At 39.2% G+C, this 288,358-nt stretch overlaps 2 protein-coding genes and 2 pseudogenes across 3 annotated transcripts in view; 1 reads left to right on the forward strand and 3 right to left on the reverse strand.

The window, feature by feature from the left end:
• Window positions 1-5,553: 5,553 nt before the first annotated feature.
• On the reverse strand, window positions 5,554-223,787 carry COL14A1 (collagen type XIV alpha 1 chain). Of its 2 annotated transcripts, none has more exons than XM_046641998.1 (48): window positions 223,527-223,787; window positions 203,673-203,798; window positions 195,225-195,341; window positions 191,447-191,590; window positions 187,080-187,166; window positions 158,773-158,928; window positions 157,827-157,946; window positions 156,447-156,611; window positions 152,365-152,526; window positions 145,727-145,878; window positions 144,405-144,534; window positions 142,727-142,872; window positions 139,967-140,096; window positions 136,436-136,575; window positions 130,023-130,149; window positions 128,478-128,617; window positions 127,852-127,984; window positions 126,415-126,474; window positions 124,684-124,835; window positions 119,578-119,707; window positions 116,298-116,420; window positions 113,797-113,946; window positions 110,847-110,963; window positions 103,452-103,598; window positions 99,543-99,599; window positions 96,061-96,200; window positions 93,990-94,113; window positions 92,988-93,131; window positions 91,985-92,149; window positions 91,361-91,399; window positions 91,067-91,205; window positions 87,426-87,568; window positions 84,559-84,668; window positions 80,948-81,106; window positions 73,148-73,225; window positions 70,540-70,626; window positions 58,664-58,717; window positions 55,193-55,288; window positions 53,974-54,027; window positions 53,463-53,516; window positions 41,383-41,436; window positions 40,844-40,915; window positions 32,082-32,117; window positions 31,007-31,073; window positions 27,621-27,809; window positions 9,901-9,978; window positions 8,052-8,207; window positions 5,554-6,385 (listed from the first exon to the last, which is right to left on the reverse strand). In XM_046641998.1, the coding sequence occupies exons 2-48, from the start codon at window positions 203,758-203,760 to the stop codon at window positions 6,306-6,308; spliced, it is 5,391 nt and encodes a 1,796-aa protein (XP_046497954.1). In that variant the 5' UTR covers window positions 203,761-203,798; window positions 223,527-223,787; the 3' UTR covers window positions 5,554-6,305. The 2 variants fall into 2 exon arrangements, with proteins under 2 accessions (XP_046497954.1, XP_046497955.1); XM_046641999.1 differs by lacking the exon at window positions 5,554-6,385 and adding an exon at window positions 6,643-7,215 and having other exon boundaries at window positions 223,527-223,778.
• Window positions 66,524-66,627, forward strand: LOC124228309 (uncharacterized; annotated as a pseudogene).
• On the reverse strand, window positions 208,548-211,456 carry LOC124228176 (protein limb expression 1 homolog; annotated as a pseudogene).
• A 43,698-nt stretch (window positions 223,788-267,485) lies between the features above and the next one.
• The window catches only part of DEPTOR (DEP domain containing MTOR interacting protein), a 140,651-nt gene continuing 119,778 nt past the window's right edge, over window positions 267,486-288,358 (reverse strand). The window contains exon 9 of the mRNA XM_046642223.1: window positions 267,486-272,624. Coding sequence (XP_046498179.1) covers window positions 272,496-272,624 — 129 coding nt within the window. The 3' untranslated portion in view covers window positions 267,486-272,495. The remainder of the gene's footprint in view (window positions 272,625-288,358) is intronic.

The following is a 288,358-nucleotide window of genomic DNA, read 5'->3' on the forward strand; positions in this document are numbered from 1 at the left end:
TCTACTTTATACATAGGACGCCTACCACAGCATGGTGTGCCAAGCGGTGCCATGTCCGCACCAGGGATCTGAACTGGTGAACCCCGGGCTGGCGAGAAGCGGAACGTGCGAACTTAACCGCTGCGCCACCGGGCCGACCCCCAACACTTTATTTTTAAAAGCAAAAGTTGCCCACAATACCTAGGAGGTGACCAGCGTTATTTATCTGGAGTTTATTCATCCCAATTTTTCACTATGGATAGATGAACAGAATAATAGATAAATGTGGTACTTACTGTTCTGCAACTTGCTCTTTGCATGTAATAAGAGATGTGCATATCTTGTCAGCCAAATTTCTTATCCAATCATTCAGTCTGATACATAATGTAAAACTATTGCACATTATTCATGTAGCTAATTTTTGTTACTGATAAAGTTATTCTAAAGAGTCTGCAATAACTAGACTTTGCAGCAAAGGAATTCTCTGAACTCTGAGCTTGCCTAGCACAAATGAACCCTTTATATCATTGTTTCCAACGCGACATCAAATCAGAATGAAAAGTCACGATTTTTTTAAAACCAAATATTTGGTTCATAACTTGAAAACCTCCATTTTACATTTCAACAGCCCTTCTTCTTGGGGCCAAGCCCAAAGAGAATAAGTCCTGCCTAGCTGTCATAGCCTAAATTAGTCACCCAAAATCATCCCACCCAGTCATGTCCTTCTTAATTCCCTATCTGCGGCTAATACTGCATTTACTCTAGAAAAAGCAAAAAACCTCAAAAGCCATCAGTCATCAGGTTCTGCCCATTGTACTTCCTCATCAGTTCTCAAAGCTGGCTCCTCCTCTTTCCTCACTGCACTGCTGTGGTCCGGGCCCTCATGTTGAACTATTGCAAAAGGCAGCACGGTCTTATAGGGAAGTGTTCCTGAGCTATGGGCAGAAACCAGTGAGAGTGAGAATCCCTTCTTTGCCTTTTCTGTGTATGCGTGTAGCCTTGGACATGTTACTTACCTTCCATGTTTGATCATTCATAAAGAAGGGAACATTTACCTTAACTTATGAAAATCATCTTAATATGAAGTGTCCAGAACAGAACCTAATACGTGGGAAATCTTCATTAAATGTCCTTTTCCTTCCTTGATTTTTCCCCACACCAGTCTCTCTTGTACATTGTATCAAAATTGTGCCTCCAAGTAATAAGCCCAATCAGGTTACTTATCTGCTTAAAGACACTCACTGACTTCCTATTGCCTTCAGGCAGAAATCTGAACATTTTTGCACTGGATAGATTTTCCACAATCTGGCCTAATTTACCTTAGCAGCCTCAATTTAGAGCAGGAAGTTAGGAAGCTCCTATGCCAGTGAATTCATCTTTTCTTCTCCAGCACCCCAGGACATGGCTGAACCCAAGGCAGATAGTCAGTAAAAGTTTGATAGATGGATGGATGCATGCATAGAGAGATGGACGAATACAGAACACAAGAATGAATAAATTTAAAGGAAGACAAGATTTAAATACCTCTTCCTCAAATTCTGAAATACTTAATAGATCTGAATTTGCAAGCTTTTATAGAAGCTGATCATTCGTTCCTACGCATTATTCCCGTCTCCCAAATGTTCTCTTTTATGTCTAGAGGAGACTCTGCCCACTGTAGACAGAGTTTGTGATCTGACTCAGATTATAAATGAACTGTGCTATGATGAGATGATTCTGCAAACATTTATTGAGCAGCTGTCAAGTGATAAGCACATTATGGACAGTCTGAGACTTCTTAAAGAAGGTACACAAGTAATATGGGGGCACAGAGGTTAAAGAACTAACTAGAAAACAGTGTCATGGTTGTCAAGGTTGTCCAGGTGGTTGTGGGGAGGTTCAAGGGAAGCTTCAGACAGGAAGAGGAGCCTAAACTGAGTTCTGAAGGTTGAGTATGAATATAAGTGGGTCCTTAAAATGGGGATGGAGCAGAGAAGAAGGGTTTTCCAAGTGGAAGAAAAAGTACATCAAACAGAGAGAAACATGAGAGAGCATGCATCAAGGCTTTTGCAACTCGTTCATTGTGGCTGTAGTTTGGACAATAGTTGGCTGAGAAACACATTTCAAAATAAAATAGGGAAAACCAGGTTGGAGAATTTGTGGAAACAAAAGTGAAAGAGGGATAAAAGAAAGTGGGAGGCTCTCCAGATGATCTCATTCATTCCTCTAGCCTTTAAATACTACCTACATGTGGACAACTCCTAAATTTATACCTCTGGCCCTGATGACTCTCCCAAGCTCCAACTCACCTATTTAACACCTTACACCCAGTTATCTCCTCAACTGAACTCTTACACCTCCCTGCCCCAAAGCTGTAATTCTCAGAAAGATAAATGTGGTTGCTTATGCCAGACACCTGGGTTATTCTGGATATGTTCCTCTTCTCATCTCCACTTCTAGTTAATTAACAAGTCCTGTCAATTCCACTAGCTTAGTTCCATCCTCCGCCACTAGACTATTACAATGGTGTAACTAATATTTTCTCATTCACCATGATCCCCTACAACTCATTCTCCACTGTGCAATGAGAATGATCTCAAAATAGTGTTCCTCAAGCTGTAGTCCATTGATCACTTGGTGAAAAAAAAAAAAAAGAATTCCCAGCCCAGACGACTGAAAGAGAATCTTCGGGGAATTCCTCAGAATCCATTTATCTGTACTTAATAAGGCCTATCTCTACCCATTTTTGCCATTAACATTTAAGAATCACCAATATGTGAGGCAGAGTAGCCTAGAGTTTAAGAGTAGATGCCTTGAGCCAAATACCAGGTTTGAGGTCTAGCATTGTGTCCTTGGGCAAGGAACTTAACTTTTCTGTGCTTCTGTCTCCTCCCGAGGACAATTAGGATAATAGAGAATAGCTCTCAGGTTGCTGTGATGATCAAATGAGTTAAATCATAAATGGTAGCTTTTATTCCTTCTCATCAACCTTCTGGTTCTCTTCTGCTTCCTAGCAAACGGGAAGATTGCACTTTTCTACCCCTGTGAAGTTAAATGGTCTCATGGAATATTCTCACACCAATGAAATGTGAGTGGAAGTAATGTGTGTCCTTCTGAAGGAAGCTGGGGGAGATGATTCCTCCACATCCTCTCTTCTGTTCACATGACAATCACGGAAGTACACGTTGATATGGAAGTGTCCAAGAGAGAAGCAGTGTGGAACATCGAGCGAAGACGTGGAGGACAACTGCCCTGCTCTCTTGTGTGAGCAAGAAATACATGTATATTGTGTTAAGCGCTTGAGACATTAGGGATTATTGTTGTCACAACATAGCCTAGCCCTACCTAACTGGTACAACGTTAAAGCCTTGGAGTAGGCCTGGACTAGAGTAACTGCTCAGTGACGGCTTCAGAAGAGAGGTTCAGCAACATGGCTCAATGGAAGAGCAATTTTCCCTTCACTAACTTAAAGCATACACAAGATCATATCACTCCTCTGCTGCAACCCCTCAATTGCTTCTCACGGAGTTTAAAATAAAATCTAAATCACTGTCTTGGTACACACAGCCTAATTTGTTCTGGTCTCCATCCTTCTGTTGTTCACTCTTCCCTTCACTCTCCTGCCATACTGGCCTTCTTTTAGTTCCTTGAACATGACAAGCACCTTCCTGACAAATGACCTTTGTACTTGACAAGATCTGGGCTTGAATTTTCCTCGCACGCCTTTTCTCATCTTCATGTCTCAACTTAAACATCAGCCCCTCAGAGAAGCCTTCTCTGTCCAGCCAGTTGAGAGCAGATGCTCCTGCACACCATCTTCAGACTCCTGTCTCAGTACTTTTCCTGTGCCTTTCACGATCTTCATCACAATTTGAAATTAATTTTGCTTCTTTGTTCATTTATTTCCTTTCTTTCTCCAGCACTAGAGGGGAAGCTCCATGAGGACAAGCCCACATCTCTCTTGTTCACGGTTTTATCCTCAGAACTAAAACAGTTCCTGGTACACAGCAAGATTAGTGATGGAAGGATGGGGTAGGGAGAGGAGGAAGAAAAGAAAGGGAGAGAGATTTGTCCCGTACAGTCCTTCTCAATACAAAACACTATCCTAAAATGATTATTCCCAAGAGAAATTGAGAGTTTCTAACAAAAGTGATGAAAATTCTGAAGGGTAATGTCTTTTTTTATGAAATGATGCTTTTTACTTTCAGAAATAGTATAAACTATAAATTAAGATACAACTATATTCCTGCCAAAATACATAAGTCAAGAAAAATGCAATTCAAAATCAGCTTTTATTACCAGGCAATGTATCATAAACGCAAAAGTCCTGAATCTGTTACACCTTTTATTTTGAACATTTCACTCAATAAAAGTCTGATGTACTGGGCCCAAGTGATGACACATTCTGAACTTAATGAAACCTTCCTGTAGCTTAATACACAAATTTAGATCACCAAGTAAAACCAAAGCCAAGAGTGTTTGCACAACTCAAGAATGATGTGAATGGATTAGGACCCACAGTGGTTTCTACTTCACCAATTATAACAAACTTCAAGAGTCTTCTGAGTGACACGGTATTAGATTATGCATTTCCAAGGGCCAAACACTAAAACGTACAGAATATCCTTCTCTCTACTCACTTGTTAGAAGTCTAAGAAATCTGAGATACAAAGGTACGAAGTGACCAATGACATACCCCGGTCACTTAAGAGGAGTTTTCTCGGGTGATTCTGGGTCAGCCATCCTGACTAACCTTGTTGCAAGCTTTCCTCATCTGTCCTGCTTTCTACACGTGGAATCATACGCCGTAACTAATAGGGAACAGCTGTGGGTTATCTGCTCACTGTCTTCTTTCATTCCCACAAAGGCACCAAAAAACTCTTTGCCTGGATCCCCAAACGCACACAAGTAGAGCCTATTGTTTGAATCCTTTGGCTGGAAAGGTCTTAAACCAGATCTGCGTGGTGAGGGGAACCAACGAAGGTCAGAAGACCTTCCTGATCGAGGGAGAATCCAGCTTCTGGTTACAAATGACCCCGTCTCTACTTAAAACCAGCTGTTATGAGGGAGATGCTACAGGAAAAGGAGCATACATTAAGTTTATGGTTCTCTTTCATTCCTATTTTCAACAAGCAAAATAACAGAACCCAAATCTTTCCCAAATATCTAGATTTTTCCTTTGGGAGCAAAAGACAAATTACAGTTTAGAGATTAGTGTCTGTTAGATTCCACTTCATTTCCTCTCTAACCTTCTAGAGTTTTACAGGCTTTTCTTGATACCAGAAGATAGATGGGCTCCTCAGTCAACCACTGGCAAACACTTATTTAGCACCAGTCTTGCATTTTGTCTGCCATTGCTGTCTGGGGGGTGATAAGTGAATGATAAAATTCTACCAGCCTCTTAGGCCCACCTCAACTGCTTCTTCTCTTAGGCTTCCTACTACGCTCAGAATGAATGAATGAATGAGCTCCTGAATGAATGAAAGCTTGAATGCCTGTCTAAAGGAAGGCAATTGTTTTTCTGGTTAAAACTCAGCTAAGACTACAAAAGTTTAAGGTGATGTTTAGAAATGTGGTAAAAAGAATCCACGTATCTTGTTTTAAACTTTTATTTGCTTACAAAAGAGAATGGAAATAGGTTTGTAAAAACTTATCTGCATGTACAAAGTGATCCACGTAGACAAGGAGGGCGAGCCTTGGAATACTGCTAGATAAATCATTCATCGAGATTGGATCTCTTTGCATCAGAACCGGTGAAAAGTCATTTTTTAACATGTTGAAAACCACTGAAAAACATATATTCTTGGATTCTGGTCAAAGTAGTTAAGAAGGGATCTCAGAGTTGAACAGATCAATTAAACAAGAGGTAGTTTCTCCAATAATGTCCCTTTTTCTCTTCAGCAAGGCTATAGGGGATAGGGATAAATGGCATAATCTTTGAATCTTTTTAAATTCCTGCTCTGCTAGGCCCTCAGGTCCCTCGAATACAATCATACCTGTCTCGTTATATTTTGGGTCTTGAGATCATTTAACACAGAAAAGATTCCAGAGTTCAAATTTTTTGCCAATTTCTCTTTGAGCACTCTTCTCCAGAAAAACAAATAATCTGGCATGCCATTAAAATAACAGAGAGAAATCAATGCTATGGGGTCATAGATTAGGGGGATTTTTAAAAAATATAATTTTTTTGTTAATAATAACGGCAATGTTAAGAATATCCAAGGAGGAGATTTAGGCTGAGGAAACAGACCCCCCAAAGGTAGCATACAAACCACATAATGACATTCTTCTTGAATAAGTTTCCCTAAGAGTTTTTGCGGTAGATCTTCAAATTTCTCCTGAGGCTGTCAGATCCCGGAGCCCCATAGTTCCAAGGCTTCCAGCTCGTCTTGGACAGGGGTGAATTCCGGCTGATCGGGATGAGGAGCTAGAGAGGAAGAGTGGGGGTGGGGACTTGATGGGACCCAGGCATCATATATTGATATTCTCTCCTTATGTGGGTCCATGGAGACATGGATTTGGTCATGAAACGACAGAGATATCCTGCTTGGGTGGAAAGCAGTAGCAACCTTTACCCACCACGCCGCTTGCACCCTCCCCACGAGGTTTCAGATGGTTAGTAAAAGAAAAAAGTGATAGATACATCACAGAAATTGTTAGGAAACTAGAATCACAGGCAACTGCTTAAATATTATGTGTTTTATTTACAAAAGGAGCCCTGAAAATTCAGCATAATTATGAAAGAAAAATAAATTTTAAAAACCCATCTCATGTTAGAAGTCCATCACCAGGGGACAGTCCAGGGGGGAGGTGATCACAGGACGAATGGAGAGGACGGTGGTCAGGCAGAAAGATGCCCATCAATTGTGTGGGGACAGGAAAGAGGAGAAGGCACATTTAAGTAACTATTACTGAGCCTTCACATAGGGAAGTTGGGGATAAATTCTTGGTCCACAATCATATACATATATCCAGGTTGTTACAGAGCAGTCGGTTTCTATTACAATTGACACATGTGATTTGGTTAAGTTCCAGTACTATCATTGTATGTGTTTGGAGCAAGGAGGGCAAGAGATGTGACAGTGGGCAGGTAGGGAAGCAGGTGAGGCAGGGAAGCAAAGTGCCCATTGTTAGGGGCAGAGGCTGAGTGGTGGGGTGAACAGGACAGTTCTGTATCCATAGCCAATTGCCCAGGCCAATGTAATCAGAGTGGAGGAGTACCACTTCAGTGCTGGTAGTCATTGTAAGGGATCAGATCTTAATAAGAGACAGAGAGATTTGAGAGAACAGGGAGGGAAGAGATGAACAGAGAAAAACACATCAGCAAAACGTTGACCAGTTCCTCTGGCAAATAAGGTTAAATTTCTCCTAAAGCAGAAAATCTGAATTCTTTGACTAATAAGTTCATTTCCCCAAAGGAGTCTCTGAACCTCTCTCTTGATGCTTCCAAGAGTGACTATGTCAGAAGATGTTCCGTTGCACAACCCGCCAGCATGCAGAGGGCAGATGTTTTTAGGGAACATAATCTTTTCAGAATCTCAGTCTAGGAGTTAGTAATGAGGCAAGAACAGCATGACCACTTTTGTTTCTTCTTAAAATTATCCTTGATCACCTAAAATGCATGTGGTGGACAGGATATCACCCAAAAGAATCAAGAGGACCCTCTTAATTATGGAGGAAGTTCTAAGTCTGAGGTTTCCCCAAAATAAGAGTAAAATTTTATAGGACATCATGGCCACACCACAGCAGTAACACAGAATGAGAGGACCAAAAGAATGTTCAATCATGTCCCTCAATGACCAAATATGAGGTCAGAGGCCAAATCCGTGTGGATTGTCATTTGGAAGCAAGGAAGACTTACATGTGCTGTTATTTTGAATTTCCTCTTAAGGTTTTTAAAGGGGTAGCCTCTAGAGTAATTTGCACTTTATAGAAGATGCCTCGGGAAAATTTAAGGTAGTAAGGAGTTCACCCTCTGCTTCCCTCCCATAATCAGTCTACTTTTCATTATGGTACTAACCATATGGTCTACTCACCATTATGGTGCTAACCACAGTAAAACTGAGCAAAGCCCACAAGAGGCTGGCACTTACCTCCCACCCCGTAGGCAGAACATGAAGAGGGGTCGCAGTATCCAGGCTGGCCAGAAGGACCTTGTGGTCCAGGTACTCCCAGGTGACCTGGAGGGCCCCTTGGTCCAGGAGAGCCAGGGGGCCCAGGGCTTCCTGGCCGACTCTCCCCTGAAGGTCCTAAGAAGTATCCACAAATAAAAACAAGTTGGTCTTTTACCACCACAGGATGGGTTTTGAGACCACCAAGAAGCAAACTAACTCTCATGGTAAGCCACTTTACATATCTTGACAATTAGGGTCATCTGCCTCGGTCTACTCATTGAGTTCTTATTCCCAAACTAGATTCTCTGGACAGAGGATCATACTATAATCACACATTATCCTGGAGGTCAATGCCTTTTAATTAGCTCAGGAAACTGGAAAGCAAAATGTATTCTGTTCCATCACCTCTTGGATATTAAAGGGAAAGGAGCATACCACTGTCAACCTTGTTTTCTTTATGGAGCTTCTGTTTCCCAGTGCAGTTCTTATGAATCCAATGTACAGGTGTGTGCACACACACACACATATGTGTGCACACACACAGGAACACACTCAGTCTCAATCGCATAACCTATACTGGTTTATGACCTCAGGTAATTGAAATAAATAAGTCTGAATCTGAAGAAATTATCCCAGCGGATAAAAATGAAAAGTCTGAAACCCAATATACTAATGAAAAATTTCTTTCGGCTAGCTTATATCAGTTGAGAATTTAGATTGAGTGAAAATGGGAGGAGGATTAAACTTTTTGTGAATTTAAGAAGTGTGTCAGGCTGGGTTTTTTCAGTTGGTGTGTTTGCTTTTAGGCCTGGAACCCAAGAGTGTTTAAAAGTCATTCTTCAACTAGACATGAAATTCTTCAACTAGAACTGAAATGAAAATTAGGAACAAGTATCACCTTATTTTGAAAAGTGTTGTGGCTCTCGATACATTCAGTTCCATTCAAGCAATATTCACCAACCATCCATTCTATGTAACACATCATGCTAGATCAGTTCCTCATACAACCTCTAATAACAGGAATATTTACACCAAAGTGAATCTATCACATTAGGAATCTCTCCTAGAAAAAGCATTTTCCAAAATCATTATTGGGTCGGACAGAAAAATCTGTAAAGCATTTGATTCAACATAGCTAAGACTGGGATTATAAATACACAATAAGATTGAAAACTTACACAATGCTAATAACGTGTCTGAACATCTGAAGACCATTCTAAAAGCACACAGCAATGTACACAGAACTCAAAATTTATGCAAAACTCATTCAGGAAGACTACCATGGTGGCAAAAGCTATTAGTGGTCATGAAATATTCATGTGTTCCTCTAGATTTCAAGCTTCCCTTGCAAAGATTAGTTGGGACTCTGATTAGTTCCAGCCAGTGAAGTGGGATTGAAAGTGACATATGTCATTCTGCATTTAAGAAGTTGAGAGCTGATGTGTCTCTGTTATCTTTCTCTGGGAGGTCTTTTGTTCCAAAATGGGGAGAGCCACTGGATTCACATCAAACTTTGTGTGAGTGTGAAATAAACCTTTGTTGTATCAAAACACTAAGCATTTGGGATTGATTTGTTTCAACAGCACAGCCTAGCCTACCCTAACTCATGCAACTAATAAGATCCCAGAATATACTGTAACTTTTAGGGCTTGTATATTGGGAGGATTTTTACTAACAAATTGGCCTTTCAAGAAAATGAATGAGAAATACAGTCATTCTAGTTAGATACAAGGAGGTCATACGGCCATTGTCCTTAACTGTGATATCCAGTGAATATAAAGATTTAGGATTTTCACCTCGCACTTTCCTGTTAGGTAGGAAGATTTACCTGCTGGCCCAGGGGGGCCTCTTGGACCTTGGGTTCCAATGCCTGGATTTCCTTTTTCTCCCTTGACACCAGTTAGACCTGTTTTTTAAAAAAAAAGGAAGAAGAAAGAAAAGAAAAAGTTCTCCTTAACATGAAATCTGGGTAGTTCCATTTTTCCGCGTTTCAAGAGGACCTCTCTGATGAAGACAGTGATGTGGGCGCCTTTGGGTTATGGTTACCATGGGACTTTCAAGTTATACTCTGATACCGGTGATTTACGCGCAATCATATACAGAGGGCTGGTTCTGTGTCCGAGCATGTCGTCTGTATTTGTAAGACTGCAAGTCTATCTTCCTCCTTCCTACTGAAGTGGTTCAGCCTGCCAGGAACTGGCCTGTGTCTGCACGCACCAGGCCATTCAACGTATGCAGTTGGCACTCCACAAGTAACACAATAGAAGTCACAAGTGAACACATCTAACATTTTCCTTTTGGTCCACCCTGTAATGTATCTGCAAAAGGCATGAATTATAATTAGGCAACAAAGTTCTGAAGAGCGTGAGTTTCCATTAAAAACTTGGAAGCTTCAGGAAAGTCTGTGTTTGATTTGGCTGATTCAGCCCCATAAAAATCTAAACGTATTCATGTTTCTTTTCCACTGAGCAGACTTCTTATTCCAAATGATTTACAGCACTATTAACAAACTATACATTTTCACAGGCAGAAAACAGAGAAACACATACTCTTGACACCTCATCATCCCAACAGTTTCTATCACAAGATCGCTGGACAGGTGAGAGTACTATATTGAGGCCCGACCAGTCCAAGAGGGAGTTGCATCAGACTGGGGTCTGGGTTACCCTGGCTCACATCACAGAAGGTCTCTGGTGTCTGTTTTTCATATGCAACAATGCTTTGAAACAGCAGAATGCAGAACTGCATCTCTACATCATTATACTTATAAAGGAATTATGTGTGAATTCGCAAAGCCTAGAAGGAAATATAAATTAATGAAAATAACCAATTTGATAAGTGGCAGGCATGCAAGTGATTTAAAATGTTTAAAATAACAAATAACTTTTTCCCCCTTACTAAATGCAACACATATTCACTGTAGACAAAGGAGAAGACACAACAGGCAAGGACTCCAGCCCTTGAAAATAATCACTTTTAACATCTTGGTTTATAACTTCCAGCAAAAAAGGTATTCATGTAGCATTTGCTCTGGGACTAGTCAGCAAAAAAAAGGACTGATGAGCAACTAACAGTTTTTTCCACACTGTGCATATAATCACATCACTGACTGTGATTGTCCCTGGGTTTGAAGCTTTGGTGTCTGCTGTGCTGCTTGTGACCAGCTCTTGAAGGCAAGGTATACCTGACATCTTTAAACAAGTCTTTTCTTGTTAGTGGTCCTCCAGGCTGGTCCATCCACGGCTTACGCTTCCCCAACCCACATGGCCTGGGTGGTGTTTTCTGAGCTCACCAAAGACCAGTACCACAGGGAGAGGGCAGGGCACCAACCACCAAGCTCATGACCTCCCGTTCGGGCCAGACTCTTCTCTTAGGAACTGAGAAGGAAGAGAGTGATTGCTCAAAAGTAAAACTACAATCTCATCTGAGTTTGAAATGCACGCAACTTTACGGACTAGTCAACATTTAACGCTCAATTGCTAGTCAAGTTGTTCAGACAGAAAACCACCCTGGGTACATCTACGGGGTATTATCCAATTACCTACTATTTTAGCTAATTGAGTAACAATTGAGTGAATACTTTTTAGCTGGGAGGTGCTCCCTCATTTGCAAACATTGTGCCCTAATGTGCATCTGGGAATTTAGCAGAAACTGCCTCTTCTGTTAGAATTGGAGTCATTTTTCCCACAGGGAACCGCGAATTTTTAAAGAATTAGAACACAATAAAATACACTGATGACTAATCCAGGCTGCTCATAATTAACTTGATGGTGATTCAGAGGCCTCCCATGACCTTACGGTACACAAGGATCAACATTAACAGCTTGGTTTCTCAGTGCTTCTCTACAAGCGGAAGATGTAGGAGATTAGGCTGAATAGGACATCCAGGAAAGCATTCTGGGGAATAACCCCCGATAAGAGTTTCCTGACTTATCCTTTGCTTATTCATAAAGAATGCAAAAGGTGGAGAAGATTAGAGAGTCGAAAGTCTGGTTGTTTCAATTTTCTAGTTACGTAAAGAAAAACAAGTGGCATTTGATATTATCTGTAAAACAACTCAAAGAAAGAGAGCAAGAAAATATTCCAGCCCCTCAAGATGCCTCAGAAAAAAAAAAGAAAAATTCTAAGGATATAATTATGTATTAACAGAGAATTTCAGAATTTATTATCCTTGAAGTTATGATATGTTCCCACCACATGTAGGTTAGTATATTAATAGTTGCCTGTGTGTTCACTTACGGTTCTCAGAAGGAATATTTGTGTCCATGACAACTGAACTTGGTTATAAAGCTTTTTTTGGAATGAAAAAACCATGTTAAAAATCAATATTTAAGGACCGAAGATGAGGACTGAAATTAAAGGCTAAGCTTAGAGACCTCAGATCTCTAAAAGTAGATCTGGACATACTTTTGATAAGCCTTGTAGACCCTGATTAAAAGGAGGGAGGTTATATGTCCCAAAATGTCAGCCGGTGACTGTCCATGAGGTGACAGAGGGCAACGGAGTCCGGGCAGTCAGTCATTATAAACAAAATGGAGTCATGGCCTGTAATAAGGGCTTCCTTCAGGTATCTCTTTTGTGAGAACCCAAGGTGCATCTGCTTGGTGCTAAGATGGGGTTACCAGAGCTAAGGGCCAGCATCCTTTCCATAAAGGCATCGCACAGGATAGTCCCTTCTTCTGAAACACCCTTCTCACCTTCGCGGTTTCCATAAATACTCCTCATTCTTTAAGACCCAACTCAAAGCTTCTCTACAACCATATTAGGCAGAAACACAATGGCTTCAAGAGGGCAAGATTATCTATATTATTCATATGGTGCCTTGCACATGTACAAAACTAACAAATATTTATTGAGTAAACAAATGAATGAGTGAATTCTTTGCTTCCATATTATCTGTGTCTCCTTTGGCACTTATCCCATTGCATCACTTGTTCTCATGTTTGTCTAGCCTGGAACTGTGAACCCTGTTGACTGCAGGGATCATGGCTTATTTATTGCTCTAATGTCAGATCCAAGCAGAGTTGCGCACATAGTATGTGGCCCAGTAAATTCTGGAAGACTAACTGAATGATTGAATGTCTACACCAACATGCAGCGAACTGTTAAAAGCCAGCATGACCCTCGAAGGATCAAAATCAAAATTCCTTAGGCTGGAGCTTCTCTTTAACCTTTACACTCTGCTTTTTCTAACAAGTTCCTCATGTGGCAATATCAACTACTAGTGCCTTTTAGAGATAAAATGTAACTGAAACCAATTAAGTTTAAGTTTCTGCCCTTTTTCTTCATGAGCATATAAATTAAGATCTAACCAAAAGTATGATTTAGGCAAGATTAAAATATCCTTAGTTTCCTGTGGAGTTACCAAAAATATTTAGGATAATCAGAGAGAAGTCTCTTCTATTATTCAGTCTTTTTTTCTTTCTTTTTCAAAAAAATTTTAATAGACTTTACTTTTTCAGAGCAGTTTTAGGTTCACTGCAACATTGAGTGGAAAGTACTGAGATTTCCCATATACCCTTTGCCCCTACTCATGCACAGTCTCCTCCATTATCAACATCCCCCATTAGTGTGTTACATTTGTCATATTCATTCTTTCTTGAGAATCTCCTGAGAAACCATTTCAGGGCTATCTGATTCTCCTTTACCACTAACCTAACTCTGACCCTCTAATATTTCCCTTTACTGGTCTACTAAGAGAGAGACTTGTTTGTTTTAGCTCTTCATTGTATTCCCAGTGCCAGGCACATATTAGACACTCAAGAAATTTCTGTCAAACAAATGGATGGATGAATGAATGAAATACAAAGTCTGATCGCAGACACTGACAAACCATAAATGTGTTTGGCTAGTGTATCAGCTATGCTTACAAATCACCCCACTAGGTTTTGAATGCTAAATGCTTTACATGTATAAACTCATTTAGTCTTCATGTGAACCGAGAGGGCAGGCACTACTGTGAACTAAAAGAGGGCTGTGATACAGAGAGCTTAAGTCACATGTCCTTAGCCAGTAAGTAAAAGAGCCAAGATTTCAACCCAGGCAGGTTGGTACCAAAGCCTGTACGCTTACCCACTGTACTTCCCGACTCTCCGCCACAAGCTGGACCTGCAAGCAGCATCTCCTGTCTGGTTTGCTGTCGTCCTGGCTTCCTGAACTGCCTGCCAAATCAGTCTGCACATTTTCTCCGGTCCCACACCCAGAAATCAGCCCTGTGGTTCTCACATTTTGTCAGCTTACTTCCCTTGGTTTGCACACTTGCCCTCTGCTCTCAGCAAGACTTGAGGGTTGATTTTAAGAGGATTTATCCTGCTCGCACTGACTACAGGGTCTGGCCCTTAGTTACTGCTCTCCTATTTTCTTTGGCCTGTTGGCCTCTGAGTAGGGAGATTTTACTCATTTCTATGCCTCCCTGACCACACGAAGCACTCCAGGCTAGAGTCTCATGCTGCGCCATGGAGCACAGCCACTTCCTCTGGATCCCAGACATTCTGAGCAACTCCCAGGATTTATGCCCAGGCAGATATGCAAGGCCTGGGTAATGCTTTCATCGTAATTCCACCAAAAAGTCACAGAAACTGTGAGACAAGTCTTCAGCTGTGTTATATTGTCTGTTACCTGGGAAATGCTGGCAATAAATTGCAAGGATAGTCTGTTTTTCACTCAATGGGTGTTTGAATGCCTACTGGGTGCCAGGTACTGGACCAGGTACTTGTACCAAGCTACAAGATGGCAGATTAACTGGACTCAATTCAATAAGTATTTTATGCATTTTTCCAGGCTCTGCTCTTCCTACATGTTTGGACTGTAGGATTAGTACCAGCATGTGGAGCTCCACGTTTTGTGCTAAGGTGGCCAAGACTGGAAAATACACGATTGTTTTAAATGGAAGCAAACACTGCAAACCATTGCTAAGAGTCCCTCTTCCTATTCTTCTCTTCATAAAACAACTGGCCATCTATATGCCTCTATAATTCAGGTCTCAGCCAGGAAAAGATAAAGCACTCTAGATCTTTCAGGCAGAGGGAATTTAATACAGGGACTTGGTTCATGTCCCTATATAAAAAGGGCTACACAGAAGGACTGAGAAGCCAAATAAAGATGAGTTAACCCATAAATTGGCAACAGCAGGAAGCCACTATTCCCCTTAGGAGTGCAGAAACAATGGGAAGAAATGGTGTGACTGGAGCCCAGCGCCTAGGACCTTCTGGTAGGATCTAGAACCAGAGTGAGCGATTGTCCAGGAAGCAGGAGCCACACAGGGGTTGTAGCCACAGCTGAAGTCACAGAGAAGGCAGGGGTGGGAGTAAGGGGAGAAATATCCTGACTTTCCCATCTTCAGACCCTCCAGTCCTCCTCAGTGTCTCCCACTGGCTGAACCTGCCCAGGAGCAGAGAGCACCGGAGCCTGGAAACACAGCGAGGCATGGCTAGAGGAGGGAGAAGGGCAAACTGAAAGCAAACCGCCTAGCCCAGCCCCAACATCACGCACTGAGAATTCAAAATCAAAAGCACCCTTCCTGCCTGTAGCAGGTCACCATGTAGTAGGGAAAACAGACAAACGAGTAGCTATATTGCAGTGTGAGAACAGCTACAACATAATACGAGAGCACGGAATCGAGGTATCTGTGGCGGACCGCAGAAGGCTTCCGACACAGCTGACTCTTCAAGTTAAGTCTTGAAGAGCAGGTATCAGCGCTTAACTACCACCAGATGGAAGCGCATGCGCAAAGACTCGCCGGTGAGCCAGAGAGAGAGAACAGCGCCTGCATGGGGAACCAGAAGCGGTTTGTTTGGCTTTGGCAGCGGCAGTGGGTAATGGAATAAGAGGCCGTCTAGGCCAGGTCATGACAAGCTTTGTGTATCAGGCTAAGGATTTGTATATGGTCCCTCAGGTGCATAGAACTCCTTCAATACCCTTTACCTAGTTTTTTGTTTGTAACTTCATACTCTTTCTTAAAGAACTCAAAACTGTTTAAACTTCAGCCCCCACAAAACCTGGATGTACCCCTGCTGGGTGCTACAAAGCAGTACATAGTTAAGGTGGAGTGGAATCCTGCAGAGCTCAACTCCACCAATAAACCCTGTGCTGGTTCCACAGAAAAGCCAGAAGAAAGTGTGTTGAATCGTTAGGTGGGGCTACCCAGTGGTCAAAGGAATTCACTAACCAGATCAAGATCAAGACAACAGGATATTTTGCACTTCAGGTTTTCCCATCAGAAACATGTTAATATAGGCAGGAGGTCCTTTGGTCTTTTGACTACAGACATCTGAATCGACACACTTGCATTTGGGCAGTGAGGGGGAGGAAGGAAGTGCAGCAAGGAGGAAGGAGGTGAGGGAGGGAAAATGGAAGCTGTAAAGGGAGAAGGGAGGAGACGGCAAGGAAGATGATGAAGTGCACAGCTCATCAATGTCCACCGACCCTGTGTGGCTGTTTGCAGGCTGACTGTTCTCAGCTGCAGGTGCACAGCAAAGAGGAACAGAGATTCAACTGGGCACCAGGAATCCTGGCTTTTTGTTCACCTCATTTTGCCGTGGATACTAGGACTTTACGGGTACATAATAAGAACGTCAGACCAAATGCCAGTCTATCACTTTCAGCTCAAAAATTTTGATTGGTCTTCCTTAAATGCCATTATGTTATTTCTAGAACTGACTGTTGGGAAAATCATAAATAATTCAAAATTAGCAGAAAAATGAGTTATTTCTACAGCTTAAAAATGAACATTTCAGGTTCAGCATGAATATTCAACAGTCAATGATATTTAAATCAGAGCTTGATCTGGTCTTCATTCCTTGCAGAACTGAAAAGTGATATGATGCTCTCAATTCTTGAAAAAGAAGAGAGTTGTGTCAAGGCATTGTCACATTGTAGGCCACGGTCTACAGAGTTTAAAACAAAATGTGTTATGACCTTCATAATAAGCAGGAAGAACCCACTATTAAGATAAATATATCATATATCTAGGATCCTCATCATCTTTTTCCACGCTAGCAAAAGTAGTTCAGAAAGTCAAATTACTTTGCTATACTCACTTAGCAATTTAATGTCAAAGTTAAACCTAGAACCAATGAAAACAGATCAGCTTTGATAAATACGTCTTTTCTATGCATGTTTTCACTCAGATATACAAATGCATTTTGGTATATTTGTTTATTATATTTATTGCTTTAATAGCCATGTCAAAAAATTCACTAAAATGGTTTATGGTAGCTAATATAAACAGCTTTAGTTTTAACATATAAACTAGTACATGTTATATTTCCATTTCACTTGTTTAGGTTCAAGGCCAGAAATGTACAAAATGGCAAAGTATATTCCTACACTGAAAAGAAAAGGAGTTTCTGTCTCTCTTTATGTGTGTATACATATACACACACATACATATCTTTATAGGTAATATGGGCAGGGGATCATTTGATCTTTTGACCACAGACATCTAAATCAGACATATTTACATTTGGGCCCTGAAATGTCTAACGCATTTGCTATTTAATATGCATTTCTGACCCAGTATAACCAAAACTCCTATTTAAAAATCTCACCCTGCTTTTCTGGCTAAATTTATAAGATGATGACTTGAAGAAAAGGCTGAAATTGTCAACTTGGCAGTAATTGGCTATTAGTACGATGTCTTGGGCTTCTGCTTTCATCATGGCTCTCGGGTGAATGAGAAATGGCAGCCAAAAAGCTAGCCAAGCGGTAATCAACACCATCAATCATTTACGATTCATCACATAACCCTTGTATTTCAGGTATTATGAGGAATAAAAGGGAAATAGACATTAAATGTGGCCCTTGGGGAGCAGGTAGCCTCATTGGTGAGACAGGATTAACAGAAGTGAAATCATTAAAGGACAATTCAAGAAAGTATATTCTGTTTGGGTGCTGAAAGATATGCTTCACACACTAATGAAGTAGAGATCAGCCAAGTATTCATTGACCAAATATTTGTTCAGGCTTTTTCCTGGGGGGATGTGGAGATGAAAGGCACAGCCCATTCAAGGAACTCACAGTCCAGCAGGAAAATAAATGAGACCAACAGTTACAATATAATGGGAAACTGCCATGATGGAGGCATGTGCTTGGGGACAGGGACGCACAAACGAGGGAGCACTTACTCAGTCTGGTTCAGTTGGAATAAAGCAGGGTGGCAACAACAAATGTACTGGCCAAACAAACCAACCATGGAGAGAAGGGAGTGGTCTGGCAGAGGTCACTCTTGAGATGAGTTTTGAAGTTTGAGTATGAATGAACCAGAGGAAGAAAATCCAGGAAAATCCAGGAAAGGGTATAAGAACAGGGCACAACAGGGATCAGCATTGAGTGTGTTAGGAAAGGAAAAGGCATGTATGAAGAATGTAGTAAACTGGATTAGTGGTCTGAATTCTTCACCATGCTACAATAGAATTATCCATCCATTCTCTTGCTATAGGCGCATGCATTTCCTTACGCCCTGCGTTTGGGCTTGGCCATGTGACTTGCTTTGACTAATGGGATATTAGTGGCAATAACATGAACAGAGGCTTGAAATATGATTGGGTGGTTGGGTTGCCCCATTTTGTTTCTGTCATTGGAGCTATTGTCCCTCCAGCCAGGGCCCCAGCAGAGCAGAGCTGCCCCTGCCTGCCACAGACATGTGGTGAGAAATAATATCTATTGTTGCATGCCACTGAGATTTTTGTGGTTTGTTATGCAGCAAAAACTGACTAATACCAAGAGGACTGAGCCATTCAATTTGGCGAGAGCAAGGGGTACATACTTGAAGTAAAGCAGATCGGAAAATATGAACTGGGGCCACACGAAGATATCTTACCAAGATGGCATTAACTTTGAGTATTTCTAGCACAATACCCACTATCCCAGAGGGGGACTAAAATCCAATGCAAAGAATCTGCTAAGACCTACTACACAGACCCTCCAATTCAGAGTTTCAAAAAAATTTTAAGCAAGAGAAACATTTATATTAGCTTCCATAGCAAAAAGAAGACAAAACACAGTTACAGCTTTTTGTTATGGTGATAGTCATATTCTACTCAGGACAAAGGGTGGGGACACAATTTGATGGTAATTTTAATTTGTAGTGACTTTTTTTTATAATCATTCTTTGTGTTTGTTTGGGAAATGATTTTATCCTGACTACAATTAATCCCAGAAACAGGAACACAAAAAAATTTAGTCCACAAAACCATTTTTCCAATAGGTGCTACTCTTTCAAGGTGCTTAAATCTATATCTTAGGTTTCCCTCTAAAAAGCTACATCTGGCATTTGAATAATTTAAAAGAGGTGGGAGAGAAAAACACTTAAATGGTGAAAACAGGCAGAAACGGAGTGAGCCAAGCCTTCACAGGTGTCCTAGAAGTCAGCCTGCTTGGAAATCGTTCTTACAGATGAAAGCATCAGCCTGTTTACAGTGCAAGGCCAGAAGGCCTTGATTTAATTTAGAGTGTGATTGAATAAATATTCGCAAATTCTGTGACACTCTACCCTTCAAAATGAGTAGCCTAATTCCCCTCTACTTGAGTGTGGGCTGGGGTCAATGACTCCCTTCTGATAAATAGAATACACTGAACATAAAAGCTTGTGACTTCTGGGACTTGTCAAAAAAGGCATTGTGAACTCCTTCCTGATCTCTCCCTTGGATCCCTGGCTCCGAGGAAGGCAGCTTCCATGTTGCAAGAACGTTTCAAGTGCTCCTGTGGAAAGACCCACTCCTCGCATGCTAAATCTGAGTGGAGTCGTCAGGGAGGGCCTGAGACTCCTGCCAATGGCACTGTGAGTGAGCCGTCTTGGACGCAGATCTGTCAGCTCCAGTCAAGCCTTCAGATGACTGTAGCCCTGGCTGACATCTTGACTGCAACCTCGAAAGACCCTGAGCCAGAAGCACCAGCCAAACCACTCCTGAAACCCTGACCCATAAAAACCATGTTTCGTTGTTTTAAGCTCCTAAGTTTTAGAGTAATTTGTTACATAGTAATAGATCACTAATACATAAAGCTTCTCTCTGCAGTCATGATGCATGTAAAGAGTCACTTCGTAATAGGGAAAAAAAAACTCTATAAAATAAGAGATGGTACAAAAAGAAAAAGAGAAAGAGCATTCCTTGCTAATTCCTTAACGTTACGATACATTAGGAAAACACAATCCATCAAACCTTCAGAGAAAGGTCTTGTTCCAGAGAACATCCAAATTGGACTTCACTAGATAATTATTGGGTGTTAAGAGAGAAAACCCTTTCTCTCCAGTTCATCTCTCAGGGGATGAGAGGCAAGAGATGGGGAAGCAGGAGAGGAAGAAGAAAAACATGGATTTCAGCAGATTTTTAAGAGCAATGAAAAGTCTACGTCTCATGCAACTGAATATCAATTATAATACAACATTACAGGGAAGATATGTAAATACTGAAGTGTCAACCAGCAAATTATTTTGAGAGCTCTACCAGCCTTCTCTCTTTAATCAAGTTGGTCTGTCCCATAAGATCATTTTTCCAAGAATAAACCAGGATATAAGGGCCATTAAGAAGTTTCACAGATGCTTACCACTGAGGCATTCATGACTCACCATTGCTAAGCTTTGATTCTGAATTTGTGTCCAAAGTTTTCTGACAAATGCATCTTCAGCGCCAACAGCTCTTTTCCACCACAGGAATATTGAACATAAGAACCCTATTTCCCTCTCCCAGCTCTGAATCAATCTGGGACCCAGTTTTCTCTCCAGACTTCTCAGCCTTGTTGATTCCCAGTTCACTGTGGCGTGAGCACTAGGGCCTCAGATAGAGCTTCAGTGTGTGCCCAGCATTTCTCTGCCCTCACTGCCATTTCTGTGTCTCCAAAAGGGGTCGTCATTGACTTATGGCTGATTCCTCTATCTATGTTTCCTTGGGGGCGTTCAGTTGTGTTTTGTCTTCTCATCCTTCCCCATCACTCTATTCTCATTTTTTAAAACAAAAGTCCATCTTCTGCAAGTTAACCACACAACCTTAGGACTGAGAAAAACTGATCCTTAAATCTTGCCTTTCTTTACCTTTGGTCATTAGACCAAATTTGGTCTTCTCTGTCGGGGAAAGTGTGAGGGGAATAATTTTCCAACTTCAAAAATCACTCAGAGGTTTTATCCTCAGATAACAATAAACAATTAATCTGGGTAGCAAGCAGAGCAGAGAACTGCCCTAGCATCAAGCTCTTAAAAAAAATGTGAGGGGCCAGCCCTGTGGCCAAGTGGTTAAGTTCGTGCGCTCCACTGCAGGCGGCCCAGGGTTTTGTTGGTTCGAATCCTGGGCACGGACATGGCACTGCTCATCAAACCACACTGAGGCAGTGGCTTCCCACATGCCACAACTAGAAGGACCCACAATGAAGAATATACAACTACGTACCGGGGGGGCTTTGGGGAGAAAAAGTAAAAAATAAAAAAAATCTAAAAAAAAAATGTGAAATTCTCTCTTGATGAAAGATGACATTCCAATGCGATTATTATTATTTTTATCCTCAATAACAATATTAGAGTGACTAGAGCCCTTAGCACCCAAAATATCTGATCCCACAGAATAGATTTAAAGAGCTAACGACATTTATAGAAACCAATGTGTTCCAATGGGGAAAGTCTTTGAAATGACACCTCCCAGTCATTTCCACTCAGCTTTTTCCAGGCACTGGTTTTGGGAAAGACGTTGCCACCATCAGTTGGTGGGAGGGGCCCTTCTCTGGAGAAGGCCACGCTAGGAAAAAGAAATATAACGGAAAACCAAGAGATCTGTTAACCAAGAAACATGTGCCTGAAAAAGTAGAAGGTAATTCACATTTATTTGCATGATGCCAATGATGTATTTGCTATCTTAGTAGATCCTGATTGTGAACGCAACAGAGACAAATGCAGAAAGACATAAGTAACTGATAAAGCTCAGCTGTATCAGCCTGAATTTGTAGCTGTTGCATTCTTGGTAATTCTTAAATATAAGTACATTCTGACTTCTTAATTATGTTTCCAGTGTAGTCATGCTGAGAATTTGCATATTGGAATAAATTATTTGACTATAAATTACTTTTCTTTTACTTCTTTATATTACACTAGAGGGCACTCTGGTTTTTTTTAAATTATGTGTGAAGATAGTTATATTTATTGTCTATGAATTTCATTTTAGAAGAGTAAAAGAGATGTTGCAAATTATTTGTTATAAAAAGGAGACAATATGTTTGCTAGGGTTGAGAATTATGACTTTAAAGGTTTCAAGCCCTTTCCCACCTCAGGACCTTTGCACACCCTATTGCTGTCTCTGCCTAGAATGCTCTCCTCTGACTCTCTTATTGATATGCCAAACTCCTAAACTTTCAGATCTCGGCTAAAACATCACTGATTCAACAGACTAAGTCAGAGTCTCATCTCCTATACTCATGAAGCCTCCTGCACTTTTTCATGGCACTTATAACACTGAAATTAAACTATTTATGTATTTTTCTTATTTAATATCTATCTCCACACTAGGTATCATGAAAGGCAGGAAATGGATGCCCTGTTTACCACTATATCATCAATGCCCAGCACCATACCTGACAGGTAGTGGATGCTCAGTAAGTACGGGTTAGATGAATGAATGACGATCCAGAAAGATTAAGTTGTAAGATTAAGCAGCCAAGATTACATAGGTAGTAAGTGGCAAAGCCAAGATCCTAACCCATAAGATGATCAATGCCCCAAACCACATTCTTTCCATCCTGTCAAGCTGCTTCCAGCTGGAGCAGCATCACAAGGTGATGGTGAAACAGTTTCTCTTCTAAAATAGCAGAAGTAAAACAAGATCAAATCGCCTTATTCCAGGTTTCTCTCCCATTGGCCCCCAGGGTGAGATATTATACTAGAAGTATAACTCTATAGTACATCCCAAATTTCCAGATCCGTGACCAGTTTCCCTATAGGTAATTCCCCTGTTTGGACTATTTTATAGCGTGGGCACACGGTAAAGCCTAGAAGAATTGTCAAGGGCCAAAATGTATAACCCTGGAAAATGTTTTTATCACGTTCATATTTATCCAATAGGTCACTAGCCAGGACACAGATGCCACAAGTCTATCCAAATCCAGCAGAACACAGTGCACAAGGAGCTCGCAAACTGTACAACCCCAACCCACTAAGACATTCTGGTCAGCCCAGAGGTTCCCATGCTGTGAACTGTCGTTATTAGGAGCCATAAGGAAACAGGGCTCACCAGACCTTGCACAGTTCTGGCCTCTCCTCTGTGAAACCTCCCCTAAACAACGAAGTCAAAGGTGGCAACAGAGCAGTGGAGCAAGCACAGATATTCCGGAATCCTACAGATATGCATTTGAATTCTGGTCTCCTATTTAGCTGTGTGATCTTGGGTAATTCACAATCTAACTCAGCCTCAGTTTTCTCACCTAAAAATGGGGTTAATATGGATCTCATAAGATTTTTATGAGCATTAATAACGTGCCAAGCAATCAATAGTTTGAGTTGCTTAATAAATGCTAGCACTCTTTTTTATCAAAGACCACCATGAATGTCTTTCTCTAAATTCTGATGCCACTTCCTTTCTACATAACTTGCTTAGCATTTATCAGCTCCCAACTTGTACATTAGTAACATTTATGTTCCTTCCTTATCCAAAGCACGTCTTCTACTTTATCCAAACGAGAGAGTGTGTATCTAGGACTGAGCACAATATTGGCAGATGCCTTTGGTGCCTAATACATAAAAGCCATAAATAATAGTTTATCTCAGACACTGCTGTGCCAAAAGCCTCACATAAACCCTGCATTCATTTATTGTATAAAAGAAGCCACCTATAAATTCCAGCTGTTATGGATACATGATCGAAAACATGAAAATCTTTAGTTGGATGCTTCCTCTGATCCAGTATTTTTTGGAGAATCATGGAGACTGAAGGAGTTGCATGAAGACTGAAGTCAGGAAAATTTCTCAGTTCTTCCCAAGTAAATAAAGAAACTTAATTGTGTGAACTATAGACAGCAAACTTATTGTTGACTGGGTTAATATATGGTTTAAGATACCAGTGTGAATAATGAACATATAAATAAAAAGAATGAGAAAACAAACAGATTAGTCATCTGGGAATGATAGACAGAGATCAGAATTAGAAATGGAGCTGTTGTCAGAAAATCTAGTTAGAGTCACACAGGCTGTGATTGGAGAGTGAGTTAAGGCCAGAAGAGTCAGGATTTTATTGTCACAGTTCAGAGAACCAAAGAGGAAACTTAGAGCTGATCCGACTCCTTTTCTGAATTTTGGAAGATCTGAAGACAGTGCAGGGTCTAATGGGGAGAGGCAACCACGTCACAGCCAATGGAGGAACAGCTTTTCTTTGACATAAATTAATAAGTGACACGAAAAAGCAGATGAGAAATGGGCTGCATACATTTTGCTTATGTTATGTAAAAGGACCCTCCTCAATTCTGGATACTAATAATTAGACAAATCTAATTTGGAGTTCTGGGTGTAGATGAAGAACGTGGCTGCAAGATCCTTTGAAGCCTTAAATTTTAAGGATTCTCTATATATTACAATCTTTGTGAGAAAATTGCTAAAAGACTGTTCCATACCAACTTGTGATAAATACTCCATTGAAGTTAAAGGAGACAGAAGGGGTAAGGAGAGAGACAGACAATGAGATGGATGAAAATAGAGTATTTTTAGGTAATAACAAAAGTCATCAACAGCCACCTACTTCAGTTTGCTAATATAGAGGGAATATTTGTAATTTCCTCTCTGTGCTCTAAACATGCGTGTTCTTTGGCTGTTTCAATGATAAGAACGGGGTTAATCAAAGATCTTGTACTAGAACAGTGTATTTCAAGCTGAGGTCATGAAATCCAAGGTTGCCCCTCAGCCTTTACAAAAAAAGAAAACAGGAAACAATAGTAAAGGCAGGTATTATTATATTTTTACCTCAGTTATGTAAGTTTGAAGGCATACACATGCATGTGCATACTGCATCCTGATGTAATATATATTCCTTACTGTGCATCATGTTTAAAAGAGTTTGAAAAACTTTGAAAAATTATAATAGAGAAATCGGATGGAGCACTTCTGATCAAAAATTAGCCAAAGTCCATAAGTCATGAATTTTGGGGGGAAGACTTAGGTGAGACTCATCGGAAACCTCAGCAGAAAGTGAGGTTCGCTTAAGCGCTAGAACAGAGTACTCAACAGACGTATTTCTTTAATCTTGCTATTGGAGCCTATTATTTGTCTAAATACATTGCCTAATAATACTTATTTTTACTCATTACAATATAGTGTCCTTTTAAAATTATATTATAGAGCATAGTGATAATACATTTTATAAAGGGGAAAAAAAACCCCATGATCTCTGGTTTTTATTTCTAGTTCTGACATTGGCTGACTTGAAGCCTCTTTGGGACTCGATATCTTCATACACTTCCTTTCATAAAAATGCAAGGGTCAGGAGAAAAGATGGCCGAAGATTCTTCAGTTCGAAGATTCTTCAGTTTTAAGATTCTACTGTTTTGATTTAGTGGGAAGGCAGGCATTTTTCTCTCTCAATCTTACCTGAGTATTTGGACCACACAGCTAAGGTCAAAACATCAATGTCCACCTTGGAAATATTTCATGGGGAATGGAAAGTCCCTTGAGAGTTGGCCTATAAACCCTAACCTCAACTCCAAAACCACATCCCTCAATTGATGATCAGCTGAAATCGCCTTTCCCCATGTTCAAAGGGCATTTCTCACTTTCTGTCTTACTATTCTCCTCCGTATTTGTGAAACATACAGTTTTGCTTGTCTGCGATGGTCTTTAAGAATATATACATCTATATATAATAGGTATGTAAGAAAATTATAGCACAGCAATTCATATTTCCAGGGTTGTCTAGGCCACTATTTGAGAACTCCTGGGTGATTTTCCTCTGGTCTAATCATCCAAGTGCTCTTGCAGAGCGGGAAAGACTCAGTCTGGCAAGAACAAGGACAGGGTTTCCAAAAAGAACAAAGACAACTTGTGACCTGCTGAGAGTGACTCAGGTGCTGGCTCTGTGCTGCCTGAGTCACAGTTGATCCATCACCGACACCATCAGTGGGTGCCCTGCTGACAGAGGTGAGCACCTTCCTGGCTGCCAGATCTTTGGTGTGCTGCGAGAGAATTATGCCCTTCTTATGTCTGCTGATTTAGTACCCTGGCTCTGGAAAAAGTTTCAGAAAGAAAACCAGAACTGAGTCTCAAAGCAACAATTATCTAGGGAGGACCTATGATGTGCGAAGCAATTCAAAGCTGATCTCTGCTCTTGGCAATCTAGCTGTTAACTAACACCTGATGATTGCTAAAATTGGCGGGGGAGACTGTCAGTGCATCAGGGGTTCAAGGGGTGGAGAAATCTGTGGTCTGGGGCAATCAGCAAAAACTTCATGCATGAGACAGAGGTTAAGCTGAGCCTTGAACCAAGAATAAGACACACATAAGAAGGGGAAAGGAAAGGACACTTCCAAAGGAGGGAGAACGATGTGTATATAAGTGCAGAGGTAGAAACACACATGGCCTGTTGGCAAGGATCAGGAATGAACGTGAAATACGATCTCTGTAAACTGCATTTTGCATCCCAAAATCTGATAAAAGGAATATATCCTACCTATCTCACAAAAGTAACATGACTCACAGAGCAGATACGTAATGGCTAGCTTCTCTTCAGATCTACATCCTATAAAATTGTGTCTTAGAAAATACTTTTATCAGTTGTCTCTTTTTGTCACTTTCTTTGTGGTTAATAGGTAATTTCAGTTTCCCACATCTCATTGATCTACTCCTGGAGTGGGTGATCTTGATCAATTACAGAATTGGGTGAAATTCAATCAAAAGAGTCTTATTGTGGTATTATACAGTACTGATAAGACCTGCAAAGGGCAGAAGAAAAGCTAAGTAGGATCTCTATTTTTAAAGAAACTTTTAGTAGGAAAGACAAAACATTGACCCATGAAACTATTAAATAAATTGCTGCTTCATATTATAGGAAGATGAGACACAAACAGTATTTAATTTGAAGTTTAGGGTTTGCATAGTCTATACAGGCATATGTGAATCATATGTCGATATGACTCATGAGTCACCTCAGGGCTGCCACTGACTGTTGCCCAGTATGGGCACTGCACAATAAAAGCACCACACCCACCTAGATAGTGAGCTCTCTATTTGCCATGATATATGTGTGATGCTACATCTGTCCAGAGGGGGATATCATTTTATAATTCTTCTATCTGGGAGGGGCACCTTTTCTTAATTCCTCCATCTAGAGGGGACAGCTTTCTCTCATTAACTCAAAAGCCTCTTAGGGGTGAGTTGGGAGTTCTGATCCTCCTTTTTCATACAAGTAGATGTGGCTCTTGATAAATACTTTGTAGATTACTCAATTTTGTCAATCTTCAGGATAAATAAACAAGAAGCTGAAGAATAGATGGGTAGAATTAATTTAAGTCTATTCTTTTGGGCTTTGTCATTGTATAAGCACCGCTGTTACACTCTGCTTCATTGCACTCAGTGAGGGGAGTGGTCCAGCTTACCTCGTTCTCCTGGGGTCCCTGGCACCCCTGCACTTCCTGGGAAGCCTGGGGTCCCTGGTGGTCCCTGTTCACCAGGGGTCCCAGGTGAGCCTGGTCTCCCAGGCTCCCCAGGAGGCCCTTGGATGGTCCGGATAGATGAAGAGTGGCTGGGAATCTGGTTGAGGATGGCTGTGAAACTGGCCATGTGACCTGAGACACAAAGGACAAAGATAGCATTCAAGGAGCTGTCACCCAAAGAAAGGCAGGACTGGAGGTATTATTGGTCACGGCTCCGAACAATTCTGTGAGGCACCGACCAAAGGGAAAAGCACACCCCTCTGAAATATGTTGATTTCCAACTCAAAACGTTTTGCATTTTACTTCGGATGATATTAACAGCTGGATTGTATTCAGTCGCATCTCATGTATTTGGAATTCCGCAGCTCACGTCAGCATCTCAGTAAACATCATTGAGCAGAAGACATAAATTTTATCTTCACCCCCAACATTTGTCTGACCCCTAAACCCTCATCCAGCTGCCCTTTTTCTCCAGCAATTTCTCCCCAAGTGATTTGTCTTTGTTTCCAACCCACAAAGCCTGCTCCACCCTCTTGCTCACAAATCCCCAGACAAGTGCTCTGTTTCAACTCATCTCTTCCTTGCCAAGCCTTTTTGCAGGAACCTTTACTTGGGTCCCAGCTGCAGAAACTTCCACCAGTTTTTTTTTTTTTTTCTTTATTCCATTAGGTTTATTTTTTAAAAAATCTGGCTTTCTCTCCCATAATCCCTTAACTCAGTTATGCCTGGAAGCATGTATTTGAATAACTAGAAGCATAGACTGATCAAGTACTTGGTACCATAATGCCTCATCTTTCCAGCATCATCAGGAGATGGGATTTTCCCACAGGTGGGTTTTCTAGATGACTATTATTTATCTCTTTTCAAATATTCAAACCTAATAAAGGAGAGTAACCATTTTTAGAAGGGTTATTTCTAAAATATATTCAGTGTGTTCTTAAGCATAGAACAATGACAGTAACTAGGATTAGCTTCCTGACCCAGGGGCCATCGGTAGGCCTACCCGTAATTGTCTAGGGGGCGGTCAGGCATTTCTGCATCTGCCTTTTCAGCTTCTTCCTTTGACAAGGAAGATATCTTTCATCACTTCTCTAGCTGTCATCACTTTGGCCTCGCGGTTTCCCAAATAACCCTTCCTACCATAATTCTTTTGATCAGCCCTGGACTGACATAATTGAGCATGTGAGAAATTATATGCTGACTGATAAATCAAGTCTGAAGTGGAGCCTAAGGATGAAATGAAAAGCCCTGAGAAACCTGAATAGTTTGTGGGAAGATGGGTGAGGGGCCAGAAATATGGCTGCTAGGGAGCTTGGGTTTTGCTCATAAAGTTGCATTCGATCTCTCCTGTTTCTTTCGCTCACAACTGCAAGGACAGGCAGGGCCTCCCTATTTCACAGACCTGTTTCAGCTTTCCTGTATAATCCCCTTCTGGCTTCCACTTCCTAGAAGTCATTCATAAGAATCTGAGAATTCCTGATGGGAAAAACTCCATTTTGAACTCTCAATTTTTAGGGCATGTTTTAAATAATTGTATATTTATATATGGTTTTTATTCTACAGTGGAATAAGATAGCAACTCTTGTGAAATGTGGTCAGCGAGCATATTAGGATTTAACCCATGGGTTTCCTTAAAATAATTACCTGTTCATTTACATTGTATATTTGAAATGAGAAACCTACAAAATAATCTGAGATACGGGTTAGTTTTGGACATATTCTACTACAGGAGTGACTAACGTTCAATTTCTCCTTTATAACTTGTGTTTTTAAACATCCTATTTTTGGGGTCAGCCCAGTAACATAGTGGTTAAGTTTGCGCACTCCGCTCCAGGGACCTGGGGTTCACTGATTAGGACCCTGGGCACAGACTTACACACCGCTCATCAAGCCATGCTGTGGTGGCATCCCACATAGAAAAACTAGAAGAACTTACAACTAGGATATACAACTACGTACTGGGGCTTTGGGGAGAAAAAAAAAGAGGAAGATTGGCAACAGATGTTAGCTCAGGGCCAAGCTTTCTCACCAAAAAAAAATGCATATCTTAAAAAAATTTTTTAAAGATCCTACTTTGGCATTAAACCTGAACAGTTTCATTTAACTGGTAAATTCTGTAACACACATACATTTGCTTTGGGCGTATAACGTAAGCTTAACTGAAGTTAAAATAGAGGGAGCATTCCTACTATGTCTGAGATGGTGGCTTTGCATTCAGTTTGCCCTGAGATTTTTGTCTTAATGGACACCCTCCCAAGCCTATGCAGACCTTTATTCCACGCCTTTCTCTGGGTTTATCTACTACAGACGGAATTCTGGCCCCAGGCAATAGGGCCTTCATGGGTACTTGCCAGACTCTCAAAACTTCCCTGGGTTAAAATAAACACCCCCCCCCCCAAAGCTGTTAAGACAGCCACTCAGGTAACGTCAGCCCTGGAAGTGGAGGGTGTTTTGGGGGTACAGAGCTTGACGGCAGAGCTGGGCCAGAGCTGGCTGGGTTTGAGAGGAACATTTCATCTCTAGGTGGTCTCAGACTTTCCTGGAACTGAACACATTACTGGCAAAGAGAAGTAAAACTGGTAACCCCCTGGTTAGATTACTGAGACAAGATATATAGCCAGCGGACCGAGGGGAAATGTGCAAAATGGGTGGGTATGTAGGTGAATGAGCAGGAATCAGCCATTGAAAGACTGGGCTGTGGGAAAGATCAAGTTTAAAATGAAGAAATGGGACAGGTGTCACATGAAGCGTATTCCAGTGTAACTTTTGGCATGAAGCCCATGTATCATATCAAATGTCACATGAAGCCTATGCCTGTGTGCGCGTGCGTGTGCATTTTTTGGCATAAATCTTAAAGAATAAAGGAAAGGACCTAAATTTACCCAAAAGAAATGGATAAGGAAGAAGTATTGATTCAAATCTAGTGAGTTAATAGAAATCCACACCATGAATCATCTGTTTGAAGGCAGCTTCTGATGCCTCAAAGTCTGGCAGCTTTCAAGCGCTGAGTACTTGAGAAAAAAAAATCTATTTGGAGAGATGAAGAAGAAATAGAAGATTTGATCTTGGCAGTCAAGTTAAATCTATGGGCAAACAGGGAGTTCTTGGACAAATGACATGGAGGAATTTGGCCTCTGTGCCATCGATGTAGAACTTTAGTGTCATCTGTAACAATCTCATTAGATGGGTTAGTGATAGCCATCTGTAAAGCTTGTGTCTGCACCAAGATAAAGGTTTAGAGGTGTCTTCCTTAGTTGTTACACTTATGGGAAAGGCAAATTCCCATTTGGACGAGAAATAGAAAACATCTGTAACTATAATCCACTTACTTTGGATGAGCTGTTCGCACACCTGACGTGCCACTGCTCTCACCATAGCTTGAGACTGAAGGTCACCCTGGATAAGAAAAAAGCATGGTCCTGACTCTCACCGCAAGCCCAGCCACATGGCAACGCTTCCAAAAGGAGATCTGACTTGACCCCTTGTTCCAACCTGGGTTCTTTGGCTCCTAGCAATAGGTAGAACTCACCACCACCGTGCATACAGAGAAGGAGTAAGTAATTTGACTCTCATGGTACAAGGTTCCTGAGAGCCTTTATTAAATTAAAAAGCTCAAGAAAGCATTTCTGGTCCTAGATTCTAAACAATTTAATAGTTTTGAAACAAACCCATATACACTTAATGCCTCATTTATAGCTCTTTAGAGTTTATAAAATGCAGCGCTTTCTCAAGCAGTGGCTTATTTAATACTAATAACAGCTCGGAGAAAAGATGCTAAACTCATTTTATAGATGAACGGAGTTAAACACATTGCCCAAGGTTTTACAGAGGTAATTGGATGAGCCCAAGGTCGCTGCTGTTTCTGCTATAGCGACAGCACAATTGTATTAGCAGCTGCACAATTTCTCAAAGGAGAGAGAAGGCCCCTAGAATAAAATGGTTTAAGTTTCCTGGCCAGTTCTTTGATTCTATGCCTGCCATTGTCTTCCAGGATGCCAGTATTGGAAAAACATGAACCCCATTTTACTACTTGGCATTTGTAGATAGCCTTTAGGTTTCTGAAGCCTTTTTACATCCATTATATAATTTCTTCATCAAGTCCACTTTGTGAGTTAGATGAGCTTTATACTGTCGGTTTTACCCTTAAAGAAATGGGCCTAAGGTCATCTAGCTGGATGGTAATGGATCTGTAACTAGTGACCAGCTCTCCTGACTTCTAGCCCACAGGGTGTTTTCTGCTTGAAAATGTGCTCATGGTCAGATGAGTCGAGGAGACGGAGGAGAAAAGGATTCGTATAAGAGCAATGAATAATCATGGTAGTAAATGGCCATCCTTTATCAGGCTTACACAATGAAAGGTGTGCAACCAGCTGCGGCTGGGAAACGGAGCCAGAGGATACTTACTCGTTCTCCTCGCTCTCCCTTTGCTCCGGGGACACCCTGTAAAATGTTGAAATTGTCAGCTTACTTGTAACACTGCACTCAGCCAAGCATAATGATAGTGCATCTTTTCTTATTTTATTAAGATGTTTTTCTTAGCACTAGTAATTCTGCAGCAAAAAAATACATAGATAACAGGAAGAAACAAACAGCAACCTGTAATCCCACCAAGCAGAAATAGCTCTCTTCAACATTTTACTCCTCCAGCCTTTATTGCATAGACACAGTATGTTTCAATACAAAATTGGGATCATGCGGTAATAATGCTTTGTAACAGACTGTCACTGAACAGGTCATTCCCATCTTTCCACACTGAACACCACTCTATGCATTGCACTCTACTGATGCCTCATGATTTATTTCACAAATCTCTGTTGAATAGCTAAATTGTTTCAAGTTTTTAAAGAATATCTCTCAAAGGAGGGAAAAGATCTTCCAACCTAAGAGTTCAAGTAAGAGATGAGACTTGCGAAATCCCATCAGCCTCCTTCTGCTTTCCATCCAGCATAACAGCACACGCTTCTTTCTCCCTGATCACGGGAGCTCATATTAACATGAATTCTCAGCTGGATTATATTTTATCTTGTGGCTTAACTATGCTCCGCCCCATAAGAAACTTTACTATTACCGTAAAAAAAAAACTTCACTGAAAAAACAATGGTGTTTTCAGTGTTTCTGCAATGAAATTACACTTGTAATGCAAAACGTGTCTTCAGAAGGATTTCATCTTTTTGTTTCAACTCTGAGGCAGTGTAATAGGTTCATTGAACAACATTTTTATAGTCTCTACCAAAAGGATAATGAGTGGGCTTCATAGATGGAATTTGCCACGTTGTCAGACTGCTCCCCCCTGTTACTACAGTCTCAACAAGTTCCAAACCAAACTCAGTATCTTCTCCAAAATCTCTACTCAGTGAACAGTCACCTAAACTCAAAATTCTGGGTTCATCCAATGGTGTGTGGGTAAACTGGTTTTCTGGAAAGGTAAAATGCCTTGACTTGTATTGTTCGCGGATTTTGGAGACATAAATACTTCTACCATAGCTGATTTCAAGCTACAAATGCACTATATCTGGAGATGGAGTTGAGAAGGGAAGAGAAGCACATAATTGACTTCCCTGAATAGGTACAAGCCAGCTCGAGCCCACCACTGGTTCTACGTTTTCTCATCTCTTCCCTTGTCTCTTGCATGTGTATTCAACACACACACACACACACACACACACATTTTTGTTGTTTGTTTTTTCTGCTTTGCAATCCCTCTTGTATCTGTCTCTGCTATTCCATCACTCAGGTGCTACCCTTACCTTCTTGCACCAAGATATTTGTAAACTTCCTTCTAACTGACTTCCCTAACTAAAGACCCCCCTTCCAGTTCATTCTCCACACAACCACTAGTCCCATCTTCCCCTGATACTTCCCATACAACCTAGACAGTGCAGTGACTGTTGATTGATAGCAGCTCTTCCTCTGTTCAAAATCACTCAGCAATTCTTAGTCATCCATGTGACAAAGTCAAAGTCCTCAAATTTAAAGTCTTCGGCACTTTAGCCCCAACCTTCCTGTCTCCTACTCCTCAATGTTACAATTTCTTATTCCCATAGGTCTGGTCTACTCAGTTTATGAAAATATTTGAAATGTGAGAAAAAGGATTAAGCCTAAATCTTAATTAAGTATCAACAGTAGGAATATTCTACTAGAGTATTTAGTTTGAGTATCAGTTATTTGACACTGAATTTTTATTGTCATATCTATTTAACTACAGGTCAATGCATGGATTTCTTTTCTCTCTGTGCAGATGGTAAGATCTCTAATAATGGCGACCATATATTCCTTTATATTTTCAAAAACACCTAGCCAGGTTCTTGCATGAAAGGGTTGCTCAAATATTCAACTAAGTCCAACATTAAACTGAAATATTTATTATAAATCTTGGGCTGTTGTCGACTTCCTCTGATCTTGAGTTTCCTTTTGTTTTATTAATAAAATGAAAAGAAAATATAGTTGTTTACTGACTTCAACAAGAAGTATAAATCCACCCCCCTTTAGGGTGCTGTAAGATAATTTTCCAAAATTGCAAATGAGATCAGTAATCAACTGAGCCCAAGAGAATTTTTTGAAAAAATACACACACAATGGTAGAATCTTAGTCTTGGGTATATGGGTATTCACTCTAAAATTCTTTCAATTTTGTGTGCATTTGAAAATTTTCATACTAATATTTTGGGAAAAATATATTTAAAACATGGGATCTGCAAAGCACTTAAACTCTGAGTTTCTTTGTAACATGAGGCCATTAAATTAAATGGTCTCTGGGGTCCTGTAGGAGGTTAACAAGCTCGCATCTCATGACATAGTCATTATTTGGAGCTAGGCAGCATAAGGGACAGAAATGGAAGAAAAACACAAAAGCTAGGTTTGCCAAGGAAGAATCTCAACCTCTACAAAGAAAGCAGGTCCACACTGTTTGTGACCTCTCTGGGCATGTCAGTTCCATAAGGCAGTCTGCGTCCAGCTTGTGCGCTTTTGTATCCCTACTTCCTAAGACTACGCCTGGGACATGGCGGGCGCTCAAAAGACATGTGTTAACCGAATGAATGAATACTTGAATTTCACTTCGTCTGGATGACAAGCCAATTTGCACTTCATTTTAACTGCCTTGCTTGAAAAATGGAAGAAAAATATTTAAGACATACTCAGGCAGTGGGCTTCTAGATCATTAGAAAAAGTTTATTCTGTTGAAAAGTATCCAACTTCCATTATTAAACTTTTTGCAAGAGGACGATTTACAAAGCAACTCTCTTTTGGAAATAAATGTTCCAGCTGTGCCCTATTCCCTCATTTCTTAGGCTCTACAAATGGCCAAGTCCCAAGGACACAGTAATGTCCACTGGTAGGTCTAACTGGAGAGAAGAGCTACTTATGCTACCGTCAAATAAATTCCTAATGGAATCAGTTTTTCAAGCATTAGATGCAAAACAAAAACAAAAACCATCAAACAAAAATAGGTAAATATTCTACATTTTTAATATATTAAGAAACTGTTTGTAAATACTAGCAGTTTAATGCTTAAGCTGCTTTTACCATGTCCCAAACTTTGTTCTTGGTGTATTAACTCATTTAACCCTTAAAATAGCCTTATAAGATCAGCTCACGTAATTTTTATAAGACTCATAAGATAAACTCATTTATGTTTTATAACAACCCCATGAGATATTATTTCCATTTTACATATAAGGAAAGTGATGCATTGAGAGGTTAAATAACTTGCCTAACATTGCACATAAAAAAGTGGAAAAGCTGGTGGCTGGCCCTGTGGCCGAGTGGTTAAGTTCCACACTCTGCTTCGGAGGCCCAGGGTTTTGCCAGTTCAGACCCTGGGCGCGGACATGGACCACTCATCCTGCCATGCTGAGGCGGCGTCCCACATAGCAGAACTAGAAGGATGTACAGCTAGAATATATATAACTATGTACGGGGGTTGAGGAGAAGAAGAAGAGGAAGACAAAAAAAGATTGGCAACAGATGTTAACTCAGGGCAAATCTTAAAAAAAAAAGAAGTAGACAAGAGGAGACCAGAACAATCAGCCAGGCTCCAGAATGTGTGCACACTCCAGTACACTCCACTGTTGCCATGAAAGAGAACACTGCTCAGCAAATGCACTAGCCAACATCTCCTGTTCCAGGGAAGATAATATTTTTCCTAATTAAATAATAATACAGAAGCAAACATACATCCCCCAAACCTAAATCTAGTAATTCAGAATTAAGTTTTAACTTGAGTCATTTCTTAAAATCAATTTTATCCTGAATATTTTTACTTTTCAGCCAATACACTCTTAGACATTTCTATGTCTAGCTGTCATTTAGTAAATTGGCTTATTTGAAATGTTTGAAACTTACAAAAAGAAATTACAGTGCAAACCTGAGAGATAAGGCAAATGGACAGCGTCAGCTGTTGGTAACTTCTGCTATATAGGGATGGATGTATTTAATCGGGCCCCAAATTCCTCAAACTCAGCCTCACAATGCTTGTTATTAAGTAGCTATACGACACTGTGAGGCAGTCTCAATGAAAGATGCATTTAGTGAAACATCTGTATGGCAAGAAGCTATTTTTTATTCCAACTTCTCTGACATCTTTCCTTTGATTTTTGCAAAGTAAAACAAAAACAAAATAAAAATTTCTGAGCAAGTGAAGGGCCACAACTCCACCAAAATATGCGTTGCGGAAAAACACATACTCTCTGTAGATGCAGAAGGAAAAAGTGGCACATATTGCTTTAATTTCAGGAACACTTGAAATGTAAAGAAAAGAAAATACAGTAGCTACATTCATAGATTCACAGACATTTAGTGCTGAAGGGAAGAGGGATAATCTCATGGTGCAAGTCCCACATATTAAAGATGGCCGATAACCAAATCAAAACATCCGAGCTCAGCTCTAAAGGTCTTGCATGGTCTGACCCCTAATCTACAAGAATAATCATCTAATACTACCCTGAACATCAGGCTAACTAGAATGCAAACATGACTTTATTCTTTCTTTCTTTTAACAAATACTTATTAAGTACCCTCTATGATACTGAGCTGGGATCTAGGGATAAAAACATGAGTATGATAAAATTTCTGCCTTCAAGGAATTATCATTTTAGTGGCAAGATGGACACAATTGAAATGAAGTATCTCAGCCTGAGGAGTTGACGGTGCCTTCACACAGGACATGCATAGTTTTAAAGACAGAATAGTCAGGAACTCACCAGGTGGAGAAAGGAAGAGAAAGCAGGCCAGACAAATGGAAGAGCGCCCCCAAAGGCAAAAAAGTGTGAAACAGTAGGGCATATATTTGGAGAACTTTATATAGTATTGGGTGTCTCAAGTCCAAGCAAAGGGATGATGGGAGATCAAGTTGGAGGGGAAATAAGGGCCCATCGTGAAGGGCCACGTATACCTGGATGAATATTTGGAACTCATCCTCTGGTGGCAGAAAGCCACTAAGGAGGTTCAAGCCAGGGAACGACACATCAGAATTATACTAGAAAGATCTCCTCACAGCTGGGGAATGGACCAAACCAGGGCTAGAGCAGAGGCAAGGGGGCCCAGTAGAGCTTCTTGTGATAATCATGGTGAGAAATGAAGAGGGCTTGAAATAAAATTGTGACAGTGGCAATGAAGCGAAAGAGTTGAAAAATATTGAAATGTACAAAAGACAGGGGACCCCCTGTGTTTGCTTCATGTTTTACCACAATCCCCATCTAAACGATGCCATCCTCCTGTCTGGGGTTGGAAGGAAATCACACCCGTCTTTCAAGAGCCCTTTGAAATGCTGCCTCCTTCAGGAGAACAGCCCCTCCCAGCTCCGGGGGTTATCTCTCTCTGTCTCTCTCTCCATCTCTCTATCTCTGTCTCTCTCTCTCTCAATGGAACTTTCGTAGCAACTTACTTGTCTTTCCCTTGAGGCATTTCCCACTTTCTGCCTTTTATTATACCTACTTATATAAAAAACATCGGTCTCTCTAGATTTTCCATGAATGTGGAAAAATATCTTGGTCATCTTTCACACCTCTCAGAATCCCTCTCCTCCATGTATTTCATACATATCGTGGCTACTGTGTCAATATATTTAAATGAATGAATTAGGAAACTGACATGCTGAGAGGCTAGAGAAATTACTTAAGTGATGTGGCTTGCATAGCTAGTGAAGGTCATGTCAGCGCCACATCTAGAATGCAGATACCCTGACTTCTAATGCAATGCTCTTTAAATGACGGAGCACTGGACCTATCTACGTGTATTGCTTTCAAGCTAAGCACATGGCCCCTACTTCCACAGCTTCATCACTCTCTGCTCCCCTGCAGGGAGGCACTATATTTGAGCCTATGCTTAAACCTCAGATAGGAATTATGACTGCACCAGCAGCAACGTACGTTCCACTCTGGGAAGTCAGTGGCTGAAAGCAGGGTGCATGAAAGCAAGCGTTCCTGGTACCGATTGTAGGAAACACGTTGCTATTTTCAATGGGGCAGTCTGTCTTTCTTGGTCTCCCTCCCTCCTGCCTTCCTAGACCGACATCCATGGCAAATCAATCAAGGCCTCAACACCATGACAGCCAGCCTGCTTTTCTAGTCATGCCGGTCTGGCAGCCAGCAGACATCTGGTTGCTCATGTCCCAGAGCACAGGGAAAAGTCTGGGCTAGACAGTTCAGAGAACAGCTGCCTTTTGGGAGGATACCCAAAGCCTACTGTGGTATCCCCACCCAGTGCCTCTAGACCAAATGGTTTCTCTCTCCGCTAAAAATGCTTCCAACAAGGGCCCTTTTCTGTTGATTTATGACAATCGAAGATAAGATTATTAACAAGTGTTTTATTTCTAGGAAAAAGTGTATTGTAGTTCCGCATGCCCCATATTCAGAGTTTACTCCAGAGCTACAAAAGGTCAGGTAGATAAGCAGGATGGGTTTCTACTTACCTAATATATTCTGTGCCTCGTTCTACCATTATACAACCCCATTTTATTTTCCCAAGGCCCTCAGAGCATTTTTCCCATCCCATCCTTCTTGGATCAGGATGAACCCAGCTTGGGTCCAACTAGTTCTAGGAGATGTCAGGAAGCGTGAAAAGAACAAGCAGCTTACCTCATGCACAAATGCATTTTTTTATTGTCTAACTAAATTAAACCTGTTGTTGTTGTTTTTTCTTGTTTTACTTCAGTATACCTCAAAGTCTTTGCTGTCCTAAAATCTCTCATGACTTTCTGAGAAACACATTAAGTATATACTGTGTCTGACACTTGTTTAACCAGAACCCCTCGTCCCAAAGATAATTTTAACATCTCTTTTCTGGTGACCAATAGCCTAGGATCAAATGAAGACAAGTTTGCAGTGAAAGGCTGTGTGTGTGAGTGCATGTGTTTGCATGTGTTGACACATGTGGGTGTGGGTGTTTCCATTTGCATGACCGTACTTGATAACATCATTTTGGATAAAAAAAGATATGTGAAGATAAACCAATCACATTTTTTTCTGTGACATTACTAGCTGGATTTGAAAAAGAGAGACCTAAAACTGTTTTGAACAATGATCATGCTGTTGGAATGAGTATACAGCTTTGTAAAGTGACTATTAAGGAGAGCATTTATTTGGGTGTGCAAATTAGGATGTGTTTGCTAAAATCTGGAGGCATTTTTTATGTTTATCCCTTGTGTGTGTTTTTGCACTTGCATATATATCTTGGGAATCACAGCCTAGAAAAGGATTCTGAGGATGAAATAATTTTATTGAAATGAGTTTCAAGAATAAAGAGTAACATGGCTGTCTGGGTAGCTAGAGGAGAGAGGTGTCTTTCTGAATGAGAATTATCGTTTCTGTTATGATTTGTTCACTGTGACAGGCAGACAAAGGCTCCCCAAAGTGTTCATGCCCTAATCCCCAGAACGTATGACTATAGTACAGAAGGTGGCAAAAGGGACTTTGCAAATGTGACTTAGTTAAGGATCTTGAGGTTATCTAGGCAGATGATCTAGGATTATCTGGGTAGCCCAATGTAATCACATAGGTCCTTGAAAGTAGGGGACCTTTTTGGGCTGTGTTCAGAGGGAGATGTGACTAACGGAGGAATGGTCAGAGGGATACACATTGCTGGCTTTAAAGATGGGAGTGGGCCATGAGCCAAGGAATGCGGGCAGCTTTTAGAAGCTAGAAGACACAAAGAAATCAGTTTTCCCCTAGAACCTCCAGAAAGGACAGGCCAACACCTTGATTTTAACCCAGTGAGAGCTGTGTCAGATTTCTGACCTACAGAACTGTAAAGTAAGAAATTTGTGTCATGTTAAGCCACTGAGATAGTAGTAACTTGTTATAGCAGCGACAGAAATCTAATGCATTAGCCTCTCCTACTCTCACCCTTCAGTCTCACTGTTCCACAAATTCTTAACATGGTCGCAGTAGCATATACCTTTGCACATCTCAGTTGCTTTACTTTATGAATACAGATTTAGTACATCACAGATAATATCAGGATGTTGCCTAATACCTAAACCTAGAAGGAACAACTTGCAAGTAACAGAAGATGCCAAATGTGGCTTCAGAGGCCATATAATGCAACTACCTCATTTCACACATGAGGAAACAGGCCCAGACGTGCTCATTTGTTACTCCCGAATCCTACCGCCTCCCATTGATCACATGTAAACACCAACCTAACAAATTAGAAGCATATAAATTCGAGGTAATTAGTGCTTTGTGCTTTCATTTACACCACTATCCGCTTATGTGTGAGTGTGTGCTTTAATGGGAGATACTGTCTTTCTTGTAGAATGTAGAAAAGAAAAATCTATTCCCATCCTCATTAATCCTTGAATTTCTCAAGCTTTGTAGTTTTACCCAGAAGACAGTCATAATTAACACATAGCTATTGTTCCCAATCCCTATAAAGCTGTCACTGAGTTTACTTAGACAAATACAGAATAACAAACAATGGAAATATACATAAGCAGAAGCATAGCTGATTATTCCCTGTTAGGACCATTTGTCTTTAGCCACAACATATGCACAGCCCGATGTTGATCTTTATCCTAGGAGCTTCTCTGTTTTCCTTTATGGAGTCCCACAGAGTCCAATACTGAATAAACATTTGGAACCAACAGAGATGCTGGTAAATTTAAACACGTAAATAAACCAGAGGGATGGCTGGGCAATCATCTTGACTGGCTACTGCTGCATACTCACAGGTGGTCCCAGGGCACCTTGGGGTCCCATGCTTCCTGTGATCCCTGGGACTCCGGGGGCTCCAGGAATGCCCTAATAGAGAGGCAAGAAAATGGAGCAAAGGTGAGTACTCACACATTCTCATCGAAGACAGCCAACTCTCAAGAAGGGGTCACAAACACACACAGTGACAGCTTCCTTCGTCCTCAACACCAAGACTTCAGGCTTCATTGCTCATTCCTGTTCCCAAGTACCAAAAAAGTAGGGAAGACTTTTTTTGAGAAGTCTCCACACTATCAGCCAGGTGTAGTTCTTTCAAATTCAAGCCTTCCCTGTGTCTAACAAAAACTACCTCAGTGCCGGTGATCTTATGGCAAAGTGGCTCAGGGATAGAATGATCAAACCATACGGATATATTATTTTTAAAGGATGTTTTAGGGAGAGCTCTGTACCAAGAGATGATGGCTACTGAGGGGAGAGGTCTGGCAAAAGAAAATGTCTCAAAAGAAATGAAATGCCTTAAAGCCGAGTACATCCCAGTAGTTTCTGGAAATACTTACAATTGGCCCTGGTGGTCCTGGAGGGCCAGAAGAGCCATCCTTTCCAGGAAAGCCCTGGGGAAAAGAAATACAGTGTGTCAACTATGTGGCTGCTTTATATGGCTTTCAGAATAGGTGGATCTAATCCCGTTTAATATTTGGAGGTGAAGTCCTGTCGCTTGCTCTGGATTTCCAAGGATTCACTGCTTTGAAACTCTTCATGAGAATTGTTCTTGGCAAGACTTTTGTGTCTGTTGGCTCCACTAAATTGTCCAGTGCAAGAATTTTAGGTGTGAGAAATGCCAGTTACAAACTTAGGAACTTGTTTCCAGAAAGTGTTTTTATTAATCTAAGCATAACAAATGAGACAGGAGATCAATTCTTGGTAATTAATGACTGGACAAAAAGACAAATGAGTGTCTTTCATGAGAGTTACGGGAATCCCTATCACAGAGATCTACATTACAAATTAGGAATACTACAATATGGGAAACTCTGCAACACTTCAGAAGCATCCTGGGGGAGAATATTTGGGGATTTCCTGCTGCAATGATACAGTTTTGACTGCTGGGCAGGTTTGTTGAATGTGTGTTATCCTGGGCTTACAAATGGATACATGTTTGCTTCCTCCCCCATGCTGGAGGTGTTTAAGACAGAAAATAAAGGATGTTCTTTATGACAATATATTTGTAAATTATTAAATGTGTGTATGTGTGTGTTATTTTTATGTGAGCATTAAAAAATACAGCAGCTGGAATAACTTACTCTTAATTGTGGATGCTGGTCTTTCCAATGCAGTTAAAAACTTGACAGAGGACCTTCAGTCTAAATTTTATTATAGGCCCATAAAATTTCATTCAAGAATTACCTTCTACTACACGGAGATATGGACTTTTCATCTCGGGATTTGTCTCCTATTGGGAGAATCCATTCCCATCTCAAACCAACCCAAATCAGTCTCTCCTGACTTCCTTCCTGCCTCTCCCAACTCTGTTTCTGAAATTCCTGCCACTTTTCCAGTGAGCTATCCTTTCCACTTCTCTTACTCACGAAAGTCCATCATCTTGGGGTTCCCCATCCACATTCACATTTTTTCTCCCTGCCTTGTGGTATAAAATAAAAGAGAGAGTAAAGATGAGTCTAGATGAAAGGAATGGTGTGTGAGTTGAGAGAGAGGGTAGGAGGGATGGCACGAAAAGGAGGTAGGATAAGTATGTAGGAAAAGCATTGGTGGGCAAGGCCCTTTCATCAGGCTCTTAAGCTCTAACACTAGCAGGTCTTAAAACCAGATAAGGCAGAGGATTCCAAGATTCATAGTTTTTCTTTTCTGCCTGGTCACACTGCGAGGCTACATTTCTGAGTCCCCTGTTCCAGCAATTATGTTGGAACCATAGGGCTGAGTTCTGGCCAACAGAAAGGGGCCAGTTCCAATTATGGCTCATAAAAATTTCCCGTGGGTAATCCTCTTCTTTCTTTTCCCTTTCTGTAGCGACTTTAGCAGCCATGTGTTGAACATGAAAATGTTCCAAGACAGAAAGACCCTGAGTTCCTAAATGACTATATGGAGAACAGACTCGACCTTCCCATTTCTCTACCTATCCTTATTGACCAGATGGGCTTGTGAACAAGCAATAGACTTTTTTGTTTTATTTTACTGTATTTGAATTATTTTATTGCATTAAACCACTGAGATTTTAGGGTTGCTTGTTAGAGCAATTATCCTATAATTCTATACAAGCTATTTTTTTTACTACTACTTCTGTTCTTTCACTTGAGTTATAGAGTTAAAAATATTAAGTCTAAAAGTTGCAGTGATGAGCCCTGATAGATTAAGTTTCTCTCTCTTTCTCACACACACACACACGCACACATACATACAAACACACATGTATGCACGCATTCTTCCTTGTATCTGCTAACTAAACAACAAAAATTAATTCTGATACAGGTTGAAAGAAATTATTTTACTTGGAGTTTAAATATAGCAAATTCAGGAAATAAAAAATCAGAATATATGAGAGATGAACAGGACTTCAGAACTCACCCAGTCCAACTCTTTCACATTATACATGAGAAAACTTGGGACCCAGAGAGGTTAGGAGATCTTATTTTTTTTAAAAAAAAGAATTTTTTAATCCACTCTTACTTGCTAGACGAAGTTCTCATAAGAAAAAATTGGACTCTGGGCACATATTCCATAATTTAAGAAGATGTTTTAAAAAGGATGTCTTTTGCTTCCTGCCTTAAAACTCTTCCAGCCCTGGACAGGAAGGAAACCCGCACCCATGTGTTAGCCCACACATGACACACAGCGAACACAACTGCCCAGCATCCAAACTACAGCGCTGCTGCAGCAAATCTCCTTGGACTCCTTCCAGATTGTATCCAGAGGAAGAAAAATCTCAAAAACAAGCGGGGGCAATGGCATCCACAGAAGGAGTCAAGCCATGACATGTTTTCTTAAAAGAAAACTGCATTATTCCAAGGAAGACTCACAGGAAACAACACATTTACCCCCCTCTCCCAATCATGTGGAACGAGTTTAAAAGCAATGATCTGTCAGTGCTCTCCTCTATGGTGGCACCAGGAGGCTATTCTTGTGAACAGTTTTGAATTCACTTGATTTAGACACCACGTGTGAATGTTCTGGAAGGGAAGACGATGAAATGTTGTTCTTCCATATGAGCTTAATTTGGTGGAGGGGTTAGTGCTAAAGTTAGTGTGATCAAATCAAAAGAGGAGACTAGAGAAAATGTTCACCCTGTGTTCTCCCACCTAAAAAGCATCCTCAGAAACTGAGGTTTCTTATTTTTGAGGGAAGGAGGCAGAAATTGTTTTATTCATTGTTACATTTGAGCACACTGTTGGCACAAAATAGGTGCTAATAAAAACGGTTAATTTGAATACAGTTGAGGCTCCTGGAAGAAGTGCTCTGCTCCTCATGTTGAATAAATAAACATTAATTGTGGGTATAATTAGTCTGGAAATGGACAGGGCAGGGGGGCAATGCCAATGTCATCCCTCCTTGCTCCCGAATCCTCCACAGCATGGAGGAAAGGCATCAGGAGTCATCTACCCTCAGAAGCTGAAATTTCATTTCAGTGAATATCTTAGGGGTGGTTTCCTAGAAGCCGACCCGGATGCATGTGCATTTGATTTATAGAGGGAGTCTTCTTGGGAGGAACCATTAAGGTAGTAAAGGAAGCAGGAGAGGACAGAGGAAAAGGTTAAGTGGAGAACTGGATTGAGCTGAAGTTGAGCCTCAGCCTGATCTCCTGGGCATCTCTGGAGTGTGAGTGATACCTCACAGTTGACCCATGGTAAGGTTTTATACACCCATATTGGTTGGTCATTGACCAGGGCCAAGGTGGCATTTCCAAGGGTAATTCTCTCTAGAAGAGACAACTGTGAGATGTTAGCAGTCAACATCCATAGCAACCAGGGAATGGAGTACACTTGCCAGGTAAAGGGGATCTGATTAGAGCACCAACAGTATCCACCTCAGTGCATTTTACTCTGGCACTTTCTTTCAAGGACTGTCATGAACAAAGGGGCTTTTTTAGATATAACAGTTCAAGAATAAAGGAATTCTTAAGGCTACTGTCAGTTACCTATTTCCATCATCCCAAATTAAAATTTATTTGTAACACATTGTTATAACTAAAAGTATGTTAGGCTTAAGACCATTTTAGAAACACAGTCAAAATCATTTTCTTTCCAAAATTTCTCCCTAACCCTAGAAAATAAAAGATGTTCACATTTTTCATCACGCGGTTTTATTTTTTCACTTTTGAATCACACTAGTAAATTTACCTTTGAAAGAGTTTTATTGTGAGCCTTACATTTGTCACATTATTAAAAAATATTTGCAGAGGTATGTTCTCGGGGTTCTGCTAGGTCTTGGGTCAACAATGATGAATAAGACAGGCTTTTTCTGAGAAGTTTACAGTTTTGAGAAAAGTCAATAATTGAAGCAAAATGACAATGTGCTATGATGATGGACTAGACAGTTCCATGGGAACATGTGGGAAGAGTACCTAACCCAGGCATGGGGATACAAGGCGGGTCTCACAGGAGAGGTGGTGTGTAAGTCAAGGGACTCAGCATGGTTGGGTCCACTGCATTAGTCTCCCTGCTCCAGTACCACAGCAGTGCCCACGTTACAGCCCATCCTCAGAAGGCCAGTCAACTCTTATGGAGGGTTCAGTTCCCTTTTCTCACTTCTTCATCCAGGCGAGCAGAAATGGCAGCAGCTTGTGTGTGTGTGTGTGTGTGTGTGAAAAGAATTGGCCCTGAGCTAACATATGTTGCCAATCTTCCTCTTTTTTTGTGCTTCAGGACAATTATCACTGAGCTAACATCTATGCCCATCTTCCTCTATTTTGTATGCGGGACTCTGCCACACCATGGCTTGATGAGTGGTGTGTATGTCCGTGCCTAGGATCAGAACCTGTGAACCCCAAGCCACCAAAGCAGACTGCATGAACTTAACCACTATGCCACCAGGCTGGCCCCTGCAGAAGCTTTTTATATAAAAGCAGTAAACTTGGCGAAAAGAAAAACTCTGTAAAATGTCTGCATTTTACTGGGCAAAATAATTGGCAAATTCTAGCTTAGTGATTCAGTTTCACTTTAATCAAAGCTCACTGAATGGTCTTCAACTTTCAACAGCTAAAAATGGTTTTGCATTTTGCAAAACATTTCTATATCTATTTTCCATTTCATATTAGGGAGCCAGACTGAGAAGATGTGTGTTTGGTTGTGGATTATGTACTTTCATAAAAAGCAGAAACCCTTAATTAAGTAATGAAGAATGAATATTAGGGCATAGAAGATTAAATGATAAGCATAATGCGGGAATTCAGTTAAGCCGACAAATATGTTTTTTAAAGTACAAGAAATCAGCCACCCAAAAACAGGGATGGTTTATAATGTAAGTAGCTTCAGGCATTTTTCCCTTTTGAAATTCCCGCTTCAAAATATTCATATGCACCCACAGCCCACATTAAGAATAATTTTTGCTATAAACACTTGAAAGGATTTTTCTAATTTGTTTTTGAAAACATTTGGCTATCACCAACTTTTTAAGTTACGGTTGGCTATGATTTATCAGCAAAAGGAAATCTAATCTAAAGTTTGCTTTCAAAATCACTAATATTCAAATGAGTACTAAATTTAATTCCTGCTGAAACGGGCAAAGTGTACCATTATAAAACTGAACATTTATTAATTTCCATTTTCCAGTTTTCTTTTCCATACTCTAGAGCAAATATATATGCTTCTTTCTAGTCATAAGTATTTTTTGTAGGCTCTTAAAGTTTCTCGTTTCTAGGCACTATGACTATGGTGCTTAAAGGATGAAACTGATGTGCCCAGAAATAGAGTTGTAACTGAAATTCAAGTCGGAGGTTGGAATATTTATGTTTACGTAGCTATTAGAAATAGCACTCAGAAGTAGTGACTCAATTAGGATAATCACCATCCTTGCTTCTGTGAAGCTTACAATGGTGGGCCATGGATATTAACCTTGAGATTCTGGAACACCAATTGTTAAGGTCTTTCAACTGATGCTACACTCTTGGGCAGTTGGCATCTGACGAGTTTATTGAAACAGACCAAACTCAAACAGTGAGGGTAGAGAAACACTTGAAGAAACTCTTGCTGCACGATTTCAACCGTGTGGCATGGCTCTGAACTGCAGCGAGCAACGGCCGACAGATCAGTGTGGCAGTCAGCCATAAGAAATAAGGCTGCTATTTGCAGCAAAAGATTAAGACCAACCACCAGATTAAGAGGCCAAGCAGTGAAAAGCCACAGACTCTGTAAACACTGGCCCAGGCTAGAGATCCAAGATCAATCCTTATGTGTGATACCATGTTGAGTCATGCTGGGGAATTGTCGGTCACATACACACACAAAAAATTTATGTATGTGTGTATACATATGTATACATAAACATATACATATATTTATGTTATATATACACAGTACACTATTTCAAATACGTATATATATAATATGTGTGTATATATTACACCCATAATTTAAATGTATATGTATAAATATAAACATGTGTATTTTTAGTAACCCTTAGGAATGACTTCAGTGAATTAAAACAAAAAACAGCAGCAATATCCTACCTAAGACGTTACTTTGACATACAATAGGCCTAACGCAATACACTATCCAGTGAGTCCAAAACTTAGCTGATATTGGAATCATTAAGCTTTTTAAAGCTATACATTCCTATTCATGCCTAAGACCTTTTGTGTCTGGATCTCTGAGGTCGAAGGCCAGGAATCTGTGTATTAAAAAAACAAAGTAAAACATGAAAAAAAAAACTTGATCGCTTAAGCTGTGGAATTGCTGGTTTGCAAATATAAAGATGTCTGGCCTGACCCTGAAGGACAGCATGAGACCCAGAGTACAAAGCAGACGCTACTATTTGTACCCTGTGCTCCAACAGAAGTATCTTTAAAGCCAGTAATAACACAAAACCAATTCCTTAAGTAACTGTTCTCGCCTGAGATGTGCCCACACGTGCCACTCTCCAAGTAAAGGTGGAAAATAATCAAACAAACATATTCTTATGTGTGAAATACATCAATTCCTACTTCACCAAGAAAGTTACCCAAACTGGGTTCCTACAACCCAAAAATGCTGGGCAAGATAACTTCAGTGATGGAGTCCTGGCTTCTTAAATATCTTTAGTGGAAGACTCACCCACATTAACAAAATCCCTTGGTGACCTTTATTAACGTAATTTTGTGGAAAGAAAGAGTGCTTCGTTGGAGCCAGAGAGATGGATTTTAATCCTGGCTCCAACACTTACTGGCTGTGTGGCATTGTTCAATACTTCTGCTTTCTGAGCTTCAGATTCTTCATCTGCATAATTGGATAAACAGTGCCCATTGGATTAGAGAACATAACATTCGTAAAGCATCTGCACTTGGTCAATAATGAATGATAGTGGTTGCTGCTATATTTATTCAAATAATCTGCCAAGTCTCGATTGCATATACGATCATGACTGTGGCTGATGGTAAGAATGCTTTCCTGGGGTTTGATGAAAACCCATCTAGACCCATGAAAAAGAAAATCAAATCATCCTCTCCACCAGCTTTGCGATGGTATTTTACTTTTCCTCTTCTGAAGGAGGAAGATACTCAAGGGGCAATTATCATGAATCTTAGTATTTAACAAAATATTCCTTAAACGAATCTCTCATCACTGTTTGACATTTATGACAGGAATAAATCCAGATAGTTGACTCAAGTTCAATTTCTCCAGTACATTTTAAGTCCAATTCACTTTGATGAAATAGGATATTCATCACAAATATGGCCATTCTATACATCAACCCACATGAAAAGGAAGCATATTCCAAGTGTCCTTTCAATGTGGAATCCCAGAAAATTAAGCAACAACAACAAACCACTTTTTTTTAGACTTTTTTAGAGTTCTTTAAAATTGTCTAAGAAGCCTTAATATGTCAAGTACAGGCATTATAAAATAATATATTGTCCTAACTCAATAGGTTTACATTGAAAATAGTGAATACCAACAGCAGCTAAAATTAAAGTTTGATATAGAAATTCTTTATGTGAATTCATTCCCACAATAACTCTGTGGAGTCAAATATTATTTTTTCCACTTCACAGATGAGGAGAGTGAGGCTTGGAAAGATTAAGTAACTGGCTCAGTGTCATGTGGTTAGGGTTCAAGCTCAGGTCTGGCTAACAGTCCAAATCTGATATTCACCACCAGGCCATCCTGCTTCTCAGAACCTCACAAGTTCAGCAGAATTCACATACAGAAGGTTTTTTTGTTTTTTACAGTATTTCATCTTTTATGGATGAGAAAGGAAGCCTGTGGTTATGGCACGGAGATGCAGGGAGCAGAAACTTGGGGGAGAGGAAGCATTCCAAATTAAGCTTACTTGGAATTGAAAAACTAATACCCTCTGCACAATGGAGGAATTACTATCTTCCAGATGTCATAAAATATATATCTTCTTGTCACTTTTATTTCTTGTCTCTCTGACTTTTTACATAACTGTATCGAGCACTGGAAAATAAAAATCATTTTTAAACTTTCTATTTGGAGTGCTTGACAGAAAGCTGGTGGTCTTGGATGTAAATAAGACTCAGAACTAGAAAAGAGGTTGTTTTTCTTTTCTTTTTTCTATGTCAGTTCTTTCTTTTACTTCTTAGACTGATCCATGTCTTGCCTGTTCTTCCTAGTTTCTCTAAGGACCACCTGGATGTCTAGGGTGAGGGCAGAGAGATCCACCCTACAGTGGAAGAGCTCAAAGATCACAGGATGGACCCTGGGGTCACAGACACCAGGAAAAGAGAAGGAAGGAGGGAAGAGAGAGGTGGCAAGATGTACAGTGGAAAAGAAAGATGAAACCAGAATACTGTTGATTGGGATGGCTCAGGGTGAAACCTGGATGCCTGCATGCATTCAGCTATTAAATCTGAACTTGCACTGTTGCTCTATGAAGTGGGGTCCTGCATTGTGCTCTATGGGCTTCCCAGCAAGAGGCTGAGACTTGTTCGATGAAGAAGTCCAACTTTTGCTGGACTTGCTTTTGCCCTTGGTTCCAGGGTTGGATATGATCAGCCTTTAAGAGTCAAAGCTTCCCCTCGGGAAATGCCAAAATAAACTAGAAACATCAGAAAACATGTTCCCTGTTTAAAGAGGAGATGTTTAATCTTCTTTTTATTCTTTGCTAAGCATTCCCTCCTTCCAGGCTAAATTAAGGAGTAACATTGACACCGCTCCAGGAAAGACATGCTAACCCTTCCGTAAGCTAATTGTCAAGTGATGGTGCCAGCTTTGGGCAGTGAGTTCTTAACTGTCAATAAGAGAAGACAAAGATTAGAAAGAGAGAAGAAGGAGCAGTGAGGACAAGCCCGCGCTCCTACGGCACACACTCACTCACCCACAAGACTTTCCCAACAGCTAGAAGCACTGACTGGACATCATACACAGATTTATCCATTCCAGCTTCCTCCTTCTTTACCTAGAGTGGGCTTTACTCACTCAGGATCAGGGGAAATGAAGGTACAACAAGAGTAAGTGATTTAAAGGTCCAGAGGGAGGAAAAGACAAAATAACTCTGCCTTTCTGATTCCCTGGAGAGTCAAGTCTAACTGGGCAGTTTTCTGGAAGCGGCTTCTCGGGCATGTCAGCAGTAAGTCTTATCATCCAGCGTGTTTGTTCTCAGTCTCTTCTATGCCATGGTTGTTATTGCTATTATTATTTTTTTTCTGGTTGCAGCTCTGCCTTTTAGGATGGCCTAAGGCAGAGCAGGAATAATTGCAAAGTGCTTGTCCTTAATACTCTTTCAACAATGCCCCTCTCCCACTGCCTAACCACAGACCTGGATACTCCTGCTGTCCCAGAGAGACCTGGCCCTCATGGAAGGCAATCCACATCCTAAATCTGTCCCTATCACCATGAATGTTGGTCCTGGACCTCCCACTTTACAATCCTGACACGTAACTACATAATTGTTTCAGACCTTTTACTTTTCTTAAGCCTCCAGATATTTAACTAAACAGATCAGAGCCACCTAAATACCTCTGTTTTCACCCACCTTTCCCTCCTTCTGGAGTGCCTCTGAGTAAGACCCATTTGTTTCCTGACCCAGGAAAAGAGTCAGGCTCTTGACACCACCCCATCCTTCCAGGTCCTTCAGGTAGATGGTCTACGAATTGCCTCTTTTAGCTATTGAGTCTCTCTTCTTCTGGATCCTTCCCCTCTGGAGGCAGTAACGGACAACTCTCTCTAGACTGAGCACCGTAGATGGCACACAGTATGTATTCAATTAAGATATGTGCTCCATTAATATCTTATTAAATAAGAATATTAAGATATTGAAAAGAATATATGTGGTCCCTCCCTCATGCAGGGCAGCCAGGTTATGCCATTCCAGGGTGCACCATTCTATTTTATCCTGTGTGAATGGTGCCCCTAGAGTTGTACATTGGAATAGTATTGCCCTCAAATACCTGTTCTAAAACAATTGTCGCAGGATTTGCACAATCTGTTTTTAACACGGCCCTATAAAGAATGAGTATCTTCTGAAAACCAGCTTTAAAAATAAGTCCATTCCCGTCCAAAAATTTTTCAAAATAGAAGTCAAACACATTCTGCAAGTTTGACTTCCAAATTGAGAGAGAGAAGAAAATAAAATCCATGTACAGATATCTTATCACTTTATTACAGCTCTAAAACTTTTCATCCCATAAAAGAAAACATGTTTGGAGGAATAGCAAAATATTTATGAAAAAGTCTGTGTTGGTATATTGGCTTTAAAAGAAAGAATTCCAAAATCAAATGACCCAAACACTAATCCGATATGTTTGATTTGGGAGTTCTTTGCCAACACTGGACCCCATGCATGGATAAATCAAGCTAATTCACTGAAACAAATCTTTAGAATTGCCACTTTCTGAACTTCAGGAATCACGAAGGAACCTAGGTGTGTAACCGCACCGGATCTTAGCCTAAGCTCATTGCCAAAACATATAAATACTTCTAGACACTCCTACATGTACAAGAAATCTACTTGAATCTAACTTTTAGAGAATGCCTCCCTTAGATACGTTCACCTGGACACGCTTTACAGACTGCATAATTCCTTTGATGGACAGAGACTAAACAGTGATTTTAAGCAAATAAAAGTTCGGTGTAAAAAAAAAAAGAACGTGGAAAGAATTTAAGGTCCCACACCTACACCTCTATGGAAAAGACAATTTCCTTATTCTTGAGTGGTGTGGCCACCCTGAGCTAAAGGCAGGCCTTGTTTGAGTAGAGAAGTGAGCCTTTCAGCCAATTGTTGGCTAACCTAGAGGGTAAGTTGTACCAAAAATAATCAGTGCATGCCAAACGTGTTGTCCTTCTCTGGATTGGACCTAAGTGGTTGCCACTCCATACAATTCAGTCTTCAGAGAAATTGAGGAGTTGCCCATATGTCTAAATCAGTGACAGTTTAAGAAAGACCAGCCTCTCTCACCCTCGCTGAAAATTTAATGACTTTCTATTGCCTTCTTGTTAAAGCTCAAAATGCCTAGCCTAAAAAAAATAGATGATTCAGGTGAATTTGTGTGTCTCTCTCCAGGTTCACTTCTTGAAAATTTTCCCACATCTAAGTGTGTGCATACATGTGTGCACATACATGTGTGCATGTGCCCACACACACACACACTGCACTCTAATATGCAGCCATACAGAACTATGTGCAATATTGGAAATGCCCCACCTTCTCTTCGTCTCCACTCCTTTGTATATGCCATTCTCTCTGCTTGCAATAGCTTTCCTTCCTCATGCAGCTGGCTAATTTCTACCTCTCATTTGAGACTCAGCCTCGATGGTGCCTCCTCTTGGAAACTTTCCCCAACCCCCCAGGCCTAGCTTAGTTATCTGTCCTTTGTACTCCCATAGAGCTCTGTGAATACTGCCCCCATTACAGCGTATATTATTGTTTCTTATTTGATTATATTTCCGCCCATTAAGCTATAAAATCTTTGGCAACAAGGACCTCAAATCTGGCCCAGTGAAGACATGTTGACCAAACAAACACTAAATGCTAACTCCTTCCTCTCCTAACCATCCTTCTAATTTCTTTCACTGCTGTCCACTTGAACAGGTTAAAAGAGTAGGTAATTGACATATATTAAGTAAATGGAGAATATTGCAGATAGTGATAATACTTAAATTTCAATCCAAATGATTCTTGATTTCCTTTAGGTTTGTGCCTTGAGGATTTGAAAAAACTAGAAAATCTGCTAAACTGATGCACACAATTCAGTGCAAACTGTATTCAGCTTCTAGGAATGTTCAGAAAGAGGTGTTGCTAACTTGGGAAGGTTTGATGAAAGTTCCCAGGTTTTGATGAAACTAATGAACATAGAAAATGTCAGTGAAAGGAAATAGATGCAGGAAAGGTAGAATGCAGATAGACAAGAGGAAAGAAGAAAAAAAAAACCAACAACACCTGGTTTGACTTCCTTGCACACGAACGGGCCAGGAGCAGAGTGACTTGGTGAGGAATCTACTGTGCTAACAACTAACCTTGGGCAAATCCTTACCCGCTGGCCTGGAGAGCCATCACGTCCTGGTGAACCAACAGCCCCCGGGATACCCTAGACATAGAAAGGACAGAAAAAAATCAGATTCATGGAAATCAATAACACTCTCACTCAGCTTCCCTGAAATAGATCAAGGTCACCAAACAAGGCTAATAGTGTAAAAGCCACCTTTGTGACTGAGAATTTAGACGCAGAAGTTATTCATAGGAAAGAGACGTCCTCCCGCCAGAACTCACCCAGGGGACCACCAGTATGACCCTCAAAGGGGGCTTAAGGTAAGTGAATACAGGCTAACAGTCTTTAATATAGAAACCACTTATTGCCAAGATCATAGCTGACTTCAGAAGCTACAGCCTTTTTTATCCCCTTGGCAAAGCTCTAGACTAGTTAACTCTAACAGAGTTAACAGTTCGTTAACTCTAACAGAGTTAACAGTTCGTTAACTCTAACTCTAACAGTTAACTCCAATTCTAATGGACTCTAACAGAAATAATAATAATAATAATAATACCTGTGGGCCAGGAAGGCCGGTCTCTCCTTTCTCTCCTTTTTCACCCGGCATTCCCTGTATATTCAAAAGTACACAGGGTTAAATTCACGTAGGTAAATTCTTAGGCTTTTCTTTTTCTCCACTGACTGTTCTATCGTCAACATTAAATTGCTTTCACGCTAACATCCAAATATGGTATATTTCACTTCTCGCATATGCTACACCACTTACGTAAGCTTTCCCATGGAGTTGAATGTTTATATATCATGAGAGTTTAAACACAGAATATACAGTCTGATATGGCTAAGCCCATACTGTAAATATGTGGATAGGAGTCTTGAATATTTCAGTATTATTTATACTTTAGATTTTAAAGATTCTATCTATATAGCTTTTTGTTTTGTTTTAGCTAGAAATTTATAAGAATGGAAAACCAAACACAGTACCTGGCCAGTAACAAGACCTCAACAAATGCTTATTAGTAGCAGTAATTGTACGAACTGGCATGTTAAGGCTTTCTAAAATGTGAAAATAACTCTGAAAAGGAAAACATCTTAGCTACGGAGACACAATCATATGTACACAAAGATTGCTAAAAATGTGTTTAAAAGGATCTGTTTGCTTCAAATGTTAATCACAGAGATGGGTTTTATCCTTTAAATCGAGATCCCTACAGTAAGATTAATGAAGATCAGTGAGTGGCATTAAATTTGTTTTCAACGGTTGGAACAGCTTTTACAAAGAAATGCGGTTATATAAAGTATACTGTTTATAATCTAAAACTCACACTCAGTGCAATGCACTTTGATAGCCATTGAGATAAAGATCATAAATAAATGACTTTCATGAATCTATATCCACAATTACTACAAACCCATAATGAATAACTTATCTTTGTATAACATTTGTTATTTTCTAGATTCTAACACATCCGTTGAGGACGTAGTGAAACAAGAAAAAAGGCCCTACATGTCAAACCCTGTTTTCTTTTCTATAGACAAATGGTGGATAAACCTACTCCGAGGCATGTATCTGTTTATAAAAGACCTCCACCATTGAACAAAAAAATTGGCTAATGAACGAACTCTCACTCATTACTTTTATTTCTCAATTTTTATTTTTAGGGGCTGGGAGGGACTAAGGCTCATTATTAAAGCGCAGGAGACAGAAGTTCATTCTTTATATACTCATGGAGAAGTGATAACAATAAAATTCATCTGAATGTTTACACACAACTTACAGGCATTCCTTGAATGGAAAGACCACTTGGTCCTTGGGGTCCAGGGGGACCCTGAGGTCCTGGAGGGCCTGTTTCACCTCGAGGGCCATCTGGTCCCTGTAAGGCAAGAGACGAAAGTCATCCCAGAGATAGACGCTCTAGTACCCAAGAGATATTTCTGCTTAGGGCACTTATAATTTATTTCCTTAAATAATTTTTCCTAAGACATGAAACATGCATAGGATAACAAACCATCAAGCCTCAGCTGATTCACCTCCCAGGCAAAATGTCATCAGTAAACCAAAAGAGTAAACACACAGGGGTTGATGCAATTTTTTTTATTCCATAAATACGAATACCATGCCAACTATGTGAGTAACTAGACCCCCCACACTCCATAACAAATCCAAAAGATATCAGCGATTCAAGACCACCCTCCTGGTCTGTAAAGCTTCACACCAACCAGCTGAACTACATTCCCTCCACCTTCACTGTTGTCAACTCCCTACCTCTGGGGCACTCCTCTGCGTTTATAGAAGACTTTGCACCTGGCCTCTGCTTTCCACCTCACCTTGCTCCTGCCATCACCCTATGCTTCCTCAATGTCCACTGAATGACCTACCCTAGGCTCAACATTATTTGATTGCTTTTCTTCCCAGGATCAGGCATTCTTTTCACTTTAGCAACTCTTACTTCTACAGTTTGGACCTCGTGGTTGAGCTAAAGCTACACCAGTTCTGTAACATTCGACCTAGAAAACGTACTTGTCCTCAAACTCTTCTTCTTTCCCTTCTCTCCTTCTGTGACTCCAGTGAAAGCTATTCTATAAGTTAAGGCTTCCAACACCTGGGTACCACCTCATCAGATGTGAGATTGATGAATCCATTACTCGGGACAAGCAACACACAAGAAAAAGCAAAATGATGTAAAGTAGGGGTAAATAATGAGTGCGGCCTGATAAGTTTTACGTGGATGGGGATAACCAGGTGGAAATGGTAGTCTGGGGGTTAGGAGAGGTCTGAGCTGGGACGGATTTTGGAGTAACTGAAGATGTGTTTGTGGGTAAGGTTATTAAGGAGACTGTTGATAGAATTAAAGAGGAAATGGATAAAGATGAGTTGAAAATCAGGTAGAAGGGAGAGGAAGAGAAGCCTAGGAAAGAAGCTGAAATGAAAAAGCCTAAGAATTAGGAAGAAAATGAAGATAGAGGGGTATAGCGGTGTAGGAAAGGCCAAAAGAGGAGAAAATTTCAAATGGGAGTCCAATCATTTCAAATCCTGCAGAGATGTCAAGTAAGATAAGAATTAAACCACAGCCCGTGGACTTGGTAACAAGGTAACTGGTGACTCTAACAGGAGCAATTTTACACTGTGCACTCTCACCAGCAGTCTTTGAGGTTCACCCATTTTGTTGCACGTTTCAGTAGTTTGCATGTTTGACTGCTGAGTAGTATTGCATTGCACAGATATACAGAAAATTGTTTATTCACCTGTTAACGGACATTTTGGTTGCTTCCAGTTTTTTGCCATTGTGAACAAAGGTGCTAAGAACATTTATATACCAAACAAAAAAATTATTATTTTGCAGGTGAGGATGCAGAAGAACTAAATGAAAACGATTCTTACAAGAAACATGACATAAGAAGAGGGGAGAGAGAAGTAGCCAGATTTTTTAAAAAATGTGATGGGAAAGACACGGAAGTGATTTAAAAATATTACTTAATATTTATAATAGTTTAACAACACATCATTCATATACTATCGAGGAATTGAGAATGGAATAGAAGAGCAGAAAGGAGGTGATCCCATTTTATTCCGTGAAGTATGAGACAAAAATGACTAGAAGAGACCAGCAACAGGGCTGCTTCAAACTTCTAAATTCTTACTACCTATTTGCTGCCACTGAAATACGAAGCCACGAAATAAGAAACAATACATATTGGAGTTTTCCATTTGGAAAGTATAGTTTATCTGTTCTTACACTCGCCACACTGGTGGACGTATGAGTATCCTTTGTCCAACAAGACTTTTTCCTCAAACCACTACATACTTGTATCTGTGATTCATCAAAATCATCACACAGAAATTACCACATCAGTAGTGATCCGATGGGAACGGATAATTAGAGGGAAGGGATGATCTTGAGAATATCAAACATCTATGAACTCCTACTATGTCTTCATGACCAGAACCATCATCCAGTGAGAACGTTAGAAAAGCAATGGGACAATGGTATTAGAGGCATTGGGAGGAGGGAGCCAGAATCTGTGGGAGCTCAGGAGGTCAGGAAGACCCAGTGTATCATTGTCTGAGAAGAGGCTTTCAAACCACTGGCCTTCCTTTTGCACATAAGAGATGGAGCCAAGTAAGACACATCAAGTTTCTGCCTGAGAAAATGCGTCACAATCTCAGAAAATAAAACAAACAAAAAAGGCGATATCTTCTGGTTTGAATTTTGAGTTGGCTACTAGTACTTGATTAATTATCTTCAGCCTTCTTTCATTTACTTCTTTTTCTCCCCCACATTCTGTCCTACATGGCTTTGCTTGTTTCCAATTTGATAGTAAGAAACCTTGCAATGTTCTCTTCTCTATGAATAAATACTATGCAGATTTAACAAGTAACCACATTGAGGCAGTAAGTCAAGCAAGATGGACGGAGAGGAGACCATGTGGCGCAACATGGTAAAAATGAGACAAGGAGTCAAGGAAGGTAAGTTGTATTCTCAAGGCAATAGCATATCATTGCAGATTTTAAGAGTATAATATGACCCAGCATAACTTTAAAGCAATGAATCTGGGGGCAGATGTGAAGAACTAATGAGAAAATCAAGCCACTGGAGCCAAGAGACCAGTTAGAAGATTTGCCAAAAATCAGATAGAAGATGGTGAGGCCTGAACTCAATTAGTGGCTGAGCTTCTGCCATCCCTTAAGGCGCTTTCATGCAAAGTAGGAAAACATGTGCTTTGACATGACCTGGCACGGCTTGGTCCTCTTGGTTGGTGCCTTTGTACAGTGTACAACTTGAACCACCACACTCGGTGGCCTTGGATAGTGAGAATGGAAAAATAGAGCTGTGTGTTAGATTATACACAGTGGGAAGGGAAAAAGAAGAATCTAAAACCTGCGAAATGACCTGGGAGGGACTGCTGCCTAGTTGTGAACCAGTGCTCCATCAAAGATGCATCTTCGTTGTAGATGGAGAAAGAGAAGAATGGACAAGGGAGAGAGAAATACCTTGGAAACTAAACCACCCAGGTCATTGACACTCTATTTCTGACCCAGAAACCTTTCTTTTCACTAAGTTACTAAATATTTTTTTGATGAAAAAGTACAAGTCTTTAAGAATAAGGGAAAAAGCTTAGACACAATTTTCATAAAAATGTAAGGAGCTCTAGATTGCAAAGGTAAATAGTACTTAACTCCAAATTATACTATGTCTAGTTGTTTGTGTGTGTGTGCGTGAGAAAGAGAGAGAGAGAGAGAACATTACCTTTGGGCCCTGTTCACCTCGTTGACCCTTTGGTCCTCGGAGTCCTGGACCACCCTGGCAAACAGATGTTAAGTATTAGCACAAAGACATCTTAAAGCAGTATACTGCATCTATTTTCTTTAAGAATATGGATTATGTAATTTTTATTTTGTATCAAGGCCAACACATTGCGTAATGATATACACTCATCGTGATCCCTAATTGGAAATCTGCCACCCAGACTCACCTCTCCCTGCTGATGATCTCATAGTTTGAGCAAACTTTCTATGCCAAATCTTTTTCAATTAAAAAAAAAAATTACAGGATTTTTTTTTTAGTGATGTAGGGCTATTGTTCTTAATGGATGCAAATGATAAAATACTGTTAACCTAAAATTGTGTATGTCTTACACCACAACCTTGAGATTAAATTATTTAAATGGTAAAAAACATAAGAAAATAGTAACAATTTAATGTTCTTTATTTACACCCTAAAAAGCTAATTAGATTAGTGTTTCTGAAACTTCAGTTATTTGCATTTCCCCTCAAGATTTTTGCCAGATTACTGCACCACCTGCATTATCACTTCACACGATTTTTCTTTATACGGAAATATATGTACACACATAATAAACATATAAAAGTGTATATGTTTTCTTTGCAAACATATATTCTTTGTATTTAGGGGCATATAGGCCCTGTGAATAGTTTTTAATTGACAAATTATTTTACTTAAATGAATATATTTTTGAAAAGCAAATATTACAGCACTACAGTAAATGGAAAAACATATTACTTACTAAGAATAAAAGGTAACCTTAAAAATATACTATAAATGCTATTAAATTTAGCTAGATTTTCTCCCTATTGAAGTCTGTGAGCTGTGGGTTTACACTTTGTTAAAAAGAGAGATAAACAGGGGCTGGCCCAGTGGTGTAGTGGTTAAGCTTGCATGCTCCACTTTGGCACCCCAGGGTTCATGGGTTTGGATCCCAGGCATGGACCTATGCACTGCTCATCAAGCCATGCTGTGGTGGCATCCTACATACAAAACAGAGGAAGATTGGCACAGATGTTAGCTCAGGGACAATCTTCCTCACCAAAAAACAAAAAAAGAGAGAGAGAGAAATAAGTATTAGGTTACATGGGTACCAAACTGAGAATCTCTCTTCTACCTGAGCAGAAGGATTAAAAGATCATTGAAAACGGAACAGCTTTCTCACTATGCGATTCCAGTTTATGCCCTGCCATGTCCATGACTACTGACAATCACTTTGTGTACCATCAGATTGCATCCCTGGAAAAGACTGGGTCAGGTGATCAGGTTTCTTCCAGTTTTTTTTTAGCCACTTAAATTCACTCCCTGCCCCAATATCAGTTGGTTGCTTACCTTCCAGATTTTTAAAATATAATTATAAACTTGTATTTTATGCATGTGTTATGTGTATCTATAAAAAAAATTACCTACAGACTTTTTGTGGTATTATTTGATATATACAGACTGGATATTGATATCACACTTTTTTTTTCTTTTTGCTGAAGACGATTCGCCCTGAGCTAACATCTTCCTCTTTGTGCATGTGAGCCGCCACCACAGCATGGCCACTGATGGCCCTAGTGGTATAGGTTCACGCCCAGGAACTGAACCCGGGCCGCCGAAGTGGGGTGTGCGGAACTTAATCACTAGGCCACTGGGGCTGGCCCTCACACTTTTTATATAATTCTGAGCTTTTTAATTTAATATGTTTTAGAGAATTTTCTATGATATAACATATGGATCTAACTTATTCTTAGCGAGTTGCATAGTTGTTCAAACTATGGATATATAATAGTTTGTTTATCCATTTGACTGTTATTGGAAATGTAGAGGATTTCCCCATAATTTTTTGCTATTTAAACAATACTTCAATTAATATCTTTAAATATCCCTTAAGTACAAACGTTAACATTTAAGTGAAAATGTTAATATTTAAGATATCAACAAATAGAACTATAACTGAAATTTGATACAAATACAGATATATTGTCATATTGCACTCCAGAAAAGCCACGCCAGTTTACTCATCTGCCAAGAGTTTAAGAAGGTCCCTGTTTCTCTAAACCTTAGTCAACACTTGATATTGTCAAACTTCACATTTTTACTGTGACTGGTAAAAATAATACCTTAGTCTTATTTTAACTTTAACTTCCCTGAAAACTACTATATTGAACTTCTTTTCATAAGTTTGTCCATTAGCATTTTGTCTCATTGCAGTCACTTATGTATAATTTACTCAGTTTTCTATTGGGTTGGATGTGTTTTTCTCTTAGATGTGCAGAAATTCTTCATATATTTGGGTACTACACCTTTAACTATTATAAAGGATGCTAATATTTTCCTCCAGTCTGCCAGACATTGTTGGTTGGCTGCCAAAGAGTGTTCCCTGACTGCCTTCTCCATTTTATATCTCCCACTAGAAAGGCTCAAAAAGACAGAAATTTGCTTGCCCAGCCTGTTTCGCAACCAGGAATGGGCATGTTAACCAGTTTGGGCCAATTTGATCAAGACTAAGGAAAGCAAACTGGGAAGCTGGAACAATCTGTGTCCTGGAGGGGTTGTTGAGCAGCCTCCTTTGCCTTGGGACCATCTACCCCTAAATCTTTCATTGAGCAAAAAAGGAAGGTCCAAATGTCCTAATGGTTTACACCACTTTACTAACCAAATTTTCTGTTCCTTGCAGCAAGCCCAATGCATCCTAATTAACATACCCAGTCTGGCACAACTCTTTAATTTTGTTTGTGCATCTTAAATGATTGATTTTTAATGGAAAGTTTTGTTCAAATGTGACTAGTTGACTCACAGATATTCATGCTACAGGCACCATGCCTAAAAACCAGGGACCATTTTATACTTCTATGTTATTTTCCACCTAATCCCAAACCTTCATCACTGAGTACATGACAAGAATTCAACAAGTTTTTGTGGATGTAAAATTTCATCCTTTTAATAAGAAAGGGTTAAGGCTAGGAAAAGGGAATACGGTTATTTTACCCACGTTTCCCTACAGCTCTTTTATAGTGTTATTGGCACAGAATACTAATGTGTAAATTCTTGAACGAAAAAATAATCACGACACTAACAATGAACTAACAGAAAAAGAACTCAAGAACTCAATCCCATTCACAATTGCAACGAAAAGAATAAAATACCTTGGGATAAACTTAACCAAGGAAGTGAAGGATCTATACAATGAAAACTACAAGACTTTCTTGAAAGAAATTGACGATGACATAAAGAGATGGAAAGACATTCCTTGCACATGGATTGGAAGAATAAACATAGTTAAAATGTCCATACTACCTAAAGCAATATACAGATTCAATGCTATCCCAATTAGAATCCCAAGAACATTCTTCACAGAAATTGAACAAACAATCCTAAAATTCATATGGGGCAACAAAAGACTGCGAATTGCTAAAGCAATCCTGAGCAAAAACAAAGCCAGCGGAATCACAATCCCCGATTTCAAAACATACTACAAAGCTACAGTGATCAAAACAGCATGGTACTGGTACAAAAACAGGTCCACAGATCAATGGAACAGAATTGAAAGCCCAGAGATAAAACCACACATCTATGGACAGCTAATCTTCGACAAAGGAGCAGAGGGCCTACAATGGAGAAAAGAAAGTCTCTTCAACAAATGGTGCTGGGAAAACTGGACAGCCACATGCAAAAGATTGAAAATTGACCATTCTTTTTCACCACACACCAAAATAAACTCAAAATGGATCAAAGACCTAAAGATTAGGCCTGAGACAATAAGTCTTTTGGAAGAGAATATAGGCAGTACACTCTTTGACATCAGTTTCAAAAGAATCTTTTCGGACACTGTAACTCCTCAGTTGAGGGAAACAATAGAAAGAATAAACAAATGGGACTTCATCAGACTAAAGAGCTTCTTCAAGGCAAGGGAAAACAGGATTGAAACAAAAAAACAGCTCACTAATTGGGAAAAAATATTTACAAGCCACTTATCTGACAAAGGGTTAATCTCCATAATATACAAAGAACTCACACTGATTAGCAACAAAAAAACAAACAACCCGATCAAAAAATGGGCAGAGGACATGAACAGACATTTCTCAAAAGAAGATATGAATATGGCCAATAGACACATGAAAAGATGCTCATCATCACTAATCATCAGGGAAATGCAAATCAAAACTACACTAAGATATCACCTTACACCCGTTAGATTGGCAAAAACATCCAAAACCAAGAGTGACAAATGTTGGAGAGGATGTGGAGAAAAAGGAACCCTCATACACTGTTGGTGGGAATGCAAACTGGTACAGCCACTATGGAAAACAGTATGGAGATTTCTCAAAAAGTTAAAAATAGAAATACCCTATGACCCAGCCATCCCATTACTGGGTATCTATCCTAAGAACCTGATATCAGAAATCTCAAGAGTCTGTTGCACCCCTATGTTCATCGCAGCATTATTTACAATAGCCAAGACGTGGAACCAGCCTACATGCCCAGAAACTGATGATTGGATAAAGAAGATGTGGTATATATACACAATGGAATACTACTCAGCCATAAAAAAAGACAAAATTGGCCCATTCACAACAACATGGATGGACCTCGAGGGTATTATGTTAAGCAAAATAAGCCAGTCAGAGAAAGACGAACTCTATATGACTCCACTCATAGGTGGAAGTTAGTATATTGATAAGGAGATCTGATTGGTGGTTACCAGGGAAAAGGGGGGGTGGGGGGAGGGCACAGAGGGGGAAGTGGTGTACCCACAACATGACTAACAAAAACGTACAACTGAAATCTCACAAGGTTGTAATCTATCATAACATTAATAAAAAAAAAAAAAAAGATTTTATTTTTCCTTTTTCTCCCCAAAGCCCCCCAGCACATAGTTGTATATTTTTAGCTTTGGGTCCTTCTGGTTGTGGCATGTGGGATGCCACCTCAGTGTGGCCCAACGAGCGGTGCCATGTCCGCGCCCAGGAATCTGAACCAGTGAAATCCTGGGCTGCCGAAGAGGAGCGCGTGAACTTAACTACTCGGCCGTGGGCCAGCCCAGATCTCCAGGGTTTAAAGAACAGAGAGAGACGGAAAAATCAAGATTCTACATCCAGCTATGCCACTATATGTCCTTGAGCCCCAGGCTCAGCATCTTCAAAATGATGACCCATTTTAAATGATCTCTAAGTCCTTTCCAACTCTGTTCTGACAGCTCTTTATGATCTTGCACAAAGCCCTGAAGTCTGATAACACATTTTTCCCACATGAAATATATGATAAAGATACTGGTCTGCTCTTATACCAGACTAATGTGTATGTTACCTCAGAAACACAATAAATGCAAAATGGCATCCATGTGAAAAAAATAAATAAATAAATAAATAAAATAATCACGACTATGTGAAATCATCAGACAGGGTTTATTACATATTTTGGGGACATTACTTCTTAAATAGTTTATTATACTTTAAATATTTGAAAACTTCAATAGTTTTTCTATTTTACATCACCTTTTCCTCCAAGTCAGAGATCAACCCTTCTCTGTTGCTTTTTACTCATTACAAAGTTTGACTCTTAGGTCATACATAAATATTTTATAACTTGTTCCAACAGTATTGCAGATGAAAAAACTTGAAAACCCTCCAGCTAAATAAGCTTATTAATGCTGTTTAAACTAAAAGAACATTATTGTAATTAAGAACTGAATCCTTAAGTACCAGGAATGAAGACGAAACAAAAAAACCAGAGCAGCAGGCATCTGCACGGAGGCTGCCCCCGGGGAGGATGGGGAAATGGCTGAGGTTGGCCGCAAAGCTTGTATTTTACAGGCACACAAGGCAACAAAATGTGAACTTGGACCTATGATAGATGGGGGGAGGGTAGAATATGAAACATTCTTTAAAGCTGAGGAACTTGAAAGGCTGTACTCTGAATGAGCTAGGAAAAAAAAAGGCCCACTAGCAGGTGGATGACCAAGATGTTGTTTCCACTTTAGCTATGGGAGTAGGAAATATCCCTGCCAAGAAATATTCCATGGAAGCTGATTCTCATACAATCGAGGGACCAGAATTCACACTGCTTGTGAAGATCAAAGAACACTCCAAAGTCAAACCCTTAAGGTGGTGTTCGGTTGGTTGTACACCCAGAAGCTTAGCAAGAGCCGAACAGATATTCTCTGGAGGAATAGAGTTCAAACACAGGCTCAGAATATTCCCAGAGATAATGTTTCAAGTAATAGGAACTCAAATAGACACTAAAAAATAAATCACGAAATGCACATGGAAACAAGTAGTATGAGTAAAACCAGCAGAAAAACAAACGGCAGAATCAGAAGCACATACACTGAAGATATTGAAATTATCAGATAAAGAATATAAACTATATTGAACATATTTAAAGAAAAAATAGTTTTGAAAATGTTACAAAAGAAGAGCCTATATAAATGACCAGAAAGTTTAAAAAGGAACCAAAAATAACTTCTAGATCTGCTACATATAATAATCAAAAGCAGAAACAAAATGCATAAGTTAAATAGCATATTAAACATGGCCAACTATAGAGTACACCAAAAGATATATTTGAAGAAATTACATAGAATGAAGCCTGGAGAGACAAGTAGAAAATAAAATGAAAGGTTAAGAGATATGAGAATAAAATTAGAAGTTATAGTGTACCACTACTACTAATTGGAATTTCATAAAAACATAATAGAGATGATAGGAGAGAGGTAATATTCAAAGAGATAATGACTGAGAATACTATAAATTCAATGAGAAACATTATGCCAATGTATAATTCTTTGTATATGAATTATATATGTGCATCATATATATACAGCATACATATCTACCAATGAATGATTCAAATTCATTAAGCCCAAAGATTTCCAAAAAGGCAAAGCAACAACAACAAAAACAATCCACACAGAGACGTATTGCAGTGAAACTTGAGATCACTAAAGACAAAGGGATCTTGAAAGCATCCAGGGAGGAAAGAGTTCCCACAGAACAACAATTAATTAGACTGACAGCTGACTTTTCAATAGCAACAATGGAAGCTACAAAACAGTGTGACAGCATCTACAAAGTGCTCAGAGAAATAACTGCTCATCTAGAATTGTATACACAGTTTATTAGTTTGGAAAGTTGTGTGACTGCTTATCTGAGATCAATATTAAAGGTTTTAGGCAAGATAGGAGGTTTACTATTGTCTTATATTAAAATCTGATCTGGAGGCTGATCCAAAGTGGTGGAGTAGCTGTACCATGTAAGGCAGTGTGAACTCTCAGTTGCTTCTACTTATTGTTCTGCTATGCCCTGGGATATTGTTCATCAAAGTGAATTCACTACCACATGTTCCCATTCTAGCCTGTTGAGAAGGGTGAAAATGGTTAAGGAGGGCATTTAGTTTTCATTTAAGAAGAACAGCCAGGGAGCCTGCATACACCCTCTCTCTCATTAGCTGGGACTTAGTCATAAGGTCATAGTTACTTGCATAGATGCTAAGACATCAAGTCCCTAGATGAATGGCCATGTACTTGGCTAACATTCAGGGGATTCTATTGTTAAAAAGAAGCAGTGGCAATGAATGCGGAGGACAATCAGCAATCTCTGTAACGACCACCAAAATTATCTTTTGATAACATAGGAAATTTTCATTTTCAGATGAACAAAAATTAAAAATTTACTACCAATAGTTTCCCATTAAAGGAACATCTAACGGATGGCTTTAGGAAAAATAAAATGATACCAGAAGACATCATGAGCAAAGAAACAGCAAATGTGTAGGCAAGTCTTAACACATATTAATTTATAACAAGTGATAATAATAAAATATCTAATTTGTGATATTATTATTGCTTCTCGGCCGTTTGGCTAACATCAACTGTAGTATCTGTTCTTATCAGTTTAATTTGTGATATTAAAAAAGTACTAAAATACTGGAAAGAAACAGCACATAAATTATAAAAAGGATGATCCAAGAGAAATGAACTCCAAGAATACCACGTTGGTTGAAAGAAGGGAAGAAATCTTGGTTCTTTTTAGATTTTGTCAAACTAAATATGTCTCCTAAAATTTCTAAGTTAACTCTTAAAAGAAAAAATATAGAGACTACAATTTCCAAACTAGTGGAGGGAAAAGGAAAAGACTGAGAATAAAAGCAAAAAGCCAAAAAGTGTAAATAAACAAATAAAACCTCAATCAACTAAGAAAGCCACATATACACTATGTGGGAAAATAGAAAACAAAAATTAAGGTGATGGATATAGAAATATAAACCCAAATGGGTCAATTATTACAAACAATAGAAAGGACTAAACTCTAAAAAGAAAGCTTTTAAAGCCGGACTAAAAATAAAATCCAGACATATGCTATTTAAAGAGACACATCTAAAATATAAGACATAGAAAGGCTTAAACTAAAGGATGAAGAAAATACATACTAAGAAAATAATCCAAAAGAGAAATATTGACATAGCAAGTCACTAGTAAGATAATTGTTGTATTTTTTTTTTTTTTTTTGCACATTGTAATACAATCTCAGGACATATAACGCAGAATTACAAAGAGAAATTGAGAAACTGACAATTGGAGTAGAAGATTTTAAACATCTATCTCTGTAATTGAAAGACAAAGAACCAGCACAGATAAAGAAGATTTTAACAATACAATTAATGATTTACTTTACTGATTATTTATATACAGGATTCTGAACTCCACAGTTAGAGAACACAAATTCTTCTAAAGCATACATGGAACATCTGTAAAACTTAACAAAAGGCCACAAAGCCAATATCAACACATGTCATAGAATTGGTACTATACAGACTGTCTGCCGTGACCAAGTGCAATAAAACTAATATGTCAATAAGGAAAAGATAACAAATATGGCACATATGATTAGAAATTTAAAGACACTTCTATGGAGAAAAGGGAACGCTTGTGCACTTTCGGTGGGAAGGTAAATTGGTGCAGCGACTGTGGAAAACAGTATGGAGCTTCCTCAAAAAATTAAAAATAGAACTGCTGTACAATCCAGCAATTTCACTTATGGGTATTTATCTGAAGAAAATGAAAACACTAACTCAAAAAGATAAACGCAGGCTGTGCTCACTGCAGCATTATTTACAATAGCCACGATATAGAAACAACATGAGGGTCCAGCGAAGACTGAATGGATGAAGAAAATGTGGTGTATATATACGATGGGATATTATTCAGCCACAAAAAAAGAGTGAAATCTTGCCATTTGCAACAACATGGATGGACCTTGAGGGCATTATGCTAAGTGAAATAAGTCAGACAGGGAAAGACAAATACTGTGTGATCTCACAGACTCTAAAAAAATACCACCACCACAACAAAAGCAAGCTCATAGATACAGAGAACAGATTGATGGCTGTCAGAGGCAGGAGGTCAGGGGTGAGCAAAATTGTGAAGGGAGTCAAAAGGCACAAACTTCCAGTTACAGAATAAGTCAGTCAAATACATAGTTGCATGTATGTAATATACGTAGTCACATAACGACTATAGTTAATAACATTGTTGCATATTTGAAAGTTGCTAACAGGGTAAATCTTAAAAGTTCTCATCACAAGAAAAGAATTCTGTAACTATATATGATGACTGATGTTAACCAGACTTATTGTGCTCATAGTTTTGCTATATATACAAATATTGAATCATTATGTTGTACACCTGAAACTAATATAACGTATGTCAACTATATCTCAATAAAAAATTTTTTTTAAATAAAAATAAAAAGATACTTCTAAGTAAATCACGGCTAAAAGAAGGGTAAAGAAAAATATGAGATGATAGCTCACAGAAATATTAGATTTAACTATATTAGAATTAAAATTTCTAGACAATATCAACTCCCGTAAACAACAATAAGAAGCCACAGACTAGGAAAAGATATTTGCGAGCCATATCATTAATAAAGGATTAGTGTCCAGAATAGACAAAACCACCTACAAATCAATGGGAAAATAAAACCCACACAACAAAAAGCCAACACAGTTTATAAACAGGTGTTTACATAAGGAGAAATCCAAATGGCTCGGAAACAAATGAAAAACGGCTCAATCTCATTAGCAGAGAGGGAAAGTCATATTTAAAATAACAATGACATAGGATTTCAGAGTCATCAGATAAGCAACACCCAACAGTGCTGGTGAGATGCCAGGAAACCAGACCTCCTACTTGCAGTTTGTGGGAGAGTATATTGGGACAACCATCTTGAAGGGCAACTTGCAGTGCTCATGCAATTGAAGATGTAACTTCCTTACTCTCCAACAAATCTAAGTGTTATTTCTAGAGCCAAGAGACATACAAAGGATGTTGACTGTAGCAATATCTGAAATAGGGAAATACTCCATAGTAATGAGTCAAGAAACTGTAGGTTATATAATAGAATACCTTACAGCAGGTACAATGAATAAACTAAACAATGTACATTGAACCTTGATAAAGTTCAAAGACATACTTTTGGGTGAAAAAAGCAAGCTGCACACGGTTGAAAATACTTCTTTGTTTTCAATTCCCCAATTACACTAAAGGCAACTCCTTACATTTGAATGAAGTTTTATAATGCACAGAATACTTTTATACATATTATGTCATGTGTTTCTCACAATGCTAGTCACAGGGGTGGGTGCTATTTTACATATGAGGACGTGGAGGTTCACACAGTCGTTCCAGGACGTGCCTAGTCTAACTATTTAAATTTAATGCTTTTACCATTACTCTACATCTGCTCCTTTAGGATAAAGAGTCTTGTTAAAATAAAAAAGAAAAAGAAAAAGTATTTGGGTTCTATATACAGAGCTTAAAGAATGTTCTATGTGCCAAAGATAAAGGAGAAACTGCTGGGACATATTTCAGATACATGCAGCAGGTTCACTTTTTTGTTCAGATCAGGAAATGTGAAATGACGAAAAATCACGTTGGTAGGGCCAACCTGGAGTGAACTTTGACATTGCAAGCCAGCTGTCAGCGTGGGTAAGCTACTGCACGCGTGCTGACTGGGCCTGGCTGCCTCTGGAAAGCCAACGTGCAAGGACCAGTTGGGCATCAGAATATTCCTCTTGCAAAGTGTGGATTTCTTTATTTGCTCCTGCATCTTCTCCCTGTTTTCTTTGCCTTTCTGCCTTGATATATTCGCCATTTTCTAACCACAGACCAGCTATATCATATTTACCTTAAAGGAACACTAATAACCCCAGTTTAGCAGGTTAGACATAAAAATGAGCATTTAAACCTGTTAAAGAGGATTTATCATGGTAAATTCAAAGAACCAGATAGTGCAATTATATACATTTTATATTTTACAAAAACGTTTTCTTTCTCTTCCACCTTCCCTTCCTCTCTCTCTCCCTCCCTCCCTTCCTTCCTCTCTCTCTCTCTTCTTTTCTCTAGGAAGTTCCAGTCAGTAGTGGAGAACTTCATGCTCAGATGGGGTACTTTTCCTGGTGAATTCGAAATCCTCCCTTCACATGTAAATTTTGATACAGAATGGGCAAAGGGAGGGTGTGCAAATCTTACAGGTGCAAGTAGAAGTCTAGTGTTTGAAACAGTCACACTGAAGATAAACCTCAGGAGTTTAAAGGCAAGATTTTGAATATGAGAGCTAGTATGGCATAGTGGTTAAGAGCACCATCTCTAGGAGTCACGGAGACCTGGATTTGAAGAGCAGCTCCTCCAAGCTGTGTTCTTTAGGCAAGTTACTTAACATCTCTGTGCTTCAGTTTGCTCACAGGGTTAAGCGAGTAAGTATTTAGCACAGCGGTGAGCACATATTAGACAAGCAACAAGGGATAGCTATAAATATTATTAAAGAACATTTAAGCCCGGACTAGGCAAGACTTACTGGTGGGCCTGCTGGTCCCAGAGGCCCTTTACTGATTTCAGAACAGGAGCAGGAATGTGGAAGCTCTGGGCAGGTCTCCTCGTCCCTCTGGGGAGAAAAAAAATAGCATAACTCTTAATAAGATAGTCTATACAAATGGCTTTATGGACTTAAAGAAAACACTTTGATTTAAGACATTTAAAAAAAAAATTTAAGTGAGTATTAGTCAAGAAAGGAAGAGATTGTTCTTTCCTGACCACAAAATCTTTTCTTTAAAGAAAAATGAATGGGTGTCTAGTGAGCCATTGATAATAATCATTACCAAAGGACTTTGATAAAACCAGCTTGGGAATATAGGTTAAGAAAGTAAGGCAGAAGTGGCTGCAAAGGAATCCTGGGTACTACTTAATTCAGGTGAAGTAGTGGTACTCTATGAACTAAAGGTCCTGAAAACTTTCTTTGTGTTACTATATTTTTTCCATTTCAAACGATAAACGAAAACACTGGAAAAGTCGATCGAAACAATCTCATCTATAATAAAGCAAACAAAACAAAATAAAAGCAGTGCTTGAAGACATCATTAATTTCCTGTAGCAATTTTAACTACTGCTCACATTCTGTGGCTGAAAATAAAAGAAACATCACAGCATCAATCTAAAGCTTTGGGATAGGAGGTCATTTTTCTTCTCTTGGGGAATTCTGTTGTCATGTGACACTACAAGATAGATTATGAATGTCAGGCTGCATATATCTGAATGAGTTGCTGGGTGTAGAGGAAAGCAGAGTACCCGCTAACAGCTAGTGAGCAATCTGCGAATACCATATTCAGAGCAGGAGCCAAAAAGAAGTCTGCCCTGGGATGAGAGACTGTAGAACTTCATAGAGTTCATCGGTCCCTTAGGATAGAGAGAAAATGAGCTTCTTTATTTAAGACTTTGGGGGAAAGTAAGATTAGAGCAGATGGAGCACAGATGATAATTAAATTATCAAGTTGAAAATAATCTCAGTGTCTAAAATATTCACAAAAGAAACTGCAAAAATGCTGAGCAAAGGGCCTGTAAGCTACTGCACGTGCTTTTCTCTAAATGTTGGACAATAGTCAAAGCTTTCAGCTCATTACAGGAAACTTCCCCGCTAACATATCTGGCCTGATATCTGGGCAGCTAGAGTGAAATTCAAACTTCAGTACCCTGAAAGACCCCCAAATAAGGCTGACAGTAGGTCTTCTGTGACCAGAGACTCAATAATGGTTTGGCCATTGATGTCGGCTGTGTCTCCATTCATGTCTTCCTATCATGGAATTTACACATTTTCAGTGACAGGAATGAAAAGAAAATCTCTGAGAAGGTCTGGGTCCTTCCTAGGAGCAATGATCACCTTTTGCTTGATACAGCACAGGATTCTGAGTGTTTCCCCTTCCTATTTCCAATCCACCTGCACTTCAGCATAACATCACAGTGTCACTCATTTGATTCCTCACCAGAGTTTACTTTGAAATTTATTTTGATGAAGAAAGAGTAAGTTATTTCCTTCTCAAATAGAGTCACCATGAATTTACTGCCTGCAATAGATGATGTGATCTGGGGTACGATCTTCAAAAAGCAAATCTCTTAGACCTTATGAAGGTTTCTCCATGCCCATTCTCCAGGTCTAATTATGAAGACATGACTACTGTCATCCACTTCAGCTCACTGGTCCTAAGGATCCTAAGATAAGAACCTATTTGTTATATATACAGGGATACCCCCATGAATCAGACTTGGTATTAATAGCCAGGAAAAGTTTGGTTTTCTAGTAGCATTGCATAAGTTATATAGATTATGACTATGATTCAAAAACTGTGTGCCAAGATGCCCTGGGGCACATAACAAACTCACAGGGGCACTGTGAATGTTTTAAAAAGAGAAACAGCAATATTTGGCACCCATTGGACTTTGTATGAATAAATAACTCAAGGTAGCTCACAGTTTCAACATTAGATTTTAAAATACTTCTTTTGATGATGTCATCGATTTGCAAATCTGCTTTTTGGCAGTTGCTGCGATGGAAAGCAAGCACCATGGGAAACATCATAGTGGAAAAAGAAGTGAGGATGATGATGTCCAATCAGATTCCAAGATAGGAGAAACTGGGTATTCCCAATAGGCATGCACACATGCCATTAGTAAGTAATTGTGGTTATTTAAGAATAAAATTAAAATGTCATTTTCTCTTTCAATCTATGTTTATTCTTTTTTCACAGGGCTACTGAGTTGTTAGGACATAAATACTTATTAAGATGTTTGGACCTAATTGCTTTATATATGGAATTATTAGGTATTCCTTTTGGCTGAAGGGTGCCATGAAAAAAATTATTGCAACACTAAAGGCTTCATGAACCAGGAAATTTGGAGGCATCTGAACCACAGCATGCCCTGGAGTTCTACAGTTCCCACCATATATGTTGGTGTGTCCTGCTGATTTCAGACACATCTCCTTCTTAACCTGTTTCTAATTTTCATTATCATCACAATGAATTATCTCTGATATGAATTTTGCAAAACAGCATTCCATTTTCAGAGAAAATTAAATATAACTCCAGAAAATTTCAATAAAGAACAGCCACAAATAATGAAAGAAGAATTCTTACCAGGGCTGGCAGTTCACAGCATTTGTCTTCATTGGCCCATGATGTGGAACAAACGATATCAAACATCTGTAGCTGGAACTGCAATTCAAAGAGAAAACTGTCCTTCAATAAAAGATGTATAGATACATTGTGTTTATAATTAAAAGATTTCATTTTATGTATCACATAAGAGAACACCAATATATTCATAACACAAAATTACAGTACATAAATAAAAAAGTCGTTCCAACAATATCAAACTAATCTTGTTCCTAAAAACATACAGTGATTTACGTCTTTATCTCTAGTTACTACATCCACCATCCAAACTCCCTTATTTATCACAACCTCCCCCTCCCATCTCTGCCTAAAGAAGCTTACTTAGCTCCTCTGTTGAAATCTTCCCTGCACAGCCCATCAGACTTACTCCAACGTCTTCTGTAATCCCGCAACACTCCATATGTCTCTTTCATAGCACATCCCCCACCACACAGTTATTTCTATTATCTCCTCCTTAGACTGTGAGCGCTTCAAGGGACAGAGAACCACTTATTCATCTGTGTGTCTCCATCATATTATGTGGCATGTAGTAGGTATCATGATGTTTATTGAATTAATTCTGACTTCAATCATTTATGCACACATTCAGCAAATTTTTCTTTACTGCATAATGCAAGCCAGATACTCTCTAGACCTTTAGGACACAAAATGAACAAAACCAGAATCCTGCCATCAAAGATCTTACAAGGAGTGAGAGACAGGCACGTGAATACTGTTTACAATGTGCTAAATGTCATGACAAATTCACATACGGTATTGGGAGAATGTGTGCCAAGTGTATTTTTATTTAAGCCATTGATCATGCTATAAATATTTAGATAGTCTTCTTCTACTCATGTATGTTGGCGATAACTCAATGCACATTTTGAAATATACAGAAACATCATTACAACAGATTAAGGGCTAACACTGGCTTCATGACCCAATCATTTCTAATATTATATTTCTTCCTATATTATTTTCAAATATTAAAAGTGTCATGAATTACAGAGCTGGGAGAAGGAGGAAGTTCTTTTCATTTTAAATCTGCAACCTTCCTTAAGCAAGTGGTGTTTTCAGCAAGAGCTAGAAACTCTTGGTGCTTTATTTTCTCCTAAGGAATACTGCTTGCCCCCATCAAGGGTCCCCTTGATGAAAAGGAGAATGCCCAAGCAGCTAGTCCTGCTGAAATAGTTCACTAGCAATGCATGCAGCATCACAGAAGCCTGCCCTCTCTGACAGAAAGAGAATCAAGTCAGGCTTTCTCTTGTTATACTCAAGAAGAACGTGCCTTGCTGCAAACATCCTTCCCCAAGTGAGTTTTGCAAAATTATTTGCAAATAACCCTTAAATTTTGAAAGCAGATCCATGAGTCAAGGCATCATGTCTTCTTGTTGCTAGACACAATTATTGAGTTGTTTGAAGAAATAGGTGCATGGCTCACTGTCTTTTTTTTCTAGATTAAAAAAGTTTGTTTCCCAAAGGGTATGGTATCTGAGTCTGGGTAGGACAACCACACAACAAAATTACGATCATTAAAAAATTAGGTTTTTAAAATTAAAACATTTTTAAAGAGCCAGATGGTCTGAGTGGAATCCTTGAATCCTTCACTCACAAGCTAAGTCGTTAGGAACAAATTATTTAATGTGTTGGAGTCTCAAGTTTCCTAATCTGTAAAATTAGTATAATAATAGTAGCTTTTCAATAGTAGCTATTTACTAGTGTAATAATAAGAGCTATAACAATAAAATGAGTTAATATAGGGAAATATTGGGGCCGGCCCTGTGGTGCAGCGGTTAAGTGCGCACGTTCCACTTTGGCAGCCGGGGGTTCGCCGGTTCGAATCCCAGATGTGGACATGGCACCACCTGGCAAGCCATGTTGTGTGTGGTAGGCGTCCCACATATAAAGTAGAGGAAGATGGGCACGGATATGAGCTCAGGGCCAGTCTTCCTCAGCAAAAAGAGGAGGATTGGCAGCAGATGTTAGCTCAGGGCTAATCTTCCTCAAACAAACAAACAAAAATATATATATAGGGAAATATTGAGAACAGTGCCTAGAAGATGGGTATTATGGAGAATAAATATCATTTGAGTGTAACATGTACAGTTCTTTCATAATTGAATTCTTGAAGGTGTAGGAGTATATAATACAAAGGCGAAAAGAGTAAAATCAAAATGAAAGTGATACAGTATTGAGGATAGAAATAGAACAATAGCTTGTTTCCACAATAATGATATCTGTTTAATGTTTTGGTTGAGAAACATTTTAGCAAATCACAACAACAATAGCAGCAAATATTTGTTGCAAACCTACTAGGTGCCAGGCCCTATCCTAAAGATTTCGTCTATAGCATTTAATCCTCAGGTCACCACTGTGAGGTATGATAATAGTAATGTGAACCCCATTCTGTAGATTAGGACCTAGGATGAAAGACCCCGAGTAATTTTAGCACATGCTGAAAGCCGAGTTCTACTTGGGATGTGAACATCACACCTCATTTTCTTGTGGCTCATTTTGCAGTGAACAGATCTTTGATGTAACGTTTACAATCCAGATATTCCAGCCTAACCCTACAAAGCCATTTGTCTGGGGACATTTATTAAATGGGTCCCATTATGACGGCATTAGATAGAGTCAATTAAATCTGTAAGTCATTCATCCATTAAGAAATTTTCCATTTCTGAATAGAGTTCCCAGTGTAAAAACATTTTAATGAATGGAAAGATTTATTTAAAGCACAGCTCTTTCACTAGCCCCAGTATACACTAGACTTTCTATAAGTTTTTCAAATAAATGTTCACCAGCTAATCACCTATGACAGCATAACGTCTACACACAAACCTTTGGCTAAACTTCTTCTGCCCTACTGAGTTATTAGGATTCTTACGAGCTTGTCTTGTTTATTCAGGGGTCGAATGCCTACTAAGCGCTGAATGAAACCGATACGATCATTTGAGGAATGCTCCTCGTGGGCTGTCTTTTCTTTCTCAAGTTGGATGAGGTCAGCAGCCTTTTTTTGTGTGAGCACAACAAATTTATTCATAATTGTTTTGCATCCATAATAGTTTGGATTCCTCAGCCTTTATTTAGGGACTTCTTTCCCAAGGCACATTTCTGGGGATTGATTAAAAAAAAAGAGCCCTCTGGCTTTATTCCAAAAGCGATGACACACATATTTGTGCCTATTATGTAGGAAACAGTACAGAGACGGTATGTTGAAAGATCTTATATTCAAGTGCCTGTAAATCCGAGACAATGTGGTTAAAAATAAATCATATCTCAAGAAACTAATGCCAAGAGGCAGCCCCTTTTTACTGCTGTAACTTTTGTCCGTTTTAACTAACTGAACATTATGAAAAATATATCTATACTAAAAAAAAAGAAAAAAGGAGAGAAAAAGACGCCTAATTTCCTACTTTCACTTGTTACAATCTCTTTCAAGGGAATACTTAGCCAATTACAAATGCTTGTTTTCCATTATTGGGCATTTTTTTCTGGGTCTAGCACAAAAGGCAAGTCATTTGGGGTCAAATGTTAGCGTGAATATAAGATTAAAATATTTCTCAGTAGTTGAGTCACTGTGATGTGTGAAAAGGAACTAAAACGCACCCCCAGATCCACTTTTCACTCAATACCAGATTTTATCATGTTTCTTTCTAGCATAACCTAAGACGATAATTTGAAGTCAAGCTGCACCTGAACTTACGCAAATATTTAGAGAGCTTTACATTGCACGAGAATAGCAGAGGCAGGTTACTGGGGACCCAGCCCACCTTCTGCTTTTAATTTGGTGTTTAACTTTTATTGGCTCTACCTCAAAACTAAGATGTATTAAGCATATACCATTTGTCAGCTATTGAACATAATATTTTTACTTGTCCTCAATTTGTTGAATTTAAGGAAAACCATAAGAGCACTAATTAATTTAGGAAATGAAAATTGACAGCTATTGTACTCATTGGTAGTAATTAGAATGTTTGACACACTTTAGGGGAATATTTTGATCACATTTACTTTCAAGGTCATAATTCAAATAATGATGAGTCTTTGAACTTGTCAGTGAACAGACAGGGCATATGGTGACTGGTTCAGGCCAGACTCCCTGCTCTGCCTTAAGCTGTGTGATAATCAGTCTCTCCCAGTGGAAGACAGCTTAGAACGGGAGGCAGGTAAACTTATGAGATACAGTCTCATATCTCACTTTCCTCACTTTGAAAAGGGATCTCTCTCTAGCTTCGTCAAATCTCAGTTTCTGCATCCACAAAGTGGAGATAATGTCTCTCTTCCTAGGGTTATTGGAAGATTAAATGAAATAATCTCAGAAAAGTGCATACATTAGGCATGCAATAAATACTAGCTACTATTATCATTTTAAGGATTAAAAGATATAAGTCACGCAAAAATACATTCTCCTGCAATCTGAAAACACTTGTTTCTATAGGATCATTGACTAGCCTACTGTTGATTCCTACATAGAAGCTTTAACTCAGAAAATGAAATTGTAAAAAACTTCATAACACAACTTGTATTTGTCTTTATTTACACAGCAGAGGGCTAAACAAATGTCAATTGGATAATTCTATGTGTTAGATTTGAAAAGGTGGAAGGAAGAAAGACCCTAAGAAACACGATTCTACGCAAGAGCTAAAAATTTTTCTAGAATCATCTCTGATTGGCAGCATTATAATTTTGTTAGGTATCAGAAAAAGTAGAATAAACTTCTTAGGAGAAAGAAGATTAGAGAGGAGAAGCACAGTTGTTAAGTTTCTTCCCACATGTGTTTTGACGGCTGAGTTAAGCCTGATTATGAATTTAGTCCCACTAGGGACTTCCGCTGCCTGTAAAATCTTGCATTGCTGAACACAGTTGTTTTCATTACTCACTAGTAATTTCAATACAGTAGTTACTGTATCTCTAAATTCATTAATCTCTCCTCCACTCAACTTTGGTTTAAAAAGAATGTATTTTCTTTAAAGACTGAATATTTAGTTTTTCCATCCTCTGGCATTTCTCAAATCATTGCTGAATTTGTCAGGAATGCTGACCTATAAACTACTAGTCAGTCTGTCTCATATGATAATTATTCCTCCTGGAATAATTCCACACTTGCACATTATACATTCCCTTTTGCTGGGTATTGGAGTACAGATGTATATCAAGATTAAATTAGCAATCTGTGATTTCTAAATTGAAAGCTGAATATGGAAGCTTTTCTCTTGCTTTGCACTGAAACAAGTAATAACCCAAAAAGCAAGTGAGTTTCCAATCACATTCTTGAGATCTAATCTAATACCATCCATTTCAACATAATCAAATTCTTCCATAAGTGGGCAGACTGAAAATCTATTTAGTAATCCTTTGTAGACTTCTAGATTCTAACAAAAGCCGTAACTATTTTCCTCCTAGTCTTACAAAGAACTCTTTAAATTGACTTCTATAAATTCCCCTTTGTCTACTACTGGTTGGAAGTTACCACAGAGGGTGCTCTGTTTAATTGCTTTTCTTCCATGGCTAAAAAGTAAAGATTTATCGCCGGTAGGCCTAAAATCTACAGGCATTTTTGCTTTCGGAAATAAATTCTTTGATATTTAATTGGTCATATATTTCGAGTAAAATTATTACATAGAGTGCAATTTGAAATAAAATCATTGTAATTGTAATCAAAACTGTAAATGTAAGATACAAATTATAATTAGGAGAGGGTATGATATATATTACTGGACTGTTGTCAATCCACACGTGGAAAATAATATATGCAAAACAACATTTCAAGAAAAGACAGGATACAATTCAAATAGATGACGTTCTCTTTAATTTCTCTCAATGTTTCTTGAGAACTTACTCTGTTCATATTTCATTAGATACTGTGATGTGGGTTAGAAGAGAGTGGATGCAAATGAAGACCATGACATGGTTTCTATTTCGAGAGATTTATACTCTGGCTGGAGAGGTCAAATGTAGATATATGAAAGAGCGTGAAAATAATATATGACTACAAATAATCAAGTGTTAACCAAGTACTAGAGGTTTAGAAAAGGTGAGATGGAGAAGGTATTATTGACGTCCTTCAATAGTAATAGCTGCACTTCATTAAATGCCTACTAAGTGGCAGGGATTTGATATGCATTATTTCTAAAATAAAAAAAAAAGAAGAAGAAGAAGTGATTTGGGCCCAGAATCTCATACACCTAAAATTGTTTCTCTTTCTTAAATTAGAGTCTATTCATTCATCCATCCAAGCATCCGTCTATATACATCCATTTATCCGTACAAGATATGACTATTTTGCTAATTCTCGAGTCTTATAATTCTGGAGTGTACTATCACAAAAGTATCTTTCATGAACAGAAGATGGTGCATTTCTAAATCAGCATGAAATACTACACATTAAGAGGAGACAACACCTCAATATCATATAAAGATTCTTAAAAGTCTGTTACCGTTCCTGAAAAACAGGGAGACTTCCTCAGCTTTTAGAATATTCTCTCTTTCCAAACATCTAATCCATACTTCTCTAAAGCAAAGTAGAGACAAAAGCACTTTTAAAGATACTTTTAAAGTGTTCAATTAATTAGCACACATCCACCAAGGTGTGAAAGCACCAATGTCCTCCTACGAACACAAAGATTTCACTTCTATTGTGACCACAAAGAGAAATGCCATGAAATAGCAGTGTCCTAAAGTAATCACTTCACCACTCAGGGACTCTTCACTGGTGTATAAAGTGAACAAGGTATGAGAGAATAGTGGAATTGACCTCTGCTCCTTGAAGCTCCCTTAGGGACCATTGGTGGGTGTAGACACCTGCTACCCCATGTCCCCTCTCGCATCAATCAGCGTGGCTCTGTTTTAATCTTATTTATTTATTTGACATTCTAGAAGATTTCATTTGTGCAAAGCAATCTTCAGCTTAAAAAGACTTTGGGAACCACCAAGTCTTTCTAAAGTTCCATATAGCTGGCTAGTTCTCCAGAGCTGTGAAAGTGCAAGACAGTAACAGTGATTCATAATTAACTTGATTTTTCTGTCACATAGTAGAGAAGTGTAGATTAGAAGAGTTGGAATTGTTTACAAGATAAAGTACCCTCCAGGCTAATTGGTTCTAATTATAGAAGGGCTCAAATTAGAGAATGCTGCTAATTAGCTGTGAACACATGGTGTTAAAACAAAAGCTTGTGTATACTGTTCTTTTTTGTGGGTAGTCAGTGAAGGGAATGTGGTTTCTTTGCCAATTGGAAGTCTCCCAGTCTTACATTCCATATTGGATGATGAAAAATATATTATCTTAGATGATTTGTTACTTAAATAACTATTAATGATTAAAGGGTAAACTTCTCAACAATAGCAAAAACCTCATTTTAGAATATTCAGATCTAACCCACATGAGAGGCTTATGTCAATTTCCCATATATAACAATCACATATTTTGCCTGGATTTCTATTTGCTTATATAAATGACTTTCATTTACAGTTTGGATTCTCACGAACAAACTATTTATGTCACAACCATGTGATGAATATTTTACTATTTGAATTTTAAAATGAATTTAGACAACAAACTAGCCCAATTCCTGGAGCATTCTCATTATAATATAGCAGAAGCATACTCCCAAGAGCTTTGAATGTATGTTTTAGTTCATTTAAAGAGGGTGTTATCTATTTATCCATCCGTCCATCCATCCTTTTACCAGACTTTGCCCCTGGAAAATAGATAATTATATTTTAAAATATTTTTTTTTTCTATAACAATAACACAGCTTCATTTGTTCATTCACTTACTGGTGCAGAGTTTCCATTTGGTCCTCTTGATCTAACCATTCTCCCTAGGACTTCCACACCATCTGACGTGATATTAGCTGACGCATTTATTGCCTTCTCACCCACTTGCTTGCAGTCAATAACCACTTTGGCCAAAGTCTTGTTGACAATAATGTGCAGCTGGGTAAAAGTAAAGATGTTTTAGGAGGTAAGAAACAAGAAGAAATAGCAACCAATTTTACATAATTGCATGATTCATCACTAAAAATATGAAAGAGAAGGGATTCTGTCACTATGTATTTTGCTAGAGGAAAAAGGTTCTATTTTTACCATCTGCATGATTGTCCAACATTCAGGTATTATCTCTATTTTTATTTAGTTAATACTTTTTAAAAATGATTTTGAAAGGATTCACTTTTTAAAATCTAGCCTTCCTCTAAAGCAGCAACATTTCGACATCACAGAATTGTTGTACTAGTTGTGCCTTTCTGAATGCACATTAAAATAAACATGAAAACATTAAAACTAAAAAATGCTGATTTACCAGCAATATCTCAGGTACTACCAGTAGTTGGCAAACCTCACTTTGATAACATTTGTTTAATTTAGGGTGAGGAGAGGAGATCTAGAATCTGAAGGGCAAGGAGGAAGGCTTTCTGGTCACTTCAGGTCCAAATGAAATAAAGCCCTTTGGCTTGATGTATGTGGTTTTCTGAAACTGAAATCTCTAGAATCTTAAGGTCCATGGTAATATATTCAGGAGTCTACACATTCTTTGTGAGGAGTCGTAAAAATTTATCTTATCATGTACGTAACAGTCAAAAGTAGGGGCTGGCCTGGTGGAGTAGTGGTTAAGTTCACACACTCAGCTTTGGTGGCCCAGGGTTCACAGGTTCAGGTCCCGGGCATGGACCTAGCACTGTGCATCCAGCCATGCTGTGGCAGCATCCCACATAAAATAGAGGAAGATTGGCACAGATTTTAGCTCAGCGACAATCATCCTCAAGCAAAAAGAGGAAGATTGGCAGCAGATGTTAGCTCAGAGCCACTCTTATACACACACACACACACACACACACACAAACTAAATATATGCTCAATGAATTGCTTTGTAAGCCAGTTCTGCCATGAAATTTCAGTGCTTATATATGCATTTCAGTTTATGATGGCGCTTGCCTCATGAGTACTACCTGTTTGCAGCAGATTACTTGTTTAGTGAGCTAAAAGAGTGAAATTAATAGGCAAATAATGATTTCACATCAAGTAAAAGCCAAAAGTTACAAATAGCTGCATAATGGAAGGTATCATGGTAGTTCAAAGAGAAAAAATATTAGGCAGTGTTCATGGTTATAAGACACACGGTTCCAGCTGCTAGGACTGTATTTGTATTGTGAGCAGAGGTTGAACATCACTGAAATAATGTCATCTTTCATATTAAAATAGTGTTACTTTTAACTTTACTGGTTTTATTTAATCTTCATTTATTTTTGTTTCATTATTGCATAGGAACTGAAAGCATAAGGATTTATACCAATTTTTATTTCATGTTTTATTTAAGTTATATCATGATAAAAAATAATTTAAGTCAACAGTGGAGGCTCTAGAGAATTCTCTTTCCTTCAAAAAGGAGTTAACCATTACTTATCTGGAGAAATAGTGCTGGAGTAAATCCCCCACATTACTTGTTTCCTATTAACATTTCTTTTATGATCATTTAGAAGGGTATAATTTGACTCTTGTGTGTTTTTGCACCTTGCAACACTTTTCATCATTAAATTAGAGAAATTTTCATACTGGGTGGTAGACAACTTAGCATATAATATTCATGATTTAGGAACTGTGAGCTTGTAGGGAAATTATTCATATGGTTTTTTTTTAAAAAAAAACTTTTGCTGTACAAAATGAGACATTGCAAAGTTTTCAAAAATATTTTGCTTCTTTGGTTGCTTTTAAGGATTCCTTTATATAATGTTAACTTTTTGAAAGAGACCATGGGGCCACGCTTCAAACTCAAAGTGTAAAAAAATAAAGCCAACTAAAAATCAACAATAAATTAAGGTAAAGTGTTTATTCAGTTATAATATATAAGTCTATGAACAAATCAAATTCGATCTCTACCGATTGAATTTGCATCAAGATTTTCCATTAATATATCTATTAATGAAGTAGTTTGTTACATGATAAGCTTTTCTTTTTTGTTTGTTTTGTTGTTTGGCTACTTTAACACTTTGCAAAGTAGAGAAAGGTCTTTCTTCATATAATTTTAAAAAACTTGAAGGCTTATAAATTTGCAACCTATTTTTAATGCACCTGACTTATATGTCTTTGAATTCTTCTCAAAGGTAAAGACAAGTAAAGCTTAAGGTTTACCTAAGGCTCACAAAGGATTCTTTCAAATGAGAATTACAAGTTCATGCCTATAGCACAGGCTCAGGTGGCAAATTTTTTTAACACGCATGATATCCCACTTGCTTTTCATCTCCCCTCCAATTTTTCTTGACTACTTTGCAATAGACACTGCCTAATCAAGAAAAGAACTGCGTCAAGAGGAACTTGGGGAATAAATGACAATAACCCCAAAGAGCTGCTAACGGATCATTTTGAACCACAAATTAATAAATTTCCACCTGCATGTGTTTATGTGTTTGTAAGATACCTTGTACTTCCAGTAGTACAGTGCTTTTAAATCAGAAAAAGTAACATTTTTATGCAACTTTTCTTATGCAGGAAAGAGTACAAATTTTGTTAGATAATTTTTCTTAGGTAGTTATGGTATTTAAAACCCCAGGAAGTAGCAAAGTTGTGTAAGTCAGATGGATTTGACATGTTCTGGGTCAGGAGACAGAAGCCAAGATGAAGACTACAGTGCAACGTCCCTTCCCTCCTCTAAAGGGGTGAGGAGGGCTTGGTTAAGAGGTAAGACTTTTTGCAGGACCACCTGGTAAATGCTCTGCTCTCCTGCAATCTTGGTGTTGCATTCCTTAACAGCCCAGAGGTCAGTGGGGTTATCCGCCAAACATAAAGGAAACAGTGAATATTGGAAAGAAGCGTGTCTACTCTAGCAATCACCAAAACTAAGACTTTCAGAAATGTGAAATGTCAAAGGACAGAGTTCACAAGTGCCAGGTAAAAATAAGAACAACTAAAGTCAGATTTTACAAAATTCTTCCTCGGGGTAAATTTTATGATCACACTGATGGGTTGTCCTCATATATAATAAAATATCAGTGCAATCTATCTTCACATTGTAACATGATTCGGCTAAGTGTGCTTTCATCTCCATTGGTGGCCAGGTTGACCAGCAATCCTTTTTCTACATTACACATAATGTAGTGAATTGATAACTGTCCGTTTGATAATACAGTACCCTCTACTGTATTGTTCCTCAAAGTGGGAACCTGGACCACTTCTATCAATATCTCCCAGGGTACTTCCTTAAAATGCACATTTCAAGGTCCCCTCTCAGAACAACCAAATCAGAATCTCTGGCCATTGTTAACAAGCTCCACAGGTAATCCTTACTTCAGGTGCAATTTGAGATCCAAAGCTTGTGGAATTTTCTTTTTATATCTTTCTGCTGCTTTGCCCATAGCAAATAGAATAAAGAATATATGTATCCAAGCCATACTCACCTTATGAAAGCTTCCATAGAAAATTTTCCTAACTTCAGGTCCTTCAAAAGTAGCAGTCTGAAAATCCCCACTGTAGTCATAGTTGAAATATGTTAGGGTTTTCCCACCATCTAATCAAATGAAGAAAAATAAAAACATTTTAGAAAGAATTAAAATGGGTAAATAATTTTTCTAAAATTCAACTCAAGACTGAAAATAATGCATGCATTGTTTTGAGTCTGAGTTTAGAATGAAGTGATGAGTAAGTAAGGAAAGCATCTGTGGTCCTTGGGTTGCCCCAGGCTTTCAGTTGGCCAGATTAACTCATTAAACCATGTGGTGATGATGGAAAGGCAAGGACTCCTACATATATCTTTCTCTGTACTTCCTTGCCTGTGTTCTCATCCCCATCACCCTCTTGAGAGATGGTTGTCTGAAACTGGGAGTAGAGGCAGACAAAAAGGGAGAATGAAGTTAATCAAATCTCAAGAAATAGAAACTAGACTCTTTGCCATATTAACCCACTGGAGCAACCAACTTTCCCAGGACAAGCAACTTACACCACCCCAAAACAGTGATAGTCCAATACGCCTTTTATTATGAATGAAGAAACAAACACAACCTTTCTAATCTTGAGTACTTCATGTTTAGAATATTTTATTACAAAAGGAATATTTTATTACAAAAAATAGGAACATTTTTCTCCCTAATTTATTCCCTAGATTACAATTTAATTCTTCACTTGACTTTGAAAAGGAAAAAGCTAGTCTTAAGCATTTTGAGAGACTTCTTTGTTTTCAAGTCCTGGGTGTATATGGAGTTAGTTACTTACACTCCTTTAATCTACAGCTTTTCCTTAGTTTCAATATCAATGCAAAATGGGCTCATAGTGTCATATTTAGTTGTTGATTCATTTCCATGTACTGAAAAGTCCTTTCACGAACACTAGTTGGAAATAAGCCTACAATACTTTCCTTACCCAAATGTCTGAGTTAGCACCTAACAATAGCCACCAAATTTTGGCTCCTAGCTTGATTGGAATCCTAAAGTAAAAACATATTTAGAAAAGTCAGAGATACTAACCAAAACCTTGATGATTCTCTTAAGTGATCGTCATATGTGACACACAAGAGCATGAGTTTAAGAAGCTCCCTTTACTGGTTCCTCCTCAACTTTCTAAACTCCAAACAGTGGAATTTCCCAAGTCTTCACATCTATTCTTTGCTCCTTCTAGACTCGCTCTCTAGATGATCTCACCCAGTATCATGGCTTATAGATACCACACATGTACAACTTCCAAATTTATATCTTCATTCCCGAATTTTTACCAAAATATGCTGCTGCCAATCTCACATTTTTTTCTAGGATGTGAAATAAGCATTGCACTTTGGTGATTTATAATAAATATATATTTGGCCATTCAGACGACCAAAATATATTTCTAATATATATTTGGTCTTCATCCATGGTTCCTGGCTCACAGCTTCTAAAACCCTCAGAATTTTCTGTGATAAGAGCAATAAAGGTGTCTTTTGTTATGTTAATGAGGCGACTTTTAGAAAGCCCTTATGTAACCTAAGGATGGAGGGGTGGCTGCCAGGAGAACAAATCATGTGATTAGAAGGTCGGAACTTTCAGTCCCAACCCCTCCCCCAAACCTTCAGGGAATGGTGAGGGACTGGAAATCAAGTTCAATTGCCAATGGCCAATGAGTTAACCAATCATGTCTATATCATGGAGCCTCCATAAAAACACAAAAGGATGGGGTTCAGAGTTTCCGGGTTGGTGAACACATGGAGATTAGGGACAGTGATGTGCCTGGAAAAGGCATGGAAGCTCTGGGCCCAAGGCTCTGCATCCCTTCCCAGATACTTTGCCTTGTGCATCTCTTCTATCTGGCTGTTCCTAGGTTATATCCTTTTATAATAAACTGACAATCTAGTAAGTAAAATATTTCTCTGAGTTCTGTGAGCCACCCTAAAAAATTAATTGAACTGAGGAGGAGGTTACGGGAACCTCTGACCATAGCCAGTCAATCAAAGGTACAGGTAACAACCTGGACACATGATCTGCATCCTGAGTTGGAGGGGGTCGTTGGAACCTCCAATTTGTAGCCAATTGGTCAGAAGCACAGGTAACAGCCTGGGTCAGTCAGAATTGAATTGAATTTTCAGACACTCTGCTGGTGTCTGAGAATTGCTTGGTGTTGTATGGGAAGCCTTACTTGAACATACATGTTGGAATTGGGTCCAGGAACCCAAAAGAGGCATCTACACTTATCAAATCCATATGCAAAAAATGACTTCTGGTCCCACCCCTCCTACTGCCCCTCCTCCCCTACCAGGAAAATTGCTCTTCCTGCAGTCTTCACTATCTTAGTAATTATCTCGCTCCATCTTGCTCACTACTGAATCCCAGAGTCAAGTGCTGGCACACAGCAGGAACTCAAAAAATATTTGTGGGGCTGGCCTGGTGGCATGATGGTTAAGCTCACACACTCCACTTCAGCGGCCCAGGGGTCACAGGTTCAGATCCGGGCTGCAGACCTAGCACGACTCGTCAAGCCATGCTGTGGTAGTATCCCACATAAAGTAGAGGAACATTGGCACAGATGTCAGCTCAGCAACAGTATTCCTCAAGCAAAAAGAGGAAGATTGGCAACACACGTTAGCTCAGGGCCAATCTTCCTCACACAAACAAAAATTTGTTGAAACAATGAGTGGATAAATAAATGAATGAACCAATTGCTAGATAGTTCACTGTCGGTATTTACTTGCAGCTTAGGATAAGTGAGTTTCTCTACAAGATACACAAAATAGGCAAGATGGCATGCCACCTATATTACTCATACATGTGTGTGTAAATATTATATAAATAAATATACTTACTATCTAAAATGACTCCAACCAATGGGTCAGAATTTTTATTTAAAATCTCCCAAATGGCAAATGGCTCCTCCGGAGTGTCAGGAAGAATCCGGAATAGAAAACTGATGGTGTAGTCAGAGGGTAATCCTTCTGGATGCAAATACCTGAAAATGAAAAGAAAACAATATTTTCTTGCATTCCCCCTCAAAATGTTATTTATCTGATTATAAAAGCAAACACACCTTCATTATACAAGATTTGGCAAAACAGAAAAGAAAAAAATAACAGATCACCATTAATCCCATATAGACGTGATCACTGTTTCGGTGTGGGGCATTTCCTTCTAGTTTTTTAAAAAATATCTGTAAGTATTTGTCCAATTTATATAATTTTGCACCTTTCTTTTCCTAGCCCTATTTACTACACATTTAATACTTCCTTAAATATTTTTAAAAGCATGATATTTAATGTCTACACAATCTTTTCTTGTTTAGCTGTTCCGTAATTTATCTAACTGGTCACTTCTGAGTGAACATTTAAAGTAGTTTCAAAAGTCTTAGTATTACAGATAACATGTATTTATAGTCCTTTAGCAAAATTTAAGGCATTGTCACCTTCTAGAAACCACACCTTGCAGTTAGCTGCATTTCCGTATGTGCTTCATGCTCTGATGCACCATCCAGGTCTGCCTTCAAGAATTAAGAATACATTACTCCTGCTGTTGTGTTGATGTCTGTAGACAGTGCTCAGATACCAACTACCTTCAGGACTTGCCTCAGCTGAAGAAAGAGGCCTCCCCCAAGGTCAGGTCAACTTTTTTATGGCACCTCTTTCCAATGACTAGTCTTTGAGAGGATATAAGGACCAGAGCCTCTCGTTCCAATGGAGATAGATCTATTTTCAGAACGCCCGTGTGTGGGTCGGCTGAGGTTTTTATTGAGACTGCTTCACAGCTAGACTATTCTCCTGTGCCCTGTCCTACTTCCTTCCATTCCCCTCCACAAGAGCACATCCTCATCAACCTCCCTGCACACCACTCTCCACCTCTGGATCTGCTTTCTGGGGAACCCAACCTGCTACAGCATCTCATCTTTCTAACAATTAAGCGGATCACTTACATGCTTTCAAATTTTCTCCTCATGCAACAAATATAACCCTCTACATATATAGGAGACCCACAAGAGTTATTAACTAAATAGATAAATTTGTGAGTATGTGGGAATTTAGCATGGATTTGAAAATGAAAGTTTGACTTGCCTGGATAAAAACATTTCATTCATTTACTTATTTACATAATAATTCTTTCATTCATTCAACAAATATTTTTTGAGTGCCTACTGTATGCTAGACATTGTAATAGGCATTTAAGATGCATCAATGAATAAAACTGGTAAATATCCTTGTACAGGCACTTAAATTCCAGCAGGGTGGATTATACAGTATGTTAGAAGATAATAAGTACCACAGAAAACCAAAAAAAATGGAGCAGCATGATGAGGATTGGGAATGCTGGAGTGGATTCTCCTGCAATTTTAATCAAAGTCATCAGCACTGGCATCACTCAGGAGGCTCACTGAGAAGCTTACGTTGGAGGACAGGTTCACTGAAAAGGTTGCATTTGAAGAAAAACTCAAAGGTAACAAAGACATCCAGCCAGTGCAAAGACACCAAAGTGGGGTGTGCCTGGTGTGTTTGGAGAACAGGCTGAATGAGACAGAAGGTAAAGTCAAAGAGCTAATAGGGACCCAGATAAGGCCATTGAAGAGCTTTGACTTTCACTCCAAGGGGAGTGGGGAATCACTGGCAGATTTTGGAGTGTCATGATGTGATTTACATTTCAAAAGAATGATTCTGACTGCAACTTAGAGAACAGACTCTAAGAAGGCAAGGAGAGCAGCAGGAAGACCAATTAGGAGGCTACTGCAATTACCTAGGAAAGAGACGATGGTGGCCCATATCATGGCCATGGCAGAGAGGGTGGTGAGAAGGCATAACAATAGGATTCCTTGATAAATTGGATGAGGAGCTTGAGAGAAAAAGAGGAACCAGGATTTTTGCCTGAGAAATTAGTTAGATGTTGTTTTCATTAATTGAGATGGGAAAGGTGAGGTGAAGCTGGTTCTGGAAGGAAGATCAGGGATGTGGTACTGAAATATGAAGTTTGAAACGTCCATTAGATATCCAAGGAGAGATGTCCAGTCAGCAATTGGATATGCAGATCTAACTTTTGGGAAATAGGTCTGGACTGGAAATATAAATTTAGGAGACCTTGACATAAAGACGGTGCTTAACACTACGATACTGAAAAGATCACTAGGGAGCAGGTACACGCACAGAAAACAAGGAGATCAAGGAGCTAGGCTGCGTAAGATACGGACTGGGAACTAATGTTTGGACTTGGCAAGGTGGAGGGCATTGCTGATCGAATGAGCAATTTCAGCAGAGTAGTAGAGGATTTCCCTTTGGCAATTCTCATTTTTGCTAGACATCCAGGAATGATTTTTTAAATGCCCATTTTAATATTCATCACTAGACACTGTAAAAAAACCTGCCAAAAGGTAACGTCGGATGTTGGTTTTATTTAAAACCACATATATTCTGTAGATCAAAGACATTTACAACAGTTTTTTAGAAAATGAAGCTATACCTATAACAACAAATATTTTAAATTATTAAAAGAGTTCTACTTATTTCAAATAATATTCCCCAAAATGAAGCACAATAAAATAATTTGGATAGTACTGTAATAGGTTAGAATTTAATAAATAATATTTTGGAAGAAGACAGAAAAGCAACTTGTTTGTAATTGGATGGATGAAGTTAATACTCTATTATGATCTCTCCCACTTTTTCACATACATGTGCACACTACATCAAAATTTGGACACTGAAAATATTTCACATTAAAATACTGAAGGCACTTTGAGACAAAAACAAATGTTGATTTAGGATGTAAAGCAGCACATGACAGCTTGAGAGATGCCCCCTGAAACCAGGAATTCCTAACCTGTAATCTCAAGTACCTCCAGAGCCTGCAGAATTGCTGCAAAAGGCCCCAGGAATCCCTAGGTGCCTCACAGACTATAAAGCAACTAGATCATGTGATTTTGACATAAACCTGAAAATACTCTTCAAGTCTGTAGAGCTGCTGGGTGACTTCTCAAAGATAAAAACCCAAGATAAAAATTCATGGAACTAGCATGAAGTGGGTCAGGGTGTCGGCTCTGGGGCCTGATGGCCAGGTGCAAATCCCAGCATTGTCACTTAAACTAAGTGACCTTACTCAAGTCATTCAGCTTCTTTGTGCTTCAGTTTCATTATTTATAAAATTGAGATAAGAATTGAATCTACTTCGTAGAGTTGTTCGGAGGTTTGAGTGAGTTAATATACAGAAGCCTTTAGAACAATGCCTGTCAAACAGTAGTGCTCCGTAAGCATCAATGATCTTTATACATTTTCTCAGTTCAGACAGATATTAAAGTTCAACCAGCATTATGTGTGACTGTGATGCTTTCGAACAAAGAAATCTAAACATCACCTTCTCTAAAAGTCATGGAAAATCCTATCAGGAACTATTACAGCATATTTCAAGTTGACATCATTTTCACATTGAGATATAATAAACAAATGATTGGCTTTAATATCTTGCAATGGGAACATACTTGGTTGGCTGGGAAACCAGGGCATCTGTATGAAGGCGGTAACAGGGATAAACATTGAAGGTACCAGGCTCCATGGAAACTCCTTGCACCGACGAAAAATCCTTTTCAACCAAACCAAACAATTCCATCATCTTAAATCCTAAAAAAACCAAAGAGATAGAGAAAAAGAATAAACAGCCACTTCTGGATTTTAAATTTCAAGATTGGTTTATTAATGATTAAAAAAGAAAATCTGACCCCCAAATGGGAGTTATTTAATATATTTGTATCTGGAAAAATTGTGATAATGCATACCTGCAATATCAGTGCCATCTTTGTGCACCAGTGGGCAGGCTGGAAAACAAAACACACAATACAAAATCCTAATTTAGAGATTTTCCAAACATATTCTTTCCCTGTCCTGAGAGCAGGAAGCTAACGTAATCTTTCCGGAAGTCAGGTGTGGAGGGGATCCAAAGCAGATGTGGCTATGGTCTTCAGTGGATTCCTAAAGATTCAAATGCTCTTACGTCTATTAAAACCAAAGGACCACAGCTTCCTTCTCCTCTCCTGGGTCTATTAAAATCTATGGCGGTCACTTGAGAGCACTTGTTGGGAGAGGTCTCACTTCTAATGTCTTACCCTGAAGAGTAGTCTTAATACATTTTTGAAAACTACTTGCTACAACTACTGAAGCAGAGTTGTTTGAAACAGAGACTCTCCTCTCATTAGGGAAAGTCTTTATCCACCTAAAACTCTAAACTAGGGAGAGGAGAGGTTTACTTCCACACTTAAAACCATAAAACTTAACGTCTGCTTAACAAACAGCTCTGCAAGTCAATACTCTTTCCTCAGATCAAGCTGGGACTCACTATTTAATCAGTATTAATATTTCAGCCTTTAAGCAACATGAGTAAGTACAAATTCCAAAGAACTAACTTGCTGATGCAGTTTCACAGACAAAAGTAATCAACTCATCTTCAATTTTCTTAAAGGCGTCAAAGTCATCAACAAAGAAGACATGGCGGGCGCTGGGCTTGCTGCCAATGCTAACCAACTCCGAGTAATCTGCATCAGCCACACCAACAGCAAAAATGCTGTATCCTGTAGGAGAACGGGGGAACAGATGTCTGAGTACTCAAACTGCACAAAATACAAACAACGCAATATAAGACATGTCCAAATGTTTAAAATATGTTTATTAACGAGAGCTAGTGGGGGTGGATAATTTAGTCTTTATAGTTCGTCAGAATTCTGCATGCACATATTTATATGATAGTTATTCCATCATCCCCTAAAAAAAATTTTCCATTTTAAGGAAACTCAAGAAGGTCAAGGCCCCAATTAGTGCTTGAGATAAAATGGTTGCCATTTGAGTAACGTCTTTACATCTGCCTATTTTTAATAATTATTTTAAGATTTATGGGATGAAGTGTAGTTGAAACAGAGAAACTTTATCTATTTGTTTTTTTTCAGATGTAGAAACTGAGATAAGTATTAATAGGCTTAGCAGCCCGAGGTGGGTCATGATTCAATGCTTGGTAAGTAAATATTAAACTACGCTTTGCCAGGCATATCTTATAGAATGTAATCTTCACAACAGTCCTATGAGAATTTCCTTTTCACAGATGAGGAGGCTGAGGGTGTCTGTGATCAGGTTCCCTCCCTGGCCCTTTATAATGGTTGTTTTCATAGTATTCCCCTTATTGCTGGAGTTTCTCATACAGCCATCCTGTATGTAATAAAAGGATTAGAGAAAACACAGCAAAATAATAGATTTGTAACCTGCAAAGTATTTTTAAAATCACATTGTCCAGTTAATATAAAGAAAAATTTGCAGACGTTTAAGTCATGCTGATGTAGCCTATAAATTTGTGTTCAGAAAACAACAATGCTAACGTTATTATTGGTAGCCGCTATTTTTTATCTATGTAAAACTTACCATCAGACTGCATCTCCTTGGAGATTTTGTTCACATCATCTTGTGATCTTCCATCAGTTATAACCACGATGACCTTTGGGATGCCCCTTCTGGTACCTGACTCTTCAGTGAACAAGGTATCTCGGACATGCTTAATTGCTTTTCCTGAAACAAAGGAAGGTAATGGTTCAATTGTATTCCCTCTCATTTTTTTCCTGGTGTTTTTAAAAAAATTATTTTACTGAGGTCATATTGGTCAATAACATTGAATAGTTCCATGTGTACATTACTATATTTCAGCTTCTGTATAGACTGCGTGTTCACCACCAATAGTCTAGTTTTTATTTGTCACCATACATACGTGCCCATTTACCCCCTTTCACCCTCCCCTCACCCCCTTCCCCTCTAGTAACCACATCGCTAATTATTAGGCAATACAAATCAAAACTACAATGAGACATGACTTCATACATCTCAGAATAGCTTTATTATTAAAAAGACAAGAGGGGCTGGCCCCGTGGCCGAGTGGTTAAGTTCGCGCACTCCGCTGCAGGCGGCCCAGTGTTTCGTTGGTCCGAATCCTGGGCGCGGACATGGCACTGCTCATCAAACCATGCTGAGGCAGCGTCCCACATGCCACAACTAGAAGAACCCACAACGAAGAATATACAACTATGTACTGGGGGGCTTTGGGGAGAAAAAGGAAAAAATAAAATCTAAAAAAAAAAAAAGACAAGAAATAACAGGTGTCAGAGAAGATGTGGAGAAAAGGGAACCCTCATATACTGCTGGTAGGAGTGCAAACTGCTGCAGTCACTATGGAAACAGTATGAGATTTCTCAAAAAGTTAAAAATAGAAATACCTCCCATTTTTGTTTTTCTTGGGAAAGAAGGGTAGGAACAAAGTTCTTAAATCAATGAAAAATATTAAAAATCTGTATTACTATGCTTCATAAAAATCATTTCAGTAATTACCAATAATTAATTACTTTGGGTCTTAACTGGGCTTTTTTTTAGCCTTACCTGTTTTTGTATTCCCTCCTTTGTATGAAATATGTTTAATTGCATCAAGAAGAGTCTCTTTGTTTTTGTAAGCATCCAGTTTAAATTCTGTTCTGGGGTCGTCGGTGAACTGAACGATTGCAACCTGGAGAGAGAAGGTATATTTGTTTTTACATGTATGTGGACTTCCTCCAGGCCAGATAGCCCACACAATAGCACGATTACACCTACCATCTTAATTTCTCTTTTAACTCAGTCCTCAATTTCCTGAGTTTAAAATTTCACACAAGTCATATACTAAATCTGACGACACAGTCAACAGCATTTTTTCTCTAAGCACTTTTCAGGAAGTAGTTTATTTTAAAAATCTCTCTCTAAAGCACGTAGGCCTTTTGCCATCTCCTTGGATTGATGGAAAAATGGCAGCCTAGGCTTTGTAACTTGACAAAGGTCAGAGAATCAGAGTTACATTCTTTTCAGAGATTCATCATGAGGCAAAACTATGAAGTAACTACTACTATTCCACCATTCCACAGGCGAGGAAACCGAGGCACATAAAGTCAAGTAACTTGCACAAGATCACAAGAGACGTCATTGGCAGAACCGACAGTTGAAGCTAGGTGTATTCTACTTCAAAATCTGTGTTCTTAACCACTACAATACAACTTTCCTGGCTTCATTTCCTACAATCTGCATTCATTCCGGTGGAACTTTGGGGCCATTTTTAATTTATTGTTTTAGGTTTATTTTTCAGAACTATGATGGAGGGAGTAAACATAGCATCTTCAGAGTACTGTCTTTGATTTTGTGAGCCTTCAACTGCTACCAGTTTATCAAGGTCTATTGCAGTTGTCACCATCTTTAGGAAAACTCCCCTGATTCCTTTATTCAAAACAAATTTCTTCCTCCCTGAAATACCTCAGCACTTCATCTACTCTTCTGTTATGGTACATCCAAATTTTCTCAACTGTTCCTCTAAAATATATTCCAAATCTGTGCATTTCAGCACACCTCATTGCTACCACCCTGGCCCAGGCCTCTATCATCTCTATGCTGGACCTCGAGAACAGCATCCTAACTAGTTTCTCGACTTCAACTCTTACCCTTCTTAGTATTCCTGCTCCACAAAGCAGTCAGAATGATTTTTTTACAAAAGCACATCAGATCTTCTCTCCTTAAAACTTTCCAGTGGTGTCCCATTGCATTTATGATGACACCCAACTCCTTCCATGAGTTCACAAGGCTCAAGATGATCGGGCTTTGCCTACTTCTTCCACGTCTTCTCCTCCCACTCACACACTCATCCACTATATTCTAGCCACAAGTTTTAGCATTGCCTCAAAATTCATTTTCACCTTAGGCCCTTTGCACTTACAACTTCCCCTGTCTGGAAATTCTACGCTCAGATCTTCTCTGCATCATTCACATCTCAGTTCAAAAGCCACCTCCTCAAAGAGGGCTTTGTTGACCACACAATTTAAAATAAGCTTCAGTGAATTTAAATCACATCACTTTGTTTTCATAGCTCACATCCCTACATTGTGAATTTATTTGTTTGCTTGTTTATATGTCTGTCATCTTCCTCCTCTCTCTGCATTTAAGAATATAAACAACCATGAAATTAAGGACATTATCATATCCATTATGACAGCACCGTAACGGACCACAATAAATCCCCAATAAATATTTGTTGAATGAATAAATTAGTTTTATGGTCTACTTGTTCTATAGTAATTTGTGATCATAATCTCTCTCTTTCAAGATTTTAATGTCCTTGAGGACAGGAAAACTATTGGGTGTATCCTTAAAGGAGATACTCTATCTGAGTATATAAAAGAAACATCTGCTGACATGGCCATTCTAACCCTTTCTTAGTCTGCTGAACTCAATGGTTTTTATGGATTACGTCTTCTCAAGCCCTATGAGGTATCAGTAAGCTGCTTCTCAACCCAGACTTGTCTATCCTTTCATCTGGGCTTGGATCCGATCATTATAGTTCTTTACCCATATCCCATGACAAGTAGCCATAATAACAGCTTGGGATAATTTTTTGATGCACAGAATGAATGAACAATTGATAAGTTAGCCTTACCTGAGTTCCATCTGCACCAATCTTGTTCAGGGCTCCAACAGTGCTATACAGAAAGTTAATGATCTTATTGAAATTTTCATCTCCAATGCTCCAGGATCCATCCACCATAAACACCAGGTCTGCCTTGGCAGCTTTACATACTGAAGACCAAGAACGAATTGTGAATCAGAGATAAGAGGAAAACATAGCAGTTATCAAACCAACGAAGCAGATGATGGTTTTCCTCTGACCTCTTCCCCAAAGGAAAGATGTAAATCATACTCCAAGCTCTTACTCATTCTGCTTCCCGACCATGATTTCTCTGCTATACTCAAGGTTTCTACTCATGACTAAGAAGCTTCTATGGAACATGTCGAACTAGAGAGGAAAAAGATCCGCCAATCTCAGCCCCAAAGAATAGAGATAAGAGAATGGAAAAATGTGGAACTAAAGTGATTTAGGGACTGAAGCTTCAGCAAACACTCTGGAGTGCCTACTGATGAGAAGGAAGTCCAAGCTATCGCTCTCAGCACCCTGTCCTCTGCTTATTGAGTTAGTAACTTCAGAGAGATTCAACTTCAGAAGGAAGGCATGTGACACAGTGGAAGCAGGTTAATCTACAACTTGATATGCATTTGGACTGAGGCCATAAAGCAAACTTTAATTCTAGCCTTGCTCAAAAATTCTGTCTATGTTCCTCTGCCATCCACTGATACGTGTCAAGAAATGCACACTAATGCTAGCCCAGGGAAACTATTATCAGTAGGTATCACTGATATCAACACTAACAAACAAGCAGAAACCTGCTCTACTGAAAGCATTTTTTTCATAGTCCTTTGTCATGTATCATACTCATGTATCATGTATCATGGTGTCATATGCTATTTCAGATTATTTGTGCTTCTCTCCCCTCAGTAGGGTAGATCATTGTGGTTGACTCTGTTTTATGATGAAACAAAGAATTTGCTCTTCAATAATCTGAATCTTTTAATCTCAGGCCAGTTGCACACAAATATTCTATGAGATAATGTGTTTTTCTTCTTTCTTTAGAAAAAAACCCCGGTTTTATTTTAAGTACAATGTTATTCCCTTAAAGCTATTTATAATGTAAGCTAAACATCTCCAAGTGAGGTAATACTCCAGGGACAATAAGGATCTGGAGGTTGTTCTCAAGAGTTCTGTGATTATTAAAATTTTATAAATTTATGGTTTGAATTTAAAGCTGAAAGGGATCACAGATCTGCTAATTATAAGCTTATAAAAGAAAACCTGGTCCTTTGTTTCTAAGGAAAGATGAAATCAAGATTAGGTTTCACCTTCGAAGTGAAAGCAAAATCTATTTGAAAATATACTCAAAATGAAAACTGTCCTTAATAAATCAAAGAAAAAAAGAAAATACATCAAAAAGCATAAAGGAATTACCTCTGGGTTATGAAACTGTGTTTTTAATTTTCTTCTTTGTACGCTTTCCTACTTCTTATGTTTGTTTAATAAATATTCAGTGTTACTTTAATAATAAAATTTACAGGCATTTTTAATTAAATACACTCAGGACAAACAGAACCTAAAATAAATAACGCATTCAAGTTGCAAAAGCCCCTCTGTCTAAAAGTATCATCACAAACACTTCAGGCCCAATGTTTCTACTTTGTCAATCCTTACTCTCACAGACCCTTTGAAATTGCGTGTCTTCCATGAAAATTCACGAATGCTTACTAAATGATACCCACACTCAGCTACAAATAAAAATATTCTGACCTCAGAGCATTCCATAATATCTGTATCAGAAATGTCTCATTAGGAAATTCATCAATTGGGATTCTATTTTCAGTTCTAAGGTGAAAATAATTATGGCTCTTAAGGCTAGAAAAGGCTAGACATGAAGATGGAAGAACAAAGAGTCTGCCATTCCCGATAGAGTAAATAGCACTAAAAGATTCAGGACAATGTGAGACAAATATGGGAAACCTTGAGTTGTACAATTTTGCCATTACCTAACATACTCTGGGAAATGACGCTACAAAGTAGGTTGATCATTGAAGACTTTTCACACTGCTAGGAAGGATGCTGAGTTTTATCAGATTTCCTCATTGCCTCTTTGTTTCCTTGACCCTTACACTCTCCAGCATTTGACCCCACTGACTTTAAGCCTCTGTAAGGCAGGAACAACTTATTTTTCATTGGATCCCTGGTACGTAACAGGCACTTTAACATGCATGATGAACGGAAGAACTCTTCTAATACAACCCTCCAACCACATGTTCTACCTTCATCCCCCTCTTTCCTCTAGTCCATCCTCCCATCAAGGTCATCTTTCACAAACATAGATTTCCTCAGGTCACCCTCCCTTCATAAAACTTCTCACGGCACACTATTTCCTACAGGATAAAGCCCAAACTCCTTATTCTGGAACACAAATCACTTCATAACTCTGTCTGTACCCTTTTCTCTGTGCCACACTAACATACTTAGGCTTTCCCAAACACATTATGCATTTAGATCACTCAATGACTTTGAGTGCTATTCCCTTCATTATTTATCTGCAAAACTCATTCTTCAAAGTGTAGATCAAATTCCTTCTCCTCCTTTAAAGCAAATAACCTGCAGCAGCATTACATGTTCTCATTTCTGGCCTACCGTAGTATAATCCCATTTTCTAACTCATATCCTTGACTGGTAATTATCTAGATAAGCACCTATTTCTCTCGCAATATTGAGAATAAGCAGAGGGCAGCAATCATATATTATTATTGTATTCCAAGTGCCTGGCATAAGAGCTTTGAGAATGAAGAGTAGGGTTAATAAATGTTCATTAATGGAATGAAAGAAAAATTAACAATCACTACTGTGTTGGGAAGCTATTTAGAAAGTTACCTTAATGGCTCAGGTAAGAGGTGAGAAGAAACTCTTGTGATGAAGATAGAAACAAACAACTGGGAGAGGCATTTCAGAGGTAAGCTGGGAAACTATTATCCTTGCCTACAGAATTACAAACTAGATTCTCACTCACAAATTATGGGACTATTCTTCCTCAATGTAATATTTACTACTCTGATATTTTCAATGAAATAAACATGAAGCAATTCTGTTAGAAAATCTACTCTGTGAATACAGAATCTTTTATTAAATGGACTTTTTTCTCTTTTTCTATTGAATATATTTGACATATAACACTGCATAATTTAAAGTGTACAATGTGTTAATTTGATACATTTATATTTTGTAGTATGGTTATCATTGTAGCGATAATTAGCACCTCTAACACATTACATAATTATAATACAATATTGTTGTCTATATTCATTGCACTGTGCATAAGATCTCTATGTCTTATTTACTGTTCATTGCAAGTTTGTACCCTATCAAGGTTGGATAAGGATTTGTATTAAAGAGAAAATATCTTTTATTCATACCTTGGCTTTTAAATGAACAAAGAAAGAAACAAACAAAACCAACAGAAATCCCAAACCTAAAATCGCATCATTATTGTATTATTCTTTTACCTTCTTTTGCTGGTGGAACGGTAGGAGGAAAAGTAGGTGGTTGAGTAGGAGGGGATTCTGTAAAGAAGAGGAAGAAAGAACATCAATTAGCCGTCTCATCTGTGGCAAAGAAAGGGGGGGTCATGGAGTAATAATTCTTCAGGGGCATCAATGATTCTGACAATTGTCTTCTTTGAGACTTTAGCGAATTTAATGACCACTATAAATCAGCCACAGTCTGTGAACAGTGGCTCCATCCATCCTCCTCTCCCCGCAGCTCAGACTAAAGGCTTGAAATCTCATTTTGCCACAATTCGTTTTACCCAGCAGGAATCAATGCAATCAAACTGTCAACTACAAAGTGGTTCTAATGCTGATTTAAGGCAGGAATCCCGCCAACCTATTTCAGATTGGTCTGCGGCTGCTTTCACACATATAATAAACTTCATCTCCCTTCTGCCTAACTAAGGATTGACCATCAATCCTTGTCCAATAGCACTTTGCTCCTTCTCACCCTGCATCCCCAGAACATGGTCCCCGGTGGAATCTGATTCACTCTCTGTTCTGGTCAGTCTGCACCTGGAAAACATTCAGTTCTGAAGACCAAATGGCAAAACATTGGGAAACTACAGTGTGTCTGAATCAGTTCAACTTGGCGATGAGGGACGAGAAGTCTATGTAATATGTGAGGTGTGGTTTGGTTAAAGGACCTGAGGATAGTTACATCAGAGTGGTGACTATCATACAAGCTCACGTGGCAAAGCACCAGGAAGTTATGGAATCATTAGGTAAATATTCTAAACATTATTTTCTATGTATTCTTTTCCTTATTCAGGTTTGACACTAAAAATTTCAGAAAAACATAGAAAATTGTTTTTGTTATCCCAGTTTAATATGAGGGAAAGCCCTTGACTAATTACAGCCAGTGACAGAGAGGAACATTCAGTCTCTGGAGACAGTGAGAACCAAATAGCTGGAAGGACTTGAGCTCAGGCGGCCTGACTATTTTCAGGAATGTTGCAAAAGGAATTCCTTCACTAGCAGGAAGTTGGGGGAGATGAATTTTAAGGTCTCTCCCAATTCTAAGAGCCAATAAGATAAAATTATTTGAGTAAAATGATTCAATACTTAAAAGAATGAAGTAACTGTATATTATTGATAGGGAAAAATGCTTGAGACTAACTATTATGTGACATGAAGCAAGTCATAGAATGCCATGATATGATTCTATTTGTGAAAACAAAAAATAAACAAAACTATGGTTCTATTTGTGAAAATAAAAAATAAAAATGTATCTGATATATAGGATATATATTGATATATCTAGATAGATGGATAGATAGATAGATAGACATCTGGTAGTTATATGTCAGGTAGAATCTCTTGAAGGAAACCAAGCTGGTACAAATGGGCATTTCTGGAAAAGGAGAATGGGGAAAGGAGGTTGACAATGCACTTTGTACCCTCTGTTGCCTTATTATGGGTATACATCACTTTTATCTTTTAAAGGCAATGTTTTGAAGCTAACAAGTTTCAAAAGTAAAAAATCTCGATAAATCTTAATAGTAAAATTAGGATTGCAAAACTTTCGTGAAAGCACCATAAAATGCTTCTAAAGCCGGATTTATTTATCTTAAAATCTGTGGAAGCAATGAGCCATCTTTGTAATTGTATATCTTCTTTAACGAGGAAAATTAAGGCATATCTTAAATTCAGTCAACAAACCAAGAACCAAATCAATGAGAGGCCATGGCAGACAGATCGATACATTTGAGCAGAACCTCTTGCCAAAGAACCTCTTGTGTAAGAAATACCACAATGAACTGGTGACCCGTGTTTATATTCTCTACGTGGCATACAGATGGTCCCTGTCTTCAAGTATGTAAGGGGCTGTCACACAGAAGAGGGAGCAGTCTTGATCTGTATTGCTTCAGAAGGTTGAACTAGAGCCAGTGGGGGGAAACAACAAGACGACAGATGTCCTTAACATAAGGAAAATATTTACATCAAACAGAGCCAACTAAATAAACCCTGGGTTGGTAGTTAACAGTTGAGGGGTTAAGGTTAGGGGAATTTGAAGTAGACCAGGGGTCCCAAACTCAAATATTTTTAGAGGTCAGGCAAGTAATGAATACAAGCAAACATTAAGGACTAGCCTAAACATTAAGGACTAGCAAATTTGAGTGCATATACGCTGTCTAAAAGAGATAGCAGTTACTTGCTTTCAGCAGATTGGCACCATTGTGTGCCATGTGTTGTCAGATCCTTTGAACTTTCGGAAAACAGCTTAAAACTTTAAAAAAAAAAAAAAATTATGGCCCAGAGAAAACACAGCTGACTGTGAGAGCTAACCCCATGGCCATCAGTTTGTGATGGTGATGACAAAATACTTGCTGTGTCTTATGACACAGGTTGAAAGTTCCTCAGCAGATTCTCTTGGATCTTTACCACCAGCACAGGAGGTAAGAGAGTAGGTATTTAATTTTACTGATGAGCCAAGGAAGCTCAAAGATGTTGAATCTCCCAAAGCCACAATGCTAGAAAGGACTCCACCCAAGCCTGTTTTTCTCTAAATCTTGTGTACTACCAGGCCCCTAATAACTTCAAAATTATACGATCCTCTATCTATAAAACAGAATTCTAATCAGCAATACAAAGAAACAACCTGCTGATAATTCTACAACATGAATAAACCTCGAAAACATATGCTAAGTGAAAGCCGCCAAATGCAAAAGACTATGTATCGCATATTTCTATTTATAGGAAATGTCCAGAAAAGGCAAATAAACGTACAAGGAAAGAAAGCAAATTGCCTAGGGCTGAAGATGAGACAGGAGATTGACTGTGAATGGGTCGGAAAGATCTTTGTGGGTTGATGGAAATGTTCTAAAATTGGACTGTAGTGATGGCTGCACAACTCTTTAAATGTACTACAAATCGTTGAATTGTACACTGAAAATGAGTGAAGCTTATGATAGATAAATTATACATCAGAAACACATGTATACTATAAAATGTCTAATAGTTCAGTGTTATGAAATAAAGTCTTTGTATTAGAAAAAAACTAGATGATTCCATTTACGACAATTTCACTTTCTGTTTTGGAAGGTCACACATTGACAATGATTTCTTCTGCAGGGGCCACATCAACTGAAAGACCTATACATATACAGTAGAACTTTCTAAATGTCAGATACATGATAGAGGGGCTACCAAGAAAGCCCATTGCCCACTACCCATTAAGACACAAATCCTCAAGGATTTTGAGCTTAAGTTCAAGATATTGAGTTAAGCACACAAATGTCCCCCAGAATTCACTATAATTCAAACCATTCTAATGTTTGTGGCCTTTAGGTCAGGAATCCTTGATTAAAAGCCATTCCAAGAAGTTGACACCCTCCTTGCTCTTTGGAACATGTAAAAAGTGCTTTGTTTTAATTTTGTACTTTGCCTTTCCCTTCAGTGCATCAGATCTGCAGCCAACTTGGAAAAATTGCAAGAGACTCTTAAGTAGGCAATGTCTAGGGTCAGCCAGTTGGAACATCTTGGCTCCATTCCCATTCTCATGGCTGTGGTAGTATGCCATTGTTTTAATGTCAGAACCCGGTCCTTAAACTTCATTTCACATTCCACATACCACAAAGGTTCCTTATGGATACAGATCACAATATAGATCATTGTTTTGAGCACTATGCCATCATGTGGCCTTAAAGTCCCCTGGGAAACACATGGAAGCTGGAAAAAACCATATAACTGACATCAATGGGCCACATGCAGTGAATTCTGTGACTTATCAGGAATTACAGATATTCCTGGGCAGCAATAGCTAATATTTTTCTAAATGGAATAAGGTTTTTGAACTGAAAGAGGATGCCTAAAATACTGTTTGCTCATGGAGCTGGGGATCAGGAGAGAGCACACTCGACTTACGTGTTTTTTCCATTATGCTCACACTAGGTCCCTCGATCTCCTGGAGCTTTGTATAAACACTGATTTTATATTCTGAATCAGGCTGAAGTCCGTAGAAGCAATGCCTGGTTGTCCCTCCACCCACAATGGTTTCTTGCTTTTTTGTATCTATAATAAAAACAAAACAAAACATATACATATGTTATTTTTAGAAACAGCCATCAATAGATGATTGGCTTCTGAAATGCTTAATATGCATGGCCTAATCAGATAATTCCAGAATGAATCATATTACTTTGAGGCTTGTATCTTTTTCTAAAGAATTAAGACAGCCATTGATATTTTTATAATTGAAAATCACACTTTATACGTTCAAAATGTGACTTCACTGTTAAAAGACTCCTGGGATGAGCCCTCTAATGAATGGAGAATTATTAATGTATATAATTATATGCAAACATCTTAATTGATCTTTTGGACAGGTGTGGAGGCACGTATATTTATTTTTTTAATAATCAGAATTCCCTTTTATTTAACAGGATTCTCTGGAATACAGTCAACCAGTTACAAATTGACATAAAAAGATACATTCTTTTGGTCCCATACAACTTATTACCAGGCAACAGGATGCCCTTCTTGGCTGTGGTCTGAAGATAGAGGTATAGAGTTAGAAACTGTAGGGTTCTGGGCAGTTCTTATGCCTGTGGGCCAAGAGGGGCTTCCAGGGTGTCAGAAGCTTCCTCCATGGGTGCAGACTACCTAATTTCCCAGTTCTCAGGCTTGATTCTTAACTGATGCCCATGATTCTTTCAGTTGCAAAGGAGACTCCTAGGGAGCTCAGAGGAGGCTTTTCAAACTCCCTTGATCCACTTCAAAAATCTTTTCCTATTCTTTTAAAATCATAATGTGAGGAAATCGGACATGGTGCTTAAGTGCTTAGGGCCATACATGCTGGAGAACTCAGCCTACTGACTCCTGCTTCCAAAGTTCTTTTTGTTCTACCGTGGAGACGTGCCATATATAGCCATTTCCACATAGCACCTTTTCTGCCGTGTCTCCACCACGACAGAGGCCCAAAGAACTTGGCAGACCTGAGTAACTGTTGGCTCCTTTCTTCATGCCCACATCCACAGCACAACTGCTGTGCCATTCTGGAGGAATTAGCACTGGTCCTTTGGTCTGGAGTCTGGGGAAACTGGATTAATTATATTCATCATTTCCTGAGGGCCTACCACGTGCCAGGTTCTGTGTTTGGTATTTAACGATAACAATAACAACAAAGATAATTACAGCCAACATTTAATGAGCACTTATCTTGTGCCAGGAACTATTCTAAGGATTTTATATTTATTAACTCATTTGATCTTTATAATATTTATAATTATAAAGACAAGGAACCAAAAGCCAGAACAGTTAGTAACTTAACCAAGTCCACATGCTAAGTAGCAGAATTGAAATTTAAATCAGAACTCTAGAGCGCAGTCTCAGAGGATGCTGGCTTAATTTCCATGAATAGATCATAAAATGATATACGTGAACTGTATGGTTTTTCAAAGTGAAACAGTTTGAGAGCTGCCGGGTCCATATGAAATAAGCAAATATGACAGCTTGTGGGGATCAGATTAAGGACCCCTTACAGCTCAGGGCTATATCACCCCTTTGGACATGGCTGCCTGCCTTGATGGCTTTCATTACTAAAGAGTTTCAAATGGGTTTTCTTCATAGGCATAGCATGTTTATTTTTTTTTTACCACATGGATAATTGGGTAAAAGGAAGAACCACTGCTACCACGAAAAGAACAGTTATGCAAATTTCCCTCTAGATTGACCTTCATCTGATCCATAAATTGCATCCATCTAGTCAAAGCCCTATATAGCTTTATTTCCAGGAATTTAAAAACCAGTGTTAAAAAACTGCATTGATTAAATACCTTACACATATTATTTAGTGGTTAAAAAGAACTCTTTCAAAATGTTATTTGCAGTTTATTAAATATAAACAAAATATGGAAAACATAAAAACAGACCAGTTGCTTTTTTAAGTATGAAATGCAAAACTGTTAAATAGTGATTATTGTCTATTTTGAAAGTATAATACCTAGTAAATTTCAATCTATATTTCAATATATATAGGAACAAAACATATATATTACAATATACATATATCAGAACAAACATGACTTATATCATTTAAAATTTTGTTAATGATTAAATCCTGATTTTAAAAATGTAAAGAAATTAAAGCCACTTAGTAAATGGAATTTGAAATTTATTTTTATAATTGTGAATATTAAAGAGTTTCAAAAGTGAACTTTATCATATAATCTTTAGTAATATACTGGTTCAGAATGAATTAAGGTCTACCTCAATAATTTCTTTATCATATGTTTTACATAATGATGAAATAAACAAATTCTTAAGGTGTTTCTGAGACTATATATTGCTGTGAAAGGAGTTCGATAGTAAGAAAATGTTAGTAAACCCTGCGCTCTGCTTTGCTGATGTCCACATTCAGTTTGCGGTTCCCAGGCTCAGTGCTCCACAATAGCTGCTTCTTTCTAACCCTTAACCACAACTTTGGAGCCTCCTGCAAGCTTCTGTGAGACCCTGTGATACAAACATTTCCTAAATCCTACATGGATCATATTTACCTATCTTCACAAAAGTTCCCAGGGACTCTCCAGGAATCAACTCTAGAAATGTGCTTTCTGTCATCTCCTATTTCTCATGGGTATCCATGCACTTTATAGACCCTAGACCCATAGAATATAAATGGGTTTTACTGCTAAAACAAACAAAAAGAATCTACCAATCATTGGAAAACTGGAACAGGCAATGTAAAATTAATGGGAAACAGAGTTGGTTTGATTCCCAATACTAACAAAGAGGGGTTACATGAATGGGGGTGTTTCCATGTTGCTTTTGGCATGTGTGATTCAGATCTGATGGCTTTGCCTTAAAGGAAAATATTTAAACTGATCAAATAATGACTAATTTCCTCAACCCTTTGTGCCAAAAGTAGGGAGTTATTTTATTTTTTTGAATAGGGTAAAAAATTCTGTCTTGTGCATTTATTCTTATGAAGCAAGGCTAAAGCCATTCTCTGGGTTATTATCATGCTGATAAAGATGGCTCCGACGTGACTGACGAAAATGTCCTATGAGTAGTTACTGAGATCGGGAAGCAAAGAATATCCAGGATCCAGGATACTCTGCTGAAATTTTATGATACAAATGCTTCCATTCCCCAGGTTTCTCAAATACCCTTACCCCCCGATTGTAACGTTACTGCTTCAAAAAAGTTTAATCTCGAGAACAGGTTTTCTTTCATGTGACCTTTCTTTTTTGGATCCGGTGTCTGGTAAGGTAGGCTCTCTAATGTCCTGTAATTCTCTCTCTTTGCTAATGGATGACACCGCAAAATTGACATTTTAACACCTAAAGATAAAAGACAAGTTGAGCATCCTTTGAAACTTTTTTAAGGAGGCCACAAAGCAATTCACCAAGTTAGGATTATGGAGGGAATACAGTATTTGGGCCCATGTGGTATATAAATATACGAACTTAAAGGGAAATGCAATACTCAACTTCAGGTGCCAAGTCAACTCAAAAACAGCTGGAGAGAGACAGGACTCTAAAGCATCCGCAGACCTAATGGAAACTCTCGTGGGGTTCTGAGTTACCCAAGACCAACCACAAGTCTCTGACTTTGTTCTGTCCTACAATTAGTCAAAAGCCTACAATTTAATTTGGCAAGTGGATGACTGATTCAAGAGCAGATTTTATTTCGGTCTCCCCTAGAGGACCTTATCCTTCTGGTAATCATTCCTTCTTTTCTTCTTGGCTATAAAAAAATGTCATAATATTTACACGGGTAGAGGACATCTGTTGTTTTTGCCTGTCTTGCACCTAATCCCTCTTTATTTGAATCCAGTCTTCCCCACTCTTGGTCTTTATGATTTGGGAAGGACTGAATAAAAATCCCTTCTCCCCCTCCACATACAGGGGTGGGAGGCAATCAGGTCCAACCAGTCAGTTTATTTCACGCCCTTGAACTCAATGACAGATTTAGGGGCATGTGACCCAAACTAGGCCAATATGACTCAGTTCCTGGACTTTTGTTGGAATTATTGAGAAAGAGAAGCTCTCTTTTCACCTAGACTGTTAAGTGGAAGCTGGGCGGATGTAATTCTGGATCTGACTGGCACCAGCTCACACAATTTAGCAGAGAGGCAGAGAAGAGCAGAGCAGAAGGATGGATTAAGACTTAATCTTGACATTATTTGAACACCTAGATCCAGATATGCCTGAAGCCAGATACTCTTGAAATTTTCATTATATTAGCCAATAAATTGACCCTTTTGCTTAAGTCCCTGTTATCTGCATTTCTGCCGCTTATAAACAAACAAACATTGAATGATACAGCTTGGCTACTTTATTCACAAAAATCTTGGAAATTTGTAGGCATTACCTCGGTAATAGCTTCAAAAGAAGTAATTTTAGAGAAACGGAAGCCCAGGGAAGAAAGTTGACCAGCAGTCATGGTTAGAACAGAGACCTCTCCACTGACTTCATCTCAGAATAAAAGTACACATGACCAGACCACGGGGAATATATATACAAAAAGAACTGGAAAAATTACTGGTCAAACACTAGGAATTTTGCAAAGGCATTCAGAAATAGGTCACCCTGGGATAAAGCTTTTCTCCATCACATAGAAGAGTTGGGTCCCATTTTCCTCTAGTGTCTCCTCTGGGGTGGAAGAACTGAAATTTCTCCAGAGACAGCATATATAGCCAACAGGAGATATTATAGAGTTAAAACAGTGGGGGCTCTGGGACTGAACTGTCCGTGGAAGAATGGGCATCTGACCACAAGTCCTTCGAAGGCAGTGATCAGAATGATGATCACATTTCCCTGTAAGATAAAGAAATTCAACCAAATCCTTCCCTACTCCAAAGCAGAAAGACTATTCCTTGACCTCAACTGTATACGTTAAAGTATTTAAACATCTTGCCTACTGCTATCCCCACACTCACTCCCCAGCCCAACACTTCTTTTCGAGGCTGTCAACCAGAATCTGTTGCTGTCCAGTTGGTTAATAACATTCAGTTAGACAACTGAGTGAATGAAATGTAGGCTAAGTGGGCTCATAAATCTCCCGGGTATAAATGTTGATGAAAAATAAATGAAACAACACTTTTGTTCATTCTTGTTTAATTGAGACTACTGAAGCTCAGTTGAAGCTGTTTTTGGCAGCCTGAAAATAACACTGAGGGAGTACAAATTAACTTAGCTTGAAGATAAGAAGGAAACGTAGACTCCTTTTTTGTAGCAAAGATCTTGGCTTCAGAAAGAGCTTATTGAGGTTTTAGATTACCAGACCATGTTATCAGACACATCAATCATATCCTCTGATAAGAATCCCAAGGTTATTTTGCAAATATGATAAACTAAAAGCACTTAATAATAAATACTTAGGGATCTCACTAATTCCACTGAGAAAGCCAGTTTTGATACATCTTTATGTCAATCTACATAATTATAATTTCTATGAAAGACAATGAATATCCCCAGGACCCTATGTCCCTTCATGTCAACTTCTTAATAATATAAAAGGATAAAAGTATTGTGGGGTAGTTTGGGAGTGTGATTTTTATACACAGTATTTTTTTTTTTTTTTTTGAGGAACATTAGCCCTGAGCTAACATCTGCTGCCAATCCTCCTCAATTTTGCTGAGGAAGACTGGCCCTGAGCTAACATCGGTGCCCATCTTCCTCTACTTTTTATGTGGGATGCCTACCACAGTACGGCTTGAGAAGCAGTGCACAGGTCCACACCCGGGATCCAAACTGGCGAACCCCAGGCCACCAAAGTGGAACGTGCAAACTTAACCCCTGCACCACCAGGATGGCCCCTATACACAGTATTGTTTTTAAAGATTAAGAATTACCATTAAATATCAACCTTTCTACATTAAAGCGTGACTTATCTAGATGTATAAAGATATATGAAACGTAACTCCTCAAGATTTTATAGTTGTTTCTCAAATAACTGCATATCTTTCATCTAGTTCTGCTGAAGCATCCCATAAGTTATGTTAAATACAACCACAAAGTCCATGTGACTTGTCCTGACTTTCCCTTACTCAATGTTTATTCCAGATTAAAGCCACTCCCATATGTTTAGCCAATGTCCAGCTAGAGGGATCCTTACAGGCTAAAGGGATGACTATACACAGGAAATCAAGGAATTAGCGGCTTAACGTGTCTACGGAGACAATGCCTTGGCTGGCGTTGGCAGGACTCTCCTCTCCTGTTGCTCATACTCTATTCTCATAGTCTCAGGATGTTTCCAAATGCTACCTGCACTCTACTAAACTCTGCTTTCCACTTTCTGGATTGGATCAAAAGTGGGATTTCTGCATTTTGAATGTAGTTATAGCCAGGGATGTAAGACTAAACCCCGTCTTATTCAGACCCAAAAAATTAGCTCCTTCTGCTTTTTAAGATAGGGAAACCAAGATCATTTTTCCAGATAGAAAAATTTTTAACAATTTTATTAGCAAGTTTGAAAGATAAAAAAAAAAATCCTATGGGATTCTCTGGTGCATCCTATAATCCCCCCAAAATAACAAGACATACCTTTTCTACTGATAATACAAATGTGATTAAAGTAATTTTCATCATTCGGTCTCATCTTCTGAATATTACCCGTGCTGATAACGTGAAAAGAGGATTAACAGTTCCTAGAAACTCACTTTTTGGGAATTGGCCTTTTCTTATTGTTCTCGATACTTTTAATGAAAATAAGGAGACATTTTTAATGTTTCAACTTTGAAACATAGTCCTGAGTTGTAGATGTCCTTGAGAACTGTAATGCTGAAGCACCTGTCCACGATGGCATAGATACAGGAGACCATCTCCTGAATGAGGGTTTGTCGGCCACCAATTATCCTCAAAAGTGGAAAGAATCACTAAGAAAAACATTAAAGTCAAACCTAGATCCCCATGGAGTAAATACCAAAATCACGGCACCATATAATTTCAATGTACGTTAGTCCCCCTATTCAGCTCCTCCTACCAGTAGGAGCTAATATTTCTCGGTGCTTAATGTGTGCAAAGCACTGTCGCGAGTGCTTTACGTGGATTACCCTCAGCTTAATCCTCACAGAATGCCACAAGGTCAGCACTATGGTTATACCCATTAACAGATGAGAAAAAGGCTGTTTGGAGAGGTTAAATAATTGACTTAACCAGCCATTCTGACTCCATATCCTGCGTGATCCATAACACAATACTGCATCCTCAAGAAGAGGGCTCTTGTTTAACATTACCTGTATGTTGTCCACAGTGACTCGCACAGAACTAAGTACCTGAGTGCTTAACAAAAACATACGTGATGTGTCGCACTTACCCTGGACGGACTCTATAACGACCCTGTAGGCAGTGGCATGACGCTGCACCTGCCACCGAGCACACAAGCTGGTCATTTGAATCTGGTCTGCTTGGAGATTGGTCACACCCAAAAACACTATAATAAAAGAGAGACATAACTATGTCACACTGCAGATAATGCCACAAATGTCCCCAAGTCTGAAATTAACTTTAACGCAATAAAATTCGAATTCAAATATCCACCCCCATAGGTGGGAAATCCAACTCACAATAAATTAGTGCACAAAAGATAACTACTTTATGACCTGAAAAAGTAGTTGCAAAACATCATGTATAATATGGTATGTCTGTTATTGGTAAACAAAAAAAGAAATATATATTCACAGGAAAAAGACCAGAAGCAATGAATGATGAAATTATGGGTGATTTTTAATCTTCTCTCTATTTATTGTGGTTTCTAAATATTCCACAATTAATATATAATACTTTTATAATAATAAAATTAAATACAATATGTACTTATCAACCGCTGAAAGGTAGCCATGGTTTAAATAAAAGGGAGGAGCAAAGTAGATAAAATGGAAGTTTTACTGAATCAGGAGTCCAGTTTCACAAGGACTGGCCTTCAGAATATGGTTGAGTGAGAATGAGTAAATTTTTGAAAATTTAAAGATGAAAGATTTGACACAGAAAAATACTAAAAAAAACCAAACACATATCCCTATTAATCTTATAACACTGTGATACACAAAAATGATTCACATAAAGATTATTTTTGGAAGCAGTAAAAATATTGTTTCTCCAATACAATAGGGGAGTAAGCCTCCAGTGTTTGTCACTTTGATCCAAGAAAGCAGAAAATTAATAATATTTACTTTCTGTAATGACCTCTGACTTCCATCCATATCATTTTCTCTTACTTCTCCTTTTCTCTTAGATATCTCATAAAATAAAAAGTAGCTTAAAATTATTTTCTCAAGATGGTAAAAATAATCTTGTCTAGTCACAATTTACATCTTTACATTGTTCCCTTCTGTTAGAGCAGAGAGGGAAGATTTTTTTTTTCCTAAGACAAATCAAACAACCCCTCTCTCCCCACAAAAAAAGGAAATCAGTAATGATGTATATAACTGTACTAAATTTAAAAAACACCTTAAAATAGTTTATTTGCCATTGTATGGGGTTTTATTTTGCCTGGGAGAGAGAAAAGGAATAAGCCCATCTAATTTTTAGTTTAAGAACAGAATATAAAACAATTCAATACTCTCAATCTTTTGAAATTATATTTGTAATACTCAACATATTTATTAAAGGAGAGAAGAGGGATGAAACAGAAGAAAGAGAGAAGCAGAGAGAGGGGGATAAAAAGAGATAAGAAAGAGCAAGGAGAAGAGAGACCAATAAAAAACTCAGAGATAGAAGAAGTGGCACAGACAGAAAGGGTGATCACAAGAGGAAAATGAAGATAAACTAGAGAATGAGAGAGGAGATAGAGGGTGGGAAAGGCATGAGAGATTGTAAGATGTTCCTCAGGAAGGACTGTGGGATTGCTATCCTGGCACAACAGAGGGAAATCACTTGGAATTGATGATAGTGCCCAGAACAGTGTCACTTCGACAGCCAAGTACGAGATCAGAACCACAGGCCAAAGGCTTCCTAGATCTGCTGAAGACAGAGACTATTTCTTTTGAGATTAAACTGATTCCGTATCTAGACTTTAAGGTCTCAAGATACTCCATAAATGAGAATTCAGGAAGTGTCCTCTAACAAAAAGGCTGGCTGTGTATAAAATACAGGTGGCCAAATATAGGCGGGTTGGGGTCTGGTTTAGTATTTGCCCCATTCTTGCATAATTCCATTTATCAGATTAGTTATTTGATTAGCGATGAGGGTGAGATATGAGCCAGGGGCGCAAAGTACACTTATTACAATAATTAATAGCGGTTCTTCCTTGAGTGCTTGCCATATGGTAGGCACTTTTTATACATTATCTTCTTAATCTTCACAGTCAGCCTGTAAATGGTTATCATTATCTTCATTTCAGAGTTGAGAAAAAACTTGGGCTCAGAGAAGTTAAGTAATTTGCTCAAGGCCATAGCTAATAAATAGCAGATTTAAGGCTTATACTTTTGATGACATCGTGATTATCATTCTCAAATGTGGGACACGTAATGTGGATAGCACTCACGATGATTTTAATTGGCACACAGCCAAACCATTTTTATTTCGGTCATTAAAAATACTGGTCTCTGTTTAGAGTAACTATGTGGGTTTTGAAAAGCATTTAAGTAAAAAAAAAAAAAAACTGTCCTAAGTCAATTTAAAGAAATATATTAAACAGATGGTGTGGAAGTATAACAAACATCGGGAGTATGGAACACACGTGCTGGAGTTTGGAAAACCCTGCATTACGACATGGGTGTCTGGGAGTGGGGTACGCCAATGAGAAGTCCCAGATGGTATGCAGACAGCATGCAAATCCTTAAAAGGTAGAGAAGAAAGTCCTTAGAGTGGTGAATGTATCTTTTGTGGATGGCAAGTGTGTGAGTGTGTGTGTGTGTGTGTGTGTGTGTGTGTGTGTGTGTGTGGAAGGGGGAGGGGCAAAGGTTTTGAGAAAAGGCAATCTTCCCCATGGTCCTTTTGACTGGCATTGGCTGTGTCAGGCTACAGGCTGGTTGGAAAATTTCACCTAATTTGAAAAATGCCAACAAACACTTTCCAGAAGGAATTCCTATCTGCCACCACCAAGTCTATTTGAACGCCAGGCTGATGTTCCGCCTGCCAACCAGGGCACTGAATGACAGCCCTGAGTGAGGAGCACACCTTTCTTTCCATGAAACACCATCCAGAAAGGGCAATGCTGAGGAAAAGGGAAACCAACTGCCAAGTTGAAGCAAGGATTGAGTCACAGTGAAAACAAAGCAGCAAAACCACACGTGGGGGCGGAGGCTACAGGACATCAGTCTTACATGTTTTCACCACGCCCGTCAGAGCATCGCTGAAGCCTGAGGCCTGGGAGGCAAATATTTTCACATTGTAGTCCATTCCACTGAGGAGGTTGGTGATAAGAATGGTGTTAATGTTAGCTCCCACGAACGTTTCCAGTGTTGGGCCAGCAACTAAAGGAGAAAAAGTATATTTCAGTTACAAAGAGCATGGAAACATGGAAACACTCCTGAAGTAAATTGTACTCATGCAACTGGTTTTCAGTTGTCCAGGATCATACAGAAGGCCAACAGCAGAGCCGGCTTTGAATCTAGCCCCATCTAGCTCTAAGGCTTACATACCTGACTACCACGCTAGGGCTCTTTTTAGAAATCGAATTCTTTTCTCAAATGTAGTTCTTTCCCTAGCGTTTACTCAAATAAACTGGTCCACCTCACAATCTACCATCCACCATAGTATGAGGCCTTCACAGTGGAACTACCATGTTGCCGTAGGCTTTGGGGCAATTGCTAAACTGAAGAATTCATTCTCAATTTCCCCTTCTCAGACACCCAGCTTTGTCTCCAGCGGGCATGCAAGTGGCAGTAGCAGCAAATTTTATCAAAGACACTATGCCATATCCTGCCACATGGGAGGCCAGCATATCCGTTACCCCATTAGTTCTAGTCACTCCTCTTATGATTTTTAAGACCAGACAGAGGACACTCTTATTCCAAAGCCCTTGACCAAACTGGCTTCTTTAGGCCTTTACATTTTCTACCTCTGTTTCAACCCACTGGAGTCTTTGATTTAGTATTAAAAACATTCTTTGCTAAGTCCTTTACAAATTTATTTACCGTCTGCTTCTTCCCATATGTGCTCATTCTTTAAGAACTTTGAGTTAGGTACAAGTTCCTAAAATACTCATTTCTTTACTCCGGATCCTCGCTTCCAACAATGAATTTATATATATTTACGTATTTCTGTATGTCTGTGTATCTCAGTAGCAATTTTCCCATGCCCCAAACTCTCAGTGCAAATGACCACATAACATTCTTCCACTTGACCTAGAAAAGGGTTTCTCAACCACAGCACTATTGACATTTTGGGCTGGATAATTCTTTATTCTGCAGCTGTGCGGGGGAGGTACTGTGACTTAGAGGGTGCTTAACAGTACCTGCTAGATGCCCACGGCAACCCCCTACCTCCCAAGTTGTGACAATCCAAAATATCTTTGTTCGGCGGCAAACGGCACCCATTGAGAGCCACTGGCTTAAAAGAAAACTATTTTCTCGCAGAAAATCTGACAAATATTTATAAAATGGTCCAAAGAACAAATTCAGGAAGGCTGTTTCGTGAATTAACATGTGCCTCAGGCCTAAAGAAAAGAAACAAAAAAAACTGATGCTGGATCTCAAGGAATCCGTCTCGAGGAGGCTAGTGCATCCATGCTATATTCTTGCTATTTCATTTTCATGGTTCATAGGGATGTTTGTGTGGAGAAATTGGAGGTGGGGTACTGTAGTTATAAGAACTCGATGACAAAACAATAGAAAAGGCTGAAAAGTGATACAGAGGCAAGAACAACATCTCAGATGACAGATGGAGACTAATGGAGTTTTGAGGGCAGAAAAAATTTTTTAGTGGCCCAAAGAATGTTTTTTAAATTTTCCTGTCAAATCAAGAAAAATAACTGAAGAACCCCTTTCAGCTGAACAACCAGAGTACTGAAGGCCCAGATCCAGAAAACTGAAAAGACTCTTATCACATTTATTTTTAGTCTCCTGTTTAACCTTCATGAAAGTGTTGGGAGATGATGCCATAACAGGTGAAGGGGCAGACGGTTTCATCTCAAGGCATATGGAGCAAGGGTACAATCACCCCTATTTGGGCCATTCTCCTGTCTTCAGGATATAATGACATTGGAGGTAAGAAGAGAGGGGTCTCTTATCAAGGTGGCTAAGAGGCTGATGGAAAAGGCTTTTCCTATCATAATCTTAGGGTTTGATGAATTTTATTCTCCAACATAGTTTCCAAAATGAGGAGACTTGAGAAGTTGATAAATGGACTTTTTCCGACTAATCCAAGAAGTAAGAGGTAGAAGAGGGATTAGAAATGAGAGATTCTGAATCATTAGAGCTACACATACCCATTGAGCCATAGAAACTTCCCATTTCTATGGAATCAAGGTTTCCTCGGGCTGGTTCCTTGTCTGGGCTGCGCATAGGTCAGGTGTATACCAACTACATATTCTGCCCCTTAACGTGCCCAGTCTTTTTCCAGGTGGGGTCATGACTTCATCATTCTGATAATAGCTATCCTAGCACTGACCCTACTCGAAAAGCTTTATTTTATAACAGGTAATAGGCTCTTCTCACCTCTTAAAACCGAAAAGCTTTATTTTATAACAGGTAATAGGCTCTTCTCACCTCTTAAAACCAAAGATAAAAGCAAAAACAGAAAGACAAAACAAAAATAACTTATCTTAGAAGACATTTTAGACGCCTAATCATGGTAGCAATATTTTTTAAAAGGTGTTACTTACCACTCACGGGTTTGTAGACAATCCTATAGCCCTTTACAGGGGAAGACGGGGGATCCCACGTAATGCGCAACCTGTTATACCATTCTTCTGAGACCCGTAAGTTTTGGGGCCCAGAGGGTGGCACTGAGGAGGAAAGAAAAGGAAAAACGGGTTTAGGGTGGTGGTCATCCTCACCCCTACACTGTTGGTAACAGCATCGAAGATGTCTTCCCACCTTCTTCTTCACCTTCTTCCCAAAGGGGAGAAGTCTTTGAGAATCTGTGGCTGCTGTAAATACTAAATATATAGACAATAATTGCTCTGAAGATCTGAAGTTCATTCAATGTCATTTTTTTCTTCATCTAATTTTAAGTGAAAGTGAATTGAAGAGTGTTTATTAAAAATTTCTGTCTACACGCCGCTCTGTGCCATTATCAAGTATGTATGTACGGCAATATCGTGGGTGACGGCCACACAATGGTAATGATGGTAATTCTGGAAGGGAAGATTCTGATGATTTTCTTTTTTGCTTTCATCTTTACATGGCCTATATTGTTTAAAATTTTATATTAGCATTTATCAATTTTTTATGCAAACATTAAAGCCATTTATATGGGAAGAACTTTGCAAACTATTGTGCATATTGATGGGTATCATCATTATCATTTCGCTGTTGATAGAATTTAGTGGATGGTCTAAAACAAGTAGACCACCCATTAACACTTTGAAATTATTTTACCATACAGATATAGTGGCGGGGCCTGTGGTAGCTTTATGGAACATTAGAGCGTTAAATAATACAGTCCAAAGCAACTCAGAACAGCAGGCTTTACTATGCTTGTTTTAAACCATTCTGGCTTGCTTTTTTTTTTAATGACCTGGATTCAAGACAGACAAGGATGATGTATTTAAAAACACATAGTAGGTGTTCCATGAACCTTAATTTAATACCACTTGATTTTCTCCTTTGTTGCTGTTTAAGTCTGTAGTTTTCAAACACTTATTTAATAGCAAAATACCAAAATATGCTAGAAATTCCAATGTGTGGCTCAAGTCAAGATGCCAACATTTGGGTAGTGAAGAGTTTGGAGCGCCCCCACTGCTCTGCTCTCCCCTTTCCTTCTCTCCTCCTACAGGACCCCTGAGGAAATGACCGCAGCGACTGTTAGGGCTGATAACACCCTGCGTGATCTTTGGCAAAATGTGCAGGTGTGGTGGGCGTCTGGGTGGAGGCATCATAGCATGGGCACGGCAGGAGGAAGCCATGCCAGCACTGTCAAATAATACCCATTTGCTCAGTTGAGCAGACTCAAGGCTTTAGGCTGCAGATACAGAATTTTAACAACTTGCACACTTACTCAAAAAATCCACACGTAGGTGCCCAGGTACAGAAGTCAGCCTTTGCCACCATTCTGCACCTAATCACACATAACCATTTGGTAACTGTGGTAGATTAAAGATGGGCACAGGTTTTTGACCCTCCTCCGATTGAGTGGTGGGGGGTTTGACCCTCTCGTTAAATCTGGATGGGTTCTATGACCACCTTGACCGCTAGGCTACACCAGAGGCGACACTGTCCTAGTTCTAAGTACAGCTCTTATCTGTCCTGACGGTTTTCACTTCCGACCTCTTGAAGCTCTTGCTCTTACAGTTCTGAGTCTTCATGGAGGAACTAGGACTATCCTGCTGGAAAGACCACACGGCTCAGCTGAGTCCAGACTTCTAGCTCCCCACCAGCATGCCAGGCAAGTGGGGAAAGCTGTCTTGGACCCTCCAGACCAACCGGGCCACCAGGTGACCATAATCAATACTTCACGAAACAGGAGAATTTCCCAGCAAGCCTTGCCTAACTTTCTGACCCACAAAATCCTGTGATAGAATAAAATGGTCGCTGGTTTAAACCTCTAGGTCCTGGGGTAGTCTTCACGCCAGTATAGACAATCACAACAATAGGGAAGACAACTAAGACTTTGTAGCACTCTAACCAGGGGTTTTCCTGCAGACGCCTCACTTGATTACCATGGCCAATCCATCTAAAACAAACATTTTGTGATGCCTCCTCCGTGCCACACCATGCTGTAAGAGCTTGGCACGCAGAAGTGAACAGTACAGATGACGTCGTGGGCTCTCACGATGCTGCTCTCCAGAGATGGGAGACAGACAGTGTACAAATACATGAGTACACAAGAAAATAGAGAGTAAATTGTGCCATGACATGATCAAAGAAAGGTTAATATCGGGGCTGGCCTGGTGGTGTAGTGGTTAAGTTCGCATGCTCTGCTTTGGAGGCCTGGGGTTTGCAGGTTCTGATCCTGGGCGTGGACCTACACACCACTCATCAAGCCATGCTGTGGTGGTGTCCCACATAAAACTGAGGAAGATTGGCATAGGTGTTTGCTCAGCAACAATCTTCCTCAAGCAAAAAGAGGAAGATTGACAACAGAAGTTAGCTCAGGGCCAATCTTCCTCACACACACCAAAAAAGGTTAAGAGCATAGAAAGTGGGACATACTTTGCATGAGTGGTCAGAAAAGTCTGTGGAGATGAGGTGACATTGAGCTGAGACCAAAATGACAAGAAAAAGCCAGAAATGCAAACATCGTGGAAAGGATATTCCTTATGGAAGGAATAGTTAGTGCGTAGGTCTGAAGGCAGGAATAGGCTTCAAAAGTCCACTGAAGACAGGAAAGGAGGTATGGCCAGGGGAACTGTTAGGAGGTGAGATCAAAGAGACTGGCAGGGTCTAGGTCAGATAGGGCCTCGTGGGACCATGGGAAGGACGTTGGGTTTTACCCTGAGTACAATAGGAAACAGAGGCATGACGTGAGATAATTTATATTTGGAAACGCTCCTCAGGCTGTTGTGAGGAGAATAAAGGATCCAAGAGTGGAAGTAGGAGGACAAAACAGGAAGCTCAGATACCCATTTTAGTAAGAGAGAGTGTGGCTTGGATCGGGGTGAGCAGCTGGATGAGGAGAAAGTAAACAAGCACATAGAATGCATTTTGGAGAATCAACAGGACTTGTGACGAATTAGATGCTGCAGGAGTAAGATGTCAGGGTTTTTTTTTAAGTCTTAGCTTTTACAGACAAGAAAACTGAAGCCCAGAGCAGTTAAGCAACTTGCCCAAAGTCACACAGCTTGAATGTGTGAAGACAGAATTCAAACACACATTTTCTGTCTCCAAATCTCTTTTGCTCTTTTCACCACACTACACTGTGGCTATTAGGGTACATTACAGGGCATTTGCATTTTCAATTAATTAGTCAGCTAGTATCCAGAGGGAGAAAATTTCACTCACAGGTTTTTCCAGGGGCGGAGACACTCACACCTTCTCCATCATCGTAGATGGGAGTCACTGTGACTTTGTATTCCGTATTGGAAAGCAGAGCCTTCAGAAGGAGATTGTTCTGGCTTCCAGGCACCATAACCTGAACAGAAAAGCAAAGGACCGTGGTCTTTGTAAGACCTCTGTTTCCATTGGTCCACTAATGGAGCAGAACCATAGGAACTTTGAAGTAATCAGAAGCAAGGAGATGGGTTGCAGAGTGAGGAGAAAAAAAGGGCATCCATGCAAAAGCATTTCTCTCTGAAATTCCCCTTTCGGCAACCCTTACTTTATAATCACTAATGCAGAAGGTTTAAATTTGAAGCTCTCAGGCTCTAAGGAATGGTCTTCTCTTAACATCTTTTCAGCCTTTGGAAAGTCTCCAGAAGAAAGAATAGTCATCTCTTTGGGAAGCAGGTGTTTATAGCTTAGGAGTGTTCATTCTATGACCCAGCCTGCTTATCGTTTTTGATTCTACTTAAGTATCCTCTTGAAAATTCAGCCTTCCGTTCTTTACCCTTTCAGAGATAAAACTAATCCCAGCCTTTTAGAAAAGGATGGGTGCCAGCCAAGAACAACAGAACCACACGATAAATCCAAGTGTTCTGGATGGAAACATATTTACCAGTCATACTAAGACATGTTGCAGCGTTTTTACTTCTGAAAGGAGATGTCTTCCTCAATCTGAAATCGCCATCGCTGTCACTAAATGTTGCAAAAAGTGAGATGCAGCGATGGGGTCAGCACCACACAAACATCAGTGCCATATGCCATGTGACTCAGGAGTGCAAATTCTGGCATCCCTAAGAGAATATATGGACCAGAAAAGCCACATGTTCTCGATGCTAAAACCACAGAACTTTCTGCCTGTGCTCCAGCAGTTAGACGCTGGCACACCTCTGGGCCATTTTTAATCATGGCTGGAAAAATGTTAGGATGTAAGAACTGACCCAAATACGTTTGAGGGAGTCATAAGACCAGGACAGCTGGAGACGCTTTTTGATTCAAAGGCTGGGTAAAATGCCAGCAGGCAAAGGGCTGTGCTGTCTACTTCTGGATGAGGGAAGGAACCTATAAATCATGGAATAAGCCCTAGAAAGCCTCGAGTTGAACCCAGAAGCAGCTGTTGCTAAGATACTGCTAAGCTCTAAAAGCAATATTTTTTTTAATATATGAAAAAAAGGGAGTCTGAATTAAGTGATTATATTGGATTAATATGATTTTGTTCCTCATATGAAAGGGACATTGAAATATACAAGGTTGTATTGATGTGGTCCTCGGAGGGATATTTTTAAAAAGGAGCTCTGCTTTATTCTAGAGTTAGATAACCCTGGCAGTAAGGACAAGTAAAGGAAGAATTGTGGTTGCCCTGACTTGTGTTGCCCCATCCATGTAGCTTCCTTCAGGGCATTTCTTTTAAATATAACTCCTCTGGAGCACAGAGCCTGGGCATTCATTCCAAGCTGTCTGCTTAGCAAACCACCCATGTTGATGTTCCTTAAATAAGGTAATCTCTCAAACTGAGAGACATATGGCCTTGGAACCAATCAAATTTAGCCTGTGGAATACTCAAAAGTGGTGGGGCCATTTTAGAGGACTCGTTTAGCTTGCCAGGAAGTAGTTGCTGTGGTTTATAATAACAGCCATCATTTATCTAGCAATTATTATGTCCCAGGTGCTTCTCTAGTATTCTAATATAGTAATTCACTTAATTTTCACCACAACCCTTTGAGGTAAGGAGTATCCTTATAGTCATTTTACAGGTGGGGAAACTGAGTCCCACACAGTTACTGAGTAAAGGACCCATAGTGAAATCCTGGATATCTGACCTGAGCCTCCCTTTGGTCCCTCACCATCCTTTACTCCACTTGAGATGATGGCAGTGCCTGGACCTCTTTACCCTAATGGTATTCATTCCCCGAGAATCAAATGTAAATCTCCTCTTGGGTATGCAAAGTTCCCTCTGCTTGGCCTCTGCTTGTTTGCACAAAGCAAGGTAAAGACGGGCTCCTACTAAAAACAGATGCTACAGGTGGTAGCAGATGGTGGTTTTCTTTATAAAGCAATTCTATAAAAGATGCTCGCGGTTAAATGAGATGCAAATCTAACCAGTGAGCTTCCTGTTTTTAATTTTTTCAGAAACGCAACTTTATGTTTGGCTCCATTACTGCCCAAAGCTCTTCAGAGGAGTCGGGATCCCAGCCAGCACCAGCAAGCTGTTCCCTCAACGGAAAGAAGATTCCCTGCATTTCACTGCGTTCCTGTCTTATAAAGCTCTGTTTCTAGACAGAGCTTCTCACGCTACATGGGAAGGACTAGGCAGTGTTGGTGCTGTCGTTTTAATTCCAATCCATTGAAGACCAATATTTTTATAAAATACAATAAGACAAAATGGCTAGAAAAAAATATCATGTTCTTGGATATTGCAACAAAGTCAAATTGCTATAAATGTTTCTAAAAGCTTAATCCTTAATATCTGACCTTATCTTATAGGAGACTGAGCCACACTTTACGTATTTCTGTGCCATAGTATTTCTTGCAACTTGGAATTCAGATCATGGCTATGGATTTTGACATCTAGGCTCTAGAGAAGTCTGAAATCCTGTTCAGCCTTTCACAAAGAAGTGTGAGACTTCCCTATCTTCACAGCAAAATCCAGGGCAAAGTTATTGCCACTCCTCTGTATTTCAGAGCGGAGTTAAAATTCAATCTTTGTGAAATATTTGACAAGTAGTTTTACATTCTAAGAGTTCAAAAGTTTTTTCTTGGAAATATTTGGTAGATTTGATTATGCTTAGAAAATATAAAATTATTTCAGTTACCTCAATTGGAAAAGTAAATTTAATTCACCTTGTTTTACATATATTAAAGCTTAACTTTGGTTTACAATCTTATATACACAAAGTATTCTCCAACTTATCCTCTCCTCGTGTAAACTTAGTGAGCTTTTATAGTTAAGGAAAATTTGGAAAGATGGTAAGAGGCATTCGTCTTATCCAGACACATTTCCTTTCCCACTTTTGTAATATGTTTTAGCCATCTGTCTTTCCCTGCCATGCATCATTATTTTAAGATATTCATTTGGTGTGTGGAAGTTCAAGACCCTTGGATTTTGCTATAGGTCTGCAACAGCTTGTCTAACCTTTACCTGGATTTAAATCAAAATGCATCCCATTTTCTGTCTCCACTAATAAATTACATTTATATAGTAATCACACTTCATAAGACACTGAGATATAAGTTCTCAATTCATCCTCAGTTGAAAACATGCCTGTAAATTGCGTGCACAAATCCAATTTAATTGGAATTCACTAAAGGCACCTAATATTTAAAGAATTCTACAGTACTTTCTTCTGTATAGCAAAAACACTTCTGCACAGTAAATAATCATCACCAAATTTATCAATATTTTTCACTTTTATTAAGGGTTTGTTCAACTGGGGCACATGTGTGTTTAAGACTTTTGATCTTTTTTTCCTTCATCTAGGTGTCCAAGTGTTTCAAAATAAACAGTGTGAAATGAAAGAAACTAGCAAAGGGAAAATTATCTAAAGACAACCCAAGATAAATATTATTATTATTTTACCTTGCATAGCTTACAAGTGCATGCATGAGATTAAATTGTTACTCTTTCCAAATTAGCAGGAATAATTTAGCAAGAAGCTTAATGTGTTTCTTGGAAAGAGTAGAAACAAAAAACACAGCTCTCATTCTGGGAAGTTTTTAAGGGTCTCATTTTTAGGAACTAAATTAAAACACGAGCACAATAACAGGGAAAACAAAACACCCAAATTTTATCTTTAGTTAGCACCTCTAAGCAGAATTTTAATTTTTTTGAATTTTCCTATCATAGATCATTTGAAATGTATGGTCTGAATGAATTTATAGTTCAATCAAGTTTGTTTAAGCATCCGTCAACTTTGCAAAATTACTCCCAGACCAATTTCATGGACCTTCTAGCTATTCACAGGGGATGTGGCTATTCTCAGGGTTATCACTGTGTTCTGTAACGATTGCTCTATCAGCTTGAAAGAAAGTATTTTCCTAAGAGGGCTTTGGGCTCAAATAATTGTTTACATAAGCACATAAATAAAAATAATTTTCCATCAAAAGCTTTATAAGCAAGGAAGAGGAAGAAAGGACAATAATGTTATTCTTGAGCAATAATGAATTTAGAGACTTCTTTCCCAGAGTGTCTCAAAAATAATGCAGAAGACAAGACATGTAAGCAATGAGGATAAGAAAGTATATTCCGTGATAAAAAAAAAAAGAAAAACTTCTTTTGGCTGCAAACTGGAGTTATCTGGTCTGCCAGGAAGCATGTCTAGGGAATAATTTTCAGGTTCTAGACTAAATGATATAGTGTAAATTAAGAAAACATGAGAGGGCCATGATTAAGGATGTATCCAGATTTCTAATATAGAAAAACAAATATACGGGAAACCGCTTAAAGAAAACTCAACATAAAATCTAAGTCCCCTAAGGGAGACACTCATGATTACGAACAAATTAGAAATGACTATAAGTCATTTATAGTCAAAATAAGTTGACGTCAGTGAAAAATATAACTGTTTGTTAAGGGATGGTACTTTATTAGGAACGCTTCAACTACATAAAGAATATCTTTCATGTATGCTTTGCTTAAAAACATTTAATCAGATTCCCAAGAGCAAAAAAGTTTAACATAAATATTTTTTAAAGTTCATATATTAAAAGTTTATATATTTATATATACATACAGGAACAAGTGTATAATGGCCTATTTATGACCCAGCTTTGGTGCTTTAACAGGTTGTCAAGGCAACAGAAGCAACATGGGAAACAAGGTTCAGAAGCATTATCAGTTTGAATCAGGTTGTATATGGAGCAAGTTTCGGAGACAGAAAGGTCATCAAGAAACCAGTAGTTAGTTTGAATTAACCAAAAACATTAGTCTCTGGAGCTCACCAAGAAATGATTAGTTTCTGGGGTCACCAAGAAATGAGCAGCAAAGCTTGCATTCATCTCTAGAGACAGCCTCGTTAGCTCTGTTAGTCAGGACACCCTGTGGAGGTTCTAGTGAGCCATATTTATACAGACCGTTCCCACCACTTCTTCCGCAGGGTCCCCTTGAGCAGTCAGGTAGGTGACCCTGAACTGCTGCACGCTGCTGTCTGAAATGTCCCATTTTACATGCAGGCTAGAAGTGGTTTCATCATCTACAACCAGGTTTCTGATTCCTGTCCGGAAAACTGGAATAAACACAACCAAGTATTAAAGGACTTCTAACCCATCATATTCCAAAAAGAGCTACAGAAACCATCTGTGGACGTGACAACAAGTATCATTTAATGTATTTCTCTAACGTAGACCCATGTGAAGCAAGAACAACTCAGCTTTAGTGCATAATGGGGAGCCATGATACCTACATGTAGCAAACGAGAATGGGTTTCAGAGATGCCTACAAGGTGAGACCCTGGACCTCTCAAAGCTATCAGCTCTGTATATATACTAGTAAGAGGAACTGGGGAGAAGCCCTTTGACTAGGAAACCTTAAGGGGAGCCCAAAGGGGAGTCTGCTCATGAAACCCTCACACTAACACTGAGTTGGGGAAGTGGCCATGATGGGACAGATGTGGTCAGCCTCAGTGTGCAATCCAGCATCCAAAGCACGACCCACTCATCTGTTCCCCATTTCTGTCTTAACACTTGTCACTCAAAGCACAACTCTCTATGGCTGCCTCTATCCATTCAGCTCACACAGATACTATCTTTCCTCTTACATCTGTCTAATCTCCTCACCGGTGTTCTCTGACACATTCCTTCTCATTTCACAAGGTGCCTGCTCCTTCATTTCTCCCATTTTTTTCTTCTCCCTTCTGTGCTGACTACCTTTCATTCCGTCCATATCCACTGACTCTTCTCTTCATTCATTTATTCATTCATTCAGTAAACATTCACTGAGCTTTTCCTGTGTGTCAGACTGTGTTAGGCCTTTGAAATATATAGTGATTTACTCTTGACAAAAATAGTAAAAGTGTCACACAGGAAGTAGGAGAGTGACATTTACCAGGCAAAATTGGGGAGGGTCCCAGGCAGTGGGAATAGAAGGCAACTTCTCACCTTCAGGGCTAGGAGTTCTAGATGGCAGGAGGAAATGGGGAAAGCAAGGAAAATATGGTTGAGGCCAGGAAGGGAAGCAGAACCCAACCAGGAAGGCTCTTGAATATTATGATAAAGCGATTTGGGGGCACAAAGAAGGGCTCAGTAAAGATTAACCAAAGAATGAATGAATTGGTGAATGAATGAATGGGTAATGGAGAGCCGATGAAGGGTTTTAGGTAGAGAAATAAATGATATCATCAAATGATGTTTTATCTAGTTGACTCTGAGAGCTAGCTGAGAGGTGTGCTATAATGGAAAGGAAAGTTACACTGAGAGAGAACACAGCTGATGTAGGAAGAACAATAGACCACAGAGAAGCAAGGAAACCATGACATGAATAATTCTCAACAGAGAGCCACAGGAGAAGGCACTGAGATAAAGAGGAGGGCAGAGATGGTGGGGGCTGCTATGCTGACATCCTCTGAAAGGTTAAATGGGAATCACAAACAAAGATGGAAAAGGTAGGGAGAGGTAACAGATTAGCAGACTAGAAGACCGATTGGCATTTCAGGGTAAGAAGAGGTTGAGAGGTTCCGAGAGTCATGTAATGTGAACTGGCAGGTCCCATTCCTAATTAATAATATAAAATAAATAAAGCTGGGATAACATAATTTCTGTTTAAATCAAGCTTTGGTTATGGGTAAATGAGCTTCCATTTGTCCTTACCTGAAGTCACAGGTCTGGTAGGTGCTATAGTCGTGGCTGGTTCCGTCCAAAAACTGTCAACTAAAAAAATATTCATTACTTAAAAATTTTGTCATGATAATAACTCTGTACATTTGTGTATAGCATTTTATAGTTTTCAAAGAAAATCTCACCTATATTATCTCACTTGCTACTCACAACAACCTTGACTATGGTTGCAAGAACCAAGAAGTAGTAATCAGACATTATATCTATTCTGCAGATAGGGAAACTGAACCCCAAAAGAAGTTAAAGTTTCTAATCAGAGATACCTGACTGCATATAAACATTTGAATTACACCTATAAAATTGTGAAACCTCCCAGTTACTTTAAAATGAGGGATAACCATGATAATTAAAGGAAATTAAATAGTGCTGTAGATAAGGTCATGAAAGGGCTGCCAAACAAGACCACCAAGGAAGGTAATATGCTCGGGTAAGAAGTGCATCTTCCATTTCTTGTATCCACCCTGGGCAACGAGTGGAATGGAGTGGCTGTGTGGTGTTCGGCCCAGATTCTCTTTTCAGGGTCAACACACTCATCCACCAGCTTCTAGAATACTAGTTGCCAGTGGCTCAGAGCTCTGTGAATTGCCTTGCTTGAGGTCACAGACTCTGTCAGGGGATGGCCCACCTCCAAAGACTGGATATTAAGGGATACAAAGGCCCAGCCCCTTTGACTCAACTTGGGACAACTCAGAAGGGTCATCCCAGGTCCAGAACTCCTAGCAGAATTAGTGGAGGGCTCAGTTTTAGCCTCTGCCTCTGTCCCATCCTGTCATCCTTACTTCCTTACAGATGTATTTCCCAATTAAACTCTTCAATAAACCTTCTGGATGCAATTTTCTGTCTCAGAATCTGACTCCAAGGAACCCAAACAGAGACAATTTAAAATGCGGTTAATACCTCATATTTAAAAAATGAAAGGATGAATGAATCAGTGAGTGAATTTTGTACAAGATTCTTGGAATCAAGATCAACTTGGGAAATTCCAGAAACTCTTGAACATATTAACCCTAGGTTTACTTGTTTGCTTGCTTATTCATTTATAAATTATTTAATCTATCCATCCATCCATCCATCCATCCATCCATCCACCCATCCATCCACTCAAACAGGTATTTATTGTTCAGTTAAGATATGCCAAGTACTGTGCTAAGGGCTCAGGATATAATGGTGAACAAGACAGATATGGTCCCTGCCTTCATGGTGATAATAGCTTAAGATTCTAAAACGCTTCACGTATCAGTTTCGTTAAAGGTGAAAATATATGAAAAATTCTCGGGGAAAAAGAGAAACTGAAGCCTCTGTAGCTTGGGATAAGGCTGATAGGGAGAGAATCTGGTTGGGTGAAGAATGTGTCAGAATGGATGGATGGTGGGAGCTCATGAAGTCCGTCTTGGCCAGACCAAGACTTACGTGTGGTCCCAACAGCAGTCACCACCTCACTCTCACTTCCATCGTCCAGTACCGCCAGCAGTGAAACTTCATACTCAGTGCCGGGCTCCAGGCCTTCAACAACATAAGAGTCTTGGTCTTCTAAGAGGACAATCTGAAAAGTATTTGGTGCTTAGTAACCGGGTTTGCTTGAATAACAAAGGAAAAAGAAAGTTGCGAAAAAATAATAAAAATGAAAAATGTTATCCTGAACGTAAGCAAGAAACAACGAAGCATAAAGAACTCCCGGGCTGTTGAATTCAATCGTAAAGTCAAACCAGAGACTTATTCCTTTCAAGTCCCTTGGCAAATAAAACTGTTGGATAAATACAAAAGTGGCATTTTGAGATTTTATTAAATATCATTTATGAAAGCCAAAGAATCTAAAAATATATAAAATATATAACTAAAGCCCTAGAAACAATGCATTTTAATCTTAGAAAAATCATGTGATTTCACATTTATAGAACTCCATGCCATGCAAAATATTGATTACTTCTGGGATTCTCGATCTATTTTAAAGTGAAGACCAATTCAAATGCAGCAGTGGGTATTCACTTCCAGATAAATGCTCTGTATTAGTTTTCAGTCCATTTCAGGCAACTCACCTCTTCGGCCCTCCCACCATAGACTGGAATCCACATCAACTTGTGTTGCCCTTCATCAGCAGAGAGGGGATGCCAGGTCACTCTAAAACTATCTGTCGTCACCTCATCAATTTCCAAGTATTGCTGGGCTGGAACTTCCTCTGTAAGCCAAGGAAGGAGACTCTGTTAGGGATCTGAGGAGGCAAGAACATCAAAACTCAAGCAGCTCCCAAGGCCAGCCACAGGAAGAGAAGACTGTGAGGAATTTCTTCCTTTAGGAAAGCATATGGAAGCAGGAAAGCAGCGTTGATCAGTCCAGCGTGACCTTACGTCTCTGTTTCCAGCATTTACCCACAGCACAAATTAAGAAGACCATACACAGCAGATTCTAAAATTTTCCAGTAATTTCCAGAATCTTAGATTCTCTATTTGGCTCTTTTCATTAACTATAAAAAATGAGTGCCATATTCATTACTTCCCAAAGATAATATTTTCCAAGTATTTCAAGGAAATTAGCAAAACAGTGCCCTAGAGGCCTAAGAAATGTCCCTTTTAACTCTATTCCCTTGTGTGTCCAGTAATAAGTTAAATCCTAAAGAAGAACCTTCGCCCTTTCAACTTGTACATATGGCTGCCATCAGAAGGGAAATATAATTTATCAGATCTTTCACTATTTCGTGGCTTACACACTTTTTGGATGTATAACAGAAAGCTTAACATCCAACTACACCCGGAATTAATCGTCAGTTCATTGACTTTTATTATTTTAAATCAGAGATTTTAAACTCTTTGACAGCACACCATGAGAAGTCCAACTAGAGTTAGCCCTCAGGAGATTTTATGAAATTACTGAAATTTTTTCTGTGAACATTATTTTTCAATCCAGCTTATTTCTCATTTCTCTCCAAATTACCTTTTCATCTTCATATAGCACTAAATTTGTTTCCATGTGCAATCAAAGATTGGTTTAGAAAACAAAAGAATTGTTGCCACCAAGAGGCAAAAGTATTTTATATTTATTGAGTGACGACAGGATATATAAAGAAAAGGAAAATAATGCATTCATGCCTTATTTTAAATTTTTGTATTTAAAATACCCCATATTGTTGTATTAATATTTTAGGCTGCATGAAATACAATATGGCTATGGACTGATGTATTAGGTTCAATAATATGGAAATGTCACTTTTTTAGGTCAATTGTTGGATATCAGCAACTTGGGAAGTTCAACTTAATATATACAGATATGAATGGAAGAAAGACGCGAAAATTTTACAACGATGGAACTTAAGAAATGATGTGAGATTAGGAAGAGAACAATGTATGCACACTTCTACCTAATTGAGAATTTTTGAATTTAGCTGGTCTTTTTTCTCTTTCCTTTGCTTTGGTAGGGAATAATTTGCTAGAAAATAATTGGCCAGGATGACTTGTAGTCACTCAATTCTTCATTTATTAATAATATTAAAACATAGTCTCTTGAAAATCACCGTTGAAGAAGCTGCTCTGGCTTCTGGTTTCCCTATAGTTTCTCTTGGAACCTTTCCAAACCGTAATAAGGCTTACCTGTGGTGAAAATTCCTGTCAGAGGTTCTGACTGCCCTTCATCATAGATGGAGAAGATGGCAACAGTATACTCCGTGAGGGGCGTCAAGCCTTTCAGAGGGAATGTAGTAACAGGATCAACTTCAACCTGCAAAAGAGAGAAGTCAATAATAGCTATATCAGATGGTCCCTAAGTACAGGAAACAGAAGTCATTTTACTATTGTCTGTAGTTCACTTGGCTGGCAGCAGAGCTATAAATACTGCAAAAATGATTGAATTATTAAACCAATTTATACATACACATTTCTAATCTTATACCCTCAAATAGATTACCTAGCAGTTAATTCTCAGGACATCTTTGCAACCAGTATTATTTCCATTTGTTAAAGACAGAGAAAGCAAAGTGCAGACAATTTACAATGCTAATATAAATAAATATAATGTTTCCAGCCTGAGCTGTTAGGAGCTGCCGGTTTTTCGCTTCACTGCCTGGGCTCTGCTGACTCTGTGACTAAGTGTACACAATTACTCCTATAAAAGTTGCATAGGCGAGCAATCATGCAGGCGAAGGATCAGGAGACATTCAAATTAAAGATAAGAGTAAATATTTGAAATGTTCCTTTATCTTCCACAGAGAGACATATTTAGGAAAAATATATACCAATTTCTTTAGGGCACATAAGGGATGGAGTCCTGGGGATAAGGGGTGAGGGTGTAAGGAAAGGGAAGAATTAGAAAAAGGAACAACAAAGAACAGATCTTGACAAAAGAAACCATAAAGTAAGAGAAGACAGAGTCCTGAGCAAAGTCATCCTCAGCGTAAGAGGAAGAATAGACACAGCTTTACCATTGAGAGGTTGGGTGTTGGCCAACTGAGCTACATAGCACAGGGGACATAGTGTAGACCGAGTAAACGGTGCCCTCACCCACATACATACATCGTATACACATAGTCTCAAAGGATCCTCACAAAACCCCTATAAGGCGGGTACTTAGAATGAAACGTGCAAGCTCTGGTGATACTCTAGGGAATTAAAGAAATGTACCTATTTATCCGAGAGCAGACTTTGCCAAAAAAGATCCCCCTTAAAATGTTTTCGAGAGACATTTTTGAGCAATATCAATAACATCTGTTATTTACAATACTATCCATGAGTAACTTTGCAGCTGCCTGGGAGTTAAGAGGAAAGTGACTAAGCTCACTGTATATATTTGCTCATGACAGTCAAAGTGACCTTTATCAAAACATACAATGCATCACTTTCCTTTTTAAAACCTTCATGGCTATCTATTGCCTTCCAAATTAAAACCAATCCCCTGCGATGACCTCTTGGTCTTACATAACCTGGAGCACTGCTCCTTTTTTCTGCCATACTCCCAATCGCCTGCTGGGCTCCAGTCGCACTGACCTTCCATCAGGTCCATGTCTTTCCCACCTCAGGGCCCTTGCACATGCAATTCATTCTGTCTGGGACCCCATTTCCCTAGCTCTTTTCAAAATTAGTCCTTCCTCATCTGTCAGGTCCGTGCTTAAATTTCACCTCCTCAGAGGGGGTTTCTCTTTCCACCTAGCTCAGCAGGATTATTCTCTAACACTGCCCTTGTTTGTGTCTTCCCTAGCACCAATCACAGCCTGAAATTATTTTATTTCCTTATGTAGTTGCTTACTGTTTATCTCCTGCATAGAGTGTAAGGCCGTTGAGGGCAGGACCTTGTTTAGCTTCTTCATCACTCTATGTTGAAGTGATTTTTTTTTGGGTGACTAGAATAATAAATGAAAATGAAGATGAAGGCACCAAAGAGCCTTTTTAAAAGAGATAAAAAAAGGGCTCATCTAAACTAAGAGCCAATCCAGAAACCATATACATCTCTAAGGAATCAACTGCAGTTCAAAAAAGAGCGTCAACTTTGGGGAAAAGAGTTTCCATTTTCACCCTTTTGGAACTCTGAGTCACTCCGTTAGAAAGGGCCAGCTGATCCCAGCCTTTTCAGTCACCCCAGACATGGGAGTGAAGTCATCTTGGAAGTTCTAGCCCTGTCAAGCTCCCAGATGAGTGTGAGAGTCACCCCAGCTGACACTTCATGGAGCAAAGACGAGTTGTCTGTGTTGAGCCCTGCCCAAGTTGCATAACCATGGGTTGTTATTTTAAGCTGGGGTGTGTTGGTTACATAACAATAGTTAACTAAAAATATACACTATCTTCTTCTGAATCTGGGCCTGATAACATTATAGTCATTCTTAGCATTCAGTGTTTACTCCTGTCTGGGTACTATCTGCATACTTTACACACATTAATTCGCTTAATCCTTACACAACCGTGTAGGGTAGCAAATTATTACCCCTAATGTGAAGATGAGAAAGTGAGACTCAGAAAAGTTAAGGAACTTGCCCAAGGGAAAACCAACTAGTACCTAGGACTTAAACACAAGTGTTTCAAACTCTACATCCTATGTTCATAAACACTATCTACAGTGGTCTTCATTATTTAAACTCAGAGAAAAGACAGATCCATATACAAAATATGAGCTCAAGACATGTTCTTCTAAACTGCGTTTACACACTGCTTTCTGCTGTTTTGAACTGTAACTTTACATTCATTGCCTTCTTTAGTCTCCTCCTCCCCCCACCAAAGCCTAGGTATTCACAATAACCATTTTACAAACATGGAAGCTGAGGCCCAAAGACCCTAACTCAACTTCCTGGAGCCATGAAACTATTAAATGGAGTGGATAGTTAGGGCTTGACTTCTAAGTCTCAAATCCATGACAAATAGGAATTTTGTGAAGATATGAAAATACACAAAAACAATTAAAATCAAATTTTCTTAGGTACACCCAGAGACAAAAGGGAAAAAAGTGTGCATATACATACACACAGTTTTCCCCCTTTTTAATATATATGCATAACATATATATGTTGAAAAGATCTAGTTTACTTATTAAAGCATTTTACTTGATACTGAACAGACCACATTTTATGCATTAATTATTAGTTATTTTATTCATCAAATGAAAACTTTTAGGTATCATTTATTTTTATTAGTTATGTTTCAGACAAAGTTCTGGAACTGATTTTGTTGGTAGTACTTTGAATATGTAGGGGAAGAATTTGGGAAAATGATAACAAATGACTATGATCTCATTGTTATGCAACTATTCTTGAGAAGAATTTTTCAGTCTAGCTAAAAGGTTAACTTCAGTCTAACTCTGGGAGGAATGAAGAAAGAGGTCCTGATGAGGAACCAGGGAGTTGGGCTCTGTGGTTGAGTCATGGCTGCTGAGAACTGGAGCGCCTCTCAGAGCATAAAAGCTGTGGTCTTTCACTTATAAAACTCAAATGGCAGCACTTAATTCTTTGTTTGCACATTTCCCCAAATTCTGTCACAGTAGATGCTATCTGAGATGGTTTCTGTCCTTAGTTTGACAAGCCATGCTTTGGCAGCATTTTTTTATAAGGATTGCAGGAGGTGGTCTCTGTAAAGCTCTCAGAACAGTTGCTGGCTCAGGGGAACACTCAAGATGCATTAGCTGCCATTATTACCAACATCACTGACAGTTGTGTAAGTGCTCTGTTTTATTTCTCTTCCTCAGTCTCCAAAAAGTTGGGGAGAGCAGCAATGCTTCGGGAAAGATACAGAGGAAGTGAAGGAGGGAAGACGGGAGGAAGAGAAAGTGAAGCCGAGAAATAGAAATGTTGTCAAAAGCAAAGATTTTACAATCAATTACATGTTATAAACTAAGTAGATTTTAGTTGGGGCACTTCAAAGTTCATTCCAGAAAGTTTTGGGAATTTCCTAAAAACCCAGTTGTAGCATTATCTACAAATAAAGTTTAAATTAATAGAAGTTATAGCAAAATATGGTAGGAATACTCACTCTCAAAATCATATATTCCAAAATTAGGTAACGTCCTATTTCTCTTAAACAAAAGACACTTCTCCAGCAACTTCTAATCTCAATTGCATGGTTAAGAATTAAGAAATAAGAACACACACACACACAGACACACACACACACACCTCCCCCCGAGTCAAAACGGAAATGTTACAAAAGCCACACATTGTGCATGCATTTTACCCAAATAAAATTTTCTCAGATTTCCATTTGTAGTCTATTTATACTCATTTTAAATTCAGTTTTACCAAACATAGTTTTCTAATTTCCCAGCACAATACAAATTAGAAATAGCAAGCACCAAAGGCGTCCCCAAGATTGAAAAACACTACACAAAAGCACAACAAATTTGTATTTCCCAACATATATATTAGTCTGGGGTCATTCTTTACAAAGGTAAATAATGTAAAATGCCATAACAGGCCACAACAGCTATAATTTTTTTTAGCAGGGAGATTCATGCTGAGCTGACATTTGTTGCCAATTATAATTTTTTTAAAATGAATGTTAACTAGACCTATTGTGGTGATCATTTTGCAGTGTATACAAATATCGAATCATTATGTTATACACCTGAAACTAATATAATGTTATATGTCAATTAGATCTCAATAAAAAATAATAACAATTTTTATTATATAATTATATTTTCAAATATTACTCATATATACATATATATGATCGTTTATTTTTGTTTTATGAAAAATTATTACCAAAGGAGGGTGCTCCACAGTGAACAAATATTTACTGGTGAATACAGTTGTTCTGTTATTTTGGTTGTTCAATGAGTCAACACTTTTAAATTGGTAAGTTTCACATAAAAATAGAAATCCCTGGTCACTAGATCAAAGGTCACAAGATCCAGGAGCCCCTACCTGGATTTCTACGCAGCAGCAACCTGCAGGAGCTGACGCTGGCCGCATCTCGCATGGACATGTAAGTACTCCCTAGCATGTCTGTCCCCACCACACCCTAGCATCCTTGTCACTGCACCCCATTGTTCATTGTCATTTAGCATCAGTCTTGAATCATCTTTCAGTAGAGAATTTCTTCTAAATCCATGTCCCAAAAATGGGAAAATGAAATACAGCCTAAGTTAGCCTCACGTTTCAAGAAAAACAGGTGAGAGTGTCTTTCTTTGCGGGTGTGACTACCTCTGCACATTTAATGGCATGCCTCACTCATTCATATTACCCGCCTGATCTTCCTACACAGCTGAATTTGCAACCCTTTGGAAAGTAGATTATTTATCACTGATAACAAAGAGACGCTGAGAGCTCAGTGTTTTTGCTTTCAATCTTTTCACTACTCCAGACTCCAGTCTTCAAAAGCAAAGCAAACAGTCCAAATGATCCCAGCTTTGTCAGAATTATTTGCCCTCAGAACTTATGAAGATTTAATGAAAGATATTGAAACATATTTCTGTATGGTTAGCAAATGTACAGTTATCATTCATTCCTGACCCAATGTCCCGTATGAGGGTGCATGTGGCAAAATACTGCTCGGACTTAATTGTAGGAAAATTTTGTCTTGGCATATGAAAATACTTGCTTTATTTAGTCAGAAAATAGAACCGATGTAATCCAACACATTTCCCTCTTTCTCTTAGCTTCTTGGACCAAGATAAGGAATAAAAATAACTTTGCCATCTTTCCTGCTAAAGCATATTTCCAAAGAAGGGATTTCTGAAGAGCATTAGTCACTGAGTGCAAAATACCATATCTTCATGGGTTTCAGTAAGTTCCATTATTTGAAAGTATCTTCCTACACAAAACTTGAATCATCCAGTTTTCAATTTAAGCTCATCTAACCAGGGCCTTTCAGATGCTAGTTTACTCAAAATCAAAGGGATAAACTGGATAACACTGACATTATTTCTAATTTACTACTTCTATGAAGATACATACCTCTCACCCCTGTCCACCAGGGTGGACTGTACTTTCCAAAGACGGCCACATCCACATATATCTTCCATCCCACATGCTTCCCACCATAGGTGGGACCTGTGTTCCTGCCCATCCTGAATCCATGCGGGGACTTGTGATATCTCCTACCAATGCAGTGTGGTGGAGGTGATCTCTGTGACTTCTGATGTTGGAAACTAAAGAGGACACAGCTTCCACCTGGCTCTCTCTCTCTCTCTCTCTCTCTCTGTCTCTTTGGACAAGTGTCTGGGGACTCCTGAGCCAACATGTAAAAAGTCTAGCTCCCCTAAAGCTGTCACACTGGAGGCATCATGTGAAAAAGTCTACTTAGAAATAGAGAGAGCCTCTCCAGCTCACAGCTGATGCAGTCTTCCCAGGCCAGGCACAAGACGTACGAATAAAGAAGCCATTATCATATGCCAGCTCCAGCTGCTATCTGGCTACAATCGCATGAGTGACCCCAAGCCAGAACTACATGCCCAAGCCTCAATTCCTGATCCACAGAAACTGTGAGAGAAAATAAATACTTAGTATTGTTTTAAGCCACTATGTTATGGAGCCATAAAAAGCTAACACACAATCATGGAAAAATAGATATCGTGTTCCACAGCTTACCTCATTGATTTCAGTCCCGTCTGCATTGTTATATACAATTCGATAACCACTGATCTTTTCTGAAGATGGGTCCCAGGCTAACCGAGCACTGTTAGAGCCAACATTGGAGATTCTCAGGTTTCTGGGTGGACTTAAGGGCACTTCACAGTAAATGGAATAGAAAATAATTAAAATTTTAAATAACATACATGTAAAAAAGACAAAAACAGCATCTTTGACTTCCAAACTACTTACATTTAAAAAACTTCACCCAGATAACTTATGACAAAGAAAATTAGTAAATTAACAAAGAGAAAAGTTTTCCCTATACAGAATGCATAGCAGTAATAAATTACATATGCTTAGAAATAAATAAGATTTAGATAAATTTCCTGTGCCTTTCATCTCCAGTCAATGCTATTATTATAGCCTGATGTCAATAAGAAAACTAGTGGATCAAAAACCAGGACACCTGAAATTAAATCTTAGCTCTTCCATTTAACTATCATATGATTCTGGCAAAGTCACTCTACTTCTCTGCTCTACAATTTCCCACGTGTAAAATGAAGTGACGCCCATCTGCCATCTCCACTTGAGCGTCTATAAGGTATTTCCAACTTAACTTGTCCAAAACTGAACCACTGACTCCTGCCACCTCTCCAACCTTCTGTCTCAGTCTCTCCCTCTGAGCATTTGGAAACTCCATTCTTCCCATTGCTCAGGCCAAAAACCTTGGAGTCATCCAAGATTCGGATTTCTTTTTTTTTTTCTTTAAGATTGGCACCTGGGCTAACAACTGTTGCCAATCTTTTTTTTTTTTTTCTGCTTTATCTCCCCAGCACCCGCCCCCCGCCCTGCACACAGTTGTATATCTTAGTTGCATGTCCTTCTAGTTGTGGGATGTGGGACGCCAGACTCAACATGGCCTGACGAGCGGTGCCATGTCCACGCCCAGGATCCGAACCCTGGACCGCCCAGCGGAGCACACGAACTTAACCACTCAGCCACGGAGGCGGCCCCGCGGATTTCTGAACATATGTCACCTTCTCAGTGGGGCTTTCCATCATCACCTTATGTAGAATAATCCTTCCACCCCAATGCTACCCATCTCCTTCCCCTCATTTATTTTTTTTATTGAACATTTATTGGTCTACAGTCTCTCTCCCCTGATATATTGTAATCACAGAGGACCAGGGAATTTGGTTTAATTTTGTTCCCAGCTTTATCCCCAATATAACAAGTATTCAATAACTATTTGTTGAATCAATGAGGAGGAGACCTGCCTTGGATAAATCCCAGTGGCTTTGTGAGACCAGATAAAAATAAACACTTTGCAGGGCTGGCCCCGTGGCCGAGTGGTTAAGTTCGTGCACTCCGCTGCAGGCAGCCTAGCGTTTCGTTGGTTCGAATCCTGGGCGCGGACATGGCACTGCTCATCAGACCACGCTGAGGCAGCGTCCCACATGCCACAACTAGAAGGACCCACAACGAAGAATATACAACTATGTACCGGGGGGCTTTGGGGAGAAAAAGGAAAAAAATTAAATCTTTAAAAAATAAATAAATAAATAAACACTTTGCTGTGGCTTTAAAAAATACTTAAAGAGGTGTTGCTATTTTTACAGATCCCTGACTACCAATTCCACAGCTTTTTGCACTTCTTCAAAGACCCCACTGTGATGCAACAGATGAAAACTTGTCAATAATGTTTGAGTTTCATGAATTTTTACAGGTTTATAGCAAAAAGAATTGTTAAGATTTATTGCTTGCTTTCCATGAGTCTGAGACTTAACACATGTTATCTCATTAAATCCTTACGTTAGACTGCAAGGATAGAGCTATAATGAGCCCCCTTATATAAATCATGAAATTGTGGTAACTTGGCCAAGGTCACACTTTGTAGGAGCAGAAGAATAGTTAGAATTTAACCCAGACAACTGATCAATTGATTCGAGACCCTGTGATATAGTGCTGATAAGCCAGCAGAGCAAAAACCTGCAAGATAAATGACAATAATTATCAGCCATAGCCACAAACAGGATGCCTCCTAACCCCAAAAGCCAATTCTTTCATTGATTCAATACATTTTGATTATTTGGCAATAAGAGGCTATGGGACTTAGTGGGTCTCTTAATACTTAAGAGAATTAATACCTAAGAGCCTCCTTAAGGGGCTAGAGAGAAAGTGTAGGCAGGAGAAAAGCAATATAAGTATTTTAAGTGTTGTGCACACGTAGCTCTAAATTCTTCTGGAGTTCAGTTAAATTTGGCAGTATGGTGGAACAATGTCTGGTTTCCTTGGTGCATTAAAATACTAATCTCAGGAACGGGTACCCAGGACATCATCTTTTAGGAACTTTAAAAAAAAAAAAAAAACCAACCACTAACGGTAGGAAAGAGTCATGCACTTTTTTTTTTCTAAATATAAAGAAATGAGTATTCTGAGTGAAAGAGAGACGGGCGGTTGGGAAAAGTTTTTCTTCCAAACTGACACAGTCTCAAAATTCACTGAAGTCAAGTGATATATCAGATGCTTTCTAGCATGATTCATTTCTTTTCTTCTGTTTTGGGCTCTCCCAGCTTTTTGTTTGGTTGTCTTTTTAATTACACTGGTGTTTCTCTGATGAGCAAAAAACAGCATAGCCTTGACCAACAAAGAATGGATGCGGGAGAAAACGTCTTTCCTTCTCATTAAACTTCTGTGTATGTTTCCCAGGTAGAATCTTAAATACAAAAGTACTGTAAAAATTGTGCTACAGAGTGATGTGCAAGACTCCAAGTCTCCCTGCACTTATTTATGTTTCAAAACACCATGAATAGAGCCATCTTTTTAATGGTAGGTGGCAAAGCATTGCTAGTATGCCGAGGTAGCATTTTGTCTTTATCATATTTTCAAATAAAATAGATAATTACATACATCTCCTAAAAATATTAAAAATTTTCAACATTTAGCTAAAATTAGACTTGCCGATAAAATTTGTATTCAATTTTTAAAAACTAATTTTAATAATAATAGTCTCAGATAAGGTGTCCAAAAATTTTGAGAAAAAAATGTTAATTTGGATGATAGTGGGGAAAAAAGAAAAATTGAGTAACTATGTACTAAGTGCTTTCATCTGTACTGCTATATTTAATCTTCTATCAACAACATGCTGTAAGATTATTGGTCTTCCTTTTAGAGACTCAAAAATGTTACATCACTTGCCCATTGTCACCCAGTTACGATATGACTTGAGCTGGAACTCCCACCTCATCTGTTCTGATTCTAAAGCCCATGTTCTTTCTCCTGTATTCTGATCTAGCATTTGGATTTAGACAAAAACACTGGTGGCAACCACTAAAAGATGCCAAAGTTCAGTTCTAGCATCCAAATGACTCGCAATAATAACAAGATGAAGAAACACATTTCCTTCCCCATAATAAAACACACATTTTCTTAAGTTACAATTAGTTCCTAAGAGGTTCCAATCTAAACCAGGACTTCAAATTCAGAATCCCAACGTTCGTTTGGGCTTTTATTACAGCATTTCATCTGAAGGACCGAACGGCTCACGTGTTGTTTCTTGTCCTGTAACAGGATCGCTGGCCTCTTCTCCAAACATAGCATAAACCGTAACTGTGTATTCCGTATTGGGTAACAGCCCCCTCAATTCAATGTCTGTGTGGGTGTCTCCAATTCTCATCTGGAAAGAACACATGTTATCAGATCATTTGCCAATGTGTATTATTCATGTTGATTAGCGTGGAACTGAATAAAGGTGAGACTTCATGTAAGAAGACTTTGTCTCCTCACAACTTCATCAAACAGGCTTCAGTTATCAGTTTTTCATTGTCTCATGTCATTTTCTATTAGGAACAGATGCTATGGAACCATACAAAACTGAATGTACCCGTGCGTGCTGTTTTAGGATAACTCTTTACATGTGGACAAGTGGCAAATGCAGCCAGAATAACAGTGTCAAATATTTGGTCCCCAGAAGAGTGTGGGTGGAATTGAATCAGAAATGTTCTCTATAAAGAGTATAAGCTCCAAGACAGCCTGTTGGAGGCAGGGCCAAGTGGGCATCTGTTACCACGTGGCTAATTCTAACCAGTCTCTTGGCTGGATGCCCACTTTTAGCTTCAAAAGTAATTGACCTTAAGTCAAAGGGGACCAGTTTTACTGCCCCCTTCAACAAAGGGACCTGTCTACTTGGATTCCAAGTCTCTTCCAGTCTTCAGAACTTCAGATCAACCCACCTTGATGCTCAACTTGGCAATCTGCTTTTTGATTCTGGGATGATTTTTCTGACCGTTAGAGTCAGGAAAACTAGCAAACATTCTTAGTGGTGTGACAACTGAATGACAACTGCATGACAAGACGTTTTTATTTTTGTTTTAGAAGGCAAAAGTATCTCCATAAACAGTCTTCAGTCACACAACTGCCAGCGTTATTTTCAAATTAAAAATTTTAATTTTGAAATATCTCCTCATATATAACATAAATGTAGAGAAAATAATATACCCTGATGTACCACCACTCAAGTTTAATAAATATCAACATGTTATCATATTGACTTCAGATCTCATTTTTAAAAGAACTAATACATTCAATAAAACACAAGATCTTTTTCATTCTTTCTGTTGACCACCTCTCCCCTAAAGTTGGGGTGTATCTTACTGATCCACCTTTTTACTTCTACATACATATGTATATATTTGTAAATAATACATGGTTCTGTATTTTTAACAACGTACATAAATGGGACCATATCAACATAATATTTTTCCCCATCAATACTACATTTCAAGATTTATCCATGTCAATACACAGGGACAGAGGTAACGTTATTTAATTCCTTTATGGTATCCTTTCTATAAATATGCCACTATTTTCCATTCCTTGATGAATATGTCAGTTGTTCATCTGATCAAGTGCCTACATTGAAAAACCCTTGGAGGATGTTTCCCTATGATATATACCCAAAAATTTGTATATATCTTCAACTTGATAAAATATTTCCAAGTATTCGACAGGCTAATTTACATACCAATTTATATGAGTAATTTTGTTTCCCCACATGCTCATGAATTTGCAGTATTATCAGACTTTAAAAACTGTTTGCTAATCTATTGGGTGAACTGATATTCCTTTCTTTTTTATTTTTCTCTTTCCCGGTAAAGCTGAGCATCTTTCTAGCATCATTTGTAAGTCTCCCTTCTGCCAAAATAATAAGATCAACATTAAACTCAAATGGGCAAAAGCCGTCTAAATCTTGGAAAGAAAATAACACGTGTCATCAATGCTCTCTGCTCTTGATGCTCAGATTCACCATATTTCTGGCCCTAAAGATTTCTGTCACCAGAGGCAGGTTTTAGATGATGTTCAAGAATCGAGTACTGAATTCCCTCTCTTAGCCACTCCATTGGCCTCGCCAAGACACTCCCAAGTGTCAGAGACATTTCCTCTTTACTCCTTGAATATCTATATTATGGTAGCTGTTCCCTAAAAATTAATTAACTAATAATTAATATTTACTTTAAATATTTCATTTGTATACTAATTTAAATTGAGGACTAAATTAATTATTTAAAATTAATAAATTAATTTAAAATGAGGACAAAAATAAGTCATTTGAAAGTCAAAGATTCATTTAAAATAGAATAAATGCAAAGAAATCCACAACGAGATACATTTCACTACCTCTCAAATCAGTAAAAAAAATTTTCCAAGTCAGTGTACATATGGGAAAACAATCGTTTGAAAACTTCATATAACAATATAAATTATATAAAATTTCTCTAGAGTCATTTCATAATACACAGTTATACTTAATAATACTTAAGCCTTAATAATTTGCATACTTAATACTAATTTGCATACGTGGTGATTTGCATGAAAAGAAACTCCATTTCTAGGAGTTTATCCTAAGGAAATAACCAGACAACCATGCAAAGTTATATGTTGAGAATGGCCCCAAAGGCATTATTTGCAGAGCAAACTAGCTAAATGTGCAGTAACATGAGATTAATTAAACGTGACCTCTAAAATGACTATATAAAAGATTATTTAACAGCATGAAAAATATTCACAATAAACAAAATGAAAACAGAAGACTGCAAAACTGTTTCCATTTTTTGTGTTAAAATGCATTGAAAAAGATTGTTAACTAAATGTTAACAATGGATATCTCTAGGTGGAATTACAAGCGATTTTTTTTTTCCTTTTGCTAACGTGAATTTTCTAAATTTTATACATTAAATTCTTGTGGTAAAAAAATCGATTTTAAGGAAGTCAAAGACTCTAGAACTCTAGTAGGCAGCAGGTGGTTACCTCTTTTTCATCCCCAGCCAGGCCCTCCGTGAGAGGAGCGTAGAGGATCAGGTATCCTGAGGCTCCAGCCACCGGATTCCATTTTGCCCTCAGACTGTTCTCAGTCACATCATACAGTTCAAGGTCAGAAGCTATAGGTAAAGCAACTGCAAGAGGAGATATTTTTTAACGTTCAGCCATTTATCACTGTGCTTGCTTATTTCAAAGTATCTATGCATTAGGAGCTACTAAGTAAACATAGCTTATTTTTCAGATAATTTTCATCCTTAAATCTGTTCACATAGCCATGTAAGCCCCTTCTGGGAGAGTAAACATAGCGACTGTTTAAAATCAGGAACAACATCTTCTAGTTTCTTACACCCCACTACAGTGATGGACACATTTCTCTGGGAGCCAGTCAAGAGCAGCGGGACTATTCTGACCATCATTTTATGCCCATTACCACACACAGTGTCTGACATGCAGTGGCCACTAAAAATAATTGTTGGGTCACTTAATAAATGACAAAATGGGTGGCTGGACAAACACATATGTGAATGAATAAATACTCATCGACACAGTTAATTAGAGACAGTGATAAGATTTCACTCAGTCAGATGCAACAGAGCTTGAGAAAAATGGAATAATCAAGAAATAATATTGGCCATATTTTAGAGGTAAGGAGAAAAGAATTAAGGATAAATTGCAAGTTCCTGGGTTAAATCATGCCAATGAAAACCATGAAACATTGCTGTTTTCAAACATAATTCTAAGCCCTCCACCATCGGTTCCTACCTGCTTTTCCAACCACAATATCAAGTTTGGGACCATGCTACACAGGCAGCTCCCTGTCACACTTCTATCGGAGTGTCTATAGTACTTCTTGCGCTACTTTGTTTGCATGTCCTTGGCTTGAATTCCCTCTCTTACTGGACTAAAACTTCCCTGAGGGCAGAGATTGTCGCTAAAATGTTTCTGCAAAGCAACAGTCTTAACATCTGCCTTACAAACTGTTGCAGGGATAAATCCAAGAAAATATTGGATGTGGACTGTGGTCATCAAAATGCCTGTCACATTGTTATTGGTGCTGTTTACATTGCCACTGTTCTATCAGAGGCAGAGTTTTTAGACCAACTTTGTATAGTGCCTAGCACGTAAGAGAAACTCAATTAATGTTTGAAATAACTAAATGAGTAGGTGATCATGTTTATTACAACTATATTTTCCCAGGATTCTCTGAAAGTTTCTGTGTGTGTTATCATGATCACGCTCAAATAAGAAATTACTAGCATTCAAAAACTTGTTTTAATTACAATGATATGAATAATGAAAAGAGATGTAACATAATTTCCATGGTATTCTACCAGACAAGAGAGCAACAGAACTACTGAAATTCAAGCCCAGTGTTTAGTTTATAACACGCATTCGCTAAATATTGTTTATTAAATGATTAATATTTTGCACCCTTCACCACTGAGGTTGCTCTATCCTGAACATACCAGAGTTTTATAACATCCCTCCCAATATGTAGCACCTGCAAAACGCGACTATAGCACAATGCTGCATATACCGTGACAACTATTTTCTATGAATTTGATTCAGGATGCCCTCAATACAACCTAAGCAGAATTCCAGTTTAGGAAAGGCCATCTACGCAATGATGTACGAAGTCAGAAGTGGGGTAAAATTCAATACATACGCGTAGTTTCAGTTCCCCGTAGGCCTTCACTAGCAGTGTGGGCATATATTGCGAAGACGGCTATCTGATATTCAGTTAAAGACATCAAGTTCTTCAACACTGTGGACGATACACTTCCATCCACCACCGCCTGTTTAAAGAACAGTTCGAGGAATGAGAGTATGGAATATCTCAGATGCAGAATTGAAATCAAAAAGCAAAAATACCTCTTATTTTAAAGGCTACATGAAAAAAAAAAGCAAAAATACCTCTAGCAAGATCATTTCATTAAATATGTTCTTATTTATGCCACATCCTTTTTTCCACTGTGGCAGTCAATTCTCCTTGAATTTTACATGAAGTGATGCATCTTTTATGGAATACGTACTAAGTCCCTTATTAATTCGTATCTAACGGAAATTGTGTCATTTTCAGGCTAATTATCATCCTATTCATGTTCACTTAATGACAGCAGACATGTGAAATTTTTCCATGGAGCTTTGGGAAGCATTTAAAAGGTTTATTAGTCATGAAAAAGATAGAACCAGTGGAAGCACTCTGATTTTTTTTAGTCCAGATGATTTAAAACTCCATGATCTACTTCTCTAACACGTAAAAAAGAAATCATAAATCCTGCCATAATACAGAAGAAAACTGTAAAACATGCTGAGGTCAATCAGAGGTTTGAACAACAAAGGTTAGTACTTCAAAAAAAAAAAAAGAAAGGGAGATTTCATCACATTTTAACATATTCGCCATGAACTGCTGATTCAAAGATAGGAAATAGGAAGGATCAAATCACCAGGCAATAGGCGTTCTCTCCGGTGATGGCCAACTCATGAAAAAAGATGGCCACAGACGCTTTATTACGGCTTCTCCATTGCACTAATCTCCACAAATATCCAGGAAATCTCAAATCCTGGAGGACTATATGACCACGTAATTTGAAACACACAGACTTCATTAAGGCAGAAAGTTGAGACCACTCCCAAAGAAGAAAGAATATATGAATAGTAAAAAGGGGTTCTGGCCAGATCATTAACTACTGCTTCCTTTTGCTTTAGAACTCAAAAAGAAAAAAAAGTGAAAATAACTTGTGTTAGAAGTGGATACATAATCAGTTCTGAGGGTTATGTGATGGAGGTGAGAAGAGACGATGTAAATACCGTAATCCAGAGAGATGGAAGAACAACATGGACACGTGGAAATGTATTTCAGTCAAATCATTTTAAACATTTGTGACAGAATAATCTCCTTATATACACATTTCCGTCTTGTCCTCACTACTGTAGAAGACTTGAGAGAATAAAAATAATGGTTTGAAAATACTGTCTCTTCATTACCTCTTCTGGTTTTCCACCCCTGGCAGGATAATACACAATTCTGTATTTTTCCACTTTTCCTGGGGCATGAGTCCAGTTCACCATAAAGCTTCTGGCAGTGACTTCAGAGGTAATCAACTCTGTAGGCGGCCCAATGGTGGCAAGGGCTGAGGCTAAATTAAAGAAACACATAAAGTGAACCTCTTTCCCAAAGTTATTTCTTACGAAACTGGGAAACTCCATTAGTTAGAAATGACTACTGCTTTTATGCTACCTCTAAGATTTTCATCTCCAGATACACTGATTCAGTTATTCATTCCCACATTTGTTCATTGAAACATTTAAGTTTCTACTAGGCACCAATCACTATGCAAGGTTTTGAAGATGCAAACTTCAATAAGACATAGTCCTTGACTTTCTTGAACTTTCTTAAAGATATGCTATAGAATAACAAAAAAAACAAAGACACAACATTAATCGAGCACGTGTATACTAAAGGTGATATTCTGAGCTCTTTAGAAGCATTATCTCATTTAATTTCAACAGTTACTATTATTTCTCCTGTTTTGTAGGTAAGAAAACCAAGGCACAGCGAAGTTAAATAACTTGCCCAAGTCTCACAATTAGTAAGTATCAGAGCTGAGATTGATACTTGACTTCTTGACACAGAGCCTGTGTGTTTAAGCATCAGAGGGTATAGCTTCTGTACTGAAGACTTCAATGCAACAAATGTTGAATATCTAAAATTAAAGGGAAGAAAAAGCAACTAACATACACTGAATGCCCACTATGAGCTAGACACTATGTAAGCACTTTGTGTGTATTATATACTTGTTAACGCAAACAATTCTATAAAAGATTTGGGACAAGTAAGTTCAAAGTCTTTGAACTTTAGGACTTTTTACTCTCTAAGGGCACTTACCCCAAGGAACTTTAGTAACCATCACAATGGGGAAAAAAAACCCTAGTTATTGAACACTAACTGTGGCTAGGAACTGTATTACATGATTTATCAGCAATCACATGTTTTTTGTGGCAATAGCTGGGCTCTAAAGTAGTCTCATTAAGAAGCACAGAGAAATTTGTTCAGGAAAATACTGCTTGGCTGCCCAATCTAGTTCCAAGAGATCTGGTCCAGGGAAAGAGGAATGATGGAAGAGAGAAGGGCATGTCGCCAAATAGAATCATTCCACATCCTGGATACAATGAAGGTGGAAATAAGACCAAACTCTTAAAGGAGGATCTGGATGTTACCCTCTTCTCAGATCACATCCCTATAACCCAGGTATAACCTGCAGACCAATGATATCATGAAAGACAAGGGTTAAAAATCCATGATGACTGTGTTTCCAGGAAGATAGAGTAGATGTACTTTTCCCTATTTTTCCACTAAGTACAATTAAAAATTCTGGAAATTATATACAAAACAAGCATAAGAAGACACTGACAGGTAGAGAAAAGAAGGTAGATAAGCAAGGGACTGTGGGACCCAAGAAATAATACAGTGGTGAGTTCCCTGAGTTTTCCTTTTGCCTTATAAATCCCAGACATGTGCTAAAGAACCTAGCAACTGAGAAACATCCGTAGTTAAAGAAAAAAGCCCTAAGAAAGCCTGCTTTCTCCAGCCAAAGGACCAGGAAAGGGCCAGCCTGCCAAGACAGAAAACTTTTAGGCAATAACTGCTCTACTCTAGACAAATACCCAGGGACAGAACTGTGGCCCCACACCCTCTCATGCCAGCAAAGGCCAACCGGGGAGACAAGACTTCTATTTTTCTTGGCTGTAACAGGGTTCCCCAACATTCACTCCTATCCCATCACGCAGCCAGGGTGGTGTGAGAAAAGACCCAGTAGGGAAGAGAGATAATTATCCCTGATGGGTGGTGATGAATCCTTCTACCACCTCCCTCCTCTGTGATATCAGTAGAGACCACATGAGGAGCCTAGACTTCCAACCCCACCTGGTAGTATTAAGGTACCACTCCTTTTCCCCTCTAGGATGCTGTCAGAGGACATCTAATGGTGAGTCAGTACTTGAAGAAATAATGCCTGAAAATTTCCCAAATTTGCCAAAAGATGTAAGCCACAGATTCCAGAAAATGAGTGTACCCAAAAATGATAGGCTCACAGAAATTCACACCAAGACATACCATAGTCAAACTTCTGAAAATCAGACTCAAAGGAAAAATCTTAAAAGCAACAGGAGGGAAATGACACCTTACCTACAGGGGGAAAAATTCTAATGACAGCAGATTTCTCATCAGAAACCATGGAGGCCAGAAGGAAGCGGCACAGCATTTTTCAAGTATTAAAAGAAAAGAGCTATCAACTCAAAACTCTATATCTAGCAAAAATATCTTTCAGGAATCAAGGAAAAACTCAAGACATTCTCAGATGAAGTAAAATTAAATAAGAGAATTTTCCAGCAAGACCTATCCTAAAAGAATGACTAAAAGAAGTTCTTTAAACAAAAAGAATATAATGAAAAGAAGGAATCCCAGGACTAGAGAAAGGAAGAAAGAATTACAGAAAAGCATAAAAATATGGATAAACATAATACATTTTACTTCTCCTCTTGAGTTTTCTAAATTATTTTTGATGGTTGAAGAATTATACCAATTTTTGATGTGGTTCTAAATATATAGAGAGGGAATATTTAAGAAAATTATACTATACACAGCTATAGTAAAGGAATTTGAAGGAAGGTAAGGTTTCCACACTTCATTCAAACTGGTAAAATGTCAACACCAGCAGACTAGGATATATATATAATGTAATACCTAGAGCAACCACTAAAAAAGCTATACTAAGAGATTCTGTCAAGATTATCAATAAATCAAAGTGGAGTTCTAAAAAATGTTTAAGTAACCTACAGGAAAGAAAGATAAGGAAAACAGAGAAATGAAAACAGAAAGAACGAACATAAAAAACCACAAATAAAATAGCAGGCTTAAGCCCAAATGTATCAATAATCACATTAAATCCAAATGGCCTAAACACACCAATTAAAAAGAAGAGATTAGCAGAGCAAATTAAAAAACATGACCAACTATATGCTGTCTACATGAAACCAACTTCAAATGTGATATGGGGAGGTTGAAAGTAAATGAATAAAAAAGTTTTATCAAGTAAACATTAACCAAAAGGGAGTAGAAATGGCTACATTAGCATCAGATAAAGTAGAGTTCAGAACAAAGAAAATTACCAGAGACAGAGAGGGACATTACATAATGATAAATGGTTAATCCACCCAGAAAACATAGCATCCTAAATGTGTATGTATCAAAGAAAGAACTGCAAAATATATAAAGTAAAAAATGATAGAACTGAAAGAAGAAATAGACACATCTACAATTATAGATGGAGATTTTAACATAACCTCTCCCAACTATTATTAAGACAACTAGACAAAAAAAATCAGCAAGGATATGGAACTCAACAAGACCATCAACTAATAAGATTCAGTCAAAATAGAACATTGCACATAACAGCAGAATACACACCCTTTTCAAGCACGCACAGAGCATATACTGACATAAAAATAAACCACATCCTGGGCCATAAGACTAACCTCAGCAAATTTAAAAATTGAAATCATATAGAGTGTGTTCCCTGATGATAATGAAATCGAAATAGAAACCAACAACAGACAGGTAACAAAAAAAATCTAAACACTTGGAAACTATAAATAACACACTTCTAAATAATCAATGGATCAAAGAGGACATGTAAAATAAGATCAAAATTATTTTGAATTGAATGAAAATGAAAATACAAAATACATGGCATGTTGCTAACGTCATGCTAACATGATGCGGAGAAGGAAATTGATAGCATGTAAGTAATTACATTAGAAAAGAGAAAACATCTCAAATCAATAATCTAAGTTTCCGTCTCAAGAATCTAGAAAAGAACAAAATAAATCCAAAACCAGCAAAAGGAAGAAAGTAAACAAGAGCAGAAATCAATGAAATTTAAAACAGAAGAAAAATAGAGAAAATCAATGAAACCAAGAGCGAGTTCTTTGAAAAACCTTTTTTTTAAAAACAAAGGACGAGCCCCTAGCAAGGTTATGAAAGAAAAAAAGAGAGAGAAGACAAAAATTACCAGTATCAGGAATGAAAGAGGATCCATCACTATAGACCTTGCAGACATGAAAAGAGCACTAAGGAAATACTATGAACAACTCTACACACATAAATTCTACCCGTTCTATGAAATGGGCCAACACCTTGAAAAGCAGAAGCTTTCCCCCCAAGATAGAGAACAGGCAGGGATGTTCATTCTCATCACTCTTATTCAACATAGTACCGGAAGTTTTAGCCAGTGAAGTAAAGCAAGAAAAGGAAATAAAAAGCACAGAGATCAAAAGGGAAGAAATAAAACTGTCCCTATTTGCAAATGATGTGATGTTCTACATAGAAAATGCCCCAAAATTTAGAGAAAAATTCCTAGAATGAATTAACAAGTTCAAATAGTAAGGTCACAGGATATAAGATAAAAAATAGAATTGTATCTGTACATACCAGCAGTGAACATGTGCGCACTGCAATTAAAAATACAACTAAAACCTCCCCCCAAAATTGAAACACTTAGATGTAAATAGAAAAAAGAACTTGTATAGAACTTGTATTCTGAAAACGACAAAATCCTGATGAAGAAATCAAAGAATATCTTAACAAATGAAAGGATTTATCATGTTCATGGATTGGAAGAATCAACACAGGAAAGACATCAATTCTTCCCAAGTTGATATTTGATAATTGACAATTGACTTAATGCAATTCCTGTCAAAATCCCAACAAAATTTTTTGTAGAATAAAGATTATTCCAATATTTATCTGAAAAGGTAAAGGAAGAATGATAGCCAAAAAAAATTTGCAAAAGAGTAATCAAGTGGAAGAACTCAGTCTATCCAATGTCAAGACTTACTCTATAGCTAAAATAAATCAAGACTGTGTGATATTGGAACATAGACCCAATGGAACAGATTAGAGAACCCAGATATAAACCCACACAAGTTTGCCCAACTGATACTTGACAAACATACAAAGTAACTCAATAGCAGAAATAGAGCCTTTCAGCATGTCGTGCTGAAGTAACTGTATTTTGATAGGCCAAAAGAAAGAACCTGGAACTAAACTTCAAATCTTTTACAAAAAATGAACTCAGATCATGGACTTACATGTAAAATATTTTAGAAATAAAATGTAAAACTTTTAGAATAAAATACATAGGAAAATCTTTGGGATCTAAGGCCAGGCAACGGGTTCTTAGACTTGACACCAAAAGCACTAACCATAAAATTAAAAATTGATAAATTGGATCTCACCAAAATTAAAAGACCTTTGTTCTGCAAAAGACCTTGTTAAAAAAATGAAAAGACAAGTTACAGATTAGGAGAAAATATTAACAAACCACATATCTAATAAAGGATTAATTTCTAGAATATAAATAAAGAATTCTCAAAACTCAACAGTTAAAAACTAAACCCAAAAAATAAAACCAAAAATAGCCCAATTAGAAAATGGGCAAAATAATGAATAGACATTTCACCCAAAAGGATATACAGATGCAAAATAAGCATGCAAAAAGATGTTCAACTTCATTAGCTAGCAGAGAATTGCAAATTAAAACCACAATGAGATATCACTATACACCTATCAGAATGGCTAAAACAAAAAATAGTAACAACAACAAATGTCGGTGACAATGCACAGAAGCTGTGTCACTCATATATCGTTGGTGGGAATCAGAATGCCACAGCCACCCTGGAAAACAGTTTAGGTCCCTTAACTAAACTAAACATGCAACTACCATACGATGCAGCAATTGCACTCCTGGGCATTATCCCAGAGAAAAGAAAACTTCTGTTCACAGAAGAACCTGTATGTAAATCTTCATAGCAGCTTTATTTGTAACAGCCCAAAAATGGACACAATTCAGATGTCTTTCAATGCTTAACAAACTGTGGTACATCTATACCGTGGAATACGACACAGCAGTAAAAAGGAAAGAGCTACTGATATGTGCAACAGCTTGGATGAATCTCCAGAGAATCACCCTGAGTGAAAAAAGCCAATCCCCAATAGTTACCGACCACATAATCCCATTTATATAATATTTTCAAAATGAAAAGTATTTAGAGATGGGGAATACATTAGTTGTTGTCAGGGGTTCAGGAGGGGTTGGAGGAAAGATATAAGTGAATGTGGCTATAAAAGGACAACAAGAAGGATCCTTGTGGTGATGGAAATATTCTGTATCTTGACTGTATCAATGCCAATATCCTGCCTGTGACACTGTACTGTGGTTTTGCAACATGTTACCATTGAGGGAAACGGACAAAGTATGCACAATCTGTAGATTAACTCTTACAACTTTATGTGAATGTACAATGATCTCAAAATCCAAAGTTTAATTTAAAAAGAAAGTGATGGCCTAAATGCAACACGGTGGAGAAAATTATCTAGTGGTTAAAATATCCCTTCTCCCCTACAGAGTCTGCCAATATACTCCCTTTTCTACTCTGATGATTCACGTCTTAGGAGAATAAAGGACTCTATTTAAAAAGTCAACATGAAAAATGACGAGAATTTTCATAATCCACGGTGGCCTTTTGCACAGGGGGACACCCGCATGCTCTGTCTCTCATTTTACCTTTGATCTCCTTGTCCTGTTCCTCCACCCTGGAGCAGACCGTCCTAGTCAGGCTCTCCACAACTGTGTGCATCAGGTCAAACTCGGCGACGTTGTACACATGAGTGCTGTCCGGTTCGGAGGCGATCTCCTGCAGTTCATTCTCATCGGCGTTTTTCACCCCTTGCATTGAGGACAACAGGGAGGGCCGTGACATTCATGCCCCATTTGAAAAAGCAACTGCAGTGAACCCGACCCCAGCCATCAGTCCTCACTGCAATAAAAGCATCGGCTTCTTTAAAGAGGCACAGCTCATGTCGGATTGGGTTTTTAAAGTCACCTTCAGAATCATTTTTAAACGATTAGATCTTAACTTTGTTCAGTATATCTTAAAAGGAAGATGTTCTGATGAAACTAAACTTCTGTCTTGCATGAATATTGCAGGAGCAATAGTAATTAAACCAGGATCCTAAACTATCAAAGCTTCACATTCCAATTTCTTTAAAATAAGTTTACTTAAATGGGACAGACTGCTAGAATAAAAATTATATATACAAAATTATTATTATTATTATTATTATTATTATTGTATAGCACTAAGGGAAAGCTTGGGAAAAAAATTAACACATTCAAGTAAAATTGTCTGGCTAGTAACCACTGCAATTTTGCTAATGGAAATGGCTCTGGTTCTTCTACGATATTTATTACTATAGGTCAAGGGCAATGCTGGGTGTTTGGAACACACCAGAGAACAGAGTGAGGCAGAAAATCCTCGGCTCTCAAAGAACATTTCTAGTCTGTCTTAGCACTGGATGCTAACACTTAGAGTGTGCTTACTAGGCCCCAAGCACTTCAGTGTTTTATGTATGTTGACACATTTAATCCTCACAACCAACCCAATGAGTTTGGCACTAGTGTTTCTTCCATTTTATGGGTGACTAAATTGACGCACAGAGAGGTTAATTAACTTGCTCAAGGAAACACGACTAGGAAGTGGACAGCTGGGATTCCACCCACGCAGTCTAGATCCACAGTTATATGCTTTTAACCATGAGAGCCTACTGCCTCTCAGAAGAGTGCACCTTAAAATGAGTAAACATTTACCAACAAAATTAGAAACAGAAAAAGAGAGGCCCAGGGTTGGGTTTTTTATGAGTGTGAAGGTACGATTTCTCCTCCTCAGGCTTCAGCCAACAAGAGGTATTTCTTTATAAATCCCTGTCTTGCAATCATCTGAGGGGGTTAGAAAGAGGTACTAAAGAACAAGAAAGAGAAATTACTTGTGGCAACATGCATTACTTTTTTGATGGCTTGCCGTACCATTTAATTTATCTTCCAACCTCAACATAATTGAGTAACAAAGCAATAGTTGTCTCTGAACTATTTGCTTTAGGGGGTTATAAGATAACAAATACTACTGATTTCCAGGTAATTTCTATAGAAATGTCCAAATCACATCTAAATGAGTTCACTTGAAGGTTTGTTTAAAAACTCATCCACTCATTATTAACCTGACCAGAAAATGGAGAGTAAACACATAAATTAATTTTTCATTATTTTAAAGTCTTCCACAGGGATTTCCTCTGCTGGACAAAAGGATAGAACAATAAAAAATGAAAAATAAATCTATCTCTCTGATGTGTCTTGCCTGAAGGACCTTCTACAATACTTGCTAAAACACACAGTTGGATCTATGTCCACAATAACAAAATAACATTGAGTGCATGCTGAAGCAATGAGCTTAATGTCAATAAAGCTTTTCATGGCACTTAGTTAAAACCGGCAAGTTTGGATCCATACAAGAATTTTCTAGGGAAGATAGTCCCCAATCTGTCTCTCTCTCGTCTTTCCAAACGCAATAGTTCAACTGTTGCAAACAGCATGAAGAAGAGATGAAATGGTCATCCTGTCTTGAAAGGAATTTGTTTTATAGGAATTTTGCCTTGTTTCTCTTTGGGCCCCAGCACCCATCACAATGCCTGGCTCACAGCAAATAAGCAAATACTTCTTTAATGAAACATTCTATAAACCGTATTTTGAGGAGAAAATTTGGGAATGGATCAAAGGAATTGTTTCTTGTTATTTGAGTTTTTTGTTATTGTTGTTCACTGATAGCTTTGAAAGATGTCCTGTTAAACCTCAAGATGAGAAATGCGAATGCCAAGTAAATCTGAAATAATTCTCAGGACAAAATTCACATTTTAAGTCAGGACTGAAGTTGCCATATAGTTAAAACCATTTAGTTTGTTGCCCATAGAGGTTCCAAGGATGTGCTGGTAAATGTTTAACAATCAGCTTTCTGCACTAATTTGTAATGTTTTGCTGATTTCTCTGTTATAAACACCCTCACTATGGCTGATTTCAAACTACCAATGCAAGGTCACAGAATGCAAACTTGGGAAGAGATGCACACAATTGGCTCTTGCAAATGGGTGTGACCTGGCTCCAGCATACCCCTGAGATATAATACACACACACACACACACAAACATACACACACTAATAAGGATATAATTTACCAAAACCAAAGCTTGAACTTATTTTTCTTATTTTTTCCTCTGAATTTCCTTTGCTCTTTCTTCTATGAACAGAACACACAGCCTTTACTAGCAGTATTTTATAACGGCTTTTGCTGTAGGAAAACCCCCTTCCCTTATCTGAATAGTAATAATAATACTTTTCTCTTATATCTATCTTTCACAAGTATTTTTATTTTTAATACTAAAGGTAATGTTGCTGTCTTAGGAATCTTTTAGACACACTAAATTATTTAACGACCATTTATTGGACACATTAAGTGTCAAGCACTGGGTTAGGTTCTGGGAACGAAAAGATGAAGAAGACACAACCTTGCCCTCCAGGACGTCACTGTCCAGACACCCTGCAGGGACAAGGAACAGGAAAGAGAGGGAAGAGCACTTTCCATAGCCCCTTCTTCCTTCTGCAGCTGTTCTCAATCAGCACGTGGCTGGACACTGTAGGAAATAAGTTCTGAAAAAAATGGCTTATCAGAAACGTGCTCTGATGAAACAAAACATATAAACAGGGAAACATTTTAGGATCTTTCTCTAAGGGAGAGAAACTTGAGCAATACACAAGGAGACGGTCCAATGGGTTTACCAGTAGTTCTCAACCTTGGAGAATGTTTTCAAAGTACAGATTCCCAGGGCCCTCTTCTCCGGATATTTCAATTTAGTAGGACTAAAACGGGTCCCTCATATCTGTATTTTTTATGCTGACATCCAGTTTGTCACTCCTAACTGGTGGATAAGTCCAGGGTAAAAAGTATTCTCTTCTGATAGAAGAAATATCTCACAGTCAGTTCACAAAGAGAAGATTGCATCATATTCTCAATAAATGTTGGGAGATAAATACATTTTAATGAGACTAAAGATTGATAATAAATAGAAAAATTAAATACGTAAAACATAATGAAATGGACCATTCATAATAACCAATTTTAAATGTTTTCAGAGCCCCGTTGAGGAACTTGCTCTGGCATTTTGATCTGTATTTCAGTGTTGCTTGGCAATCAGGCTTTTTTTCTGCTGAGAAAGTCTGTCAGTCTCTACCAAATAAAAGACCTTCTGGTTGCCAAAGAAAATGTAAACATTTTAATCAAGAGCAAAGTTGCATCATCATCTAAATATTGTGCAGTTCTCTGAATGTGTGCCATACATATCCTTTTCCACAAGAACGATACCTTATAAAGAGTTAGTGTCAAAGAAATAATATGGCATATCTAGAACTCTGTGCTTTCTTTAAATAGCTTCAGGACCCTAATTCCTTGAAAATGATAAATTAGTTTCTCTCTATACGACCAGAGAAGAGACAGATATAAAGTGCTACTGAAAAGAAAAGTCTCAACTAATTAAAAGATAACAAACACCTACCCAGAGATCCTCACACTATTGGATGTATGACATTTGCCATCACTTCCATTTTACATGCAAGGAACTTGGGCTCAGGTCACATGATGGCTACAACTACAGTCAGGGCTAGAAATTTCTGACTTTCAATGAAATGCACTTTGCATTACACATTGTTTCAAGTGGTTGTGTGTCTGCGCCCATTGTGGAAAGAGGACCATAAATAACACTTACCTATGGCAAACAGTTCCACACCAGACTCACGAAGGTTTCTGGATGGTGGAATAATATCATCTTGGGACTTGCCATCTGTGATTAAAATGCCAATTTTGGACACTCCAGACCTTGCTCCTGCTTCTGGTTTAAAGCTATTTTCAAAAATGTAGTTCAAAGCAAGACCTGGGAGAAAACAAGGAAAAAGAAACACAAACCAATCATCTCTAATAAAAAGCCTTCTAATTCTGCAAAATGCAACCACAAGCTGATTAACTTATTGAGCTAAAGGAGTTTTTATTAGATGTGATCTTTCATCTCTATTTTTACAAGGATCTTTTCCTTGATGGATCTGATGAAAAACTAAAACCTACCAGAATAGAGGTAATAAAACTAACTGAATATTGCACCATTTCAGAAACTAGCATTTATAAAGAACTCTGAATTTGTGGCCAATAGATGGTCACAGATCTGTGTACAAGAAAATCTAAACCTTTATAATTTAGGATGAAGCAAGAATACCCACACAGAAGCTACTGTCCCAAATATTATCACTACACGTTCAATTTTGTTCATGATGGTCTAAAGAACAAAAATTCTTTTCCTCTCTTTTTTAGGGGTAGTGGGAGCAGATCTAAAATGATAATTGAACTCTCACCTTTTAGTGTGACACTTTTTACCCAGAAAAAATAAGAAATGTTGCAATATTGTTATACGGTTTGTGTTTAATAAATGTTTTGTTGTATTAATAAAAAACCCATTCGATTAGGCCTCAAATGGCGAAGCAACGATCAGGATTTCAGCGGATTACTTAAAAGTCAAGCATAGCATCTATATAGTTAAACTATCCATCATGTGCTGTGGAAGGAAATAGCACGTACTAAGGTGAAAACCTGGAATAACCCCTTGTGGTTGGGCCATGGATATTTATAATCTAAACATCCTTACATTACTCATTTATCAAAAATACTCGTGAGCCAAAGATCCACAAATATTTTCACAATAACTACTGATTGCAGAATAAGGGCAAAGAAAATACCTTTCTTGAAAATAAGATAGAAATTTGTTTTTATTTAATTGACAGGGTGGCTGGAGGAGAAGACAAGGGAAAGAAAAGGAAATGAACTGACAAAGCTTAAGACAGCTGCTGCAGACTGGCATGCTCAGGGATCGCTCTGCTGTCTTCTAGCCCCAAAAGGCCTTTCCTGGGACAGCAATAGGAATGAGATGTCTGAGCTTTAACTCTTGATGCTGAGGTTGAGAAAAGAGCCATCTGAGAACTTTAGATGCTAGTTTGGTTAAAAAAATACTATGCTCAGTCTTACAGAGTGGCAGAATGAAGTGATAAAACTATTCTTTAGCAAGATATGTTGCTAAAAATGTGCAGTGAACAAAACGTACCTGTTAGTGTATTTCCTCCCTTGTATGGTAGATTTCGGACAGCTTCGATCACCTCATCTTTTGTGTTAAAGGCATTCAAGTGCCATTCTATTCTGGGGTCTCCGCTATACTGTGCAAGACCTGGAAAATAAAAAGAAAGTCCACCCAGAAATGATGGTTTACTCAAAGATCTGGTGAACTATTCCAGAAACTAGAATGATGAAGGGCCTAATCTTTGCAACATTTTCCTCTCTGCCTCACTATGTACTTTCAAAAAGAATTCCTGACATCAATTTAAGGAATTAATTTGGACTATCTGGGCGCCAGGGGAATGTACTTATCTTCTAGCCATTTAGAATTGAGCATCCAATTAGGTAAAGAGCATTTTTTAAAAAAAAGTATGATCATGTTTGTAGATAAAAGATCTACATTTATTTGTTTGTTTTTATTCTCAAAGGAATGAGTTTCCTTAACAGCTACTTAAATGTGACACTTTGAAACTTTAATAAAGTGGATATGTTACTCAAAGATTTACTTCGTTTTTTTTTTTTTTTGCTTTTTATCTCGGCTTGAATTAATTTGGCGAAGATCATCTTGTACTACAAAACTATTTCCAATTTTCAATTTTCTTAGTTCAACATTTCACTGGATTCAGCTGTTTCTCTTAAAGAAAAAGAAAACTCTTATGTGATAAATGCTTAAACTGACTGTAACTTTAAAAGTTTTATTATTATTAGGCAGAGAAGATTTTGACTTTCCAGAAAATTAAAATGTGTTCAATAATTAATTGAATGAAAGTGTCACAGCAAAAATTAGTAGGAGTAAATATTTCCTGATCCAAGCTTGCACTTTTGGGAACATCCTGTGATTCTGAAAGTCACTTTGTAAAGAGTTTTTGAAATTTCTTAAGAAGCTTCCCAGCAGTTTTACAATGACAACTGACTGCTGTTAATAACAGAAGAGGTACCAATTCGTGTCTTCTCTAAGCCCACGTCGAACGCTGTAACCAGGTTTTCCAAGAAAAGCCGAACCAGTCTGAAGTTGAATCTTCCAATACTCCAGGAACCATCAACAAGGATTACAATATCAGCAATTGCTGGAGTTTCACAGAAAAATTTCACTTCTGCAAAGGACAAACCAGAAAAGCATCCGTGTTACTGGTGGAACTTTTAAAAGAGTGAGTTAACGTGAATGTCTTTCAGATAACTTAGTGCTAAGAATACAATAAAGTTCGCATTAAAGCAACCATGTTTTTACAACCCTTCCCTTAAACAAATTTTCTACTAGGAAAAAATTGTGGTAACAGCTGGCAGCAGAGCCAGTGTCCTGGAAATAGAAAAACACTGGCAGGTTCACACCATCCTGGCAACTCCAGCCTTCTGCATATTTCAGAAAGTAGTGTCTGTGCAAAATCATCCAGCATTGGGTTTTAGCCTGCAGATTCTTTCCAGGAAAGTTCTTAGCAACACCAATATGCGAGAGTCAGCAGAGATGGGAAGATGGCCAGGAAGCAGAGAGGCAGCTGTCCTATTTTGATAAGTCTATGTCGAGGAAGTGGTAGGAGAAGAGGAATATGGGCTTCCTGAATTCAAGGAAAAGTCAGGGCCATGCATTTAATCTAAGAAATGTACCCAGACCTTTGCTAAAGTAAGATGGGTTTGTGGAAGAAGAAAATTGCAAAAGGGCCCAAGAGTTTCCCCCAATTCAAATTCTTTAGCCTATTGTGTCTATGTGACAATAACATTTTGTCCCAAAAAATCATTTAAGTAATTGATTTTTTAAGTGGTTCAATTAGGCTTCAGAATAAGGATTTAGAAAAGGATGCCCAGTGGCTGGGGTGGCACTACCCTGAGCTTTATCCTCTGGGAAAGCCCCAGCCCACAGTGTGGGCAAGACGCAGAGGGCAAACAGGGGTCTTCACAACAAAGGAGGAGGCCCTCTGACGTAGGGTAGGTCTGCGCTTGACTGGGTGAAAACCGCCACTTGCATTCACTCAGAGCCAAGACATTAAAATATTCTTAATGTGTTCAAGAACTCTTAAAACTTTCATGGTACTGGGAGTTCCTTTAGAAGCATCGCTTCATACTGTAGTTTGTGCAAAGGACTGCTTAACTTTACTGAATTTTCATAGTAGGACTAGAGATCATGAATATTGTGCGTGTTTCTTTGCGTCCATGTCAACTTATTAAAATTGGCAGCAAATCCCTATTTAGTTTGTTTTCTGACATTACAGTGACAATAAAACAATATTTGAAATACAATTTAGGTAATGAAAAGCAAAATACAGAAGTGCCCATAAATAAATTGAATATATTTTTTTCCTGGAGGAAAAAATAGTTGAACTGCTATGGCTGGGGCAGGCGGTTTAATATAAGTCTCTGCATCTACCAGGCCACATTTTGCTAAGAGATTCTTGGTATTTTCCCCAGACGTAAATATGCATGGAATACCTAGATCCTTTTACCAGATGGGAAAATAATCTATTTGCCAATGAAATCCTCAGATACACATCTGAGTAAGGAAGCTAAACTGTACAGCTTGATCCAAGGTTTATATACTACACTTTTGGGCACCAAACATCCCTTCTTTAATAACCAAACACAAAGCCACCTCCAACTTGGGAGGCAGCCCTACTATACCACACTGAAATATTCTAAAACAGAACACCGCAAGTCACGGGATAGAAATTAATTTGGTTTTGGGAAATAATCAGGGAAAACTGAAGTCTTATGAAGTTCCACAAACCCAATACTCTCAGTTTTTATGAGGAAACTTAACTCAAATGGAAAGTAGTTTTCTTTTTCTTTCAAAATTATTAGGGATATTATTTCACTTTTTAACTAATTATTTGGATACATTATAAATAAGATCTTAGAAAGGGAACAATTTCTGTCTGCTTATTTAGAAGAGGACTATGGAAACTGATATTTTCCATTTCAAAATTGTTTCCAACAAAAATATTTTGTTGACTTAGTTCATCCAAGTCATTTTGACTTGGTGATCTAAATTCTATATAGTTCCAAAGTAAGATATAAGGTTAATTCCTGTATAAGAAGACCTAAAAAAAAGAGAGGTTTACTGGGTTCATGGATTGGAAGAATCAACATAGAAAAGATGTCACTTCTGCCCAAACTGATATTTCATAATTGAGAACTGATTCAATGCAATTCCTATCAAAATTCCAACCGTATATTTTTTGTAGAATAAAGATTATTCTAATATTTATATGAAAGGGTAAAGGAAGAAGAAGAGCAAAAATAATTTTGAAAAAGAAGAATGAAGTGGGAGAATTCAGTCTACCCAATCTCAAGACTCACTCTATAGACAGAATAAATCAAAACTGTTTGATATTGGGAGAGATTTAGACACACGGACCCAATGAAACAGATTAGAGAACCCAGATACAAACCCTCACAAATTCACCCAACTGATATCTGACAAACTTGCAGAGCAATTCAATGGCAGAAATAGAGCTTTTTCCAAAAGCAGTGCTGGAATAATTGTACATCAATAGACAAAATGTGAACCTTGAACTGTACTTCAAATCTTTAACAAAAGTTAACTCATACTTAAATGTAAAACAGAAAACTTTTAGAAAAAAATTGAAAGGTGAAAATCTTCAGGTTCGAAGGCCAGGCAAAGGGTTCTTAGACTCGACACCAAAAGCACTAGCCATAAAATAAAAAAATTGATAGATTGGACCTCATTAAAATTAAAACTCTTGGCTCTACAGAAGACCTTTTAAAAAGATGGAAACACTCCTTGATTTCAAAATATGCTACAAAGCTATAGTAACCAAAACAGCATGGTGCTGGCATAAAAAATAGACACACTGTTCAATAGAACAGAACTGAGAGGCCAGAAATAAATCCACATATATATGGACAACTAATTTTCGACAAAGGAGCCAAGAACATACAATGGAGAAAGGAAAGTCTCTTCAATAAAGGGTGTTGGGAAAACTGGAAAGCCACATGCAAAAGAATGAAAGCAGTCCATTATCTTACACAATGCACAAAAATCAACTCAAAATAGATTAAAGACTTGAATGTAAGATCTGAAACCATTAAACTTCTAGAAGAAAACACAGTCAGTACATTCTTAGACATCGATCTTAGCAGCATTTTTTCAAATACCGTGTCTGACCAGGCAAGGGAAACAACAGAAAAAAATAAACAAATGGGACTACATTAAACTAAAAAGTTTCTGCACAGCAAAGGAAACCATCAACAAAACAAGAAGACAACCTAACAATTGGCAGAAGATATTTGCAAACCATACATCAGATAAGGGGTTAATATCCAAAATATATAAAGAACACATACACCTCCACAACAAAAAAACCAACAACTCAATTAAAAAATGGGCAAAAGATCTGAACAGAGATTCCTCCAAAGAAGATATACAGATGGCCGACAGGCACATGAATAGATGTTCAACATTGTTAACTATCAGGGAAATGCAAATCAAAACTACGATGAGATATCACCTCACTCCCATCAGCATGGCTGTAACAAGACAGGAAACAAGAAGTGTTGGAGAGGATGTGGAGAGAAGGGAACTCTCGTACACTGCTGGTGGGAGTGTAAACTGGTGTAGCTACTAGGGAAAGCAGTATGGAGTATCCTCAGAAAATTAAGAATAGATCTACCATATGATCCAGTTATCCCACTGCTGGGCATTTATCCAAAGAACTTGAAAACACAAATGCACAAAGATACATGCACTGCTATGTTCATCGCAGCATTATTCACAATAGTGAAGACTTGGAAGCAACCTAGGTGCCCACCAAGGGGCGAATGGATAAAGAAGATGTGGTATATATACACAATGGAATACTACTCAGCCATGAGAAATGATGAAATCTGGCCATTTCTGACAACACGGATGGACCTTGCGGGTATTATGCTAAGTGAAATAAGTCAGAGGGAGAAAGTCAAATATGGTATGATCTCACTCATAAGTAGAAGATAAAAACAACAACAAATAAACACATAGCAACAGAGATTGGACTGGTGGTTACCGAGGGGAAGGGGGGAGGTACGAGGGTGAAAGGGGTGACTAGGCGCATGTGTGGTGATGCACTGTAATTAGTCTGTGGGTGGTGAACACGATATAACACAGAATTCGAAATATATTATGACATACACCTGAAATTTATATAATGTTATGAACCAAGGTTACCACAATAAAAATAAATAAATACAAGGATGGAAAGATAAGCTAGCGATTTGGAGAAAATATTAGCCAACCACATATCAATAAATGGCTTAGAATCTAGAATATAAAGAAATAACTCTCTAAGCTCAACAGTTAAAAACTAAACACAAAGAACAAAACCAAAAAAAATTCAGTTAGAAAATGAGCAAAAGACATAAGCAGACATTCACCAAAGAGGACACACAGATGCAAACTAAGCACGTAAAAAGATGTTCAACTTCACTAGCCATCAGGGAAATGCAAATTAAAACCACAATGTTATTTCACTGTGTACATCTATCAAAATGGCTAAAATAAAACATAAGGATAACAAGAAATGCTGGCAAGGATGTGTGGAAACTGGATCTCTCACACATTGTGCATGGGAATATAAAATGGTACAACCACTCTGAAAGCAGTTTGGCAGTTTCTTTAAAAAGTGTACATGAATTTATCATGTGATCCAGCAATTGCATTGTTGGACATTTATCCCAGAGAAATGAAAACTTACATTTGCACACAAAAAAACCATACAAAAATGTTTATATCAGTTTTAGTCATAATAGTAAAAACCTGAAATTAGTTCAGATGTCTTTCAAGAAGTTAATGGATAAGCAAATTGGTCCATCCATACCCTGTAATATCACTCAGCAATAAAAAGGAAAGAACTATTGATACACACAATGACTTGAATGAATCCTCAAGGAAGTATCAGGAGGGAAAAAAAGCCAGTCCCAAAAAGTTACCCACTTCATGATTACACCTATGTAAAAAATTTTTTTTCTTTTAGGAAGATTAGTCCTGAGCTAACATCTACCACCAACCCCTCCTCTTTTTGCTGAGGAAGACTGGCCCTTAGCTAACATCTGTGCCCATCTTCCTCTACTTTATATGTGGGATGCCACCACAGCTTTGGCTTGACAAGTGGTGCATATGTCCGCACCCGGGATCCAAACCAGTGAACCTCAGGTCACTGAAGCAGAATGTGCGAACTTAATCGCTGTGCCACCAGGCTGGCCCTGACACCTATGTAAAATTTTTGAAATGAAAAAAATGTAAAAACTGAGGACCGATTCGTGGTTGTCAGGAGTTAAAGATGGGGAATAGGAAGGAGGGAGATGTGCTTATGAGAGGGCAACACAGGGATTTTTATGGTGATGGAACTGTCCAGCATCTTGAGCGTACTTAAGGATACACAAACATGCAATGTGATAAAATTGTATAGGACTACATAAACACACACAAAAATGATACAAGTAAAATTGGGGAGATCTGAACAAGTGGATGTATTGCATCAATGTAAATACACTGGTTGTGATATTGTACTACAATTTTGCAAAATGTTACTACCAAGGGAAACTGGGTACAGGGTACACAGATCTTTACCATTCCTTATAGCTTCTTGTGAATCTACAATTACCTCAATAAAAATCCATTTAAACAGCATAAATAATAAAAAAATAATGTCTAATGAAACCAATGTAAGAAAATATGTGGACCCTCAGGATCTCTTGCACATTGCTGGTAGTAACGTAAATTGTTGCAAATTCTTTAGAACATATTTTTGGCATTTCCTTCTCAAGCTGGAAATTCACCTATCTTGCCCCCAGCAATTCCACTCTTAAGTCTACACCCAAGGGAAATTCTTGCACATGGACAATAGGAAGCAAGTCGAAGAAGTCTGATAACAGCACTGTTTACAATAGTTAAAAGCTGGAAACAATTCCAATATCCATCAATAGGAGAGTGGATCAGTACCTGTGGCATACAATGGAATATTATATATGCACAAAAACAAATGGGCTATATTGAAATGCAACAATCTGGATGAATCTTAGCAACATATTGCTATTTTGTGGGTAACAATATTTTGTGGAGGGAAAATAAGCCCCCAAAGATCACGTTTAGCATGATATCTTTTTATAACAATAAAAACAACTGATACAAAATATAATCTTTTGGGGCTGGCCCCATGGCATAGTGGTTAAGTTTGGCGCACTCCACTTCAGCAGCCCAGGTTCGTGGGTTTGGTCCTGGGCGTGGCCCTACACCACTCGTCAGCCATTCTGTGGTGGCAACCCACATATAAAGTGGAGGAAGATTGGCACAGATGTTAGCTCAGGGCTAATCTTCCTCAGCAAAAAAAAAAAAAAAAAAATATATATATATATGTAAAATCTTCTTAGAAATACATATATAGATGCTGTAGACCTATTTAAAAAGAAAATCATGATGATGATGATGAAGACAGGATCCAAGATTGTCATTGCCTTGGGTGAGGGGAAGGAAAGAGGTGGGATGGCAGCAGTACCATATGGTTATATGTGGCTTGTGACCAAGGTCTTAGCTTTTGGGAGTAGAAGGGGTTTGGGTGCTTATTATGCCATTAAAAATAACTAGTTAAGTAACTAATTTTAAAAAGAGGAAAGTAATCCTATCTAGCATGGAGAAAGTATTAACTAGAAAAATGATTTTAGTGTTTTATTGCACAGTTGAAGAATCAAATCTTAAACACAAGCCACAATTCTGCATGCTTCATTTGAAATTAAGACCTATGCCCTGTTTTCTAATTTAATGACTAGTATCTGTTACATCAGCAGAAAGATGCTGTTTTCAAGGGTTTCAGAAGGCAAAATCTATAATTGGTTTTGCATTCCAAAGTATGATTTTTCCTCAAGATTAGTGCACATTGACTTGGGAACTGTGAAAAACATATTTCTTTTTCAAATGCCCTAAACCCTGGTCATTAGCTCTAAGACACATCCAAACACAATGACCCTCAGGGCTGTTTCCCACTGTCGCAGGCACAGACGCAGTGTGTCCACCTCCAGTAAGATTTAGTGTACGCAGAACTCTCTCGAACACGTGACGTGTCTGCCCCAACGACAGGTTTATCTGTGCCAGAGGCAAAAAATGGGTCAAATACTTGGGGCAAGAGGTAGTTTTAAAGCTTCCATATTAAGTTCAATAACCACACATCTCAAACGTAACTCCAGCTGTTATAGGGAATCGTTTAAAAAATATATTCAAATTTTACCAAAATTTGAATTTATTAAATTTGGAGTATATTCAAATCTTACTAAAAATAAGAGTCCAGATTCAGCACTGATGACAAATAACATTCCTTTCCACTGGCAAATATGCTACCCATTCCAGCATTCTTAATTGGAGAGGGACCAATGAGAAAGAAAGCATTAAGCACCTTAAAATATGTTATGGAATCAAGTGGTGGAAAACCAGACACACCTGGGAGTCAGCGTGAATCGTATGAAACCCTGCAGCCAAATGTAATTTAACACGGCCTTTTAAATGGAGAAGTACATATGCTTTTATTGTTAAAACAATATTCCATAACTAATTTTTAAAGAATACCATAAAATCTCGAACTGTATTTTAATTCAGCTCTTGGCTTAACATGGGCTTTCTCTAAAATGCAATTCTGAAAATACAGGTGGTATAAAAATTTAAAAAGCTAAGCAGCTGAACACAATCGAAGAAATCACTCAATATATAGGCTAGATCACAAAGATAATAACACTCTGATGTCACAGGCAGAATCAGAAGAAACAATTCCTATTATGTCCTACACCCTGTGGAGGTGCATGATGAGGAGGCCGAGGAAAAACCAACGATCCCTAACATTCCATATCTGAAAGCTGTGTATGTCATTATTATATTTATTAACCAGTAAGCCCTCTACACTTCTCTCTTGATTCGACCCTCACTACAGCTCTATGAGACAGGTACTATCATTAACAGTCCATTTGCAGCCCAAAAGTATTACATACACGGACTGCGTGATTTTCACCACAACTGGTCTATGATTCATTTAGCGGCTTTGAATTATTTTTCTCGATGCCACTAACAAAATATCTAGCTAGGCTATTCATGAAGCAAGACATCTGAAGGAAAACTGCAGTCACAGAACAATTTTTCACTTAAGTCTCCTGTGAGGTTAAGGAGGGTGTCCCACAAATAAGCAGAGGCAAGGCTGGGACTTGAACCCACCCACGTGATAGGTCCTCATGATCCATACTCTTCACCACAGGGCTGTGCAGCCTTCATAAGGCACTCTACACTATACAAGTTTAGAAAGCAGAGGGAAATGAAGTCTCTGATAGGAAGCAGCACCCCACAGGGCTTGCCCCTGTTGTGTCCACAGCTAGTATGGGCTATTTGCAAGCATCTCCAATTATTTGTCTAGAACTTTTTTCCCTCCAAAACGTAGGCACTTAGTATTTCAGCAGCTCATCTGATAAGCATCCCTTTAACAATAACTTTATACCAATTTTACCATGTTACTGACAGGAAAAAATTCTGTGGTGAAACTACAAGTTAATTCAAGCAGGTGGATTGATATCAATCGCTCTACTCTAAACCTATGTTTATTAATTTGATATTATGGAACTAATTTCCTGGAGGAAATTTATTTATTTATTTAAAATGTATTTATTTAATGCTTACTGTATACCAAGCACTGTTTTGGGCAACCAGGAACACAACCAAGTTCCCCCCTTGGGCAGCAAATTAAATTTCCTCGATGAGAGGAAAAAGACTCTAACAAAACAATGTAAGTTCAGATTTTTAAAAGAGCTTTTTTTTTTTTTAAGGAAGATTAGCTCTGAGCTAACTACTGCCAATCCTCCTTTTTTTGCTGAGGAAGACTGGCCCTGAGCTAACATCCGTGTCCATCTTCCTCTACTTTATACATGGGACGCCTGTCACAGCTTGGCTTTTGCCATGTGGTGCCATGTCCCCACCCGGAATCCGAACAAGCCAACACTGGACTGCCGAGAAGTGGAACATGCACACTTAAGCGCTGTGCCACTGGGCGGGCCCCTAAAAGTGCTTTATAAAAATAAACAGAATGTTATAAAGAGTAGCTGTGTGTATGGGGGAAGGGAGCTCTACTGTAGCTAGAATAGTACGAAAATTACCAAATTATGTCTTTTCTTTTTGGTGAGGAAGATTGGCCCTGAGCTAACATCTGTTGCCAATCTTCCTCTATTTTGTACGTGGGCTGCCGTCTCACTGTGGCTTGATGAGTGCTGCATAGGTCCGCACCCAGGATCTGAACCTGCAAACCCTGGGCTGCCGAAAGCGGAACACACGATCTTAACCACTACACCACAGGGCCGGCTCCAAATTATGTCTTACTTTTAAACCATATTATTCCTTTTGTTCTAATGACATTCAAATTAAAGACCTAATTTTGGTTTATTAGGAAATATTTACAATATATTTATGGATAAAAGTATTCACCAACATAGTTAATGCAAATAGAAAAGGGAGAATTGACAGAAGCCTTCTTCTGTCAGGTGAACTCCTATTCATCCTTCAAGACCCAAGTTACACTTCACCAACTCATGAACCCTTTCCAACAGTCCTCAGATGGGATTCATTATCTGCCTCTCTTTACTGCCTCTGCATTTGTACATGATTTCTTGTACTCATAACACTGGACTATTATGATTTGTTTCTATTTCCAGCTCCCTGACTAGACTGAACTCCTCGAGGGATGAGGGCTTTCTGTCTTATCTTTTTATCCCCTTTGTCTGGCTCAGCTCTTAGCACATAGTACATCAACGAATGTGAACTACATTGAATTGTGTTGTTCAAAAAGAATTTCTCTTTTCACATAATTCATACCTCCAGCAGGGCATGAGAAAAATGAACCATGAGGGCTCCATTGAATTTGGCCTCTCTTCCTGCCCTGCCACACCACACTTTGAAAGTGGATTACAGTAATTTAGGGATCAGGAAGACTGTATCGAGTTGGCCTGTCTTCCTTGAGATTTTCCCAATGCTGGAGGCTAACCCGGATGAAAGGGGAGCACATAGTATTTTCACTCGCTTTATCTTAATACGCAGTCAGGAGACCTCACAATCATTTTCACCACAACTGGTCTACGATTCATTTAGCGGCTTTGAATTATTTTTCTCGATGCCACTAGCAAAATACCTAGCTAGGCTATTCATTAACCAAGACAGCTGAAGGAAAACTGTGGTCACAGAACAATTTTTCACTTAATTCTCCGGTGAGGTTAAGTTCGAGATTCCAAACCAAGAGCAAAAGAAAATCCCTGAAACATTGGTGCAATACAACTCTTGGAAGCTCACTTCCAAGTTTGGCCTCAGCCACATCACTCACGATACTTTTTTTTCAAAAATAGTTAGCATCATTTTACATCAGTGAAGAGCTCAGTGGTTCTAAAAGGCTTTTTCAATGCATCGACACATTCTGACTCTCACAACATTCCCGTGAGGAGCCATTATTGTTCTCATTTTTCAGAAAATGAAATTGAGATTCAGTGAGACAAGTGAATGGATCTGTGGTTACTGGATGAGCCAGGACTGGATTTCAGGTCTTCTAAGTGTTTGGGCCAATATGCCTTTTCCAACGTACCATGCTCACTACTACAGAAGATGTCCTCATCTAATGCAATGGATGCTCACTCGTTATCTGTTGTATAAATGTTACAAGTGATCCATCGAGCAGATGTGGAGCAGGGGGCTCGTTTCAGTTGAGTTGGGAGTTCACATAAATCAGAGTGCGCACACTCAGTCACTCTAGGCTTGGTGGAGCCTCATCTTTCGAAGAATCCCTGACAGATGATTGCCCCATCTAAAAGAGCACTCCCCATCACTCTCTTCCCTTATTCTGTTTTATTTTTCTTCATAGAACCTCTTACGTCCTAGAAATATACTATATAGTGTGATGGTTAATTTTACGTGTCAACTTAACTGGTCCACGGGGTGCCCAGATATTTAGTGAAACATTATTCTGGGTGCGTCCATGAGGGCGTTTCTAGATGAGATTAACATTTGAATCTGCAGATTAAGTAAAGCAGACTGCCCTCCTCAATGGAGGTGGCCCTCATGCAATTGACTGAAAACCTGAATAGAATAAAAAGACTGAGGAAGAGGGAAGTGCTCCTGCCTGACTGCCTTGAGTTGGAACATTAGACTCAAATTGAAACATTACCTCTTCTTGGGTCTTAAGCTGGTCAGTTTTCAGACTGGAACTTACACCATCGGCTCTCCTGGGTCCCAGTTTGCCAAGTGCAGACCTTGCGACTTCTTAGCCTCCAAAATCATGTGAGCCAATTCCTTATAATAAATCTCTCTCTCTATATATACACATCCAATTGGTTGTGTTTCTCTGAAGAACCTTGATTAATACATACAGTTATTTATCTATTGACTGTGGCAGACACTTTTCATTGCTTCCCTTTTTTACAATAATAAAAAGACCTACCATTTAGTGACTGCTTTCATCAGATGCTTTGCATGTCTTTTGTGTTGAAGCTGATATTAATCCTATAAGGTAGGTTCTTCTCACTCCATTGAAAAAGAGAGGCTAAATAACTAGAAAGGTTAACTAACTTGCCCATCATCACACACTGAGCAGATGGAAAAACTGGAATTCAAATCCAGGACTGACTCCAAAGTCTGAACCTCTTACTATTGTGCTATTCAACTCCTATCACAAAAGAGAAGAAAAGAACTTGAAAAGAAGGAAGTGAAAAAGAAAGGGAGGGAGGGATGGGGTGAGAGGGAGAGACAGGGAGGTAGGGAAGGAAGGAAAGAAGGGAGGGAGGGAGGGATGATTGCCAAGCCTCGCCATTAAAGATAGCGTGAAATGAGGGGCCGGCCCCATGGCCGAGTGGTTAAGTTCCTGCACTCCGCTGAGGCGGCCCGGGGTTTCGCTGGTTCGGATCCTGGGCGTGGACATGGCACCGCTCATCAGGCCACGTTGAGGCAGCGTCCCACGTACTACAACCAGAAGGACCCATAACTAAAATATACAACTATATACTGGGGAGATTTGGGGAGAAAAAGCAGAAAGAAAAAAAAAAGGAAGAAGATTGGCAACAGTTGCTAGCTCAGGTGCCAATCTTTAAACCAAAAAGATAGCATGAAATGAGAGTCACTTGTCCTATAGCCAACCTGGGATGAATAACACCTGACAACTGGAAGGCATGTGAAGCCCAACCCCTGAACCACAGCCAAAAGAACACTTCAGCCGTCACTCAGAACCCTGCATCTTAACAGTAACTGACAATCCTCTAAACATCACATTCATCACATTTCTCCTCTGCTCATAAACCATAAAGGACCAGGAGCAGACGTGAGAGCCGTCTTCAAATATTTAAAGGGCTGTCATACAGGAAGGGGATTGGGAGTGTTCTGTGTGCCCACCAGGAGACAGATTTCAACTCAGTTCAAGAAAGAACTTTCTAACAGTCAAGATTTCCATAGACAGCTGCCTTGGGAATAGTGAGATCTCTATCAATGAAAGCAAACGCTAGTCAACTTTCGATGGCCTGCCTGAAGAGCCTCAACCATCCTCCTAACTGATTGAACAACATGGCTCTCAAAGTTCCTTCCACAGCTAAATTTTAAGGTTATTTCTTCCCTCCCCTACCTACCAAATTAAGCCTAAACTGTTCATTGTGTTCTTCGAAGCTCTCCCTAATTCAACTCCACTTGACCTGTCCGTATTTATTTCTCACTTCATCCCAATACAATTACTCTTCTTTCCCCCAACAACATTCTCATCTCTGAGACTTTGGACTCAATTTTTTTCCCCCCATCATCTCTTCTTGTCTATCCTCTCCAAACTCTACCTACCACAACGCAAGAAACCTAAAACAAGTTTTAATTCTTTGAAAATATATGGTCCTTTTCAAATACTTTTATATAAAGTTTGCTCAAAAATTTTATTTATACAATTACCTGGTTATTTCCTGATGTTCATAAGTTAATACTGACCCAAGAGAGGCTATTTTGCCTGACCACCTCTATTTACAAATAAAACGTGCTCAACTGCAGGAGCCAGTGTATTACATTCACATTTATTTTCAGCTCTGTATATAGTACCATGTGATTTGGCTAGATGCTTACTTTGGCTGTTCAAGGTCACTTTCCAAAAAATGCCACAACTTAATCACCTCTGTTATTCCAATTCATCAATAACAAACAGATCCTGACATTTTGCAATTTCTCAGGCTGAAATGCCTGCTCAATTTGACACCAAACGTCAACCCTGCAGGTATGGAAACAAGATGTTTAACAGAAAATTCTCAGACAAGAAGGAAGGTATCAATCAGACAAGTCCAAGCTTTCCTATGGGGAACAGACTCTGCCAAAATCTATAGCAATGCTCACAGTTGTAAAGTATCTGATTTTAAAAAAGGATATGTTACAAGTTCTTTTCAAAATTAGGACTTTTGAAAACTTATTTAAGGCAGAGCTATGATTTTGTTCCACTGAAGAATTCACAGGTTAAGAATGATAGGATTTGCTGGAGGCCAACAGAAAAGGTGTCAAAAATCCTTTAAAAATGCCTCATCAAGAGTGACGAGGGAACTAGGAGAAAATTGGAGGGGCGTTTGCTAGAAGAATTCCATACCCTTGCCCTTGGGGAACTCTTACAATTTTATGCACAGGTATGATATACTGTGCAGGTGTTCAGTGATTATTTTCTGAATGACTGATTCTATCTCGTGTTCTTCTGAATTCTTGAAAACACGAATTATAATGCTTCACATCAAGGAAAAAACAGAAATCTACTTTCTGTGTTTTTTTCTTTTCTTTCTTTCTTTCTTTTTTTTTTTTTGCTGAGGAAGATTGACCCTGACCTAACATCTGCCATCAATGTTCCCTTTTTTCTTTTTTCTTTTTGGTATGTGAGCCACCACCACAGCAGGGCCAATAAGAGACAAATGGTGTAGGTCCACACCCTGGAACCGAACCTGGCCTGCTGAAGCAGAGAGCACTGAACTTAACAACTAGGCCACTAGGGCTGGCCCTACCTTCTGTTTTTTTATGATAAAAACATTATTTTCATAAAAAATCTTTCTTAATTTCTCCAAGGGATTGTGAACCTCTCTCTTTGAGTCTAAAATAAGCCAAATCCAAATATTTGACAAATAGTTATTGATAATGTAAGACACTCTACTGCATTCTGTATGCTAACATTTTCTCCTTGAAAAGAAGACGTTAAAAAAAAAAAGAAATGGAAAAGGAGGTGGAAACTGACATTCCCTAAGTGCCTGCTATGTCCCAGGTGTGTCGTATATAAGATAGCATTTAATCCTCACAAGCCTGCATGCTCCTTATGACTATTATGCTCATTTTGCCAATGAGGAAACTAGGGCTTAGAAAGGTTAATATGCCTAAGGTTGCACAGCTAGGTACAAAGCAAAGGAAGATTTTATTCCAAGAGACGTGTGACCACAAAACTTATGTGCTATCCTAAGTTCATACTGATCTCAATAAGTAATAAGGAAAATAAGAAAAAAAAAGGGGAAGTTCAATATGAGAAGAAAAAAATATCCTGATGAAAACGTTATTGTTTATCCTCTTAACCCTCGGGCTGGAAAGCAACTCACATCATCTTCTGATTTCTCCTCTGAGCACGGTTACTTGGACTTACTGACTACGATGTGTCTGATGCCTTCTGCTCGGCAGACTACCTCTGCAGTTGCTCTGTGTTTCTATGAAATATTACAGAGTGCTCAGAGGGCAGTGAGGAGGAACAGGGCCAGAATTATATATCACAGCTTTTCTCTTACACATTTGTGTTAGATCAGGGCTTCTCAACCTTTTTTTAATTAATAATCTTTTCTTCCTCAAACACGTTACCAGTTTATTGAGCAAGCTGAAGTTCTCAACCTTTTTTTTTAATTAACAAATTAATAAGGTAAATTAGGGGCTGGCCCAGCGGCTTAGTGGTCGAGTTAGTGTGCTCCACTTCAGTGGCCCAGAGTTGGTGGGTTCGGATCCCGGGCACAGACCTACACACCACTCATCAAGCCATGCTGGGGTGGAGACCCACGTACAAAATAGAGGAAGATGGGCACAGACGTTGGCTCAGGGACAATCTTTCTCAGGCAAAAAGAGGAAGATTGGCAACAGATGTTAGCTCAGGGCCTGTCTTCCTCACCAAATAAATAAATAAAAAAGGTAAATTAATTAACATCACTTTTCAAAAACTGTAGTTTTATTTAATATGCCAAAGAATTGAAGAACAGACAACTTCACACAGCTAGATCTCCATCATTTAGAAATGGCAGAGCAAGTCCTTTTCTTCTTCCTCCTTCCCCTTTTGTCTTCTAAAATCTTATCTTTGACCCTGGCGTTCTACAGTTTCACCAGCATGATTCTGAGTGTGGCTAACTTTTTATTTAGACTCTTCAGAACTCTTTATGTTCTACTTGATTCCTTTTCAAATCTACCTATTCTCTTTTTCAGGGGCTCGCATTCTTTACTTCTCATGTTTTGAATATTTCTATGGCTTTAATAATATTGTTTATTTTATAGTGTTTTATGTAATCATTCCATGATTGACACTCATGGGATTCTGACACCACCATTTTTGTGTCTTCTGACTCTCATCATGGCACACGGTTCTCTTCTGTGTTTCAAAGGTTTGGCTTATGAACTCTTCCTTGGCACTGCTTTATCTGTGGCAATCTTTAGAATGTAAGCTGAGCAGATGTGCCGCAAATGTGACTTTGTATTCCTTTCTCCCAGGCACTCTACTTTTACCAGCTCTGAACAATTTTTGTATTAATTTCTTGAATAGGAGGATCCCAGAGCATTTGAGGAGTGTAAATGTGAATGCCTCATCTGAATGTGGTACAGGCCCATGGTTATGCATTCTCAAGGAGACTCTTTCCCCACTTGGGGCACAGGCATAGACAGAGGGGCGTCCTCAAATTCTCCCTGGGCTTATGAGCAGAGATATCCTAGGCTACCTAATCTTGTCCCTGGTACACCATATCAGCTGTCTAGATAATAGTAATTATAACAATAAAGAGAATAAGGAGGAGAAAGAAGTAAAAGAAGGAGAAAGAGATGAAGAAGAAAGAGGAAGAGGACAAGGAGAAATACTTCCAGAGCATATTTTATGGGCCAGGCATCCTTCTAAACCCCTTAGTGCATGAATTCCAGCCCACAAACTAATCCCAATGTCCAGTTTATGACTGGACCCAATCCCTTCCCTATCACCTATAAGTCAGAATCTAGCAAGCACTAACCTACAAAACCCACCCATTCGCCTAGGCTTTAGCTGATCATCTGACTCCTGCCTTACCAAAATCAAAATTCCTACCAGTCCCACTCTCATTGAACTGAACTCAAAGTCCTGGGTCTGGCAGATCTAAGTCCAAGAATAAGTGGTGGAAAAGGGGGTAAGATTTCAAACTGATCTCTTAACTGTGAGTCAAGAACCATAAAAGCACTAATAGGAAGTAAGCAATCCCAGTAAGTGAAAATACACCTTGCGAATAATCATATGCCCTGGCTACATTCAACCATAATGACTATACATAATTCAGAACTGATTCTTCTCCAAGAGAAGGTACTGGGTACACGTGTTGAGGCCCCACTAGACTATGTAAGTTTCATGAGGGTAGAATCCTGCCTACAATGATCACCAATTTATTCCCAGTGCTTAACTCAGTGCTCAGCACTACCGGGTAATCACCAAACCTCCTCTATGCATTTATTTTTAAATCAATAACACAAAAGATATGTCTATGATTAAATTAATGAATGTAAACCCTACATTGTAATATTAATAGCAAATACTTAAATAGCATTTTCTATGTTCTAGGGACTTCACATATTAACCCCTTTAATCTTCACAACTAACTTTTGGGAGTTCTTATGGTTCAAATAAAAAGAAATCAAACGTGGGAGTCTGAGAATTAGGATCCTTTGAAGGTTTATATATGAGAGTACATCCTATAGCACTTCTTACTGGAAATACCAAAATAGACCAGCTGCCCTCAGAAAAGCAATGAACTACTCAGTTCATCAAGCGATTCAGTTCCAACACATTCAAAAGCAAAGGATCAGCAAAGGAGAAAATATTTTAGTCCTTGCAGGCATCTGATATCTGTTGCTTCTCTTAACTCTGATGTTGTGGGAAAGCAGCTCTAGACAACATGCAAAGGAATAAGTATAGGTGAGGCCCAATAAAACTTTATTTAAGGAAACAGAGGACTGGGCTTGGCCTGTGGGCCATAGTTGGCCAACCCCTGCAAAGAATAACTTAAGCTCATCTTATTTTTTTCCCAGAAAATGAGAGCATTGGGATCCTCTTCTTATCTTCTCATTGCAGAAAACTAAATACATATATATATAACTAAATCTATATATATTATACATATCTGCAGAAAACTAAATATATATATATAACTAAATATATATATATATATTATATATATCTACTATCCATATAGTAGAAAACTAAATATACATTTTTTAAAAAACTAAGAAGGTCAGAAATCTTAATTTAAAAACAATTAAAAGAAAAAAAAAGCAACCCTATGCTACTTTTCCTATCTGTCTCATAATCTTTCTAACAGGTTCTGCATTCTTGCACAAAACACCAAAAACAAATGGAGAAAGCTGTTTGGACAACAAAGGAGAAACAGCCATTGATGCAAATGTGCCAATATCATGCTCAAAGGCAAATGCCGCTTTTGTTTGGGAGTTTGCTTTAGATTATTGAAGAAATAAGTACAGAAGATTGAAAACAAGTAATTATTCAACTGCACTGCAACTTCTGTTAAGGATCTTAGCTCTTTGCCTTTAAACTCAAATTCTAAAATATGCAAAATATGTCTGATTGCATCTGAACCACTATCAATGTGGGCTCTTATACAAGAAAAATTGTAGATTGTAAGGAAAACAAAGAGCAGCATGGTTCAGTGTGAAGCACAGGACCACCATATCTTGGAAGAAAGGCCATGGCAAGTGGTGCATTGAGGCCTGGGCTGGGAAGGCCATGTTTGTCTCCACTGGGTCCCATTACTGCCCCTCTTCAACCTACTGGGAACCCTAACTCTGGCCTGGATTGTCTCCACGGTTTACAACTCACTTCTTTAGACAATTTTCCCACACAACCAGCGCCCTCAGAATCCTCACTGCCCCTGCGCACACCTCACGGGAGCCTCCATCTAAAGGAAGAAGCCACCTTTTTACCACAAACCTCTTGAAACTTTTGCCCCAGCCCAGATCCTGATCACCCCAATAAACACCTTGAAACAGCTCTTGTCCAACAATGGGCTCATGGAAGGGCCGTCCATAAACATGTGTTTAGTGAGTAAAGCCAATGAACTGCCGAAGGACTGGTCCTTCTCCAGGTGTTCATTTATCAGAACCTATTACTCCCACCTTTTCACTGTCCATCTTCCTGTTTGTAACTCACTTCACTCAATCCTCAGCTTTAGAAGGGCAAGAGGAAGATGCATCAGGGAAAAGAATGGAGAACTTAGGACGTTTCAGGAATAACTAGCTGTAGCTAAATTCTAGGACCAACTCTAGTCCATGGATGGAAGATAGAGTTCACCTTCAATGCCATTCTTTAAGCAAAGAATGCTAAGCCAAGACTCAGGTGAGAACTTACATGTAAAGTCCTCCATAAAAATATTTACAAATCTGTTTTTTCAAAAGATTAAGTCAGAAATTATTGACTTTGCTTATTTAGAAGGGGTAAGTAAAGGGGCTGGCCCCGTGGCCGAGTGGTTAAGTTCGCACGCTCCACTGCAGGCGGCCCAGTGTTTCGTTGGTTCAAATCCTGGGCATGGACATGGCTCTGCTCATCAAGCCCTGCTGAGGCAGCGTCCCACATGCCACAACTAGAAGGACCCACAATGAAGAATATACAACTATGCACCGGGGTGCTTTGGGGAGAAAAAGGAAAAAATTAAATCTTTAAAAAATAAAAAAAGGAAGAAGGAGTGAGTAAAGCTGAATGGAAGTGATGTTTCTTTTAGGATTGCCTTTTTTGTGTGTGTGTGTGAGGAAGATTGGTCCTGAGCTAAGATCTATTGCCAACCTTCCCCCGCTTTTTTTTGTCCCCAAAGCCCCAGTACACAGCTATATATCCTAGTTGTATGTCCTTCTAGTTCTTCTGTGTGGGACACCACCTCAGCATGGCTTGACAAACATTGCTAGATCCATGCCCAGGATCTGAACCAGTGAACCCCAGGCCACCAAAGCAGAGAGCATGATCTTAACCACTACGTCACCAGGCCAGCCTCTGAGTATTACCCTTTTGTACAGCTTTTTACTTTCAAAACCACATTAATGTTTTATGTACTCACAAATTAACCTAGCTGTATTACAAATGAATAATAAAACCACAGGGAGTAAGGAAGAAAAGGACTAACCAACATTTGAACATGTATATTTTATTATATACCCCACTCTAAAGGCAAATATTGAACACTAGTCAATAGATTTTTTTTTGCCATGTGTATAGATTACCAATGCTAAAACTATTTTTATAACTGAGCATATAAGGAGATACATTTAAGATGTTGGGAGCCATTTTTCCCAATTCTCTGGAAAAGGGAGTTATAAATATGGAAAAACCAGGGCTAGAATGAACCCTGTGTTAAAGGTATAATATAAATATAAGCTACAATAAGATAGATGATAGATAGATAGATAGATAATTGTGTGTGTGTGTGTGTACATGTGTACTCTCAGCTAAGAGTGCCTAGAAGCAATGACAACCCAGAAGCAATATGCACATCTAGCACCCACATCTTGGTTTCTAAATACCATTCTCCATGAAAAGAAACCAGGATTCCTTGAAGAAATGGTTGACTTTAGAACAGGGCAGAAAAAGTACCAGAGCCTGGAATGTAAGGTTTGTGCCAGAAAGTAGGAAAAGCTTAAAGAAGGATGGGGCTATATTAAAAGGGCATAGGGGACAACTTGAAATAGCTCCCACTGAGCAAATCAAAACAATTTGAGCATCAAAACAAATAATGATAGTAATAGATTACAACCCATCATATAAAACAAGAATCCACGAGTCTATACTGATATAAATAGACAAATAAATGTGGGAGAAGGGAAAGATCTCCCTTATAGTAGAATGCCAACTAACAAATGTAGAACGAATAACAGAGTTAGGAAAATTACCACGTCAGAAACATTATAGTAGTAACTGACTCAGGCAAGAATCAGCAATGATGTTAAAACAAGTGGGCAGAGGATGGTGTTACAATGGCAGTGTGGGTGGACTCTGAACTCACCTCCTCCCATGGACACAATGAATTTACAACCACTCTTGGAACTGAATTGAAAACTGGATAACAAGAATCCCCACAACAAAGGACAGCCCTGACTGAGGTGGAAGAGGCAGAAATTCCTTTCTGGCAAGAAAAAAAGCCACTTCACAAGCCACAGTAGTTTATGGCCAGCTGGGAACAATCCAAAAGTACGTAGCCTTCCCTGGAGGAGTGGAAGACCTGAGCAGGGGAGCGTTACTGCTATAAGTATCTTTTGGACTCAGCACAACTGAGACAAGTGTCATAATATCTGGCTTTGCTGGCTACTAACAACAATGGGGAATACCCCCAGAGAAACTATCAGACATAAGGGAGACAAAGCCAGCTCTTAAAGGGCTCACACACAAATTCACCTGTTTCAGAAAGCAACCTAAAGTCACAGAAAGGTGCACAGTCCTTTGGTGAAAAGAGACTCACCTGAGAGGCTCTGGGTGCATCTTGGTGAGAGGAGAGACCTGTCCAGGGACTGAGACATTGGAGGTAGTTATTATTGTGACCTAGTACAGGTGTGCTGACATAGACACTGGCAGACACCACTGGAATCCCTCCACTGACCTGTTAGCCCAGGGTCTGCCCCACCCACTAAAGTGCCAATTTAATCCAGCTCAGCCGGGGCAGGCAGCCCACCCTAGGGATGGGCCCTATCCCACAGCAAGCCCTCAGGCAACTTGTGACAGGCAGGGTGCCTGGATCCTCTGCAGGCAAGGGAGTGGTTCTGCCTCAACCAGGCAGGACATGAGCAAGGAGCAGGTGGAGTGTGTGGAGCCTCCGCAATGGGGCAACCAGGTCCACTTCAGGGAGCTGGGGTGCATGCACAGGGCAGGTCTGTGTTGATGGTGTGCATGGCCCTGTGGGTGGTGGGGTTTGTCAGCTACAGAAGACTTGTGCTTCTCAAGCAGCCACATAGGGTACCGGTTCCACCTTCTAAAGCCTGAAATAATTGGGTGCTTCAGGGCCTGGGATTAGCCCCCCTCAGCTGCAATCCTGAGATAGCTGGCAACAGCCTTGCTGGCCAGAGGCCTGCAGCAACTGTAAGCCCCTGGGCCTAGCAAACAGCTACACGTGGGGCCAACTCACTTAAGAGAAAAATTGCAACAGAAATGTGCTATTAGATCTTGCAGTCAACTGTGCTGGGGCTCGCCACGCCTGATAAAGTGACTGAAGGGTCCATAGCAGCCACATACAGCTGAGCATTACAACCAGTCAGCCAGGGGGACATCCTAGCCTCCCTGGGCACCTGCAGCAAAAGAAACCCTGCCACAACACAAGGACACACATAGCCCACAAAGGGTACACTCCTGGAACATTTCAAACTGGTGATGAGAAGGAAGCAAACTGCTGAGCCTCATAAGGCATCTTTTACATAAAGCCATCTCTACAAGATCGGGAGACATAGCTGACTCACACATACATATAAGCACAGAGAAAGAGGCAAAATAAGGAGACAAAGGAATAGCGTCCAAGTAAGGGAAACACCCCATAAAAAGAACTAAACAAAACAGAAATAAACAATCTACCTGACAGAGTTCAAATAAAAAGTCATAAGGAGGGGCCGGCCCCATGGCCGAGCGGTTGAGTTCACGCACTCCACTTCAGCAGCCCAGGATTTTGCTGGTTAGGATTCTGGGCACGGACATGGCACCACTCATCAGGCCATGTTGAGGTGGCATCACATATGGCACAACCAGAGGCACTCAAAACTAGAATATACAACTATGTACTGGGGGGCTTTGGGGAGAAGAAAAAAGGGGGAAAAAAGGAAGATTGGCAACAGTTGTTAGCTCAGGTGCCAATATTGAAAAAAAAAGTCATAAGAATGTTCACTGATCTTGGGAGGAGAATGGATGAACTCAGTGAGAACGTCAACAAAGAATTGGAAAATATAAAGAAGAACCAATCAGAAATGAAGAATACAATACGGGAAATGAAAAATTCACTAGAGGGACTCAATAGCAGAGTAGAAGACACACAAGAATGGATCAATGAGCTGGATGAAAGACTAGAGGAAATCACCCAAGCTGAACAGATAAAAGAAAAAAGAATTAAAAAGAAAGAGAACAGTCTAAGTGAGCTCTAGGACAATATCAAATGCGCTAATATTCCTATTATAGGTGTCCCAGAAGAAGAGAGAGACAAAGGGGCAGAGAATCTATTTGAAAAAATAATAGCTGAAAACTTTCCTAACCTAAGGAAGGAAACAGACATCCAGGTACACGAAGCACAGAGAGCTCCAAACAAGATATCAGCCCAAAATAAGACATATTATAATTAAAATGCCCAAAATTAAAGATAAAGAGAGAATCCTAAAAGCTGCAAGAGAAAGGCAACATGACATACAAAGGAAAGCCCATAAGGCTATCAGCAAACTTCTCAGCCTAAACCCTACAGGCTGGAAGAAAGAAGCATGACATATTTAAAGTACTGAAAGGAAAAAACCTACAGCCAAGAATAATCTATCTGGCAAGGTTATCATTCAGAATGGAAGGAGAGATAAAGAGTTTCCCAGACAAGCAAAAATAAAAGGAGTTTATCACCAAGAAACCAGTTCTACAAGAAATGCTGAAGGGACTTACGTAAGTGGGAAAGAGAAGACCACAAATAGGAATAATAAAATTATTAAAAAAAAAAAAAAAACACAACCAGGCAATAAAATCACTGCTAAAGGCAAAAATACAGTAAAGGTAGCAGATCAACGACCTATGAAGATAACATGAAGGTCAAAAGACAAAAGTACTAAAATTACCTATTTCAATGATAAGAGGGTAATGGATACACACACAAAATAAGAGATTAGATATGATTTCAAAAATATAAAATGTGGGAGGAGGGGAGTAAACAGTAGAGCTTTCAGAAAGAGGTTAAACTAAAGAGATTATCAGTTCAATATAGTGTTCTATATACGTAGAATATTATATATGAACCTCATGGTAATCACAAACCAGAAACCTATAATAAGTAAGAGAAAGGAAATCAAACATATTACTAAAGAAAGCCATCAAACCACAAGGGAAGAGAGCAAGAGAAGATGCTTAGTGAAATTAGTCAGAGGGAGAAAGTCAAATACCATATGATCTCACTCATAAGTAGAAGATAAAAACAACAACAAACAAACACATAGCAACAGAGATTGGATTAGTGGTTACCAGAGGGGCAGTGGGGAAGGAGGAGGGTGAGAGGGGTGATTAGGCACATATGTGTGGTGATGGATTCTAATTAGTCTTTGGGTGGTGAACACGATGTAATCTACACAGAATTCAAAATATAGTATAATGTACACCTGAAAATTACATAATGTTATAAACCAGTGTTACTGGAATAAAATAATTAATTAATTTAAAAAAATAAAGAAAGAATCCTAAAAGCCACAAGAGAAAGGCAAACAAGTTTCATACAAATGAAACCCTATAAGGCTATCAGCTGACTTCTCAGCAGAAACCTTACAGGCTGGAAGGGAGTGTCATGATATACTTCAAGTGCTGAATGGAAACAACTTACAGCCAAGACTACCCTATCTGGCAAGGTTATCATTCAGAACGGAAGGAGAGAGAGAATTTCCCAGACAAGCAAAAAGTAAAGAAGTGTACCACCAAGAAACCAGTACTAGCAGAAATGCTAAAGGGACTTTTTTAAGTGGGGAAGAGGAGACCACAAATAGGAATAAGAAAATTATCAAAAACAAAAAAAGCAATAAAATCACTGGTAAAGGCAAAAATACAGTAAAGGCAGCAGATCAACCACCTATGAAGATAATATAAAGGTCAAAAGACAAAAATACCAAAATTATCTATTTGCATGAAAGAGGGTGATGGGTACACACACAGACGAAAAAGAGGTTAGATATGATATCAAAAACACAAAATGTGGGAGGAGGGGAGTAAAAGAGTAGAGCTTTCAGAAAGAGATCAAACTAAGGAGACCATCAACTTAACATAGATTGCTATATATGTAGGTTATTATACATGAAGCTCATGGTAATCACAAACCAGAAACCTACAATAAATACAAAAAATTAAGAGAAAGGAACCCAAACATAATACTAAAGAAAGCCATCAAACCACAAGGGAAGAGAGCGAGAGAAGAAGGAGCAGAGAAGAAGTACTAAAATCCCCAGAAAAAAAGTAACAAAATGGCAATAAGTACATTTTTATCAATAGCTACTTTAAATGTCAATGGACTAAATGCTCCAATCAAAAGGCATAGGGTGCCCAATTGGATAAGAAAACAAGACCCATATATATGCTGCATACAAGAGACAGACTTCAGACCTAAGACATTCACAAACTGAAAGGGAAGGGATGGAAAAAGATACTCCAGGGAAATGGCAATGAAAAGAAAGCTGCAGTAGCAATACTAATATCAGACAAAATAGACTTTAAAACAAAAACTGTATCAAGAGATAAAGAGGGGGACTACATAATGATAAAGGGAATAATCCAACAAGAGGATATAACACTTGTAAATATCTATACATCCAACAGAGTGCACCTAAATATATAAAGCAATTATTAACAGACATAAAAGGAGAAATAGACAGTAACACAATAATAGCAGTAATGCAATAGTAGCACAATAACAACACTCCACTTACGCCAATGGATAGATCATCTAAACAGACAATCAATAAGGAAACATTGCCCTTAAATGACACACTAGGCCTGATGGACTTAGTAGATATATACAGAACATTCCAGCCAAAAACCGCAGAATACACATTCTTTTCAAATGCACATGGAACATTCTCCAGGATTGATGACATATTAGGCTGCAAAACAAGTCTCAATAAATTTAAGAAGACTGAAATCATATTAAGCATCCTTTCTGACCACAAAAGTATGAAACTAGAAATTAATTACAGGAAGAAAATCAGAAAAGCCACACTATGTAGAGATTAAACAAAATGCTACTGAACAATGAATGGGTCAATGAAGAAGTCAAAGGAGAAATCAAAAAATGCCTGGAGACAAATGAAAATGAAAATTAGACATGCCAAAATTTATGGCATACAGCATATGCAGTTCTAAAAGGGAAGTTTATAGCAATACAGGCCTACCTCAACAAACAAGAAAAATCTCAAATAAACAATCTAACAGCGCACCCAAAGGACCTGGAAAAAGAAGAACAAAGCCCAAAATCAGTAGAAGGAAAGAAATAATAAAAATCAGAGAAGAAATAAATGAAATAGAGATTTAAAAAACAATAGGAAAAATCAATGAAATGAATAGCTGGTTCTTTGAAAACATAAACAAAATTGACAAACATTTAGCTAGACTCACCAGGAAAAAAAGAGAGAAGGCTCAAATAAAATCAGAAGTGAAAGAGGAGAAATTGCAACAGATACCTCAGAAATACAGAGAATACAGAATAAGAGAATACTATGAATAGCTATACACCAACAAATCAGATAATCTGGAAGAAATGGATAAATTCTTAGAATCATACAACCTTCCAAAATCGAATCAAGAAGAAATAGAGAATTTGAATAAACCAATCATCAGTAAGGAGATGGAAATAGAAATCAAAAACCTCCCCAAAAATACAAGTCCAGGACCAGATAGCTTCCCCTCAAACTCTACCAAACATTCAAAGTCTTAATACCTATCCTTCTCAAACTCTTCCAAAAAATTGAAGAGGAGGGAAGCTTCCTAACTTATTCTACAAAGCCAACAATATCCTGATACCAAAACCAGATAACGACAACACAAAAAAGGAAAATTACAGGCCAGTATCACTGATGAACACTGATGCAAAAATCTTCAACAAAACACTAGCAAATCAAATCCAGCGATACATTAAAAATGTCATACAGGATGATCAAGTGAGATTTATTCCAAGGATGCAGTGATGGTTCAACATCCGCAAATCAATCAATGTGATACACCACATTAACAAAATGAAGAATAAAAATCACACGATCATCTCAATAGACGCAGAGAAAGCATTTGACAAGTTACAGTATCCACTTATGATTAAAAACTCTGAGGGGCTGTCGGGGTGGTGCAGGGGTTAAGTTCGCACATTCTGCTTTGGCAGCCCAGGGTTCACTGGTTTGGATCCCAGGTGTGGACATATGCACTGCTTGTTGAGCCACGCTGTGGCAGGTGTCCCACATATAAAGTAGAGGAAGACGGGCATGGGTGTTAGCTCAGGGCCAGCCTTCCTCAGCAAAAAGAGGAGGATTGGTAGCAGACGTTAGCTCAGGGCTAATCTTCCTCAAAAAAAAAAGGAAAAAGAGAAACCTGATGTTCGTTCAGAAAACAGCATTAGCTCCAGCAACCCACTGTATGCCACAACAGCTCTAGCCATTCCATCACTTGATCAGCCTCTTAGCAGCAGGCATCCAAGGTCAAGGCTTCGCTGTTAAGGTTCCTTGGTGAGTCTTGGGCTCTACTTCTTCTACTCCTGTTGTTATGACTTAACTCTCTCTGTCTTCTGTTCCAATTCCCCAGGAGGGAGGACCTGATTGAGCTGAACATTCACCTTCCGATATACGGTGTTTTCTGCAGCATGTTTGTAACAGTGAAAATTAGAAAGCATCCAAATGCTCATTAGCATGGGGAATGGTTCACGAATTAAGATAATCTATTCCTTAGGATACGATCTGGCCATTAGAAGGAAGGAGGTAAACTAACAATAACAGCTAAAATTATTCAATGGTAGGCAGTATTCTATTTTACATATATCAACCCATTTAATCCCAAATACCTCTATGAATTAAATCCACCTTTTATAGATGAAGAAAAAGAGACACAGACATTAGGATCACCAGTATAAATTACCCAAGCTTAAAGTGGCAAAGGCGTTGAATCCAGGCAGGCAAAATTGATGTCCACACAATTTGCCACTAGGCTATCACGCCTCCTGTAGGCAGTAACATGGAAAGTTCTCAAAGTGAAAAAGCAATGCACAGAATAAGAAATACAGTATGGCAAGCCATACACATATGTTTATATATTCAGAGAGAAGGGCAAGTCACGTGCCAAAGTGTAAAAAGAAACACTGGGGTGAGTTGATGGGTGAGTATATTTTTAGCCAATAGTAGGTAACATTTCTAATTGATCATTTATCCATCTTTCCATTCAGTGACTATTTACTGGATACCTGTTATGCATCAGAAACTGCTAGATATGGAGGAGCAAAAACAGACACAATCCTTTTTCTCTTGGATCTTATCATCTAGTGGGGAAGATAAACATGCAAATGCTGTGAAGGAAAGTTAGCTGGTGTAAAAGGACCTCTAATAGAGGAAATATTGGAGAAAGTTTCTGAGAAAGTGATGATGGAACTGAACTCTGAAGAAAGAAAAGAAGGTATTTAAGCAGAGTGGTGATGGGAGAGAGTGTTTCGTGCAGAGTGCCGCAGGTGCTATGACTTCGTATGGGAGAGACCATAGTCTTTAAAGGATTTGAAAGAAGGCCAATGGGGCTGGAGAGCAGGGAGCGAGTATTGGTAAATGAGGAGGAGAGGCGGGTCAGTAGGTTATCAAACTACACAGGGCCTTGGAGGTCTTCTTAAGGATTTTGTCCTCCATCCTAAGAGCAGTGGGAAAATATTGAAGGGGTTTTAAGCTGTGTGTGAGGAGAGCATAGGGTTGGATTTGTCTTGAAAAGATTGCTCCAACTTCTTGGTAGAGAACAAATTGAGATTTGCTGACTAATATTGTACACCAGGAAAGAAATGGGAGCTTAGCCTGAGCATTGGCAATAGACATGGAAAGAAATGAACAGATTCTGTCAGTATTTCAAGAGAAAATGAATTCACTGGAACTTGGTGATGTATTGAATATGGGAGAGTAAGGGAGAGGGAAGTGTTGATAGTGATTACGTGTGAGGAAAGGGGGGGGAATGAAAAGGAGCAGAGGGAGACTTTCATATATGTACTCTTCTGATAGGACCAACGGCCAGGTATGTTTCTATCGTCTATGTTATAAAAACAACTCAACCCCCAAAACAAGCAAGTAGAAAAAAAATCTGACCTTCTGGTGAAGATGGTTTACTCCCATTTCCTTTGTCCACAACCTTGACTCTGGGTTTTGGCTCCTTTCTTTTTTCTAAATCTTTAACTGGAAGAAAAATAGAAATACAGCAACATGTTATATTAGTCTAAAAGAAAACATGCAATGAGTTTTACTAAAACTCTTGCAAGTATTGAGTATTGAGTACAAATCAGCTCTATGGTAGAACTCATTCCCAAAGATTAGAACTTGTATTTCTTTTAACTTTGCCACAGGGAGGTGAGGAAAACACTTTGGAATTTACTTTGGTCAAGTGCCCATTATGGGCAGGGGTATCAGATAAATTTAATCCTTTATAACTGCTATAAAATTGGTGTGATTATCCCCATTTCATACATGAGGGAACAAAGAACCAGGAGCTAAGTAATTAAAACATATCTCATAAAATCAGAAAGTGATTTGAGCCATATCTTCAGGTCTCTGGACAAGACCTCCGAGTTGGCCTCTATTCTAGAAAGATCTTAGCCACGAATATTCTCATTTGGAGTTGGTCTATCTGCAATAGAAGATGGGGAACCCCATAATAATTTCCTTATAAACTTTAAAAAAAAGTTTCCCTACTAAAAATAATAGTGTTTCTTTGTCACTTTCATTATGAAACATCCAGGGACCCAGAATGCCCCTTGTCCTTTAATACAGTCACATCAGCCTAGACCATTAGCTTCACTTTCCACTGCTTAAAACTCCACGGTAATTTCCTGCTATTGTTTGGCACCTTAAGTTGTTTGAGTCAGTCAAGACTATTGCCAAATGGCAATGGTTTCTGCACAAATAAAATACCCTGTGAAAAGGCAGAAGTGACCTCATGGTAAGATGTTTCATTTAATTGCTGCATTCATTTCACGGAAATAAGCAAATTTATTGAGGGGTGGGCTGTGTAAGGGAAGCAATGATTTTCTCTGAACCATCCCTCCTGTCATCTCTAGGGGATCATTCCATTGATCCTGTCTTTATCGTCTTCTCCTCCTCCTCGTCTTTCCACTGGCTTCCATCCCTTTGCTAAAAGCATTTGAGACTTGCCATCTGCCAAGGTCATGTTGTTCTAGTTCTATTATTCCTTTCCTTAGAAACCTTCCTTGGCTTTCTGGTACCTAGAGAGTAAGTTCCAAGATAAAAATAATAATAATAAATAGAAGATGCCTTGATCCTGCTATTCCCTCTGACTTCTTAATTATCTAAATCCATTCTTTCAGCCCTCATTCTCTGACTTCTTTACAAGCCTTGGCCACTTTGAAACACCCTCTTCTTTAAATTCTTCTCTTTCTCAGTTTTCACAAAGGCACCATCCTGGCTTTTCTTGTATTCCTCTGACCTCTCCTTTACATTCTTGTTTTTTGGATCCTTGTTCTACTTCCATTCCTGAAACATAATCGTATACTAAAGTTATCTTGCATCTCTGCACACCCCAACTTTAATTTTGTCATCCCACAGTTTTCATTCTCACCCTTCTGTGGATAATTTCCAATTCTACATCTTCAACCCCACCCCCACATAGGCCATGGCCTCAAATTGCTTACATTCTGTAAAAGAAAATAAGTCTGCAATGTTAATATGAGAAAAATTGTGCTGAAGTAGAAATAGATCTGGGGAAGAATTCCAGAGGTGGAGACTTGGGGAAACTTCATTGGGAAGGTGACATGTAAGCCAGACTTTGAAAGATGAGCAAGATTTTGCAGGCAGAGATTAGCAAAACATCATTCCAAAGGATATTTTGGAAAATGGCGGTCGAAAAGAAAGTTTGCCAAATAGGGCCATAAACCAGTCTACAGATGAACAAGCAAAAATGACAGTCACTCTGAATTCGGCCTTTGGTTCACATACAAGATGTAGCACATAGGTCACACCAAGCTGCAGCCCCCCTCATGCAAGGGGCAAAATCTTTTAGAGAACAGACTGTCACAAGCCAAGTGATATTAATCCTAACAACCCTTCTATCGTGCCCCTGCTCTGTATAATAGGCACATGTCATTACCCCCATTTAGAGACAAGCAAACTGGGGCTGGAAGCTATTGAGTTGCTTGGCCAAATACCCACACCAGATTTAGGATCGTAATAGCCGGCATGCCTTTCTGTCTTCAAATTCCAAAGATCGTTTCTTATGCTTCCCTGTGTATCAGAAGATGAACTTATGAAGAATTCAAACCCCTACACAAATTGCAAACGTATATCCACAGGATTTGTCTGGATCATCATTTTCCTGTATCCAACCAGGAAAGTTTCCCAGGGAGGGGAGACCGGGCCTTAGCTCCATCTCCCAGGGAGCAAAAATATAACTGAAATGCAAAATGGAAAAGGAGGCCATCCAAATAAAGTTATTTGAGTTTCATTCTTACAAACTGTTATTTGGGAAGAACTAATTCCTCCACTCTGCCAATAAAAATAACATAGCTAAAAAATATAAATGCTCACATATTATTTATCCAACTAACGGGTTAGACTGTTTCCCTAAGATTATTTCAGCAGAGCTAAATAAGCTGAAAACTGCATTTCTTTTTCAGTATTTTGAGTAAATAGCTATTGCAAAAGCTTTTTAAGGCTGTGTTTCTTACGCTGCCCAGTCAGTGGAATATTTGAAATAATCAATCGCAATACCTTCAGACTAACGTAAAATAAATCATTTCTCCTCGTCCCTTTTTCTGCTTCTCACAAACTTTTAAGAAAAGTTATTTCGCTTACTCATGTAGGAATGTTGGAGGCCAGAAACTGAAGCCCAGTGCCAATAAAACGAGACAGAAGTCTGATTTATATTGAAAATAACATAAAAAACTTTTTCCAGAGCTTCCAGACAATATGAGTCTCAAAAGAATGTAACATTTAAAACATCTGTATGTCCTGCTGACAGGTGGATTTACCAAACATCTTTGTTCAGAAGTTTCAAGAGGTAATAGGTTAACAAAGTTGGGTTTTCTTAATTTAAAAAAAAAGAAATCACAAAATATGTCTCATAAAACATTACTTAAAAGAAGGAGGAAAAAAGGGAGGGAGGGTTAGAAAATCTAGAGAGAACATTGCTGCACGCAGAGCTCTAGAACTCATGTCCTCCCAGATTTGTGGATTAATCCTAATAGCAGGATTTTAAAAGCTATTGTTATTTAAAATGATACGCAGGATTTGCTGCAAAATGATATGGGGAGGAGGTGGCAGTGGAGTATCGATGACACAAGACTAGACATGAATGGCTAATCGTTGAAGCAAATGATGGATACTAGGGGGTCATTATACTATATTCTGCCTATGTTTTTACGATGTTGAAAATTGTCCTTAATAATAAGTCAGGTTTTTTAAAGAGTCTATCTTAACAAGGAAGTAACACAGAAAGCTAACCAGGGCAGGCCTCTTCTGTTAGCATTCATGACACATAAAACTCTGCCCTCCACATTTGACAGGCCACCTTCAGGAAGAAGGAGTTCCTGTAGCCTCTGGTCACTAGCATGTCAGGTCTATAAGGGCAGAGATTTGTCATGTTCCCGGTGCCTAGAATAGGGCCTGACACTTAGTAACCATGCAATCTATATTTGTTAAATACAAAAAAAAGAAGAATGAATGAATGAATATCTCCTGAAAGGCAGAAAAAGCAGGGCCTGTGTGGACAACCTTTAAACTCAATAAAAAGAAAAGCTTTCTAATGGAAGGATGTCGACATGGCTTGGGCTGCCTCAGAACTTTCTCCCCTGCTTAGTATGTGTCTGGATGCCCCATCCTTTCTCTGTCTGCTCAACTTACCATTTGAAAACTGGTTCAGATATGAAGCCATCCCCCATCCATTCTGTCCCCAACCCATTATTAGGGCAGAGAGAGTCCTCTCTTCATAACGTTCTAGGTGTATCTTTCCCTAATACTTACCATGTTGCATTTGTTTACCAATGTTTGTCATGAGACCTGGCACATAATAGGCTGTTAAGAAATGCCAACTGATTAATTATTGGGAGTAGTTAAATTCCTTACTGTGTAGGTTGTTTTAGCAGAGGCTGGATTGGCACTTGCTGGGGATACTAAAGAGGAAATGCTGGCATCATCGATTCAGTCATTCGGTAAGTATTTAATGAGCATCTATTATGTGCTGGGTAGATGAGATGTCTGGGTAAGATGCAGGCTAGAGCATTTGAAAACTAAAACTTAAAGAATAAGTAGGAGTCCAGTGAAATGGGTAAAGGAGGGGCAGAGGAGTATTAGAGATAGAAGGAACTCATGAAGATGGTACTAAATGTCTTTTAAGATCTCTTCAAATCTAAAGAATCTAGGATTTTAACCTCACAGTATTTAACAAACTCAAACTCAGAGCTGGGACAGAGTACTATGGTGGCACCTTAAGACCTATAAATACGTACTTCTGAATTGACCTTGGGCTGGCTTGCTTTCTTTGTCTTTATTGTATGCAATAAGTTGAACTGTGTAATTCTGGTCTGGCAGAAGACCTTGAATAATTGCTTTAGTTGCAGTGTTCTGGAGATTCAGTTGATTGGTTTTTCCACCTTAATAAAACAGAAAGAAAAATCAGATCTAAGAAATAGGTTAACTGCGTACATTAAGAAAACTTATTAACCAGCAATAAAGATTTTAAAAGGTGAAGACATTTTAAAATATATACAATGGTGCCTATGTGCATAGCACTTAATTTTTTTTTTTAAAGATTTTATTTTTTTTCCTTTTTCTCCCCAAAGCCCCCCCGTACATAGTTGTATATTCTTTGTTGTGGGTCCTTCTAGTTGTGGCATGTGGGATGCTGCCTCAGCGTGGTTTGATGAGCAGTGCCATGTCCGCGCCCAGGATTCGAACCAACGAAACACTGGGCCGCCTGCAGCGGAGCGTGCGAACCTAACCACTCGGCCACGGGGCCAGCCCCATAGCACTTAATTTTAATACAGTTTTCATTCTCATTTTCAGTTGTACTCTTTGCATTAGACAAACAATTGTCTAAATTAGGTAAAAGCACATTCTCAAAAATCTTTCACCATAACACATTATTGTTTTTAAACACTAGGGAAAGTGATAGTGCAAGATTAGAAGACAGTAAGCCCTCAACATCAGATATATTCTTCAAGAAAAGAATTCCACTTAAGAGTGAAGAGAAAGATATAGGCAGATTGAATATAATTATCTACGCTGCAATTGTTCCTATGGCCTCTCTAAAGTGAGTCAAAGCATCCTTAAAGCATCAGCAATTTAATTATCTTTAATGTGGCCATCACTAGCTCAGGATGTTGAAGGAACCCCTCACTACCTCGCTACTGAAAAGTTAGCTTGGTTCATAAAAAGATTTCAAACCTCCATTCTCTCTCCGTCAAATTAGACTATCTAAGGCTTTCCTGAAAATGCTGTTCACTAAATACTCAACTTTTATGCAAAATTCCAAATACACCTTTCTTCCCTAATCACTGGCAGTGATTACCGTGTCTGAGAAAAGGGAAATTAATTTAAAACTTCTGCCCTTCTAGCAGTAACAGCAAAAAGAGTCTGAAATTGGCTGAATTAATCAAACATAACACAGATTACAATATATGTTAATTACATTCTAATAAAATTACTGACGTTAAGTCTGAAATTTGACGCTACTATCATCCATGTTGCCTGCTACTAGAAGGCAGAAATGCGCCTCTCTTTTGCCAAAACCCAATCCCTTAAATGCATTTGTGTCCAAGATCTTAAATCTGGCTTCACAAACTTCCTCTATCATTTAAAACTCATCTACTACAAAGCGCACCAAATAAATCTTCCATAATGTACATTTCACTAAAAAAAAATTCCTTGGCAAACTCTGTATAATAGAGTCTCTCTCTGAGAGGCAAAGGATGTATTATTTTATTAAAGGTTTTATGAATCCTGCAATAAAAATCTTTAAACTCTGTCTAAACCAGCACTTCTCAAATTTATTTGGCCACTAAACCTTTGGTCATATAATAGCTATTAGCATCCTGCAGAATACCATGGAACATGCTTTGGGAAAAACTGGTATAAACAGTACTTGGAACATGTCTCATACTACTAAAATGTCTACAAACATTTTGTGTCTAGATGTAGTTACTACTCTTTTTATTTGCTATGTTTGATCAAATAGCTATCAGAGTATTAAAACTGTCTTATTGGCTTGGACAACTGCAGTAAGGACATTGGCTCAGAGGGGAAAATAAACCCAGTATTCATAAAAAAATAATTTGCTTTCATCCTCAGTTTTTATTTTGTCACTGGAGGTGTTTAAGCAAGAGCTGGAGGTCTACTTTTTGGGTGTGCTGTGCCAGAGTGGATCGAAGGATCAGACTGAGGTTTGGTCCAGAGGCCACCCAAGTCACTTCTAAGATTCTCTGATCCCTCACTGACACCAACTTGGGGTACTTAATAGTCTGGAATTATCAGAAATTAATTAGGAAAAGATAAAACACTGATTATCTGGAGGGAAAAAAATAACCTTTTAAGGTCAGACATGGGGAATTCTCAGTCGTACCATAAACTGGTAACTTGTATTTTGACCTTTAGGGTCATAATGATGTCCAAGAATCTCTTGAAGTTAAATTTCCCATGATGGCTTATTTTAGAAAACAAACTGCATTATAAAAACTCAAAGTTATTTCAAAATTGGGCCATACTCCAAAATGAAATCTCTGAACCAGGCTGGAGAATAAAATATTGCTTTCCACAAGTGAGTCACTTCTGCAGGCCAACATGGGAAAGATTGGCATCTCCTATCAGGGAACCAGAAGTCATTCTAAGGAGCCTATGGGTACTCTTTGTTAATAAAAGGAGGTTCCTCTTTAGTGGTCAAGCAAGAAGCCAGGTGTTTCATGTACTCGTTTTGTTAGAGATTTTAAATCAACTGGTAAGAATGAACTGGTAAGATATCCACATTCATGAACAACAGAGTATCTGTCTGCCTCATTAAATGAGTTGGGAAAAGGTCTCCAACATAAAGGAGTCCAGCTCCACATAACCAATTTTATCACCAATAAAGAGAAAAAAAATTATTATATTTATATAAATATATAAATTATACAAATATGCTGTTATTAAGTGTTTATTATGTACTAGATGAAAATGGATCCTGGGAAAAGAAATGAGGCCTGAGAGACATACTAAAGAACATCTCCACAATAATCAGGGTGAGATTTATTGAGCGTTTACTATCTGGCAGTCACTGTTCAAAGTGCTTTACATTTACTAATTCATTTAGACTCATAACCACTGCTTCCCAAATTTAATATGCAAAGAAATCATCTGAGGATCTTTTTAAAATTTCGATGCTGATTCTGTAGGTGAGAGGTGGGGCCCAACATTCTGCATTTGCTCTGAGGTGATGACGATGCTGCAGGTTCCCAGACTACATTTTGAGTTCCAAGCCCACAACAACTCCATGAGGTCCTGATACTGTTTGCACATTTTACAGAAAAGGAGACTGAGGCACTGACAGATTAAATAACTCACCCAAATGACATTACTTATAAGTCACAGAACCAGGCTTTGAACTCAAGCACTCCAGTTGCTGACCCCATCTTCCCTTCCATGACACCCATGTAGCAGGGGTAATGCCTCTATATGTTCTGTATTGTTTTAGTTGATTATACTTGTATAACAAAAATGTAAAATATAAGAAAGAAAAAATTCAACCCAAATTTAATTTTAAAAAGTTTTTACATATTTTATCTTCATGATCAATAAATTTGCTTAACTTTTGCTTTTCTTGATTTAATTTATCACTTATTTTTACAATGTCTACTTAGCTTTTATAATTTTAATGTATAGTTGCTGAATAATGTCTTATCAAGTTAACTAACCATAATTTACTCAGCCAGTCACAACTGTTCATTAGTTTTTCACATATCGTATTTTTTTAAGTGCCAATAGACCAAAAGTATTCATCCTATGTTGAAACAGAAGTCGTGAATATTTTGATAGTCTGGAAGTTTCACCTAAGGAGAATTACGGTGAGCCCAACAGTCACTATGCAGACTTTGGGAACATTTTTTTCCTAGATTGTAGGGTTAGATTTCAACCTCAAAAGGTTAAGTTTAAAAAAACTTTCAAATGATTTTAAAGCAACACTTAGCACTACTCATTTTTAGTTATCTATGTGTAAAAAGTTGCTAGACTCTAGAAAATACAATTGGTTGTTTTTACCTGATGCTGGAGTCACAAGAAGTTTGTATCCACCAAATTTCCCTCTTGGTGCCTTCCATGAAATCTGTATACTATCATGAGATAATACATTATATCTTAACCGTGTGGGTGGAGCCACTGAAAAGGAAAAACAAAAATTGTTTAAATGTTAAAACATTTAAGCTTTCAATCGTTAAACTGAAAAGTCAAAGTAATGTAATCAAAAGGCATGAGACTTCATCAGCCTCAAAATATGTTCTTTCGACAACTCCTTCATGAATTGATCAGTTTGCAAAATAACTCAAACGCAAGGGCATTGGTTTCTTACTCAAGAGATAAGCATTGGTCAGACAGTTCTGACCTTATGACAAAGAACTATGAGTTAGGGTTAGAATTTAATTCTCTAGTGTAGTTTAAAACTTGAAGCCAATCTTGTAAAGTGCTTTCATTACGTGACAAGGACGAATTTTTCTACTTGGAACATGTGAGATTTCATAATCTACCCTACTGGGACTGTTTCGTGCCTTGTGGTTTTTCACGTTAGTAATCCAATATTTTTTATGATAAGATCATTTCAGAAGGCTATTATGGACATATTATAGTAACATGATCTTCATTTAAAAACATTTGAGAAAGAGTTTGTAAAGGACCAAAATAAAAAGGACCAAATAAAAGATAATTATGTTTTATAAACTTTGAGCCATTCTCCAAGTGTAGCTGATTTACACCTTTCAGAATGATTCACAGCACATGGTCTTGAATCATCCCCACATATTTAATCTTTTCTGATAGTTCACAAAATGCATAGATCTATATCACTTTTTGTATAAGTCATTCAAATTTCAAAATATATTTTTGGGACCCTACACCAATGTTCTGGAAATTCAAAAGAATTCCTTTAGTAAGAAGATTTTTATGATATAATATCTAAATTAGTTTGTCAAAGAAGAAAAGCTAATGCTTAACAGAAAAGTTAGCACTTATTACCCACTTTTATGCCCAGCCTTTCTTTCTACGTTAGAAAACAGAACGTGGGGAAGGAAACAAACATTCTCCTTAATAGGTATGGAGCATACTATGAGATTTGGACATTAGTTTAATTCCCACTTCTGCCACTTATTAGACAACAACCTTGAGCAACTGATTGTGTTTTCCAAAGCCTTGTTTTTAGAAAAGGTGACGGCAATACTTTCTGCACAGGATGGATGCCAGTGTTAAACAGGATAACAGATACAATGCATCATAATAGGCTGTCAGTAAATGTTTGTTCTCCTTCCCTCTTACTCCATCTAATGGGTGATCTCAAAAGCTCATTTAATCCTCACAAAAATATATTGCTATCCCAATTTTATATATTAGGGAACCAAGGAGAAGCTAAGAGACTTGCCCACATTCACATACTGATGAACGACAATCTCTGACGCCAAATGAAATGCTCTGTTTCTTTGAGAGAAGAGCCATATTAAGAAGTCACCCCTCACTGGGCTAGATAAATGAGTAATTTACTCCCCTTCAGGGTAGCTCCTCACCTGAAATCACTGAGCACCGAAGGGCACAATCTTAAGTGTGGTATTCTCTTTCTAGTCGCCCTTTGCTACCTCTCAGTGGAGAAGGCTAGTCATGCAAAACAAAAACATTAGCTTCCCATTCTCAGTTTGACAGGAATGGAAGAGTTTACATTTCTCTGGTTTATGGGAAAAGGTGGATTTATCATAAGAACAACTATTTTAAAACAGAAGAGGAAGGTGGCCAAACCTAACATTTGGATGAACAGAGAAACTATTACTATTTTTCTTTGTCTGGAACTTGAGGAGAAAAATCTATTTATAGATAAGTTCTTATTACTTATGGAAGAAAATTAAAAATAAGAATTAAAAAATTTTAAACCATATATCCAGTTTCTGAGCCACATCTTGCCAGTGGGCTGGTAGGTATCATTAGTCAAGCTTGTTGCACAGTCTTGCATGAATGCACTGGTGAAAGAAAGCTGGGATGCCTAGGATTCGTCAATGGAGTCTTCAGTCTAGGCAGTTCCAAGAGGGTCAACCAATTCTGTCAGCACCCCAGGGGTGTTGACATCTCAAGGAGGGCAAAGAACATTCAGGATTCCTAGGTTAAAGATTAGATATCTTTACAGCATTTTCTACCCAGGCTACTGTTCTTTAAATGTGGTCTGAGTTTATAGTCTACAACATTTTTTTAGTCAATAGCTAACCTTCTGAACCTTCAGGAGAAAGTAATGAGGATAACACTGATCATGCTCAGACAACACAGATGATGCTCCAGAACCCAGAGTCCACTGGCTTCCATTGAACTCTTCAAGGAAACAAAGTGTGAAGCCAACGCAACAACAAAAATCCATCAATATTCAACTTTTTAAACAATTTACAAATGGTTCATATGACTACAGTCCCATTACAACTGCTAGCAAAAAGAAATACCACCATCTTCTTTTATCAACAGACTACAAGTATTTTCTAAGTAAGCATAAATACTCTCACAATCATTAAAAAAATCTTGGCTAGGGGCTGGCCCCGTGGCCGAGTGGTTAAGTTCGTGTGCTCCGTTGCAGGCGGCCCAGTGTTTCGTTCGTTCGAATCCTGGGCGCAGACATGGGACTGCTCATCAGGCCATGCTGAGGTGGCGTCCCACATGCCACAGCTGGAAGGACCCACAACGAAGAATATACAACTATGTACCAGGGGGCTTTGGGGAGAAAAAGGAAAAAATAAAAAAAATCTTAAAAAAAAAAATCTTGGCTAGATACAAAATTCACATTTCCTTTAGGATTTTGCCTTTAGGGAAAAAAAACACTGAAAGGAAGAAATGCTAGGTAAGAAAGAAAAATGCATGAAGTCAGTTTTAAACTTCAAAGTTAGCTCCGTTTCCGGTCTGGAAGGCAGTGGGACTCGTACCAGAACAAGAGCAGCAAGATTGACAGGAACACTCTAAGTGCAGTGAAGAAATAATTGCTTTTATCTCCTGGAACAAAAGTTTGTGTATATTTAATACCAGCCCCATGATTTTTCTTTTCTTTTTGTGAGCGCAGAGGAAATGCCTCTACACATATAATTAATTCCAGTAATAATTATAAATGTTTGCATGAACTTGACTCAAAAGTTAATTTGTGTCACTTAAAATCTTAACATTTTTAAAAAGACAAAAATCAAATGTAAAGCTTGACTTCTGGCACACACTTAGAACCCAGACCAAGCCAACAAGCTCATCCTTTTTATGGTGAAGTCAGGCTTCCTATGTTGGATTGAGCCAAATATAACATTTGTGAATATATGAACTTCATCCCAAAGCGGGATTGAGGAGGGTCCATTTCTTATCTTCCTCTCTACTATAGGTTAGGCTTGTTACTGAAGGTACAAGGGTATTTTTCTTTTGTTGTGTTGTATTTTTTTTAGAGGGAAGATTTTCTTTAAACCCAAAGAATTTCACTGCAATCAATCTTGTAGAAATCAAATCTCATAGGCAGAAAAGGAATGTTTTGTGATTCCATTGAAGCCTTACTGTTATCAGGTACTTGGGAAATTTCATTTCATAAAATGACTATTTATTAGAGGGCTAATTTTCTGCCCCTCCCTCCCTCCTTTCCTTCTTCCCTTTTCCTTCTTTCTTTCCTTCCTTCCTTCTTTCTTTCTTTCTTTTTTTCTTTCACTTCAATTCAACTCAACTCAACTCAACTCAACTGAAATCTTGCTATTTTGACGAGTGGCAACCTATGTGAAAGTTTATTTCTAATGAAATATTTGCCTTCATTTCCCAAAACACATACTTTTGACACAGGAAGATGAAATGGAGATCTTTTGTTCTTCACTACCCATAATCACTTCCCCTCTGCCCTTTCTAACAGCACCCTGGTTTTCTTCCAAGGACTAACACTCCCTTCCCACTGCAAGGGACCTTGGCTACACTGTCAGCCATCCTCCTCTGGCTAAGGGGTGAGACAATGACTCAAACCTGGTCGGGCAGACTCTCTCAAGAAATCTGAAACTTATGTCCAGTGATGGAAGGATGGAAAATCACTCCAGTCATTTCATTCCAATGATGTGCCCTAAAAAAAAAGGTCACTATATCCATTTGTGACCTAGAAACTATATCCAGGGTATTTCCAGATTCCTGTCCTTGTCAAAGCTTAACTATGTACCTTTTACTTTAATTATATGAGTTACTTCATTACCTCCAGTAAATACATTTTTTGCTTCAATTGGCCAGAGAACGTTTCTTTTATTTGCAACCAAAAATCTCTGACTGTTAGACATGGAGCAGAATAGGCACTGGGAGTATCTTTCCCTTCAAGACATAGTTTAGGGTGCATATCAATGGAAAAACTAATATGTTTATAAAAGCAAAATACATTTAAACAGCAGAGAAGTATTTGGATTATTTTTCCAAGTGATCTCAAAAAACCCAAACAAACACCAAAAACCCTCAGCTTTTTTTATCAGTCATTTTCCAATTAAACGCATTGCCCAAATGTTCTATAAATAGGAGAAATTAAAATTTGAGAGAAATTTACCATGGGATATGCTAGAGGATTCTTTTTATCTTGCTTAGAATCTAATATGTTATAATTTCATGATCCATTATAAAGATGCTGAAAACAGCAGTAAAGAAAATATTCTCAACTTCCCAATATGTTTGACTAGTAATAATAGCAAAAACTACGTGTAAATGTGTTAACACAGAGGTCTTTATAAAGTTAAATCTAGCCCCTATGCAAAGTCTCCAATTTTATATGCTTTGAGGTTTTTAAATGACAGTTACTTTACCTTCAGTGGTTCTTTCCTGTAGTCATCCAAGACAAACATTGCCAGGACCAAATATAGATTTACTGTGAAATTCTGAGAAAGTATTGGTGCCACCATTCTGTCATGCTATACACGTTTTTTCCCTACAGCTAACACCACATTACTTTCTCTATGGTCCAGTTCATTTAACAATTTGTTTTGAAAAGAAGGTGCTGGAATAATCCAGGTATAAACAGTTATTTGAGCCAATAGGGGTTCACATTCTCTGGAGAGGGAGAAGTCTTCATAAAGAATTACATGGAGAGACTAAGGGGTAAAGCGCATTCTGTTGATTAGTAATTTAAGAGGGGAGAGTTAACTTCCTATATGCCTTTTAACACCAACTGCATTAGTTCTCTCGCTGCTGTAACAAACTATAGAAGCTTAAAACAACAGAAATGTGCTATTATACAGTTCTCGGGTCAGAAGTCTGAAATGGGTTTCACTGGGCTAAAATCAAGGTGTTGGTAGAGTTGCATTCCTTTTTGGATTTTCTTGCCTTTTCCAGCTTCCAGAGTCTTCCCACATTCTTGACTTGTGGCCCCCTTCCGTCTTCAAAGCCAACAAAGGCTGGTCGAGTCTTTTTCACACGACATCACTCACACTGGCACCTCCGCCTCCCTCTTCCATATTGAAGGACCCCTGTGATTGGCTCCAAATTGGACCCACCCAGACAATTCCAGGATAATTTCTCTATTTTTAAGGTCAGTGGATTAACAACCTTAATTCCATCTGACATCTTAATTCCCCTTTGCCATATAATTTAACATATTTTCAGGTTCTGGGGATTAGGACATGAATATCTTTGCAGGCACATTATTCTGCCTACCACACTTACCTTTTTTTTTTCTCATTTTGTTCATAAACATGATTCCAAAGACGTCAATAAGAATTTAAGGTTTGAGAGTAATTAGTGTCAGCCAGCAAGTCAACACATCTGCCATTAGCAATGTACTTAACTGAATATGAAACAGATCACATATGGCTTGGCAAATTAGGGTCAAAATTGGCCAACCCGCAGGAACGCACTACTGTGTCTGTTTTAAAAGTAGAAAATCAACCAAATAAAGCATTCATATTCTTTATTCTTTGCTCAAAATCACTCATGTAAATACATGGTGTCATGGTAGAAATAAAGTTTCTCAAAGGTCTCACATACTTTCCTAAAAACCAAAGCCAACGACATCTGAAGGCTTTTCCCACTGGGGTTTCCTCCAGCATATGCCCACTAGCTTCCTTTTTGAAAGGTTCTCCGGCCTTCACTTCTAGAACACTACCCTCCCCTGACTGTCCTTACAATGGCTTTTTTGACACTTTCAATTGGTCCTTTTTCTTCCCTTAACCTCTTAACTGTTGGTGTCTGCCAAATTCCATCCTCACTTCTCTCCACTGGACCATCCTTTCTAATTCTACCTCTAAGACTTCAAAGGTCCCTATAAGCTAATTCCTAAGCACAACACAATTCAGATAAAATCTCCTGCCTTCATCGCTTTCTCCTAAGCTCCAGACCCCTGACTACCTACCAGACATGTCCACCTGGGTGTCCCACCAGCACCTCAAGCTCCACTATTTGTCTAAGACTTGAACTCATTATCTTCAGCTTCAGATACTTGCTTCATCCTTGATTCTCTTTATTAATCTCCCCAACAAACATCGACTATGATTGAGGCATTGTTCTGTACTGGAGATACAGACATTAAACAGAGAAACACTGCCTCCAATGAGCTTAGGCAAACAAACAATTAAGACACAAAGATACAGAAGCAATAATAACATAGAGGTGGAAATTAAAGGCCCCATCTACTCATTTCTCCAACAAAAAGCTTCAGATTCCTCTTTGATATTTCCCTCTCCTTCAGCCCCCACCACATCTAATCAATAAACAAGTCCTCTCTCTTCTACCTCTTACATATTTCTTGGATTCATTCTCTTCTCTCTATCCCTCTACCTACTTCAGGCCCTCAAGACCTGTTTCCTGGACAACTTAGCATAATCTTCTAAGGCTCTCTCTTGCTTTAGTTATTCCAATCCCCCAAGCACCGATGAGTCACAACTATGAGTATCATCAATATTGTTATCAATATGTTTCTCTAAAAAGCAGAGCTGTTTAAAATCTTTCATAATCTGGCTCCAACCTATCTTTCCGTCTGTCTTTTCTCCATAACCCCCTATAGAACTTGTATTGAGATTTATCTGCTTATACTCTCTCTCCCTAGTGGACAGTACACTGCTGTCAGGCAAAGAAGATAGTTTCATTCAGCTTTGTATCCTGAACGTGACACAGAGTAGGTGTCCCATAAATGTTAATTTAAAACAGAATTTGGCTAACAATGTATAGTTGGTAAACAGCATCCCTGAAAGTACCCCAGAAGAGCTCTGTCTGATCAACTACTCCATGAATGACCATTTCTGAATTCCCCAGATCTGTTCTCTAATTGCTACAGCTCAAAGCATTCTTTCATCAATGTAAAGAAGATAAACAGAATTCCTCTATCCAACTGATCCCTATGTGTTGCATGAAGTAGCTGGATATATAGTCATTAACTCCAAGTGTTTTAACACTATTTGAGGGTGCAGGGAGTCAAGTTCTATTCTTTTCCAAATAATTGTGCCTCACTCTAAGGAAGCAGGGTATGGCGGTTCTTGATTTGACTTTTCTACAACTTTCACTTCCAAACATTAGACATTAACCCTCCTAAAACCACCTTCTTTATCATTTAGACTTCTTTGCTTAGCTGATGAATGACTACAGTACCAACGCTTCTGTTTCTGCAGGTTTATCATGTCTGTCTAGCAATGTTGTTTTGCACACTTGCACATATTGTGCACTTCAGAGGTTAGCTCACTTTTTCTGCTAAAGGCAAGACAATAAATATTTTAGTCTTCGTGGGCTATCCAGTCTCTGTCACAACTACTCAACTTTGCCATTGCATTGTGAAAACAGCCACAGACAATATGTAAACAAATGAGGATGCCTGTGTTCCAATAAAACTTTATTTACAAAAGCAAGAAGTAGGCCAGATTTGGCCCATAGGTGGTAGTTTGCCAATTCCTGACATACTTTATAAAATGAGTGGAAATTAAAAATTAAAGTGTAGATCCCAGTAACAGAAATAGTAGATTTCAAAAACTAATTTCAATTAAAACAAAGCTAGAAATCATTAGAAATGCTTAAAATAGCATACCAGCAGGCTCTGTCAGACTCTTAGTAACCTTTAGACTATGTGCTCAGTTTTTAAAGAAAGGAACAAAATTAAGGAGCGGGTATGAAATGGCAGAAATATTTTGTAGACACTCTATTTAAGAGACAAGGCACAATTGGGACACATACATACACACATAGTTCCTTATTAATAGAACTGATTTTGTAACATGCAAATTTGACTTTTACTGTTTAAATTCGCCTCAGGCTTTTCAGAAGCTGTTTGACCACTTGCCACAAAATTACTATGCTCAGTCACTGGCGAGGTCGTAACCCTCATCAAAGGTGTGGCACATTTCTACCGTGTAAACAGCTGGTAAAATTGAGTAAAAGCCAACATACGACCCTGCCTAGAAACATAGTTGAATCAATGAAGTACTATTCGGGTAAATAAAATAAAAAATGCTAATCAGAACTAAGATGGCTTGAGTCCCAGACTCTAATGATTATCTTAAAGTTTTCAATTACCTTGACCCTGGACACTGGTGTAAAAATAAGCAACTGCCAAAAAAGCTTGAAACAGACAGTACTGCATCTTGCACTGAAAAATCTTCATTTTCCTTCCTGCTTTTCACATGGGATCCAGCAGCAGGCCTAGAAACAGAGAGCACAGGGATATTTTGAGAAGGCTGAAAATGAAGAATATGTAGTCATCTAGGGCAGACAAATAAGACAACATTGTCAGGAAGTAATTCATTGCATCATATATTTCACTCTAACACATAAATTGATAAAAGGAAGATTTTTGAGAAGATGCTGTAAATGGAGAGAATAATTTGAACTATTTGGAAGAGAAGTTCAGACGGTGTTTTGTGACTCTTGTAAGACGTAAATCGCACAGTGAATTTATCAAATGGATAAATTCCAAAAGTTTACCTGAAATGAGCATTATAATTAAACAATCATAATTTCCTTGGCAGTAATGTGCTCCTGCAGTATTTATCACATAAAGTTAAAAGTCCTATGTTGCCTCACGTTGCCTACAAAGTAAAGATATACAGGACCTTCTTCTAGTGATCAAAGAGAATTTGAAAAACCACTTTGTGCTAATATTAAATCACTATTTAGCTTTCACTTCACCAGGATGAATAATCCCCAATCTTTTATTATACCTTTTTTTCTCATACCTGTGAATCTAAAATTCATCCTTCCCCAAAGGATTTTGAGGCCAAATGGGTTCAGGGGGCATTTTATGAGGAGAATCAAGGCTGCCCCAGGGAGAGAATCCCAAGGCGTCCTGGCCTGCATGCCCATCTATGCCACCCTCTGGCAAGTGTAGGACCTCCTAACCTGATTTGACCTTATTTGTATCCAAAGTTATACAACCACCCGATAACCAGATGCCACCTGCACTGATACCATTTTAATGACTTTTTACATGATCTTTCCTTTGTCTTGTAAAGAAATAACTCACATACCTATGCCTTATAAATTTAGCCCTCCCCTCAACCCATTGCAGCTCTTCACTGCCCATGGGTCCTGTCCCCATGCTATTCTCTGAATAAAGGAGCACTACTACCAGAAAAAATAAAATAAAATAAAAAAATAAAACTCTCCCAAGTTTTTTTTTTTGTTAGAACATCAATAAAAGAAGAGATAAAAGAAAAAGAGAGAGAAATGAAAAGGAGAAAAGCATAGAAGGAAGGAAGGAAAGAGGGAGGGAAAGAAGGATGAATGTTTAGCATTAATTTAAAAAGCCAGTCTAGAAATCATTGACAACAATTCTATTATAAGCCATTACAGAGGAGAAATTCTGAGTCCTTTCCTCAGAGATTAAGACATCTCAAAAGTTTCCTTCTACTCAAGGTATTTTTTTCACTCAGATATTCATTCATTCATTCATTCATTCATTCATTCCCCAATATTGTTCCACAAAGGATCTGGGGCAACCTAATAATAAATAAATATAATGTTTAAGGTAGGACTGCCATATTTAACAAATAAAAACACAGGACTCCCAGTTAAATTTTAATTTCATACAAATAGAAAATAATATTTCAGTGTGTCTCATGCAATATTTGGGACATACTTAAGACTAAAAAAAATTATTATCTCAAATTAAAATTTAACTGGGTGTCTTGGAAATCCTAACATAAGGGAAAATTTGGTGGAAATATAATATAGTACTGAGTAAAATGTGCACAGAGAAAACCTATCTGGTCCTGTATAGTTAGTAGGGGTGACCATGAATTTGGCCCAGAATTTATGAATTAGCAGTCAAAGAAGGAAGGAACATGCTAAGTTTTAAAGTTTACTATATTATTAATTTTTTTTTTCAGGGAAAGATTCACTCTGAACTAACCTCTGTTGCCAATCTTCCTCTTTTTTTTTCCCCCCAAAGCCCCAGTACATAGTTGTATATCCTAGTTGTAAGTCCTTCTGGTTTTTCTATGTGAGCCACTGCCACAGCATGGCAACTGACAGATCGGTGGTGTGGTTCCACGACTGGGAAGCAAACCCCAGCATCAAAGTGCTGAGTGCCAAACGTTAACCACTAGGCCATCAGGGCTGGCTCTACATTAAATTTTAAAATATATTTTTCTGGAGATGCATAGCTTTCCCTGATACTAAAAGCTGAGTAGAGCTTTTTCCATGGTTCATCCAAAACAAAGGTCACTGTATTTTATTCACATTTATTGAGCCCTTACTATGTATGAAGACTATTCTAATTACTTTACACATATATAAATTCCTTTAATCCTCACAGCAATTCCTTTAATTAATTTAACTAATCAAAGTAGATATGATTATAATATCAATTCACAGATGAGGAAAATGAGGCACAGAGAAGTTCCCCAAGTCACCTAGCTGGTGAGTTCAGGATCCTGGATTTTAACCCATACACACATGGCAATCAGATGTGGTAGAAGCATCTTAGGAGACCATTTCAACAGTATCACACTTCATACGACTTTCTTTTCATTTTAAAATATCTTTTCATGCTCTGATTACAAAAATAATGAGTTTTAATTGTGGAAAATTAGAAAATACAAAAAAACACAATAAAGAGTATGCACTTTTTGCTATTTTTCCCTTACTAAAGTGTGAATATTTTCTGATGACAGTAAATATCCTGTTACAGTATACACGGCTGTATCACAATTTATTTATCTATCTCTATTTGGAAATTTAGCTGATTTCCAAATTTCCCTAATACACATAACACTGAAACAAACATCCTTATTCACATTTTCTTGAATACATGACTATTGATTTCTTTTGGCTAAATTCCCAATTATGGAAATGCTCGGTAAAACAAGATGTGTTTTTAAAGTTTTTGAAAGATAAGTATGTAATGCCCTATAGAAAATTATACTGATTTCCACTTCCACTAGCCTCTTATATGAGTACCACATCACATCACTTCCACCATCACAGCAGTTAATTGTTTTCAATATACGTTGATTTGATAGGTAAAATGTAATTATCACAATACCATCTTAATTTGATTCATTCATAACGAGTAAAATGTAACATTTTGTGTTTGTTGGCTATCTATACTTTTTATAAAATACTCATTCATATCTTTTAACCATTTTATCATTGATTTACAAGAACTCTTTACATATTATTCATTTTAACACATATATTGCAATATTTTTCCAGGTTGTTTTTGTCTTTCAATTTTGTTTAGTGGGCAAAGAATTTTCTTTTCAAGTTAAGGCATCCGACTTGATATTTTTCTTTATAGTTTCTGATGCAGCGTCACGGGTAAAATGGTTTTTCCCATCTCAAAGTATATTTCAGCTATTCTAACTTTTTAGTTCCAATTATGAATGGGATCTTGGATTATGTTTTAATACAGAGAAGATACTGATTTTATGTATTTATTTTATAATAGACCAACATTCTGAACTCTTTCTAGTTCTCTATTTTTTTCAATTTAATCTTTTGGATTTTCCAGGTTGATAATCACATCATTTGCAATCAATGTATTTTTTCTTATTGTATAGGCTAGTAGTTTTAAAACAATTATTTTACTAGGAATGCCTCGAATACTTCATCGTTAAGTTTACTGCTAGCAGTTGAGCTTAGATATATTTTACTTTTCTGTTAAGAAAACGCTTCTTGATTTTTTACTAAGAGTATTTTTTTCAATCAGGAATGGATGGTGAATCTTGCCTTTATGACTTTTCGATTATTGAGATATTCATATTTTGATCTTTACTTCTTAGTGTAATTATTTTCATAATGTCTAACAATAACCTATCCTTGCAATACAGAAAGAAACCCTACCTATTCATGGCAATTATTACGTTTTTTTCTAAGTTTAATGTAATTATAATGGTTTTGGCTTTCAGCTAAGCCATTTTCAAATAGATGACAAAGTCATATTACTTCCTTACAAAATATTCCAGTAACTTAAATGTAATAATGACACTACATTTGAGCTATTGGTTTTTTATGTTCTTGAACAACAACAGAGAGACCAAAATATTCCTTCTCTCCATCTCTTAAGAAACTAATCAAATACAAGCACTCCTTGTTACATGCTAATGAGTTTTCAAAGTGTTTTAAACTTTAAAATGCCTATAATTTTTTCTATATAGATATACTTCTGTGGTGGCAAGAATAAAAACAAATCAATTCAAGTTACCTATTTGCAAATGAAAAATGAATATGATCAACTGCAGGACTCATAAAAATTGCATATTAATTCTTCTTGAGGCCCAGGAGTGAGGGCACCATTCTAGGAATGATTTATCTCCAAGTGAAAGAGTGTGGGGTTTAAAAAATTATTATTACAATGATATTTTAAGCCACATTAGATTTATCTAGTGTTTTCATACTATTGCCTCTTCAAGAACTTTGATAGATCCAGATAAAATCCTCACAGTAGTTTGGGATTTTACCCAGTAGAGTGTGAGCTCTCTCTTTGCTTACATAGCTTGGGAAGAGACTCTAACCCTTGTATGTTTTTTAAAACAATCCACATTGCTTATTTAATCCCAAATATTTTTTAATCGCTATTGTGCTACTTCTCCAAGTCCAGGTTGCTGCTCTTTTGAGGGAATCTACACTAATCCATTCTTTGAAACAATATATATAATCTAGAGAGGCACATGTCAGCCAGGCTTTGGGTTGGAGCCAGCCCTGGAAAACATTTTTCAAACAATCCGGTTTCCATCTTTTCAGTCTGAAGATATAACGGGGAAATTGGCATCAGGTGGGTGTTGGGTCCTGTGAGAGTCTTGCTACTCTCAGATTCTGTGAACACAATGGGTGGGAGGATTAGTGCAGGCTTCAGGTCGTAGCTATAGGTGCCAAAGCTTCTGATGACCCCTTTCAAGGAAGTTCTTAATGGCCTCTGCCATCCTTCGTGGCATCTGGGATCTGGCCTTGCTACAGATAGCCACACAGAGTCGTGCGGCTCAGCAGATCATCACTGGGCGAGGAAGTGTCAAGCCCACTGTGGTCCTAAGTCAAGGCTAAGCTCCAAATTTCTTTATTTTCTATGTAACAGTATGGTTATCCTGCTTTCCTGGCTTGCTCTAACTCTCTCAAGACCACTCATTGCTCTTCAGAGAGCATTCCTGGTAACTCTTACTCCTTTATGATCCAGTCCAGGGCCACACAGCTGCTCATCTTTTCATCTAGGGAATACTGGAAATAGTGGGAGAAGATTTTCTGTTGGGAACACTTTGTTTCACGAAGGGCTTTTAAGGCTTCCCTTCCAGTGCGATAGTTGGAAAATGGTCATTGGCTCCTGGAATTCCAAATATGGTCTTCCCTATATTTGACTCTAACATGATGGGCTCTGATGCTGATGCTGGGGTCATAAGCAAGTCTAGAGTGTCGCTGGCATAGGCAATTGCTTCCTGAACGCTTCCTTTGATGAATTCCTTGGTGATCCTTGGAGAGGGCAGCTTATTGAAAAAGGAGTTGACCCAGACCACTTTAGCTGTATCCTGTCATGCCTCGGCTCTAGTGAAGCAGCACTGAAAGTTGCCAAAATGCTGTCCCCCCTGGAAGGTCACATCACTCACAGAGGGAGGCCCAAGAGATGGCGTGGACTTGTAGACCACCATGGCTCCACTTGGGAAAGCAGCCCTTTGCTGCTGCTTGCCTTCCCAAAGTTCCTGTTAACACTGACACACCATTCAAGTCTTTGGAACTGAGCCCCAGGTCTCTCTGCGAGGCAAGACTCGGGCATTGCTGTATCTCAGGGATTCCAAGGTTCTGTCTGTCTTGGGTCTGCCAGGGCAAGCCTTCTGTACAGACCGTTTTCATATCTGAATTCTTGCAGTCCTGGACTGGATCTGTGCAGCTTATCGATGCATTGGATAAGCAAAGAATCCCTGCCAATCAGACAATTTCCCAGAGCCCAAAGACCCCTTAGGGGACCCGCCTCCCAGGCTAACTTATCTTTGTTGTATCCGCATATTATTGTTTTCATATAATGTCAACTTTGTATAGCTAATTTTTTGGATCTATGTTAATAACCGAAGTTGACCAATAATTTTCTTTTCTTTAAGGGTTTTGGTGTCGAGATTATTCTAGCTTCATAAAGTAAGGTAGAAAGCTCCATATCTTCATTTTGTAACAGTTTTGTAACAGTTTAAGTAGCATGAGAATGACCTAATCAATGAAGACCTATGAATAATTTGAGTGAAAAAATCACATGGGCATAATTCCCTTCTTGACGCTAATTCCTGCACAACTTTTTAAATCTTTTTTCCTTGTTTATACATCTACTTGAGTTTATTACTTCTTGGTTCTAGCCTCGATATTTTCCCATAAAGTTATTCATTTTATTTTGATTTTGAAATTTATCAGCACAGAGTTGTGTGATCGCTCAACTTAAAACATATCTTTTTTGGTTACCGTTCCATTATCGGTATTAAGGTAGTGTGTTTCTGACTTCTCTCTCCAGAATAGATAAGCTACACATTTATCCAGTTTCCAATTTTTTTGAAGATGAGTTTTTTTTCTTGTCCATATTATTTTTTGTTTTCTGATTTATTTATTTCTTCACTTATCATTAGGAATTGCCTCCTTTTGCTTTTCTGCTTTTATTTTTTTAACTTCTGTTGTTCTTTGTGAATTTTTGTTGAATCCTCAATTAATCTAATACTATTCTTTTTTTGAGCCCATTAATTTTCCTCTGAATATGCTCTGGCGTCATCATATAAGCTTCCATTTCCTTTTTACCTAAGAGTTATTTCAGTGAATGCAGCAAAGCCTCATTCTATCAGCCTTCAAAGCAATGCGACTCATGCACTTAAACGGGTGATATTCCGGGTTTATTCCACAGCAATACAGTATATCCAGAAGAAGAAATAAATAATAATAAATCATTGCATTTCCCTCAAGCAATCATTCAAAAAACTTTTTCTTGGGAAATATGTTTTTTTATAATATCCAATGACAGTCTAATATGCCACTCTGTTGTGTTGCCAATTAAAGGGAGATCTGTATGCTTTGATAATCAAATAAACAATCAAGTTAAGACCCTATAATAAAAACTGAAGAATGTATTGAATTGTGCTTAGGGGTCCAAAATAATATCTTCCTCTACCAGCTTACTCTAGTTCCAAAATGCTAATTACTAAGGAATATTTTTTTGGATTAAGACATTCACATACTAGAATCTCCTTAAAATTCCTAATGGAATAGGCAACACATTAGGTGACTAATAAAGGTATATATAATATATGGCATTGTAGCCTGGATTAATTGACTACACATTAGTAAACCAACCATTTGTCAGGGCACAGAGGAAGTGGGACAAACGTTGAGTAAATTTTGCTAAAATACAGGGGGAAAAGCCCTGGGGCATCTATAGAACTCTAACCCTTCAGAGGTAAATAGAACAACATTAGGTGGGTTATCCAAATGGATGTGAGTAGCTCTTATGTAGACAGAAGGCATGAATACAGGGGATTTGAAAAGATATGGGAGCAGGCTCCAGTCCTATCACAACCAAGACGTCAATAAACCTGCCAATCACCCAGACAGCTGTCCACCACACCCCAAGAAAACTGCAGCAGCAGAATCACTCTCTCAACTCAAACAAAATACTCTAAAATTTTGTTCCTCAGATATTATAACCATAGGTTTCAACCAGAATAAGGCAAGGAGAGGGAGAGGTAAGGAAAAGGCCACATTTGTCTTTTGGGCATGCTCTTTGAGATCAGGGGACTTTCATCAGCTCTCACATGGTAGTGTGTTAACATAGGAGAAAAGGGTCCTTTGACAATCCACCAGCCAATAGCCTTTCTCTGGTCTCCTCCAAGCTCTGCAGTTCCCATGTCGAGGTGTTTTGAAGCAATACTTAATCTGCCACGTTGGAACTTAATCCGCATTTCACAAAATTTAATTTAAGTAAATAAATAAACAATGGCTACCTTAGTCTTGGCACCTGTTTTTGAAAACTGAGTATTATTTATACGGAAAAAAAAAATAATAGCCAAAGCTTATCTTTAAATTCTTCCCCTTTTCTGTTTATTTTAAATTAGGATGAGTAATAACATATTGGGATCAGTGGAATTTTAGTTTTCCCAAGGTTTTCTGCCAACTCTCCAAATTTTTGGACAGTAAAATAGGGGCAAGAAAAATCTCAATTCTTACTAAAGTGCCACAAGATGTTTTAACATTTACCAAAATGTCAAGGCCTAATTTGTTGAGACTTTGCCCAAAAGCCTGCATGAAACAAGTAACTCTGCCTTAATTTTTTTGTTTTGTCTTTTGGTTTAAAAAACATCATGTTAGAAATGGCTACTTAGCTCTAAGTTCAGAAGGTATAAACCCAATTTGGGGAAAGTTGCTAATGCTTAGTACAAGTTTTCTCAAAACGCTGTCACAATTTTGTAATCAGTACTTAAAACTCTCCCCATTAGGGCTAATTAGCCCTCTTTCTACTTCATATGTTTGTTTTAGTTAATCTCATTTGTACAGTTAAGTCTAACAAGGAGCAAAGGCTCTGATTAAGCCAGTTTTATCAAACTTCCTTAAAATATTTATTCTAAAGCTTTTGTAAATCACTCATCCACATCTACACACAGAATTGCATAGACTTACACACACATATATATACGCTCAAACCTTGATTCAATTCAATTGAATCTATTCTATTTGTGCTGACTTACAAAAATACCATACACTTAAAAAAAAATGTTGCTGGCCATCTGGTATACCAGTTCTGAGAGAGTTTGCTATTCACCGTATTGGAATTTTCATTCCAACAATCTCTTATTGAGAGTCCTACTATATCCCAAAGCTCTGTACTTGGTACTTAGGAAGATACAAAACTTTATGCTCTTTAATCCCTGCCCGCAGTGATCTCACTTACAATTTTATTGAAAAGGAAGATCACAAGCAAACATATTGCAAAGTAAGTATGAAATAGAACAAAGAATTAGCACAAAGTGATGGTATGAATAGAAAACTGGGAGTTAGGAAGACAGTTCTGTCAATAATTTGCCAGGGTCCTTGACTAACCAGCTTAACCACTCTGTGACTTGACTTCTTTATCAATAAAATGTGCAGGATAACATCTGCCTCACAGGATGATTGTGATAATGTACTAGAATACAGGTAGCTCTCAAAAAGTTCTAACTATAGCGTATTTTAGCAACAGGTTGAAAGAACACGAAGGAAAAGGGAGTGACTATAGCCAATGAATTTGCCACTTGGGTAGATGCTAAATGAGGAAGGAGATTTGAGAAGTCTTTATCTCCCCCATCACATTAAGACTGGAGGATTAACTTCACAAAATGGTTCAGACAAAAACTGAGGATCCAGATAATGACAAGGGCAACAATTATCTGCATGGGTGAACTGCTCTAAACTTTTCAAAATACATTCCTATCCATTTCTATCATTTTCCAGATGACAGCTCTACGCGGGTTCAAAATAAACCATATGAAGATGTGGAAGACTTGGCTTAAGAGCAATTCAGACTTAGAGAAAGACTTAGCAGTTCTAGTTGACAAGTTCACGGAAAGAAGGTTTGAAAGAAATGGGGATGTTTAAGCATGTTTGAAGCCTAGGAAAGTAAGAATCGAAGGCATGTAATGGACATCTACTAATATTTGAAGAGCTTTCGTGTGGAAAATAAAACAAGAATATTTTGTGCAGCTTTTGCAAATAGATTTTGAACCAATGGGCTGAAACACAGAGATAGGAATTTGGGAATAAAAATTTTCTAACAGTTAGAACAGGTTCTTTTCTTTTACTACAAGTTCTGCGGCAGAAGCTGGCCAAGCTTTACCCATAGGGGATGTTATTGAAGAGATTCCTGAATTTATAGCTAGGGGAACTGAACAAAATGACCTCTAAGATGCCTTCTCCAACTCTACATTGTTAAGATTTTAATATCAAAACTTTATAGAAAGAGAATTGTACAGTCAATTGATGATCTAGGTCATACAGGTATGTAGATAAAAAAAACAAGGACTAAAAACAGGCCTAATGTATCAGCCCAGTGTGTTGACATTGTTTGGCATTCCTTATTTCTTCCCTCTAATGAAAATACCACCCTCCTCACATCCAGAATCATCATAAGGGTTTTCAGGATTAGCTTATGATGCCCCGAGGAAGTTAGTGATTATTACTCTTATCTGTTAGCATGATGACACAGTAGAAAACAACCCTAAGTTAGGAATAAAGAAGACCTCGTTTTGTTAGTATTAGCTTGGTGATTCGCCTTTTCCCCCCGAGTGACCTCTCCATAATTCATGGCGTGGTGACTAGAAATCAAGTGGAAACCCATGGTCTTATTAGCACAAAGTATTAAAGGGCAGAAAAGTTCAGGAAGGCCAAAGAGACTGGAAACTGAAAAGGAACATGTCAAAAAAAAAAATGTGAGCCACGGAGCCAGCCGGTGGCGCAGCAGTTAAGCGCGCACGTTCTGCTTTGGCGGCCTGGGGGTTTGCGGGTTTGGATCCTGGGTGCGGACACGGCACCACTTGGCAAAAGCCATGCTGTGGTAGGCATCTGACATATAACTCAGAGGAAAATGCGCACGGATCTTAGCTCAGGGCCAGTCTTCCTCAGCAAAAGGAGGAGGATTGGCAGCAGTTAGCCCAGGGCTATTCGTCCTCAAAAAAAAAAAAAAAAAAAGTGAACCAAAATGAGGGGGCATGAAATCGGCATAAAAACTCACCTCAAATCCTGGACATAGCAGAATGATAAAGGGTCAACTAATCAAGAAAATTTAATCATAAACGTGGATGCAGTTAGTAATAGAGCTTCAAAAATACATGAAGCAAAAACTGAGAGAACTAAAGAAAGAATAAGCAAAATTAGAGATGCTAATGCTCCTCTCAGGAACTTGTTGAATAGCTAGACAAAATATCAGTAAAGACATAGAAAACGGGAACAACTCTATCAACTAATTGATATTTATTGAACACTACATCCAACAACTGCAGAATGTACTGTTTTTTGAGTCTACATGGAAAGTTTTCCAAACTAGGCCTTATTCTGGGCCATAAAATGAAACTCAACAAATTTCAAAAAATGGAAAGCTTACAGGGTATGTTTTCTGACAACAACAGAATTAAATTAGAAATCAATAATAATAAAATATCTCTACCAATTCAAAATATTTGGAAATTAAACATACTTCTAATTAATCCATGGGTCAAAAGAGAAATCATAAGGGAAATTTTTTAAATATTTGAAATTTAACAAATGTTTGGGGGGCTGGCCCCATGGCTGAGTGGTTAAGTTCGCACACTCCACTTCAGTGGCCTAGGGTTTCGCCAGTTCAAATCCTGGGCACAGACTTGGCACCGCTCATCAAGCCATGCTGAGGTGGCATTCCACACGCCACAACTAGAAGGACCCACAACTAAAAATACACAACTATGTACGAGGGGGCTTGGGGAGAAAAAGGAAAAATAAAATGTTTTAAAAAAATTTGGAATTTTTTAAAAATTTGGAAATAAAAACACAACACATGAAAATTTGTGAGATGCAGCTAAAGGATTAGAGAGAAATTTATAGGTTAAAATATTTACATAAAAAAGAAGCATGATTTAAAAATTAATGGTCTAATTTTCACTTAAAGAAGCCAGAAAAAGAAAAGCAAATTAAATCCAAATTAAGTTGAAGAAAGGATTTAGCAAAGATAAGAGTAAAAACCAACAACATATAAAACTAACATTAGTGAAAATTAACAAAGCCAAATTTGCTCCTTTGAAATATTAATTGAAAATCTTTAGAAAGAATGATCAAGGAACAAAGATAGAAAACACAATTAACAATACCAGGAATAAAAGGAAGAACATCACTATATATTTCACACATCAAAAAATGATAAGGAAAAATATTAATCACTTTATGCCAATAAATCTAACAATTCAGTTTAATGGGAAAAAAATCCTTGAAACACTCAACTTGCTAAAACAGACATATGAAGAAACAAAAAGTCCCAATAGCCTATATCTATTAAAGAGATTGAATTTGTTATTAAAAATATTCCCAGAAAGAAAATTGCAGCCCTAGGTGATTTCACTACTAAATTCTATCAACCATTTAAGGAAGACATAACATTGATCCCACAGAAATCATTTCAGAAAACAAAGGTGAGCTAGCATAATCTTTTTATCAAAACCAAACATTGTTACAAAAACTAAAAATTACAGAACACCCATTTTGAACATAGATACAAAAATCCTTCACAAAATATTATCAAATAACATTCAGTAATACATAAAAATAATAATAATTGTTACCAAGTAGGGTTTACTCTAGGAATGTAAGATTCATTTAATATTTTAAAATCAATATCATTCAGTATGTTAACAGACTGAAATCATATATATAAATGATATATATATATATATCTCATTTCAATAGAAGCAGAGAAAGCATTTGAGAAAATCACTACCCATTCATGACTAAAGAGACACTCAGGAGGGGCTGACCCAGTGGCTGAGTGATTAAAGGTCCATGTGCTTCACATTGGCAGCCTGGCTTTGTGGCTTCAGATCCCCTAGGCAGACCTACTCCACTCTCACCAGCCATGCTGTGGAGGCATCCCAAGTACAAAAAATAGAGGAAGACTGGCACCACTGTTAGCTCAGGGCTAATCTTCCTCAAGTGAAAAAAGAGGAGGATTGGCAACGGATGTTAGCTCAGGGTGAGTCTTTCTCACAAAAAAGAAGAAGAAACTCAGGAAACTAAGAATAGAAAGGAACTTCATCAATCTGATAAAGAGCAGCTATGAAAAACCCACAGCTAATCTCACATTTAATAGTGAAATATTGAATGTTTCTCTCCTAAGATCAAAAATGAGATAAGATGTCAACACTGTAACATTTTACCATTTCATTCAACATTGTACTAGAGGTCCTAGCAAGTGCAATAAGGCAAGAAAAAGAAATAAAAGGAAGAAAGAATGGGAAGGAAGAAGTAAAACTGTATTTATTTATAATCAAAATGATTGTTTACATAGAAAATCATGAAAAACCTACTAAGGAAATTAAAATGTACTTGAACTAATTTAGGAAGGCTACAGGACACAGATCAACAGGCAAAAATCAATCATATGCTTATAGCAGCAAACAAGTGGAAAAGAAAATATTTTTTTTAATTCCATGTACAATAACATGAAAAAACACAAAATACTTAGAAATTAGTAAGTCATGCAAGACTTCCATACTCTTTGGTGTAAAAACTACAAAAAGACAAAACTGCATTCCGGAGAGAAATTAAAGAAGACCTTAATAAATAGAGCAGTGTTCCATGTTCATGGATTGAAAACTTCAATATCATTAGGATGTCCTCAAATTAATGTATAGATTCAAAGCAATCTTAATCAAAATCTCGACAAGTCATTTTTTGTAGAAATTAACAAATTGATTCTAAACACTGCATGGAAAATGCAAAGGACTTAGAACAGCTAAAAATAACCTTTAAAAAGAAGAATGAAGTCAGATGACTCACAATTCTAATAGCAAGCCTTACTATACAGTAACTAATGAAAGTAGAGAGGCATGTCATTCTTTTGATGCGTTACTGGGTTCTATTTGCTAATATGCTATCTATATTAATAAGTATACTATATTAATAAGTGATATTAGTCTGTAGCTTTCTTATTTTATGCTGTGTCAAATTTTTATGTCAGTATTTTTTTTTTATAAAAAGAACTTTGAAGTTTCCCTTCTTTCTGTATATGGTACTATGGAACAGTTATAATAGCATTAGTATTATCAATATTTTAACATTTTTGTTAGTGTTCAATTGCAAAACCATGGAGGTTTGGCATTTGGGGGAGGCTACTTTTTATAAACTATTTCAAAATTGTTATGCCTATTGTTTTATTCATAATTTCTGTATAATCTAAGGTCAGTTTTAGTAGTTTGTATTTTATTTAAAAATAAATCCATTTCATCCAAGTTTTCTAATTTATTGGTGTAAAATTATTTTAATCTCTATTCAATTCTTTTAATTTCCTCTAATTTTGTGATTGTTTTCCATTCTCATTTTTTATCTTTTGTATTTGGGCTCCTCTCATTTTGTTTTTTGTTTTGTTTTGTTTTATTCCTTTTGGCTAACAACCAATTAGCTTGCTTACCATTTTTTTTTAATGCTTTTTTTTGGTGAGGAAGATTGGCCCTGAGCTAACATCTGTTGCCAGTAGTCCTCTTTTCTTTTTTTCTCCTCAAAGCCCCAGTACTTAGGTGTATATCCTAGTTGTAACTCCTTCTAATTCTTCTATGTGGGATGCTGCCACAGCATGGCTTGACAAGTGGTGCTAGGTCTGGGCCCAGGATCCAAACTGAGGAACCCCAGGCTGTCAAAGCAGAGAGCATGAGCTTAACCACTACATCATCAGGCCAGCCCCCTCATTTTGTTTTTTAAAATATAAACAACTGAATCAAATTCACAGCATCAAAAAAGTAGAGAAAGAAATAGTAAGAGAGAGAAACATCGAAAGGAGGGGAAGGATTAGTAAAACAGTCATAAAGGAAAGGAGAGGAGAGGGGAAATTATAAAGATGAGGATGAGGAGGCAGAAGAAACAAAGAAAAGAAGAAGAGAAAGAGAAAGAGAGAAAAGAAAATAGTATAAAGACAGAAAGGAGCCAAAATCTCCTTCCTGGCCGGATATGGGCCAATGTTGCCTAGATTGGTGTCATTCAACATAGCTCTTCCGTGAACTGTTTGTTATTGGTCCACAATTTGGCTTACGCCAAAATGTAAATCTATGCATTGTCTTGCTTCTTTTACCAAGAAACTTTTGCTATGAGAAAATATCTCAGCTGAACTAACAGTGTGGTTAGTGACATTTGATTTACATCCTGGTGCAATGTTATCTTATCAGGGGAGAAGTAACAGTTTGTGGATGGGCACCAACCAGCAGACCACAATTTGTGTAGCACTGGCCTAGATCTGTCACCAACCAGACATCCAATGAGGTACATTTGCTCCTTATCCCATTGCAACTCTCCAGCTAAATTCATGGCCTCAGTAACTGTTTTTACCTTCTGGGTCTTAGGTACTATAAGACATCTAGATGGGGAGTTTAACTATAATGAAAAAGGTTCAAAGAGCATAAAAGGCAATGAATAAATATTGATTGATTGAATGATCAATGAGTGAATGATCAGGGTTGATGTGTACAGGTCACAGCCGACGCACTGCACAATTTGCACTTGGCCTAGAGTGAGGGATGCTTGAAATTAGCAGACACTCTGCTCTTCAAGTTGTATGCAAAGCTGTGTTACCCAGAGGAAAGGACGCTGTTTTCTTCTCCCAATGGCACGGGCCTGCCCAGACAGAGCACATATTTCTAATTCATAGAAAGACCCTACGTAGGCTAACAGCAGCCCTGTGAATGACTCCAACGAAAGGGACTTGACTGACAATCAGCCCCAGAAACACAGCTGCTCAAACAGTCTTAAACTACTGCTGTAAATTCTATGCGATAGAAGGCAGAGCCATCCCAAAAGTATGGCAAATTGGAGCGACGGTTTCTTGACTCAGGAATCCATCACCTGGCTTTTTTTTTCCTCCTTCTTTTGTTAAGGACTGACAAAGCTTCTTGGTCAAAGAAGTGGAGAAGTGTTGTTACCTAAACTCTATACTACATATGGACAGTATACAAGATAACTGCACATCTCAACACAGACATCCTTCAAGAAGGCTTCCTTGATCTTCCAAGTGTGGGCCAGATGCGCCTCCATGGTTCCTACAGTAGCAATTTTTATTTTCCATTCTGCAGCACTTAACGCTGTACTGTAATTGGCTATTTGCATTCCTACACACCAAAGTGTGTTATTCACCACTGCATTGTGAATGCTTAGCACAGTTTCAGTACATGGCAGGAGGCAGGGCTGGAAAGTACAGGAAGAATGGAAGCAAAAATCCTGTAGTAGAATATCATTTTTAGATATCAATTCAGTGTGCTCCTTTCTACAAAACCAGGCAGAAAGCCATTCAGGAAGAAATCTTTATCCAGTAAAGGGTTCCCTGAGTGGCCCTAGTTACAGACACATTCTAAGACATTCAGATGGACTCGGCAAAGGCTGGCCTCTCTCTAGATCAATTTTCATAAACAATCCAGGTAATTTCTGGGGAGAAAGACCGTGAGCACTGCTGCATAAAATTCAAAGTTAGAGACGCCTGCCAGGCTAGCTCCAACAAAGGCCAGTTGACAGAAAAGTTTGTCAAGAGCACTGATGTGCCCATGGACAGGGCACAGAAGGAGCAAATTTTGATTTCACCCACATCTGTCTGCCTTCCATCCCATTTCAGTTACTAGATTGTATGGCCTCAGTTGATATAATCCATTGCTAGTCGCACGCCCCTCCCCCACCCCCATCAAAGAAGCTGAGGGAGAATGTGTCCAACGGGATCTGGGTTCAAATTTCATATAGACTTTTCTTAACCATGTGTCCATCACTTGCTGGTTTTGTGACCCCAGGCAAGGTAGTTTATGCCCCCGAGGCTCAGTGAGCTTATCTCTACAGGAAGAATAATATTTACTTCTGCAAGGAACTGGAAGATTTAAATGTGTTTCTAAAGGAGAAAAGGACAGGTACTCAAAAAAAAAAAAAAAATGCCAGCACTTCCACCACACACACACACACACACACACACACACACCAGTCACCCCTCACCAGAACAGGATGAGGTTTGGTCTTCACTCAAGGCAGATTGTAGACAGAAGAGTAGCTGGATCCTTGCCACTTTTTATTTAGTTACAGAAGCAGCAAGCGGAGATTGCTTTCCTGACCTCCAGCACCATGGGGGCAAATCCGCCAAGCGGGAAGTTTGTTTTTGTCATTTTCTTTTAAACTTACCTCTTCTTCCCTTCCCCCACCTCCAGTGGCCCCCCTGTTGCCCCGGGGACCACCTAGTGCCTCATTTACCAATGATCTTGTTCTACACAAACTGTAGTAATCTCAGATAATTTGTTAGCTCAGTGCTCAAACACCGCCACCTCAGCCTGCGGCAAGCAATTCGGGAAGGCTCCTGTCCTTCAAAGGAATCGGGTTACGCTTCACAGGCCCTGAAAACAGCGGTCCTTTGGCTGCCTTAGGAGCCAAATGACAGCAAATGTGGTTCTCCAGTCACACAACTGCAGAGACTGTCAGCTGAAAACAGGCAAATGGTCTTTGTGTTTTATTAGGTGACACTAGGAAGAATTTAAAAGCCGAAGGGAGCACACCCCAAAGGGTCTTCTTGGGGTGCTGGGGCTTGCCCCAGTGCCCCCCAAATCATACCAGTTCGCTCAGCCCATTCTGAAGGCTAGCCCTGACTGATTCTGAAAAACAAAACATTCATGGAAGGCCCCGAGAGTTCTCTGAAATCCTCAGCTGGAATGTTAGCAGCAGAATAAGGGCCAAAGGGCTCCTCCCATCAATCCTGAAGCCTGGGACCTACCCAAAACTGCTCCAGGAATTCTGATGGGTTCCAAGAAATCCTACCCAGGGAATTACTGAGAGGCCTCACCAGTGTGGCTCCTGTCTTTTCAAAGGGACCCCCAGGAGGTCAGGGCTGCACTGGAGGTTCAGGTCTCTCCCAGCTAAGGGCTCCCCAGGCAGAAAAGGAGAAGATGCTCAGCGTTTAGTTAGAGAGTATCCTGTACATCATGGATAAACCTTGAAAACATTTTGCTGGGTGAAAGAAGCCAGTCACAAAGGACCACACACATATTGTATGCTTTCATTTATATGAAATGTCAACAGAAAGCAGATTAATGATTACCAGGGGCTGGGTGGAGGGAGTAGGAGGAGGTTGGGATGAAATGGGGAGTTACTGCTAATAGGTGTGGGTTTTCTTTTCAGAGTGATAAAAATGTTCTAAAATTGATCGTGGTGATGGTTACGTAGTTAGGAACCTCATTCACAGTGGTTCTGTGAAAATACTAAAAACCGCTGAATTGGACACTTGTATGGTATGTGAATCATATCTCAATAAAGCTGTTTTAAAAAAATACTATCCTGGGGCTGGCCTGTGGCACAGCGGTTAAGTGCACACCTTTCGCTTCAGCAGCCCCGGGGTTCGCCAGTTCGTATCCCAGGTGTGGACGTGGCACCACTTGGCAAGCCATGCTGTGGTAGGCGTCTCACATAGAAAGTAGAGGAAGATGGGCACGGATGCTAGCTCAGGGCCAGTCTTCCTCAGCAAAAAGAGGAGGATTGGCAGCAGTTAGCTCAGAGCTAATCTTCCTCAAAAAAAAAAAAAAATTACTATCCTGAAGTCTGTCTTCCAGTAACCATGCCATTGCGGCCAGGTTCAGAGGAAATCCAACCAAGTCGCTCTTTCCGAACAACCAAATAGCCAAATGCTATCCATTCATTCATTCATTTAATCATTCACTAATTCTAAAGTTACCAGCAATTCTCTGTGTGCAGAACTGGACCATCTTGTCAGAAACTCAACACCAATTCTCATCAGTGCACCCAGCTTAAGCTCGTTTGCTGGATTCGAATAGGGCCTCTTTATCTCACGGGGCAGCTAGGAAGTGACCCCCTTGGCCCTCTGAAGGTGAACCGCCCCAGAGCCTGTAACAGGGGAGTTTCGGAAAAGCGCTTTTATCTCTGCACCCCACAGAGCCACCGAAGTCTTAGCCCCATATTTCTTTCTTCCTGCCGGCTTCACCCCCCTTTCACTGCTGCCAGCAGAGGACTCTCCGAAACTTCCAGAGGGAGTGGGGCTCTCAGTAGCAGCTCCAGAAGCGATTTGGGAGGGCAGGGGAGAGGAATCCAGGCTCCTGTGAGAGCTGCACACGAGCCCCATTTGGGCACTTTCCCTAAGGACAAGTCCAAAGCCCGCACCTAGGCAGAAGGGGCGACCCCGTGTCAGCCCGGAGCTCAAGCGCCACAGGGCACGCTGCCCGCAGAGGACCTAAGAACCCAGGTCCAAATCAGAGGGCCTGTGTTTCTGGACTTGCAGGCGGCGTCCAGACGCGCACCTAGGACTGAGGCCACTCCAGGGACCCCACGCCGGATCCTCTCGGCCCGCCTCTAACTCTGTCTTGCTTGTGCGCACCATATGCCAAAGCCCAGCTCCGCCGGAGTCATCTCTGCCCAGGCGCTGCGTATGAGGAGGCTCGAAGGAGGGGTCCAGAGGAATAAAATGGGGGGGGGGGGGGGGGAGTTAGGAGTGGAAAAGCCAGGCCAGAGAGAACCCTCCAACACCACAGCCTGGTGATGCATCTCAAAGCCGGAGCCCCCTGAGTCCAGACACCAAAGCAAAATGCGCGAAGCATCCGGGTTTCCTGACTCAGAGACGTGGAGGAGCGGCTACCGCCAACATCCTCCATCAGCGCTCCCTGCCTGGGTGCTCCTCTTTGCGTCTAGCGTCTGGTCCCCAGCGCTAATCTATGGTAGTGCCAAGGGGTGTCTGGGTGAGTTTTGTCGCCTATGATCTCATTCGACTGCTCTCCCAAGCGACCCCACACACAATCTAAATAAAGACAGCGTGCTTTCTATTTATATACAGCCCTCCAAGACATATCCCTAAACCACTTTCTCACCAGATTGTTGCCTTTACTAAACCCTTTCTACTTGGAAATGTTCAAGTCGCCACTGTCTTGCAGCCAAAGCTGCTTCTTCCCGCCGTGCGCTCACAACACCCAAGTACAGGGAAAAGATCCCAGGAGCAACACATCTTCACAGTCTCTGCATTGGCGCCGCGCAGCACCTCCAATCTCCCTGCCCAGTGACCCCCGCGAGGAGGCATCCGGGTGCATCGTGCCACCACACCCCAAAGGTCCCTGGGCCATCCTGGGCGCGTGCTGCAGAAAATGCCCATGGCATTGCATTGCATCCGCAGGTGTCTCGCCCTCTGCACTTTTCCTTCCACACGAAGAGAATTTTCAAAGCCGACTCGAAGAAGGGCAGAGAAAGATCGGAACTGACCTGTGCAGAGCAAGGTTCCAGCCAAAGTTGGGGACCTCTTGGTGCCTAGGGGAGATCCAAATTCGGGCGCGTTGGTTCTTGGCGGTGCACCGCTCTCACTCCCCTTGCGCTGTGTGCCCCTTTTAATTAGCTTCTCTCCCTCTCCCTGCCCTCTTCCTCGCCCTCTCTCCTTCCCTCTCCCGCTCCCACTCCCGGCCGCCTGGAGCTGCCTCCTCCTCTCCAGCGCTCCCCTCCTGCTGGGCGCCCAGGATCTGATAAGAGGAAAGGAAGGCCCGCCGGCGGCCAATTATAGAGCGGAAGGTGGCCGCGGGGGCGGAGGTTGGGGAGGTGGGAGGCAGGCCTAAATCCCAAACGCCCCCCACTTTATCGCCTCCTCCTCTCCCACCCCCGCCCTACAGGAGTTCCTCCGAGGAGCGAGTCCCGCGCTGCTCACCGGCCCCTCCTCCCAAACCTGGCGGGCACCCCAGGTGCGCTCTGTAGCTGGGCGTCTAGCGCGGGAAAAAGCCTCTTTTGCTCCTCCACCCCGACCGAGGCTAGCGTGAGGCTGCTAAACCGCGGTGGCTTTGGGAGGTCTGGAGCCCCCTGGTACGCAGGTGCTGTGTGCCCACTTCCCGGCTCCTCGAGACCTGCCTTGCCTTCCTGCGTCAAGGAGCCTGCGCTCCGGGGACCCATACCCGTCGTAAAAGGTTACGTTCCCTCCTCGCCCTTCCTTTTCCGAACAGTTCGGAACAAGGGCTATAAAACGCCAGAACAACGATGCTCAAACTTTGGTGGACAGAAGAATCATCTGGGGGTGTCGAAATGGACACTTTTCTAGGTTTAGAAAGACGAACGTCGGCAGTGGCCTGTGGTTGGAATTCCTAACCTGCAGGTTCCCACTCGTAGAGATACTGTTTCAACAGAGCAGAGCTGAGGCCGGGGACTCTGCATTCATCAAACACCCTGGTGGTAGGTCTGATCTATGCAGCCTACCCTCCGCGAGGCTCCACCCTGAGACGTGAAGCCCACCAGGAGAACCAGAGCCCGGCGCCAGGTCTCTAGCGACTCTGCGCTGTCACCCTCTGGCCCCCTTTAGAAATTCACCATCGTTACCCATTTTTGAACCGTGCAAACAAACCTACCACGGCGTCCTTTACGATCAGCCTTGCTGTGTGTACACTAATGTTAGGGAGGAAGGCATAGAAACTGGGAATTTAGCAAGAACCCATTTTTGTGAGAAAATACTTTCTCGCCTTGGGAAAATGAAAAGAGGGTATTTTCACCACCGCTAAAGACCGGTGAAGGAGACAAGAGAAAGGGCAAGTGATACTCTTAAAAGTTCCCCGAACCTGCTTCCATCATGCCTAGCTGAGCGTCCAGAAAGAGGGGCTGTAACATTTGAAACCTTTCAGGGGGTCCTTCCGACATCCTAACTATCCCAATCGCTGTCAGCCACCTCCTCCGCTTTCCCCGAATCTGCATGCTGTTGCCATCCTCTTGCCCATGCTCTGAACTTCCCCGCTGGTCCTGCGGTTGGAGTGGAGAGGGCGGGTTCCAGCCCTCATCGCCGCCCTGCGTCCATTGGTCCCTTTCCAGATTGGCCTCAGCTCAGCCTCCGGGCGCGGACGAGCTAGGCGCCGCTTTGCTTCTGCGCTTCACTGACCGCGGTTCTCGCGGGTCAGCAGCCAGCGCAGCTTTGCAGGAGACAGGCTGAGCGCAAGGGCTCCAGATGCAGTACTGCACGGGCGCGAGCGCCACCTGGTGTCTGCATCCGGGGTTTGGGAGAGGGCGGAAAGTGGAAAGACAGTCATCCACCCTAGATGAACACGCAGGGACCGGAATTCCTGAAATGCAGTATTTATCCCTGGAGACAACTACCACTTTGGTTAGAGCTCCTTTCTTATGCCCCCGCCAAGCAAGTGCTTACTTAAATAATAAACCACTTATCTGATGAAATCTACTCTTATGTCCTTCATTTTTACCACGAGGTAGTTGGGTAACGTAAATTTAGCGTTTCTTGTAATTCCCTTCGGGGAGGTAGTGGCACCTTAGCACAAAGCTTTAGGCGAAGGGGATAAAAAATTACTTATGATGGAATTATAGAAAATTGGAAATAAGGAATTCTCTGATGATTTTAAAATGTGACATGTGTACAAAAATCCATATACAGCCAATAGAGAAGAATAATATTTGATAAAAATCTTATACAATAATGTATATTGATTTTGTAGTCATATAAAATGTTATTTTTAAAAATCGTAACTCATCCTTCCTTCATCTCTTTAACTTTTGACTTCTTGCATTTCGCTTTCAATGTCGAGACTCTTCAGTTAATCTTGAATCTGAATGGCTGGTTTCAGTCAGTTTTCCACTGAGCTGCAGTTGTGTGTGAATTTCCAGCCCTTTCAAGGGAGTGTTTATTCAAAATTGATCTTAAGGTCAGTCCCCAGAGTCTAGTAGATTACTGAGAACTGAGTCCTTGAAACAAGACCAGAAGATCCCATTAATGGTCTCCTCCGTCAATCTAGGAGAAACTCTATCTGAACAAATATGCGAATTTCTGGGGCCTTTTCAAAGATGTCCAGAAATTCCAGCTTCCCACAGTAATTGATTCCAGGACTCCACAACTCTTCCTAGACTCATCCTGAGTTTGTGACATGACCGTGATCTTGTTTCTCTCTTGATGTCTAAGAAGGGGTCATTAACTGTATCTCAGGGGATGGGCATGAGGATTAAATGACAGATGTCTTTATGGACCTAATTCACAAAAAATAAAAAAAGGTCTCTTTATCACCCAACTAGGTCTATCTCTCTTCTGTCCATTGCATTACACATGGCAGTTCTCTCTTCAGCAGCCCCTTCTGGAAAATTCTCCTTGCAATGTTTCTCAACAGAGACCTTATTGACATTTTGGGTAGGACAGCATGACCACCACAGACATTGTAGAATGTTTATTATTCTTGACTCCATCACCAAATTCCAGTAAAACCCTCCCCATTTCCTAGTCATTGTGAAAGCCAAAAATACCACCACTCAGATCCTCGTACACTCTGTAGAAACCATAGTTTCCAGCTTCATGGGTTATTTATGACTCCCCACAAGGAGTGAGGCTCAGAGAAGCAAAATATTTCACCAAAGTGACATTCCAACCCCTCTGTAACAGTCAGCTATGATTTTTTCCTCAGCCCAGCATTCCTCTCCCCCACTTCTTTTGGAAACAGAGCAACAACCGTGTCCCAAACCCCTGCTCCCATGTTCCCCTTCTCCATGCTGACTATCCCATTCCTGCTTTTGAGACTCCCAGGATTTGTCCTGCTCTTGCAACAGCACAACTGGTAACAGAGTGTTAACCCCCTGCACAGGCAGGGACCTTCAGGACCCTGCTCCCTAGTCAAGGGCTGATGTATGTTCTAATTGATTGATGTCCCTGCCATACCAGTTATTAAATATTTTTATCTCACCCTAGAGTAACAGAGCTCAGAGTTCTTTTTAAGAAATTGCCTGCACTCCATTGGATGTGGCTGTGGTGGGATTGTCGTTCAGGGTGCTCTGTTCTCCCCTAGCCAAGTGTGGGCATCGACTGTAAAACTAGGCCAACCAGATTCTCTCTCCCCCAAATGTGAGTTTAAAGTGGTAGGAGACAAGGACAGAAAAAAAGTGTTTGCTGAAGTTTTCCTCTCAATTCATCCTAGCAATGAGGCCTAAAATAACAATAAATAGCTCCTTATACCTAGGCATAGCTCTAACGTTCAGCAGATACACACAAGACAGCTCTACCAGTTGTTAAAATATTGAAATACTTCCATAGCAGTTGGTAAATAGCTGCCTCCCAAACCCTGAATGTCTTCTCCAACATCCCCTTCCTGGGACCACCACCCCACATCTCCCTTTGATCCAACAACTGAAGAGTTAATCCTGTGCTGTGGTCTGAATGTTTGTGTTCCCCAAAATTCTCATGTTGCAATCCTAACCCCCAAAGGTGATGGTATTAGGAGGTGGGGCATTGGGGAGTTGCTTAAGTCGTAACGGCGGAATCCTCATGAATGGGATTATGCTCTTATAAAAGGTGTCCTAGAGAGACCGTTAGCTCCTTCTGCCGTGTGAGAATATGAGAAGTCTGGGACTCTGGAAGCAAGACTTCACCCAACCATGCTGGCACCCTGAGCTCAGACTCTCAGCTTCCAGAACAGTAAGAAATAAACTTATGTTGTTTATAAGCCACCCAGTCTATGGTATTTTGTTACAGTAGCCCAAATGGAATGGACTAAGGCACCCTACATCAGCAGAGGCCCTCCGTCCCTCCTTAAGTGTGGCTACTGGCATCCCTTCCCACTGGGCTATGACTGTGCCATCTTGTCATTCAATCTTTTTTTTTTTTAAAGATTTTATTTTTCCTTTTTCTCCTCAAAGCCCCCCGGTACATAGTTGTATATTCTAGTTGTGGGTCCTTCTAGTTGTGGCATGTGGGATGTCACCTCAGCATGGCTTGATGAGCCGTGCCATGTCCACGCCCAGGATCTGAACCTGCAAAACCCTGGGCCTCGGAAGCAGAGAGTGTGAACTTAACCATTCGGCCACGGGCCAGTCCCATTGTCATTCAATCTTGAACATCAGCCCAGAGTTCCAGAACATCTTTGGTTCCTGTCCTTCCTGAAGCTGTTGTCTCAGTTCTGTGAACTATCTCATTTTTGCCAAATCTGATTTGTTTTTCTGCTAACCGGAAAACCCCAACTGAGTCAATCTTCATGTTACCAATCCTGAAGCTGAGACAAAGGACATGAGAGAGCTTGTCCAAGCTTACCCAGAGGGTTAAGAGTAAAGTCAACACTAGAATTCAAATGTCTTAACTCCCAGGCCAGAGCTTTCCCCACTGGTGTGCACTGACTCCTTTCTAAACAATGCTAGCAGTACCTCCTATGCTTGAGTAGGGTTTTTACTTTACAAAATGCATTCAAGTAGATTGTCCTATTTAAATACATTGGCTCTGCAAGGTAAGAATCATTTCAGAGGTTAAAATCATATTGTCTTACTGTCCTTTGTGGTACTGGAGTCCTCCCTTCTCCTCACAATCACCTTTCATGTTCTTGAAGCAGTGACGAAGGCATTCCTCATCTTCTCGGATCTATGGCCCAGATCAAAGTCAGGACTTTAAAAGCAGCCAAGTTTTTCCTGTGTGACAGCACCCTGTCAGTGTATGTGTGTTGCATAAAAGGTTCTATTCATAACATATTAGGGCTGGAGCAGGCCAAAGAGATTATATACGTGTGCTAACCCCTTCACTTGACAAATGAAGAAACAGGTTCAATGAATTAATATCCCCTGTCCAAATCCCCAGAAAGTCAGTGGCAGATATTGCTAGATTCAATATCATCCTACAATAAGCCAAGATTCTTTCCGATAATAATAATACCAGAAGAAGAACCTTTGTGGAGAGCCTTTTGGATACCAAACATTTGAGGAAAGCTCACATGGACTCTTTTAATTTTTTAAAATATTATTTTATTACAGTAATCCATACATGTAATTTTAAAATTCAAATAACACTAAAAGCTTGTTAAAAAATAGTCTTACTCACCAGAAGTAAGCATTTTTCACTCTTTTAGCATTTTTTTCTGACATGTTCAAATCCCCATATTTCTAAGTAACATGTATGTGCTACTATGTGATTACTAATCAGTTTTAAACATCACTTACATATTTCCTATTATGGTAAAAGAGGATGTAGATCTTTATGCTGCCATCCCCATGTCTCCCCTTTTTATCTTCCCAATAGAATGAGATTACAATTTTTGGTTAAATCCATATTGAGTGTTTCCATTCGTATGCTTTGCAAATATTATTCCTATAAAAGCATCATAACATTTATGATTATTTTCCCTATCTTCTTTTAGTTTTTCTTGAAGTTAGGAGTTACCTTGCTTTTTCATTTGCTTCATTTTCTCTTTGTTTTTTGCTAATCTTTCCAACTGTTTCCAACAACGCTTCAGTACAACATTCCATGCGGTTACTTTAATCAGATAAAATTTTTTTCTTAAACATTTCTCCTTCTCTGGGCAGGTTTTCTTATAGATCTGCTGCTCAGTTCTCATCCTGGCCTTTGTTTTTCTATCCTACTTGGAATTCCCTCTGCCTTTCTCCAAGATTAGCTTTTCCTGTTTCCTGGATATCATATCTTCCTCTTTCTTAGCATATTCCCTTGTTTGGGTTGAGTACATCCTCCAGGGGTTTTCTCTGGTTAAAAAGATGGTTCAACAGCACAGGCATGGTGATGACAACTCTCAAAAGCTTGTCTCTTGAGTCATGCTCTTCACTCTGGGTGGCTGCCCTCTACGCCTGAAGCACAGTTGCTATTCTGGGGGTTCTCTCTATTTCTCTCCTGTGTTGGATATCCTGTTTTCAATTTTGCACATCTTCCTAGATCGAATTTTACTCCCTTGTTTTGATGAAGGACATCCTCTAGCGATATCTTAAGGTAGGTGTGTGGGGAGGCAGAGATATATTTTTGAGATTTTGTAGTTATTTACCCTCAAATTTCCTTACTAGTTAGGCTGTGCATAGAACTCTAGCTTAAAAATAATTTCGCTTCAAAATCTTGTAGGCATTGCTCCCCTTATTTCTTGCTTCCAGCAGTGCTGTTGTGATGAAGAAGCCATTCTGATTTTTGGTCCACTCCATCCCAGGCAGAACTTGCCTTTCCCTCCTTTGAGCTCTTGCAGTAATTATTGTCGGTTTTTGCCAAAAAAAAAAAAAATTCTGTATTACCTTGAGATACCTCTTCTATTGCTGTCAACTCTGGTTAATATTTAATATATTTCTTTCTTATCTGCCCAGGTAGAATGTATGCTTCCTAGGAGACAACATAATAGTGACTAACAGCGTGGATTCTAGCACAGAGTTCTGGCACAATTACTAACTTGTACAAGTTACTAATGTTGCTCCTGTTTCCTAATTTGCAAAATGGGAGTGGTAAAAGGGCCTCCCATGTGGGCATGTTGTGAGTATTAAATGAATTAATTTGTCCAATCGATTTAATCCATGAAAGTTCTTAGAAGAGTGCCAGGCACCCAGTAAATTCTCACTGTTTGCTTATATTAATTGTGCCAGATGCTACTTCATACCCTCCACTCTTTTTACTCCATTCTTTTGTATAATGAGGTCCTCATACATACGTGTGCATTTAAAATTTACGCCTATGAAATTATATAGATAAAATATACCAGAAATAAACTCTACAAATATTTGCACAAAAATGAGTTCTAGATGTTCAGACAATAATGAGAGAAAGCTATGTTTTTTTTGGCTAACTTGTAATATGTACTTTTTTCTTGTCTCAATCAAACTGCACATGCAGTGTGGAAGCATGACTCTAATCGAATTCTAATATAATATTTGTACTTCTAGAAGCATTCAGGTTAATACAGCTTTGCAAAAGTCTATAATCTTGGGGCTGGCCCTGTGGCAGAGTGGTTAGGTTCGCGCGCTCCGCTGCAGGTGGCCCAGTGTTTCATTGGTTTGAATCCTGGGCGTGGACATGGCACTGCTCATCAAGCCACGCTGAGGCAGCGTCCCACATGCCACAGCTAGAAGGACCCACAATGAAGAATATACAACTATGTACTGGGGGGCTTTGGGGAGAAAAAGGAAAAAAATAAAATCTTTAAAAAAAAAGTCTATAATCTTGTTCTGTATTCCTGCACCAAGTTCTTTCCCCTGAGAATTAGATTTGCCATTATTCAAACTGGAAAGATTGATGCGTTGTGAAGCATGTCAGTGGGGACAGACAGCAGCGTCGTGTCTTGCTTGTAGTAGGAATGTGAGAAATGCTTGTCAACTTAAATTTATTTCAGTGGGAATCAGAAGGGGTTTCCCAACTGGTTGAGGAAGTCTTTCTGGTTAGGTTCTTCCTGTGCAAAACTATCAATCACAAGGCTTCTTCAGAGAAGCAGATGGCTGGTATCAACTCCAACACCGAGCCTTACTCATAACAGGGGCTTGGTGTTTGTTACATCGAATTGAATGAAATTAATCAGTTATGCCTCCTTCATTTTTCCCATGTGGCTGTCATCAGTTTAAGTCATTCACCTAAATCCATTTGTGTAGCACATGCTGGCTGTCTGACTAATAGGGCAGGTAACAGGAGCCTCAGGAGCCACGAGCTTATTTACATATTTATTCAATCAGCAAATACTTGTTCATGACCTATGACTTTCCAGGTGATATTCTACATATTGGGGATACGCAATAAACAAAAGAAGTTCCTGCTTCTTGGAACTCATGGAGGGAGGGGGACAGAAAACACATAAGCCAATAAATGCACGACATAATGCCATTGGTAGTGGTTAAGATTCAGTGCTTTCACCACCATGGCCTGGGTTTGTTTCCTGGTCAGGGAACCACACCACCTGTTTGTTGGTTGTCATACTGTGCTGGCTGCATGTTGCTGTGTGTGATTCTGAGAGCTTTGCCACTGGTATTTCAAATACCAGCAGGGCCACCCGTGGTGGACAGGTTTCAGCAGAGCTTCCAGACTAAGACAGACTAGGAAGAAGGAACTGGCCACCCAATTCCAAAAAAATTGGCCACGAAAACTCTATGAATAGCAGCAGAGCATTGTCTGATATAGCAGCAGAAGGTGAGAGGATGGCACAAAAAGACAGAGCAAGGTTCCACTCTGCTGTACACAAGGTCACAGGGAGTCAGAACTCCCTTGAGGGCACTAACGACATGTCACTGTTAAGTTCTGGAAAGAAGAATAAGACAAGTAGGTATAGATGGACAAAAGCTGCTCTTTTAGATGGGGAGGTCAGGGATGAGCCCCAGGAGAGGGCCTTTGAGCAGAGACTGAATGAAGGCAGGGAGCCAGCTGTGGAATGAACTGGAGGAAGGGCAGAGAGAACCAGGAAGGCAAAGTCTCTGAGGATGGAGGAACTTCAAGGAGGCCTGTGAGGCATAAGAGGAGTGAGCAAGGTGAGTGCAGGTGAGGGATGACGTCAGAGAGGTGGCTGGGCCCAGAGGGTGTAAAGCCTATAGGCAAAGACTTTGGGTTTTACTCTGTGTGCGAAGGGAAGTTCTAAACACAAGAGTGATCTGGTCAAATTTAACTACCAGGAGGATCCCTCAAGCACCTAGATCTGTCTTTCTCATTTGCTTCCCTTATCTGAAAATCTTGTTTTTGAGAGTGAGAAGAATTTTTGTGGGCTAGCCATTTTGCTTTCAAAGCTTTCCGAAATAAACTGTCACACGTGATCCTCGCTATAAATCTATGGTTATAGGATGAGCGCATAGCATCATCCATTTAGAAAACTAAATGGAGGCATGGAGAAGTTAAATAAGAAAAAGGTTTCTTGTAGGTCATAGGATGGCATTCAACTTCCTGCCTAATTAATCTGCTTGATTTCTCAAATACCACAAAACACTTCTGTTTAGAAACCCAGAGGAGGATCGAGGACCACAAAGGGTTAGGCATATTCCTCGCCTCGAGGAAGTATCCAACACAAGGATCCAGGCTCACAGTGGGGGAGAAATGCTGACAAACCATCAGCTCATTCCAAACGTCCTGCGAAGTGAACCTGCCAAGTCTAATCTGTCAGCATTTGTGATCATGAAGTAATTCATGACAGCCTGTGATGATAGATTGAACAAGATCTCAAAATCTGTATTTACTACACAAGACAAGAATGCATTTTCCTCTAAGAGGTTTCAAATCTATGATCAAAATAAATGTGTCCATTTATTCTTTGAAATAAGTAAATGTAGCATAATCGACTTACTACTATGGTGTAATTTATATTCATTTGTAACCCTGTAAGAGCTTTTAATAATTTTATTGGGTACTTAAACTCAGTTACATCTAGAGGAAGCAAAAATTCTGTGGGTGAGGGTGTGAAATTCTGATAAACCTAAAGCATGTCTCAGAATGTAGTTCCCATTAAAAATTATGAATATAGTTTATACATTTCAACTTCACAATTAAAATGACTGTTGGTCATCACCAAGTCTGTGGGGCTATCTGAAAGAAAAGAATTGACTTGAATAGTCCGACACAGTCTTTCCTTTTTTTCTAATTTTGTGATACATACAAGTGGAATTTCCTGGAGTCTCAGTGTATTCTTTTTGTTTTCCCAAATTTTTTCATTGCGTTATAGCATCTGCTTTTATGCACAGTTGGCCTTGTTGGAGTGGCATTTTCTTGCACATTTGCCCAGAAAAGGGTCTGCTATGGTGTCCTCAGAGCTCGTGGTCTACTGATTGCTATACTAAATTTCTGTCTATACTTCTCTGATCAATTCTAGAAAGACCGATTAATAAGATAGACTCTAAAAGAGTTGCAAGCTGTAAGATTCTTCATCTGGAGTTAGTTAAATGAGGTACTGGGAGAAAAATGAGAAATCACTCCAGCCAGGGAACATTCATACAAAATAATAGAATCATCCACTGGAAAGCATTTGGAGGATTATCTCCTCGATTTTCTGTTTACAGGGAAGACATTATCTAGGTCATTTCAACTCCTCAAACTACCTTCAAACTTTTGGAAGACTCCAATGAAAGAGGACCACCCTCAGCTGCTCTCTTTCTACTGACAGCCTCATTTTGGAGAAAGTCTTTCATTCCTAGAAACCAAACAGCTCTACAGAAGATAGAAGCCTATACTCAAGTGATTTTGCCCAGAGGCGCAAAAAACACGTGTGCGTGTGTGTGTGTGTGTGTGTGTGTGTGTGTGTGTGCGCGCCTGTGTGTGGACAGAGAGAGACTTTAAGTCAAAGCTGATAAATTGTAAAACGTACTGAAATGGCTTTGAAAAAAACATACCATTCCTGCTTAGTATTGAAATGCTTCAGTTTAGATTTATATGATTTTTTAAATAGTTTTTTATATTTTAGCCAAATAATTCATGTTTTTATGGAAAACTATAAAAGAAGAAATCAAAGAAATAAGAATCACCCAAAAATTCAATCTCCTTGTAACAGCCACTGTTAATAACCACAGTTTAAATCTATTTCTCTGTATACAGGATCTCTGTGAATATCTTCTGATGAACTCATATTCTTTACGATTTTGTAACTCTTTGTTCTCACTGACCATTACACCACCATCTTTCTAGGTGTATAAATAGATATCTATATCATAATCTTAACTCATTTAAAATGTATTCCAGGTCGCCCCAGTGGCGCAGCGGTTAAGTTCACACGTTCTGCTTCAGCAGCCTGGGGTTCACCGGTTCGGATCCCGGGTATGGACATGGCACTGCTTGGCAAGCCATGCTGTGGCAGGCGTCCCACATATAAGGTAGAGGAAGAGGGGCACAGATGTTAGCTCAGGGCCAGTTTTCCCCGGCAAAAAGAGGAGGATTGGCAGCAGATGTTAGCTCAGGGCTAATCTTCCTCAAAAAAAATAAAATAATAAAATAATAAAATGTATTCGATGTCTTAAAAGTCACCTTATATCTCCAAGTCTGGCAGAGGTGGGATAGCCTAGGTTCTCTTAGCAACTTTTGTGTTGAAAAAACCCAAAAAGCTGTATAACATATTTAAATAAAAGATTTAAAAATACATTTTCAAACTAGTAGAAGAGGACAAAAAATATCTTATAGGCCAAAATTTAATAAAAGGCAGGAATGCAGAGGTGAGCCAGCACTTAAGCATGCTTTTGTCCTGGGGCATCTGCCTACCTTGGAGTTTGACCTTCTATCTTGACAGCCTTTCAGGCTCAAGCCTAGAACCTCCCCCCCCCGGGGGGGAATTCTTCTAGGAGAGCCCCACATACAGCTAGGAACCTAAATGGCTATCTATCAATGAAAGAGAGATCTAGAAATAAACCCACTCTCAAAGGTAGACAGTAAAGTTTTGTTTGTTTGTTTGTTTGTTTGTTTTATCTTGGAACTGGGTGAATGGGTAGGGAGAGAGATTCCCTAAGAAACGGTAGCCCTAAGAAAGACTACATCCGATTTGTGGCCTAAATTCATCCTATCTATGTGAATTAAGAAGCCTCCAGGCTAAGAAGCGTTCTGAATTGGCCACGTGTTGCTATTGTCCCTAGACATCTAGCAGAAGCAAACTCGATCCTCTCTGGAAGAACTCACTCTAAACACAGGGCTCAAAAATTCCACAGATAGAGTGCCCAGGAATACGAATACATGGTCAAAAACAGATCACAAAACACGTAAGGAAATAAGAGACCATGAGCAACAGCCAGCAGAAATAAAAGAGACAGTAGAATGAGATCTGCAAAGATTTTAGATAATGGAATTAATAAGCACATAATAAGTTATGCTTAAAATGTTTAAAAAATAAAAGACGGAATTGAGAATGTGAATAAGAACAAGAGATTATAAAGATGGCTAAGCAGATTTAGTGGGAAAAAAGAGAACTTTAAGAAAGAAAAAGCTAATACTTAAAAAATTAAAGAACCAGTGGATCTTGAGAATTAATACTAAAACACATACAAACAATTTTAAAGATCACCAAGATAGCAAGATATAAAATTAACATATAAGAACAAATATCCATCATATACACAAAAATAATGGGAGAGTGAATCCCATTTTCAATGGCAATAAAAAAGATAAAATAATTAGAAATAAACTTAACATGAAATTTGCAAAATCTACGAGGAAATTTTAAAACACTCCTGAAAGACTGATGAACTTAAACAAATGGGCAGACATTGCTGTTCTTGAGTAAAATGACACCATAAATATGTTAGTTTTCCATAATTTAATAAAAATGTCGTAAATCCTCTATAAAAATACCCAAAAGCTTTTATCTCAAAATGAGATAAGTTAAAATTAAAAGTCACATGAAAAGATAAACATGAAAGATTGCCAGGGAAACACCAAACAAGAAGAGCCACTAAGGGGTGGGGGGAGGCAGAAATCTCTATCAGATAGAGAAATATACCAGAAAGCTGTTAGAAGTACAAGAGTATTGTACTAGTTCATGAATAGATCCACGGATCAGTGGAATAGACTAGAAAGTAAGAACATATATGGAAATGTAATGTATCAAGAAGTTGGCATCTCCAATCCCCGGGACCAAAATTGTGTTGGGACAACTGGAAAGTTATTTAGAAAGAGATAAAATTATATCCCTAACACACACTCTATGCAAGAAAAAAACCCAAATGGATAAGAAACATAATTCTACAAATGAAACCATGAAAGTAATAGAAGAAAACATAAGTAGTTTCCTTTGAAACCTGTAAGGAAAGGCTTTCTAAATATGTCTAAAAATTCAGATACAATAGAAAAAAGATTCACGAAATCAATTGGATAAAAATAAAAATTTTTTAAAAGAAGCTTTGCACGGCACAAAACTCTATAAGCAAAGTCAAAAGATAAATTCCAAAATGGAAGAAAATATTTGCAGCATAAATTGCAGATAAAGAGCTAGTATCACTAACACATAAAGAACTCTTAAACATCAAATAACAAAGGGCCAAAACCTGATAGAGAAATGGGCAGAACACATGAAGGAGAAAATAACCCCCAAAAAAGATACAAAATGTTCCTTACACTTATGGAAAGTTCTTCAATCACACTCATAATTAAATTCAAATTAAAAGGAGAAACATCATTTTTTACTTATCAGAGTGGCAGAAATTAATAATTATGGTGATAGATTCTGTTGGCAAAGCCGTAGAGTAAATAGTACTCTTATACCTGGCTGATGGGTATGCAAAACGGTGCATTCTATCCAGACAATAGTGTTACAAAGACTATAAACTAGCTTTTACAACTGTGTATGTCCCTTAATGGTGCTGCTTCTCTGCACCCTGACTGATACAGAAGGCTCCACTAAAGAAGTAAAATTTGAGAGGCCAACCTGGTGGCATAGTGGTTCAGTTCCCACACTCTACTTCAGCAGCTTGGGGTTTGTGGGTTTGGATCCTGGGCACAGACCTCCACACCACTCATCAAGCCATGCTGTGGCGGCATCCCACATACAACATAGGGGAAAAAGAAGATTGGCACAGATGTTAGCTCAGGGACAATCTTCCTCAGTGAAAAAAAAAGAGGTAAAATTTGAGCTATACCTCAAAGAATAAGGAGATGGATTTCTCATGTAAAATTTGATAAGTGTGAGTATGCAAACAAATTACCCCTCTTATCTTGTAACTTTTTTTTGCTGCAATGTTGCCTTTTAGGAAGACCTCTTAGAAGACAAGCTCGCCTAGTTCCCTTTTACCACTGGTCATGTTTATCCCGTAAAAAGCTGGCTCCTCTGTGCTTCCTGGTTATATTTATGCTTCTAAGTCTCTGTACCCATGAACTTCACTTCACAATATTTATATCTAAGATCTATCAAGATCGTCCCTTGAGCTCATTTTAATCTTATGGCAGACAGAAAAAAATCTTTTTCCTCTACCTTTCTTGGGTTCTCCAGCTGGGGCTCTGTAAATTGGCCTAATACAAGGTAGATTAAGAAGAGAAATCCAAACAGAAATTTATTAACATATGCATTGTGCAAACACATGGGGGTAACCAGTGATGAGTAACTCAAAGCAGTGTTTAGAATTTGGGCTCATACAGTATAGCATATTGACAAAAGAACAACAGATTTTTAGAGAAGTAGCAAGACAAGAGAAAAGGACTTTGAGCTTCTAGGGGCAGCAAATTATGGGAAGATAAATACACAGGGAAATTAATGGTAGGGGCCAGCCCCGCAGCCGAGTGGTTAAGTTTGCGTGCTCCGCTTTGGCGGCCCAGGGTTTCACCAGTTCGGATCCTGGGCGCAGACATGGCACCACTCATCAGGCCACGCTGAGGTGCTGTCCCACATAGCACAACCAGAAGGACCTACAACTGGAATATACAACTATGTACTGGGGGGATTTGGGGGGAAGAAGAAGAAGAAAAAAAAAGAAAGAAAGAAATTAATGGTAGATAAGGACTAGTTTTAGCAAGGTTTGTTGTGTAGATTCCTCTGGTGCCATCTCTAGGCTGATAAGAGCCTAGAGTTGCCTCTGGTGCTTACCTTCTGTCCTTCCTGAAAGGGGGCAAGCATTTATAAATTTATGTCCTGCTTTTAGGCAAATAGGAGGAAGGCAGAGAATTTTCCTTTATCTACTTCTCAATTTCCTTCAGCTCAAGGTAATCCTTATACCAAAGTGGCATATTTGGGAGTGGCATATTCTGCTACCCTTCAGGGGAATAACCAGACACTGCCTTTTATCACAAATAATTCCTCAGCAAAAGGGGGTATTACAGACTACAGCAGAACAACAGTGGTGTGAGTCTCAAGATACATACGAAGGTTAGAAGGGAGAGGCAGGACTGCGAATGTGTATGAAAACCGGTTCTGAAAGAAACACCCCTCAAAATGTGTGTACTGTTTGACTCAGGAAATACAGTAATTATACTTGTAGGAATTATCTTAAGGAACGATCATGGCTATATGTGAAGTTTAAGTGACAAAGATAATCATACCAGCAAAACAAACAAATTGTGTCTTATGTGCATAAAGAAGGTCTGAAAGAGTATATACCATGGTGTAAACCAAGGTTTTCCCCGAGTGATAAAAAATAGATAATATAAATTTGCTTCTTTTTGCTTTTCTCTATTGCTAATGCTCTCTATAATTAGTACGCCTTGCTTTTAAATTTTGTACAGAGATTATTTTATTTTTCATTGTTTAAATTTGTGTGTGGGTCTTTTCTGAGTTTGAAAGCATTTAAAAATATTCTCTGTTCCAGGAGTAGAGGTTAAAATTCCAGAGAAGAGGAATCTAGTTGCAAACGGGAGGGTTGCGGAAACATTAAGAGGTTGACTCTCCTCCCCATCCTCAGATTATCTCTTTTGATACTAAGCCGAGTCTTCTCCAGCCCACACTTCTGCCATGAAATGACTCCCACGGTGTCATGCAGACACTTGCAAGAGGCAGAGTGAATCTATGTTTGGGCAGCGAGCCTGGAAAAATGGAGGGTACTTGCCGAAAGGGAGTTGAAATTCCTGCAGAGTTTAATCATTTTGCATTTCTCCACGACTAGATGACCTCCTGGTCTTCTCCTTCCCGAGAATCTCCCTAAAGCTTGGGCACTTAGTCAGGTCTCGGGTGTGAACCATCTGGAAAGGAATGATTCTGAGAATAAACATCTTCTATCCCAAAGATGTGTCAGACTCTGAGTCAAGCGTTAGCCCTGGTCCCTCAACAACGTTAAGATTCTCCCAGGTGTGGAGAGAGGGAGAAAGATGCCATGGTGGATGATATGTGAGAATCAGGTGCAAAGGTCCTTGGGGTCCAGTCCATCATGCATAGGAGCATGTTTGGAGCAGAGCCTCCACGAAATGCATTTCAGTGGTGTTTGGTAAGCATTAAGAGACACAGGACTCCTTATGAAAAGAAAATACAGGAGACTCTCTAAACCTTTTCCACAAGACTCTCCCACTGGATAGCAGCAAATGAGCAAGCAGACAAGACTTAGGTTTTTACAAAAATTATAGTTGGGCAAATATTTGACCCTAGATGTCTCTGACTCCAAAAACATGTTTTGTTTTGTTTTTTAAACCACGAAATACTGTCACCAAATATATCAGAGTTTTTAAAACTTTTTTCACACAATAAGAAAATTTACATCATGATCCCTTACACACACATGCAAACACACACACACATCCTTACAAAGAAAAGCTTCTTAAAACTATACACTCTTTTACCATGTGTAAATAGATTGTTTATACTCTATCCTATTTCTTCTTTTTTTGATGCTGGTTTCAACCCACTTAATATATTTCACAATCCAATAATGGGTCAAAACCTATCTACATCAATTACACAAACTGCTTCAAGCAATTTATTTTGGAAATCATCTCTTAAATTTTCACGGGTTTATATTCCACACAAAATTTTCTTTTGCCCACTTCTTCCAAATCCTGCTCTAATACTTAATAACTGCATGATCTTGTGAAAATAACATCCTTTGTGCTCCAGTTCCATTGTCTATTAGGCATAATGGTAATCCTTAATTTGTAGTGTTGTTATGAGAACTAAGTAAGATAATATATGTAAGTTGAATGACCCGTAATAAGTGTTTATAGGAAGATCACCTATCTCTTCTTATTGTTCCTGTATCATATTTTATTATTATTATGTTATTATTCTCATTATATTCATGGCAGCCCAGAGGTATAAGAGAAAGAGCACATATATAATGGAAACCTGTACGCACATATCTTTGATCCCAAGTTCTGACATTCACTAGCTGTCTGACCTTAAACAAATTACTTAATCTCTCTCAGGATACTCGTTACTAAAGTGGATAGTGAAATACCTAACAAGGTGGAGGTGCTTCGAGGGTTAAATGAGATAGGGCATGGAAAGTGCCAGACACCCAGTAAGTGTTCAACACGTGCTCTTTCCCTGTGCAAGCTGCTGTCTTTCCTTTTTTACCTCTCTCCCTGCTCTGAAATCACCATTCTCCCTCACACACACCTGTATATCCTTCCCAGCACCCTATTTAACCTAGCCACACACAGCAGGATGGTTTCTGGCTACAGTAATGATGTCTAAGTCATCCCAAACTCACTATGCCCTACCACATGTCAAAGCTGGTAAAGGTAACACCACCATTGAGCCAGCCTTGAAGTGACAGCAAAGGTCTCATGAATTTCTAAGCTCACAGGACATAAGAAATATCATTTACTAGAATTCCAGGAGATGAGTAGTGTCAGCCTCACCTGACACAGCTACTCCTTGAAAGAAGCAATGAGACTTGGGGACAGGGCCACAAATCCTTGGCGACAGTGGATTATTGTATGGGGATGAAGTGAAGCTCGAAGAGAAGAACTAGTGAGATGGTGGAAATCAGGATCCAAACTCCAGAAAAGCTGTTAAACACCATGAAATTCCAGGTGTGATTGAATTAGTGTGTCTAAAAGAGAAGGTGTGGACGGTTCTGCTTCTATAAGAACGGTTACAGACTGGAGAAGATGAAGGAGAAATAACAACTAAATGTAATGTAGGATGCTGGTACACAAAAAGGACAATGGTTGAAAAACTGGTGAAATTGGAATAAGGTCTGTACTTTAGTTAATAGCATAGTATCAATTATAATTTCCTGGGTTTGATCATTGTACCATGATTGTTGAAGGTCTTAACATAAAAGGAAGGTTATTTTGGACCAGCTATACCATTGAGAACAGCTAGAAAAGCTGGAATAAATTATTGAGGTATAATTTTTTTTTTTTTTTGAGGAAGACTGGCCCTGAGCTAACCTCCGTGCCCATCTTCCTCTACTTTATATGTGGGACGCCTACCACAGCATGGCTTGACAAGCAGTGCCATGTCCGCACCCAGGATCTGAACCAGTGAACCCGGGGCTGCCGAATCAGAACGTGTGAACTTAACCACTGTGTCACTGGGCCGGCCCCCGTTGAGGTATAACTTGAACGTAGCAAAATGCATAAATCTTAAGTATTGAGCTCAAAGTACTTTTATATATGTAATACATAAAATGTAATATCCCCCTAGACACACAACCCAGATGAAGATACGGAATGCTTCCCTCACCCTCACCTCATGAATCTGTGGTGTTAGAAATCAAGAGAATGGTTACCTTCGGGGGGAAAGAATGGAATAGGGATTGGGAAAGGAAACTAGGGAGATTTGGGGGGCCCTGGTAATGTTCTTTTTCCTGATTCAGGTGTTGGTTAGAGAGTTGAGTTCATTTTTTGATAATTCACTGAGTTTACACTTACAGTTTGTTCATTTTTCTGCATATACGTTATACTTCTGTTAAAATATTTCAAAAATCTGACTCGAACTGAGTCTGACTGAGGGAACTGAGAAATGGAAATCATTTTAAGGTCTTAAGTGTTCCTAGGCACTGGAATTTGTGTTTGGGCCATATTTTCCACAATTCCCCCAGGATATGGTGTCCCCAGGTGACACATGGGCTATAAGAGGATAGTTCATCTGCGTGGCTTCGGCATTCCAAAGGAAAGGATGACCACTTTAATGGAATGGGGTTAACGTTTCAAAGGGGACTTAATTCTTTTAAAATAAAGTATCAGAAATGTTTGATTCAATGGGAACTGAGCATAACAGATCAATTTTTAAAAAAAGAAGTTTTAATTAAATTAAAATTAAGAATTTATTAAAACTTTTTTAAACTAGATGAACCTTGAGAAAACACAAGAGGGCAGCATTTCATAGCTTTCTAAGTGAAGAATGCTGAATGAGCATTTTTAGTAAAGATACATAGGTTGAGAATGGACCTCAAAGACAACATTTTATTGAATGAGGAAACTAAAGTCCAAAGAGGTTATTAACTGAGTCCCTTTAAGTCCCCTTAAATCACAGGGGTCAGGATTGGCAAAACAAGGACCACAGCTTATGATTCCCAATTGTCGATTGAGTGTTTTTCCAAACCCCATACTGTCTCAAGTGGTCTTCCTGGATTAAAGATCTCTTGCTGCATCCTGAAAATGGATGACTTCTCACCAAAAGACCCATAGACAAGGTGTCCCTTTACTGTGGACACAGGTTAGGGCATAGGTGCCTGACATCTGTTACTGAGAAGAGTAATTCAATTTAAGTAAAACATGAATCAACTTCCTGAACAGAAATATACTCCCAGTTTAATTCTGTGCTAATCTTCAACATAAGGAGCCCTTGAGGGAACAACGGTTAGATCATGACAGTTTTAAAAATATGGTTTGCAAATGTTAAAGCGGTACATTTTAATTTCGCCCTTGGATCACGTTTTCTTGCATTCTCTCGCCTCTGAAGAGCTATTATCAAGCCTCGGTGAGGTAGATATAGTGTATTTACCCTCTTTAGAAAGACAATAAAATCAGGCTTTATGGTGAAAGAAGATAAAGGTTTGCTGTAGCTTTAACTATAGAGCCCATTACTACATCAAGGTTAGGCCTGGTGGATTAATTCCCAGAGTTCTTCACAGTATAAAAAGCCATCCTTTCTGCCCATGACTGCCAGAACGCAAGGTTTGCTGCTCCATGTTTAAAGGCGGCTACAATGTCAGGGAAATAAGACAAAAGCTCACCTCTTCTAACTAAAAGGATTGTGGGGAAAAGAAGGTGAATAGAAAGAGAGAAATTGGATGAAGCGCTCAGAGTGTGTGTCCTGATTTCCCTTCTCCAAGATAAAGCCTAAAATCTGGAGAAGAACGCCTATAGGAAGACAGATTTCGACCTTCCTTCTCAGTGAAGATGATGGAAAGTGATAGCCACGTCTTGGCAACCTGATGGTCAGCTGTGGTTAGTAGAAGGAGGCCTTGACTTTGAGCTTCTCCCGGCAGGTCTCTGTCCAAGGGTCCAGGAGTTCCTGAAGCTCCAGGAGACCTTGGAAGGTCCCAGAGTGGAGAAACCTGCAGACTTACCCCATGGCCACTGTGACAAAGGAGGAGGTTGCTCTGAGGCAGAGCCTGAGGGTGATGGGCAGGTCAGAGGGCTAGGTGGGAGATGTGGCAGAAACTCACGTGATCTATAGGCTAGAAAGAGCCAAAGGGAAAGTAAGACAGGCAAGGAGGAACCCAGGTCCTGCCCAGGCAGAGAGAAAGCAGATTACAAGTTATAACAGCTACAGCCTGTTAAAGGCTGAAGATACTGAAATATCCTCCCATTTGGGCCAAACTCCTTTTTTAAGTGACAAGCAAGACAGCTTTGCTCCATCTCTTTCCCTAAGGGTGCATGTTAGCCCAGCTCTCCTTTGCTTTTTGATTCATTAATAATCCCTTTATGGTCTTATTCCTCTAGGGACCTTATACTAAGTCCCTGTGGTACTAAAGCAGAAAATAACTTGAATGGCATTGAACTTAAAAATCTCCCTTTGTTAATTCCCAACAGATGTCTCAAGATTCCGCACCTCAAAACATTTTCACTCTTCAAGGGGCATGCCTTCCATATCTGGCATGCTGCCTGGGAGGTCAAAGGAAGCCATTGGTCTCTCCAATATTGGCAGTCTTAGCCCAGAGAACCAGACGTCAGTCCTAACTCACGCAGCTAGGGATGTATCAAGCTTTCATGCTAACAGGACTCTCATTGGCCTGTCCATGGGTAACCTGGATCTTCTTTCACACGTTCCAACTCACCATAAATATGCAGCTAGACCTTTACTCTGAGACCCTCACCCTTGTGCTGAGGAACTTCAGTAGTGATAAGGATGCTCCAATCAGAAACAGAGTTCAAGGGACTGCAAAGAGCACCCCTTGTGAACCTCTCTGCCAGGCACTGGGACTGGGGATGGCTGTAGGTCTAAAGCTCTGGGGTAACTCCCTTCAGTGGTCTGGGCAAGAACTCAAGAGAATTGGTGAAGTCCTGTGGGAAGACAGGAGATTTAATGTTAATTAGTTGGATTTATGGATGGTAAGGGGACCACACCCCCCGGGGTCAAATCCCATCTCTGTCATTTACTGTGTAACTCTGGGAAAGTTGCTAAACCTCTCTGTACCTCAGCATTTTCAGCTGTAAAATGAGGACAATAATAACACCTACCTTAAAGGATTGTTGCAAGCAGTAAATGAGACAATCCGTGTAAAGTGTATGGTACCTGACTCAGAGAAAGGACAATAAATGTTACCTGTTATTGTTATTGGCTTAATGGTTTTAGATTGCTAAAAGAGACAGAGTTTAAATGGCTTTACAAATCAACACGTTTTCATACCCAGATTGTATTGATTAATACAAAATCATCTTTAATTTATTCACTGGTATAGATTCTAAACGCTAACCTAGAAATAGCCACAATTTGATATACTTTATATGATTCCTTCTACCCTGGTCTCCAGGAAGAATTATCACCATGTTCCTGGGTAAATTGCCTGAGTAAGACTGTACTTATGACAAGACTGGAGCAGCAAGTGAAAGAAACATTGAATGGCAGATTGTGAGCTTCAGAAAATGTGGAGGCGTAGCTCTCGCCAGCTTCTGACCCTTTCAATAGGGGATGATAAACGTGTGGGTTGAGGGGAGCATTGGGCCTGCAGAGGTGTTTGCTTTGTTAAGGCAGTGGTTTTGTTCTATTTTGTTCTGAAACAAACAAAGATGTGAACTGAATGCTTTCGAAGGAACATTCGTTCTACACTAAGCATTGCCCCAATGCTCTTTCTTGTCTTAGTCCCTGTCTCTCCACGTATGTCTGTTGTCCACCTGTCATTTAGGCATTTTGAGGTTAGCACGTCTTCAGAAAACAGAAGGACCAGGACTCTATGGACCAGGACCCAACTGAGTTTCTGTCACCGGTCTTCTCATTGCAGAAAGACGTCATGCATCCTCTCTCACAAACACAGATTCATACACAACCACCACCACCAACTCCCAGACCTGCCCTTCTCTCTCTTCCTTCTTCACAGTTCACTTTTACCTCGCCATCAGCGTGTAGGGTTTCGTTCAGCAGAAGAGAGGAGGTGCCATTAATCTTTTCAATGTTTCTCACCTTTGTAATAGCTAAAACAAATGATTTGCTTCTTTTCACAGTTTTCAAACTATGTGACTCTTGGCTCAGAATTGTCCTAAGTAAACAAGGTGACAGGCAGATCCAAGTCTTTAGGCATCTTCTGACTCATTGGGAAGCTATAAGCACTAAGACAACCCCAAGCTTTGGTCTGGGTGGGAGAAGCTTCCAGATTTTAAGACTTCTTTTCTTGCTTCCATGTTTTTCGTCTCGAGCAGGAGCTCTCAGCAACACCGTTTTTAATTCCTGTCTGCAAGGTATCCTAAGTCAGGTTAAGTTCCCTGAAACAGAACTGTTATATTCACCGAGAAGTTAGACATTTATTCTATCTTTACACATCTGTGTTCAACCACATAGTCCCAGTTTAAGAATTCCATTACTGCACTGTCTCAAAGATTGTCATTTGTTTCTTGTTTGGGTTTTTTATTTTTGTTGTTGTTGTTGTTTTCTCTTCAACTAGAAACAGTGAAATACCTGAAAGAGTAGACACAGGAGCAGACAGACGAGCAGACTGCTATATAAGAGTAACAGCTTCGTCTCTTATCAGCGATGCCACTTTGGCGGTGGCCCCATCACAGTTTCACAAAGACTCATTGCCTTCCTGTGGAAATATAGTCAAGTAATATTTTTGAGTCCATCACTTTGTGCTAAGAGCCTTGGTTACCTGGTAGAGCCAAAGGGAAAAAGCCCTACGAGGCACATTCTGTACGGGAGACTGCTTATCTGGCCAATGCCACCGTGTTGCCCAACTCCAGGGGTGCCATTCCTCAAAGTTTGTGTTAACGAGTTCCCAGTCATGCATAATGCAACTAACATGGCCTGTATGCGTTGGCCGTGAAGAGCACTACTCTGTACCTGCATATATCTATTTTAAATAAGTAAGATCTGTTCATTTCATATATTTATTTATAATAATTCCTAGAGGATTTCTCTAACTCAGGAGTTTATGAAACAACAATAGAATTTGTTGAGACAGACTTACTGATAAAAGCTAACGATTTTCAGCAGTTCCTTGGTGAGGAGTAATTGGTATTCTCCAGCAGAATACCATTGCATAGTAACTGGAGTTTGAGCTGTATAATTATGGAATGTTAATTGTGTAGTAAAGTGTAAATAATTCTCCTTCTAGAATGTGGGTTCAGTCTATCCCAACAAATTCTATTGTTCATAAAGTCTGAGGTACTGAGGGTTTCCTGACAATTCAACCCATGCCATCCGTTTTCTTAGGGATGGCTTTTCTTTGTTTGCTAAATATTGCAACCTGACCCAGGGCTTCTGCTCAGTTTAATCACTTGGGCTTTGCACCTGTTCTTCCAGATCAATAATCTACTCCTGCTGTATCAATGGATGTGGTTAGAGTTTGCTTCCTTTGGTGAGAAGAGAGCCTTGCTAATTGTGTTAAAATAAAGCAAGATTCTGATTTGTTTTGTTTTCCCTTTGAGCAGAAACATGGACACTATAACATTTCTTGTGTAAAACCAGTAAAATAATCTCTGATTGATTAAAATCAGGGCTTACTATTAACTGTTTAAGTTCAAATTGTATATAAACTGGTGTTTTTGAAGTTTATGATTGCAATCCACAGGTGAGTTTCAAATCAACTTATTGGACTGTGACTAGCATCAAAAAAAAATGAAATAGAATAGAATAGGGTAGGATAGAATAGAACTCAATCGAATTGAAAAGACAACGTATCAGAATGCATACAGAATACCCATAGTATGGGTACCTGTATCAGGATTCTCCAGAGTAACAGAACCAGTAGGATGTGTATATATACACAAAGAAAATTATTATAAGGAACTGGCTCATATGATTATGTGGCTAGCAAGAGCAAAATCTGCAGGGTGGGCTAGCAGATTGGAGACCCAGGAAGAGACACTGTTGCATTTCAAGTCCAAAGGCCATCTGTTGACAGAATTCCCTCTTGCTCAGGGATAGTCAATCTTCTGTTCTAGTCAGACATTAGACTGGATGAGGCCCACCCACATTATGGAAGGCAATCTGTTTTACTCAAAGTCCACTGATTTAAATGTAAACCTCACCCAAAAACATCCTCAAAGAAACATCCAGAATAATGTTTGAACAAATATATGGGCACCGTGGCCCAGCCAAGTTGACACATAAAATTAACTATCACAGTACATATTTGTGATAGTCATTCGTGCTGTTCACCAGCTATTTTTGTTTTTTTTTCCCAAGGAACATGGTAAAATTGCATTTCCCCACCCTCTTGAAATTTGGTGTGGCTAAATGACTTGGCCAAAGTAATGTGAGCAAAAGTGACATGTGTCATTGCAGTGGAAGTTTTAAGTGCCAATATGGGATTCACCATCTCTATAAACCCATCTCTTTCCCTCTGCCACCAAGACTGGTGAACTTTGAGATGGAAGCTGCCATAAGCCTGAGTTATAGAATGAGGACAAAGTGGAGCAGGATCCCCAGTCATCTCATAATGCACATGACATGAGCCAGAACAAAATCTTTGTTGCTTTAAGATTTTGGGGTTGCTTATTACTGTAGCATAACCTAGTGGATCTGACCATTCCAGTATGCTTTGTAAAATTACATTTCAGTTATATATGTGTGTGTGTACTGAGCCACAATGCAAAATTAATCTCTTACTGTGTGCTATAATTAAGAAGTTTTGGGGGCCGGCCTGCCCGGTGGCGCTGCAGTTAAGTTCCCACGTTCTGCTTCGGTGGCCCAGGGTTCTCCGGTTCGGATCCCTGGTGTGGACATGGCACCGCTTGGCAAGCCATGCTGTGGCAGGAGTCCCACATATAAAGTAGAGGAATATAGGCACGGATGTTAGCTCAGGGCTAATCTTCCTCAAAACAAACAAAAAAAAAGAAGTTTGATAGCCAATGATACAGATTGTAGTTTTACCTTATATCACTTATCAGTAAAAAGATTAGAACCGGAAGGCCTCTTGGAAATTGTCTAATTCAGTGCTGTTATTTTAGAGATGAGGATAGTGAGGCCAAAAGAGCTCGAGTATTTTCTCTGAGGTCATAGAGTAAAAGAGGACTAGGTCTCAAACACGTATTAGACTTCAAGTCAATGGTTTATTATAAACCCATACTTTGCGGACAACCTTATGAAAGTGCTTTGAAAACTACAAAACCTCAGAAAAACTCAAAGTAATGACATTATCACAAGAGGGAGTAGAAGGAGGTGGTTAAAGACCTAGGCTTTGTTAAACCTGGTTTCAAATGCTGCCTCTGCCACTTAGGAGCTGTGTGACCTTGGGGACATTATTTAACATCTTTGAAGCTGCTTCCTGGTTTGTAAAATGAAGACAATCTTTTTTATCTCATATTTTCCCAATGAGTAAATGAGATCATGAATGTCAAGTTCTTAGCACTATGCCTGGCATATTATAAGTGCTAATAAATTATCTGTAGTAAATATAATACCAAAGAATTTGATTAAAAAAAGAAAAATAGAAAGGTACTCCTGGGCTTAGAAAGAGCCAGGATTTAGTGCAGAACAAGTTTTCTCAACTGCAGTACTGTTGAAATTTGGGAGTCAGATAATTCTACGTTGTGGAAGCTATCCTGTGTACTGTATGATGTTTAGGATAGATATTGAAGTATTAGCCATATAGTGTGGATCAGAGTTTCTAAACCTTGGCATTATGGATGTTTTGGACTGGATATTTCCTTTATTTTCTTCAATTATTTTAGTGAGGTCCTAATAGTTTATAACATTGTGTAACTTCAGGTGTATATTATTATTTATCAGTTTCTGTATAGACTGCATTGTGCTCGCCACCAATAGTCTAATTTTCACCTGTCACCATACATACATATGTGCCCCTTTACCCCTTTCACCCACTCCCCAGCCCCCTTCCCCTCTGGTAACAGCTAATCTGTTCTCTTCATCCATTTGTTTATCTTCCACATATGAGTAAAATCCTGTGGTGTCTGTCTTTCAGTCCGGCTTATTTCACTTAATATCATACTCTCAAAGTCTATCCATGTTGTTGAAAATGGGATGATTTTGTCTTTTTTATGGCTGAGTAGTATTCCGTTGTATATGTACACCACATCTTCTTTATCCAATCATCAGTTGATGGGCACTTGGGTTGCTTCCACATCTTGGCTATTGTGAATAATGCTGCAATGAACAAAGAGGATCATAAGTCTCTTTGAATTGTTGATTTCAAGTTCTTTGGAAAAATGTCTGTTCATATCCTCTGCTCATTTTTTGGTCAGATTGTTTGTTTTTGCCAATATTTTGTTGAGGATTTTTGCAATTTTTGCACCTATATTCATCAGCGATATTAGCCTGTAATTGTCCTTGTCTGCTCTTGGTATCAGGGTAGAGTTGGCCTCATAGAATGAGTTAGGAAGCATTCTATCTTCTTCAACTTTTTGGAATAGTTTGAGAAGGATAGGTATAGAATCTTCAATGAATGTTTGGTAGAATTCTCCAGAGAAGCCATCTGGTCCTGAACTTTTGTTTTTTGGAAGGTTTTTGATTACTGTTTCAATCTCTTTACTTGTGAGTGGTCTATTCAGATTCTCTATTTCTTCTTGATTAAGTTTCGGGAGGTTGTATGAGTCTAAGAATTTGTCCACTTCTTCTGGGTTATCCAGTTTATTGGGAACTGGATAGTTCTTTATCGTGGGGGACTGTCCTGTGCACTGCAGCATCCAGGGATGCCACCCACCAGGTGCTCCAAATATGTTTCCAGACATTGCCAAATGTCCTTGGGGACAAAATCAGTCCCAGTTGAGAACCACTGGTCTAGAGCCTGTGCTTAGAGTGTTTCAATTTTTTCCTCCTATTAAACAACAAAAACATAAGACAAGGTTAACCTCTCCGAGAGAAAGCTACCTGAGCTTCCCTATTCTTATACTTCATTGATGTTACCTGTGTAATGTCTATCTGGCCTACTGGAGTAAATGATTCATTAGGGAATGTGTCTGTCCTATTTCCTGCTGTGTCTCCAGGGTGCATATCACCAAGCACATGTACAATAAAAATATCACTGAATAAATAAATGCAAGTAATTTTTTTCTGCAGTCCCTATCTACTAATAGGCACAAAGTTCTTGTAAGATCAATAGGTTTGACTATGTTTGTGGAAAGTGTTTCCTTTCTCCACCTTTGCCCCATCTCTAAAATACAGATTCCATGGGGCTGGCTCCGTGGCCAAGTGGTTAAGTTCGCGTGCTCTGCTGCAGCGGCCCAGGGTTCGGATTCTGGGCGCAGACATGGCATCGCTCGTCAGGCCACGTTGAGGCAGAGTCCCACATCCCACAACTAGAAGAGCCTGCAACTAAGATATGCAACTATGTGCGGGGGGTTTGGGAAGATAAAGCAGAAAAAAAAAAAAGAAGATTGGCAACAGTTGTTAGCTCAGGTGCCAATCTTTAAAAATAAAATAAAATAAAATAAAATAAAATACAGATTCCTTCAAAAGAGCCTGTTCTTGCCAAACAGTAAGTTCTCCAGATCACAAATCCTCAGACAGTGGTCTGAAAGAGGCAAAACAGGGTCCCAGTTTTTAGGGTCATCCGTGGGGACACATGCGTCCGCACAATAAACCCTTTCAGGTCAAATTAACAGAAAAGCAGGGTTCAGAATAGCGTCAAAGTTCCCTGGGGCAGGTAAAGACTGGTCTGACGCCAGAGCTCGGGTGCAGGGAGGGCTAATTCCACAGATAGGCAAAAAGAGGTTGCAAAGTCATGGTTGATCTGACTCCAGCCCCCTCTTGCTCTTCAAAGTCGTGGGCTTCTCCCAGGAACAGAGCTGCCTGGGTAATGATGTTTTTGTGTTCTAGGTCACTATGCCCTTGTTATGTCTCCTATGTGGTGGTTGAGTGAACCTGAAAAATGTGTGCACCCTCTCTTCTGCTCTAAAACCATGCTATCCACTTAGTGATTTGCAACTCTGCCTTGATACACAAGACTAACAGTAACCATTCTGTTTCATTCTAACCTCTCTTTGAATGCCACCTGGGAAACACAGCCTTTTCTCACTATTCTGGAAATCAAGAATAATCTTTGTCTTATATGTAGAGTCTCATCAGTTGAGTGGATTCTTGTGATTCTTGCTGGCGCCCGCTCAGAGCCACCACTTTGGCTTTCTTGCATCCAACAGCTGGACCCCATCTGTGTCCACGGCTTCCTCGACCCCACCTCAGTTTGCTTTTCCCCACATGAGTCTACAGCTTTGGTGCTGTGGATGAATCTCATTTCTGCTTCTCTTTTTCAGCAGCTTTGAAATCTATGTTTATCATCTCCTACATAACTCCCTGCGTGCTTTCTTCATCTGTCCCTTACTTTGTCTGTGGCCAGATACCATTTCTCTTTCCCTCTCTACTAAAGGTGGTCTCTGTAGGGTATCCTAATAGTCAATGGTAAACAAAGGATTGCCTTGATAGCCTAATAGAAAATGGGCAAAGACTTGAACAGACATTCTCAAAGGAGAATATCCAAATGGCCAAAATGTGCTCAGCTTCATTGGCCTCCAGGGAAATGCAAATTAAAACCACAATATGGTGCCACCACACACTTACCCCAGTGGCTGAAATTAAAAAGGTTGAAAACACCAGGTGTTGGTCTTAATGCTTACGCACTGCAAGTGGCAATGTAACTTAATACAACCGTTTTGGGAAACTGTTTGGCAGTATCTACTAAAACTTAATGTATGCAATTCCCTATAGTAATGAGCGCTTATGCCCATCCAAAGACATATTCTAGAATGTTCATTGCAGTGCCATTCATAATTTCGTCAAAGTGGAACCACCCAGACACCCATCAACTAAAGAGTAGAAAAATGAACTGCATTATATTCTCACACTGGAATACTATATAGCAATGGGAATGAATTATGTACAACCTTATGCAACAACATGAATGAATCTCACAAATAATATGTTGAGCAATAGAAGCCAGACACAAAAAGAGTATACACTGTGTGATTTCATTTAGATAAAGCAGTAAAACAGACAAATCAAATCTACGCTGTTAGAAATGATAATAGTGGTTACTCTTAGTGATGGGAAGAAAGCATGTGGGATGTCTCTTGATTTTGATGCTGGTTATATAGGTGTGTTCATTTTATAAAAAGTCATCAAGCTGTCCACTTATGATCAATGCACTTTTCCGTATTTATGTTACACGTTATCGGGGTAGGTTATCCGGAAGCAGACTCTAAGATGGAGGTTTGTATTCAAGAAGTTTATCGGGGTAAGTGCTCTCAGGAACAGTACCTGTGAGAAAGTCAAGGCATGATTTAGCAGAGAGAGCAGGCGACTGGGAAGCAGTTGAAACAAAGGCCTTGACGAATCCTACAGGGAGCTCTGGCGGTAGGACGACCTTTTAGAGTCATCCCAAATTGGAGCGAAGGGGTCAGGCCTTTATACGTCCAAGGTGACCACATATGCTCTTTTGAGAAGTGGGTCTTCAAGTCTTTGTGCACTTTCTGTTCAGCAAGTTGGTCCCTTCTTTAAAGATATGGCCTGTCCCCAGGGAAGGGGACGTGACCTTGGATAAGGCAGCTCTCTCTTTTGCTTTTTACCTTTAAAAAATTGTTTTCGGGGAGAACATTTAAATTTTACTCTCTTAGTAAATTTGAATTATATAATACGGTGGTATCAGCTACAGTCACCAGGTTATACATTCGATCCTCAGACCTTATTCATCTTATAACTGAAAGTTTGTACCCTTTTACCAACCTCTCCCTATTTACCCCACCTCCACCCCCTGGTAACCACTCTTCTACTCTCTGTTTCTGCAAGTTTGACTTCTTTTCTTTTTTTCGCTTTCCACATATGAGTGATACCATGCAGTATTCGTCTCTGTCTAGCTTATTTCCCTTAGCATAATGCTCTCCAGTTTCGTTTATCTTGTCGCAAATGGCAAGATTTTCTTCTTTTTTAAAGGCTGAATGCTATTCCATTGTGTCTATATACCACATTGTCTTGATCCATCCATCTGTTGACGGCCACTTTGGCTGTTTCCACATCTTAGCTATTGTGAAGAACATGAGGCAGATCTCTTTAGCAGAGGACGTGTACTGGAGACAGGCTCAGCCAAGAGCTATTGGCCAGCAGGCTGGTGAATGAGTGCCTCAGTCTGGAAGGGGACCACAGCAGCCTCTATATGCAGAATTAAAAGTTAAAAAAGAAGTATTCTGTCTTGAACAAGGAGAGACTAGAAGCATTTAAAAGAACAAATGAACAAAATAGGATGGGAAATATGGACAGTGACCACGGACTAGCAATGAAATGATTATATCAACTACCAGTAATTTGTTTTATTAACCTGAACTCTGGGCGAGAGTGGGCTATGATATATTTCATTAGCTACTTATCCTGAGCCAGATGTTAATGTTTGTTTATTCACATCCTGTTTAGTTCCAAGAAGAATTTCCTGTGACTTGTCCAGATACAGCCCAGCAAGAGAGAATTTACCTATTAATAAATAGCCTGTTGTAGAATCTCCCATTTATAATGTGGAGCTCCAACAAATGGTAACAGCTTCCAGAATTTTCAGCCTTGCTGGCTGTTTCCAGAGGGCAGAGCTTGCAGGCGACATTCCTGCTGTTTAGCACTGTGTCAAGGATAGCCCCATCTGCTCCAAAAGGGCTTTGGTTGAGTTGTTGGTTATTTATGAGAGTTAAGGCTGCAGTTTTCTGGAAGGCACAGATGACTTTGAGGTTGGAGAGCTCTCTGCAGTAAACACTGTGTTCCCTGTAGTGGCAAGGGGCCCATTGCGAAATCACATTCCGCTGGGCCTTGCTCTCCACCCTGCCGCTGGGCTGAGTCGCTTCTTTGGGTGGGAGCCCACAGTCACCCAGCCAGCCTTCCACACATTGATCCACTCCTTTTTCTCTGAGGGAAGGGCTGCCCTGGGCACAAGAAGACTTCTGGTGAGTTTTAGCCACCAAGATATCCTCTGCAAGGTGGAGAGGATCCTACCAGGATGACAGAAGGTAGCATCTCTCTCTGTTCCAAGTTGCATCATAAGTGGTTGTGCTTTCCAACAGTAGGGCTGAAACAGGAGCCAGCGGTGGCAGACCCAGGAGATGGGCCAAGCTGGGATGGAAGGGACGTCTGCCTCTAACAATCCTCTTTCTCAAAACTTTTCTGTGGAGTCCTTGCTTTCCTTTCTGTTCCCCAACTCCCCGTTTAAAACTTGAGGTGCCCAGGGCCCTTATGGCTCTGCCAATGGCTTTTCAGGGTAAGTTCACTTCACCTGAGAAGTCTAGAGGTTCATAGGAACACCGAGTCCTGGTCCTCACATGTCTCTAATGGACTTTGTTAAAGTGCATTGCAAAGGGTGTCCAGGGTTGCAGAGTTCATAGTTTAGCCCATTTGCCAGGTAGCTCCAGCATTCTGACAGCTGTGTTTTATCTAACAGCTGTGTTTTATGTACACATACGGCCAGTGGACTTGGCAGCAGACACTCTATGAAAGCCTGTCATGGTGGATATGTATGGTTTTGTCTTCTAGAATTCTCTTCTCTTTGGGCGAAATGCTGCTTCAGACTATTGGGACTATTGAGTCCCTGTATCTTCAACTCAGGAAGGGCATATGACCCAAGGTGAACCAATGGCAGGAATCCACCTTTTTGTTCACAAAGATCTCTTCAGGGATGGTCATTTGACACATGCCAGACTACTTGGAATTCTGGGACAGGATGTTTCCTACTGGAGCAGATGGAAGAGCACCCTTTCTTGTCTGATTATTAAGCTGTAAGAATTTGAGCCTGGACCTTCTGGCAGCTGTATTCCTTGCTACATAAGCTTATGCAAATAAAGCCCACACAAGAGAAGTAGAAAGTAGAGAAAAGTAACAGCTACCCAGAGAGAGAGAAATCCCTGGTAGCCGTTTAGGATTTATTCATCCTTATTTCCTAACGCTAGAAGGAGCAGACATCCCAGTTTGTCCAAGGCAGTCCCAGTTCACGCCTATTGTCCAAGCTTAATCGTTAACAGCTCCCTCTTTCAGTCTCATGAGTGTTCCAGGTGGATGATAAATTATATGATCACTATTCCTATTGCAATGTGGTTAAATAAAGCAATAAAGTCTTGCTTCCCCCTTAAATTAGTTCAAGCTGGTTTTCTGTCACTTGCAACCAAAAAACATTCTGCCTGCTCTACCACTCTTTTCTAAATTAATCAGGAAGACTTTCCCTAGTACAACTCGTGAATCTGATTGCTTCCACTTGCTTGAACTCTTTGGCAGATCCCTGATTCTATTTCTGGTTTTGGTCTCCACTTGCTCTGTGGAATTGACACTTCTAGCTCTTCCAAGCTTACCCAACCTTCTTGTCCTGATCTTGGATCACCTCACTCCAGACTTTACTAAAGGTCAGCATAGCCCACAGATTTCATCAGAAGGTTCTGGGACCAGGCTTAGAGAAGGAAAGAGCCAGGGTAGGTCTAGGGGGCCACCGGGATTAATGAACTTCAACCGTTCTTCCCATCCTTGCATTATTCTGCTCAAAATTCAAAATCCTGGAAGAGTGTCGCTTTAATTTGTGTTTAGGGCCCATTTTTTCACTAAGAGAGACTAGGGCACTACGATAGACATCTTATCATAACTGTACAACAGGAGAGAGGCAATTCACCCCAAAAATACAGGTGTTGTTAGCAAAAAAATGGGAATGGGTGCCGGGAGACTAAAAACATTCAACAACGTGTATTTAATAATGCTATTCAGCACTTTTGCCAGTTGTTTGTGTGTCTATACCAATGAGAGCTGAGTGAGCTCTTAAAATATATATGACTGGTGCTCAGAAAAATTGGAGATGAGGTGGTTGGTCCTTCTAGAAAAGTCATGAATCTCAAATCTGATCACCCTAAGTGATAATGCTGGTAGTCTGTATACATAGTGCATTTCTATATTCCATGATCACGACACAGAAGTTTTGCCGGGTATTTGTAGGGATTTTGGGGGGGTTTCCTGTTGTACCCAATCTCTTGCCTCAAGTCTACCCTGCTGGGCTGTCCATCAGGGTTGTTCCAACCCTACATTAAAGCCAGCTTCCAACCCCTCCCACAACTCAGTCTCCAGCTTGAGCCCCCCCTCCTGATTCCATCACTCTGCACTTCTGCCTTTTCCCCCTCTTTTGACTTCTCGCCTTGTCATTTGCTCTCCTCCTTATGGCCTTCTCACCATTCTGAACTTCCAGTACTGCCTCTCTAGCCTTGCATTTTGGTTCTCTCTTTTCCCACCATCCTTCACCTATAGAAGCCCTTGGCTAACACATCATTCAATTTAGTTTGGCCCCGAAGATCTTATTGCTTATCACCGACTCTTGCAGGAGGGACCTCCACTGGTTCATTCCCAAACTGATGAAGGCTGTAGTGAAGAAAAGTACTGGTCCTAGAGTCAGACTCGCCTGATTCATATCCCAGCTCTGCCAGGTTTGTCAATGTGCAAACCTGGGGCTTAACTTCCCAGCAGAATGATGCCCAGTCACTTTCCCAAAATGCCACACACAATTTTGCAGATTTGTTTCACGTGTGAATCTTTACTTCTGCCTTATTTGGTAATTAGTTATTTGTTTTCAAATAACTAATTTAAATCATATTTGTTTCCTTCTCTTCAACACCATTGCATTAGTCAGGATAAGGTCAGCTATGTGTGCTACCATAACAAATAAGCCCCCCAAATCTCAGTAGTTTAAACAATAAAAGTTTGTTTTCTGCTCACACTGTAGCCTGACGTGAGTCAGGGCGCTCTCCTCCACAGAGGACTCAGGCGTCCAGGCTCCTCCTGTCATGTGGCTGCTCCACTGCAGAATCTTTCTCTTCTAGGCCCACCTAAGGGGGAGAGAAGGAGTGTAAGATTTCACAGGCTATTATATAGCCAGCCTCAGAAGTGGTATACACAACTTCTACTCACATATCATTGGCCAGAGCTGAGTCACATTGTCTCATCCAGATGCAAGGGGGACTGGAAAATGGAGACTTCCTATGTGCTCAGGAGGACTAAGCAGGATTGGTGAGCAACCGTCTAGTCAGTCTACCACAACCACAGTTCCCAGTTGGGGTGTGCCAAAAATGAAACTGCATAATATTATATGCTTACTATAATAAGTATAATGATATTAAGCACTTATATGCCAAGCATATAATAAGGTCTTGATGTGGGTTATGTCATTTAATTAAATTCTCACAATAGGGGCCGGCTCAGTGGTGCAGCTGTTAAGTGTACACATTCCGCTTCAGTGGCCCAAGGTTGGCAGGTTTGGATCCAGGGTGCGGACATGGCATCGTTGGTCAAGCCATGCTGTGGTAGGCGTCCCACATATAAAGTAGAGGAAGATGGGCATGGATGTTAGCTCAGGGCTAGTCTTTCTCAAAAAAAAAAAAAAAAAGAACTGTGTAAATATGTTAATATGAAGCAGATGACTATAAGGGCATAAAGATAAGTCTGCTTGAATTCTGTAATTTAATCTAACTGAGTTTGATTCACAAACACATCGTCTGGCTGATATGGAATAGAAGGAAGTTCTGAATGACGCTGCTGATCACAAAAGATCTTGTGCTCCACTTCCGGCTTTAGTTTTGCCTCCTAACACACTTTTGCCTTGAACAAATTACGACTTTTGGTTCCATCCCCTATTTCAGATCCTAAATAGCAAGATATCTTTCTGTTGCTTGGGTGCTGATCTATTGCTTGTTTGTCATCTTACATGGACTCACCAACAGCTATAGCCTCTCCACATGGATTCTCCAGTGCTTCTCCGACTGCACAGCTTTATACCTACACTCGTGTGTATGTTTGCCGCCTCCCAGCCAGCATCCTAGAGATAGGGTTCAGCATTCAGTAAGTGCTAGACGAGGCTGCTAGAAGCTGATAAGGAGAAATAACATATTTTAAGTCAAAATAGGGAAGGAAAGAGTAAGAGAGAGGAAAAGTCAGTTGGTGGTTAAGAGAACAAAAAGCAAGGAGGATCAAAAGGAAATAGCCTTGCGCTCTAACTTGTAGTCAGCATAAATTTTTTAAAAAGGAAGGTTTACTTGAACTTAGCTAGAGTCTAGACCCTCACTAGAAAGAAACTTTTTGCCAAGCAAGGAGAATATTGAAGGAAAAGCTGTGCGAACACTGCTTTTATTTTTTGCAGTAGAAATCCCTTTGGGGTGGCAGAGGTTAGGAATGGGGTAACACTCCAGCAGGCAAATGAGAGGCAATCTGTGTTCATACAAGGGGTGGTCTCAGCCCTTACAGAACCCTCTGATTGTCTGACCCGGCAGACTTGCTGGACAAACCAATGCATGCTTTGTTTCTGGACTTGCTCTTTTTCATATGAAGAGGTTTACATCATCCAAAGGCATCCATGATGTAGTTGATGCGAACAGAAACAATTTCCAAGGAGCAAGAAGAGGGTACTTCAGCCCATAGTTGAACATGGCTAATGGGGGATGTGTGCATTCTGCTCCCTCTTCATACAGCTGGGACCCGAAGTCAGGAAGCCCCCTAACAATTATGTGCATTGTGTTAAGCAACCATAAATATGCATAGCCATTGAGCTTTTCTCGTTGTGGACATTAATGATCTTGATTGTTAACAGCCACTTTCTCTCTTGATAGAACTCTGCCATAGTCAGTAACTTAGGTGGATATTGAAGCAGCCTTCAAGGGCCAGATGACATGTTCCCATTTCTAAGTGAAACCTCCAGCACATTCTTTTTGTCTTCTAATTCATGTAAGAAAAGCACAGCACATCCAAGAAGGAAGAATTTGTCAGGATAAACCACAGAAGCCACTCTTACAGCCTGCATTCAGATGAAAGCTTCTTTTCCTTCAAATTTGCTTGTATGAGTGCGTACATGCATGTGTGCAGGCATAAATGCAAAGTCCAACTATATCACAGAGTCCTCGTCTTACGACCAGTTGTTCTGCATAATGGAGGTTGTAGGGGAGATAGAAGACAAAAAAAGTAAGTAGACTTAAGGAAACATTGAGACATGCTTTAGAAAGCGGTTACCTGCATTGGAAAGTGGTTACTTGCAACAATGTGTAACACAATAATGTTGACAAAGTAAACACTTAATGTATACAAAACTCTTAGCATGTGTGTGGCACATAATGGACTTTCAATAACTATCAATATTATCACTGAGAAACTCTTTCTAGAAGCCTGGAGTCCTGGGGATTAGCCTTGATTCCTTTTATGGTGGGCTTGTGATCTTAAATCTGTCCTTCTGAAAGAAGGAGATCCCTGTGCTTCTCCTTTGACCTTGCTGTAAACTCACTTTCTTCTCTAAGCTCTAAGAAAGATGCCAGATTGAAGGTCTCCTGTGCTCCAGCAGATGTCAGTCTGGCTTTACTGGAGAACCTAAGGAAACTGAAGATACACACAAGCCTACTTTCAGGAACTAATGAAAGGGAGGGTGGAGTGTCTTTCACAGGCCATCTAAGAAAGGAGGCAGGAGAGAGGAGGCATCAGCAAGACTTCTACTCTAGGCTCACTTCCGTTTCAGGAAGGTATATTGTAAATTTGAAGAGAGTTTTACAAACCCATACTTTTATTTAACAAACATTAATTGAGAAGTTATTGTGTGCTGCGTACCTTATCAGATCCTGGAGATATAAGATACATTGATGTAGTTCCTATTCTCTGAGTTCCCAGGCTTGCCAAGTTACATTTTGGTTTCCCACATATAGTGATTAGGATTTAACACAGCAATAGGAGTCATCTATTATTACGTGTTGACTGAATGAAATGAAATATATGTGTGAAAACAGAAGTGTCTGGGTGTTTGCTTCCAGAAAAGCATCTAAGAAGGAAGCTGAGGAAATAGCCACCGCACCCTCAGTTTTGGACTGAGGGAAACCTATAGAATGAACCAAATGAGAGGAAGTGATGTTGAGAAGGAAGAGGAAAACAGGGGGAATCCCTGACGTCTGCAAGAGGAAAGCAAGGATGTAATGTCAGCCACCAGGGAGGAGGAATGAGTCCTCCATCATCGCTGCTCAGGAAGGGGCCAGGTGTGGTCCTCCACAGCAATACCAAGAAAGTAGAGTGCTCTCAAGGAGCAAGTTCTGGTTCTAGATGGTTCTCTGCCACCATGTGCATGTATGATCTTGTGTTATTGGGCAGATCTGGTGGCCATGGGAGACAGATACCATCAGTAGTCAGAGTGACGGGGTTCCAACACTGGCCCCTCCACTCGTCCTGTATGGGCCCTTGTGCACTGACTTAACCTCCCTAGAGAGCTGAGTTCCTTGCCTGTAAAATGAGGATTTTACAAGAACCTACCTCATAGAATTGTGTGAGGATTAAATGAGATCATCCATAGAAAACATTTATCAGAGTAGCTGGCATATATTTAGACTGCAATAAATATTAGCTGTTATTGTTATTATTAGTTTCTCTAAGACTGTTTCTCCATGCATAAAATGAAAGAGTAAACCAGCAAGCTTACAAGGTCTCTTACAGATAAAAAAAAAAAAGAGAGACTCTGATTTCATATTTTTGAAGATGGGAGTGAGTGGAGAACGAGTGAGCCGATTCTCTTGAGAAGAAGGAGAGCAAAGAATGTCGATGGGAACAGAAAGTACATAGACAGGTAGATGAGTGGATTATGGTGTGCTTGTGATAAGAAGCAATATGTACTTTAAAAGTAAGATGGTATACCACTTTCTCCCATTCCATTTCAACTAGGGAAAGCACGAGGAACAGTTTTTCACATCTGATGTAGCTCAGACTGGCTGAAAGAAAATTTGAAAAAACAGGAGTTCTTTGTCTAACGCAGTCTGGCTGGTCTGACATTTGTGGACTCGGATCTTTCTTAGAACTCGTAGCACTTGTTTCCCTCCCTTCCTGTTGTTAGACATCAGACCTGGGAGTCTCCTTGCCTAATAATTAACTAACCGTCACGTTCCCATGTCACATGGTCCATAGGTTTTGCAGGTTCAAGAGTAAGAGCAAATATTCTACTTCATCTTTCATGGTGGCAGAAACATCCAGATCTTTTTAAATCTGGGCTTCTCTCACAGTTTTTGTTACATTCACATATACATTTTCAAAGTTGAGGTGACAGAACAAATGTCTTTCCTCTCTCTTCCTCTCTCTTCCTCACTGTCCTATCCACCCCACATCCCATCCACTTGGACTGGACCCCAAGAGGTGTCACCAGCCACCTTGGTAAAGTTCATATTACGAATCAGCCTTTGTGGACCCAGGCATTTGAGACTTCAGGAAGAAATGAGTTTAATATTTAACCCCAAGGGAGCAAAGGGGATTTAGAATAAGATATGGAGGCCAAGAGAGAAAGTCTCATAGGCAGAATGACAGGCAGAGGATAATAGAGTCGTCAAATCCCGGATGTAATAACTTGAGACACTTCAGCCAAGTTCTTTACAGAACACTCCTTTATTTTGTTCAGAACATTCGTCAGATGCATGAGGCAAGCAGCAGCCTGTGCCTCCACTCTCCGCCTGCAGAAAGCTTGTGCTGACAGAAGTGCAGGGTGGTGGTTTTGCTTATGTAATTCCAGCACGAATCTCCTACACCACTAGACTTAGGAAGCTGCCCACAAAAGACAAATAGAATGATGTCTCAATTACGGTGTGTTCAGGAAAGAACCCGCTTTATAATCAAGACTAAGTTTCCAATACACTCTGAGAAACAGTATTTGCCATGGAATGGAAGGCACAACAATTGATTACTTTTATTGTCTTAACAGGCTGTAAAACTGCCAGGAGCCTGATCAGGTAGTAAATAGATAATATTTTTCACTTTTGTGAAATTATTTTATATGAAATATTGAGTCTTAAAGATTATATTTGGTAAGTAATTTACATGCAATGTTTAGTTTCAAAAGCTAGTTAACTGAATAAGATAAGGCTCCAATGCAAAATTATTTTTGCTCTCTCTTGACTTACCTCCACTAATCCAGAGCTATGTTTTCTGTTAACCTGTTGTCGACACAAATAATCCATAACCAACCTATAAATCAAAATCAGGGTGAGTTTACTATGAACCAAAGTGAGGATTATAACCTGGGAAGGCCTTAGAAGGCGTTCCAGAGAAGCATGGGTTTCAGTATAGTCTTATATCTTTTTAGAACAAAGAAGATACATTAAACACACCCAGGATACATGTTCAAAGAGGTATTCAGTTGTAAATTAGCAGGTCAACATGCCCTTGATGCCAGGAAAGGGAGTAATCCAGGTGTTACCAATAGGGTGTTACCAATAGGGTGTTGTTACCAATAGGGCGTAGGAGGGGAAGTCTGCATTCTTTATCTCAAGAGAGATTCCTTACTTCAATGGATAAGCAGATGTATAATGTATGTTTGATAGGCCATAAATCATGCTTTCTAGTTCAAGCCGAATCAGTTTTGTACTCGAATAGCTACCCCATATACCTCAATATGTGAAAATCTCTTGTTACTGTGAATCTTTTTGCTCCTCAGTACCTGAAGAATATGGTGAAAGTGACAGCATGGGTGATTTCTTTTAATGTAGTCAACTGAATATAGAGTTGATCATATATATTTTTCTAAACCTTCGACTATCTAGTCTTATGAAAATTAAAACAATTAAAATATATATTGTCAGTGATGAAGATATATATGCGTACACAATATGTGTAGACAATCCTATGGATTAGTGTGGGTCTTCCAAGGCAACAGATAATTAGCATGTTATAGTAATAAAAACAATAATAATAGCTATCATTGGTTATTCTTGGAGCACTTACTATGTACCAGGCACTGTACTAAGAATATTAAATGTATTAGCTCATTAATCTTCATAGCAGCCTTGTGAGATTATTATACCATTTAAAAATAAGAAAACCAAGGCACAGAAAGACATGCTGAAAAGAGCATTGACTGAGCATTTCTGGGGCCTGGGTTCCAGTTTCAGGTGTATGTTAGTTGGCATGAGTTTGGGAGCAAGTCATAACTTCCCCAGGGTGCGTTTTCTTTTCTGTTTAGTGGCCATAAAAACAAGAGAAACATCCAATTATTATTATTGATTGTGGTCAAGCAGAAGGGTAAGCATTTTACGTGCATTATTGTTACCCAACCAGGTTCATTTTGCCCACTGCACGATTATGCCAATTACTGAGATGATGAGTTTGCAGCAGAGAAAGGGTTTAATTCACAAGGCAGCCAAGTGAGGAGACAGGAAAACCAATCTCTAATCCATCTCCCCGAAAAATGGGGATTAGAGACATTTATGAGATAAAGGGGTGGCATGGTCTGAAGTGTGGGAATAGATGATTGGAGGTAAGGAAAAGGGAAGTAATTGGTGATCTACACAAGCATAGTCAAGCTTCATGGCTCTCCATAGGATTCATGTTCACAAAATGGCGGCGTTAGCATGATCTGAGGGTGGAATTTTCAGCTCCTTGACGTCAAAGGGTCAAGTATTGGTCATATGCACAGACCCAGTTGATGAGTCGGTGGTCTTAACCAGCCTGAACTGGACAAGGAGTCAACTCTCAGTTCCTGAAAAACTTAAGCACCCTGCCTGTTTCCACGGTGACCCAAGCATCAGAGATGTTATCTATAGGGTGGGCTTTACTAATGCGTTAGCTAAATCCTTTCGCAAACGGACAACTGAGTATGGTTAAAGCAACTTGGCCCCCAGTTTCATTATCTTCTTTAATCTTCACAGTCAAATGAGGTAGGTGCTGTTATCCTTCTTTTACAGATAAGGAAGTCGATGCCTAGAGAGGCTGAGTAACCGGATGTTTTCCTAAGTGCTAGAGTTGGAATCTGAATCCAGGTCTCTATGACTCCAGAGCCCTAGCTTTTAACCCCTATGACCTTTCCAGCTTTGGTACCTTTAGACTTGCTGTTTCCTTTACGTACAATACTGCAAAATTTCTCTAAGGCTAGTTCAATCCCATCCTTTACACATTAACTGAAAACATCAAGTTTGCAGAGCCTTTGCTCAGGGTTCTTGCATTGCATAACTCCAGGGGTGCTGCTCACATAGGCTGTAACGTGAATGGGGCCTCACTGGAACTGAGTAACGTGGCAGCTCTCTTTCCACTGACTAGCCCATGAAATCCTGCTCATTCTCTATCACCCCATCTGATTTCATTTACTTCTTAGCACTTACCCCTATCTAAAATGAACTATTTACATAACTTATTTATTTTCTGTGTCCCTGCGATTCCGTGACTCATAATAAGAAAAATAGATTTGGTCTTTGTCCCAGTTTCTGGCACGGAGCTCATAAAATCCTTGGAATTTCCTAAGTGATGAGTGCAATAAAGGTGTCTTTTGTTATGTTAATGATGTGACTTTGGGAACACAACTAAGGAGGAGGGTTGGCTGCCAGGAGAACCAACCTTGTGATTAGAGGGTTGGAACTTTCAGTCCCACCCGCCTCATCTCTGGGGAGGGGAGAGGGGCTGAGATTTAATAGATTGCCAGTGGCCAATGATTTAATCAGTCGTGGCTATGTAACGAAGCCTCCATAAAACCCCAAAAGGACAGGGTTGGGAGAGCTTCTGGATTGGTGAACATGTGGAGATTTGGGGAAAGTGATGTGCTCCAAGAGGGCGTGGAAGCTCTGCACCCTTTTCCCACACCTTGTCCTATGCATCTCTTCCACCTGGCCATTCCTGAGTTACATCCTCTTATAACAAGCCAATAATCTAGTAAGTAAAATGTTTCTCTGAGTTCTGTGAGGCACTCCAGCAAATTAATCTAACCGAAAGAGGGGGTCATGGGAACCTCCGATTTATAGCCATGCAGTCAGAAGCATAGGTCATAACCTGAGCTCGTGATTCCTAGCTGAAGTGGAGGCGGGGCAGTTTTGTAGGACTGAACACTTACCCTGTGGAATCTGATGCTATCTCCGGGTAGCCATATGATCTAGCTATTCCACTGCTGGGTATTTATCCAAAGAACACGAAAACACAAATGCATAAATACATGCACCCCCCAACACTGCAGTTGGGTACAGAACCCCTTTTTGTCCTCCAAGAATATATAAACTTCATAAGGACGGGGACCTTTCTTATTTACTGTCGTTTGCAAAAGACTTAGTAATGGGCCCATAGTTGGTGCTTAATAAATTATTTGTAGGATATTTTTTGAATATGTTATGCTGACTTCCAATAATCCTGCCTCACCAAAATCACAGAGTTGTTGTAGGGTAAAACATTTCAAAGACATCTGGGCATTATGAAGACATTGATGTAGTAAGTTAGGGTCACAAACTACTTCTTTTTTGTGCTTTAAATTTTATCAGCTTTGCAGCAAATTAGGATTCTTGGTATCATTGATAAAATAAACATTTATTTGACAAAAATTAATGTCTCAGAACATCAAGTGTTGGAGAAGATATTGATCAACATATTTCACTTTTATATTTTGGATGGGAGTATACCTTGATTCAACCACTTTGGAAACTAGTTAGATGTGACCTTGTAAAGTCAGTATTCACATTTCCCATGACTCAGAAATTCTCCTAAGTGGATACCTAAGAGAATTTCTTTACTTGTTCCCAGGAGCTGTATAAGAGCATTCATAGTAACACAATTTATAACAACAACAAGGAAACAACCCAAATGCCCAATGACAGGAAAACAGAGAAATAATTTGTGCTCTGGCAATTTATGAAGCTGTGAAAAATGAATTCATTACAAATATGCACAAAAATCTAGAAGAATCTTAGTAATACAATCCTGAAGGAAAATGACCACGTCCCAGAAGATTATACAACACTTGATGCTTTTTTAATAAAGTTCATTTTATTTTATTTTATTTTTATTTTTATTTTTGCTGAGGAAGAGTCACCCTGAGCTACCATCTGTTGCCAATCTCCTCTTTTTGTTGCGGAATATTTGCCCTGAGCTAACATCTGTGCCAAACTTCCTCTATTTTGTATGTGGGTTGCTGCCACAGCATGGCCACTGAGGAGTGGTGTATGCCCACTCCTGGGAACTGAACCTTGGGTGCTGAAGCAGAGCGTGCTGAACTTAACTACTAGGCCATGGGGTCGGCCCAATAAAGTTCATTTTAAAAACCCTAAACAATTAATAAGAACAAAAAGAATAATAGAATGGTAACCTCAACATCCACCATTGTGGTTACCTTGGCTATGGGAAAGTAGGGACAGGATTGGGAAGGAGAACATAGTTGAATGTAAGTTGTTGTCAGTGTTCTGGTTGTTGGGTTGGATGGTAGCTTCTGGCATTAAACCACCGACTTCAATACCATGACTGCACATTCCCCTCCTCCATGGAGAGCAGACTTCTAGGAGTCAGGCCCAAAGGCAACTCAAAGGTTGAGCTGGCTCCAGGATCATGTCTACTCAGTTTTGTCTTCCTAGGGCCGATATACAGTGACCTCAGGGAAGTTTCTTGAATGAGTGAATTAGTGAGTGAATAAATGAGAGAAAAATATAAAGTTCTTTTGGTTAATATTGAGTGTAATCCAAATAACCACTCCCCTCCATACTTCGTCCGGCCCCCTACCCATATCGAATTATGTAACCAATTTCCTAATTAGTTCAAAATACTAATATTCTCCCAGAGTAGTAAACAACCACATAGCATTTTCCATATGGACTATTCACAACACTCATCAACACTGCCCTGTGCAGGGAGAAAATGACTCCAAATCAAGTATAGTAGAGAAAAAGCTTTTTAATGCACTTTTTTTTTTTCAGGCAAAAGAGCTTCAGAAAACATCCATCATTAAGTAGTTTTACAAATGGCACTTTTGGCTACATTAGAGAATTAGGTATGAGTCCCATGTGTTTTCTCTGATAGGTCAGTAGTAGATCAGCTTTACAATGCAACCCTTTCTTAGGATAAAAAATGGCTAATTTGTCTAAAAGATAGGAAAAGCTGAAACCCTAAAGTCACTGGTTTAAAAATTTAAGATTTATTTCATGCTATACTATTTTCATATTATAATTTCAAGTATTATGCTACAATTTTTGAGAAAGAGAAGAAATAAATTTCAACATAACTTAAAAATAACGCATATATTAAGTACATATATTAATGCATTTGACAATACCATATGCTAACTTTGACAATAAACTTCATTTTGGTACTCTGCAGAATTGTCCTTTTGGTTTTGAACTCAGGGAAAACATATTATACCTGAAATTCTGCCTTAAATGAGTAAAACCACGGTCAATGACATTAATAGACTCTAATCAATTAGCAAACTGAAATGTTCTAGAGTTATTCTGATCATTTAGAGTCAAAATGAAATAGGCTTAATACCCAACAGGAGAGAACAGCTAATATCATCAGTTTAAAATAGATCTTGAAAGCAGATTATTTTCATAACATATTTGAAAGGAATAAATATTTGGAAATGTGAGACTCCATTTTGAACTGAAAGCAATGACTTTTAATTTATTAACTGCTACCACTCCAACATTCACCTTTTATAAGGTGGTATGAAGTTGATTGCTCATTTAATCTACTCAAACATGGATATCTTCTTCATGTCACTCACTATTTCTCAACTAGTCCCCTTATCAATGCATACAATTATTTAACAGAGATTAATAATCACACATCAGACAATAACACCAACCCAAAAGGCAACTGCGTTTTTCTTTCGGCAGCAGAATTAATGTCTGTTTCAAATTTGCACTGATAGCACGTACTATGCTAATAAAGAAAGAAAAAATGATTTCCCTCTTCATCACAAGAATATAAACATATTACACAAACACCTGAAAAGTCAAAAGTGTATTCTGTGAAGACAAAAAAAGCCATTTCAGGGATTCTCAATGAGCGAAATCTCACATAATACATTGATACACACAGACACGCACATACATGTAAAATAGAAACTCAGGAATATTGATTACTGTTAATTTACAATAATTCTTGTGTTATATTTAGGAGTGGAGTTTCTAAATTTTAAAGCAATTCAACTGTCAACATACGACACAAAAACCCTTATTTTTTAAAATAATATTTAACACCCAAGGCCTGAATCAATTAAAATTAACTCACCTTTACCTTCACAGGTGCGTGGCACTACTTGCATTTTATGAACATCCCAAAGCCAAAGGCCTATTTTCACTGGCTTAGCCTCCACTGCAGAAGGCTATACTGTAAAGGACTTAGGATTGAAGAGGAGGAGACCAGCATGTGGTCCAGGCTCTCGCCCCAACAAGCCTCATGAGGTTGGGATGCCACCTGACCATACCACACCTCAGTTTCCTCACCAGCAAAATAAGACTAAACTGTGCTCACCATGGCTCCATGTAGAGCTATCATTTTAGGATTTTCTGACTGAAGTCTTCATGAGGCATTGGGCTTTATTCCCAACTTAATGCCCAGTATTTGAAGAGTAATTTGCATCTGGATAGATGAGGCCTTTCAATAACTAGGTAACTTCTTGGTCCTTCATTCAATAAATCGTTGAGTACCCACTCTTGGTGGATTAAAAATAGCCAAAAATTCCTTGCAGCTCCTCCTATCAAAAGGTAGAGTCTATTTCCCCACCTCTTAATTCTGAGCTAGAATCATGACTTCCTTTGGCCACCAAAATGCTATGGAACTAACACTGTGTGACTTTCAAGCAAGTCCACAGAAGGTCTTGCAGTTTCCCTTCTCACCCTCTTCCATCTCATGAGGCCTAATGAGGATAGCTGTAGGGCTAGCTAGGCTAGCTGTGGGGAAAGGCCACGTTGAGTGGAACTGAGGCACCTCAACCAACAGCCCCAGCCAACAGTGAGACATATACATGAAGCCATCCAAGATCAGCCAGCCTCCAATCAACCTGCTCACTGACCACAAATGTTTGTGTGAACCCAATCAGCAACACGTGAAGCAGCGGCTCGCCATCCCAGCAGAGCTCCACCCAAACTGCCAACCCACAGCATCATGAGCAAATAAATAGTGTTATAAGAAACATCTTGGGGTGGTTCGTTAGACTGCAGTGGATAGCTGACACACTACAGTGTGGAACTGTGCTAAGTAAAGGGAATGCCTTGGGTAACAAGACACAGTCCCTGTTCTACAGATGCTTAGATGTAGTTAGGGAAACAGATATGTAAGGGGACAATTTCAAAATAAATGTCACATCAGTGCTATAATTACAGGGTGTGCTACATAAGGGTTCATGGGACTTGAGAGAAGGAGCAACAATCCCAGAACTAGGGCATCAGAGGAGATAATATCTAAATGGAGTTAATAAGACAGATTTTCCCAAGCAAAGAAGGAAAAAAGAATATTTCAGGGAGGAGAAATTGCATGTGCAATGGCTAGAGGGAGCTAAACGGGGCCCCTATTGGAGTAGGAACATTCACTTTAATTACAGTGTGAGGATGTCAGGGGTGGGCTGGGGGCAGGTAGCTAAGGTAAAGCTCTCTTGGCCTTAAGTAGAATTCTTTGGCATTTGGCCTTTAAACTGAAGGTGATGGGAGCCAAAGGAGGAAACAGTTCCTTCCTTCCTCCTTTCCTTCCTTCCTATTCCTTTGACCAAAAACGTCAATGGCACTCTCGGAACCAAAGAAACGTCAAGGGCAAGAGGCTGTGTGGAACAGATAAAGGTACATGCTTCTCTGGTGCTTAGATTGGCTAAAGGGAAGTGATATTATACTGGAGTCCAAGATAACGGGCATGAGGACGTGAGTAAACAATACAAGTAGTAGGCAAGAAGAAGATGCCATTCCCCAGAAGGCATTCCTTCTTCTTTTGTCAACTAATGAGTATCTGGGGACAGAAAGCATTTAAGACTTGTCTTTTAAAGATGTTGTAAAAGTTTTTAAAGCCAAATGGTAAGGCCTCCCACTTAACTAGTTGTGTGGGCTTGAGCATATGACTTAGCTCTTTAGGAGTCGGTTTCATCAGTTGTAAAATGGGGATAATGACAATATTGACCTCACAGGTCAAGAAGGAAAAGCAACACAGTTTTAGCACAGCACCGGCTACAGAATAAGCCCTCAACAGAAGGTCCCTAAATGGGGAAAGGTTTGGGTGGGGGTGCGGGTGGTAAAGTGTTTAATACTAAATAAATCCACGTTTGAATCCAGGCTTTTGCAGCTGTGTGAACTTAGAGACTCTTTTTAACCTTGCTCAGATTTAGTTTCCACATCTGAAAAATGAGAGTGATAAAACTACCTTGCAGGGTTGTGATGAAGATTAAAAGAGATCATATATGTTAAATGTCATAGCACAGAGCCTGGCATACAGTATAAATGCACATACACACAGAGATGATAATATTTCTCAAATGTAGATCGACAATATTAATGTTAGACTTTCTGTATTACTTCCAAATCTTAATCTCTGACTAAAGCTACAGATCAGAAAAGTTGGATTACCAGAAACATATATATACGTAACATCGTTAGCACAGCATGTCTATTCCACCAGTACCAATACTTACGATAACCTATCACAAAAAATGGCTGAGGTACAACATTCATATTTTACTTTGTTAATACACGATAAGAAAGTAACTTCATCGTTCAGAATGTATTATATGATATTAAGAAGAATTTAGCATTCCCTGACTCCCTAATTTGGCACTTTGAGGAGTTTCCTCTATACACCAAGCCCCAAAAGGTGTTCTTTTCTAGACCACGAAAAGAAACATACATATATACAAGCGAGCTGAAAAGTTACAGCACAGGTGGGTGCTTTTGGTGAAAAATAATCTTGCCAAATAAGCAGCATATCATGTCCTTAGAATATGTTACACTAGAAAGCTATTAAAAATTCAGGCCAATAGGCAATTTAGTTTCAAGTTTTATCACATATGAGCCAAGTTTTAGAATACTTCACTTAAAAAGGGACAGTCTCAAAGTCAAATCTTGCCAGAGGCTTGTTGATTTTGAATTATATGTGTATATACAAACGTCTCTGTTTTGACATTCACCATATTCAGGATTAATTCTAGAAAGCTGCTGTAGTTGATTGATAGAACAAAATGATTTAGGCTCAGAAAGAGAAAACAGAAAACAATTTTAAGCTGTATCTTCCCCATCGACCCACCCATATCGTCACAAAATTTGTGTGTTTTAACTAATGCCATAATTGAAACCATATGTTAAGTTAAAAGTTGATACTAAAGGCAGGAATTAAGAAAAAGTCATTTTTCTGATGGCTTTTAAACACTTGAATGCTTTAGAACCTTCTTCAAAATTCTAATTAACAGGTAATATTCCTTTGGATATTGCTTTAATTTGAAGTTCAGTGAAATCTAGATCCTCTAATGAACAGTTCCATGCTAATTTTGGTGGGAGTTCAATGTTACGTCCGTAAAAACTACTCTAGTGACCGCTAACAAGGGGATTTCATCCTGTTGCAGTTTTGGCTAGAGAAGCATTTCAACAACTTTCTGCAAACTAAGATAAAAAACAATGGATGAGAGCTACAAATAGAAATCAAGTAAGGCAATTCTAGCATGAAAGAAAATTCTGTTTCACAAATTTTCTCTACACTGACATAAGCTTTTTATCTTTTAACCATGTATTACCCGGTTCTTCCACATTCAAACAGTGTATGAAACTCGAATTAAGACGTCTATGTTCAGAGAAAAGATTGGTATGCCCAAAGCCATCCGTTTGTATGGAAGTCTTGTCATCGCATTGCCCTGTGTTGTTCTGGCTTTCATCATCCACAGGCTGCTCCAAGAACTGGGAGGGTCACGTGCTCAGCACTCCAACTCTTCCATGACTTCCATGACAATGGTCCGTGGGCCCGTCAGAATCAGATTGCTCACGGTCCGGTAGTCAACGTGCAGCACGTTGAGCCCATTTACAGAGACGACGAACTGACATACCTAAAGGCAAGACAAAAAAAAGAATCTCTTACAGCTCCTGGTTTTTCCTGGACCTCTAATGAAGACATTGTAGATCTCCAACAGGTAGCGTCATTCTTAAAATACTCAACTGCACTCAGCTGACAACTCCAATTCAATAACTTCCAAAAAACTACACTTTTTCTCGAAGGCAAAATGATGGAAAAAGCATTTTTTTAGTGTTTTACAAAATTGGATTTAAATCCTAACTCAGCAATTTACTAGCTTAAGCTAGGTATTTAAATTTCTAAGCTTCATTTCCCTCAACTCTAAAATAGGGAAGATTAACAATAATAATAATACCTATAAGATTGTTGTAAGAATTAAATGAGGTAAACTAGTGCTCAGAACCTATAGGGTAGTCAGTACATTTTCATAGTCACAGTGTTGGTAGCTGTTATTGTTCATTTGGACTCAATATATAGGCACAGTGTTCCCAAGACAGTCCTGTTTTACACCCATTGTTCTGGTACGATTATTAATAGTTCCTCCTTCACTTGCCAAGGTGTCCCAGTTGAGAAGATAAATTCCACACATTTTCCTATTTGCCATCCTTACAAAAATGGATGAGGCCAACAAAGGTCACATTTTATACCAAGTGAGTGTTAGTTAAGCTGTGATAGGAGAGAGAATTACAATTAAAAAGTCTCATTACATCATTCAATGAGAGGCCCCTCTGGACATGTCAAAGTGAGCTTGATACTGACCCACAGCTACTGCCCGAAATGGAGGTACTTCTCTTGAGGTTGGTGGTGGCATCAGATGCTCGGCACCTTTCATTTAGCTGACACAAATTAACAAATGGGATGTCTGTTGTGTGTCTGAAGAGGTGGACATTGGACATGACTGATTATGTCACTCAAATAGAAAAATGGAGAGACACACAGATCGCCAGCTGTCAGTGACAAGTGCATCTAATTAGTAAAACATAACCAAACAGAATATAAGTATGTACAGTGCCTGGCACATGGTAGGTACCTGTGATAAGCTGAATAATACCCCCAACCCCCAAAGATGTCCATGTCCTAATCCCCAACCTGTGAATGTTAGTTTACAAGGCAATGGGGAATTAAGATAGCAGATGGACTTGGAGTGCTAATCAGCTGATTTTAACATAGGGAGAGTATCCTTGATTATCCAGGTGGGTCCAATGTAATCACAAGGGTCCTTATAAGAGGGAGACAAGAAAGTCAAAGGCAGAAAGAAGCAGGAGGTGTGACAACAAAAGCAAGAGTGATACCAGGAAGAGACACGGGAGCGAAGGAATGCAAGTGGCGTCTAGAAGCTGAAGAAGGCAAGGAAATGGATTCTCTGCTCAGAACCTCCAGAAGGAATGCAGACCTGCTGACATCTTTATTTTAGACTTTTGTCTCCAGAACTAGAGGATAATACATTTGCATTGTTTTCAGCAGCCAAGTTTGCATTAATTTGTTGCAGCAGCAATAGGAAACTAACGAAGTACTCAATAAATATTCATTGTTGAGTGGATTGAACGAATAAGTGTACTAAGCAAACAAGCACAATTAGGAGAGAGCCTGAAGGGCTTCTTGCTTCTTATAAATTATCACTTCACTTACTGGAAAAATAAAAGAAAAAAGAGGAAAGAAAAAAAGGCAAAAGGGAAGAAGAGAGAGAAGTTGAGGAGAGAGGAAGGAAAGGAGATCGCTTGGTGGAGACTGATTAATTTAATGACATCTCGAGTTATCTGTTGTTCTCATCACACTTCTTTAAGCATAATGCCTGAGGAGTTAATATGCACACCTGCTCCCAATTATTTATTAATTGACTTAGTGTTGATAACTCAAACAAAGAATGGGAAAATACTAAAACACTTTGAAAATCACCGTTTTATTGTTTTCTGAGTGGGTAATATTAATATAAACAAACACTATATTAATATAATATACAAATAACATGAACTATAGTCATGTGCTGCATAACGATGTTTCGGTTGATGACAGGTCGCATATGTGACAGTGGTCCCTTAAGACTGTGCCATATAGCCTGGGTGCTTAGTAGACTGTATCATGTAGGTTTGTGTAAGTGCACTCTGTAATGCTCGTACAACGATGAAATCGCCTAACGATGCATTTCTCAGAACGTACCCGTGTCATTAAGCATTGCATGACTGTATCAAAATATAAAATACATTTTAAATATAGAAATAACATAAAGTATATAAGATAAATGAATATAAAATACTATATTATTAAGTCTAAAAATATCTATACCTATTACTCAGATAAACCAAAATTGGAAAGTATTAAAAGGGCAGCTCTAATCCGTGAAAAGGATGTGGGATTTGGAATCCAAATAGGGATTTAAGTCCTAGGCTCCTTTGTTGGATGATCTTAATCAAGTCATTTGTCTTCCTTTATGTCTTAAGGACACCATTTATAAAACACAGCTTAAAATGCTTATCCTCACAGGTTCAAATTAGATAATGAATTTAAAACCTCTTGGCAAAGTCAAGCACCACACCAATGCTGAGTTCTATGAACTTCTTTCTCTTTATTTTATTCTTTTGCCAAGCGGTGCCATGTTCACACCCCGATCTGGGTCGGCGAACCCTGGGCCGCCAAAGCGGAATGTGTGCACTTAACTGCTGCGCCACCAGGCCAGCACTGAACTTCTTCCCCTTCAAAAATACCCACTTCCCCATGGTTACACACAAACCAAAGTGGAAAGTGGACAGTGGCAAGCAGAGTGGTTATTTACTCAATAAACACTTGCTGTTGTCATAAACCTCAATATTTTCCACTCCCTAATCTACATGACTAGTATCTTTCTACATAAGGAGACCACACAATCACTGTTTCTCCCTTTCTCATTTCCACAAAACTGTCCTCACGGATTCAGGGCATATCTTGCACAGAATCAGAAGTTCTCCACCACGGTTGGAGTCGTAGTCATAATCAAGGTCACGCTAGCAGGTCATGATCCATTCTGAAGTAGGCCACAAGTAATTTGTGGGCCAATTTAGCACTAATTTAATGTAGACGTTAGCCGGTAGTTTGTTTTTTCTGCTCCAGCACACTCATGAGGCAAAGAATGAGAAGAATTCCACCCCCTCCCCAACCAGGATCCAGAGCATTGAATTTAGACCTGAGTCTTACTTTCCTCCAAAGGAACGGACAGCATTTTTGTGTTGCTAAATGAAGGGGCAGAAGTTGCCAGGTGAGCTCACACTCCACCTAACTCTTCACAGGCTCCCAAAGATAAGATGTGTCTCTGCATCACTGAGGGATTACCTTCAGCATTTATTCTCAACCAAAATTGTATTCTATCTCTCCCACATAGTGTTCGTTTGTTTTAACTGACCAACATTTGAAAATGAGAAAATTTTGAGGGCCAGCCCAGCGGCATAGTGATTAAGTTTGCACACTCCGCTTCAGCAGCCTGGGGTTTGCAGGTTTAGATTCCAGGTGTGGACCTAGCACCACTCATCAAGCCATGCTGTGGCGGCATCCCACATAAAATAGAGGAAGATTGGCACAGATGTTAGGTCAGTGACAATCTTCCTCAAGCAAAAAGAGGAAGACTGGCAACGGATGTTAGGCTCAGGGCCAATCTTTCTCACACACAAAAAAAAATTTAGAAAATTTTCACATAAAAATACAGATTCCAGGGCCAGCCCAGTGGTGCAGCAGTTAAGTTTGCATGTTCTGCTTCTGCGGCCTGGAGTTTGCCGGTTTGGATCCCGGGTGTGGACATGGCACACTGCTTGTCAAGCCATGCTGTGGCAGGCATCCCACATATAAAATAGAGGAAGATGGGCACAGATGTTAGCTCAGGGCCAGTCTTCCTCAGCAAAAAGAGGAGGATTGGCAGCAGATGTTAGCTCAGGGCTAATCTTCCTCAAAAAAAAAAAAAAAAATCCAGATTCCAGCCTCTCTGGAACAATGTGAAGATCTCATAACCCCAGGTCCTCACAGACATTTGGCAATGGTGGATTAGGGACTACCCCTTTTAGATGGGCCAATGCTTTCTCATTTGCTGTGGTCCTCACCTATCTAGCTGACGGGCATTAGAGTCTCTGATCCCTGATCTGGGGCCACTAGAGGGAAAGAGCTGAAGAGAGGGAGACTTGATGCTTCAAGAACTGAAGGAACCCACATGTCCATCAACGGATGAAGAGTGAAATAAAATTTGGTATATCCATACAATGGAATGTTATTTGGCAATAAAATGGAGCCAACTACATCATACAACATGGATGAACCTTGAAATCATTATGCTAAGTGAAAGAAGCCAGTCACAATAGACCACATATTGCATGAATCCATTTGTAGGAAATGTCCAGAACTGACAAATCTACAGAGACAGAAAGTAGATTAGGGGTTGTCTAGGGCTGGGGTGGGGGGAGGGGCGCGGGGTATGGGAATGAATTCTAATGAGTACAGGTTTCTTTTAGAGGTGATAGAAATGTTCTAAGATTGATTGCAGTGATAGCTACATCAATCTGTGCATATAACAAAAACAAGTGAACCGTACACTTTACATGGGTAAATTGCATGGTATGTGAATTATATCTCAGCAAAACTGATACTAAGAAAAAGAACTAAAGGGAAGAGGGGCCTGATGCCAGCAGTGCACAGATCTCTGTGGACTGGAGACAGGGGTTGCAAGTTCGGTTCAAAGACAGGGGTCTTGTGTATTTCTTGATTGCGGGGGCCCTTGGAGGCTACGGAAAGAATTCTTAAGGGCTGTGTGCTTGGAAGGATGCGCATTCAGTGATCTCTGCTCAGGGCTTATGCCCAGAGGTTCTGGGGTGGGAAAGAGGCAGCCAGCAGGGCCAGCTGGGTAAGGACCCGTGGCAGCGTAATTAACGCTGTTCAAAGCCCATTTTATTGGACTGCCTAAACCCCAGGATGGGGGTGGGGAGCATATAATCCCAAAGAGGAAAAGCATGGGCAACAGTCACCAAAACAATCTTATATTGGACTTCTCATCCACCTTGGTGAGTGGTGACTTAATTGAATTTAATTTTAGAAAAATAAAGAGGGTCATTTGTTTTTGGTGAGTGTGTGTACACATGCATGTACATACATACGTTTTTCAAATACCAAAGTCTGTGACTGATTTACTCTATAAAACAAGGCTGATTCAAGGCTACCTTAGGCATAAAGACAATCTCATACCCCTGCATCCTCACATGCTCTCCAGAGTAGCAGAGGACAAGAGTGGGGTTAGAGCAAGTGTCCCATGAATCATTCGTATCCCACAACCCTTCTTATCTGTGCTGCCACCTGAGCACTCCTCTGGGAGGAAAAGCATCATGTGAAGACCTTCTGTCATAGGGTGATGGAGAAAACAACTAAGACACTTTGTACCAACTAGTATGGGGAGAACTTAAATAAAATAAAATTTTAAATAGCTGAGTCCTTGCCTTCATGAAGCTTACAATTTAGCTTAGGAGGACGAGTATCACAGGCAACCTCCTTCTCAAAGCAGCAGCCATCTTCTCAATAAATTCTGCCATTTACTAAAAACCTATTCTTTTACAAGTACCAGTTCAGGTACTTTACCTACTTTATTAAAAACCCTCCTAACAGCCATGAGGTGACATCTGCTGGATTTTGGCCATCCAGCTGTCATTCAGCCAAAAGGAACTTGATACCCTTTTCGGGTATCACCTTTCCCCTGCTATGGGTAATATGGATAGGAATGCCAACCAAGGTGCTGATGATGAGGTCACCATGACCTATCCATGAGGTCACCCAACCCAATCCTGGCCAATCAGACTCCTCCTGGACCACTGAATCTGGAGCTGAGTAACACAGGAGAGAAAGTCCATTTGCTCTGGTACTTAGATTCCTAGACCTGCCGCGGTTCCTCTCCTTTTTCAAGCCTGGTTCCCTAGACCTGCTTTTGATTATCTTACATTCTTTTTTTTCTGAGGAAGATTAGCCGTGAGCTAACATCTGCTGCCAATCCTCCTCTTTTTGCTGAGGAAGACTGGCCCTGAGCTAACATCCATGCCCATCTTCCTCTACTTTATATGTGGGATGCCTACCACAGCATGGCTTGCGAAGCGGTGCCATGTTGGCACCCAGGATCAAATCGGCGAACCCCGGGCTGTGGAAGCGGAACGTGCGCCCTTAACCGCTGCACCACCAGGCGGCCCCTGATTGTCTTACATTCTTGATATCCTTCAGATCAATTTCTTTTTCTTATGATAGCTGGTTTCTATCTTTGGCAACCCATGATCGTCAATATAACCCTTATGAACAAACTTAATCTCAGAGAGGTTATTTGCTCAAGGTCATGAACTAAGTGCCACATCTGGAATCTGAACTCCATATGACTCCACGGTGCTACATAAATACAAATTTATAAAGCAAAGCATGTATATGCAAGTCTGAGGTACGGTGAGAATAGTAGAAGACAAATGCTTTCGCCCTTTGCTTAAACTCTTCAACACTCTAGGTCCACTCAAGTATCTTGTGATCTCGAAGCTTAGGCTCTTCCAACATCATAAGACGGTTTTTACTCAGTTAAGGTTGGGCTGCTTTTTTTGTCACTTAAAATCCTCAAAAATATGTATACTTTAGACATTTATTTCAAATTTGTTCCTTGAACGAGGAAAAAGAAAGTCTTCCAGACATTTATCATGCTTACATTCAAGGAAGTATTTTTAGAGCAGGCTGTTAGGAAAGACGTCATCTCTCCCTAAGTGGTCCCAACAACTGCTGTGGTTCCAGCAGTTCCAATGTCCTGTTACTAAAAACGTCCCCAGTGATCTAGAAATGCAGGTAGAACTATGTACCATATTCAGTTTTAATGGACTTTGAACTAGCATCTATGGTACACTATGTTCTGCAAATAAATACACATTATGAGTAACCACAGGAAGCACACAGCCTAGGGGACAATTATTTCTCTTCTGTATTAAAAAGCACATACACACAAACACACAGAACATGTTGACAGCCTCTGACTAGAACTATCTCGGGTACATATTACCCCTACCTGGGGTTGGGCATTTAGATGCCACTCATAGGTGGTAATGAGGATTCAAATGAAGTTGTGATGCTTTTCTTCTGCTTATAATTATTTGTTTCAGATCTGTTTTCAAAGATTTGACTGCAACGCTCTCATTTCCCAGTTCAGAGAAGAGAGATCAATCATGAGCTCATGTAGCTGCTCTGAACTCATCTCCTACACGAAGGGTAGTACCTTAAACTTTATACAGAAGGGGTAGAAAGGAGATTATCTTTAATGAAAACGAAGAACAAAACCTTCATAAGTCATAGGTAAGTGATGTCTCTGAGCAAGAGGGCAGTGGAGGAAAGTCCTCAAACCCAGAGAAGGTCTGGAAAGAGTTAACAGGAAGAGGGAGGTAGGACTCAGCACATTTCAGGGTGTGATGAGGTTGGGATAAACACCTAGGCTGAACTCCAGCCTTCCTCCTGATAAGGAGCCAAACCAACTAAATAATCTTGCCTCTAATTCCTCTCCCTGCGCCAGTCCTGGCAGATGTACGATAACCCTCCAGACAGACTGAGTGCCCATGGGCTTGTGCAGTTGCACGCTAGTTCTTGTATGACTGGAGTTCCATCACAATTATTCAATTGTTTCATTGAAAGTGGGAGTGGGGTTGGGGAGAAACACTACACTGATGATTACGTAAGTGTCTTCTCACTGCCATGGAAATCTGTATTCACCAAGATACTTGCATCCCTGAAATGGCTGCATTCATGTGAATGCTACTCTAGCTTTTCTCTAATTTTTTCTTTCTAATCTTGAAGGAGAAAGAAGGATTAGAGGGTGAGGCTGCTTCAGACTTTCCTTGAAAATAACAAAACATTTAGCAAGACAGAGACCAAAAGATAGTAAGTTTCAGAGACAGAAAGAGTCATAAGGAGAAGAAAGACATAGGTAGATACAGAAAATAATCAGGAAGACCAGAGTCCTGGTTAGTAGGGTATAGAAGCCTGTCCAATCAAATGATACAGAGAGCAGAATCACGATGTTAAGCACAAGCTAATACTTAAATTCTTCGTCAAGCGGAACACTCCAATGTATTCGAGAGATCCTCCTCATCAAGCTCCCACTAAAAGTAGAACACTTTCTACAAATCCCGGCCAGGCATCCAAGCTATCTTACTTGAATGCTACTTATGACAGGAAACATGCCAATTAACGAGGAAGCTTTTTTGGGGCCATTTGCATGTTAGAAGTTCCAGCTATGCATTTAGTCAACATTATTTAGGCCATTTTCACTGTTAAATTGCTTAAGTGGAAAGTGCACCCAAATACAGTTGTCCTTCTCTATCCATGGAGAGATTGGTCCCAGGGACCCCTGTGTATACCAAAATCTGCAGATGCTCAAGTCCCTTATATAAAATAGCTTAGTGAAAAGAATACAGTTGGCCCTCTGTATCCATGGGTTCCACATCCATGGGTTCACCCAACCGTGGATGGAAATTTTGGAGATGCAAAACCCACAGATATGGAGGGCCAACTGTATAAAACAATGGCACTAAACTGTAGTGCAAATATGAGTCACCTTTGGGGGTTTATTGGATATGTGAATTCTTAGATCTCACCCAAGACCTACCAAATCCCACTCTTCTGGGGTGGGTCCCAAGAATTTGCATTTTCATTGAGCATATCAGATGACTCTGATACAGCACTATGTTGAGAAACAGTGCTATAAAGTACCCACCAGAATTTCCTCTACCAAAAGTTAGTTTAAATGCTTATCTTATGCCTGTTAGTCTTATAATAAGGCATTCTATGACTGCGAGCATTAACAGCCTCAAGTATAAGAGGGAGGCTGACATTTCAGTTTTTATTATAACTATTACTTGCCTGCAGTCTATTTCATTTTTAGAGCCAAATTTTGCTATATTCTAGACTTCAAAATTAATGATAACAATGTATAAAATGTTTAAGTTTAGAACTATTATCAGAGGGGGCCAGCCCGGTGGCCGTGTGGTTAAGTTTGCGCTCTCTGCTTCGGCAGCCCAGGGTTTCGCTGCTTCGGATCCTGGGCGCGGACATGGCACTGCTTATTAGGCACGTTGAGGCGGCATCCCACATGCCACAACTAGAAAGACCCACAACTAAAATATACAACTATGTACTTGGGGGATTTGGGGAGAAAAAGCAGAAAAAAAAAAGAACTATTATCAGAGAGAGTATCCAAGTTTCTCAAAACACAATACCGAGAATAACCAAACCTGTCATGTTAGACCACACCTACTTTTTTTTTAAAGGTTTTTTAATTTTTTTCCTTTTTCTCCCCAAAGTCCCCCAATACATAGTTGTATATTCTTCATTGTGGGTCCTTCTAGTTGCGGCATGTGGGACACTGCCTCAGTGTGGTTTGATGAGCAGTGGCATGTCCACGCCCAGGATTCGAACCAACGAAACACTGGGCCACCTGCAGCCGAGCGTGCGAACTTAACCACTCAGCCACTCGGCCACGGGGCCAGCCCCAGACCACACCTACTTTTAAAGTCATATGGGAGCCTCCATCTTTCAATTGTTGGTGTAGCAAATACACACCACAATCAGACCTGCTGAGAATGAGGCTTGAGGCTTTCTGATAGCCAAAGTATCAAAAAGAAAAGAAGGCTGAGGGTGAACCAGAGCAAAGAAAATCATGCATAGATTATAAAATATTTGAAAGTTGTTGAAGTTTAGAGTTTAGAAAGAGAAAAAAGTTATATTTTGATTGTTCCTATTTCTTTAAACCTTGCTCCAAATCATACACCATGATTTTCACAATCTGTCATGAGACTATGAAAGCAATAGGATAAACATTTAAATAAAGCATTATCTTTTTATGGATCATTTGTTATTTCTCCTTTCTGTTACCTATGCCTGTCAAAGCCTAGTCATTTTGTCCATACACCCAGACCACTTCTTTTTTTGGGGGAGAAAGAGGAGTCATTACATCACTTCTTTTCCTCCCCAGCTTTATTAAGATATAATTAACATGTAACATTGTATAGGTTTAAGGTGTACAGACAGACCTCTTCTTAGCTCACAACTTGCCAGTCAGCATGGGTGACGCTCTTATAGCTGAGAGGAACACCTCTCATTCTCCCAAAGTTCTTCACATGTATGATCTCATTTAAAATTCCTAACATATCCTATGAGGCAGGTACTATTATTATTATTCCCATTTCACAGTCAAGGGTCCAGATTCAGAGAAGTAAAGTAACTGGAGCCATAAGTGGTGCAGCCAGGAATTTCACTCCAAACTCATATACTTAAGCCCTAGGCTGCCCAGCCTCTCAAGTAATAGATAATCAGCTCCCTAAAATTGGCACTGATACCACATGGATGAACACCCCAACCTGGTATCTAAGCACCTCACACACATAGGGAATTTCTTAATGCTGCATTTCATTTTTCCTTCTACCATTCTTGAAAAGGGAGTAATCCTCACTTGGTCATCATTATCCCCACCATCATCACCACCATCATCATTAGCAGGGAAGAAAATGATGGAGAGCGGTAAGAGGCATTTTTACTTTTTAAGAATAACTCAACCTAATCTTAACATCTCGGCCAGCCCTGGCAGGGGTGTATGCCGTCTTATTATCCTCAACCAGAGTTCAGATAACCATGTTTATTTATAACCTGGAGGAGAAGGAGGAAGGTTCCTCTCACTGGGGGCAGCTCCTCTCTTCTGCTAGAGTCAGGTGAAGATTAATGACTCTTGGAGGAAGATTTTAAAGATTCCAAGAGGAAAGACATAACATGATTGTAGGATGTATAATCACCCTTGGTAAAAATGTTGCATATAATTCAGTCAGCAAGCCCCAAACCATACCATTTTTCACAGTGATGATGTTACCTAATCTGTGCCTTTAATTGGCATTACCAATTCCACTCACATTCTTTTTTTGTTGTTGCAATCTTTGCTTCACAATAGAAACAAGACAGCAGAAGATTCAATATACCATCTGTCTTCTGTAGGTGGGTGAGAATGTTGGTATCAGGTAATCAACAGCATGGGTGTCACCATGCTCAATGTGAGGCAGCCTTCATTTGTCTATAAAGCTTGACTTATCCACAGCAAAGATGGATTTCCTAAGAAGTTTTTCTTCAGGGATACCTTCATTCTCTCCTTCCTTCCTCTGTCCCCAGAGAGGATTTCTCCAAGAGCAAAATTAAGTATAGGGTAATGGAGAAAGGACTGAACTGGGAGTCAGAAGGTATTTCCAGTCTCAGCTCTGCACCCAGTGAGCTGAGCGACCTTGAACATCCTACTTCAATTCTCTAAGCATTAATTTTTCATCTGACAAATTGGGCTGAAAAAATTTATATTTGTTAGGCACTTCAAAGTACCTTTCAGCTCTAAAATTCCATGCAAAAAAATAACTCCTATTTACTAGTGATTAAACAGCATATTTTCTATTAACAACTTTAGTTTACTGGTTACTTATGTGCCAAGAACTAGGTCAGGTGTTTGCTTACACTAAATTTGCAAAGGTGACATTATTTTTAGATATGCAAACTGAAGTGCAGAACAACACAAATGAAGGAATGTAAGCTGAGAGTCTCTCTCCTGCACTTATGTGTTTTAGGTATATAAATGACAACCACAAGAGAAAGTCTAAGAGACATATTATAAAGCCATATTCTATTAAGACAGAGTAGTGTTGTTACAGGCATATAGACCAATGTAACAGAATTGAAAGTCCAGAAACTGACCCCCACACATGGACCCTAGACTTATGACAAAGGCAGCACTGCAGAAAAGCGGGGCATTTTATAATGATAAAAGGTCCAATCCATCAGGGAGATACAAAAATTTTAAACATATACCCCTAACAAATACATGTACCAAACACATATACCTAACAAAAAAGTCCCCAAAACACATACAGCAAAATTCACAAATTTCAAGGGATGAACAGACAATTCAATGATAATAGTTGGAGACTATTCTGCTCCACTTTCAATAAAGGAAAGAACAATTAGGCAGAAGATCATTGTGATCATAGGTAACACATATGCATAACCTATGACCCAGCAATTCCACTTCTAGATATGTCCCCAACACTAGGATTGCACATGATTAATTTATATAAATTTTCAAAAGTAGGCAACTAATCCATGGTCTTAGAATCCCTGGGTAGCAGTTTCACTAGTAGTTCACTTTGTAATAGCTTGAGATGTGTATAAATAATTTGTATGTTTTCTATATAGTGCAATAAAAATTGTTTTAATTCTTACCTTTATCATTCACTAGCCATGTGACTTTGGGAAAGTTACAAATTCTCTGAGTTATACTTTACTCATCTGTAAAATGGGGATCAAATTTATTATGAGGACTAAATCTGATTAAGTATTAAGTACTAAGCCCAATGTTTAATGCCAGTAGATGTTGAATAAATATTAGTTTTTCTCTTCTATCCTTTTGCCTGCACAATCTCTTCCCTGTAAGTAAGTAAACAGTAAACAGTAAGTATAGTAAGTACAGACTGTTGAAAGGGAGAGAAACCATTGCATGGATCCATACCCAGGAAAGCCAGTCCAGGTTCCGGTTTGGGAATTGGAAATAGATGTCTAGTTGGACTTATTCATTCAGGTCAGAAACGAAAAATAAAAATGAAAAACCATACATGGGGGCCAACCCAGGGGTGTAATGATTAAGTTCACGAGCTCCACTTTGGCAGCCCAGGGTTCCCAGGTTCAGATCCTGGGCGCAGATCTAGCATGACTTGTCAAGCCATGCTGTGGTGGCATCCCACATAAAAAATAGAGGAAGATTGGCACAGATGTTAGCTCAGCAACAGTCTTCCTCAAGCAAAAAAAAAAAAAAAAAAAGAGGAAGATTGGCAACAGATGTTAGCTCAGGGCCAAACTTCCTCACAAAAAAACCCAAAAATTATACAGGGTGATAAGAGAGACTTTTCCCCAATCTAAGAGAACCTCACAAGGATAGAGAATCCAGAAGCTACTACACACAATCAGCATAATTTTAAAGTAAACAGAGCAGTGGAATTCAGCTAAGGAATCTCTGGTCCCGTCCATAAGATATTCACTTTAACAAAACTGCTTCAGAACTGAAGTCATCATACAATGTAACCAGACTCATGGATGGCCCCTCAGCAAAATATTAGACAGAGACATAAGCTGAGTCAAGATTTGCTAGTTACCTCAATAGAATGAATTCCTCACATCCATAGACTTTCATGTTTACAAAAATGTTCACATTCAACAAGGATACAACTTAGGAGCTCTGGACACTGCTGTAACAAATAAGTTGTGCGTCTGTGTTTAGTGCATAACAGCCCTGACAGCAGAACTGTTCTTGTGAAAAAAAAAAAAAAGAAAGAAAATTTGCAGCTGTATGTGTAGTCCCACAAATCTCTCCACCAAATATGCAACTGGCTGGAGAGTGACTGGTGTGGGAGGAGGCAGAGATCCAGATCTTGGACAAACACAGGATTCTCTCTCCAGAGAATTAAAGTCTTCCACTAAGCTTGATGCATTTTAAGCATGCTATATGGCTATGTGCGGTCCCCAGAGAACAGACTGCACAATTAGCCTTGAAGGAAAGCCAACCGTATGTAAGAATGACTTTCTTTCACAATAAAACAACCACCACCACCAAAAGCAACTCCAAAGAATTTTTGTTTCAAATGGAGAAATTCAAAGTGCCTGCTGGTTTCAAACAGAATCTACCTCCTTCCAGCCCAAATCGACCAAAGGTCTTTTTTCAGACCTAGACTCACCCTTGGTCCTTTGGCCCAGTTGAAGGGGGTCAATCAAGGGGGGACTGTGGTGCACTTAAAGGAGACAGAGATATGGGGAATCCTGGTTCAGTCCACAGGACTCAGATTCCCAAAGTTATGCCTTCCTGGGGATTCTCTCTAGAGATGTGGATCAGGATGCATGGAGGATTTGTGGCCTACCAGATGGTTCATATCACCTTTTCCACAAGCGGCTCATGACGGCACTAGAACCACTTCCAAGGTCTGCTTGTGTTAAGGACAGACAGCAAGCTCTTGACCTGGTGGTTTCCCAAGGCTATAAAAAGTGTTCAGGCACTGAAGAGAACCAACACGTGCACATTATAACCGCAGATTCCCTGGACCTCCTCTACTACTGAAGGAAAGGAATCTGTCCCCTGGGAGCCTTTATACCACAGGGGATATGCAAATTCCCTCCTCCCCACCCTCCTCCCCCCTCTCCTCCCCCCAATACAAAGTTGGTTTACACTGTGGATACAGCTCCTTAAAATTCCCTGTAATGAGCACTGGGACTTCCAATAGCAGGAGACACACTCTCAACACATGTAGTAACTCCCACAGGAGCTCACGGCTAAAAGGAAAGATCCAGAAGGTCAGACTTCCTCCCTCAACTCAAATTCTTTCCTCTATAAGAAACTTTTACTCAATCAGCTCTTTGTCCTTAGAATGTTTATTAGCCACTTAACACCCAGAAATTATTATGCTTTTTTCTAGATTATGCTAAAATGCAAAATTAATATACCAAAGATTTTAAAAGATAGATTACTAAACGACATGCAGTACAGGTTATTTGTCAGGCAAATAATTGCATTATAACTTTGTTTTCACAAAGGCAATGCATTTTTCATATACTATTTCATTCAAAAGAGGTGACCTGTAGTGTGTTGGTGACATAAAGAGAAAGCCAAAGTCTCATTCTTCTTCTTTTTTTTCTCCTGCTTTATCTCCCCAAACCCGCACTGTACACAGTTGTATATCTTAGTTGCAGGTCCTTCTAGTTGTGGGATGTGGCCTGACGAGCGGTGCCATGTCCGCGCCCAAGATCTGAACCCTGGGCTGCCGCAGCGGAGCACGCGGGAACTTAACCACTGGGCCACGGAACCGGCCCCTCATTCTTATTGTCCCTCTAAGGTGGCGCTACTGTGATTTGGGCTAAGAACAAAATGTGTGTGTGTGTGTGTGTGCACTTTGCAGAGACACACAGCTACTATCTAGTTGGTAGTGTTTTGGTGGGAAAAGTAAAAGGATTATAAATAGGCCTGGGCATGGAGTAACCTCTTTTGGGGCATGATAAGCAATCTTAGAAATTCTTTGCTCAGGCTAATGGGAACTGAGTGCTCCCAGGGGACAGAGCCAAGCCTCTGGTTTCTGCTCTAGCATCACCCCTTATTCTACCAGTACCTGGGGTTACAATAAGGACCAAGCATTCTGTAGGCCAGGGGCAGAGGCTGCCAATCAGGCTACTCAGGACTGTTTCAGTTCAAGAACTTGTGCTGAAAGATCAAGAGAGTTCCACAGTGACTTGACTAAACACTGGGAGTAAAGCCTCCTAACTCCCACCTCCTATGGTCCAGCAACAAACAGTGGGCGTGGCCCAGTGTGTTATATTCTGGATCTTAGGAAGCTCAAACACCAATCCCAGGGAACTGAATGGATTTGAAGATTGAAGTCCCCTCCAAAATCTCCATTCCTAGAGAAACATCTAATGCCTGGCAGAGTTAGTAACATATTTTGCCAAGATTAGCCAGATGGAGAAATTGATGACTGGAAGAGTAAGATAACTTCAACACATTTGAAGGGCACCCTGATATAATGGACAGACCAAGAGCTCTGGAGCGAGACAGACCTGGGCTAGCTTGGCTTTTGGCTCTGCTCTTTAGTTGCACAACCAGAGGCTGTGACTCAAACTCTTTCAGCCTCAACTGTAAAATAAAGCTAACATCCAGCTCACAGGGTTGTGACAAAGATTAGAAAAGATCATACATACTAAGGA

The sequence above is a fragment of the Equus quagga genome, chromosome 16 (assembly GCF_021613505.1).
Source record: "Equus quagga isolate Etosha38 chromosome 16, UCLA_HA_Equagga_1.0, whole genome shotgun sequence".
Taxonomy (NCBI): domain Eukaryota; kingdom Metazoa; phylum Chordata; class Mammalia; order Perissodactyla; family Equidae; genus Equus; species Equus quagga.

Coding starts and splice junctions, on each gene's coding strand:
- COL14A1 (XM_046641998.1), bottom strand. CDS start 203,760: ATGAAGATTTTTCAGTGCAAGATGCAGTACTGTCTGTTTCAAGCTTTT. Junction 27,810..31,006: donor GTGCGAACAGCTCATCCAAA/GTAAGTGGATTA, acceptor TTTGTGTCTCAG/GTCACATGGCCAGTTTCACA. Junction 6,386..8,051: donor TTCTGCCTACGGGGTGGGAG/GTAAGTGCCAGC, acceptor CTTCCTCTCTAG/CTCCTCATCCCGATCAGCCG.